General features: G+C 39.4%; 5 protein-coding genes across 22 annotated transcripts; 3 read left to right on the top strand and 2 right to left on the bottom strand.

Annotated features, from left to right (window-relative positions):
* Positions 1-18,826: 18,826 nt before the first annotated feature.
* RPS7 (ribosomal protein S7) lies at positions 18,827-26,033 on the bottom strand. The gene is made up of 7 exons (XM_082305652.1): positions 25,881-26,033; positions 25,222-25,303; positions 24,823-24,894; positions 23,093-23,236; positions 21,451-21,515; positions 19,547-19,697; positions 18,827-18,946 (listed from the first exon to the last, which is right to left on the bottom strand). The coding sequence occupies exons 2-7, from the start codon at positions 25,294-25,296 to the stop codon at positions 18,869-18,871; spliced, it is 585 nt and encodes a 194-aa protein (XP_082161778.1). The 5' UTR covers positions 25,297-25,303; positions 25,881-26,033; the 3' UTR covers positions 18,827-18,868.
* Positions 26,034-31,923: 5,890 nt separating this feature from the next.
* On the top strand, positions 31,924-41,028 carry RNASEH1 (ribonuclease H1). 3 transcript variants are annotated; one of them, XM_082307226.1, is made up of 9 exons: positions 31,924-31,954; positions 32,064-32,122; positions 32,207-32,331; positions 32,940-33,134; positions 33,726-33,825; positions 34,305-34,359; positions 35,487-35,571; positions 38,266-38,390; positions 40,558-41,028. In XM_082307226.1, the coding sequence occupies exons 2-9, from the start codon at positions 32,073-32,075 to the stop codon at positions 40,642-40,644; spliced, it is 822 nt and encodes a 273-aa protein (XP_082163352.1). In that variant the 5' UTR covers positions 31,924-31,954; positions 32,064-32,072; the 3' UTR covers positions 40,645-41,028. The 3 variants fall into 3 exon arrangements, with proteins under 3 accessions (XP_082163352.1, XP_082163351.1, XP_082163353.1); XM_082307225.1 differs by lacking the exon at positions 31,924-31,954 and having other exon boundaries at positions 31,974-32,122; XM_082307227.1 differs by lacking the exons at positions 31,924-31,954; positions 40,558-41,028 and adding an exon at positions 39,507-40,536 and having other exon boundaries at positions 31,974-32,122.
* Positions 41,029-41,160: 132 nt separating this feature from the next.
* On the top strand, positions 41,161-55,425 carry ADI1 (acireductone dioxygenase 1). 5 transcript variants are annotated; one of them, XR_014227716.1, is made up of 6 exons: positions 43,490-43,644; positions 44,070-44,189; positions 45,719-45,898; positions 47,634-49,811; positions 50,384-50,540; positions 55,127-55,425. XR_014227716.1 is itself a non-coding variant. In XM_082307230.1 (4 exons), the coding sequence occupies exons 1-4, from the start codon at positions 42,998-43,000 to the stop codon at positions 47,522-47,524; spliced, it is 501 nt and encodes a 166-aa protein (XP_082163356.1). In that variant the 5' UTR covers positions 41,161-42,997; the 3' UTR covers positions 47,525-47,619. The 5 variants fall into 5 exon arrangements, 3 of the variants coding, with proteins under 3 accessions (XP_082163356.1, XP_082163355.1, XP_082163354.1); XR_014227717.1 differs by having other exon boundaries at positions 47,634-50,540; XM_082307230.1 differs by lacking the exons at positions 43,490-43,644; positions 47,634-49,811; positions 50,384-50,540; positions 55,127-55,425 and adding exons at positions 41,161-43,042; positions 47,369-47,619.
* Positions 55,426-58,077: 2,652 nt separating this feature from the next.
* On the bottom strand, positions 58,078-111,609 carry TRAPPC12 (trafficking protein particle complex subunit 12). Of its 4 annotated transcripts, XM_082307222.1 has the most exons (12): positions 111,541-111,609; positions 109,641-110,854; positions 104,960-105,076; positions 96,300-96,413; positions 95,297-95,435; positions 84,588-84,700; positions 77,787-77,859; positions 73,874-73,947; positions 66,449-66,547; positions 60,789-60,889; positions 59,899-59,986; positions 58,078-58,512 (listed from the first exon to the last, which is right to left on the bottom strand). In XM_082307222.1, exons 2-12 carry the CDS (start codon positions 110,847-110,849, stop codon positions 58,270-58,272), a joined length of 2,370 nt encoding a protein of 789 aa, XP_082163348.1. In that variant the 5' UTR covers positions 110,850-110,854; positions 111,541-111,609; the 3' UTR covers positions 58,078-58,269. The 4 variants fall into 4 exon arrangements, 3 of the variants coding, with proteins under 3 accessions (XP_082163348.1, XP_082163349.1, XP_082163350.1); XM_082307223.1 differs by lacking the exon at positions 59,899-59,986 and having other exon boundaries at positions 58,332-58,512; XR_014227715.1 differs by lacking the exons at positions 58,078-58,512; positions 59,899-59,986 and adding an exon at positions 61,011-61,210 and having other exon boundaries at positions 60,841-60,889.
* Positions 111,610-111,671: 62 nt separating this feature from the next.
* Positions 111,672-208,119, top strand: EIPR1 (EARP complex and GARP complex interacting protein 1). Of its 9 annotated transcripts, XM_082305783.1 has the most exons (13): positions 111,699-111,784; positions 122,123-122,223; positions 122,811-122,965; positions 126,278-126,361; positions 126,938-126,996; positions 127,675-127,743; positions 131,982-132,114; positions 161,875-162,031; positions 178,981-179,080; positions 189,765-189,901; positions 193,254-193,421; positions 194,678-194,845; positions 205,939-208,119. In XM_082305783.1, exons 8-13 carry the CDS (start codon positions 161,892-161,894, stop codon positions 206,111-206,113), a joined length of 888 nt encoding a protein of 295 aa, XP_082161909.1. In that variant the 5' UTR covers positions 111,699-111,784; positions 122,123-122,223; positions 122,811-122,965; positions 126,278-126,361; positions 126,938-126,996; positions 127,675-127,743; positions 131,982-132,114; positions 161,875-161,891; the 3' UTR covers positions 206,114-208,119. The 9 variants fall into 9 exon arrangements, 8 of the variants coding, with proteins under 8 accessions (XP_082161907.1, XP_082161908.1, XP_082161909.1 ...); XM_082305784.1 differs by lacking the exon at positions 126,938-126,996; XM_082305785.1 differs by lacking the exons at positions 122,123-122,223; positions 122,811-122,965 and having other exon boundaries at positions 111,769-111,784.
* Positions 208,120-256,637: the final 48,518 nt, after the last annotated feature.

The following is a 256,637-nucleotide window of genomic DNA, read 5'->3' as shown; positions in this document are numbered from 1 at the left end:
CCCACAAAATCATGCCAGTGAAATGCCAGGCTGTCAGGCTGTGACACAGACCTCACACCATTTCAAACATTTTGAACAGATAAAAGCCAAAAAAAAAAAAAAGTAATTATGTCCCAGGGCTACAAGGGTAACACCAGTGCAGATCTAGGGATACATTTTTGGGGGAAGCGGGGAAAGGCAGAGGGACAAGCCTCCAGCGCTGTGCACGCAGGCTGCTTTTCACCCCTTGGCCTGAGGGCTGTGGATCATTCCCTGGAGAATGATGTCTTTCACACTGGAGATGAAACCTGTGTCACTGACCTCTTCTTTCTCCATTACAGCCTTGCTGATCATCCCAACCTACAGATGTTTTGTGTAGCTATGTTTTTACTTTATCTAAGTGCTCTCTCATTTGTCCTCCCAGCTCCCCCATGCATTACCTTGGGTAACAAAGACTTCACCATTTAGCTGGAATATAAAAATCAGAATCAATGATAAAGGTGCTTAAACAATGGGTGATCATTTTTGTAGCATTGCAAACCTCTGAAGTTAAATGCTACATGTTGATTTAAAGGTTAAAGCAATGTGCTTGAAAGATTTAAAAAAAAAAAAAATCCCTAAATGTTAATACCATAGAATTGCAAAAATGAGGACCATAACTGCTGCAGCTATGTCGTCTCTGTGAAATCTATGGAGCGTGGAGTAGCATAAAGCAGAGACATAACACATTTCAGGTCCTGATGATGCTGAAGAACAGCGAGGTTTCCTGCAGAGGACAAAAGAGTGAGTCTAAGCTGATGGGAAGCTAACATTACCTAAAAGCCTAACTGATAGGAAGTCATTGGTTACTCCCCAAAGTGCACTTAATTTTGGCTCAATAGAGCTATTTCCTCAGCCGATGTTTGTGAGGTGTAAGAGTATTAGTTCTGACTATACAACGTAGGTGCCCTTGTCATATGTAGGAATAGTAGCCTCACTTTTCATTGAGAAGACTGTTTTTAAAAATTGAGACAAATTTCTTCCTGATGTAGTTCTGCTGAAGTCAATGAGTTTATGTCAGAATTAACTTACTGTCATCTGTGCTGAAAATATAAAATCAGGGCTTCAGTAAGGGTGAGATGAAAATAGCGCCAGAAGGGAGCAAGTATGTTTTCAAAACCTGTAACTAGAGGGAGATGGGACCCACGTGATTCCTTGCCCCGAGTGCCAAATCTCTCACAACAGCTCTGTATGGTTTTTAGATGGTAGAGAGTAACACTCAAGTAGAATTTTATCTTTGTCTGTGTATCTGTCAGAGACAACTAGAAATGCTAAACAAAACTTCTCCCACAATGTTTTAATCAAAATCTCTTTTAGATGACAAGATCTCTGCTACAGACTCGTTTGCAGCTGTAATTTACAGAAATAGTTTGTGATTTTGTGTGCCATCCTTGATGTATGTCAGATCAAATTTTCAGCATTCCTAACCACCCCAAAAAATAAAAAAAAATACAGGGTTCAAATACAGGTGTCAGTTCTTCTACAACCTGTCTAAATTGTCTCAGTTCAGCCCTGCTCCTATAACACATCCACATAAGAACCTGATGCTATTGCAACACATCTATCTGTAGGAACCAAATCACCAAGGATTCACCAAGAATCAGTGAATGATTTTGAGAATGCTGCAGGTACATTACTTTACATGAATAAATACATATTATTTATATATTCATTTGTTGTCTTATTTCTGAAGCTTTAGGGCACCAGTTCTCAGCCCGCCACATCTACAGAGGCTTAGGACTGGCTGCAGAAGTTGGGATGTTTGTGGAATATTTAAGTGCTTAATGCCATTCAACCAACTTACGCTTTCCAACACGTTCTCACCCTCCAGGAGCTTAGTTTTCCAAGTGGGCCTGACAGTTGTCTTCTTGAGAGCACCAGACAGGCTCAAAAGGCAAACTTAATCTGGGGAGGGTGGTCCCAGTCCCCCAGCTATATCTTGGAGGTGCAGAGATGAGGCAGAGAGGTCTATCAAGGCCCCACTCAACCACCCCATATGTTAGCAGTGGCGCATGCCTTTTGCACAACAGAAATGCCACTCAATAATTGATCCGAAAGGTGAGAAGTACCAGCAATGGAAAAGCCTTAACTTAAAACAATTTGAACCCACAGCTCCAGTTCCCCAGGAGAGTAATTGCTCCCATTGGATGGATGCAGTAGGTGACATTAGACTACACTCAGGCATGCCACATTAAAGGATGGAAGGCAAGCAGGGAAGAAGCCAGCTCAAGACTAGTGGTAGGACACTAGACTAAAAAGGGGCAAAATGAGTGTTCTCCCTTCCCTAGTTTCTATGTCCCACAATTGACTCATGTATAAACGCATGGACAAGTCAGGAATGTCCAGACAGAAGACAAAAATCTAAGCAAAGCATTTCATGAGGCTAGAGGAAGAGTAAAGACAAGATAAGAGACATAGGATGTAGACTACTAGTGGGAGAAACACAAAGCAAAAGTGAAAAACCAGAGACACCTGCCCAGGGGAGAGTGATAGAGAAAGGACAGAGGGAGAGATGACACCATCCCAGAGTGCAAGTGGATGGGAGAAGGGTTTGCTTTCGGTTGCCCCAGCACCCTGCTCCTCACTGAAGAAGAGAACAAACACCACAGAGCAGACACATTTTGCCCCCATTTTCTCATACATTAGATATGCGACAGCTACATTTAAAGGAGGTTCTAAGAATAAAGGGAAGGCACTTGACCGCCGCCCAGTCCTTCCCAATGCTGCAAGTACGACACCTTAAAAAGGTGAACCACAAGACAGAGCACAGCTGACATTAGGAGATGCCTATTTATCAGGGCAACTTTGCTTACATCCAGATCTTGAGCTAGCAGAAGTTACAAGCAGACCCTTGGGTAGGATTCGACCATTCTGGCTTAGGTGCTCAATCTGAGAAAGTCACCCTGAGCTCCCTGTATAATCGAGTCAGAGAAAGGCACCTTGGCGTGGGGATTCATTTCACCCTAAAACAAGACAGATAGTTGACTCCAGAGATACCTATTCATTGCCCAGTATGACTAGCTCAGCCTTTTAGGTATGTAAAGTTAGGTGAGGGGAGTCCCAGCATCGCTAATTAGCTAAGCCAATCTATGGGAGGGCTAACAGCAGCCTGGGTCCCCCGCTGCAGTCACAAGTTACCCTCCCCTTCTCTGTACTGTCACCAACCGCCAGCTGATCTCATCATGAGCTAGCACAGGCTGCTACGCCAGCAGAAAGCTATTCTTCTTTCTGTAATGTTATTTTTCAGTTGATTTAGTTCCTTGGTTCCTGGTGAGGGTAAAATGGCCATCATTCCTGTGAAAAATGTTGCCAGCCAGGGAAAGAAATGCCCTTGGCAGCAGCTGAGATGGCCTTCAGTATGTTACAAAACTGTGCCCTTGCATGCCAGCAGCATACAGAAAACAGAAAGATGCATAAATAAAAGAATTAAAGGGACTAAATTCACCAGAAAAAAAAAAAAACAAAACAAAAAAACAACCCAGCACATTAATTAGAGTGGGAACATTTTAAAAGGAAGAAAGATATGGCAAAATATCAGGCTGCAATGGAAAATAATATCCAGCAAAAGATACAGAGCATAGGAGATACAACAACATCAGGCATTTTGCAATAGCATGCAAGCCACCAAGAGTCATGGAAATGATCCAAGAGTGTTATCCTCAAATGACAAGGACATATTTCTCGGAATGATATCCTCAATATAACAAAACACCGTGGTACATAAGCACGCATGATCAAAATCTTGCATTTGAACTGAGGCAGTGTTAATGCAATTTCAACAAAAGGTTATTTTTATTCACAGGCTGGGGATCTGCAAAAAGAGACCAAATACCACTCTACATGTGATCCTATGCTGAACCTTTCATATCAGCTCCCAGGAGCCTGGGGAAAGGAGGGAAATAAGTTATATTGGTGACACAAAGACCAACAATACCTTCAGTAAAACAGCCAAGCCTCAATGTAAGAGAAAAATTAAGAGCATCAGAGCAAAAAGCAAGCCTCACAGGAAATACAGCCATATATCTTCACTGGACAAGTGAAGGGTGGACTTGATAGCAATAGTACTATTCAATGTCCTTTCACTCTTAGAGCTCTGAAAGACCTTTCCAAGTGCAGATAAGGGAAAGAAGACAAAAGGAAGGGGAACTTACCGAAGCGGCTCCCCAGATGAAGAGAAAATATATGGTTGGTACACAGAAACAGTTGTAGAAGCAAAATGCAGTGGAAAAAAACAGGTTTCTATGGGTCTGATGTGACTTAGTGAAAGCACATGCAAAGATACACGATTCCTGCAGGTGACTAGACATTAACAAAGTTCTCAGAAGTCAAAGTATTCTTACACTACTAGCACGCTACAGCAGACTTTCACTATATCATTGGCAATAGTCATGATCCTACTTATAAGGTATGCCAAATGGAAGCCAGCTGAATGAATGTCTTTCAGTGGCAAAACATTTCCCAAAGCAGCTCTTATATACACCACAACATGTGCATTCAAAATGCTTTGCCATGTACAACGCACTGGTCTACAAATATTTAAAAAACTGAGAAAGTACAAGTGATTGCATGCAGGTTTGAGATGCCTTTGACAATCTCATCTCATTTTGAAAAAGAAATGTGAATTCAGAAAGAAACAGATAGAATGTGTAGAATACGATTTGCAAACAAGGGTGTTTATCTGAATTCATATAAACTCAAGTGTTACTTCCCTTATCCATATACCACGATGCTTCTGCTACCAAAAGATTCTTGAGGATGAAAACTCCCTTTGAGAATTTTTCATTAAAGTCCTTCCATCTAACCAACTGCCCTGAGAGATTTCTTTGTTTTAATAATGTACATTTCTAGGGAAGAATATAACAAGCTATGTTAAGTAAGTGATTACTTCTGGCATCTCTACCTGCTTTGGTACTCAGCAAATTCTCTAACAATAGCAGCAGATGCATTTTTCACACAGCTAGAACATGACCAGAGGTCAGTTGCACACAAATTAAGAAGCTGCACATCAGCTAAGCAGTGATCACTTGAACCTCAGTGTGAATCTGTTCAGCGTTTATAGGGTACTTCCAGGAACAAAAACTAATGCTACTTCTCTGATTATGCAGCTACCAGTAAAAAAGGCTTCAGAGGTGTTAAAGACTACATTGACCTTGCCCTGGCTCAAATCCCAGCATCTGCCAGCTGAGTTAGGCAAAGGAAGAATGAACAACAAAAATGAGACTTGCCACAGTTGCTCAGTGCTGCCAAAAAGGTACAGGGGAATCAACTCTTTTAAACATATCATAAACTCCATGTATCCACTGTAGTTATAACATTTAACATCATCTTCCCTAAAATCAAGGAACAATGTGAATGCAATCACATGCAAACTAAGTCTAGATGGACACAGGCATGTTTAAATAGAGAGTTGCTTAGAAGTCAGAATAAAAACTATTATGACCAGAAATATGAACAAAGCACCTGACAGACCCTGGCATCAAGTGCCAACAGATTTGTTTTATGTGAAAGGATGCGCACATGCTGTTGCAGCTGATACAAAAACTTCCCTGGGCGTATCAAGTTGGTGTTGCTTACACAAGCTTGACACGCGCCATCCAGAAACTAAACTCGGGATTTGCAAGACACGGGATGCCTAACTGGTCTCTTTTCAGATGGGAGGGTTTCAATTTGACAGTAAAACTGCCCCAGCATCTATAGAGACCACTCTTTTTCAAGTGTACTAAGTTCCCATTATACCCATAGCATTGTGGAAGCAGATGTAGCAGTGGGTACATAAAAATCAATGGTCATTTAAAGCACTTCTGGTATATAACCTATTTACCTGTCTCCACAAAACTTGTGAAGATAATACAGTTGCCTCCACATATGACCCATGATACTCAAGACATGAAGATATGTGGAAACTGGTAGAAATTCTCACATTCTACCCAAGAAGAACATCAGAAAGACTTCTTTAGACAAATTAGGTTCCTCTTCACTATTCCCTCAACAAAACAAGCAAAGATTATCTGTTAATGCTCTGTGAAGAAATATGCCTTGTCCTTTTCAAGTGCTGCCCTTAAAAATTCAAAAGAAAGGTGGTACTGAAAAAATCTATAATTCTCCCTTAGGATTTAAGATTTAGGATTATGTTCAGAATTGTTTAAATGGAGCAGACATAAGGAAATAGCTACGTATGTTGTCTAAGGATTTTAAACTAATTTGAAACTATTTAATTCTAAATTACTGTTATATGTTCGTACATTCATGAAGGTTTTGTATAACATTCATAAAAAAGAAAGGAAAGTAGAGTGTGACTATAGAGGTTTTTGGCACTCCACAATTACATAAAAGGCAATTCTGACACCAAGTTATTAAACAGCAAAGGAAGAAAACATCTAATAAAGAAGTTTTTCAGCTGCAGCTCATAACATGGCTCTCATTACATCATCTCACCTCATCTCTTCATTGGCTTTAAACTGCAAGTTCATTGCACAGCTAGAGAGAAACATTGCAAACGCATCTGTGGACGCTGCTGACAGATCCTCCCCCCCGGAGTCTCCGCAGCACACACGAGCAGTGCTTCTCTTGCTCTGCCACATGTTTTCGGTATCCATTTCCTTAACACTTCTTGTACGTAACTCCACTAACCAGTCAGCCATCAGAGACCTGTTTTCTCATTAACACCATTCTGACAAGAGAGTTCATTGAGAGACATTTTTCTTTTCCTATGTAATAAGACATTTTTTGCTGTTTCCTGTGCTAGGCCTTCATTACATTCTTGTCTGATGTTTTTATTTTGATTGGCCGTAATTACCATGCCAACTAACATTGCCAGTTCCTTCACATATTAATTTTTTTGAAGCTCCTTGTTTTAATACCCAAAATTAGATGATCTCTTATAAATTCTCTCTGATGATAATCATAAAATTCTACTTACATTAAAAAATATCCTTACAAGAACTTCCATGCTTTCTTGTCTCCCCTTAACTCCGATATAATCAACAGCCTTTGGTGTACAAGATTAATTTAAAGAAAGAAGTGCTTGTGAAGCCTTTTAAAATGGATGCAAGTTATTTTGGTGCCTTCTTTAGTGAAGGTGAACGATTTATGAACCCTTTGGTCTCTGCGCAGTGTGCTCTTTAGCCAGCCAAGCACTGCCTCATGTAAGCTTCGTTGTCCAGCCCTCGCAGCACAGAAACAAGCAGACTGCCCCCAGCATTCAGACCAGATGGAGATCAAACTCCTGCTTCGTGGTCTCTTGGAGGCCCATAGACTATTTCTAAGGAACCACTAAAGATGAATAAATGCATGCCTATTATCAGCAAGGTTCAATATCTTCTAAAATCATCAGCACCATCACAGAGGAATTTGGAGGGATCCACAACTAAGCCTGAAAATCACTCAAATTAAACTGAAAATCTTAGAGTGCTATCTGTAGAATTTCTTGTTGTTATTATTTATGCTTATTCCACAGCTAGCAAATCATATCAACAAGACCAAAAAAAAAAAAATAATCACAGAGTAAGCCATGCTTAAGACCAAAGATGGGCACCAGGAACCTGAGCACAGCTATGGACACAGCTTCATTCATCAAGGTCCCCACACTATTCTCCCACCTAACCCACCTATGCGCATCAAGAAAACACATCCAAACTCCTTCAGTCTCCTCTAAGCACACTGTAAGCAGGAAGGTTAATAGAAAACACTGCCATTCCCTTCCAAAACATGGTGGGGAGATGCCTCTCTCTTGCAGACTAGCTTCTTACGGGAGTGCTCACGCCAAAGGAATAGACTTCCCTGGACTGTTTAGGCTTTCTCTTTTTTCTTTTCTAAAATCAAAGCAGTATCAACATCAGAAACTGTCTTGGGAGCTGTGGACACAATCTTGGATGTTCAGTGGTCCCACTTCCAAATTACTGTGTTGGTTAGTGATAAGGGCACCCTTCCAGCAGATGGGAGGTAGGGGTTTGAAGCAGTGCAATGAGCTGCATGCACATCTCCTGCTTCCCAGGTAAGTGCTCCCGGCCAGTAGATTATTACATGACAGCTGGGTAGCAGCAGTCCATCTTTCAGAGAGAACTGTAGAAAACTGTTTTTTCAGAGCCAGTTTTTGAAGCCTCCGTGCCTGAAGGACAACTGGGCACACACATTCAAGGCACGGTTCCAGCTTCTGGAACTCAAGTTCCTGCAGGCACTTGGCACTAAAGGTGGTGAATTTATCCACTCCCACATCCAGCAGAGGGAATCCCAGGGCATCTCCCTCACAAGCATTTTCCAGAGGGCTGCTGTGGCCATCACACACTTTGCTGGCTGTGGTGAGTCACTTTCTTCAGCACTTAGCTCTTCTCCATTCGCTCCACATAGCGCATAAACATTGTAGATTCTTGGTCTGAAGCCAGGTATCTAACCTGCAGCACTCTGAAACTGTTTATTCGTGTCCACGTTTCATTCATGTGCTTTATTGTTGGACCAGATGATCTTTAAAGGTCCCTTCCAACCCAAACCATTCTCTGATTCAGTGTAGAAGGAAAGCAGTGTAAAACCTAAAACTCCTCACCATCTGTCTTATTGCTCTGTTCTGGCCTCCAGGACACCCTGCGGACCTCCTACCCAATCTTCTGATACAGTTTTGAGGAAGCAGCATCCAAACAGTCACAGCAGCTAAGGATCCCTGGATCCTAATAAACAAGAGACTGGTCCAATGATGAAGAACTCGAGCAGACCAACTTCCGTTCTCTTCTTGTCTACAGACATCTTATACAACTATAGGCAAATCACCCGGGACTAGATTTTTCTGAAGAGGCAATTAGATGGGTGAGATGACACCGTGTTGGATTTTCAAAACCACCTCTTTCTAAAGCTTCAGGATCCTAGTAGGTTGTTTTCCTCTCGACTTAAAGAGTTTACCTAGGTCTTAAAATCCTGCCATATTCCCTTGCAGCTTTCAGTTCCAAGTATATAAAACGGAGCACTTTTAGCGCAAAAGCTGGCAGAAGCACTAACAAAGCCTTAGAAACATTTTTAAATGTTCTCTCCCTTGTACAGGTGTTTGCATGGCTAAAAACATCGAAAGGCTTTAGCCTTTTACTGACATATCAAACCCTCTTGAAGGGTCCTACTCTCACGGCTCACAAACAGGATAGTCTGTGGCTCATGTGCAAACCAGAAGGAAGCGCTTGAATTTTAAGAAGCTGCCAGCTGGTTATCGACCAGTAATTCAAGGGACTTTTCCTACAGTTGATGCCTTACGAGCCCAGTCTGTGCCTCTTTCACTAGACTACCTCTCCCAAAACACATCCTAATGCTCCCCTCATCAAGGGAAATGAAAACAGTGAGATCCTGACCACATGGCCTTATGGGAAATGTGGTTCAGCTGTGAAATCCAGCCAGTAGTGAAATGCAATGCAAAGCACAAACTACACTTCCCAGGAGACACCATGAGAATATTTTTGGCTAAAGTCTTCTGGTTTTCAGCCAAAATACTGTGACAAAAGAACTAAACCACCCTGTAAAAACCGACACTTTTCTTTAAAAAGCTAGTTTGCCAAAAGCCTTCCTACTTCACCAGGATTCTGGTTCAAGAGTTTTTGGACAACCCTAATGATGACTAAATAAGAGCTTTAGAAACAGTGTAAAATCACTCAAAAGTAATCAGAAAAAATAGCTTTCTACATAATGGACAATTTATAAAATACACAGTAGATTTCTGCTGCTTCCAGAGTGCAATTCTCTGCTGACTCTAGGACTACGCCATGTTTAAAATGCCATTTTGACTATGAATTTAAGTTACATATTCTCTTTCAGGTATTAATTAAAACAATAATTTCATTTTAATAGATACATCTAAGAATTTTCTGAAAGACGGTCCAAACATTTTTAAAAGGAATAGTCAGCTTGGAAGTATTACTTCTTGTCTACAACATCTGCATACCTTATTTATGCTGCATCAGTAGCATAAAAACATTTTAGTGATGTCTAACGAGTTGTCACAGATTAAAAGATCCTAATATCATTGTTATAAGTAAGACCTTTAAATCAGTGTTTGTTTTATATTCTCTGATCACTATAATGCCTTAAACATTCATTATGTAAATGATCATATAGCTATGGAATACAAAAAGATCTCAGCTACAGAGAGGGAAACATAGGACAATAGTTTTTACATTTGCTACATTTTTCAAATCTTCCAATACCCAAGGATCAAAGTTGTAGTATTTCCAGCCCAGAGGCTCTTTCTCTTTCACTGTACAGCAAGTGAAGCTGAGTATTTCAGCTTTCCACAGTGATTTGATTTTGCTAGAAAACAATCCCCCTCCTAAATTTCACTGCCTGTATTGAGCACATGTATGTATGCACAGAGGTCAGAATGGAAACTCGCAAGTCCCTTTATGAATCCTATTTTTCATACCTCATGACTGAAAAGGAGGCATGTGGCCTTCTGGTTACTGAAGTATGGCTTACTTTCCAGCTCATTTAGACCAAGATTTTATATCTTTACACATCCCTAAATTTCATTAAGCATTCCTGTATACTACTACTTCCAACTTGATTTGGTTTTCACTCAGTTTGCTCTTAATTATCCAGTGGTGTAGTTCCAGCCCTAACTGGATCTTCTGTCATCTGCTTCACTTCTGCAATGTTAGTCTTCTTTCCCTGCTCTGCAGCTGTATTAAAAGCTCACTTTTTAAAGTAGAAAACAGCTAGCCTCTTAGGAATAAGAGTAGAAGGATGGAGATAAGCACTTAGCATTTCCAAAATTAAACTGATATTGATTATCTGTTACTAGGAATTACAACCCATAAATGAACTGCAATAAGTTTCAATTGTAGGAAAAGTTAAAATTCGTATACTGTTTTGTCCTTCCCTGCTCAAAGGAAAGCAAGCTCTTCCAATGGCATTTGTATATTTTAAATACAAACCTCCCACTAAACTCAGTGATCGAACCCACACGGGTGCTTCTCAACAGAAAGGTCCAACATTATCTGACAGAATCGAGCGAGCTCTTATTTCCCTTACCTTCCCCTGCTATTTGGGGATCGTCAATCACGCTCTGCCACTTACAAGGCAGTCCCCTAACAAACACCCAGGCTTTTTCCTCTACTTCTAAAGAGTGAAAGTATAAAAGTCTCTTACCTTATGGTTGCTGAGAAAATGGGAACTGCAGAACGCTCTGTGCCTGCAGGGACACTGCACAGATGAACCTCATTGCTGCTGTTTACAGAAGTCTGACAGTTTTTAATTTGAAAAGAGGTTGTCTTTTGCTTTTCGACAGTTCAACAAATCAGACAAAACAGTTGCAAGTGTTATCTGTAAACAGCTTCCTGTTTGAAATAGATCAGCTGTCCTGCAGGACAATAATTAGGAAAGAAGTGTGGGAAAGCTGAAGAGGTCCATGATGTAAGCTTTTTATTTTGGGAATGTACTTTTTTGGGAATGCACTCTTACTCTCCCCTCCTCCTCTCTAGCAGAGAACCCCTTTTTAACCATTTACATCTATTCAGCTCTAAGCCATGCATGCACACTGCCCCAGCATACCACTTTTCTTGCCTTCCTTCAGCGGATATAAAAACACACGAAATGCAGCACCAAATGTGAGCATCTTATGTGGATAATTAACACACTCTCCCCTTACTGAAATTCTCTCCATTTTTGCAATTGGTTGTAGCATTCTTGACTTGTGGAGTAAAACATGCAACTATTGCAGAACTGTCTCAACACTCCACAATAACATAAATGCGAAATTATCCACATGGCAGGCTACTTCATGAAATTTTTGTTCTGTTCTGCTTTTAACACCTTGTGATAATCACTTTCTGTGTCAATGACAAGGGGAAAAAAAGGAGACAGAAATCCTTCACTATAGCTTCCAAATAGTTGTACAATTCGGGTTTTCATCTTAAACAGCTAGACTAGTTTGAGCCCTGGGTAAACCACAGTACTCCACATGCATTCAGGCAGGAAAAAACTGGGGCCAACTGATTGTGGGAAGCTGGATTTTGAGAACACCTCCCTCTTTGTTACAGCAGTTTATACTTCAACAGATATTACTGGCTTCACTCGACTTTCAGGGCAAATAGAGAGTACTGCTTATGACTATACCAATTAACGCCTCCTAATGAATAGCTGGTATATTTGTAAGGCTGTAGCTCTGATAAGCTTCTTCAACAAAAAAGGCTCGCAAACCATCTGCCTGCACCCTGTGCTCATGCCACTGTCCCCCCCTCCGTTTTTCCAGCTAGGGTTTGAAGGGTTGTGCTGTAAGCGAGCACCCAGCGGGACAGGAGCCCGGGTAACTCCCAGTACGTGACCTCTTACAGGAAGACCAGGATGGTAGCTAGGGCTGTAGCAGGAGGTTTCCTTTCCATCTTCCACAGTCCCAAGACCAGAAAAGTATCAGAACACCAAAAAGGTTTTCAACTGAGGGACTAGAGGAAGCCGTAATAGGATTGCATGTGTGTATGTTCGCTTCTTTACCACTCTTCTGATGCACTCTCACAGGAGACATACGTCCACTCCATTGAGGATTTCATGCTGCGGTGGGGGTCACAAGACAAGCTGATGACACACAGTACTGATACGCTCTTTTCCTGCTTTGCTCACAATGTGTTGTATCCTCTTTCCCAGCAAACCTCTCCCCGGCCCGGGGGCGTGCAACCTCCATCCCCACCGCAGCTCCCGCTTCACCAGCGCACAGCACCGCGCAGGCTGAGCAGCTTTGCTGGCGAAGACAACAAAAACGGGTACTGCAGGTATCGCAGGACTGCAGAGGTAGTGGTGCCTCATGCTCAGGACTCGCTGTGGGCTACCTTCATAAAGGCAGACCTCTCCTAAACCACCCCATTTCGACGTTGGGCTGGAACCTCACTACCCTCCTCCGCTGCTATCAACGCCTGCATTTTAACACACACCAAATGGTCATGAAAAGTTAAGAACTGATGACTGCTTCCAGATTACATGTAGAACGTGAACATAAGTGTGTAAGGACCACACAACTCTTAATTTGAAAGTTCAGTTTTATGCATACAAGCCCCGATAGTTCAGCGGGAGCAGAAGGCAATTTGCAGGACTGGGCCCTTGCAGCACTGTTGGCAGCAACTTACCAAGAGAAATGTTTGATGTAAAGAATGCAGCAAAGTGACTGCAGTCCAAGCCTTTGAAGATCGTATTACGACGGCAAAGGCAACGTCCATTTACATACATATCTACTCTCCCTGTAAACACAGGCAAATAACTTTGAAGCCAGAAACAGAATTCAAGGGAGAAATAGAGCCCTTTCAGGGAAAGTTACTAGAAAAGGTAGGATTAAACACTGGGGAAACAGAAGTGAAAAATAAACATAGATGACCAGAGTTCAAAAGGAAAGGGCAAACACTATAAATGCAGTGGAAGTGTTTTCTCTAAGAAAGGGGAAAATAAGCAAGTACGTGGTTTTCGTTCACCTAAGAGAGAGAAAAGGGCGCAGTCCCCTTGCAGAAAGGCATAAGCATCCTTTGCCCACCTAGAAAGCCAACTGGAAGCTGTGCAGCCACATTGGTGCATCATCTACATCGGACTACTATGTGCAAACTGGGGTACTGATGCACGGGCTACAGGGGAGCAGCTTAAGCCATCACCAGGTCGCAATAGCTGTTGGCTATTAAGCTGAAGTTTTTCATTGTGTTAATACGCCTGAGAAACTAGCACTTCAAGAGGTGATTCATAAGTCTTTCAGCCACCCTTGTCGGATGGAGAAGGACAGAGGCTAGGGTATACAGCAAGACACACCAGCTAGACCAGCTACCTCGGCTTGACCCGCAACCCAACATCCACCCAGCCTTTAAGCTCAGGTTAAACACTGTGTTGACACAACTATACATAGAAGCCTTGGATTGAAACCAAGGAAAACCACGTAGACAAAAACAAATTGGTTGTAACAGGACAAGAACAAGTATTCTGCTGGAAAACAGGAAAAAATATGTTTATACATTTTAGGAGCCTTCAGGCAAGTGTTTCTACTCTTTCCATAGTGAGCTGGCATTATCTTTGTGTCTGTAAGAGGATTAAACATAATACTTATTTAAAGACACAATTGCTATTTAAAAATGTTGTTGTTATGAGAAGATGACAAGGCCCCAATTCTCCCCTTGGTTCAGCAAAACATCCACCAGTATCAGCAACATTCCCCATCAGATTTTCCCAGGGGATAAATTGCCAATACCTAAACTCCTTAATAAAGCAGTATCTGAGCTCAATTGCTGGAGCTCAGCTTATCATGGGGTCACAAGTGCTGTTCCAGTTCTTGAAAGTAAGGGCTGCCCTGCTAACCAGCCCTTAGTAAGCCTCCCAGGGCAGACTTCCAAAAGAGCAAGGAGATGCAACGGATCCACAGCTCCTCCATGGTACAAATCTGCACACTGGTACGCTGAGCGCATCCCCTCATCTGCTCCCGAGACAACGTAATGATGCGTCCCATTCCCTTTGGCTTCACCTAACAGTAATTGCTTAGCCAAGAAAATAGGAAACAACTTTATCAAACATCAAGATACGCCTGGTAAAAACCAGCCTGCAGAGCTGCCCCTGTGAAGATACCCATCCGAACCTCATTCCTGCAGCACAGCCTCAGAGGGCAGACAGCACCACTGTACTTCCATGGGCAAGGAGACACCAGAAGCTATCCTTACCACCTCTTCCGTGCAATGCATGAGATATATGGTGGGAAAGGTCAGGGCAGAAACAGCTACGTGGGTTTAACTTTCCTTGCAGCTGTGTAAAATCTAGCCTTTAACTTCATTAGTGGTATTGCACTAACCGTTCTTGCATAAAATTTCTGAGCAGCATTCTCTGCAGCAGTAGTGCTTTTTCTGTTAGTCCCCATCTCTAACATTGGAATAATCTCTTCAGTGCCTGCCTTTAATTCTATTTTTGCTGCTCCAGAGGCAGATCAAGACTGAGCCAGACATGTCAGCACAATATCCAATAATGAAAAACATAAGCTATTAATCATTTAGCAACACCTAGCAGCAATTGCTTGTTGCTAAGCTTAAGAATGATTCTCCTGAAAAAAAGAAAGAGTAACAGTAACTGGAAGGTAGATGAGAGGATACCTGAACTTGCAGACTGTAACAAATCCAACAAACTTTCTCCTCTTGATCACAAGACATAAATAATATCCTTTACATGTAGCTCTCTGTAGGGAACAGAGCACTAGTACAAAGAGATGCTCGTGTCGCTTCTTTCTCTTGCTCTCAGCAGAACGCAGGTTTTTCACACAAGCACTCTTAAGGCAGGCAATAAGAGGCACAGCAAAGCCACTTCGTTATAAAGAGGTCAACCGTTCGCACTGATCAATGCTGCAGTCGGGCCCATATGGAGGACAGGAACACTCACACTTCCTCAGCCTAACCATGAGACTTCTTTTTATGAGACTTTGTGACTTTCTGTAATCAATATCTTTTTTTCTGTCATTCTGATATACCTCTAGAGACCTAGAAAGCACATCCCTCAGAGGAAAAGGTCTAGCTCTTTGGCATTGCTCTGGCTTTTAGATGTAACAGAGAATCAAACTCAGGCTTTCCACTTAGAAAATTTAGGAAAAAAAAAAAGGCATAGGAAATAGATTATTTCAGGCCACAACGCAGGAGGGAAAGGATTTCCTTTCAACGCTGCTTGGTGTGAGGATCACTACATTAAAACTCACCAGATGCTCCCAATTACGCTCAAGAGGGGCTAATCAGACATGATGCTATCATGCATCAAATTATCATATTAATACAAGACAGGTCAAGCACTTACCACCCAAAACTTCAAGCAAGTTCTGCCACACTAGAATCGTGACACATCTACACACCTTTTCAAAGGGAAATCAGCAGGGAGCAGCCTTCCTCACAGACAAAAATATTTGAAGACATTTATGAAAGGATTCATATGGAATAAACAATGAAAGCTCTAATATCAGGTGCAAGTCTCAAGAGCACCTAACAGATGTAAAGCCCTTGCTTCTCATTTTGGGCTACTACAGGAAAGAATCATCCTCTTTCTACTGTTCAGTATGTGACTGTCTCTTCACATTGACACTACCCGTGTACTACTGCTGCACAGGGTCTTGGTACAGAATGCCCCATCGCTTTTTCGCACAGAGCAGCTGATAAAACTCCTGAGGAACCACGCGTTCAGAGTTCAACTGCACCAGCACATGAAAGGTATAAGGCAGTCTAGCATCATCTCACATGGAGTCTGTTTAGGTTAAGGTAACATTTGACACCAGTATTCCAGCAGCCTCATTAGCACTTGACCAGATGGCATCAACTGACTTTCCAGATTGCAGGCATTCAGTTGATATGCTTGTCAAGGGACAGAGGGAGTTGTGTCTGACTGTATTCACAGACTCCCTTGTGTGTTAGTGTCAGTGATAAAGGTAAACTAGGACTAAAGTCTTTTGCAAAGCACACAGCCTGGTATTTTTATGCCACAAAAATCCACCTTTACTTGCAGCTTAGTTGATATAAGAACCATAAATGGCTTTGACAGCGTTATCCTTTCACTCAAAGAATTTGCTTATGGGGGCATCACGGGCCTTTGCATTTCATATAGTTCAAAGGGCTTACAACAGGAGCCAAGAAAAATCTATAACCAGCTGGCAATGCCTGGGAACATTTGCAATCTTTACATTCAGTTTACTAGATTTCTCCTCCGCTGCCTACCCCCTCCCAGTGCTTCAAAACTAGAAATGCTACTGACATTTTTATTACTATGAAGAGATCAAACCCGAGTCACATTTCACCATGAAACAGGAGATGCTGTCTACTGAAGCCTGCTGTCTGAGCATCACCTCTTCTTGCAGATGTTACACAGCCCCAGCAGACTCACCAACCTCTAACTAAAGGTAGTTAACATCTGGTCAGTCTCCAAACACTCCCCAGACTGCTTCTTCCAACCCACACCGGCAAATATCTATTTGCACAGGCTACCATCTGTGACTGTTGTAGCGGGAAGCTTAGTAACACGTCTGACTTGAGACTAGAATTATTTTGGGGGAACTGAAGCGGGGGATGGTGTTACCAACCCAAGTAATACCTATTTTAACAATGAAAACTTGAATTCTAAAGTTCTGGCACTCGTCCACTAGAAGATCTTTTGCGATTCCTCTCCATGCAAGCAGGATTCGGGGTTATTATATACCTACAACTCCCCTCATCTAATTCTAAGGGAAGTTGATGGAATTCACTTCTGCTGAATCACCTAAGATGAACACTAAATAGTTGAGGAATAAATAAGGAATAAAGTTATACTCCAGAGAGAGAAGTTTGAAAACGAGAGAGAAAGGCCTTGAAGTAAGCCAATTTTTTCAAAGATACAGCCTGCTTTTTTTGCAAACACTCAAGCCTTGTCAATAAGTAGCAGGAAACTAACTACTAATTGCAACAGGGCACATGTGTTTTCCTTGTTCTCTTCGCATTGCCTGAACCAAAAGTAACAGCATAACAGCATAAAGCTACTAAACAGAAGTTACGGCATGACTTAAAGACCTTCACTTTTTCAACACAAAACAACGCAGAACTTGTTTTAACCTTTTAGTTCTTCACACCTGAAGAAGAGAGGTATCAAATGGGAAGCAATCAAAACCACAGTAAATGGGAAAAGGACATAAACGTACAAAGACCCTCAACGAGCAGCACTTCTCCTCCATCTACTCTCAGGTAGGAAGATGCAAGTTATTAAGAGCTCCTGGTACACAGGCTGTTACCTACTTAGCTCTCCACCTAATAGGCTGTCACCGTAATTAGGTGCCTTTTACTGTATTAAGCACCTACTTCTAAGTAACAGAATAGCCTGCTCAGGACAGTGAAGTACTAAATTCATATAAATTGCTCAGAACATTTACATGCCCAACTCCATGCTCCCCCTGAGCTGGAAAAAATGTTACATGCTGAAAGTGTTTCTGAACATAGATACCCAAGTCAAAAACATAGTGTTTTCAGGACACTATCGTGCAGCCTTCAGCTGCTGTGATACAGCTAGTCCTTCCCTACCTCTCCCCATATCGCCAAGCATGTACTGAACTATGTTAAAACATCGTCTAAAAAAATCCCAAACATTCCAGCACTCATTACTTCACCCTGGCCTATCTATCCCTACCTTCAGTTATTAGCCATGAGAAAGGTTACCTCCACACTGATATATAGACATACATACTGCTAATATACAGAGATACAAAAATCCATGATTTCTGAAAGCAAGATCAATAGCTAAAATACCGTACTTTTTGTCCAGCAAAGTAGTCAAGCACTGAGAAGTGAAAATGTCTCCCCATTTCATTCTGATAAAGGTGAGAAGCTGCAGGACCTGCTTTTAGGTAAGAACTGATATGCAATTTTGCCACTTAAAGAACAAGAAAGTTAGCTCAAATTCAAACTATATCTCCCCCAACATATTTCCCAAAACTTCAAACTCCTTTTCCAGATGTCATTGCTCCATGTTTCAGAGGTCACACCACCTGCTATGTAGACTTCTTCCAGTGTCAGGAACATGTGGGTCTCCAACTGGTTTTCTTGTGTGCTAGACTCGGGAGTTCCACTGCTCTACAGTAATTCTCCACATTCTCCCCAAATGGTGAGTCTCAACATACTTCAGTTTATTTTGCAATGGCAATTCTTTTTGCAGACTCTGGACTCTTTTGTCCAGAGTTGTGTTGCAACAGTGCCAAGAACAACCTAAGAGAGCTACCGTTAAAACGCTGGTGACTTAATACTTTGACACACAAATGTCACTCATCCAGACAGTAGAGAAGTCCCATGAACCAGTTAATCCCCACCTATGTTTATGGAATTCAGAATTTAAATGAAATTACTCTGTTATATGAACAGTTGTTTATTCAGCCATTTTTTGCACTTTACAGCTGGAATTCTGGAAATTCAAACACCACATCTTTGCCTGTGAGCTTCTTGTAGACACCAGAAAATGTTTCCACCTGTGAAGACAAACGATCTTGTTTATACATTCTGTGTAAGGAAGTAAAATCTATGTTAACATACTTTAGGTACTACGCTATTTCCCACTGCATCTTCACTCTAAAGTGAACTTTTGAGGCTGATTATTTTCTTCTAGATTAAGGTAGCTAAGCATTTACACAGAAGACATTTTCTGGAGAATATTTGGAACCTCTCCGATTTGCAACCATAGGAGACAGAAAGCTGAGTGGCCCTAAATATGTCCCCACAGAAAAAAAACAAGCAAAGTGATGGGGGACTTCAGGCTGTACCAAGCACATCTGTTTAAGCTCAAAACTAAGTGCTTCACTTAAACAAAAAAAACCCAACAAAACACTATCTGTTCCCATGAGGGAACCAATACAGCCACTTTACAATCCAGGGGTTTTGGCAAGTTGAACTAGAGCCTTAGTTCAAAACTCCCTTGCCTCATCTTCAGCATGTTACTCCAAATACAAACAGAAGCATCTCCACTGCCACAAGCCAAAACGCAGTCTTTTGCTGTATCACATAAGCAGCCTCTCAGCTATGGCAGAATGCCACCCCATCCTGCATGAGAAGGTACAAGTTTTTTCGCTTACCTTGTGTTCAACATTGTTCTGTTGTGCTTTGTCCAAATGGACTTTTATGAGCCTGCTGCCGTCCAGTTTTACACGGATTCTCTTGCCCACAATTTCACTTGGGAAAACCAGGTCTTCAAGAATGGCATCGTGCACTGCAGTGAGCGTACGGCTGAAATGCCACATTTGTATCATTAAAACACATCCTCTTGCCAAATTTTCCAGTTTGCCAAGGCTTAAACCATCCACAGCATGCTTTTGCTGAAAATTCAGTGGTTTTGTTGGTTTTTTGTTGTGTGGGTTTTTTTTTTTTTTTTTAAATGCTGTGGTGTGACAATACCACACTTTTTCACAGGCCATGCAAAAGTAAAAGCTAAGTTTCTGCATTCAATGTAGAATTTAATGATTGCATGAGGAGAAAAAGTCAGTACCCAAGTTTCCGACCTTTTAGATCACGTGTTGCTTTGCAGCAACAGCCCTGAAATGTTTGGTTTTTTTTTTTTTTTCCTACACATTTAAGGAAGATTTTAGTTAAACCAGAACCAAGTTCTCCCATCTACAATTTTGCCAGAGACACTCACTGGAAGAGTTTAAGTGTGCAAGTATCTTCAACTACACAGAGTATGCTCATAGGAGACCCAGTTTTGAAAACACTGGTTTCTTCACGTGTCTAAACCCAAGCAGCTTAAAACACCAATGCATTACGGGGAAAAGTCTAGCTGGTAAGATTAACCCATGCTTAGAAGACTGTTTGATGCCTGTATTTGTGTTCTTGAACTGCCCAAAGTGAGTCAATAGGAGAAAAGTTAATCCAGGTTATGTTGCGTATAAGTCTAGATGACTAGTAAGATTTCCAGCTTCCCTATCTGCAGTTTCAAGGCAATATCACTAGTAAGACCTGTGTCTACAGCAGCATTTCAAACTTGCAAAGACTGGGATAACGAAGGGAAACAAACATCAATCACATTACTATGCTTCACAATATACATTATCACCGTTTTACAACACTAGTAGTCTGATCTAGTCTCAGGCTGAGAAAGGGACAGTCCTGTGCACGCTCCTTCCCTCCCGCTGAAAGTGGCAGCATGCTAATCACATACACAGATGCCAACTTCTCTAGCCACTGTGCAATACTAGCTTTAATATAACACAAGAGTCCTCCAAAGGCAGGACTGCAGCTAGATGAGTACTATGAAACTGCACTTTTAAAATCCATGCCTGAAGATTTCAAAATACAATAATAGATATGACACAGGTATAATACTGGGGCTAGGAGAAGTTACAGAAACATGCCACGTCATAAAGAGGACAAACTTTTAAGACATGGACTACATAACGATATAGTAAGATAGAGAACAGTATAGTAGAGGCACTGACATCCCCGTAGGCATAGTAGTGTTGCATGTCTAGCAATAAAGAGACTAGATGAGAGCAGGGAGGCTGTTTAACACAAATAACTATACTACTGCTGTTAAATTCATACCCAGCGAGACTACTCATACCTACACCCTTCCTCAGCCACTCTCTCCCTCATTGCATCCCTTCAGTGTGTCAGCCCTGCCCTGTGTACAGTCTAATACGCAATGTGGCTCTTCCTACAGCTTAAAAAAAAATTCTTGTCAGAACACTGTGGTAACAGAGACAGCAGGTTGGGGTTTCTTAAGCCAGTATTGCTGGCTAAAAATTGGCTACAGCTGTAGCTGAAAATACAGACGGAGTTTTAAAAAATGCAACACTGCCCAAAGCCGAGATTTTTACTGCAGCCTTTAGCAGTCAAATGGCAGATACTATTTCAAGCAGTAAGAGAAAGGACAAGACCACCCAATCACTTGAATGACTTCTCAAAAAGTCAACTAAACATTACTTGACTGAACTACCAAGCTACAAAAGAAGGCTGTCATACTGAATCAATATTATTTATTTACCTCCTGGGACGCTTTTGCTTGTTTTTTGTGCGGCTTTTTCTTGTTGGCTTGGGCAGAATCCTTCTCTGTTAAGGAACAAAAAGAAAAAAAAAAAAGGCATTTCTTAGTATCTAGTCTTTACAATCAACTCAAAAAAAAGAAACAAACGTCAACACATGCACTTTTTTTTCCCCCCACTAGAAATGGATGATGAAGCACCAAAAAGGGAGACTTAAGTATGCCCAAAGCTACACCAGCAGTAGAACCTGATATACTTGCAGAAGCTGAAGTACTGCTATTGCTTTATTTCTCATCTACTCATCCTGTATTCAGTGCACTGAAATAGAAGATTTGAATTTTATCCCCCTCTCCCCATGAATGCAACCAGGATAGTTTACTGTCTCATATTAGCAATCTGAACGCACTTCTTTGGGAACAGAAATGTCAAAGAATTTTACAGTTTCTGTTAGACTGAGCCTCTGGTGCAAAGCAGAGCAGCAAGGTACCTCAGTCCCACAGGCAGCTAGGTGACATGTGAGATCGAAACGCTAGTTTGAATAATGAGATGTATTACACAACCCCGATCAAATCCTGGCTTAAATGTAATCTGTTCCAAAAGCAGAATCTAAAGGTATTTATACCAGCTAGGATCAGTAAAGCTTATTTTCTACTTCCCTCTCTGCAAGGGTAGATGTTTTAAAACATTTGAGTTTTAGATGCAGTTGTAGCCACCTGCAGTATTTTCTACCAACACATCACAGCTTCTCCATGACTGTATACATGACGGGGTTACTGTAATCCAAACTGGGTCGCGTCATATTCAAAAGCAACAACATTTCACCTACAGCAGAACTGCCCGCGTTCCCTTCTAAAATATGGATTAGTGAACTGACGGAATTCTCAAGCACTTTAAGTGAGCCAGAGACATTTCATTAAAGGAAGTCTTCTTGGCCACATAAAGATTCAGGGTAAGGTGCTCTGGCTCTTAAAATTAGATTACAATGAATTTTCGCTAAAAAGAGCTTCAGTCTAGTAACTAACTGTTCACTCTGCAGACAGGTCTCCAGAGTTTATTATTACCCTTTATTACTGCCCAGAGAGCCCTCTATCACCTTTTCATGGCTTAGCTCCTTCCATAAATTCAGAACTTGAGTCAGGTTTTTTCTTCTTCTCCTGTTAACTTGATTTTAAGTGCTTAGATTATGTAAGTGTAGTAAAACTTCTATTAATATTTGCTCCTTTTACTTTCAAGCTTTGCTTCTCAAACTTCTGAAGGAGTAAGGGAGGCCAGAACAAGAAAGTTATATCTTCCTCCAAAAAGCTTCATATCTCACCAAGTTTACATAGCCTTGGCTGCTAGCCGAAATCATTTCAGCTTACATCCACAGAAGGACATTCATTACATTTCCTGCTGGTACAAAAATATGCATTATATCATTGTTACCTTGAATGGACAAGACAAGAAGGGTAGTGCAGCACGGGAACAGGTTATCCAGAGAGGCTGTGGAATCTCCATCCTTGGATGTTTTCAAGACTCAGCTAGACAAAACCATGGCTGACCTGATCTAATGTTGGCAATAGTTCTGCTTCATGCATGAGGCTGGACTAGATGACCTCCAGGGATCCCTTTGAATCAACACTTTTATGATTCTAAGTGTTTTACCTGAGCAATGAACACCACGTGCTTTCCACTGAATTTCTTCTCCAGCTCACGAACTAGCCGCACCTGAATCTTCTGGAAGGATTTCAGCTGAGGAACTGGTACGAAGATAATGATGGCTTTTCTGCCACCACCCACTTCAATTTCCTGAAACAGAAGTAGAAAGTAAACATCATCTAGGGGTCGAGAAGCAATGTTTGGTTTGATCATGAATCCTCTGAATACAGATATTTGATAGTCTTGCTTGCAACTTTGGGGAAAAAAAAAAAGAGTATCAGAGAGCAGTACCTCTTTTAATGCATTTAAGAGCAAGCATTAAAGAGAAAAACCTCTGTCAGAGTACTTGTTTTGCTGTAAAGGAGTGACTGGGCAATAAATCCCACCACTCCTTTCAGAGTCACCTCCTCTGAAGAGCAAAGTTTATTCTTTCTGCCGGATGGGACTCAGATGTGATAATCGTAACTATACTGAATGCTTATCATCACATCTGCAGTAGTACTTACACGCTGATACAAAGTTTCAAAAATTATTTGCCTCTAATGCAGACTCCAAAGTTTACAGTAATAAATCTCTTTCTTTTGAGCTACTTCTTCACGGAAATCATCTTCTGTCCACCACTTGCCAAGGCCTGCATCACCACTCAAACAAAACATTTCCTTCCCCTCCAAATGCCAGCAGGTTTACATCACACCAACATGGATTACTTCTCCCCTGGTTTGTTTCTCCAACAGTTGACCAAAACCAAAGAAGTTTGTATAGGCTTAAAAGGTGCTTCTCCCATGAACCTAACTGCAGAGACATCCTCATTCTCCAACAGAACGGAAAGCTGAATTGTTTTTCACCAGCTACACTCTGTCATGAACTAACTCAGGTGCCCCACAGGAGATTTCTCACAAATAAAACCAAGTAGCTAAGTAAACAACACAGACGTTATTAAAAATAAGTCCTCGTTGAGGACAGTATGCATTGCTGTACTTCAGCAGCAAAGCGGTTCTTCTGAAGGCCCCTGAACTCATATACCAAGCCGACTTTTGCATTCCCAAGTTCTTTAACTCAACTCTAAGCAGTCATGCATCTGTGTCTGTATTGGTGGGCCTGGGCAAGAACAAAAAAGCAACCACAGCTTTTGGTTGCAACAACCAGCTTCAGAAGTTCCATCCAGTCTCCAAGGCTGACAAATTCTAGCACTAATTTTCTTCCTTTTCTTCCTTAAGGTTTCAGTTGCCTTTATAAACTAACACTAAAATTTACAAACAAGCTAACCTATGTGATCAAGTCAATTTATTACCTTGATCCACCTCCTATCTATTACTTTGATACAAAAAAAGAGAATTTACAACAAACTGATCTTACAAAGAGTGTTACAGTTTACATTCCTGACAAAGATTCTGCAATGCCTACATTGCCAGCCAGTATCGACACAGTTTCAGACCTCAAGCCCAATTTGCAGAGACACAAAGTAGAACTACCATTTTTAAACATGTTTATTTAAAACACCAAACTGCTATTTGAGTTTTTACAATGACTTTTCAGGCCAGTTCCTAAAAAAATAACTATCACAAAATCCTACATGTTAATACCAGTAGATAAACCACAACAGCATACAGTAAAACAATCACAGGCCATAAGAAACAGCTGAAGACACCATTCACCTAGTACGTTAACATTCACAAAAATGAAACACACACAGAGCAAGTCACCGAGCAATTTTTTGTGGAGAAGATCTAGCCTACCTTAGCTGCTGTGATGTTCAACTCCCGCAGCTGAGCCTTTAAGTCAGAGTTCATTTCCAACTCCAGCAGAGCCTAGGAAAGTTGCAGAATAATCCATTACATACAGTTCAATTCATAAGAACCCTTGAGACCAAAGTCTGTCCACAGTCCCAGAGAGCAGCTACGCAGTTTTTACCGCACTCAGTACCAAATATTTAACTTCCTGTAAGTCATACTGACAGATGCAACAAGTTCAATTGGTGGGAACACAGGCTGGCTGCCCCAGTTCCTACATAAAACTAGGAAAGAGTACGCATTCAGACAGCATCACCCTTTAAGTTTAAGCTCTAGACAACTGTCACAACACTGTCTTTGTAACTCCCAGTCGGTTACCAAACAGCAGAAGGAAAAGACACGTACCTGGGATATACCAGACTCGAACTCATCTGGTTTCTCGCCATTAGGCTTCACAATCTTTGCACTAGAGCTGAACATGGCCTTTCTGCAACGCAAAAGAACATCTCAGTTGCCACCAGGAACACCTCTTCTGCTACAGACGCAGCAAGACTCTGCAGGCCGGCTACCGAGCCGCATGCTTCAAAGCGAAGCCAAAGAGAGCCCCACGGGCCACGCAAGCCCCAGCACGGCGCTCCAGGGGATGCCGACCACCGCATGGCAACACCGTCCTGGGGAGCGAGGGGCCTGCGCACCGCCGCGCCCCGCCTGTGCGCTGCGCGGCCGCAGGGGCACCGGGGAGGCTGCCCGGCCGCTCACCGAGCCCCACGTGCCGCCGGGCGGGCAGCCCTTCCCGGCTCACGGGGCTCCGCGCCCGGCCCCGGCCCCCTCCTCCTCCCGCCCGCTGCCCCGCCGGAGGAGGGCGGAGGAGAACCCCGCCGGCTGCCCTCTCCCAGCATCGGGCGCCCCGGCGACCATCGGGCCCCGGGCAGGCGGTAATCGGGGGCATCCCCGCCCCGGGGCTGCCACGGGAGGCGCCCCTCGGCGCCCGGCTCCGTATTGCGGCGGCGGCGGGGGAAAAGGCGGCGCCGCCGGCCAGGCCCGCGCAGGGCCCGGGCACCCACCTCTCTCCGCGCCGGCCTAGGAAAAGGGAGAGCTCTCGCGAGCGCGGCTCAGATCGCGGCCCGGGAAGGCGCTGGCCCCGCCCACCCCGGGGCGAAGCCAGACCAGGAAGAAGGGCAGCGCGGACGCACGCCTGTGCCGCCAACCGACGGCCGCTTCCGCCAGTGAGAAGCCCGAGCGGAGGCTTAGGGTCCTGGCGCGGCGCGCGCGGATGAGGTCATCGCCAGCCGCTGGGCGCCGCACGACCGCGCCTGCGCAGTGCGCAGCGCCGGTGGCGGCGGGAGCTGCCCTCAGCTGCTGCCTGCGGGACGGGGCTCCCTTCCCGCCTCTCCCCCTCTCCCGAGGGTGCTCTCCCCGCCACAGCGAGGGAAGAAGGAGACCGAAAAGCCTGCTCCGCTCTGTCCCTCGCTGTTGCGCCAAGCCTTCGCCGCCACTTGCTTCTCCGTGGGCCCGGGCGGCGTGAGGCGGCCCCCGCCGCCCCGCTCGCCGGAGGGGCTCCCGGCCGCTCCCCTCACAGGCTGAAGTTCTCGGACTTTGGTGTCGAAATGCTTCTTCTGTAAATAGTCAGCCGGATCTCGGCCTCGGCAGTGCGACACAGCTCGGTGTGCTCCAGCAACGGCAGGGCCTACAGACGGAGCGTGTGTCTGCCTCTTTCTTGCGGCGCTCCCTCACCCATGTCAAGTGCTGTGCAAAACAGAAGCAGCCACCAGCTTTATAAACAGCGTAAGATAGTGGATGGTCTTTTTCCTCCTCTCCCTGTTTCATCTGTCCACGTTAATTTAGTGGGCCAAGAGTTCACCTGTGATGTTCAGTCCTCTCAAGGTAGAAGAGACCTGCCAGAGCGGTCTTGGCACACAGCCACCCTTGCCCTAAAGAACGGCAACGAAGCTGGTGAAGGGTCTAGAGCACAAGTCTTATGAGGAGCGGCTGAGGGAACTGGGGCTGTTTAGCCTGGAGAAGAGGAGGCTGAGGGGAGACCTTCTCTCTCTCTACATCTACCTGAAAGGAGGTTGTACTGAGGCGAGGGTCAGTCTCTTCTGCCAAGTGACAAGCGATAAGACAAGAGGAAATGGCCTCAAGTTGCGCTAGGAGAGGCTTAGATTGGATACTAGGAAAAATTTCTTCACAGAAAGGGTAGTCAGGCACTGGAAGAGGCTGCCCAGGGAAGTGGTTGAGTCCCCATCCCTGGAGGTATTTAAAAAATTGGTAGATGTGGTGCTTAGGGACAAGGTTTAGTGGTGGACTTGGCAGTGATGCGTTGACAGTTGGACTTGATGATCTTGAAGGTCTTTTCCAACCTAAACGATTCTATGGTTCTATGACCAGTGGCAAGGCATTGTGCCAGAGAGACAAGGCCAAAACCATGCCAGGGAGCGTGCTTACAACCAGAGAGGATGGGCAGTCGAGTGCCAGCTCAGATCCATGCCTGGGCTTTGCTTTGTGTACCTCTATGAACATGACCTCTCAGTTGCTTCTGCTGATACAATGTCACAGCGATCAGAGTTACTGAAGTGTCATTAGACTAGAAATAATGCATGAGTCTTCAGCTGCGTTCAGGTACTAACTCAAGATATGAGAGTCCTGGGCTTCACATATTCTCTCATCACTGGAAGCACTTTTTATTTTATATTGTGTTATCTAACAAAGAAGGCACTATTAACACTTCAGTTGCATGCTGATAAAAAGAACAAGCTGTACTCTAGTTTTGAGAGAAGTGACTTGCATGTTGATTCAGGTGAAAGCACCTGGCTGTCCATCTAAAGTGGAGCTACAACCTTGCCTTGACAAAAAATCCCCACCTTGACATCTCCCTGTTGGCTAATTTAGACAGGTTCCCTGCTCAAGGGAAAGTCCCACTCAGAGGCAGGTGTGCAGCTCTTGGCACACTCTGTCCGGAGAGGTTAGACACAGGAATGTGGTTCAGAGCACTGGGTCTGTGCTCAGATTCCCTGAATAACCCTAAGAGCAGCCAACTTCAGCCTGTAATACCGCATTCAGTATTACTATGTAATAGCGTGTGTCAAGTCTACTACTTAAAAAAAATCCAGTAGTGGAATAATAAGCTCCTGTTGTAAATAAAAAACTGACAAGGACACCACCACCCCCAACCTAAACAACCTTAGCATCTGCAGAAGGCAGCCCGTCACGTTTTCTCACATTTGTGGGCTTTTTATTAAATTTATGACAGCCAGAAAAGCAGATTGTTGTGTTCCCACTTTTCTCCCAAGTCACTCTTCTTTCCTTGCATGAATTCAACAAATGGGAAAAACTGCCCAGCTCATACTGGTGGACAGGATTAGTATTTACAGAGATTTGAAATTATCTAAACAACAGTGATGAGGATCTGATTGAAGAGTAAAAACAAGAAAGATAACAAGTAATCATCTCAGCAGTCCAGCAGTCCGCATTCAGTTTATACTGTGAAACCCTTTATGAGAGGCATAAAGAATAGGTGGTGTGCAGATGGGTCAAAATTGGACTGTTCAGAGCACTAATGAAGAAATAAAGATGCAATGGGACTATCTACAGCTTCCCATCTCCATGCAATTAGTGCTACTGAACAGACCAGGATGCTACATAAGAGCAATGAGAGAAGAAGGTGTAGAGAGATGTTTCCTTTCTGACACCCACTGTGCACTAGGGTAAGGATGCACAGTGTCAAGATCTACGTGGGCTTTGTCCAGTCGATAATGCCTGGTTTCCAAAGCACCTGACACGTTTTCAAGAATCACTGTGGACATGTGATCTTTAAAAGAAGTTATGTCATTACAAAGTAATATCATTAATAACGTTCTTACGCCCTGCCCACTCAGAATGGGCGGGGTGAAGAAGTGGAAAGAATAAATTAGGTGTGTTACAAAAGTATCTCAACAGCAACAGGACAAGGTCTCATGATGCTATGAATAACATGATTTAATAAGTGGAAGAAATAGAGGAAGGAGGCAAGACTGGTCAGGGTCATAGCTAACTCTAGAGTCGGAAGCAAAACTGAGTCTGTTACTAGTTCACTTCTCTGAAAGAGGCTTGTATAACCACACCAAAGTTTCAAAGCTCACGGGCAGGCTGTTCCTCTAAAGCTCGACTGAAGATTGCGATGATGCTAGGCGACTACTACTTTGCAGCTTCACTGACACACAGTTTTACACTGAAGTATGGGCAAGTTTTTTGTTCTGCAAGATCTCAGTTCTGAGAACGAAGATAAAACACCTCCTTTTCCTGTCTTATATGTTTAATCAAGGTAATGAGATGGTAATATAACTTACACTTTCAGGGTATGCTAGATAAAGTGACTACCTACCTAAAAGCTCAGTTCTAAATAGGAAACACTTGATTCAGGTCGTATCAAATTTTGCTGTAAAAGCTTATGTGGGGAATCACATTATGGTTAAACATGTTTCAAGCTGAAGTATTTATCAAAGAAGATTAAAATGCTTAGCTATTGTGTACATTACATGTATTAATGTGGGATAAAGTAATCAGCTAACATTTACAGTGAGTTTAAGTAAAAATGTGCTACAGACACATGCCCTTACTTAAGCGATGAGTGTATTTTTTGTATACATATATTAAGTCCTATTTTTTTCTGCAGACTCTCTGTTATGAATACAGAAATGGCTGCCAAGAAAATATGTTAATAAATTAATAAACAAGTTTTGGTTCTAGTGTGAGGGGGGAAACACAGGACCCCTTTTAAGCTGAATAAGGGGGGCAGTAAAATGGAACGCTCACTATCAGGCCATGGCTCAATGACCACTCTCATTCAACATGTTTCCACCAAAACAGGGGGACTCGTTCTCCTCTCTTGTCCCTTAGCTGCTCGTTCCCAGTACCTCAGCTGTGGTAGCACAAGCACTCGTGCAAGCTTTGGTTTGGCAAAAATTGGCTAGATTTGTATATCTGATCAGTTTATTCTACCATGGCTACACAGGGTTACCGTGTGTAACTGTGGCATTGATTACAAGTGTTAAATCATTAATGAAACCCACTTAAAGTCCTATCCACGTATATATTTACGTTATTCTGTATTCAGATGAGGAGAGCTTTTGTGACTGGACCCTTCAGCTTTGCAGGTGGGGACTAAATGGTTCACTTCTTGGTGAGTTTTTGCACTCACTTCCCAAAACTGAGTTACAGAGCCTGAAATGTCCTCTCTGTCCTGGGCTGACTGAAAAACCCCACAAATCCACTAGTGCTGCAGCAACCAGAGAGCAAGTACCATGAAGCAAGCACAGGTATCGCTTAGCCTAGCGGTGCTGAATGCCACAGTAGTAAAAATGCCAGCTGTCACGTGAGGAAAGGGATCCATCTCTCCTGCCACTGCAGCACAACAGCAAGGAAAAATCGGCAACGGAGATGCAGAGGTAAAGGTAGGGCTGGCTGATCATATGCAGCCTCAGTTTTACCAACTGGGAGAAAAAGCAATTAAAGTAATGTGTACGGTACTCAGTGGACTTCAGTTTTTTTTTTTTTTTTTTATTTGAATCTGAGCTCTGCATGTTGATCATGACAGCAGGAGAGTTACTGTTCAGTCCTTGCATGTAAATTGGATGTATGAATCTGCTCAACCAGAGAATTAATGAGTGTAACAGAAGGTCTTTTCTTTTCTTTCTCCATCACTTACTGCTTGTTGCTCCTTTAGTGTGTGTTGCCTAAAGAAGACTATGAGTAATATAAATGCGTAAACCTGTAAGGAATAAGAAATCCATCTGCTATAGAAAACCATCATTAAAACAAAAGCTAACCAAGAGCAATAAAATAAAGATATCACAGGTAGGAAGTAGCGAAAGGCCTGAGAGTCTCAGTGGAAACCTTTACAGAGATTATTAATGTAAATAATCTTGATCTGAGGAAATCAGACGTAAGCATTTTATAAGTAAGAGTAATGAATACGTTGGAAGAAGCAAGAAAAATGCAGTAATTATATTCTGATACAAGCCTGACAAAATTGTTTCCATATTCCACCAAGGCCTGTCAAACGCATAAGCTCTTTGGGTTTTGTTTGTTTTTAAAGAGAGGTGTCACCCAACTGAACCCTTTTGCTGTTTTTGCAATGGATGCAAAATTAACGTCAGTGTTTCACATTCTTGGCATTTTACCAGGCCGCCCTTGTAAATCTGAATACAATGCTCTACCGCTCTGGCGTCTTGAGGTTGGCTTTGTGGCAATACATCCATACTAGAGCTACACGGGAAACCTAGCAGCTGAAAACGCAGCGGTGTGTGTACGCCGGGCTGTTTCTGGCGGCAGTCGTGCCTGTGCCCCATCTCCCGTACTTTTGATCTCATCAGAAGCTCAGTGGAGGCACTGAATTCGGCACATACCCCGGCCTCCCGGCTTTGGTCTCCAAGTACATGATGCTCCCGATGCAAGGATACGTGACAGCAGGTTGCAGCTGGCAACAGTTTGAAATTTAACCTGCTTGGACAAGGTGCTTCTCCTCACTTCAGAGGCCATTGCGGTACGGGGCTCGGCTGGAACACGCTTACCTTGGTTTAAATAGCAGGATGCGAACCAGTTTAATGACCTTCTTCAGCTCTAGAACTTTGGATGCACTAAATATGTTGACGCTTGTGGCACCGTTCAGTGACGATCCTTCCTCAGGCGCTGGTCAAGCCGAGAAGGGCAAGTGGGGCTGCGCAGCGGGCTGAAGGGCCGGCTCGCTCCCGGCTGGCGCGCCGTTCGTTTCAGTGACTCGTTAGGGACCGAGAGGCCGCCGGAGCCGATGGCGGGACCGGGAGCGTTGTTTGGGCTGGCAGGGGAGAACTTCAGCTGAGGGCACCGGGGCGATTTCATTTGTCTTTTAATGACTGGGGCTTTCAGAATGAGGAGTTTGTGTAAACTGCTGCGGTACCGTACACCTCGTGCCCCTCCTCAGAACAAAAGCTGATGTCGGTGGCTTTTAAAATAGAATTATTACGGGGGGAACACAAAAGCAAGCCCCAGACCCTGGCCTTTTCCAGTAAGTTTGGCCCCTCTCGGGGCCGGTAGGGAAGCCCTCAGCGCGCCCTGCCTTCCCTTCCGCCACGCCTGCGCAGGAAGGCGCCGGGGCGGCGGCGGGGGCGGCTGCTGCGGCGGGGTGGGGTGGCCGGGCCGGGGCGGCGGGGCGGGGGCGCGGATGGCGGCGGGGCCGCGCCATGTTGCGGTGGCTCGTGGCGGTGCTCAGTCACTCCTGTTTTGTCCCCAAGGGCGACAGCATGTTCTACGCCGTGCGCAAGGGCCGGCGGACGGGCGTCTACCGCACCTGGTAAGGGCCGCGGCCCGGGGCAGCGCGGGGAGCCGCCGGCGGGCCGGCCCCGGGCCAGCCTCACCCCCGCCCCCTGTGTTGCAGGGCGGAGTGTCAGGAGCAGGTGAACAGGTTCCCCTCCGCCAGCTTCAAGAAGTTCGCCTCCGAGAAGGACGCCTGGGCCTTCGTGCGCGCCGGCCTTCCGGGGCAGCAGCAGCCCGAGCCGGCAGGTAGCTCGTCCTCCCCTCGCCTCCCGCCTCACCGCCGCCCGGCCGCGAGGGGAGGGCGGCCCGCCGGGGAAGCGGGGCGGGAGGGGAGGGCGGCCCGCCGGGGAAGCGGGGCGGGAGGCCGCGCTGGGCCCTGTCACAGCCCGTCTGGCTTCTGCCTGGCTTCTGCCTGGCCTCTGTGTCAACAGTCCGGCTTCTGGCTGAAGGTGGGTAGCGGCCCCTGTTTATCCGCCGGGGGAGGTCTCCTCACGGGCGGGTTGCCGTGGTGGTAAGGGCGGCGGCGGCCCTGCCCTCCCGACACAGCGGTGGACGTGTCGGTGCGGTGAAAGTATTTCTGTAGGTGCTCGGGGAACATTGCTTGTGCCATGTCCCTTGTAAGGACCGTTACCTGTGTGTCTCCGCTTCACTTTGATCTAGGATCAAGAATGACTGGTGTATACTATAATATTTTTTTGCATAATAGCTTGGGCTGATGTCAGTTAACAGACTAGCATTGCTAATAAGCGATAACAGCTGTTGTCTATAGAAGCAGTCATTTCAAATAAAATTTGATCTTGTATGTAGTTGAACTTTTTCTCTCTCTCTCTTTTTTTTTTTTTTCTTTTGGGAAGCGGCACACAGTCCTCCGGCTGTAACACAGGAAAATGGTAGCCAGAGAGAGGAACCAGAAATAAACGTCTTGTGTTGCAATACATGCAAAAGGCCATATGAACAGTCTACAAGTGAAGAACACATTGCAAAGCGTGTAAAACATGAAGAAGTATACTCAGCGCCAACAGTCAGTGAAGATAAATTTTCATATATGGGTGAGGTGCTTCATTATTCCTGTAATTCTTCTCAGTTCTTTGCACTCTTTCATAAGTAACAAGTGTTAATTATTAGAAAGCTTTTAGGGAGGTTTGTGTATGGCAGCATCAGGCTCAGCATAACATTGTTTCTTTTTAAAATGGAAATGTGAGCCACGATATATTTGTTCACGTTGTCTTTCAGTGTAATTTTAATTGGCTTTAACTGGTATCAACATATAGCTTAATCTGATCGTTATAGGTGTAATTTTACATGTGTCTGGATTACAGACTTTATTTAGATACACAGATGTAGCTGGGAAGTTTTAAAGTTGACTGAAGAAGACAGGAACTGTAGTGAGAATATGGGCCTTGGGGCAGAGGTGCTTCTTGAGGCTGCCTATTTTGACACCAGTGAGGGTGCGAAGCTGCAGTGGGACTTCTGGTGCTCTGCATTACTAATTTACATGGCTTCTGTAGTTAACTTTTTGAAGGGCTCTCGCGGGAGGGAAGTTTTGGGGATTAATCTGCTGGCAGACATTTCCTTTTGCTTGAAGAGTCTACGTCCTTGAAGGAGTGCTTGAACTTCTGCGTTTGGTAATTCTTTTGTAGGTGACTTTGCAGTTGTTTATACAGATGGTTGTTGCTCAGGTAATGGACGTAATAGGGCACGTGCTGGAATAGGTGTCTACTGGGGACCAGGCCACCCTTTGTAAGTAGCTGGATGGATTTTTTTTTTTTTTTTTAATATATTACTGTTTGTTTTGTGTGTGACTTACAATACCAGCCTCCTTTTGAATACAAAACCCTGCTGTTGAGACTCATAATGACAGTGCTATCGGACTAGTGAGTTACTGAGGGGAAAAGAGAAATCAGTTTCTCTGGAAAAGTCAACTGGAAATAATATTTTTTAGAGGGCTGAAGCTATAATTCAAGTCATGTAGAAAGTTTTAAAATAGGTGTAAGTGTGTACAGAAGACAACAAATGTAATTGCATAGATATAGATGGCATGTCCAGATACGCAGGTTGCACTATGCAGGTGGAAGTTAGAGCTAAAATATCTATTCATCCTCCTTTATAAAACAAAAAGTAGCTCTCTTGTATTTATTTTTCTAATGTGTAGTCGTTATACACCATTCTGAATATTTGGGGTAACTACATCTACTAATACTACTTATCCTTGGACACAGAAATACCAGTGAAAGGCTTCCTGGACGGCAGACTAATCAAAGAGCAGAAATACATGTAAGTAGGAAATGTCCTAAAATGTTTCTGCATGGTAGACCGTGGTAGCACACTCATGACTATTTCAACTCTGGCCTTCAGAAACCAGTTATGGAGCTGTGAGGGAAGGACATGGGGGTTATGACTTGGCACAAATCGTTCTCTTCAAGTTTTATTGATCTTTATTGGTTTTGAACAAGGTAATTCACCTTGAGAATTCCCAAATATCATCAGGCCAAACACAGGTATTTAAAATGGCCTTGCATTAGGAAAGCCTGGTTCTCAAATCTGTATAGTATCCTTTGCATTTTTAATGTGTATATGTCAGACCTTGGGGTGAGGGCTGCTGAGTAGTAATTAAGAGGAGAATTGGCTTCTTGTTGTGATAGGATCAGAGTATCACATTCCTTAGATAAATACAACAAACAATTCAAGACTCTCAGGAGTAACTTCTGTTACTTCTGAAGTAAATTTCTGTTGGCAGCAGCAGATTTAGTCTTCCCTTTTCATCTTAATTCTGGTACTGCTACTCTGCTGCACTTTGTGTTTGGAGATGAACTGAAATGGGGAAATGATCTGCTTAAAAACTACAGGAAGTTCATTTTAGTGAGGGACAAGCAGAGGTGATGGTGGTGTGCTGGGGTCAAATTTGTCACTAAAGAGCTTTTCAGCTCTACATCCAGATCCAGCCACTTCCCCCTCGTACAATATTTCATAGCACCAAAAAAACCCAATAAAAAAAAAACAAAACCTTTTAGGGGTTCCAGACTGTTGGAACTGGTATGAATTCTTCCTCCTCAAAGTTATGGAGAAAATGCTGAAACTTGGTGTGCGGTTGATAGAGGCTTTGATAGTTAGAAAATTGGGCAGAGAGCTACTCTTTCAGTAGAGTTGAACAATAGAATGTTTTGGGTTTTTTTTTTTCCAGTGAAACTTAAGTGGCTCCCTGTTTGCCTGATTCATTAAGTGGTCATCTGCGTGCATAATTTTGGGAACCTCTGCTCTAAAGCATGTTGATACTCATTGATGGAGAGATTACAGTAATATTCTTTGTAGTTCTGTGTTAGCATTAGGTACTTTGCTGGTATTTTAATTGTATGTGTTCAAAATCCTGTTCTGAACTGTGATTCTGTTGAAATGTTCTTAAGGCAGCCTGCAAAGCAATAGAGCAAGCAAAGAGTCAAAACATCAAGAAACTTATTATCTACACGGACAGCAAGTTCACTATTAATGGTAAGTTAATGATTTTAGTTTTCCTGATTCTTAAAGACACACTGCAGGCTATTTCATTACATAAGGCCCACAGAACGTACTGAGTCCTGGGGAGAGAGATGTAAGGAAGAGAATGCATAACTTATTTCAGTACTCGTGACGGCTTGGGGAAAAACTTCCAAATGCTACAGGGATCACCTGCTAACTGCATGAAACACAAGTAGAGACGAAGTGCCTGTTAGAGTAAAGGCTGACAGAAGTAACTACAGGATTTTTGTCTTAAGACATTCAGTATGACACAAAGTCTAGAAAAAATGTTGCTCGTTTATAGTCTGATAAGGATGTATTGAGGAAAGTACTGGGAAGTTGGTGTAGTAACCCTGTAGGCTTTTTGTTTTGTTTTGCTGGGGTTGGAGAGGCTGACTTAATACACACGTGAAGTACATTCAAGTTTCCTCGCTTTTTACATGTAGACTACGCTTCCAAGCTTTCAGGCTACACTGGAAGACTAGCCAGAGATGGTATGTGCTCAGAGTATCTATTTAAAGTGTCACCTTCACCCAAAGATTTGGAAAATTTAATTTTATTCCCTTTAAATACCATATGAAGCAGCCAGAAAGACTTAATTTCTGAATAAAACTTATTCCTCTTTCCCCGAGACCTTCCGATTTTATTCCCGTGATAGTTTGGAACTGCATAAGTATTTTTTCTTTGTATTTCACACTTTTACAAAGGGAGTATATGTGTTTGCTGTTTCCAGATCACTTTGGAGTTGTGTGGGTTTTTTTTTAAAATAACATTAAACAAAATCTTACTCCAACACTTGATTAAAAATTTAAATGTTGCGCTTTCACACTTTGGTGGTTTTGGGGGGAGAGGGAAGGGGGGAATGTGAGTATCTTGTTCTTAGCATAGCTTCCTATACTTGAGCACTAACACTGAATGTAATTATCTATTTCCTTGCTTGTTATTAATAAAGCAAATAAATGGCTTGTATGTTAAAAATCTGTATATCTTTTCCTCCAAATAAGTCATTCTGCTTTCCGGAAGCACCCCCTGATTTCTGAGAGTGGAGGAATACGAAAGAAGAGCATCAGTTTTTTCCTTTCTCGGGTGGCTCGTGTTTAGAAGTAAAGCAAAACTTACCTTGAAAAACTGTCACCTTCAGTAGCAATACCCTAGAAAGGACAGAAAGCTACTGAGTAGGAACAAGTGACTGCTAGTCAGGGAAGGAGTTGCTGGAGCCGTCACTTGCTGCTTGTTTCAAATTCTGTTAGCTTGTATGTGCATGAAAGAGGTTCTGTCCAGAAGTGAAAAGCATCAAGGACTTGCGCTCCGTCCTGCTGATTCTAGTTTGTAAGTTGAGGAAGGGACAGTAAATGTTAAGAAACAACTGAAAGGAATTTTCCATTGCTTCTCCCTAAGGATCATCTCATAAATCTCTCATTTGAGTAGCTTATTTTCCCCCAAAATTTAGGTATAGCATTTCCTATAGGAGCAGAATGTGTGTGGGGGGTTTTTTTGTTTGGTTGGTTGGTTTTTTTTTTTTTTTCCTTGGTGGTGGTGGGTTTTTTTAGTCTCTGCTAGAAGCATTCTGAAAAAGGGAAGAGTAAAAGTCTTTGCTCTTCAGGACTGGGTGTTGCGTGTGGATCAATAGAATCCAAGTGCATAATTTGTTGCAGGAAGCAAGTTGTTAGAAGCATTAAGGAGCAAAGAAACATCTTTGCAATTCTTTGCTTTGTGGGAGAAAAGTCTATACCATCTTTTCTGTGAAACTGGTGTTATGATGGAGGAAAAGTTGCTGTGTCAGATAAAATTCCTGTTAAACTTAGGTTGAGACTTAAGTATGAGGGAGGAAAAGAAGAATCTTTAGGTGTGATGTCTTAGTCTCTTTGGTTTTGCTTGCAGTTTGGTCTTTCATTTTGGGTCACTGAAGTGCAGGTTCCACTCTTGTTTAATCAAAGTTATTTTGTAAATGTTTCTAGGAGTTATTTTTTAAAATACCAGAGAAGGAGGCTTGCAGTTAAGTACAAATGGATGTGGTTTGGTTTGGTTTTTGGGAGGTTTTGTGTGCAAGATTGGTGATTTTCTATTTGGTTCAGGTCTGTTTGTCACAAAAGCAGTAAGGATGTCTTACATTGTCAAGACCAGCAAAGATATTTCAAAAAAGAAAAGGAAAGATCTTTATTTAAGGACTACTGTAGTAACTTTTCTGGCCAGCAAGGGATGGCCGTAATGTTACATCTTGTTCTGTAGAAATCTGCTTACGTGATCCTTCTCTGAAGGATATTGTTTAGTGTGCAGAAGCCGTAAGACAGGTGGCCATCTGTTTTTCTTCTATGCATGTGTGTCTCCTCAATTTCTCAAAACAAATAAAACCAGAGATTTGTTCCAGCTTACTGTACCATCAAGCAAATCCTTAGCTTCAGTTTATTGAAGTTCATGTCTTAATTTTGTGTGTAATGTGTATATAAGACTGTAGTCTTTAAACTAAATATATGTTCAGGAAAACATGGTTGGGTCATTTAAGTAGTAATGGAAAAATACAATCCTGAAAGACAGTAGTAGAGAACTAAACAAGAATATCTTCTATCTCCAGTGTCTTTGCCTGAGATTCTGTACAGAGTTAATGTCTTGTTAAAAGGCTGTTTTCTCCACCTTGATCCTTTCTGGCTTCTTTAATAGCATTTTTATGGTAATGCTCCTGTTGCACAGGTATTACGAGCTGGGTTGACAACTGGAAAACAAATGGCTGGAGAACAAGTTCAGGAGGAAGTGTAATAAATAAAGAAGATTTTGAAAGACTTGATGATCTATCAAAAGGCATAGAAATTCAGTGGGTAAGCACCTCATTTCTTATTCTTAATGACATCTTAAGCATACTTCTTGTAAAAACTTACAAGTACGACAATAACTAAGAATTTTATAGAGCATAATATTGTACATCCATAAGTAAAACGTAAATATGGATAAGCTTCTTGTTTTATGTAAAGCGAATAAGCAACATAGCCTAGGCTCTTGGAACCAGTATTTCATTTATTAATAAAATGCATGTTTATATTTATTTTCTCTCTCTTGTTACTACATAGAAGATGCCTGCAATCATTATTTTTAGTTTGTTAGTGCTGTCAGTAGATGAAATTTCTGCTCTTGGAAATCTGAACTTAAAAAATAACTGTCATTTTGACTCATAGCTGAATTTCTGGATTTGCTTTTCAGAACTCTTAAGATGCTGGTTCGTTGGTGTAACTCAATCACATGAGTATCTTTAAACTGGGAAAACGGAGAGCATAACCCCAAATAAACTAACTCTAGTTTTCTGTACCTTAACTGTGTTTTTCCCAAGAAAAATGGGCACAGAAAGGTCTTTAAAATATTGATTTTTAAGTTTTAAATTGTTTCGCTCTCCAGTAAAGAAGTAAAACAACTTCTACACAGGTATTCCTGTTAAAATGTATTTTTCAGTAACCTCTAACATCAGTGCTAAATATTGTAGGGGATATCTTCCTTCCCCTCCTAAATTTTACTCCAATTGTGGTATAAGACAACTGATTCTAGAAATAAATCTCTGTACCACTGACTTCGTGGCTGCTAATGGCATATTTATTGGGCTTCTGTCTCTATTCTGTAGAAAACAGGATGACATAGATCTTTAACGTGCACTTCTTCTATGGGAAATCTATTGCAGATATTCTTCCATTTGTGTTGTGTGTTCCAACGTTGGCAACTCCAATTTACAGGCTGACTAGATTTTATATAACTACTCCTATTGTCTTTTGAGGAGAAGAAAGTGTAAAAATTTAAAACTAAGATCAAAGTTAATCTGTCCTTAGAGTATTTCACATAATAATAACGAAATATTGGGTTTTTTATGCACACTTCTTACACCTGAATCTCTTAAACTTGGGAAGATTTGTATTTCAGGAGACACAATGTATGCATATACTTTATTACAGTAATCTGCCTGCTGAGGTGTGGGGTCCTCCACGGGCTGCACGTGAATCTCTGCTCCACCATGGACCTCCATGGGCTGCAGGGGGACAGCCTGCCTCACCATGGTCTTCACCAGGGGCTGCAGGGGAATCTCCGCTCCAGCGCCTGGAGCACCTCCTCCCCCTCCTTCTTCACTGACCTTGGCATCTACAGAGTTGTTCCTCTCATGTATTCTCACCCCGCTCTCTGTCTGCTATGCAGCATTATTACCCTTTCTTAAGTATGTTACCACAGAGGAGCCACCAGCTTTGCTCATGGGCTCAGCTGCGTCCTGCAGTGGGTCCATTTTAGAGCCGGCTGGAACTGGCTCTCTGATGCGGGGGCAGCCCCTGGAGTCCTCTCACAGAGGCCACCCCTGCAGCCCCCCACCCCGTACCAAAATCTTGCCATGTAAGCCTAATACCATATTGCACACACTTCATGCTTGTCCCCTCTCAGATCTTGTCAAATAGCAAGCTTGATTTTCTTCCCCTCCTTCCTCCCCCACACTCCTCCACCCTTACTTCTGGCAAGGATCGGCTTAGGGTTGAAAGTGTTTTCAGTTCCTAATTGAAGGATGGACAGTTAAGGCATCTGAAAATTGAGATTCTTTTCATACCCTGTTTCTATATCCGAAGTGAGTGCTGTAACCACCAAGGCTGTTAGTGGCATAGAGGTCTCTGGCTTTCTGGGAAAAGATTAACTTGGTTTAAGCACTGAATGCAGATAGGTTTTTCTCTCTTCTCTGAAGGTGAGAATTGTGAGTTGGAGCTGTTGTTGTCTGCATTTCTTAAAGGCTAGGTTAGGTGGTCCTTACGCAGTTCACTATTTCCCGTAAAGGTGATTTTCACAATTCGGCAAGACTTCCTAGGATAAGGGAGACTATGAACATGTAAGGACTAAATGTGAGGAGAGGGTCTCCAAGGAGGTGCTACTGTACTGTGAATGAAAGGGTGTTGTGTGATCACACTTCATGTATGTACTTTTTTCTTGATTTCTTGCCTATCTAACGCTCCTATACTTTTGTCCTAACAGATGCATATTCCCGGTCATGCTGGCTTCCAAGGAAATGAAGAAGCTGATAGACTAGCAAGAGAAGGAGCTAGTAAACAAAAGTCCTGATGTGCTGGGACTAGAGACTGTTGCAGCGGGAGGAAAAGGACTAAGATCACAGTGACAACTTGAACCGCTCTAATTGTTTCGGAGTTGAACTTTGAACTGTACTTCTTTCTGGCCTGAAGAGTTAAACATATACCAACTTCTGGGGAGAAAAAACCCCCACATTTTCTTCTATAGCATTTGTTTTATAATCAAGTCAGTATTTAGTTGATGATATAGAGCATTTGCTTTTTCTCCATCTTGCTGAAGGGCCGCAGTCAGTGTTTTTAGTTGTCTTGTAGACTTCTGAATTCACTATAAAGACAGACTTCTGAAGAAGTAATATTAAATCTTTATCCTAAGTGTTATGTATTTTCCTCTTAGTGAAATAAATTAATTTTTTTTGTACAGAGGTATATATTAAGAGCCCGAAATAGCTGGGGGTGGGGGGACTTCGGGTTGGTTGGTTTGGTAAGAGGTCAGTGAGCTAACGTGGAGATGTCCATGAATATGCTTTGGCACTCTGGTACTAGCCATAACGGCTCTATAGATGGGCTTGTAACGCTCACCTGTGCCTCACAGTATCATCAGTTACAGCATCTGTACATTTCTCTATAATGTTACTTTGCAAGGTAGCTGAACAAACTCAAAAGCTAGGTCACAAGAAAACTTGAACAATGAATTTTTAGTGTTCTCCTCTCTAGCTGCTTAATGTCCAAGCTCTTTGTTTCTGGCTTTGTGTTTCCATTAAGTAATTTTTAATGCATACTGGTTCTCATTAGCATTGTTAGTTCCTCTTCAGTGTTGTCCCAAAGGTAATAATTGGCCATTTTATCTGAAATGGAACTAGAAGATGATCAGCTTCTCCAGATCTTCCGGATGTCAAGTGTTTGACTTCATTTTTCCAGTCAATGATGAGATTAATGGAATGGCTAATGTGCACTTGAATTAGAGAGTAATTACCAGTAATCAACATAGTTTTATTTTCTATGCATCTATATGGGAAGAGCAAACAGGTTTGGTGTGTTATCTTTGTCAAGTGCTTTGTAAGGTACCTTCATACCATTGAATAGCAGGGCTTAAGCTAGAAGTCACTGAAATTTTTTTGTATTTGTAATTGCTATACAGAATGGTAGAGCTGCTGAAACTTGATTTCTTAGTAGTTCCCATGCATTATGGTATCTTTTCTGAGGCAAAGTCTGAGCGCTTATGTATTTAGAGTCGCATGAATTGTGATAGAATGAGGAAGCTGGCTAGCTAGTGGTTAATAGATGAGGGAGGTTTTTCATTTGTTTTCTCTCATCCAAAACAGCACAGTAAAGCTCATCTAGGGGTAAGGTAGTGCACTGATTAGATTTTTCCCTTCTGCTTTTTTGTATATATGCACACAATTATCCATCTGCTTGTTTATTTTAGAAGTTTGGCTTGAAGGAAAACACGCTATCATCCCTGATCAGGTCTCTAGTTGAGGCAGAACAGTGTGACAAACAACGTACTGAAGAGGTGGCATCTAATAATCTCCCTGTCGTACATCTCCTGTTAAACATTGTAGATCCTGTTTACTGTATGGGAATCTGTATTTTTTGAAGCAGCAGCTTTGGAAAAAAGTGTGGATAATGGTGGGTAAATCATAACATCAGTGTATACTGATTTTAAGCAACTTGACTGCCTGAATCTAATAGGTAGATTATAGTAGGAAATCTAATAGGAAAAAGAGTTTTATGTTAATTTGATACCAATGTTTATTATTCTTAAGCTGGAAATTCAGGACAAAAGAAATCTGAGAGGAAAGTTACAAGATTAAGGCTGATTAAAGGATGGAAATCAAATAATACTTCTGAACAGGACTTAACAGGGGCTCGAGGACCCACAGAGGATGTTGGCCATTCAAGTCCTTCTTTTCAGGGAGCTGAAATTGCAGGAGGGTATTGGCATTCAGCAGCCATGACATTCAGTGGATGGCATTGAACTTCTGGCTGGGTTTGTATGTGCTTCTAAAAATGTGGACAATACCAGCGTTAGACCAGTTTACCTGTAATGTTATGGGACTTGCAATTAAATTTTATCCAGAATCGATAACCAGTAGCACTTACACATTGAAAGGATCTGGTAACATTTCTAAGGATCCGAGAAATAGCGGTTAAGACATTTTGGTGAGTATGAAACTCTTCTTAGGAAGAAAAATGTTTAAGGAATGATTATTTCTTTTTCAGTTGTTTCTCCATTCTTATACTGTGTTAAGCCAGCTCTTGATTTATTTACAGTACAGGATCATAGAACCACGTAGAATCACAGAACCGTGGCGGCTGTAGGGGACGGCTGGAGTGCGTCGTGCCCGCCCCCGCTCCAGCAGGTCACCCCAGGCAGGTCGCGCAGGATGCGGGTATCTCCATGGTTGGAGGCAACGCAAGCTTTCTGGACAGTACGTCTTAGACAGCACGTCTCACTTTCCTTTTTTTTCCTTTCCTAATTTACTTTTTATTTCTCCGTATTGCGGGGTTGCAACGCAGGTCTGAGGCTGAGACTTACCGGTAAATTCAGTCAGCATTTCTGCCAGGGCAGACCAGCCGTAGACGCAGTTGCTGCTGCAGTTAGGCGGGAGGCGCGCTGTAAGCAGCACCCGAGAGGGCTTGTGCGGGTGGGAGGCCCCCGGCCCGCCAGGTCGCCTTCAGGGAGCGCTCTCGCCCCCTGCGCCGCTGAGCCTAAAGCTCAAATACCGGCGGCCTCCGCCGCGCAGCGCACCCTGCTCGGCGTGTTTTGAGTTGCAAATGGCGCCCGGTTCAGGCTCTCCCCATAGGCCGGCTCTGCGGGGCCGCTCCCGCTCCCTGCCCCGGCCCCTCCAGCCCCGCCGGGGCGGGCCGCTCCCGCCCAGCCCGGCCCAGCGCAGCGCCCGGCGGCGGCGGGATGGTGGAGGCCTGGTACATGGACGAGTCCCAGGAGGACCAGCGGGCGCCCCACCGCCTGCGGCCCAACCGCGCCGTCAGCCTGGAGCAGCTGCGCCGCCTCGGCGTCGCCTACCGCAAAGTCAGTGTGTGTGGGGGGAACGGGCGCTGCCGCGGGGCCCGGCACCGACAGCGGCCTCGAGGGGCCGGGAGGCGGCGGCGGGCAGGCCTGCCGCGACACCGCCGGGACGGGGAGAGGCCTGCGGGGGCAGCAGGCCCGGGGCGGCGCTCGCCCGCCGCGCCTGGCGGCGCTGGCGGGGCCGGGAAGGGGGAGGCGGCAGGAGGGGCCCCGGGCGGTGTCTGCGCGGGGTGGGCGGGCCGCGGGTCGATCTGGCGAGGCCGGCTGCCTTGTCTACCTGTGGCAGCCACCTTGGCTACCCCTGGAGCCGCCCGCCCCTCCACCGACACTCCCCACAGCTCGGGCTTTTCCACGATAGTGTCCCGAATTGCGTCTTAAGCAATTGTGTCTGAATACATTTATTTTATTTTTCCCTGACTAATTTTTAGTTGGATGCTGATAACTATGAGACTGATCCGTGTCTGAAGGAGATTCGGAGAGCAGAAAATTATTCTTGGATGGATATAATAACCATACATAAAGACAAGCTTCCAAATTATGAGGAAAAGGTATGCGAATCTTTGCTTTGAATGAGGATCTGCATGCTGAAGTCCACCGCTAGAGTGTGCAGCCAGCTTCTCAACACCTGCACACCCTGAGCAGGGGCACAAAGATGAGATTTCCATGTGTAAAATACATTATGTACTGAAGTCCTTAACGTTAAAAAAGCAGTTTTGGTATTATTTTAGAAATAGCAGAGGCCTTTTGCTTCTGTAGGTTGCCTTCAGAGGTTTTAAGGATAGTTTCCATCACTGTGTCATTTCAAAACTAAGATTCCTACCAGCAGAGCCCGGCCGATGCTGACCTGTCTTCGGAGAGCCTCCCCGGGATGAAGGCAGGCAGTTGCCAGCTGGGCATGAGCCTTGAAGGCTGGAACATCCTTGCTGCTTGCAAATTACATCTTTTCAAAGTGAATGTTAACCTTGTGGAATCAAAGGGACACATTCCCCGTACAAGACGATTTTTTTACCTTGGGAAGTTGGTATCTTGGCTGTTTCATGACAACTGAATGCAAATGGTGCCAGGCTCTCAGATGAGCCTCCTAGAAGGAGCTTTCTCCTCCCAGCCTCCGGGTGCTGGTATGCTGCTCTGACCTGAGGGCAGCAACGCAGTGGCACTTTCATGTGTTCATTAGATTTCCATTTACCAGTTTGTTTTAAGCCCATTGTGTTATACTGGTTTCAAATTGGTGAGAAGGTGAATTAGGTAGTAACTCAGGTTGCCTGGATGGGCTCTGCCTGACACAAAGACAGGCCGTTATTGACAGGGCATGTGGACTTCTGCTCATCTTGCTGTGCTGGATCAGTGCTGGCTCAGGGACACCTGCAGGAGTGTGGCTACGCAGCATCCGGGCCTGAGCAGATGATAGTGCCTGGCATTGCACTGCTCTCTGTGCACTCACCCACTCAGGTCTCTGTTAACTGAACCTTTATAGCATGTTTTGTTCTGTGCTGTGAAAAGTACAAAGAATTTACCATTCTGGAAAAAGATGAGAATGTTGCTGCTGCTGCCCGGGAGGAGAGAGCCTGGAGCTGGGGCTCGCTGTGTGGTAATAACTGCATTTTCACGTGGAGGTGTAGTAGCTTGTACGGCTAATTCAACCCTACACCAGTGTAAAAGAAGGGGGATAATCTGTAGCTCTGTTTTATTTTTGCATGTCAGGAAAAAAAAGGCACAAAATGATCAAACAGAACAACTGCGAGGACCAAGTCCTGCAGTGGGAAGCTTTACCCACCCTTCTCAAATGGGTGTAGGCATTACTGTTATTCAGAGGCTGGTTATGTGCAGCTATAGCTGCTGTTTCTTGTCAGAGAAATTCCTGTCTTCCAAAGGAAATGTAGCAGCCTGCTTCGAAGTGTCCTGAGACAGGGTCTGGCTGGCTGGATTGGCCATTTTAACCATGTTAGTCTCATTTGTTAGTTAAATCACTGCACAGTTACCCTTTGAAAGCCTTTGTCTGCTTTGCCCCATGTTTCTACCAGATTCCTTTGCAGTTTTTCTGTGTTCAGTAGTTTTAAGAGATACTTGCTGTTCCTAGATAAAAACATTTTATGAAGAACATTTACACCTAGACGATGAAATTCGCTACATCTTAGATGGATCTGGCTATTTTGATGTTCGCGACAAGGATGACAAATGGATCCGGATTTCCATGGAAAAAGGAGACATGATAACCCTCCCTGCCGGCATATATCACCGATTTACACTGGATGAGAACGTATGTTGTTACAGATTACTGTAAATTTCGATGACAAATCCATGCAAGTATATATCACATTAGTAACTACATGCCCTGAGACTTGCAGTTCATTAGCAAAACATATTAAATATGAAGTAGGACTATGAAAAATACTAAATAATTCACAGCATCTGAACCTTTCATCTCCAGGTCACAAATCCAGCTTCCTCTCGTCAGCTGTAACTGCAAGTCATTGCCACGTGATATCCTTAGCATATCTTATGTGACAGCAGCCTGAGAGCCAAGCCCTGCGGCACAGTTGCCCCTGCTGTTGGTTGAGGCGGAGATGGTGTAGATGGATCCTTCCGAGTTGCCTCACTGTGTATCTTTGTGGGAATAGACAGAGCATGTCTGTGTCCAGCAGTGGCATTTTTCATAAGTTCTAAATTCACATTCAGGGAAAGAAGGATTTAAGGGTCCAGAGCCACTACTTGCAGCTAGCGTGTGCTAGACTGGATGCTGGCTTCACAGGAGTTACCCCGCTTTTGGAGTGTATTTTTGGCAATGGGATTGTGAGATTGGCACACGTAGTCCTCTGCCCGCCTTCCCTTGTGGGCTTTTATAAATATGTTTGTAATCTCAGCATTACCCCTGGAAAATGGGGAAATGTGTGCTGTCTCCTGGGTGGCAAAAATCCCATCTCTGATGTAATCATGAGAATGGTATAATTTTGAATCAGCTGTCCAGATAGCAGTTATCGTACGTGTAAAAAAGGGATATGCTGCTTTGGTGAAAAACCTGACTTTTTGTGTCTGCATTTTGAGATCCACAGTGAATCAGCTATAATTGCTAGTTTAAGGCTTTTTCTTTACATAGACAAAACGTCAGGGGTTATGGGTTGAATCTGCAAGAAGTCTTAAATGTTTGTCCACTTCAGGAACTTCAGTCCAGAAGTGCCATCTTCAAAGTAAATTCTTTAGGCGCTTCTAGAACGTTGCATTTTGCAGCTAAGTTCTTTAGGTACCTAACTTTATTCTTGATGTTGCTGGGCACCTGGGTGCAAGATAAGCTCTTAGCAGTCTTTACAAAATAGATGATAGGGTCTAAACCTGTAGTACAGTGGGTGGGACAGGAGAGTTCCCCATAACTCTGGTTGGAGCGCTTCTGCGGGATGTAAAATCCCATTTTCTGTTGCCACAGCTGTACCTCGCACCTGGCATACTTTTGGTTAGCTGGTGGCAGGGGCTGTTCCTTTTCCTTTTGGAATCTGGAGACTTTTCATTTCCCATAGCATTATTTTTTGGCTAGTTTATGTACTCCCCATTCAGCTTTTATGGCTGTCACTTTGAAGCCTCTGGTATTCCTGAGTCATTGTGTAGCCATCTTGGGTATTCTGACTGCTGTTGTTTAACTAAGCAAGTAGGATTTAGATGCTGTATTGCTCAGTATTGTGGATCCAGTGCAAAATTATTTGCATAAGACAGGATTTTTTTGGTTTCTTTGAAACAGGGAGAAGCACTGTCTCTGCCCCGACTTGGTGGCGCTGGTTGTGACACAATATATCACTGCATAGGTGCAAAATCTCCCACTGCAGTAGCTGGGAGCAGGAACAGCAGCGTAGTGGTACAGTTTTCTGGAACACGTGAAGCTTTCAGTCCATCTTGAAATGGTTTCAAAAATTGCTGCAGAAGTGCAAACGAAACCGCTAACTTCAGAGTTAAGATCCCATGGGAAGAAGCTCTTAAATTACTTGTGACTTCTTGTTCTTTGACAGAATTACGTGAAGGCAATGAGACTATTTGTTGGAGAACCCGTCTGGACAGCATACAACAGGCCGGCTGATGATTTTCCTGCTCGGAAACAGTATATGAAGTTTTTGGCTGAAGAAGCACAGTAATGGTGTCCGAGACCTGACAGGGGGAACAGCCTGAAGCGCTGTCAGAATAAATGTGACTGGTAGCTTTTCACTGATTAGGCTTCTTCTATTTACTTATACATTTAGAATCACAGAATTGTAGAAAAATTTGGGTTAAAAGGTCATTTGGAGGTCATCTAGTCCAACCCCCTGTGAAGTACCAGCCCAACTTCAAAGCTAGACCAAGTTGCTCAAGGCCTTGAGGTTTGGAAACCTCTGGTAGTGGAGGTTCCACAGCCTGTCTGGGCATCCGTTCTAGCACTTAGCTGCTCTTGTGGGCAAGCATTTGTTCTTCATGGCCAACTCCCTGCTTGCAGCTTGCGATTGTCGTCTTTTGCCCTTTCATTGAGTGCCTGAGAAGAATCCGGCTCTGTCTTCTCCACGGTCCCTTCTGTAGTGGCAAAGTGTAGTTAGGTCTCCTCTCAGCCTTCTCTTCTCCAGGCTAGACAAAGCAGTGTCTTTAGCTGGGCTCTCTGCACCCCAGGTTGTTAAGGAAGTTGTTCAACACATTTTGCCCTAGTTTTGACTACTGAGGAATGTCACATGTAACCACCTGACAGTTGGACTTGAACCACTGACTGTTTTGAGCCCGATGGTCCATAAGTTCTTCGCCCACCTTGCAGTTCATATCCGCTGTCTGGCTACAAGGCTACTGTGGGACACGCTGTTGAAAGCCTTGCCGTGGTCAAGGTGAATGACATCCGCTGCTTCCCCTCCGCCACAGAGCCAGTGGATGCCTCCTAGATGGCAGTCAGGATGGTCAGGCAGAATGTGCCCTTGGTAAATTGGCACTGACTGGTTGTTCCCTGTCACCTGGTATTTCACGTGCCTGCAATGGCTTCCGTAACGGCTTATTCTGTAATTTTCCCGGGGACTGAAGTGAGGCTGACCAGCCTGTAGTTCCCCAGATCCTCTTTCTCCCCTTTTTGAAGGTGGCAGTATCATTTACCTTTTTCCGGTCAAAAAGGTTTTCCTGATCTCTGTAACCTTTCAAAGATGCCAGCAGCCTTGCAGTGACATTAGCTAGTTGCATTTACAGTTGCTCAGGAATCCATTTTCTAACCTTTTTTTCCTTGATATTTCTGGCAGGTAGAATTGGGAGAGGTGGGCTACATTAATATTCATTCTGCTCTGATTCCATGCTAATGAACTACATAGGATTCTATTTTTAATTAAAGAAAATAAACCCTGCTTCATTCTTGTCTAAAAATGCTCATAAGATAAATTTGCATAATCGGCATTTTAGTGTGCAGCTTCCCAAGTTCTGCCCTGGTACATAAAGCTGTGGTTTTCTCTCAGTAAAATGTAGCAATTTGCTCTTGTGAGTTATTAATAAAATTACTTTGACTTGGGTATTTTTTTTTTTCTCCTTGTGCTGACATTAAGGACACATTGAACAACAGTGTTACTGCCGTTGTTAATCAGCTTTTATTCCTTGTGCTGCTACTGACTTGTTCTGTAACGCGGGACAAGTCATTAGCTGTGTGCCTCAGTTTCTTTAGCCGTGAGATGGAGAAGAGTAGGCTTAGACACGCTGATCCAGTTTTCAGTAAATGCCTTGTGGTTACACAGGCTGTGCAGCTCCTCAGCAGTGGGCACTGGAGCGTTTTGGTATGAATTTGCTCTTTACAGTGATGAATTATGTCAGCTGGGCAGATGTACTGCTTGCTCCAACTCGTAATGGCTGAGGGGAGTATGGGCTCTGCATCGGTTGCAGCTTGTGTGCCGATTTCAGCTAGATGCAATGCACAGTCCTGTCTTGCAGTTTCCCGAATAAACATGACTGTAGAAAGAAGACAAAACTTGGGCTTATGTGAATTTTCCTAAGGTAGTAGATGGTAGATAATTGACCTTTCCCACTCTGCTTCCTTACGGGTGTGCAACACAGCCCTTCTTCAGCAGGCAGCAATGTTTTCCTCATTTAGTAGCAGCATTTTAACCATTTCTAGATGCTTTATTTCTTCAAAAGTGTTTCTGAAACAAATTTGCAATTTTGAAGTGAAACTGCACGAACTTTTATCTCAAAAGTTGGAAGAGGTGAGTAAAAAAGGCATGTATTTCCTGCCTTGGGGTCTTGGGTTGGAAGCTGGATGAGGCGCCAGTGGAGGCTGGGTTTGTGGCAGGAGGTGCGGGCACAACCCACGCTTGCAAAACACAAGCCCAGACAGCGCTCCGTCCGGCCTCTGCTGGCTCTTGTGCAGTGGTTCCCAAGCCTGGCTGAAAAATCAGTGCGACTAGCAACGGCAGAGTTTAACTATAGTCAGACACACATCGTCGGGGAGGCTTGCGTGGATGCGGTGCTGTGCCGTGTCAGGTGCCTCGCCAGCTCAGGGGTTTGTCTGCCGCTTGCCCAGAAGCAGCACTCGCCTGTCCTCTCGCGCAGCACACTGGAGCATCCTGGTCCCAGCGTAAACTTTGGGGATTTTTTTAAAGTACAGCTGCAGGAATAAATGACAGTTACTGCCTGCGGCAAGTTTTATTTCTTTGACTTATATGCCACAGAAAGTGGTGTTTCCAAATGTAAAGTAAAATGACTGGTTTCTCCTGGTGCTGCTATCAGTCCCTGGTATCCAATCTAATTCATCTTCGTGCTTTTGTTTTCTTAACAGAAGTCAGCATGAGACTCTTCATTCCTCCTATGGGCCTCTCTGTTTTGATCTGTCTGCAACAGTAGCAGCGGAGGCAGCAGCGCGGGCTCTCATTAACCCCGTTTACTGCACAGCCATCCCATAACAGACTGGGGGAGCAACTGGGAAGAGAGAGCAGGTAAGGCACTCTCCTCGGGAGAGATTTGCAGTTTGGAGGCAGTGATGAGGGATGGACAGTAAAGCGGCTGCCCACAGCGATTGCTTTCAACAGCTCACTGATGTAGGATGTGACCTGGGAAGCGGGACTGAACCACCTTGTTTTGTTGCCTCTCTGGAGGAATATATACACCCGGTACAGCTCCCATCTCCTGGCTGTCAAGAATAACACACGATCACACTGCTGATGATCGTTCATCATTTTCATAGCACAATGCATTCTGCCGCTGAGAGGTGGCGGGGGCTGTGGGGGTCTCACTGTCAATGCTTTTGAGTCCATGCCCTTTAGTGCTATAGGTGTCTTTGAAAGGGTGAAAGCTTTGCTCTCTGAAAGTGTTTTTTGTCAGCCAGGAAAAAAGCAATTTGGGGCTGGTATAAAGATTCTACACCTGTGAAGAGATTACATAGGAGATTACACTGGGAGGAAACAGCTGGGCAGAAAAAATGTTAATATTAATAGAAAACACTCCAGAGAGTGGAGAGGAGGGAGGGAGGGAGAACATACTGTTCCTTCAGATGAAAAATGCCGTTTATTTTCATGGTGATTTTTTGTGTTTGTTTTTTTTTTTCTTCCTTTTTTTTCCACATACCACGTATCTAAAAGTGCAAAGCGAAATCGATTTTTGGTCCAAAAACATGAGTCTGTTTTACTGCAGCTAGTGGAAAATCTCAGTGCATTGATGTAGTATGAAAATTTATGTAAGTGGTTCCAGCAACATCACGTTGGCAGCATTAACTTAGGCAAGGGGAATATTTCAACTCCTCCAGGATTAGAGTTTAAAAAAAAAAAAGGTAGGAGAAATGGTACTGAATTGAGGGGTTTGAAGATAGCTGTTTTGGTACCTATGTATTATTTTCCACTTTAATCCAAACTTTTCCCAAGGGGCATATAGCTCAATTTCTCATGACCAGCTTGAGAGAGCAGCGGCCTTGTTTTCTGCAAGTAAACTATAAGAAAGCTGTGAATGGTCGGTGGGCTTTTTAATAAATTAGGTGGGCAACCAGATGGCTGCAAAATCTGTGATGCTGCCCTTCCTTGTTATGCATCCTGGGGCAACTGTCTTTGGCTGGATATCGTAATGCAAAGACATTTCACAGCCAGTCAGTAGTTAACTGGTAACATCCACACCAGGCCCTAATGGCTGCTTACAAATGGGTGAAGGGAAATGCTGAGGGTGAGGGGCGTCTGCCCTGGGCTGCCGAGAGCAGGGGCTGTGCTGCTTCCCGGCAGAGCCGGTAGCTGCCTGGCCTGGTGGCTGAACTTGGCAAGTATAAAATCTTCCTGCACTCAGAGCATCAGGTCCTGCTGGCAGAACGGGCACTCTCCTGCCTGGTTTCTGACTCCGGGATTTAGCTTGAACTAGAAACTTAGGAGAAGGGATGGTTTCCTGACAAAGGCAATCATTTAATATCAGCCAGCAGACGCCACTGCACATAGACTGTGGTGCAGCTGAGCACTGCTTTGAAGAATATCCCTAGTAGCCAAATCATGGATTTAGATATTTGGCCAGGCAGAGGCTGTGGCCCTGACCTGTGCTATGCTCGAAAATTACATCATCTGTTTGGGAGTCTTCCCTGGGAAAATGATAAAAATTCTCAAGTTCCCTTCCGTCTCACAAAAACAGGGTTACTGCCAGTTGTCCTCTATTTCCCAAAGCCAAATAAACATATCAACTAATTGGGGGATGAATTAGTGTTACGATTTAAATATTCCTGGCTCAATGATCTAGATTTGATCTGATTTGCTGCACTCGTTGTGACTTTACACCTTGATTCCCAAAACATTTTGTGTGTTTGCAAAAATGTACTCTGCTATACCCACAATTTGAAAAACCTGTTTTTCATGCGACTGAGTCACTAGCTCTCATTTTTTATTAATTTTATAAATACCCAGATAAGACAAGAAGCAAAATTTCAAAAACCAAAATGCTTGGGGAAAGATTCAGCAGTGAAAGGGCTGTGGATCTCTTTCAGTGCTGGCTTCCCCCACTGCAGTTCTCTCCGGGATACTTGCACTAATTTTAAAAAGTGCCCCTCCGTTTCATTGCCTTCTATGGTGCTTCTCAGGGTACCGATTCATACCTGTCGTGCCCGTCAGTGAGCCACATCATTGACTGGTAGGAAATTGGGCTGGGTATGCTCCGTGCCTCTGTGGTGCGCTGGGATTGCCTTTGTTCGCAGACATGGCCCTGAGCAGCCGAGCTGAGCTCAAGGCTGTGGTTTCCCCTGTGATCACAGGCGTTTGAGCCTGGAGAATTTGATTTGGGTCCACCCTCAAGCTTATTTATTTTTCCAAATTATTCAGGCAACTTAAAGCTGCCCCACTGTTGGTGGGACAGAGGGAAGCTGTTCTGGGTGATGCTGTAGCAAGGGGACGCAAAGCGGTGACCGGGTTATGCACAGGCTGCTACCGCAGCCCCGGGCTGGGGCTCAATCCTGCTGCCTGCCGCTGGAGCGCGTGCCAGCTTCTGAAGTGCTTGCTCACACCCTGCGCTGCGAATAGTGGATTTTTTTTTTTTTTATAAACAGCTCTAGTAGTTCTATTCTGCAGCTTTTTACTTCAGTATTTTCAGTTTAGCGCTGACAGTTTTGACAGTTTTTCAAAGCCAGTAAGGAACCTTCTCCCTCCTTCCTTCCCTGCCTCAAGCAAGTAACATCCCATTTTTTCCCTCTTTGTGGGCAAATTACAAGCCATTGTTGCTGGCTTTCAGATGGATTAATTTTAATGAGATTCATACATAATAAGCATCTGCAAATGACTGCCCAAAGCTGGGTCAGGTGTTGATCCACAACAGCTTGGATATGGCGGCACCTGGGTCCTCCTCCCCACCCTTCTGTTCCTCCCTAACTCCAGGATTGGGACCACCTCACACACCCCTTGAAGATGAGAATCTCTAAATTTGTAATTCCCAAGCTGACTAGAAGAACTAAGCAGGACAGCAGCTTTCCACTGTCATAGCCTGAAAGTTAGTGCTGGAGCTTGTTTGCATTCAGCGCTACTGCGCTGCTGTTCCTATGCTAAAAAACTCCGTGCAGGTTCCTACAATGTGAAGTACCTCACTGGTAAAATATTTGACCCGATGTTTTATTAAGTGGGTATAAAGCACGGTGGAAAGGGTGTATGGCATCTTCCTTTGAGCTCGTATTGTAGGTATGAGCTAATGGATAAAATCCACCTTGTTCTGACACCTTTAGTTTCCTCGGCCTTTGTTCAGGACGGCAGCAATCTGAGTTGCTACCTGAGCAACCTCAGAGAAGTTGACTCTGGCTGCTGTGGTTCTACCTATTTGGAATAAATGTAAATCTATATTTGATGCTTCAGTCCTGTTTTCACACATCTCTTGATTGCAAGTTGAGGCGGAGAGGGAATGTATGCTTCTCACTACAGCTAAATACGACTGGAGATGGGGGTACCACACACCTTGCAGTCTTCTTTTGGATGGCTACAATACATGCGCTTCATTAAGCGCATCAGCTGATACACAAATAAGACAGACATAACTCAGCTATGCATGCAGACTGTACCTCGCTTACTCCCCTCTCCGATTTGATTTGCAAGACACCTGCAGCAGAGGTTTCAGAAAAGGGTCATCTGTCTACCACTTCTTAGACCACAGTAGTGCAGAAAACTTGGCAGCCTCCCCAGGCGGGGTGGTTTTTCCCAGCATATCCTTGTGTTGAAAGTCTCAGGATGAAGATGAATCTGAAGAGGGTGTTTGCTGGCTTGGTGAGTTTTTCCACTGGGTCAGTGAGCTCATCCAGCTTGCGCATGGCTGCACGAGCGCTCTTGCTGACATGAAGGCTGGGGCAGGTGGAGGAACCATCGTCCTTTCCAGTAGACTGGCTGAAGTCCATTGTGGAGTCTCAGGCACGTCTGCACATGCCTTTTGGGGAACATTTAACGGGTCCAGTCCAAAAACGGAGGTGCCAGGAAAACGTAAATGACCAGCTGGTTAGGGGATGCCATTATCACCTGAACTGCAGTTAGGTACTCGAATGGCAGATAGATGCTTAAGTCCTTTTGAGGATCAGGGTCTCTGTGCATAATGTAATTATCTGACTGTCTGAAATACAGCTTCTTTGCTCCTCTTTTAATAAAAGAGGAAATTTAAATGCAAAACTTCTGTTAAGGCACATTAAGCTTTAAGACTTGAATACAACAATCAGCTCGTTCAGGCTACACTTTCCGCAGCTTTTTCTCACTTAGCCAGATGACACATGCATGCTGTGTTTTAGAACTGAGCTCTGCCCTCATTTACACCAGGAACCCTCATTAAATTCAGCTGAATTCATTGAATTTAACAGGATTGCCTGGTGTAATTAATGTTTTGAGGACAAATTTTGTCCTTAGCTTTAATATTTTAACACCATATACAGCATTCACATGTGTAACCGGTTGAATATAGGAAATTCAAACACTTAACTTGTATATATCTTAAATCCAAACCATAAAGTGACATTGACACTCTTTCTTGCATTTTATAAACAATTTGCATACATCCAGCAGTGATAATATGCCTTTACATTTAAATTTTAATTATTCTGCAGGTCTACCAGGATGTCACTTGTTTAATGGCTGACTGCGCTTAGAGGTCATCCAGTCCAAGTCTTCTCTACTGGCGTTTTTATCCAAGTAAAAGCTTCTACTAATAAGAACACAGCAAACATACTCAAGTGAGACCTGTGTAGTAATACATATGAATTAGAATTTAGAGAAACTTGGGGAACAGGGGATTATGTTTTCAGAGTGTTTCTTTTTTAATGGTTATTTGACTCTGACTGGGATCATAAATTTTTATTCTCTGCCGATCAGAACACAGGCTGCCATTTACACGTGCAGTGAGTATAAGGCACTACTGAATCAAAAAAGGAAGCATTTTACCGCAGAGATTGTAAAGAGCCAAGTGGCTTCAGCATGCTGGATGATGGTGGATCATGGTACCTTTACTTAGGATTGGAAGAGGCCAATCGAGCTTCCTGAAAGCGCAGACTATATTATAACAATATAACGTGACACCTGACCTTCAGCTAAATGCATGGGAATCCCTGTTATAGGGTATAATTTACATATCGCTGTAACATTTTTTAACTGGAATAACAGAATCACAGATGGTTTGGGTTGGAAGGAACCTTTGAAGAGCGTCTAGTCCAACCCCCCTGCCATGGGCGGGGACGCCTTCCACTAGACCAGGTTGCTCAAAGCTCCATCCAACCTGGCCTTGAACACTTCCAGTCATGGGGCATCCACAACTTCTCTGGGCAACCTGTTCCCTCATCGTAATAATTTCTTCCTTATGCCCAGTCTAAATCTACCCTCTTTCAGTTTAAAACCATTGTCCCTTGTCCTGTCACTGCATGTCCTGGTAAATTGTTCAATGCTCTTAGAGAACAATGGTGGTTACATAGCAGGATTTCTTTCTATCTCCTAAGGAACCTCACGCCCAAGAAAAGTGACCTATGCTGGAGAAAACGTACTACTAAAATTACTTAGAATGAGTACAGTGAGTAACATATTGGGTCAGATTAATAGTTGTGACAAACTGAAAACTACACTGATTTCAACTCGGTTATGACAACATAAACTGAGAATTTGTCCAATTCCTGTTAAACCTTGTCTAAAATCATAGCAATATTTAAAACAAATGTAAAACCTCATAAAGAGTAGTGCAAAAGCAACTACTTTTATTTCACTGTATTTTAATACTCACTAAAGGTACGTAAACGGTGTTTAAAGCCAACTGAAGCAGGTGGTGCTGAATCTTTCAGTTTTTTAGTTTAGTAGTGGTACCTTAGGACAAGTCTACCCAGGTGCTGCCCAAGTTTAATTCAGATCCAGCTGTGGAACCTAGAGGCCAAGCCAGAAACAGAAATATGGATTTAATTTTTTTCAGTTGTTTGGTACATAACTAGCTATTGTTTCAGTGTACAAGTATGACCTGTAAAACATATCTTTTGAGGTGACTGGTGATTTTTAGGCATCCTCATTTTTTTTGCATGTCCAGCTTGCAGCAGTTTTCAAACAACCTGATTCCTGAGGACAACTGTTTGACCCCTGTACAGTATCTCCAGTTGGACAAGCATAAAAATGAGTTAGTAGTTACTTAAAAATACAGGTGGGGGTATTTAAAGACAGAATTAATTGATGGATGTGGTATAAAAAAGTGTAACAAATACAGTTACAGAACTGTCCCATGGCAGTGATTTATGACAAGAAGCTATTCCAACTGCTAAACACTAAATCTCAAAACAACAACAACAACAAAAAAACCAATAAAAGATGTATATATTGTATTCATGTACAAGGAATGGGAGTATTTGGATTGAATCTTTGCAATGCAGACGAAGGGGGAAATGTGGGCAGAGATGTGAACTACACTGATGCCACAGTGGTAACGTGATTCCAAAAATCTGTGTTCCACGGGATGTGAAAATCACTGTATGCTGATACTGTCGCATCAATGACAACTGCCTTGTGTCCTGCTCTGCATCACCCCATCTGCCTCCGCTCTGTGTGGCCTAGCCCCTAGATACCTCTGCCTCAGCCTCTCCATCCTTTTCCCTGGAAAATACTTTCTGCACGGTGTTCTCACTTGGTAATGGGAAAGGAGAGGAACTGAGCTGAAATGGGTTGGGTTTCCTAACTGGCAGGGCTCCCTTCTCTACGCAGCAGAATGTCAGAGGGGAGCAGCTAGGGCTGTCCGTACCAAGAGGAATCCACAGGCTCTAGAGTAGGCATATGAGGAAGACAGCTGTAGTACAGTAAGAGCTAAAATAAATACACATGCACAAGTTAAGCAGTTCCTAGAACAACCTTGTGGCATCTGCTGGTGACATCCAAGTAGAGATGTTGGCCAGAGAGCGGGAGAGAAGAAAAAAATATTGAAGCAAGCGTTAGTTTGGGAATAGGGAAATCCTCCACTCCCACCCACAGCTTTCCAGAATCCAAATGCTTTGATCTGAACGATTTAATGGTATCACAAACCCAAGAAAGTACAGGGAGGCCATTTAGTATCATTCAGATGATGTAGTCCCTCATACTGCGGGGGACTGTACGACTCCTTCACATGCTGTCTGGACGTGGTCCTGGGCAACCTGCTTTAGCTGGCCCTGCTGACTGGCGGGCTGGACCAGATGACCTCCAGCGGTCCCTCCCAACCTCAGCCGTGCTGTGATTCTGTGCAGTGGTTATCAAGCAACCTCTGGTGAGAGCAGTGGACCTAGAAAGGTGTAATACTCAGTGGTTTGATGGGCGCAAAACGAGACACACACAGTAGAAGCAAGTGAAGAGAAGCGCATTCAGAATTTCATTTCGATAGTACACATACTGATACTCTGGCAATAACTCTTAGCTGATGAAATTGGCTCATGTGATTTGCTCACTAATTACTGAAAAACTATAACAATCACCAAGACAATATAAGGTCAAATTCAGTTTTTATAAAAAGAATCTGAGTAATTGATTGTATACATATAGTACACTGTAATGAAGAATAACTAAACAGTAATAAGACTTGTAGGGATGAAGCTGGCACAAAGTCTTCACAATTATAGGATTGTTAGAGACAACAGATTCTGTAGTAATGCCACTGAATATTCATAATTTAATAGATTTTATTTCACATTTACACATTTGCAAGAGTATATACAATTTAAAAAGTCAGCCTTGCTGGAAAAGATTAGTTGGCAATGATCTATCCTAACTTGAGACACTGAGTATTAAAGCTATCGCCCTCTTTGATAGCTACAGCCTCTAAAAGTGCCTGCTTCTTCTGCATACTGCGAGATGACTCCAGTTCATACATAGTTGTCAAGTTGAAGAGAACACTCTCATGTAGATAGTGTTTAGGGTCCTGCTGAACCATTCCTTCCAATTGCCGGAGGGAATCCTTCAGTTTTCCCAGATAAAGAAGACAAACAGCAGCATTGTTATTAGCCTAGAGAAAAATATATTGTAAATAAATAAATCAGCGGGTGCACGTGTATATGTATGTATTTACAAGTGATGAGAGAGGAAAAAAAAAAAAGTCTAGCATCTGGGGTTACAGCAGATTTACTATGTGCTAAGCATTACTATTTTATGTGTGTCTGTTTGCGCAAGTAACTAAAATGTATTATCAATCATACAATCCAATCCTTTTCTTCTTGTTATTCTCAAGATTTATCCTGTGCCAGCAGGACCTGCTGACTGCTAAGAGCTGAAACTCTAAACCGAAATATAAATAGTATAGGACATTAGTCAGTTAATTTTGAAAGTCAACTGAAACAGATTTCAGAAACTACATGAGCCTCCGCATGCTGTCATTTTCATAGAGGTTTTTTTAATGACTTCGCTATATCTTCAGAAGTGTTTTCCTCTCTGGCTCACATATAGAAGATCCACATAAGCAACAGGAAGAAATGATCTTATCACAAAGGCACCTACAACTGACTTCAAGTACCTTCAGCAGATAGGGCAGTCTAAATACATCATAAATGATCAAGTCAGGTTCTATTTGCTTTTCCACACAAAATCGTTTTTATGAGTTACCAAAAGATTCCAACAGTACAAAGTCATATAACAAGTTTAGCAGCACAAACTTCTACACTTTCTGAAAGCTGCAGATAAAGGAAGAACACAGGCTTTTTTAAAAAATTCTTTTTCTCTCCCTTCAGGAAACCTTACTGATCTCGTGCGATATATAATACATACTGTTTTACAGCCTGCAAAATGATGCAATTCATGTGCTGCTTAAACTCAGTCCCCTCAGTCTTTAAATAGCTTTGGATCAGGCTGGGGGGGCAAGCTGCCTCAGCTCTTAGGAACACTCTTACGTGACCATGCCCTGAAAGCTGCCAAATGTACAAAACCCTAAAGTAAATAAACAGCTCTTCTTTGGTCTCCTCTTGCGATGGGAATCCAAGGCTCTGCAACGTGTTAGAAGTGTCATGTTTAAAATTACAATATCCCTTCAATGTTGTGTGAAATCAAGTTAATCTTATACACGTTGGCAGCTGCCATTTCTTTTTCTGACATGCATGTCTACACTAAAAACAGCGAGTGCAAAAAACAAGTGCTTTTGCGAAGATCCCATAAAACTGAATGTCTTGGAATGTCTACATGCATGCCTAAGTATTTATGCCCTTCCTATAGACTGGCTCTTCGTTTCCCATCCCATTTTGTATCTTATCCTTATGTATACTAAAAACCCTTTGGCACACATGCCACATCCAATTTTTCTATAAAGCTCTGAGCATACTCTGGGTACTAATTAAATCCACGCATGAGGCATTACGAGAATAATTTAGGTGTTCATTATAAATGTAGCAATTTGGAGATTTACCACAGCATTTGATGAGTCGATCCTTAAAATTTCTGTGAAAAATCGATGAGCTTCTGCAAAATTATTCTGACCAAGGTGGAGAAATGCTCTAGAAGGTAAGTGACATACGAATGAGTTCCCCTTAAAAACCCAAGGTGATAATATATTTTAAAAGGAATGGACACCATTTTTTATTCTTCCTATTATAGATGTGAGAGTTTCTGACATTTGCTCTTCACGGTGTAATTACAACCAGCAAGGAGACACTGATTTACAGACAAATGGAATGACAACTTGGATCATTTGGCTACTATATATTCTGCCTACCAAAGCGACAGTCTTCACTGTGTTTTTATTAATTTAAATGCAGATACTCTCTTCCTGGAATTACTTCCCTTCATGAAATTAGCCATGCTATATAATTTTCAGAGCACTTTTGAATAGTATTTTCTAAATATATTAAGCCCATGTGCTAACCGTTACAAACTGAGCCCCCCATCACGCAGCTCGATTTACTACAATGTATTCCAGCGTTCTTTGAAACTACCAGGCGGTAACTTTACTAGCAGATCTGATTGTAGGATAAGGGCCCAAAATAGCTTCTCCGCTCCTAAGAGTTATTTATGCAAATGTATATTGAAAAAGCAGAGTGAAAATATGCAATGCCTGGAAGAATGAGAAAAAGCTTTGTAAAATCAACTGAAGGATCACAATTTCAATCCAGGATAACATGACTGTACCGAGTAATACAGATCTCCTGGGTCTATATGCCATTCAGTCTCACTTATGACAGATGTATTTACATAAAAGAGAGAAAGAGAATGGGATTGTCTCAAGGGTAGTTTAATGCTCACAATGCATACTTTGCAAAACTCTATTTTAAAGTTTCATTTAGCTATTAAATTACTTACCTGTTCATTAAAACCATAATTTGGCTCTGTAGTCCATCCAATTTGTGAGTCACTTTCTCAACGTCTTGAAAATATTTTTCTGCAGTTTTTATGTCTCCTATCTAGACAGTAAAATCACAAGAAAGTTACCACAATAAGAAAAGAGATCCAGCCTGATTGTATCTTTTACAAAGGATAAGAACATGAAAACATATCAAAGTCCATTATCTAATTGTTTGGTACCAAGCTGACTGGGTAACGTCTGTTATCAAACAAGGTATTTGAAGAGCCATGTTAAGACCACGAAAAGAAATGCGCAGTTTTATCTAAGGCAGTGTTTCTCAGCTGTGGGTTGTGGAGCATTCATGGACTGTACGGCAGGGGTGGTCCACCTCCTCATTTGGCTCTTTTGTTGTAACTGACTCCGGAGTTTGTAAAATTAGCTGAAAATGAGAAAAGGTCAGAATTACTTCCAGTGAGACTGGGTGTGACTCTGCGGAAAGTGAAGACAGACGCTGCCCACGGGCAGAAGCTGTCAGTAGGATTGACCAGGACAAGAGGAAACAGCCTCAAGCTGCGCCAGGGGAGGTTTAGGTTGGATATTACGAAAAACTTCTTCACCAAAAGGGCAGTCAGGCATTGGCACAGGCTGCCCAGGGAAGTGGTTGAGTCTCCATCCCTGGAGGTATTTAAAAGATAAGCAGACGTGGTGCTTAGGGACATGGTTTAGTGGTGGGCTTGGCACTGCTAGGTTAACAGTTGGACTCGATGATCTTAAAGGTCTTTTCCAACCTAAGCGATTCTATGATTCTATGATTCTGTCTCAGATTAGATATAAGGAAAAACTTTTTACCCCGCCTATGCAGGAGAACTGGAATACAATAGCCTGGTAGCTAGCCTAGGACCTGCATGTTGTTAACCCAGGGTCCAGGGACCACAGGACAACTTCAGTGCATCAAACCAAAACATGTCAGAAAACAGCCCCAATGCAATGGGTCACTGAGGGTATCGGGGAGACAGTCCATTTGCAGACTGAAAAATAGTGGTAAGTGGATTGTGCAGGCTGAAGGAATGAGGGATTTCAAAGCTGACAGGAAGAGGAACAGATTTTATGGGATGGGGAAGGGGATTCCTAGAAAGGAAGGGGTATTTCACTTAAGGGTATGTCACATATATTGCTATCTGAGATGAAAAAAAAAATCTTTGAAAAAGGTTCATTTGGTAAATAAATTAGCAATGCATGTTTCATAGAAGCACAGACTCTTACTTTTGGTAAGGTTTCACAATATAGTGTCTAATTTTGGGCTGGACAGATGGAAGGAGAAGAAAACTTACTATTGGGTAAAATAAATCTAGCAAAGGGAGGGAAACCAAACTAGTGCAGGAGCATAAAGCCATGGCAACCAGGCAGCCCTCAGGTGGGGAGCTTCAGGGGGCCCTCAAGAGATCACCTTTTTCTTCAAGAAGAGGACCAATGTTACCAAAAATGTTTGTGACAAACGTGTTGAAGTCTCCTTAAAGCTCTCAGATGGTGAATATGACACAGCCTCCCTAGGAAACTTATTCCAGAATTCTTACATTCCCTTGGTATTACAAAATACACTCTAAGTCTATCTTGCTGCACTTTTTACCCCAACTCTTTGTCCTATCCATAGTGGTCAGGGAGAACAGTACAACTCCTCTTTTTTAACAGCCTTTTTACATACTTGAAAAATTTTATTGCACTTTCTCCTATGTTTCTTCTTCTAGAATGAGAATCGATTTTCAAGTAAATCAGTGTTCACCCCTTTCTCATAGATAATGCTTTCTGGATTCTCTGATCATTCTTGTTGCTCTCCTCTGAACTCTCTTCTGTTACTTCAAATCCTCCCTGAGTGCTCGCTGATCTCCAACCGATCCCTCACCAGCAGTGAGAATGGCAGAATTACTTTATGTTCCACATGTGAATATGAAGTTTACTTTTATGCCACAGTATTTGGAAGCCTGATTTGTTTACCCATGTGTAGTTTGCTTACCCTTAGCCTAATTCCTTTCTGCAGAACAGTATCTTGTGAGTTGTTTCCCATTTTGTATTTGTGTATTGCTGCCAGTCTTTGATAGTATTTTCCCTTTGCTGTTTGAATCACAGCCAATTTAACATTTCAGTTTCTCAACTTGTCAAGATTATTTTGCATTCTGATCCTGCCCTTCATAGTGTCTGTACCACTCCCAGCTTGGTACATTTTACAAGCACGTTTCTAATTTCATCATACAAGCACCTAACTGAAAAATAAAAGAAGTGCAAACCCCAAAGGGATCCTTGTGGAAAAGATCTTCCAGTGAATGACCTTCCCAGTACACTTTTCAGACACAGCAAACATCCATTTTAAGGCTTCATCTAGATTTCTTCCCAATTTGCTTATGGGAGTATCATAGTGCCAGTATCCAAAGCCCTACTAACATCAGTCATATGACTGGTACTGCTTTATCTCTAACCACAAGATCTCACCCTTGACAACATAAATAAATTATTCTTTACATTTAGGGGATGACCCAGTTGCACTCAAAGATGCAACTGCCCATCTACCAAAGCATTTATGGAATACCCATTAATACTCTAGCTAATTAAACAGATGCATTTCTCCCAGATGTTATGTAACTGGACTCAAACAAAAAAACATTATTCATTCTAAAAACTTATACATTCAGTTATAATGACAAAAGATGCTATTTCTTTCCATAAAGATGTAAACCACAAGAAAATAGTTACTTTTAACTAAGGATAATGCTGGCCCAAGTGCAAATGAATACATCCTTGAATATTTTTAGCCTGGAAATTAGAAGGAAGCCCCTAACCACAAGAATAATCCATTTCTAAAGCAAACTACCTGTCTGCTCCACTGGGAGCTTGATGAGTCCAAATCTAATATGCTTTGAGATTAATCACATCTTATTTGTGATCATGAAGAGTTCTCATTTCTTAGCAGCCTCTTGTATCTACTCAGCAAACATGCCAAACTTTTCGTTCTCATTTTTCCCACTGAGGGGAAACAGTTTACTTTTTTTTTTTTTGGCAGAACATTTAAAAGAAATAATTAGTTTTAATTAGTCATTAAAATGTTTAAATATTTAAAGTGGTCTTCATCACTTAATTTTATTTAGCTTAGTTCAGAAAAACATGACTTCAGTATCTAATAATTATTAGCACTTCAAATAAAAATGAAAATTCCTCTGTTAACCTTCAAATAATCATATCCTCTAACAAGGAGCCTCCAATATACTACGTGCTTAAGTTTGTTGTTTGTCTGGAAACCAAGATTATTTTTCTTAAGTACTCCTAGGATTTATTTATTGCTTTTAACTCTGTTTTGCATCAATCTATTGCAGAGGGTAAGGTCAGGCAGCTTTCCACTTTCTAAATTCTTTAATGTAGTTATTTAAATGGCAATTTTGGATAGGTCAGACGGCAAGCAGAGTCTATTAACAACACACAATAATATCCTAGAGACTAAAATTTATTCACTGTTTCCCCATTTCATGTGAATTTCTGTTGTACAGGTCAGGTGATTGCTGACAGAATTACAGTGCTTCCGAAAATTTCTCTGCAATAGCTTCTGTCTTTTCCTGCATTCTCCATTTCTCTCATCCTCATTTCCCACTTATGTTAAGGCAACAGCTAAAGGCCGTACATCAGATCTAGGCCTCTTTATGCCCCACTACATGTGGAGATAAAGAAGACATGGTGTCATAAACTAGTAAGCTCAATTTAATTAAGAAAAAAAATCACACACCAAGTAAGGTTTTATATGTTGAAAAAGGTTACTTTCTTTTTCTATTTAACTCCTGAACTTACACTTCATTCTACATTATTGCTTTGTTTCATATGTGTGATTCTCAGTCTGGAATCACTACCTGGTTTTGAGAAGCTGTGACATTTGAATACAAGAAAACTGCTTTCCCATTTTACCTGCAAGAGGTTTATTTTTTTCACAGAGTGCCTCGTCAACAGTGCACACATACCGCACAGGGGTCTTACCAAAATGATAGTGCCCAGCCCTGCAACACATTTCTCTGTCTGTGATTTTAACTTGGTTTTGTTCACCTGCACACTGATTATTTCTCGTAATACATCAAAATCTTGCATCTATCTCAACAGTACCCTCCGGACAGAGCTGAAGATTTTGTCACAAAAAAAAAAAGACGTGCCAAACAATAAAAATTTATCTCCTTAAGGTGCTAGAAGAAAGGAAAACATCTGAATTTAGACGTGATGCTTTTTATTAACCACTATATAGCATCGCATAAAAATATGAAGGGCTCCTCATACTCCCTTTTGCTATGTCCAGTTCTGACAGTAAAACCAGTAAATACTAAAGGCCTGTTTCACAGCCAACATCGTGGAGGTCCATGACTTCAAATGACTGTGTACAGAGCCTGGAAACTTTTGAAATCGGGTGGATGTAATTCTTTCCAAAGTTAGGAGATGCCTTCCTCCTGAGAGCGAAAATCTTTCTATAGCAAACCCAGCTACTAACAGACTGGAGAGTGTGACACTAAGGCAGACGCTCTTGTCAGCAAGGCGGTACCAGTAACGTACCCGTCGTCCCAGAAAGACCAGAACTATGAATAACTTGTATTTCCAATAGTATTATGTATATTTACAGTACCATTCTTTAATATGCATAATTACCAGGTTGCCTATTTAGGTAATAATTAATGCACACAGCCAATATCATAAAATTGCTCTATAGTGATGGAGAGCCACTTTAGAGACTTTTAAAGACAAACATGTCTACCACACTGTGAAAGCATGTTCCTGCTGAGAACTGAGAATCCACAACTGAGTTTGAATGACATTCTATGATTTCAAGCAAACAATATTAATATTTTAATTATCTATCAAGAGTAAATAATTCCATTTCAATATAATTCCATAACATGAATGCCACAAATAAGATTGTTTGTAAATACTCGACAACTCAAAATTAGATTTATAATAAATAATAAAAGGAAGTCGATAAAAAAGGAAACGTTTGAAATACCAGTACCAGAAATATGAACAAACTGCAAAGAACCTGTGAGATACTAAAATTTAAAACAATCAGATACTAATTATTTAGATGCATCATTTTCTGATGAACAAAAAAGTACTACCATACTTACATCTTTTTTTACATATTATGGTAAGTACATAGCTACATGGAAATTTATTATACTTGTGCAGACCTGTTTTTTCTTTTCATGTGCCCTCCCCTCTCTTCTCAGGCATATAACCTGGACAAAAGAAGAAACTCTCAAATTTTTTCTAGATGAAGATGGCAGTTATACAGTGTGACTGGGAGCTGCATGCAGTTTGAGGCAGTGAGAAATGAGTTTTTTAGTGAAATTCTGGCTCACTGAAGTCAATAGGAGCTTTACAATTAGTTTTAGGGAAAGCAAAATGTTGCTCTTTGATTAAATTATTAGCATAATTTTCTATAGCATGTTCTTTGTTCGCTAATATACATGCATGTACTTTTAGTATTACAGGTGCTTTGTATTTCCTAACTTTATCTAATATCACGTGCTAGAAGTTTTTTTTGTTTTGACCACTGCCTCTACACATGCCCTATAAAAATAGCTATAGTTTTAAATGCAACAATTATTCATATATAGCTGTCAACAGCAATATTACCTAACAGATTTTAGAATAAAATGCATACCTGAAGGAAAATCCTTCCAATTCCACTCAACAGCTGAGGCTCTTGCTGTGGGTAATATTTGATGACAGTGTGATACGCATCTACAGCAAGCACATAGTCCTAAGGGGTGAAAAGCACACAACCAGATATTTAAGCTCAGCATTCTTCAGCCTTTATGTCACCTTCTTTTTAAAGACATATTCAAACAGAATTAAAGTAATTGCAACTTGTCAGAATTTCTACTTATCACTGTAGGCACTAGTAGTTGACTATACTGGTCTTTTTTCAGTTATACTGGAACTGCATACATAGGGGATCTTCCCCCCCCCCTTTTTTTTTCTCAACTGGATCATATTCTGTTTGTAGCTAAATGCCAAGAACAAAAAATCTGAACATTCACTCTTCAGCTTAGATTACGATTTAGGATGAAAGTCAAAAGCCTTCTGTGTGACTGCAGTATACATACTTGAGAAGTGTCTCATGTTTCAAATATATGTATAATTTACATGGTTTAAAAAACCATGTTCCGAAAGTTTGGGAACTGCTTCTGCACATGCTCTTAACTTGTGAAAAATATAATGTGTCAGAAGCTGGAATTCATGCACATTTTCAGATGACAAACTATCACTACTGCCAAGGGAAACAAGAACTTTTCTATCCCGCCACCCAAACCCTTGTTCCCTTCTACCATACCGTGTAAAAGAAAATGAGCAGGTAATCTAAATAGAAAACTGATCTGGGCTAAAACTAAGTGAGGGGTGGGCTGGTTCTGAACTCCAGGAAGCTTTGCAAGTGTCGTGTGTCCCCCCCCGCCTGCACAAAGACCGTGCTGGCAAGTGGCAGCTCCGAGACTCGCCTGCTCAAGATGCTCAAGATGCAGTGCAACCGTACCCTCCAGACCATGACCAGTGACAGAGAATTAAACAAAGGCACGGTCCCATTTCCTACAGGAAAGAAATGTCCATGTGACTGGTTACTGCAGTCCAGCAGTTTCATGGTTAAACCACAGTAATTCAATGATCTAGGCAGTAAATGACTTTGAGCACGGCTACATGGTCTCTGGCAGGCACACATGAGAAAATCTGCATGTGCTCTACGCTGACTGGAAGCGCGTTCACGGGGCAGAGGGCTGCGCTAGCCTCAGCTATAGCTCCTTGGAGCAATCCACAGCAGAGGCAGAGAAAGCCTGCATTTGCTTATAAAAGCCAGGCATACGCAAAGACAGAAGACTCTCTGTGCTGTACTAATTTGGTGATTCCTGACAGTCCTGCCTTCAGCTTAACAGAAGAATTTCTGGTGGGTGTTAGGAAGCAAAAGACATCAAAGAATAATCTTTCAAAACTGCACAGACACCTTGGGATACTATCTACCCTACCATTTTTCTTGGTCAAATTATAGTACTCATTTAACTTGTCCCTAACACGATCGCAGCTACTGGTAAAGGTACTTTTTCTTCATCTCCTGCTTAGTCTGAGGAGGCAACGTGCCCCAGGTGCAATGAGTTTCTTTTCCTGAGGTTACAGTTAAAACAATTGAACCCTACTGGACCCATGCACCAGGTCACCATTTGGAACCTACTCATCGTTTCATACACACAAAAAAATCAAGAGAAGTCTTTGGAGACCGATCTGTATATGAGAGAAATTACATGTCCTATAATAGTAGAGGCTGACTTCAACAGCCCAGAAGGCACTCTGCAGGACTTTTCTTTTGCAAACAGCTTGTATATTGTGGGTATAATGATTAATTCTGAACAGTTAATTATTAACATTTAGAGTTTAATCCAATTCTAGTGTACCATGCCATGTTCATGCTTATTATTGGTAATGGAAAGAGTTCAGAGCAAAGACGCAAAAATATATTTATTTAAATTCTGATTTATTTAGCACTCAGAACTCAAATGTGATGAAATTTATGCTACCAAACTTTTTCATAAATTTATGACTTAGGAAAAACTCAATTTTCACTGTAACAGCTCTCACTAAAGGACTTCATTGATCATGGAGTCCCACTGTGTTAGGTAGGCACAAAACACTTGGCATAGGGACCCTGTGAACGGACTCCTTAGAGGAACCCCAGCCACGCTTGTATTAGCTATTAATGCCTGCAAGAGCGCCATTTATAAAATCTGAAGGATTGCCTATGACTGTGAATTTCATCTCTTTAAGCATAAAATGTGCTCACTGGAGAAATAATTTCATTACATCAAATTCTCGCTTTTGTGCTCAGTGTCTCCCATTCTGTGGTCAGTGCTCAGTCTCACGCTCGCTCTAAGGCTTAGGCGACACAACATGTGTAGCACAACCATGAGGGATGGGGGCTTTACAGTCACATGCCCAAACTGATGTAGAAACAACTCGCAGGAGATCATGCAGTTAAGCTGATAGAAAAGTGCTTCTGTCAGCTTAGTTTACAGCTTAGCATGATTTGACTGCAGAAAACTCTCAGCCAGAAGCAGCCGCACGAGGGGGCACTGTTTGCGCAGTTATAACACCGCAGGCTCCCTAGTGTAGGTAGTAGCCAGCCTTGGTAGGAACAAGCAGCCAAGTAATGTCTTGGAGGTCCATGCTGCGGGGGCTCCATGGACTTGGCCTCGTCAGGCAAACACACCCTCCTCCCCTTTTGCCTTCCCTATCAAGTGACTTAACATCACCATATGCGTTATGCGTGCGGAAACATTCACACCTCCTAAAATGTGAGCGTGGAGGTGAAGCATTCAGCCTATGCACTGTATATGTCGATATGGCGCCCTGTTTCCATACGACAGCGCGCCACATAGCATCTGTGCTTATCTACCCCGTGCCTTGCAGCACCTATCACAGGAATGGACCCATTTCTTCCAGGAGATGACAAGAGATTAAGCTATATATGCCCAAAGCCACCCTGAAGCATAGGCGAGGATGGCCCCAGGATGAAACTGTAAAACATTATCACAATATCCAGGCTCATTTCGAAATACCTCATTTTGTAGTTACTCCAGGGTCCCACAGCGCGTTTCATACGTTTCATACCCACCCCCCCCCATCATGGAAGCAGTAGTAGATTTTCTAGAGTATCCTACATGTGATACAGAATGATACTATTCCATGGTAAGTTATAAAAACATCTTATCTGACAGTTCCTTCTGAAGGAGCATATTGTAAAGTAGATGAGATTCGGTCTCATTTACTAAAGACACTGTTTTCATTCCCAGCTTTGCTAATGTTGACATGGTACAAGAAAAATTGAGGGAATGATAAATAGACACCCTCCCAGAGGAGCGAAGTCTTGGTTGATACAAGTTGTGAGAAGTAAGACACACTAGGTACTGTCAGTAAAAACCCCAAGGACTACAGCTTGTGATCTTAAGACTTAAAGGTGGGGCTGACGTATTGTCTTTTTTTCTAAAGACTGTGAGCCTTCAGATTTTCCACACCTTCATAAAAAAGTCCCAAAAGAAGCACTGAAGTTACACAGTTCCGGATATGAATGACAGTTGGCCTATTGTTTTAGAATTAAAAATATCTTTTATTATGAAAATTTGGAGCTAAGATTAAATATACTCATCCAAAATAGTTCTAGTAAGCCATTGGATCTACTTGCACAAAAATGGCAAGTGGGGTTTGTTTTTCCATTGATGCACTGCAGTATAACTGTATTTCCCTTCATGGTCACTGCATTATACATTTTCATGTTTCCCTCACCACCATCTTAAGTACGTAAAATATTTATTATTAAATATTTAGAAATAAGCATAAATGTCCATGATGTGTGGAATGCTGAGAGTAGATTCAATAAACCATAGACTAAAAAATCAGCTTTAGTTATACAAAGTGTATAGTTCATAAACACTATATTTTGGGAAGAGAGGACAGGGATAACTTATCCTTCCTCTTATGGAAGGGTTATGAAAGCAGAGATTCACAGTGTTATGAATTCAAAGAGCAGTACTGCAGCGCAGTTCAGCAAAAGACACGCTGATTCATGCAATCTTTCTCCTTTAAATCACAGAGGAACCAAAGTCCTTAGGCATCAGTCCCTTGCATCATTAGTACAAGCTGTTACCTCCTTCTCTGTACAGTTTTAATTGTATTAGACCCAAATTAAAATAAATTCTAATGCTTTTGCTTTTACGAAGGGGAAGTTCTACAAAAGCTAAGACAACACTGAAAAAAATGTATGAAGTGCAAAATGTGCCTTTAATTAGAGTGCATTTGTAACATATACGGAAAGTGCTTAAGTGTTGATTCCTCAGAGAGGTAAAAGTCTGGTAAGGTAATGTCAAAAGTGATTTTAGCTCAGACGAAAAGAACTTAAAAAGTTTGCAAGACACTTCCATCGTGATTTAGTAAAATGACAGACATTTTGCAATTAGATTGTTGAAGCAAAGCAATGAACATCAGTTGCATTTTAAATGAATATTCCCTCACGCTGCCATATTCAGGGTACGCTTTCATAGTGACTTAAGCCCACAGTTCTTGTAAATGGAAGTCTACAGTGATGTGTTACGTGGTCTCCCCTTCCCTTCCTGCTGTATTTCCACCTCCTCCCTTAAGTTGTCCCTTGTTCACATGAAACGGGAAAAGCCAATTCAGTTGATATGACCAAGATCCACCATTTCTTTGTTTCTGTCACTCAGTTAAGTCCAATAGGGGTGCACAGAAGGAAGCCAGGATACATTTAAGAAAGGTTGTACAAAAAAAAGTGGATGAACAGGAAAAGACCATATAGTAAGACTGCCTTAAACTGCTACCGAACTGTTTTTATCGGTCACACAGATAAAGGGACACAGCAGGCAGAATTCAGTACCTAGGAGAGATGGTCCCAGGGTAAAGGAGACGTGTGATTAATCTCCTGTTCCACTATAGGCTTCCTGGGCAAGTCTGAGTGAATCACTTCTTGCACCTCAGTCACTACCTCCAAAACAATATACCCCTCCATCTCAATAATTTAATGAGATGTTGAGCTATGAAACTAATGAGACCATATTTAAAAAGACAAAAATCACTGTGCTACATAAACAGAATTCCTTGAGTCAGAGAAGTAATGCAGAAGAGATATGACATGAAATAAACCTAATTAGAGTTGAGGATAACTGAAGTAGATTTAAATAGTTATAGGCCCAACATCTAATGAAAGTCTTTTTTTTTATTTTCAAGAGTCAATCCTGACAAGATTGTTCCCTATTAAACACCACTGAAGTTTTTTGGCCAAAGAAAGAGGTTAGTAAAAATAAGATAATCAGTTTTTCTTTTTCTATACCGATGTCACATAGTTTTACTTTAATAAATAATTATTATTAATCTGCTAATAGCACAAGCTATTCCATTCACCTAAGAGTACTTGGGGATCAAATATGACCATATTGCAATATTGTAAATGTTCACTAGATGGCAATAGATGGCACTGACTTGAAGAATGAAATCAGTTTTGTTTTTTTTTTTAATTACATACACTTGAAATACTTGAATAAAAACAAATGCAGTTTTTAAAGTGTATTACACAACAGCAAAAAGAATTATAAATATGTGGAACTGTTCAATTAATATAATTGTTCATGGGAGAATTAAGGAAGGGTGTTTAAAAATGATTTGAAGAAATAGTTTCATACTGAATACTCTAGAAGGTAGAGAAGATAATTACAGCATTGCTGCATGTCAGAATAATCTTGAAAATTACTAAATTTATAAATAACCAATATAATTCTCTCACAGAGGATCTGTCACATAAGTAGAAAAATTAACTTCATGTACTACTCTGGTTTTAACTGCAACATGACTATGTTTGAAAAATCTTCCTCAAAAACTCTCTACTCCTCCATATAGGGGTATTTCTGAAAACTCAGAGACTCACAACTACTCCACAGCCAATGCACTGAAATGCAACTTTCAGATGGAAGTAATTATGCATTAACAGGCAGTTGTGGGTAATCTGGAAGTTACTGTGGAACCATAAATTTGTAACTTAACAGCTGTGAGATAACCCCTAAATACAATTGGTCTTAAGAAGTATCTGAGCTGCAGTATTTCTGAAATACCATTTCCAAAAAAAGTGATAATCTGTATTCACAAATATATTTCTATTACTAGAAGAAAATAGCACTAACAGGACCAAATCAGAAGAAAGGTGAGAAGTGTGCATACATGTGGATTTGTGTGTACACAGGAAGAAAAACAATGAAAGTGTTAAAAAACAATTCACAGTCAAAAGTAAAGTGAACTTGAAAAAAATGTATTACCAACATTTTCTTATTTAAATATTCTACTTTGTTTGGGATGGCAACTCGTGCTTTTCTCCACTTGCTTTTTGAAAAAAAGTTCCTTAAAAACTGAACCTATGTCAAGTACCTACTTCAACACACAAATGCTTACTAATTCTTAAAAATACCTCATGGCTTAACGGACAATTATTCCTATTCAAGACAGAAATGTTCTGATTGCGATATCATTATGAATACAAATTTCTGTTTTCTCTAATTCTTATAAAAAGCATATTCCATTTAATGTATAGTAGTATTTGGATAACTGGATTTTAACTAAAAAATGCGCGCGTTTTGAGGTACTGTAATACTAAGACTGGAGCCCCAATTGGGAAGTAGCTTAATAAACATCAGAGGGTCAGGTTTGGCACGACCTTGGGCAATCAAAGAGCAGGGAGCAAGGAGTGCAAATCTTGGCCTCTGAAGATTATACTGCTGACAGCTCTGCTCTGAGGCTGTTGCTGCTAATTGATTTGTGAAGTACAGTTAAGCTCAGGATAAGAGCAGTTTGTTGCAAGCTCAGAATGGCGATATCCGTATTTCCCCGACCATGAGGTGAACATCAGAAGAAGTTTCTTCTACTTCCTGACCACTAGGAGAAGCTAAGAGTGTTGCACCAAATGGAGTAGGATTGCTTAAAAAAGTGAGGGGGAAACAAGGGAAAAGAAAACCCAACAGTGGAAGCCAGTTACATTTGCTTTTATTCCTTTCTCTTCCCCCCTTACCCACTAGTGAGGATTTAACTTGAAAGAAGATATCTTACAATTGAGATAAGTTGACAAGGGAGGATGTATTTAGATGTTCTGGATCTTCATCATATACAAAGGCTACAGTATTATTAATGCTCACAAATAGAGCAACATTCCTAGTGTGCAGTTTAAGAAAGAGCACATAATTGCTTTTAATTACAGCATTTAGTTAAGTGTTTGAAAAATTCAATTTAAAAATGCAAATTCTGTATTGTTATTGCAAATTCTCCAGGATAATTTGGGGAGAAATAAGTACAGATACGTTCCCAAAGAACATTACTGCAAATGGTTATCTATTAAATAAGACATTATTAAGTCTAATTAATTCTTCACTAAGCAAAACCTTCATGTACAGTCAGGTAGTCTTCCCTTATCTATGCACCAGCAATTCTCTTGCACTTTCTCTGACATTCTATTCTGGAATATACGGTACCTCTGCAGTTGCTGCCACCCACGTACCTTCATCATTAGCAGACAGTTTGCCATGGAGTACATCACCCGGCCCAGACGTGACCTCCACAGCTGAACAGAGGCTGCAAAATAAGAGCAGCTTGTGAATTTGCACAAATAAATTAGAGGTTCTTTCTTGCCATCAATTATTGGTCCTATGAATTACGATTTTGAAAGATCCCCCTCGTTAACACCACTGGGTTTTAGCCTAGAATTTTTAATTCTCAGCCATGCTGCACCATCAGACAGAAAATTCTGCATCTCTCAGAGGGAATTGCTCGAGCGGCTCCAGGGACCATACACGATCAACAACGCAGAGCAATAGACAGCCGCTCAGCTCTGAGCTCAGGCCAAATATTAAACGCTAAAAGAAGCCACGCATTTTCCAATATCAGAACAAAAGGTGCATAAAAAGATTCAAGTGATAATGAGCATCAGTTTAAAAACATGTAATCTACAGCATTAAATGTGATAAACTCAAAAATCAAACATAGCTAAAATGTCATTTCAGAGCCAAAACATGCAGGGTGAGAACTGTCTGAGTCTGGGACTGTTTGTGCTTGCCTCTGGCTTAGAGATATGCTGGAAAAATCTGCCAAGCCTGTCTGCTTCCCTCATGCTCCTGGAGCTTGCAGGCACTAAAAGCTGCAGCAGCAGATTTCTCTCTCTTGCTTTGCAGACAGACTCCTGATGTAAGTGAATGGTTCACATAGATCCTTATTTTCTCTTGTGTTACAATACCATAGATCAATGCTAGAAATATTCCTCTAATCCTCAAAAATAAACATTAGGAGTATTAATTTAGTACAATCGGAAAATAAATGTATCTCAGTCAATCAGCTGTCAAGGTCACTAATGATTTGAGAAGCAGGGAGGAAAGGGAGAAGAGCCTATTTCAGTGAGATGGTGATAACTGAGACCACTTATATGTATCAATAATGTAGTCTCTGATGAAAGCATGGCAGGTCACATAGCTAATTCTTTCAGCACACATAAATGCCATTACAAATAAGAGAGCCTGGTGAAATGTCTGCTCCCCTTCCCAAAAAGAAAAACTCCTTCAATCCTCTCCAAACAAAACAGGAAAACCAACCCATGAATATTCCCAAATTATCTCAAAAGAGGGGCATAATGTGGGGCGCAAGACTGAACCCAGTATTTCATCCACTGTCCCTTACAATCATTCATTACTCCGAGCTTTTGTTTTAGAAATTCCCCCTTGACCACACATCTCTACTGCTATTAATGGAGAGGATGATGTAAAACATGAGCAAATATTTTATGATATATTTCTGGTTTTCTTTCCTTGTGGGCGCCTGTAAAACCTGGACATAATTAAATAACTCTCCTTTATTATCTCACTTATGTTAATCCCTCCTTTTTGCGTGTCCTCATAGTTTGGTAACCATGTTCAGCTTTTCAGGACTTAGGTGACAACAAATTAATGTTGATTCCTGCAGCGGAGACATCTAGGTTTCTTGTTCACAATCCAATAGCACCAGCTACGGTTCTCAAAAAGGACTGCAAAGCAGACAGACCAGATGTCTTCAGTCTGCGCTATAAACTGAGCAGGAACCTGATGTGGAAATTGCGTAGCCCTGTGGGATGAAGCTGCTTAGCACTGGCAGAAAAGGGTTAAAGAAAACCTGCAAAGCAGTAAACAAAACTGAAAACCCAACAGCTGATGATTGTATCTTATTGAAATGCCTGAAACCCACTCTGCAGGTCCATGCAGCCATGCTTCCACTCTCTAAGCATGTTTTTCCTTGTTATTTATCAAGGAGTCCGTACTCCACACTGCCATTCATTTCAATAGGAGCTCTGTGCACGGAGAAGTTGCAAAATTGGCATCTTACCAAATGCATTACCAGGCAAGTGGTGCAATGCTAAACCTCTCTGCCTGTTGAAAAACTGGCAAATGAGGTGCTCTGTTCCAGAGTAGAGGAGATGTGCATGATAAGTTGATCAGTGTGGCACCTTCTTACACCAGCAATAAGAAAATTACATGCTAAGCATAATCCCCATAATGAATTAAGGCTGTCTTCACATAAAGTTAATAAGGCTTGCTTCAGCTAGTCTCACATGAAAAAAACCAAACCCATTATCAGCCTCCTGGAGCTTCAAATGCAGCAAAGAAGCAGACAGGGAGCAGACCTGGCTGACCTCCACAGACAATAGCAGTCAACAGTCTCTGCAAAGGTCCCATGAGCTTTTTGGCAGTCTTAAACCTACAGGCAGCTGCACAGTAGACATACAAAGATCTCTCCAAATTTTCAGCAGCCTTGTCCCTTGGTAACTGCTAGCTGCTGCTTTTCTAACTATGCCTCCTCCTGAGCTCATCTCAGCTCTAAAGCAGCAGCAGAGAGGAAAAGCAAGGAGCCAGAAACTCGCAAGTGAGGCAGACTGCAGGACACAGGATTATGACACACCTAGGAAAAAGTCCTTGTACCTTAAAGGGGAATCAGTGTCTTGGTTTTAAAGGGGTAAAAAGGAAAAGAACCTGGGGATAATAAGGACGAAAATGAAGGGAGAAAGGGGATAACAGGGAAAATAGGTAGGAGAACAGAGGCAAGAAGAACAGTAGATACAAGGAGAGAAGGACAGAAACTCCTGGAGCGCTCTGGATAAATCTTCAATATCAGATTATTTCTCTTTTTCCTAACCCTTTTGAGACGAGTAGTAAATGCACTCATTTGACTATATTTGCAAATGCCTTTATGATATACGATATATGATACATGCTGCTCACATGTGCGTTCACTTTTTTAGGGCATATCTAGATGGTGTATTAAGTGAAGTACAACAACACATTAAAGCTGCTTTACATCCAGTCAATTTGAAGACCAGGCAGAAGAGTTCAGACAGGTCTGCATCCTTCCATACAGACATTATTTTAGGGAATTATTTATAATAATTTTTTAACTCTGCTAATAGCTCTACTCGGCCTCTTCCCATCTCAGAGGCAGACTTTTACTTCCCACAGGCTGTACGTGAACGTTATCCTAGACAGAAGCGGCTAAGATTTCCTTAGACTGTTAGCTGAAGCTGAAGGGTTTTTGTTTTCTTGGTATGATGTTTTTAACTTGCTAGGCACTATGAGTTGTTCATATAATCCATAACAACACCTAAAATGTCACCTCTTGTCCAATTCTTAAGTGTGCTCAAATGACCTCATTAGTACAAATTCCGTTTTTAAAAAAAAAGATGCTTGGACAACTAATTTGTCCTGATGACACTTCTTTATGCAGTAATGTATCCTATACTATTGAAGTTAAACGAACAGGAAAAAAACATAACTGCACATAACATAATGAAAATGATGATGTAGATTACTATCTTATTCTAAACAGATTCTTAAATTCTAAAATTCTTGAATTTAAAATTCTTAAATTTCTAAAAAGATTCTTATTCTTAAATCTTATTCTAAAAAGTGACTTAGGTATTTCAGGAATCTAAGTACCATGCAGCTACAGTGAGAATCAGCCAGCTATGCAGCAGGCCCATGTATCGTACAAGGCCCGTGTAGCCCTTGTACGATGGCAGTTCGATCTAAAGAAATTTAATGGATTTCAGACATGAGGACCAAGAGGAGCCAGTCAGCCAAGGCTTAAGATGAAACATCCATCTAGCTATAACAGCAATACAGTTGTATATTCATCACTAAAAGATAGGAGCCATGTTCTTTGTTTCTTCTAAGTAGGAAAAAAAAGTGATTTAGTGCATCAGTGTGATCAAGGGCAAAACTGTGAATTAATTCCAGCAAATAGAAGTACAAGGTATATCATTTCAGAGGCTGAGTGGGCTATAAGATTACAAAAATACTGTTTTAACAACTCTGGGGCAGTCTTGTGAAAACTTCTGGCATACTTAGGCAAGTGATAAAAACATACTGCCTGTGAAAAAATGTTTAAAGAATACCTACCTTGTCTGTTCTCCTGTGTAATGTTAGTCATACTTCCATCTTCGGCTAAGCCTTGTTCCAAATTTTCTAATATCTGTAGTAAATTTTTTAAAGTAACCAACATGAGTTTAAACAGCACTATACATTAAATGCAAATTATCTACAATTGACAGTCTATATGAAAACCAATTCGGGCAGGAATGCTTCACCTAAGTACAGTTCAAAATTACTGATTATTACCATAGCTATATCAATTGCACAAAGTAAGAAAGCCATTGTGTGGTAGAAGGATGTTAGAGTTCAGGTTTATGATACTTACAGAACATTAAATGTCAGTACACTCTAGGGACATACACATTGTGTTAAGCAAAACATGAAATATGCTTCATCGGAGAATGAATGTTAAGGACCACAAAGAAAGTCAAACTGATTTTTCATAGAAAGCCACTGCCTCTTGACTCCCCCACCCGAAGTATGGGCTCTGGTTTCATCCTTTTGTCCTTAGTGAAGTACTCCTCTTAGTTCTTACTGCAATTTCCTTCTCAAAGTTTGGGGTTTTATCGCTTCTTTTTATTTATTATAGATTTTAAATCATGTAAATTGTTGAGTGAATGAAACATTTGTTGTATTATTGGAAGAAGAAAATGTATACTTAATGAAGCTTGTGTCTTAAGCACTTTTAAAATATGTACATAAGGTTCCATCTGAAATGCAAGTCAACTTCTCTTTTTCTAATCCAATTACAGTTTCTCCAAATCTGTTTGCTAATTCCCACAGATCACCCTATTTTTCCTGTTACAGATTTATAACTTTGCTCATAGAACACTGCTTGAGATTTCCTTCCAAAAACCATTAAGGCCACTTGCTCTTTAATCAGCCGCCGTGGTTAGCCAATTAGGGAAACACACTGCGCTTCCTCTTCCGGGGACTGAGTGCACTTCTGAACGCAGAGCTCTCAGCTTCTGTCAGTATAAAAATTATTTTTTTTCCTACACCAGCAAAGCATTCCAATTGTGCTCAGTGCTTTGTAAGCAAACACTTAAAAACAACACAGGAAATCCTCCAAAGCAAAGACAGGTAGAATTAATCCTGTCTCAGACAGCGTGTTGGTGCCTTCTATAGCCAATGAAGAGCAATCGGTACCTCCAGGAAGCGAGTTCATGCCACCTATTTTAGACATCCTAAGGTGAAAGGAATTGCCCTAAGAGATACCAGTCTCTTTTCACAGGCTAGAGTGAAAGCTTGAAGTTATGTGCCATAAATTTTGCTACAAGGAACTTAAGAGCAAGGAGAGACATATGATGAAATGACTGCAGTTACCACACACCAGCTGAGCCAGGGTAATTTTCCCGATAAGAATTGTTAGCTCCTGACAAATACAAGGTAATATGATTTAGTGTAAACCTTGTTCACAGAGGGCTAGGCTAGGTTGCCTTACCTCAAATTCTGAGAGGTTATGAGCATATACCAGTAGATACTGCAGCTTAGTTGATAGGTGGCAATTTATGAGATTGCAGTGGCATGCCTGCGATACTGAATCTCAGTCCCACTTTCAAAAGCAGCATAGCCACTTAGCAATCCCTTAGAAACCAAAGCATCACATTTAAGTGTTAAATGCCCAATGTGTAATGAGGCACCTTGTCAAAACAAACTCTTCTCTCCCAGAAACACCTTACCGTCTATTTTCTGTCCGGCCTAAAAAACATGATCTTTCTTTTCCCCTGGAAAACACCTAGTGATGACTTCTCATTCTCAAAAAGGCTGAGTTCTTACTCTTGAAATGGTCTAAACAAAAGGTGCCTTCATCAATGAGACATGCTGTCTTGTTTAAAAAGACAATGCATTTGTTTGCCAAAGCCCTTCTCTGAATACGTGTTCACTAACATCATCAAAAAAGAAAGAATTAGATATTAGCACACAATTACAGTATTACGTTAACCATTCTGTGACATTACTTGGGGATATCTAGCCATCACCTCAAGCTCAACGTAATTAAAACAGAATTTGGTGCTGATTTGAGGCTAATTGTTTTATTCCCTAGGTTTATCTCCTTTTGCCCTTCTTAAGTATAGGAACATCATCTGCAGTTTTTGAGCATTTGGGCACTTCCCTAGTTTTCCAAGAACTGTTTAGTAATAACATTAATGATTCAGGTAGTTATGACATGAAACGTTTAATTTTAGCAAATCCCCTCATCCCACTTTTCTACATATGGGAAACTGTTTATTCTAGCAATATCACATGGGATAGCTCTAAACATCCTTGTTTCTATTATAAAGAGAAATATGATTGAACACTTCTACCATTTACTTAAACATCAGTTTTACATGTGACCTATGCTTTTTCTTGTTTTGAATATTTATAAATGCACGCTCATTAGTTTCACTGGCTAGTATTACTTCACTGAGTCTTCTGGTTCACTCCCTATCAATTGCCTGTATACTGTAATTGCTAACTTATGCACACCACCATTTGCATTCCTGGTTTCCTATCCTCACATATCTCTTTTTACTACTTTATTTCTTCTTCCACAACTTTTCACCAGCATTAGCTTCTTACTCAAAATAACCTTTTTTGGTGCTTCTGGAATTGAGGCTTTTTGGGTACTCAGACTGGTGCAGGATCATAATTTCTACAAACTCATCAAATGAGGCATCAAGACAAATACCCCCTAGACTGAAGTAACATATGAGAAACAGAACACTTACGTGACCTTAGTAACTGAGCCAGAGAGAAACGGAAGTTGAATGAAAATAAAACCCAAAGCCAATCAGTAGCTAAGAGACTGAAAAGTTCATCAATTTGGAAGTAAAACAGAAGACCAGGAGATATAGAATGTGTATGGAAGGGCCAGGGAGGAACATAACTACTCATGAAGGAGAGTGGTGGAACTACAGAGGGGGTGGCTGGTGGACAAATGGCAGAGTATTTTTGAAAAGTTTTGCAGAGGTAACACTTACAGAGGCTTTTTTAGGAAGCAAGGCTGTTAACCCACCTGCCAGTGCTCCACCCACCTGGTAGAAGAGCCCAGTGCAGCTCTGCCACTTGAAGGATTAGGGTTAAAAAGCGAAATATGCTGTACTATGAGATGTGTGCATTACTGGGAGCTCTCCCTCAGTCATCTAGGAAGCTTAGGTACAAAGGGAGGAGTTTAGTTCAAGCCTGAATGTTCTTTTCACATTTTGGTCTCTAGGTCAGCATTTATTAGCATTATTAGCACTAAAGTGATCATGCCTATGTTTTTAAGTGAATACTTGAAAAAAACAAACCCTTTTGTGATTAAATTACTATTGTTACTCTTACAGCTTGGCTGTTTGGAGACCATTTATTTCAAGGCGGACTTATAAGGGCAAAAAACTCACGGAGGCAATTCATGTTGGGAAGACCAGCAACAACACAGAGACAGTAACAATTTCACTGGATTCCTCCCCCAAGCTATAACAGGCATTTGGCACTACAGATCATTTCTTCCCCAAATGTTGTCCCTGTAGACAGAGATGTAAAATATCCAACCACATCTTGATTACAAATTCGCAGGAATAGTGAAAAAGGTAAAAACATTATTGCCTATACAGGGAAAATGAAAATTATGTTTTTGCATTCAACCTCCAATTCCGCTTCAGGTACCAGAAATATGTAAGTAGATGGGGGCTGAAGAGACCGAGTTACCAAAATATTGACAAAGTAAATATGGTTAGATCTTTAAGTAGAATGGCTAATCCAAAGTTGACAAGTGTCTGTAGAATGCATACAGCAAAAAGCAAGAGGGAGCTTAGCAGGTTAAAAGAAGGTATCAGATAGGAAAAAAACACAATTACATTAAGGAAGAGAAACAAAATAGGAAGACAAATTTTCTTATGATAAGAATGCATTAGCATTAGCCTGGAATAGCCTCCCAGAGGATGTGGCCTCAGCTCCATAGGCTGGCTCATTAAAAACTAGAAAACAACCTTGCATTGCAGAGAGACAGACTAGGTGAGCTAATAGGTCTTTTCTCTCTTCTAGCTTTTATGACTCCAAGATCATCTCATTTACATAATGACTATTCGTACGCCCTTCTGTAAATACGGATGACCAAAGATTATTTTTCCACTTTTTAAAATAGGGAAGTAAAACACTAGAGGCTTTTGGTTGAAAGCTCCCCAATTAAATCTGTTATAACCCAAATGGTTCCCAAGTGTCATATACAAATATTAAGACTAACGAGTGTACATCCTTTATGTTATTTTCTTGGTTATGCCATGGGTTTTCATAAGTATTATGCACTTTATTCTTGAACATTCCAGGTGAGATCAAGATTATTAGATTAATAACATTCTATGAAAAAAAATCAGAACGTATATCTAAACAATGTTTTTTGTCAGCCAACCCTGACTTCAAATGGTTAAATTATCACCATTGACAACTGTCTTTTAAAAACATATTTATCTTTCCAAGCTGTCCTTTTTCACACTCTTGTTTCTACAGTTGTCTTTGAATTGCTCCAAAAGACAAGGTATTTAATTGAATGCAAACAAATGAAGTAATCTGCAATGAGGCGTCTAGAATAACTAATCAGAAATATTCCCTTGAGAAGGATGGTATGTTTTATTCGTTCGTTTGTAGTTTTATGTGTACTGTGCTTTAAAAAGGAACATCCATCAGCACAGACGATGGCTTGTCCTGGCTACTGTATCCTGGCTCTGGTGGAAGCGGTCAGAAGCAAAGGGAGATCACTCTCTTTCTGGCCACAACTGAACATACTAACCCAGGAGACACTTTGCCAATTCAGACACAGAAAGGCAGAGTGAAAGAGATGGCAGTCTGCAAACTAACAGCAAGTGCAGAGAATGGAGAACTCCTCGGAAGAGCTAGGAGAAGATGCACAGCCAGCCTCAAAGAACCTTTCCCCAAGGGCACACAGGATCACACAGGATTTGTAGTGACCTAAGCCACTAGAGGCTGATGGAATGAGAACATAAGTAAACAGACCTGCTCTTCAAGAACTTAACGGGCAGGGAAATATGTGTATTTTAATTTGTAAACCTCCTTTATTTCTATTTCATCTTCTCCAGCAGAAGTTTCCCTTACTTAAACAAATAATCAGCCTTGTTCATGTTCAAACGAAATCTTGCATTATAGTTTAAAAGCTTCCTTGGTACCCTGGGTATACTTTAAGGATATGCACTTCAAGGAAAAGAATGCAGGCAGAGCTACCTCAAGGTTGTAGATGACTTAAAGGTCTTGTAAAGGGGGGGGAGTTAATTTCCTTTTCTTTCATTCCTCTATTGACCAATAATCTTTAATCTGTGGAGAATCATGGCTGATCACACTGTACCTGAGATATGGCCATTTCAATAAAGTTAGCCAGATGGCTGATGAATGCCCTGCTCAGCAGTCGCTTCCTCCTTCACATTCATACAATTTTCTCTCTCTGTTACAAGATAAAGGAACTTAGAAACCAGTTAAGTTTTTGGAATCTAGTGGCACCTTCATGACTGAAGGGAGACAATGCAGCACTTAATACCAGATCGCATAAAAACGAGATATGAAACAGCTGATCTGCTGCAGACAGGGGTAAGCAAATACCAATAGAAGCACTGTGAAATCCTGCAACAGAGAAGTATGACATTTCCTAGAAGAAAAAATTACTTTGAGGAGGATTTTTTATGAAGGAAAAGGCTGGAGAGAACAGACTACCAGTAACACTGTTAGATGAGATGGTCATGAACAGGTAACAGCATTCATGAAGTGCTGAACAGTAGCTCTTCTTGGCCAAATTAGGTATATCTCTCAGCTGTTTCCAAATGAGTTCTTTCCAACTCTGTTACAAATGCCACGTTCATCTCTTATTACCTAAACCTGAATCTTTTTCCCCTCATAATACAAAGCACTTGGTTTTTTTTACTGTAAACATTTGGTTATCCTAGTCACTACTCTGCTAGAAGCAAGTTGATTTTATATACTTAAGGTTATTATAGCTATACAATTGGCAATTATCAAATCCTTTAATTTCTGTTATCCAAGTTATTTTCAGGAGTAAATACAGGAAACTTTCAAGGAATACTGAAAATAAAAATTAATCACATGTATTTATCTTATATATAGTTTTGAACTTTCAAGTGTCAGATAAAACAATAATGCCGCATTTCTTCTGGAGTTTACCACATTGTAACATTCATAGTCACTGTTGCATTAGACTACTTGGGAAAGATTTCTGTAAAAAACATTTAAGGATGAATGCTTAACAGTCAGGGTGTTGGATTTAGTGGGTAAGGTTAGTGCTCACAACACCATCAGTCCAATTTCAGCACTGACAAATCCCATACTATAATTTAGGCCATAATTTTGTATGATAGCGCTTGACAAAATAAAACAAAAACCCCAAAACAAACTCAGCAGGCTGGATTTATATTTCCAAATGACCATTGTTTCCAAAACCAGCTATTCAGACTACTTCTGAAGGATCAAGACTATTTTTGAAGGACTAAGATCATTAAAAACTGTGTTTTGAGCTAGCTGGATGCAGCGGAGTGAGGGAAGAAAGCTCTCCTACTTGCCCTTAAACACATCTGCTTACTGTCCTCCGTGTCTTGTCTGGCAAAAGCACAAAAGCAAGAGAACTATGTTGTCCATGGTTCTACTCATTTTAGTCAGAGCTACCACAGAGGAGAGAGGGATGTACCCTAAAATGGAAGAGGCACTTAATTATTTCTTTTAGTGAGTTCCTTATATGTATCAAGATGGAGTAAAATGTCATAGTTGAAAGTTAATGTTTTTCATAAGGACAGTAAAATATATTTCTTAAACATTAAGAACGTTAGTGCATAGAGAAGCTGTTACCTTGGCGCAGATTATCTTCATACTGTGCAGTCTGTCAAGTGATTCCTGAGGATTACCTAGGTACTGCGGAAGTTCGGCATGTAAAATCCGCATGGAAAAAGGAACCATGGAACCTAGAAACATAATTAATTTTATTAAACGTGTTTGCTATAACAATCAGTTTGTGATTTGCCTACATTACAGAAGGTGTTTCTCACTAGTGTATATAACACAAAGTCCATTTTACCTTCCTATCTTTTTCTTCTCCTGATGAAAGATGTAAAAGGTGAGAAAATAGCAAACTTTTTCTCAGCTATAACATGTAATGTATTGTAAAATGTTTTAAATAGGTAAACACATATGTAACCACAATCAAGAAGGCAAGAAAATGGTGCACCTAATTAAAATTTTCAAAAACAAGTTGTGCATGGAAGTACAATGTTTCATTAAAGATTTTTATAAACTAATTAAAATGAAGGATTAAAAAAAATGGAAGTTTACTCAACTTGCAGCTACAACATTACGCCTAACATTTAATAAGTATGCATATTTTACAATCAATGCAGAAGAAATAATATGAAATTATTAGCCTTAAAAGCATGCTTGCGAAAAAGTTATATAACCAGGGCACGCAAAACCATTTCTATGTAATCTTTTCCAAATAAACAGAAAGTTGATATGAAGGGCCCCTATATTACAGAAAAAAAATAATAACAGAAAACAAACATGAGCTAAAAGAAATAAAAAATAAAAACAGTATAATGAAGAACAAAAATAATAATACTGTAACAGACATATTAAAAATCTATCAAGTCCTCTGGCAAATTAATACACACTACAAAATATTTTGTTTCTTTTTTCTATTAACATCCATAGGTTTGTGTAAAGGTCTGAGTCCATTATGCTAAGCAGAGACCATTCCATTGCTCTAAACATAACTTTTAGTCCAAGTTTTACTTCATTAATGTTAGCTCTTGCACAAAGAGTTACTAAATGACTCTACTGTGAGACTGACTCTTCATAAAGATGGTATATTTTGTGTATTTTCTGGTTTATTGACAACATCAAAGAATAGGGAAAGAATTTTAAGCAATATTTGGGGAGAAAACAAAATTTCTTCCTTTTCATATTAGTTTACTTTTATTTTTATTATTATAATATTTACCAAAGACCCAATCCTCTAAGTTTATCAGCATCCTGGCTGACTTCAAGGGCAGTTTCAGAAGCTTTAGGGAATCCTAGTCTGTGCAATATCTTGCCTTCAGATAACTACATATCCTGATACACAGGCAATACTACTTACCATAAACTAAATGCTATTATTAAAAACAAATCAGAGCTAGCATAATGGGGAAATAGGCCTTGCAAAGTACCGTGCTACAGTTCTAATATAATACAGTATAATATAATACATTTGCTTACTTTAGACATATTCTAAGGGGATTTCCCTCTCAAGTCATCTTTCACCTCATCTTTTCTCAAAAATAGGACTCAGGAGCTTTTTAGAAAGATTTTTGCACCTGTTCTTAACAGGTTTGTGTGTCAAAGAGGTAAATGTTATATACAATGAGTCACTGCCTCTAGACATTTTTTTTAAAGGTTGACAAAATTTTAATCACAAAACTCACTAATTACAACCTTCAGAGTAAGCCACTTACATCTACATAAATCCTCTTTTGCCAATGCTAACTATTCCCCATGGCTTCTGTGACTGCTGTGTTCCTGTAATGGATGTACACACGAGTTTCATGCATCATCGTATGTGGAACAGAGATTAAGAAAACAAAACTGCCTTTGAAATTCTACTAAGAGAAGTGTAAAAGGTTATTTGACTAGTAACAAAAGATATAAAATATTTTATGTATGTATCCTGACTAGTACCTAACATGACACAAGTGAAGATACGCAGTCAGAGTGTGGGGGGTGGACAACAGTGAAAAGGAAGGCAAAAATAATTTAAGAGTAAATTCCGTGCCAGAACACCACAGAAAAATTGCTTTGTAGACAAGTCGTGAACTTAAGAATCTGCACTGCAAACCTATGCAAGCAAACGGTGACCTGTGGCTGGTTCCACCTCTATCACCCCTCTGGTGACCAAGTTCTAACTCCACCATCCAATGGTAATCCTGCCAAAAAAAGCAGTGCCTAAAACCACCTAGTTTGGTAGTGTTCTTTTGAAGAAAGTAGTCTTGATTTACTGCTAATACATGAACCATGCACCTACTGCTGCACTCAACAGGATTTCTGAGGCAAAGGTGAAAAAAGGAAAAGTTTTGTTCATCAGTAAAGCTTTGGAAAATCTGAGATATAAAACAAAAGGAATCTAAAGTTATAGCTACATTTTGGTTAATGACTGTGTTCTAACATTTTCAACTCTGAACAAGTTTGTATCATTACATTCTCTTGTAATATGCGGCAAAAGGTCAACTCAATAAATACTCATACAGAAAATCTGAATTGGTAACAGAACAGCTCAACATACAGATAGATGGGTATTTAATGGAGTGCAGATAAAATGTCTCACGTTATCCATTTTTATAAAATTTATATAATGTTTTGTAAAACACTTTTTGGGATTGCATATTTTGTAAAATATTGATCTTATATATTGCTGAATGAAGCCACACTACTATGATCCATGTGAGGGGAAGGAATAACCCATTACCAATCTACATCACCAGAAGTGGTGTCAGAGAATGTCAGAATGATGAATGCAACTTCAGGCCAACTTAGACTCCATAAGAATCTGATTTCTTTCCTATCACAACTAAGACCTCAGTTGTAATAGGCATTCAGAACTATATTGCTTCCAAATGTACTTTATTAATGTATTATTTCTCAACTACTTAGTATTTCCTTCATAGCATGTGACCAAAAAGCATTCCAATGCGATCCTCAGTAGGTATGTCCAGTGTGATGACAGATCTCTCAAACAAAACCAGAAGGAACCTGGCCCACAGTGTAAGGGTAGTCAGTGTAATGACTTTTCAAACCAGAATTTATATTACTATTTGATGCAGGAGGATCCAAAACTCTAGCATCTATTTCTTCTCTTTCTTTTTGAAACTCATGACATAACTAGTATCCTGCAGGAAATTTTACTGTAAGCATCCAGCAAATCCATCCAGTGAATTTCTGGTTACTTACTGCTTATTAAACAGGCTGCTAACTTTATGTAAAATATCGGAAACACCAACCATTTCTGCCCTCTTCCTCAGTTTCCTTGTAATCCTTCTGAATAGCAGAAGATTTTTTTTTTTTTTTTTTTTTTGGAAGAAAGCACAAAACTCTATGTGTGCTGTCACACAAGTGTGGTAACTGGGGAAAACAGAAGAGAAAAGAAACGAGCTTTTACCACTGATGAGGCTGTCTTAACACTCCACATAAACAGTATTTTGTAACTTCAAGTCAAATCAGATGAGCAAATTGCTCATAAAAAACCTGCAGCACTTATCCAAGCCTTAATCCAAACATATTCCTGTTTATAAAAAAAAGAAACTCAGAGATTTTTGGTTAAGTACATTTTCCCAGGTATGCTCCTGTCTCCAAGTAACCTTTTTAGTTAAATGATATGAGGTATGGATAGTATCTCTAATTCAGTTCTTACATTAATAAACTGATTTTCTGGTTAAAAAAAAAAATGACCATAAATTTACTTTAGATTTGGTAAAGCTTTCAATGAGTGCTACTTAAAAGTGCTAATATAGTTTACATACACTTCTCAGGAAGAAATACATGGCAGTAACAGAAAATGCATGTGAAGAGATCTGTTCACCAAAATAATTCTGTAAGTCCTGGTTAACAGTTGTGTAAAAACTGACAATCCCCCCGCAGAGTTCTGTGTTACTGTATTGTCGCCAGCATCCAAAATCTGAATCTATAATTTTCTCAATCTAAGAAAATGGAACAATCATCTTTGAACTTGTCTAAAACAAAAATGTCAAGAAAGAGCTTGAGAGAAGCAACAGCAAGTTACTAAAAATCTTTTTACAGGGTGGATGGTTATGAACCTTTGTTCTCACAGGACTTGGCAAGGTGACCTGTGTGCATGCCACGGTGGAAGAGACCACTGTGAGCATAATGGGTTTGAAATGCAGCCCAGCAGAGCTTCATGGGGTGAACGGGAGATGAAAAAGGCCAAGGCAAACCGTAGTATGACTCTTGTGAATCTTCACCAAAGCCACATCCGTTCACCAATAAAAAAGTAAAAAGCAAAAAATAAGAGACTCACAGAAAGTGCTGACTCGGAACAATTAACTCTGAGCTCACTAAGAATTTTGGTCTAAACAACAGGATGTGGATTTGTTGTTCTACGATGTCACCATACCATGTTGCATCAAAGGCTCGTCATTCAGCCTTTTTCTGCTGAAAGAACAGTAGTGAGGAGGAGCCCATTCCTGTTGTTAAAAAATATATGACACGAAAAGAAACTGCACACAAATCCTCAAAAAGACAGCTTCTGCTCTGTCTTGCAAGACACAGAAGTTGAGCCTTCTGATAAGTATTCCCTAACATTTTAATATGAAGATGGTGACAAATGAAAAAGAGTTGAGACCTAAAAATGGCATGTCTGAGATTTTGGAAAACACTGTAATTTTCATTTCACCTTGTCTAGGTTAACAAGAAAACAACTGGGAAGATGTAAATGACATTTGTTGATGACTCTAGTAGATCAATAATAATAGTGTTACGAAGGTCTGAAAGGCAGGTTGTAGAATTCAGAGTACAAAATTTAATTAAAAAGCAGATTAACAGCAGGGGAAAAAAACCTGTATTTGCCTCAATAAACACAGTTACATTGGGGGAAAGAAACAAAACAAGAAAGAAAGATTGACTACATTAACACTAAGCTGTAACCCAAATACCTGTGCTTGTTAGATTAAGAATGACATTATATTGTCCGAAAGGTTTCACCTACTTACTTACTGTTAGGCCACATATTTAAGGCACACAGCGTAACACGTATTTCTTTGTAATAGGTTCCTATACAAGTGGCCATATATATTCCTGTGATATCCCACTACAGGATAAGAGAATTTTATATAAAATAAAATGGATTGTGGCATGTGCTGCCTTTTGCAGAACTATTTGGAATCAAACCCATGTCCTCTATTATATTTCACTCAGTACTGAATTTAACAAGGCCGCATGTCAAAGAAATATTTAAAACAAGCAGCATATCCTGTAATTAAACTGTTTACTTAAGAGAACAGGAGAATGGATTTTGCTCTCTACTTTGTGCTTCAGATTTCTAAAGAAGTAATACCCTCTTACACAACACAACCATGTCAACTAAGCCTAGATGATTTCAACAAAAGGCAATACCCTACAATTACTGCTATGTATTGAAATTTTATTTTTAAGTTAAATAAGTCTTCTTCTAGCTTGATGTTTTACAGTTGACCTCTGTTGCTCCTCTTTAGGGGTTTCATAATAATTTTATCTATAAAAAAATTCATAATGGAAAAATGGTTTAATTTTAAGACAATTCTTTTCTTAGCTATCACTTTTAAGTAGAGAATTTTTTTCCAAAGAATGCGATTTTTGATTGTCACTTTGGCATGAATTAATCTCATTCATATATATGTTATCAGCATACAAAAGGCAAAACTAAAAAGTGAAAAAAGGTCTGCTGAAAGGAAAATGGATACTCCAAAAGCATGGGAACAGATGGAATAAATAGTAAGATCAGGTAGAATTTTCTAAGACCACAGATTTCAATTTCTATTTCTTTATGAACAGCTGCACATTTTCATAACCGTCAGAACATAAACATGACTTCATGCCAATAAAATTCAAACTGCAGCTCTCATCTGCACCCCTTTTAGAGCAGAAAATCAAGGATTCCAATGGATAACCATTTTATCGTCATATTTTCTTGTTGCAAAATCAGTAACCAGAAATACCTTCTGATCTGCCTCCTACAGTTTATTCAACAAATCTGGAATACCAAAAAGCAGCAGTAGGGCAAATTATCATTAACTGAAAGTATAAAGTGGGATCTTATGACAGTAAAAAAACAAAACAAAAGAAACAAACTCTTCCTTCAATGGAATTTCAATGGTTCCCACTAACCAAAAGTTGATGAGGATGAATAAAAAAAAGGCATTTCATTTATAGCATCATCCAAAACCATGCTGAGAAAAAACGAAAGATTTATTAGCAAGGCTGCCTCCTACTAGCATAGACAAGTAGGAGAGAAGAGGAAAGGAAGACAGTAAACTCAAAATGGCCAAATGTCACTGTAGCTGCATCACTACGTTTACTGTGGAAGCACATAGGAGATAATTTCCCCAGTCCATGCCTATCCTTCCTTATGGTGTAGTCTGACACTCAGAAGCAGGACCCAGCTTCAGAGAGCAGGCAGACCGTGGAGCTGTACACAGTCCTCTGCACTACACGCAGTCCAGATGTCTGTAAAATGCCTTCTGCAGGTATTAAAGAAAAATTCTGGGTGAGACTTTTCACAGTAAGCATGGTGTCTCTGTGTCAACAGACATATGACAAGTTTCCTATTACATCTTTTGCTATTGTATAACTTATTAAATGTAATAATAATAATAATAATAATTTATTACATTTCACCTTAGACATCAGCACTGAACACTTGTTTACAACCTGAGTTTGAATGACAGCTCTAGACCACATATGATAGGATTCCTTTAGGGAGATCTGAATTTCAAAACTGAATAAAATAAAGAAATTAAGAGCACTGCTTGAGTAAATAAGGGCACGTAAAAAATGAAATCTCATGCAGCCAACTATTTTTTCATGTATTTCTGCTAAAACTTCTAACTACAGTGGATATTAGTAAAGTCAGAAAAGTAGTATAGACCTAGTGAAATACGCTAAAACAATAGTTGAGTGATGTCTAGACTCACACTACTTTGAGAGAAATATATATATATTTTATATATACATAATATATTTTTTTAAAACTGTCAGTATCCATCTGAAAGTATCAGCCTATTGCAGCACACAATAGTGTATCCCTATGGTCGCAACACAGCCACACCTTAAAAAAAACTTGTGCTAGAATTAATAACAGTGTTCAGGGAAGATGTACAGTATGAAATCAGTTTCCAGAGCATATACAACTACATTTTTAAGAATATGTTCCTTATTTAGCCACTTTCCACCAGACAACAGAAGATTGATTTCATGTTAGAGGAATACAGATGATGCTGTATCATCACGAGGAGAACAAAAAGGGGAAAAGGGAAAAAACCACCCCATACATATAAACCTCTGGTCAGGGGAATAAAAGTCCTATTTTTACTTGTGCACAGTTTTTGGTTTTTTTTTTTCCCCTTCGTAATTCAAAATAAATTATTCTCAATTATTGTAGCTTTAGAACACCGATTTTGGTAGCATTAATTTTTCTGTAACTTATTGGTCTATTTAGCAGAAACAAGACCAAATTATCTCATAAAAGAGTGAAATAGCATTTTAATGTTCCATTTTAATTGTCGGCTCTCACTCTTTCAGAAACACACAGGCATTATCAATGGAAAGGATATCTCAGGTTAGCCAATCTATCATACGAGAGACTTTTTGGAGGAACACAGAAACAAATGATATGAATAGAAGCGGGTCAGACTGTGTAAGTATAAAGACAAAACCCTAAAAAAATTATCCTGAAATCCATAAGTCATGAGAACGATGACAAAAATTCAGCCTTATATACCCCACAGAGTACAATGGAGATGTGCAGGAAGCAATCTGGAACACAGTTCCTGACCTAAGTACCTACCTACTAAAAATCAAAAAAATTATATATAAAATTGGACATTTTGGCTTTTCTCTGCAGATGAATTTAGAAGAAATAAATCCGTAACTGTATAATTTTAAGATTTTACTAGAAAATGAGAATGGTTTACTTTCTGCCCCATATCAAACAGAAATGATCAAAGAGTGACTTAACTAATTTCACTGGCTGATACAAGGATCCCAGCAGATTCCACCCCCCCCAGAGGGTGCATGCCTACAGGCAATGGAGATGACTGAAGAAAGAGACTGTAGAAACCAGGAAAGGAAGATTTCAGAAAGATTAGATCTTACAGCCATGATGAAGACAACAGTAATGGGATCCATGCACACCATGGCTGCAAATGCCATACAAAATCTCAGGATGAAAGAGAGATTACTAGCGTTGCCGAAAGGGAAAGAGCCTTGGGAGAGCTTCAGAGGAAAATTAAGAGGACCGTATTGGCCATGTTAAGTTAAATTAATGGAAAAAACATCTTCCACTCCTCATACATTTACTTGGAATTTCAATTCTTCGAGGTAATTTCTCGGAGATTAATGGATGAGGGACTATCCTCACTGCTGTAAGAAGCTCAGCGATATAAACTCTTCTTACTTCAAGGATAGAAAATACAGAAAACTTTCTAATTTATCACATTTCTTATTATGAATATTTTGAATACAAAGAAATGATGCAAAATATTATATGTATTACAATTAATGTGTACATTATTTATATCTATACTCTCATTTCTTAAATTGATTTTTAAGTGCGTACTCCATTTATATACCATGAATCAAAATTAAAATGTTGAAACAAAACTCTTCCTTTTATGCTTGTTACACCACAAAATGATATGTAAAATTACCAAACAGCAGTAGATTGTGGATTCATACTAATACATTTCAACCAAAATATATGGATGATTTATATCTATTTTATTATTTAAATTAGCTGGTTAACGATGCATATATACTAAATTTCTTTATCCATAATTCAGCACTGCACAGTTTAATGCTAGCCAGAAGACAATTGCTTTCTCTCTCCTACATCCCTGCAAATAGAGAGAGCTCTCTCTCCTCAAAACTACATAAGGAAGGTTTGATAGCTGTTCCCACATCTTAATCACATTGTATTTATATGAGATATCTACAACCAGCAGGTCAGCTCCATCCAACCTTGATCATATTTTCCTTACAGATAATCAGGTTATGGTCCCTGTTGGTATGTCCAACTGTTAAAAGTGAACTGAGGCATATAATAATGAAACAGAATATTTTCCTTATGCTCACCTTTTTACTATAGATACCTTCATAATTTGTATGAAATAGCTGCAGTGGTTGAGTCATTGCTGCAAAGACAGTTTGGATCCAAAGTTCAGTCACAGGACGGGTGCCTGCGACAGTTGGCCAGACTGTCCAGAACTGTTGCTACCTGTATGCTCTGCGGCACCAGGACTGAAATGCCTCAAATATTGACATGACCTGCAAGGGTTCTTTTCTTAGGCAAAATAACTTACTTTTAACACTGAAAAAAGATGTGGAAACATATATATACCCTGGGGAAGACTACTTCTCCTGTGCAGCACTGCATCATGTGCAAAGCTACCAAAACATAACCAGGTCCAAAGTGCTATCGAACCTGATGACCCCAACCTCTCTCTTAAAAATAACACAGTTCCTTCTCAGTGCATTCAATATACTCAAGGCAAAACATGAAATTTTTGCCTGTGATTGCCTGCAAGATGCTGAGTAAGGTCAGAGGGATTTGTTCTAGACAGTCCACATTGGCCTTGCTGGGCTACAACTCATCCTTTGCATCACTAAACAGATGAAACAATAATCTTCTGCAAAAGATCCTGAGCTTTCTTGACGCCAACTTCCCTTCCTCAGCAACCTCAAAAATCTCTGTACCTTTCTAGCTTTCCTCATTGAGACTACCAGCATCTTATGTCAAATGGACTATATTTTTTCAGAGAGTGGCGCTGCCTATTACAACTGTTACTTACAAGTGTTTTATTATACATTGTGGTTCAAATATGAAAGCCAAAGAACAGTAAGAACATCCAACAGCGTGCTTACATCAGAGAGTTATTTATTTCTAAATAACAGATTTAGAAAAAATAAAATTTCAAAATAGCCTGAACAGGAGTGAAATTGCTCTTAAAAATAGCAATTTTTCAAATCCAGGCTCCTGGAAGACTAGAATATCCTGGGTAGTGGAACTATTTGGTTAACCTATGGGCTATTAGGAGCAGTGAGAAGTAGTGCATTTATAGCTTGAGATAAACCGCTTATGAAGAATTGAGGCTGGTGGTGCTGTTTTCCTCTTCAACAATGGGATACATGGCATATTACTAATTTTTATTTAGTTTCATTTACTAAGCAAATAATAGTGCATTTAACCAGTATTTTTTTAAGTAAAATTATGAAATTAGCTCTATTTTTTTTTAAATCCTAGAAACCAGCAAACCTAAGAAAATAATACTTGCATTAGCACGTGTGCACGGATACACGAGTGTTAAAAATAGCATATTGATAGTACCTGGATGAACTTAAGAGGAAAAGTTTATAGATTTTGTTTCCACAAACTCTCTCATGACCTTTCACAGCCTGTTTCTGGCTAAAATGAACTATTAAAGTCTGGGGTTTTTTGATTTCGATATCCTAAAACTAAACTACATTATATTTACTTGCTAAAAACTTTCCTCTTTCAAATCAATGCTGTATCAGCATCATGAAACACATTGCCTACCTATATTGTGATGGAAGAGTTTTAACCCTTATTTTTACTCCTTATCACTACCTCCATAACACAAACAATACTTTAACATAGTAGTTAATCATGTTCTTCTGGGGGAAAAAAATAAATAATCCAAAGTTCACCAATGCCTTAGAATTAAAAAAACCCCTGAATCCATTATTTTATAATGACTGGTAAAAATGGCAAAAATAAAAAGCATTTTATATATCAAGTATCTTACCTTTTCGTCCAGGGTATACATGAGGGTAATATTCATAATAAAGATCAGGCTGGTCTAAATTTCCAAATGGTTCAAATTCCATTTCTGCATTTTGGAATAGATTCAGTTTTACCAGCAGTGCTAGTCTCACAAACCACAGCTAAAAATTAATACATGCAAAAAAAAAAAGAAAAAGACAAGGTCTGTTATTAGCTTCAATCAAAAGCCACAACCTAATACAATTTCAACATTCTAAGTTTTTCTGATAAAGTTGAGCAAAGAGTTTCTATGTTACTTACTGATATGAATCAGGATTTATATTTACATGCTCTTTTACAGAATACTTTTCATAAGATCATTAAAATAAAACACAGAGGACTGATGTTTTAATTGTTTGTAAAGGTATTGAGATTTTGAGGATGAAGTTTAAAAACCAGCCTGCTTCAAAATTAGAATATCTCTCTTTAAATTGAGTTAGCATGTAAGAATTATCAATCTGATTTTTGTTTGTTTTTCCAATTTTATGCAATTGTTAAAATCTGTTCTGATTTTGGTGAATTTCCATTAGCTTTACAGTTACTACAGAACTATGACTTGTCATCTGGTCACAGTCTGTTCAGTAAAACCCTCGTAATGTTTCATGAACCTTTATTAATTTGGGTTCTTATTTTCTTATCATCATGAAACATATGTCTAATATTTGAAATCTTACTATGAAGTTCACACTCAAATAGTGTTCATGAACTTTAGCACAGTGAGTCTTCCAAGACAGCAAAACATATTCCTTTTTAATAGTGCGATTACCTTTAAAAACATACAATCAAGATAGAATTTTACTTTTAATAAAATTTTGTTTTAAATGAAGACCTACTTTACATAAACAAACAGAAAAAGTGACTTGCTGCAATGCTTTAATAAGCTCAGTTTCTAGATAACAATTAGGAAAAGAAGTTTGCTCATGTTAAAAAAATGCCACTGTGAATATCATTGGAAAAAAGTGACAAGGGTGTATCTTTAAACATACCTGTAAAGAATCTGTTGTATGGTTAGTAGGTAGTCCACTTTTTTTATAGCCTTGACCATGTGCAGTTAAAAGCCGCCCACACAAATCAACTGCTGCCCTCCAGTTTTTACTGCTCTGGGAAGAAGAAAAGAGTAAGTAGCAAAATCATAAAGTCCCTAAAAAATGCACAACTGCTTATTTTGCCTGAAGCAGCTACATGTACCCATCAGTAATAATGACAAGGCCAGGAGAGCTGGCCGGTAAGAAGCAGAGTGTCATTTGTCAAAGCTGCACGTCTAATTAGGCAAAAAGTGAAATCAAGCATGAGAGAGTTAATATTATCAGATCACTAAAACAAAAGAATATACAACACCATATGGGATCCTAAACTTAAAAGCTATTATCATGTTTGCTAATATACCTGAATATACTATAATATTCACAATTTTGTTTTCTCTTCAAAAGGAGAAAAAAAATTGCCAACCATATTTTAGTAATCACATCCAAGTTACTGTACTGTTATGAAGTATTTAATGCCTATTCTTACCCCACTGACTTCAGTATTTCAGATTATAACCCCTAGTGCAGTTCATTTAACAAAAACAAACTTTCCTAACATTGCCCAGAACACAGAATTCCTATCAATTAAGAACAAAGGACAAGAAACAGTACAATGCAATGCATTAAATGATAGATTCAGAACAATAACAATTGTTTCACCTATAAAATGTAAACGTTTGAATTTCCATTGCATGGCTAACTTAAAAATAGTCTTATATCTATATTTTTATTCATAAAACAAAATCATTCCTAGTTAGACAAGTCAAACCGTCTTGTCACACTGTCATCCTGTGAATGCTTCTGCCTTGTATATACTAATACAACCATGTAAATAGCTAACACTACCAAAAACTTAAAACACAGACTAATGCTTCACAGGTTTTAAGATATCATACTTTTCTATCATACAGAAGAGTTTTTCAAGAGACACGTATCCAGCAGGTCGTTATGAAACAAATACATCTTGTTCCTGAAAGTTATCTTTTTTCAAACAGTTTCTCGAATACATAAAAAAAAATGATAAATGTAACAGAAAACTGGCATGTTGTCTGGTGAAATGTAAAGGAATAGAATATATTTATGTCAGTGCTTGCAAAGTTCAGGTACTCACCTTGAATTAGTATTTTACTAAATTACCTCCAATGTTTAGAGTTTAGAAAACATGTCAATACAGCAAAGTTACACAGAAAAAACTAGTAGTAACAGCTGAAGAGTTTTCATACTCTCTGGCCCCCATTTTGCAGCCATATAGTTCAAGAGGCCACTACAGAGATCACTGTGCACTGAGCACCTCATCCCTCTCCCCTGCATTGTCAAATCCCAGATAAAAATTTGAGTTTCACTGGAAATGCAGAAGTCGGCTGACAGCAAGACCACAAAGCAGCATAGCAGCTTCTCAGACATCTGTACTCTTAAGGAAGAGCAGGAATTGATAATGCATTTGTAACATCCTTAACATATATCTGTATCAGCTTCAAAAAGCAGAAAGACACTAACATGGATTACCTGGAATTTATTCCTCTTCTGCAGAGACAAATTAATTTCTTATTATCCTTAGAACAGAAGCAGACACAGATGCTAAAACTGTTCAATTTTTCTTCCCAAGTAAGAGTTAGGATCCAAAAATAATAATGGAACATGTATGACAAACTTAGGTGCTACAATTTTTAAAATTCCATTTCAGGCACAGACAAAAAATACTTTATAGAACAAGACAGCCAGGAGAAGCAAGTCTTGACCACCATCATAAAAACAGTCTTTGCTGCAAAATGAAACAAAATATTCATCACGATTTCAAAATTAGAGCTGCCTGCTGGTCATGGAGCATAATTCTCTGTGGAAGCTTAATAAAAGGCTGCTGGCAGTGTAACTTAATTTGAAATTAGTAGGACACATGATTGTCTCTGGCAAATTGTACCAGACTTACAGTTGCCAGAGTTGCCATCCCACCAGAAATCTTTATCCAGTTATTTCAAAAAACCCCTCAAAACCTTGCACGTCAGTCACTTTCACACTTCCTATGGCCTACAGTGACACAGTCCTTACAAACCAGGTCCCTTGTTCCAGAAATAGGGATGAATTTTGTTTGTAAGTCCTAAGTAGAGGCTCAAAGCAAATATGGATACTACAGCTTCAGATACAGCAGCAAAAATACTGAAGAATAGTCTCAAAGAATAAAATAATTATTCCATGATGATCAGGACATGGTCCTCCAGCAGCAATTGTGTGAAAACATTATTTTCTCCTAGAGAAAATGCCGTCAACCAAATATTATTGCCAAATAATTCACTAACATAGTATCAGCCTGGCAGAAGAGAATTTCTCTCCACACATGACATTAGCAAATCTTTTTTTCACAAAAAATATGGAGCAGTTGTTCTTTTCATGAAAGCTACCAGCCTGTATAATTTCTGTGCTTTTTTTACATACTACTAGTCCAGATGTTTAACTTGTGAAGGGATTTTTGGGTCCATATAAGATAACCAAAAATTAAAAAAAGAAAAACAAACCAAAACATTTCAGTACTGACTGCTGTACACACTCCAAAGCTAGCACAAGCAGATTAGCCACCCAATAGACAATGCGATTGCATTATTCCTTGCAGAACTTCTCTCTCCTTCACAAAACCAGAACAGGTCCTGGGGGAGGTTTAGATACAGATGGGAAAACTGCATAGTAGAACAGGTTTCAAATAAAAAGGATTTATTTTTTTCTTTAAGAAAGACAGAACCAGCCCAATAATTTTTTATCTTTTCATTGCACTTCTTAAGTTGTCTGAGATTTGAATACAATGACTCTAGGTTTAAATAGAAAAAGTAGACAGCAGTGCCAGGACTTTGCCAAGGTATTACCCTGTAGAGGAACTAAAAGTTTAATGTAGCTTGAGGTGACTCACTTGTGTGTTATAGAGCTGCTCCCCCCCCCCCCCGCCCTTTGTTTTTCTCTCTTCAATGAGAGGCTACCTTGCACACAAATCTGACGTGACTTTTTTGGGACAAATACAGTATGTTTATTATCTTACTGCTTCTTTCGATCGCACCTCCAACCTAACCAAATACTGTATCTGAAGCTTTAAGAGATAAAAATGACAGTGTAAGGTTATCAGCTCTCAGCTCCTCATTTTACTGACTTACACTCCACCATTTTCAAAATAAGAACCTGACTAAAGCTATCGTGATCCCCTTTTATTAAAAGCAATAAAAGGAAACAGCCTAAAAACCATCTGAAATGGAGTCAAAAATACGAGTTATAAATTCTTATAAATCCACATCTAAAGACCCCATAATGCTTCTAGTCCATTTGGTCAAAGTTAAAAGTAACCGAGATATTCAGTACATCCCAATGCCTTCAATAAGCCTATTTTCGACGAAGAGGGATGAAGGAATAGGATGTAGGGGAGAAAACTGACTAAAACTAGAATGTTATTCGTTCAAATACAAGAATAGCACTGAAGACGTTATATTTTTTCGATTCAGAAATGAAGACAACTTCCCATTGAGTAAAATGACCCGATACAAGCCAAAAATGTAGTCTGTCTGGAAAAATATTTTTTACATTTCTTCCTTTTCTAATAAAGTGTCATAAGAACTATAATTATCAGAGTTTTCACTGTATCTGAAAGACTGTGTTTTCATTCTATTATGAAGATATTCACTGATTTGGACTGAAAAAATACTACTGAATTGCTGAGTACCACAGTCTGACATGCATAACTGTTCCTTGGAAGTCTCCTTGTGTGCAGGTCGATTTTGCTTGATCTTTTAATTACGGTCAAACAAATATCTTAGACATGATTGCAGAAGTGTTCATATTTCTCCTTTGTATACAATACTGTACATTGCTTGACAGAAGAATTCTACCTGGATGTTATCCATATTTGTTTCATTACATGAGCTTCACTGCTTTCATTCAGGAAAACAAAGAGAGCCATGCAGACTGGACATCTAGAGAAAACGTGTTCAATGAAAAGGGAACTCACCTGATACACGAAGAGAATTTATAACATTATTCAGTCCCAACAAAACCAATTTTGACTCAGAGGTAAGCCACTGAAATTTTATCCAATAAATTGATGGTTTTTAGTGTAGAAATGCAACCTCCCCCACAAGCCCCCAGTTACTGTTTGTGCTACTTGTGTCTCCCATCTTCTCTCAAATCAGCTACAAAAACGTTGGCAATTGCTCACCGATTTAGAAAGGACACCCCCCCCCATATTTTAAGGATAATTTCTAACTTATTAAAGTGAATATGTATGCCATACCACTGTATCCAAGTTTGTTATATTTGAAAATATATGTAAGAGCACAACATTAATCACGTGCCAAAGTAACAGTATATGATTTTTTTTTTGAAGTAGACTCAAAGGGAGTCATTAACTCTACATGTAACACCATTAAAGTGATTAAAATGTCCTCCTCCACTAGCTATGACATTTTTTCCCCCTGTAAATTACATTGGTAGAGTACTTTCACATCAGCTAAGAAAATGTAGTTAGTAACCCTTTCCTGGTCTAGTAGCTTGAAGAAATGATTGCATGCTTAGAGCAAACTTTGCGTATTTATAGTGGCAAGATATAGTAGCTGTTTTTCAGGTATGACAACTATCAAAGACATAATTTTCCTATGGCTGCAAACACCTTACTACTCAAAATATCAGAAGGGTCTTTAGTAAGAAATACTGTGCTATTCATTCAAATGAGGGTAGACAATTAACCTAAAATATGGAATAACAGGAACGAACATAATTGCACCTTGCACCTTCTATGTATAATTTTTATTTGCTGCTGTAAAACAAAGCAACGCTGTGAAGACAAGCTCTTGCTTACATTTACGTGCTCTAGGGGCAAATGCATGTTCCTATACCAGACTAATAAAACTTTTCAGAAACTGAAAACTCAGATTTTCTGTTTTCACTTGAAAAATATAAACATTTAGCCTCTACAGATGTGTAACTCTATTTATAAGTTGTCACCTGAATGATAAGCACATAGATTTATAGAACTACTTTGCTGGACTGCTCCAGCACTCCTATATCTCTTAAAAGCCTCACAGTTGTAAAACTAGTTCAACTGCACAACTTCTCCACCATCACCCTACCAGTAAAGCATTTCCAATTCACTGTTACCCATTCCATAGCAGAAATTTAAAATGTGAAAGTACAGTTGTTCAATAAACCAACTATCCACCTTTGGGTTACTGACACAAATCTCACTCAAATCAACTAGAGACCAAATTCATGCTAAACAAACAATTTTGTTAGGTGAGTTTAACAATCTGAGTTCAGTTCCTGGTGAATACCTATTTGTCTTAGAAATGATGCTCCTGTTGGTGGTCTTATCAGAAAAGGTGCACCTTTGGAACTTCATCTTACCACCTTTTTTGTTTTCTGACAACTAACTGTAGTGAGGAAACTTTTGCAGACTGTTTGCATTACAATACCCCAAAAAGGACTTTCTCCAACAGTCTCCAACATTCTTTGCTGTGAGTACTAACTTCAACTTACCCAAAGAATTGTCTTTTAACTTGTACAAGTAAATGTTTTTTAGTGGAACTTTTATAAGGTGAGAAGTTACTACTCAAGGATGTACACTGGAATCAATCCAGTTTAAGTTATTCTTTTGTGACCCCAGTGAACAGAGCCGGTATCTGCATTTGCAGATGTAATCTAGGAACTATTGTCAATACATGTAAGGACCACATCACTAAACAGGGATCAGATGATTTACAGTATCAGAATAATAGAAAAGGTAAAACGCAATTATTAACATGGAAAGTTATATAACTCACAATACAATGCATTGAGTTCTAGACAGTGATAATACAAAGATGTTAGCTTCAATTGGAAGAGATTCTGAGAAGAGCTCCTAGGATGATTATGAAGACATCCATGATGACATGACTAGAAGAGTTATTTTTGCCTTTAAAAAGAAAATCAAACACTTAAAATTGTTGTAAACAACTCTATCTTTGATTAGAAAAAAAATTTTGAGAGAGGATTGATTATAATTCCTTTGATTAACCACCAAAGGAATGAAGTCCTGGAACATCCTTTGAAAGCAGTAGCAATGTATCTGTACTTGTTAAAACAGCCAAATAAGCTAACAGAAGCAATTGTATGGTAGAATAGAGGATCTCCAGAGTTGCAGCTGAAGACCTATGGTATGAAGATTTGGGATACAGACGAGCCATTTAGCGTGCTTTTCCCATTCACACAGCGTTAAAACAGTAACCACATACAAATGAAGCATTTTCCTCTAGAGCAGATAGTCTTGAGATACTGCCTTGATTTTTTTTTTTTTTCTTTTCTTTCCTTCCCATAAGATGGAGCTCAACCAAGATCACCTGAGAATTTTAACCTAACAAACTTCTTCCTAACAGGACTTAACATTCACTTTTTGTTTCAGCTGCCACTGGTGCCTTCCCACACCATGTGATAGTTCTTGAGACTTTTAGATGGGATCCCAGATTTACACATCTAAATTTAGATGTGATCAGTAACTGTACTGATTTGATCTCTTTTGACTTAAGAGTTCAGACATTGGCTTACATGTAAACACCTAAATAACAGGTATCAGTCTGAAGCTGAAGTCTATCCTAATTCTATGCATTTCTCTTCTGTATTATGGACCCCTTTGAACTAGACTTTTAGGTGGCTGTCCATTGCTGCAAGGGATTGAACTGGGTGACTGAAACAATCTCATTAATTCTCATGTTCATGTGTAGTTCACATGGATATCAAACAAACAGCTAAGGAAAAAATCTTAACTTTATGGAAACTGCATAGCAATATTCCCACCTTTTATCAGTTTTTATCCAGATGTTAATGTAAATATTCCCTGTAAGTGGCTCTTTGCGTGAAAAGATATAGTCCCTGAACATGTTTGGTCAGGAGTTCACTCATAAAGAAAGTAAAATTGGAGGTTGGTAACGGAGCACTTATTCTATGTCATTGTGGCCTACTGTGGATGTAAAAATCACACATCTTTTTAAAATCCCATGCTAGATTATATTAGTTAATGTTTCTAAATCTGAAATACCTTTTACCTTTAAGACTGTTGCCACTCAGAAATAAATTTTCCATATTAAGAATTACAGAAAAAAATCAGCAATGTTTGCAAGGAAAAAAAAAAATTAATTCTTATCATAAAAAGAAACAGTGTTCTGCAAACAAAACTGAGAAATAGTTACATTGCATACTTATGAACAACCAACAGCTAACGACTGGAAGCCTTCAAAACTGAAGAACATCCTGATTTTGGCTGAATGGCTGCAATTTTATCAAAAAAACCCTTCTAATAAGACAAGTTTTTTTAAAAAATCTGCTACAGGTAGCAAAAAATCTGACAGCTGCAGATTGCCTCCTTATTTTCTCTGCTTTGATTCTAAAAGCCTTAACGCTGCTCTTCAGGAGCTTAAGAGCACACTCAAAGCTAAAACAGTATCAGTGGCAGCACTGTATTTAAGGTACAAGATGGTCAGCAGCACAGAATAACATTTTTCATGGACACAGCTACAAGGCCAAATAGAAAAATATTTCCCATACATCAAAACTCCTCTTTTGGAAGAGGGAAAGGAAGTGTGGAAAAAGGCTTTTCCTACTTAGACACTGACAGGGACAAGATTTCTTAATAAGATTTTTTTCTTCCCCTCCAAACTCTCAAGTTAAGCAAAACATTGAGATGAACAGAAAAATATCTATTTCCAGGATGGAGATCACAATCTGTTTTTTCAGGTTTAGTTTCAAAAATTACCTCTGAATTCCTTTAACAATACTTGAGGAGACCAACTAGAGTTTTCCTAACATGACAAAAAGTCTCGTCTGGAGATTTACATGTAATGAAACACAATTAAATTAAAAGACGTTAAATACTAAATACAGACTGTCCTAACCCTTATAATTCCTCATTGCTTTTCCTTAGCAATTTTTCATCCATTTCTTCAAAAATAAAATAAGCCTAAAATATTTTGACATTTCAACAGATTAAGTAAGGCTCAGTCATGTAATAGTAATGAGTTTCATACAGGAACACAACAGTTGAAAGAACAAGACACAATTCAAAAGGCTGCTAGACGCAACTACTTGCAGGTCCGAAATATTTACGTTAAGGAAAGGATTTTAACTTGGAGAAAATCAAGTTTTCATTTGGAAGTAATTTAGTTTAGTTTTCCTGCACCAAAATAAAAAATTAAAGCAGTTGAAATTATCACATCAGCTTTGCTTACCATTTACAACAACTGGTATGTCTTATCTTTTGTGAAACACTGAGGTGAAAACATAAATAATACATATGCAGATAAACAAAAAAGTCATTAAAATCTGTTTTGCAACCATTTACATTACATAAAAATTAGCAGCTGATAAAATCCACAGTAACTTAAAATTACATTTTTTCTAACTTTTGCATATAAAAAAATGTTTACTACATCATTTAAAACCGAATATTTAAAACCCAGTGTCATTCCCACTAAAAACTACTGGACTTTGGCTAGTACTTTTGCAGGATCATGAACAGACTCATATGCAGGGGTTTTTTTAGTTTATCCTCACAGTCAGTAGCTCCCAATTATCTTGAGGGAAGCATGGTATTTAATATATGTTGAATTATGAAGATCATTACTTACAATTAGCTGTTTCAAGCCTACAAATGACTGTTCTACAGAGTTGGCATTTAAAACTTGTCTCTTCACTCCAGCTTGCTCCCCCAAGAAGCGAAGCATTAAGTCTTTTACTGCATCTCCCTTGGTGTTCATGGAACAGAAAAAGAAGAAACATAACAAGACACCGTTAAACATTATTTTTGCAAAATAAAATGTTGAATTAAAGGTGAGCAACATAGTTTTTTCCCTTTCAGAAATGCTTGTTTTTCCAGTACTTTTTGTGTGAAATAAATATAAATGCATGTATGTTTACAGCATTTTAATGAAAGCTTCTAGATTTACTCCAAATTATTTGCTATATTCTTTTTTCAATGTTTAGGTTTCAGTTAGCATAGAAACATTCAGGCTTATTTGCTTCTCATATTATTATCCTTCAAAGACTTTACAAAATACTCTTCAAAGATCTTACAAAACACAATAAGTTTACAGGTTTTTATAATGGATATTAATGTTGAAAAGTGCAATCTACTGACTGAAGATAAACATGCACATGATTGACTAGCCTTAAGTATCCACAGAAAATAAACTTTGAGATCATAAAACCAAGTCAACAGCAACCCTTCAACAAGTATTCTTAATTTCAAAAGAATTAACTCCAGGAATCAGTCAGAGAAATTGGGTTATCTGAGCTCAGTAATTTGAAGACATGAGACTAGTTGAGACAGACTTTTGAAACAGATTTCTAAAGCTAGACAAGATCAATGCTACATTTTATGTCATGGAGCAGCTAAGAGGAAGAGTGCCCAAATCCAGGTTCTATTTCCAGCTTTGCAAGCAATAAACTGAATAACTCTGTATATAGCACCCTCTGTGCCTCAATTTCCCCTTCTAATCTTTGTTCAACTATCGATTTCTGTACCTTCCCGTCTGTTGGCGGACATCCTTGTGGTGCTGTGTACTAGAGATTTTCAAAAGGTAATCAAGAAATTCAAGCTTAACGTCAAGCAGCTATTGAAAAACTGTGGACCACACACTGACAGATGTTGAAAACTGTGCTACTACTGTCTGCACACTCTTCAGGTACCATGTCTGTCAACACAGAGTGTAGGCCAGGGTGCGGGGGGGTCCTAGTCGTTGGGACTGTACACATTACTGTATACAAGAGAATCCCCTACAGTGTCAGAAGTCACCATGTGCCAAAAGCAGGTACAGAAATTATCTCTGTAAGATTTTTGCCAATCTTATGTTTTTATGCATTTATAATCTAGAAAAGCAAACATCTGAAAAGAAGGAAAATTATCAGCAATATATTAACAATATACTTATATTTTTGTTTTTAAACAGAAAGCAATTTATAACCCACATTCAGCCAGAGTAGAGATCTGTCTGGTTCACCATCCTGGCAGTAAATAGCAGACGTTCACAGAAACAGTGTAAGAAACAGAATAACTTCATAGTGGTCTTTCCCAGCTTAAAGCAGCCAGAACTTTATGGTCCATCTGTGCCAGGGGATGTATTTGCCTACTATTTTTAAACACCCACTGATAGACATGCCTCCCATGACATTTGTCTGGCTCATTTTTTGGTCTGTTTTTCTCAACAAAAGTAAATCTGAGGGCAATGAATTCTACAAATTAAAACCAGTTACATGGGCTGCAGAACAGTAACTCCTTTTGTTATGCTTATTACTCAACAGTTCTTTTGCCATAAAAAACAGCGAATCATAATCCTCTATTTACCTTAATGCTTGTATGAATTTTAGATCATGACTGCTCTTGTAAGTCAAAAGGTCCTCTTCCTTTTAGCTACCACTCACAAGAGAGAACCTCTGCACTCCTTACCACACGTCTTCTCTCTCCAATTTGTTTGTATTTCATTATGTCTTTTCAGATCTGTGTTAACTAGAACAGTATGCAGTATTTAAGATGTTAAAGCAGAAAGCGACTATGCAAAAATATAAGCATACAAAGGAATATTTGCAAAAATCGCTCTCAAGAAATACAAAAACATTCACTTGAAGAACTGAGGCAGGAAGCTGTTAGCACAGAGCACAGAAAGCAAGCCACAAAGCCTTTTGCCTAAAAAAAAAAAGTGAGCTGCATAAAACACAGTAAAGTTTAGCTATGATAAAGATAACTGATATTAACTGTTTGCACTTTCCTCATGGTCAGTGATCGGAAATATGTTTGTTTTTTGTCTAGTTTCTTGAGGAATCAGACTGCAACTACTGTTTCACTACATGGAAAATTTTTACCTCTAATGCTGTCACCTATCCTATGAATAAACCAGATTTCCATCTTTCGGACAGAAGAGTCTGAAGGATTAAGAAAAGACATTGTGTGCAAAACGACATAAATCCAAAAGAATTTGTAACACCCCCCACAACAGTACTTTGGAGGAGGAAACGTTACAAATGAATGTAATGAAACAAAAGACATCATGACAGCAGACAGTAACTAATGAAGAAAGGGATAATGGAAAAAGCATAAAAAGCAGTGCTCCAGCTTGTTCCCATGCTTAAGAGAGCACAGCTTCAGATAATCTGTACCATACGCAATCCAAGACAGGCTAAAAAACAATGTTTCTTGAATGATCAGCAAAAAGTAGCATGCAGTTGAAATTGAGAACATTGAGTATTTTTCTTGGTGTGATTTATCCACTTAACTTTTAAGACAACACACTTGTAATAAGAATCAACACTTTCTGCGTGAACAGGGGAAAAAAAAAAAGTACTGAGCTCTTCAATACACGTCATATAAAATTTCAGTCCTTCCCCATTCACTGTAAATGCACTTTTCAACTAACTTCTTTGTCAACTGCACGCAGCCTGGTTTAACATCTTGCATTAACGTTTAGCATTAGCAAAGTATTCATACCAAAGCTTTAATGAACATTGCTGGAAGCTGATTTAACATTGAAAACATGCTTCCCAATGTTTCAGTTGACATTTCAAGTACTTCACAATTATAGTTTCAGTTAAATACACAATTTGCAATACTAGCAATGTATGGAACAATGATACCAAACCAGGGGATACCAGGTAAGTCAAGGTGTGCACTTAGGCCACTGAAAAGCAGTAACTGGAAGTGAGGAGAGTTGTATAAACATAAAGCACTTCAAAACTTGTCCCTGCTGACATGGCTATGTGACTGCTTATAAATTATAACCAATGAAGAAAGCAGCAGGAATCCCCTTTAATTCCATTGATGATTTTACATCAGGTCTTACTGTAGAAATACATCACATGCACATTGCCTTAACGTCTTCTTTCAATTATGTACTAAATCGTAGATCTGCATATATTCATGTGCCCAGATTCAGGGAATCATCAGCACAAAATAGCCTTGAATCCTTGACTGGACTGAGGAAGGCAAGAGAGAACTATTGTAAAAAAGGAGGCCTAGCAGTAAGGAGGACCTCATCCTTGCAGCCTGCAGAAGGGATCATCCCTGCTGTCCACCCCATTAGCTGTCAGGAAAGAAATAATACACACTCTTGAATTATTCATCAAGGTCTAAGGGATTCTTTGGGGAAGGTGGGAAAGACCCTTCCATTTTTTTTTTTTGAAGGAGCGGAGAAGGAGTAGCTTCTTATTACAGTGTTTTCTTCCACACTAATTACTGGGCTCTGTGACAACAAACAATTGTTTTAAGATAAAGCTAACCCAAGAAGCAGCAAAAGCATGGCATTTGTCTCAAACTGGTATCATTTGCTGCTTGTGACAGAAACCTAAGATTTGTGAGATAATTCAGCTATAAATCTGGACCTGATTCATTCCAGAAACTTTTCTGATAGTTCCTGCAGATTGGGAAGTTGCTGCAGAGGATGAAAGTATCCAAAACCTCAACACCATCTCTCTAGACAACAATTCTATTACCCAGAGACATAGAAATGAAAGAGTAGGATTAGCCTATTTCAAGAAAAAAAATTACATTACGATAGTTAGCCTTAGCTGAGCATCCAGGATAAAATTGCTTCATGAGAAATACTGAATAGATCCAAGTGAAATTTCTCAAATTCTGAAAAAACACTATGCCTTCTCACTAGTTGGGAACTCTGACAGAAGAGAAGGAAATGGGTTTCCACTACTATGTTTTTCCCTTCATGATCTCATCTGGAGTTTTCCCTTTAATTTTGGGGTTATCCCTTCCCAGTAGCTTGTTCCAGCACTCAATCATTCCCACAGGTTATACTTTTCCACTGCTTAGGGAAGATACAGATGATGCAATTTCAGTCAGTGTTAACATTATTAAGAGCACTGTGAACATCAGTGAAAAATGTAATTTCCCACTTGGTTGCAACAGTGAATTCCACAGGGAAAGCAAGCTGTCTGCTTTCAGACTTTGTAGTACAGCATACTGATTTTGTATATATTCCAAATGTGAGCATTATCTTACTAACTAGGAGGACCAGAAACTAACTGAAACTAATTAAAAATATAACCAGCTTTGGATTCTATGGAAACTGTCAACACTGGTTTTCAACGTACCCAACAAATTCTACTATGAATAAATCAGATCTGGTCTTAGCCCCTTCACGTATGGGTAGGCAGTGACATTAAATTTTCTAATAAGGATTGAAGTAACACACACAAGGTGACCATCAGCAACAATATGAAGCACTATGATATACATATTATTGGACAGCTCTAATACAATATTTCTAAAATATAATCATACACTAAGATAAAACAATAGACTCTTACCTGGATATTATCAAATTTTAATCCGGGCATGGTGAGATTCTCTTTATCTATGAACACGGTGCTGTATTGTTGTGTGGCAACTGAAATTAGAACATTCCTGGTTTCCTCACTAGGAAGCCAAGCATCATTTCTTCTATCTAGTTCACTCATATTTAAGGCTGTGGCAAATGGATCATCACTCCCAGCAAAAACAGCTTGGATTTGTGAGAACGGCTTGGGGGATTGAGCTATTTCTAGAGATGATGGAGGACCACCTGCTTCAGGTCTCCCATTTTCTGCAGAGAAAGTAGGGTTAGGTGAAGCACAAGAACTGTCTCCACCATTAGAAAGAGAGGACATTTGTTCTGGAACTGAAGAGCTTGCATTGGGGTTACTAACAGAAATAAAATTGGATGTGGTAAATGAATCAAAAAAATCAGAAGCTAAAGTATTAGTGTTAACAGTGTCACCAAAGAACTTGCTTAGACTAGGACTTGGTTGAACCACCTGTGGATTAGACTTCACTGGAGTCTCAATTATACTGCTAAAACTGGGAGATTTTACCATCTGAGGCTCAAAACCGTCAGGTAGGAACAACTGTGGCTGGGTATTAGCATTGTTTGCTTGGCTGAAGATGGTACACACAGGAATAGGCTCAGCCTCAGGAGATGGTTTGCTAGCACTGGGTGACGATATCTGGTCCTCAGGTTTGCTTTCATCAATATTATTTGGTTTTGTTTCAACAGGAACATTGTTTCCCAACTTTGGCTCCTCCTTCACTGCTTCCTGAACGGATTCTTCCTTTAAAGACGCCTGATCATCTGTTCCAATCTCAGAAATGTCTTTGGGTGTTTCTTCATGTTCAGTTTCACTCTCATTACTTAAAAACTCTTTATCCACTTCTGCTTGTGTTTTTTGATTATCTTTAGCTTCCATTTGTTCTACAATCTCTTGCAAACAACCAAGTTCACCTGTGTCATCTTCACTGTTGTTTGGAGAATCTGAAATAATGACACTCTCCATCATTTGTTCGTTAAGTTTATCTACAAAATTATTTGAGTCTTCTGACACAGTTTCATTCCCTTCAGACTCAAATTCATCTCCACCAAGATCAATGGTTTCCTCATGAAAGAGAATTTCTTCCTGAGTTTTCTGTTGAACTATGTCTCTGCTGTCATCTTCATATGAGGTGCTCTTCACATCCTTAGCGTTACTTTCATTATTCTCCATAGTAGCTGAAGAGGAAAAATCCCCACCAAAACAAGTATTAGTTTTATTACTCAGGTGGCTCAGGTGCCACCCTGAAACTCCTAAGTATCATACAAACACTGAAATTCTTGCTTCAAAAATATAGTCATTTCACTACTTGATAGCTTCCATCTAACATCTACCCACAGAATAAATTAATCCTGAAAAAGGCTTTCTCTTTATCCTTTTTGCAAGTCGCAAAAATACTGGGATTAAAGAGCAAATGCCTCCCACTGAACACAGACAAAACGATATTTGCTTTTCTGCTCCCAAAGACGAGCTCGGTCCCGGTTCACGAGAAGGAAAGGGTGGGCGCAATCGCAGCGGACTCACGCCGTCACACTGCAGGCTGCCCGGCCGGGGGCCGGCGCTGCTTCCGTCCCCCCCGCCGCCCCCGCCGCCGCCCGCCCCGCAGCCGCGGCCCCGGGCTCCCGGGGATCGGCCCTGCCTCCAGCGCCACCGCCGGGTCCCCCCGGCCCTGACGGCCCCGCGGCGGGGGTGGGCGCGGCCTCCCCCCACAGTCCCCGCCTGGCGCGGCCCGGGGGGACCCCGCCGCCCTCCCTCCGGGCCGGGGCCCTAAGGTGGCCTCAGCGCCCGGCCACCTGGGCGCCCCTCGGCCGGCGCAAGAGCCGCGCAGGCCGCCCTCGCCTCCTCTCCCCTCCTCTCTCCTCACCTCCGCGCCGCGACGGCGACAGCCCCGCCAGGCCACCCCCGCTCCGCCACCGCGCCGAGCGCCGCTCCCCACCGCGCCTGCGCCGCGCGGCGGGCGGGATTGCGCATGGGCAAACGCACCCCCCGGAAGCGGCCAGCAACGGGCAGCGCCGAGGGCCAGAAAGGCCGGCGGGCAGCGGCGTGTGCCGTGCTGCGGGGCCGCGATGGAGGACGATGCGCCGGTGATTTACGGGCTGGAGTTCCAGGTGGGCGCTGGGGGAGGCTGACGGAGAGCTGGCAGGTGTCGGTCCTGCCTCCGGGAAGGCGGTGGCTGCGGGGCCGGGTGTGTGTGGTGGGGCAGGGGAGAGCCGGGGCGGGCTGTGCGGCCCGCTCGCGGGGAGACCGGCGTCCCCTCGCCCCCCTGAGCCGGTACCGGTGGCTGTTGGTGGTCCTTGGCACTTGGCCGTCGCGTTGGGGTTTTGAAAGGTTGCTGAGCACGGGGCAGGAGCTGGGTCCCTTCTCCAGCACTTGCCGTTCCCGGGGCAGGTGCGCCGGTGTGGGCGCAGGGGCCGAGGGCAGGGGTTGTTTCCCTCGTGGTCGAGCGCAGCCTGGCTGGGGGGGCTCCTGCTCTGTCACCAGCCCCTGGTCCACCCCTGGAGAAGGCTTTGTCTTGCTCTGGGGTGGTAGGAAAATGCCGGCAGTCTCAAAGAGATTCTTATAGTTGCTTCTTTCTTTTCAGAAATTTAAAAAAAAAACAAACTGTTTTTGTAAGGAGAGGGCATAAAACTGTTTCTGATAAGTTGCAAATGTCTGTTGGTTATACCCACCTGTAAAGCTACTTGATTTTTGTGGGATCCCTTGCTGTGGGTTCCATGTCTGTGCATTTGTCCCATAGGACAAACCTGTCCGTCATATTTATGGCGATAAGGAAATGGGACTGTTGTTGGACTGTCTGACTTAGGAACTTATTGATCATCTTCATAGAGGAACATGAGTCTTTTGTCTAACAAAGTTTCTAAAAGTTCTGGGAAAATAAAGAGGTAGGCAGCTGGATGGGTGAGAGGGACCCTAATTTATGATTCTTTTCCACAAGGGTTACACTCAGCTGTTACATGTTCTCTTTGGCAACAGCTGGCTCATCATCGTTGCCATTATAGCAGTAATAGGAGGCGCTGTGTTTCTTCTGCAGCTCACAGAGCAATGTTTTCATTCTACAGTGGGTGTAGTAATATAAATATGTACACATGCATTTTTTTTTTTTAGGCATCTTTACCAAAGTGCTCATGGAAAGTAACATATGCAGGTTCTCTGTAATGGGTTTGGGTGTCCTGGTTACTGAGTTGTGTGCTCTCTAATCCTGACTATACCAATAGATCTCCTTAGCAAATTGTATGTTTGTTTGGCTTTCCTCTTGTATAGGAGCTAGCGTGTAATAGTCGCCTGCACTAAATGTTAAATCTACTGAAGTCTGATAATATGCTATCATTTTGTGATTGGCAAGAGATGGCTGTAACTCGTACTTCAAAATTAATAAAACTTATACTTAAGTATCTTTTGCAGAATAGAACATATATACTGTACTTAATAAAATTCATAGCTTCTTTCTAGTAGGTCATATATAATAAGTCTTCCAGAAATTTTGGAAAGCTAGCCTGTGTGTTATCTGGGACCCCCATGGACCTGACCCCCCCGGCTCCCCAAATCACACATCTCCTACGGATCTCTTCTCTTCTTCTGCGAAGTGTGGAACAGGGCTGTCTGGTGGGAGAATAAAGTAAAAGGGCTAAGGGAGTGGCTGTAATCGAAGAGAATTACAGTTAATACAGATCACTTAGAGAGAAGGTGGGGAAAGAAAAGATGGTTTATGGCTAAGTCAGAAAAGGAGCATAGAGATCAAGGTTCTATTTCTGATCTCCATTAACTGCCAGTGTGGCTTTAAAACAAAATGCATCTCTCTGAAAAAGGCTCTGATGGAGAGACTGAAACCTAAAACTGGTGTGGTTCTTCCAACTTGCGTCTCCAGGTCTGATAAGACAGACTGTTATTCTTTTTAAGCCTGGTAGATAATAATGGCTAGCTGCATCATCACAACTACAGCTTCTTTCCAGTGTGTGTCAGAAGCACTGTGACTGAAAGCATCTCTTCAGATGATTTTTTTCATCCCGGTTTAAAGAATTTTCCTGTTGTTTCTTGTGTTTGGGTTTGTTGTTGTTGTCATTTCCAATCTTTACTTCAGCTCTGTGACAAGCTTGTTCCAAGTTGAGATTTGAAATGATAAAGTATTAAAAAGAGGGAGGGACCTTCTTACTCTATTTGTGAATAAAAATTATATGTCACAAAACCATGACATCTAGAAGCTACACGAGGAACTGCAGACTAAGAAGCTATATGTGGCTCCAGCAATCAATAAGAATCTGTCTTTGGCCATTGCCAGAGAAAATGTAGTTGTGCAGATATGCCTTTCATCTGATCTGATGTGGCCAGGTTTATAAGAAAATAAAGCTGATTCCTCCTAGGGTGCCATCCATCAACTAACTTAAAATTATTTCTGCACAATTTATGTTCTTTTTTGTGTGCAAAATGTGTTTTGATGTATTGGCTTAAGTAAGGTAACTTAGAATAATGAACAAATACATATATCTCTTCTGAATCCAGTTTTCATCACAAAAAGGCTTAGTGGAACAGAGAAGTCTTACCTAGAAGAACCACATCACTCACAATTCTGACACATGAGAATGGAAATTAAAGATACAAATCCTGAGCCCTTATACAACTGTGTATAATTACTTAGCATGTGTAACTACTGCACAAAAAGTTTTACCAAGTAACTGAGAAATAGTTTTGTTGTGTTTTCTGGGGTGGAGGAGGGAAGCTAAATATTTAACAGCAAAACAGGATTAAAACTAGTGATGAATTCAGTTTTCTGAATGATTAGTTAAATTTTTGACCTGATTAGTTTCCCCTGATTTACTAGATGGCTGCAACTCTTTCTTTTTGTGCTGTTTATAACGTTCATATAACCCCAAAAATGTTGTTTCCCAGAGTGGTCTTTTTGTCTCTTTAGCGTGTCTGTGAGATATATGACCATTGTACAGACATACGAAATATTTGAGTTTTAGGGTGTGTGATTCTTTTCATTACTTTTTTTTTTTAAAGACAATACCCCACCATAGTTGCTCTGATCATTCAACTGTAGTGAAAATGAGAAAATCACAGAGGAATGGCTGGTGAGTGAAAATGTGAGATGCTGCTTGAATTGAGGACTGAGTGATGTAACTGTGGATCATGATGATGAATATGGGGCAACAGCAGTAGCTGCAGAACGTTTCAATACAGAAAGGTTGCTCTTCTAAAAGGAAGCTTAGTAGACTTCACCAATACCCTGAATTATGAGAATGTGGTAAATGGGGTTTCAAGGGTATTGCTAAATGCTATTTTTTTGTCAGTGAAATTATATTCTTCCTTGTCCAGTGTAGAGTTGACCTATGTTTGCTATCTAACCTGGAGTATGCGGTATGTTTACCGTGTTGAATAGGCTTCATTTTCAGGGATTCACAATTTTCCCCATCCTATTCTTTGAGTGTTTAAACAGTGATGTTTTGAGTAGGCGTGTAAGCACCACTAAATATCTCAAAATACTGTATTGGCCTTAATTTATGGTTGACTGGATGATGCTTATACCTCTGAAAATGAGCTGTGTGCAGGGGTGCTTTCCAGGATAGGTATTTGGCTCAATTGCAATGCCAACTGTCATTCTTGGGGGGACAGCTTACACCTCACTTGTTTACACGTGTGCAGAAGCTAGCCAGCATCATGGGGGAGGGAGGAGGAACATTGCTTGTGCCAGAGAGTGATAATTATGGAACATGTGTTTGGCACATTTAATGGATTTTTGGGATATCACAATACTGAGCTGAATTTCAGCATGCCAGATACTCCTACTGCATGTTACATGTTACATTTAAGAATACCATCCAGAGATCTACCCCGGCGACAGGCACTGTGGTTACTCCAGCCCCAGCAACAGGCACTATGCCTGAACCAGAGAAACAACCCATGGTAGTATCAGTTGCCTCTATACACAAGAAGAAATACAAAAGAAAATCAGCTCATTTAGTGAGGGATAAAGATGAACCAGGGCCATCAGGAGAACAGGAGGAGGAAAAGGCAGGAACCCATAAATGAGATGGTAACCACTCGATCTCTATCCCTGAGTGAGCTGCAAGATATGAGAAGAGATTTCAGCCGTAGTCCAGGCGAGCACATTGTCACCTGGCTGCTCCAATGCTGGGATAACAGGGCCAGTAGCCTGGAATTAGAGGGTGAGGAAGCCAAGCAGCTGGGATCCCTTTCTAGGGAAGGGGACATTGACAAAGCGATTGGAAAAGGGGCAAAAGCCCTCAGCCTCTGGAGGCAACTCCTGTCAGGCATGAAGGAAAGGTATCCCTTCAAGGAACATGTTATATGTCACCCAGGCAAGTGGACCACCATGGAGAGAGGTATCCAGTACCTGAGGGAATTAGCCATGCCGGAGGTGATTTATAATGACCGGGACAATGAGCAGTTATGCAGAGATCCAGATGAAGTCAAGTGCATGTGATCCATGTGGTGGAAGTTTGTATGGAGCATAACATCGCTGTATGCCAACTCATTGTCAGTAATAACCTAGAAAGATGGAGAGGGACAAACGGTGGATGAATTGGCTGGCCAACTCCGGCAATATGAAGAAAGTCTCTCTTCCTCCCTACGGGCCTGCATCTTAGCTGTGGAAAAACTGTCCAAAAAACTGTCCCGGGAGTTGCAGCAACTCAAAGAGGATAGATCCTGCTCCCCACCTGTATGGACCAGTATCTCAGCCATTAGGAGTAAGCGCCCTCTGCTCAAGAGAGACGATATAATGGGTATGCACCACGGACCGCCCTGTGGTTTTCCCTGCATGACCATGGACAGGACATGAGGAGGTGGGATGGAAAAGCCACCTTGACCCTAGAGGCATGGGTACATGAGTTGCAACGAAAAAAACAATCACAAAAGGGGGTTCTTCCAGGAAAATTCCTGCTCCAGTCTCCAGTGGGCCGTTCCCCAGACCGAGCAGAAGGCCTGATCTTACTCCTGATCTTAATGAAGGAACTCCTGACCCATATTTACAAGAAGTGAGTAGCAAATACTATGACCAAGGCTAGAGGAGTCCTGCCTCCAGCCAGGTGGAGGTAAGGGACAACCGGGTTTACTGGCCTGTGTGGATTTGATGGCCTGGCACATCAGACCCACAGGAGTAGAAGGCTCTAGGGGGCACCGGTGCACAGTGTGCCCTAGTGCCATCAAGCTATAGAGGGGCAAAACGCACCTGTATTTCTGGAGGGATGGGGGGGATCCCAACAGCTGACTGTATTGGAGGCCAAAGTGAGCCTAACTGGGAATGAGTGGCAACAGCACCCCATTGCGACTGGCCCAGAGGCTCTGTGCATCCTTGGCACAGACTGCCTCAAGAGAGGGTATTTCAAGCCCCAGGGGTGGAAACACAGGGGGCTTGACTGCCCCAGGGGTGGAAACACAGCCCCACCATTTGCCATGGACTGATCCAGACTGCACTGGAACAGGGTGAAGCTCTGGAACACCTGCAATACACTGATGACATCGTCATATGGGGCAATGCAGCAGAAGTTTTTGAGAAAGGGAAGAAAATAGTCCAAATCCTTCTGAAGGCCGGCTTTGCCATAAAACAAAGTAAGGTCAAGGGACCTGCACAGGAGTTCCAGTTTTTAGGAATACAACGGCAAGATGGATGTCGTCAGATCCCAATGGATGTGATCAACAAGATCGCAGCTATGTCTCCACCAACCAGCAAAAAGGAAACACAAGCTTTCTTAGGCATTGTGGGTTTTTGGAGAATGCGTATTCCAAGTTACAGTCTGATCATGAGCCTTCTCTTTCAAGTGACCTGGAAGAAGACCAATTTCAAATGAGGCCCTGAGCAACAACAAGCCTTTGAACAAGTTAAACAAGAGATAGTCCATGCAGTAGCCCTTGGGCCAGTCTGGGCAGGACAAGGTGTAAGAAATGTGCTCTACACTGCAGCCGGGGAGGATGGGCCTACCTGGAGCCTCTGGCAGAAAGCACCAGGGGAGACTCGAGGTCAACCCTTAGGGTTTTGGAGTTGGGGATACAGAGGATCCAAGGCTATACTCCAAGTGAAAAAGAGATATTGGCAGCATATGAAGGGGTTCGAGCCGCTTCAGAAGTGGTTGGTACTGAAGCACAGCTCCTCCTGGCACCCCGACTGCTGGTGCTGGGCTGGATGTTCAAAGTGAGGGTCCCCTCTACACATCATGCAACTGATGCTGCATTGAGTAAGTGGGTCGCACTGGTCACACAATGGGTTTGAATAGGAAACCCCAGTTGCCCAGGAATCTTGGAAGTGATCATGGACTGGCCAGAAAGCAAAGATTTTGGAATATCGCCAGAGGTGACGCATGCTGAAGAGGCCCCACTGTATAATAAACTACCAGAAAATGAGAAGTAATATGCCCTGTTAGCTGATGGGTCCTGTCATCTTGTGGGGAAGCATCGGAGGTGGAAAACTGCTGTCTGGAGTCCTGTATGACAAGTTGCAGAAACTGCTGAAGGAGAAGGTGAATCGAGTCAGTTTGCAGAGCTGAAAGCCATCCAGCTGGCTTTAGATACTGCTGAATGAGAAAAATGGCCAGTACTTTATACTGACTCATGGATGGTGGCAAATGCCCATTAGCAGGAGGGTGGAAAGGGGACTTTTTAGGAAGTTGAGTGTCACTTGTGCAGTACCCAGGGAAACCTGTGTTGCCTCTCAGGCTTTGCTGAGATCCCAGTATGGGAGTGGAGCAGATGCAGAGCCTATAGCTGCTGTTGGCAGTGGAGTTCTCTTCCCCGAGAGAGCTTTTGCGGTCTCTTGTGGGATGAGAGAGAATGGCCTAAACACAATGTAGATAATAATTTTGATACAGCTTTAGAGGATTTATTTTGCAGGATTTATTTTGAAAATTGAATCAGTTCTAGAAACTGCATGATAATGTCTTGGTGAAATTCCTAGTTTTTGTCTCAGCCCTCTTTCATGAGACAAGTAATCTTAGAAAAGAGTGCCAGCCCTGTATATTTTAACCCAGGCTGAGTGCGTATTCTCTCACTTGTTTTTCCTCTCTGCCTCTCTCTTCAGGACCCTTTTTGAGGGCAGCATTTCAGTTGGGAAGACTTCTCGTGGAACTTCAATCTGACATAGTGTTAGGTTTAAAGTTTTACTAGGGCAAAAAAGTAGATAAGTGGCAAAACTCTCTTAACTAATCCCCCAAAGATCTTCAATATGCATGAATTGGATCATTGGAAACTATTTCTTTTAGTGCCCTCAAGCAATTAGCGGTTCTTGATAATATAAGGTATGGTACAAACTAATGACAATATGAAGATACAGTTAGGTGAACTTGAAGGAGCTATTAAAAGATGATTGTTACCATTATGGTTCGTGATAAATGAACAGTGACAGTGTGAAAGCGAGGTTTCTAAGGATGATTGTGCTATGCAAGGCTTTGTGTGAGGGTTGCTCTTGTTGCTGTGAGGGTTTACAGAATCTGTCAGTCCTTGGAATAGGGTCAGTGCACTAAATATGTCAGTGGTGGGAGTTCTTGTGCTGTGAAAGGCTTGGAGAAAGCAGCTGTCTGAGAGCACTAAAGGTTGCCTGGGCATGTGTGCTGCCAGCCTCTTCACTGATAGAGTCACTGCAGCTTATCACAGTTGATGATAGAGGGTCTCCTACTGTGGTGGGGAAACAAGGCTGTCCTACCTAAGTAAAGATCAAAGTGTACGTACTTGAAAATTGAAATTATGCAGAAGGCAGAAATAATATTCATGACATTATCAGCCTAGGGCTTCTTTAGAGGTGGGGGGAAAAAACCTTGTATTTTGCCTCCAGAATGAGGCATCAGCAAAGCCAGCCCTTTCCCCCTTCCCTTCTCTGCTCCCGCCCTCCTAAGTAGCAGTATATTATTTCTGGTTTTGAGCATAAGCAGATGGTCAAAGAACTTTAAATTCAGATTTGGGGACTGCAAGCCAAATACTGTGTCCTTTACATTTGGTATTGCAAGTTCACTGCTTGTTAGTACACATTGATTGTATGAATTTCAAATGATACATGGGTTGCAGAAATTCTTTTGATTGTCTTACATTTCATGCAAATATTCAGATGTTGGGGTCAGTGTATGTTTTCTTGTTTGCTGGTACCAAACCAGTGCAATGCATTGGGAAGACAAAATATGTATTGAAGTAGTACTGATCCTTTTTTCTTTGCCCATTAATGCCCTAAATAGTAACAGTCTAATTAAAAAAGTAATTTTGCGTATTTGGCTGGTATTTCAAAGGATGTGGAGAAGGGAAAGTTTCAGGAGAACTTAGGAGCAAAGTGTAGAGATTCTGTGCATTATGGTTCCATAAAGCACTTACCTTAAACCAACCTTCTTTATCTTTCTGAGGTTTGTCATTGTGTTCCTCTGGATCATCTCTTGCTGTTGTCAAGGACCCTTCCCTCTGCAGGCTCTATTCTATTTCTTTCTCTCAGAAGTTTTTATTATTCTGCAGGTGGTCTAAGTTGTCACAGTGAGGTAGGAGGTGGTCTTTGCCCAGCATCACACCGAGCTTGGTGTAGGCATGATGCCCAGCATCCAGTTAGTCTTTCCTGCACTCTGGCACAAGGATTGCTGTTTCTTCTGCTTTATCTTTATACTGCTGTTTCTCATGCTTGTATTCTAGGTTTTTGCATGCCCTTTGCATTGCATAAATAAATACCTATTTTTGCAGTGGATTTGCAGTTAAGTCTTTTGTTTTCCTTTTCCTTTACATGTAATGCATTTCAGGACCTAAGACAAGGGAGCAACTAGCTTATGTGGTGTCAAAGCTGTGTCTTAATTCAGTGTGAGCCTGTTATTCTTTTGACCATAATTACTATGTATGCAGTAGAATCTGTTAAGCATGTATGCCCGACAGGAATAGCATTTCAGGGACTGGGTTTCTCCTGATGAGTACATCTGTGGTGTGGTGTGTGTGTGTTTTGGTTTTTGTTTTTGTTTTTGTTTGAGTAGGAGCTTGCTCAAGTCTTTGCTCAAGGCTGCCTTTATTTCCTTACAATTTGTGGCAGTTTTTCTTCTCGGGTTAACTTTTCCCTGCCATCACTGCATAAAAAAATTTGGTCACGTTCCTTGTTATTTTTCTTTCTTGTCTCATGGAAGTCGGACTACATGGTTGGTTACCTAACCTGTGCACTTCTGGAAACATCCTACTAGCTTCCTACGAGTCAGGTTTTGTTGGTGTTTTTTGTTTGTTTTCTTCTGAGAAAACCCTTTGAGGATCATATGTGATATTAATTAATATGTCTCAGCTTTTTGATTTCCCTCTCAAACATGTTTTGCTATATCTTCATCAGGCAATTTGGGGGCCTCCTGCATATTAACAGGATCTCTGTCCTTTGCCCACAACACACTCAAAATCTGATTCACAAAGGTGCATGGCTGGTTCCAAACTCAGTTCTTTCTTCCATAAATCATTTTCACAGGTGTTCTTACAAACTGGTAGCCAGTTTGTGATAGGTGATACACTATTCTTTTCATTTTTATTTGCCCACAAATAGGCAATTTTAATCTGGCCTTATTTCAGATGGATGTAGCAAGGCTTTCTTCATATTGGTGTAAATTTCGTTTTTTAAAAATATATTGGAATAAGTCTCTAGAGCCTTCATGTGAACTCTTTCAAACTCTTCAATAATTCTTTATTGATATCAATATTCAACTCTTTTTAATTTTTTAAAACTCATTTTATATTACTTTTTGTCTTCCCAGATGAGTATCCTTTCTATGTCTTGTCAGGAAGATGTATCTATACCTTTGTCTTTGAGAAGGGTAATGCAGTCTAGCATGAGTCTGTTAATTGCCAGTTTTATTTGTAGGCTTACTAGATATCAATCTCTAGCAGTTCTGGGATCCGATACCCTCTTTTTTTGTTGTGGATTAGCAAATTACTCAATTCTGTGGCACAGATTCAACTAAGAGCATAAAGGGATGCTAAGCTTTCAATAGTGGCGTCGCCTCTCTGAAGCAAACATCAGGGATACGTCAGCACTGTTTCTACTCAAACGGCTGTATTCCAACAAGCGGCACTGTAGAAGGTGTACCACATCCAGCGGGTGCATAACTGACTGTGGTGGAGGTATGGACGGAAATCTGTTGTGTCAGCTCCCATCAAAAGGAGCTGTCACAACAGTCTGTACAGCTCTGCTGATGATGATAATTGTGCAAATTGCGTGACCAGCTCGCATTACTTCTCAGGAGCTTCATAGGATCTAATGTAGGTTTGAAGGGACCTTTGGAGATCATCTGTTCCAACCCCCTTCTCAAAGTAGGGTTTCCATGATAGGAGTAGCAGCAGCATAAAAAGTTTTCTAATCATTCATTACTTATATATTTTCATGTGGGGAGGTGGTGTGAAATCTTAAATCTGGGATGTTCCATCTCCAGTGAGAAATGCTAACACAGGATTTCGATCATGTATAAAACTAGACAAATAATTTATGTTTTTGTTTTCTTTTCTAGTAAAACCTCCTACACTCAGCTTTAAGTGACTCATTGTCACCCCCACCCCTCTCTCTTTTTGATCTCTGTTCCTCCAAGGTGGTGGTGGTCTTCACTATGGGGTTAGTTTTACTTTCTTTCTGCTGTGGTAGAAGTATAGCATGTTCAAAGTTGATATAGAATTTGTGGTTCCACTACTAAAAGTGTGGCAGCTGTATTATCTTGGGAACAGATGATGCGTTATGAATGCTTTTTTAGTTTTTATTTTTCCATGCATGCATATGGTTATTCCTCTCCAGGTATGTAACTTATGGGTCTCTAAAGTACTTCAGGATGCAGTAAATGAAAATGCCAGTTTGTTATGTTTGCTTGACTAGATTCTGTCTTCCTGACCCATACTGAACTTCATTGTGACCATTGCTATAGGCTATTCAGTTTTGTATTTCTGTTTCAGCATGAATTCACATCTTGTTGTAGAAGGTTTAAAAAAAAAAAAAAAAAAGAGTATTTGAGTTTTAACTGTACTATAGCAGGCCACAATGGTCTCTTAAAAAAAAGGTTCTTTTTTGAATATAGTATGTGGAACCTAGTATTTCTCATGAATACATTAAATAATGTATTTAAGTACTTGAGTACCTGCAGTATTCTTTACAATGGAGTCCTAAGATTTTTTTTTTTTTTTTCCCCCCCCCTCTCCTTTCTACCTCAGCCTTAATTTTTCTCCAACTTGATTTTGTCACCTTGAAAGATTCTGTGTGGGTAAGAGTGTCCAGTCCTATGATGTACAGAGTACTAGTCAGGAATGCCTTTGGAGCATGGTGATGCTGTTTCCTGCATCTCTGCAACAGTTGCTCAACCATAGAGGTTTGGGTTTGGTTTTGTTTTGTTTTATTCCCTGCCCACCCCCCCACCCCCCCTAATGCGGGGATGAATTGATAATTGTTACATTCCTTTGGTTTTCTGTTTTATGATTGTGTGCAACCCTTAATTTAGTGGGATAAATGGGAATTAGGGAAGCTACAGACTGCTATGCAGAATAAATACATAGACTAAGGAGGGATGGTTCATTCAGATTCCTTGGCAGAAGGAATTGAGAAGTTTTTGGCGTTTGCTTTCCAAAGGCAGGATCTCCTTTGCGTTAGCTGAGTGGAGTTTTGCCTGCATATTTATAAACTTCCTCCTAGACTGTTAAAATACTTGGTTAGAGTGTCAATCACAATCAAGTTGCCTCAGTATCGCCCCTGCTTTATAAATCATTACCTGCTTTAAACCATGCACATTTCCTCATAGAGCTGTTGGTGAATATGAAATTTGGACACGTAACCAAAAGGTTCTTTGTGGTTCATGATGTTTTAATATTTGCTTGCTAATAATTTTTTCCTACTCTTAGGCCTTCTTTAAAAATGAAATGATCTAATTACGTATGTTGTTGCATTGTCTAGAAGCGTCAGTTAGGTGGGGCTTTGCTGTGACTGTGTGTAAGGATGACTTGTTTTCTCACTGTTCATGTCTTTTGGATGTGTGTTCTGGGTATTTTCTATGCATCATGGCAATTTTCTTAGTAAATAATACTTTAATATCTTAGGTAGTAAACTCTTTTAGGGGCTATATGCAGTTTGGTGTTCTGTGGGTGCTGATTTTTTATAAAAATAATGAGCTGTATCAGTTTAGATTAATTGATATTCATTATACTATGCTTTTTTGTTTATTTTCTATCTAGTAGCTGCAGTCATGAGGCAGGATGCTTTTGTGAAGGATGTTATTTGCAACCTGCTCTGACAGGTTACAGTACAAGATGACAAACTTAAGCCACTCTTGATCTTGACAGCACTCCAAATTCAGTTATGTTGTTCTTCACAAGGGTTACTCAGTGTCTTCATCATCGGTTGAAATAACTTCTCTTTTTCTAAAAGTAACTCAAAGTAGACAAAATTAGACATATCTTTGTGCAGGAGACAACTGAAAGTCCACTGTACTGTTATTTCTATTATGAATCAGATCTTCCTGATTTATGAACGCTTGATGAGCTTGAACCTTGTATTCTATGGATGTTGTAGTCTCTTATGACAGAGAATAAACAGTAATTCATCTGTTGTTGTGAAATGTGTTTAAATATTTTTATCAGGTCTTTGATTTTTTTTTTTTTTCCCCCTGCAAAATAGGAAATAATTTAAAAATATTTTAAAGAAGGGATAGAGAAGCTGATGACATAAATGTTGCCATGTATTGACATAATTTTATTTTGGGCACTTTGTGTCTAACCTAATACATTTTTGAAAGCAGCGTGATAAGACCTACTCAAAAGGCTGTAAAATGGGTGAAAAACCCCTTTATTTCTCTATTTCATTGAAGATCCTGGAGGTCTCTTCTTCTGTTTGACTTAAAGAAACAACAGAAGCTTGCTTGATTGAAAAAGATACATAGCTGTTGGCTTATTTCTAGTGTTTTCTTCAAAATAATTGAAAGCAGATCTGAAATGAAAAGGAGCTCTTGCCAAAGATCTGCAAATGTAAATTCTGTTCAAGACAAAAGAAAAGCTTTTCTGCAGTCTTCTTGGTGAACTTTAGTTGTTTCTGTCAATCAGAAACACTGTCTGGGCTTGTTGTAGGTAAGTGCTGCATAAATAGGAGAGTACAAACAAATCGGTACAGATTCACACTGATCGCTGATCTGCATATGAGTATGTTTTGAACGAACTATTCACTGAATCATATTCTCTAGTGCTTTATTCTATATAAATGTTATACTACTAGCCTATACTTACTAAGCTCATTGCATTTTTAAACTTTTTATGCTCAATCTTAAGCAAAATATTACATTGTCTAAATCACACATTTCATATGCAAGATCAGAAGTATCTGCTCTGTAGGAGCTCAGAGCTTATTCTGAAAAATGAGTTGGTTCTTATTGTTACTGCCAGACAAGGGCTTGGGTTGCTTTGCCTTATTTAAGAAAAATCAAATCTCTTGAAGTTGCAATTCTAGAATTAAATTGTTCTAAATTTATGTATTGTGATATAACGTATTTCAAATATTCACTTCCAAGCTTCTAGGCATCTTTCTGATATTAACTTAAAAATAAGTTTTAAACAGGACTATATTGAAGCTAAATATTCCTGAATCCAGAATGTAATCATTAGCTAACTACACAAGGGGTTGGCAGTAGGAAGGGCCATTCAACAGTTACTGAATCCTTATGAAGTATTTGCTTGCAATACAGGCTGTAGTGTCTGAAGAGATCTGAACTATTTTATGCCAAATAGGATGTGAATTGTAAAGGTTTGTTTTTCTGTTTCGACAAAAAATTTATATTGAACAATATTATTAGGGTGTCTTTTGCATGGGAAGTAGTAGATATTCCTCACAGTTTACTTATGGTTGCTGAAAGTGCCTTTGAGTGCTAGTTTACCTCCTATTTACTCAAAATTAGCTAAAAGAGTCTCTACTAATGACTAGTGTGAGCTAGCAATTGTAGTTTCAGTTCAAGTTCTACTTTATTTCTCAATGTCTTCCATGGCCCTTAACTGTTTTGTTTTGCTTCTTCCAAGACTGTGGTTGGTGCAAGTTGAAGAAGCAAGGCAGAGTCTAGCATTCTCATTAACAATAATACAACAAAATAATAAGATTATGACAAAATTTCAATAGGTAAATAACAAATTATTTTTCCCTATAGTTCAGACAATTCTTATCTCTAGTGGCCTGGAGCAGAAAAGAAGGGGTTTGTTTTTTAACTTCCTCCTAAACTTGGTGGTTAATGGTGAGAAAAAGAATTCATTTTTATGCAGGCATCTTCAGTCTGAATAGTTTGAAAACTTCTGCGAGAACAACCTCTTTCTTGGATATTGTAGCTAACATATTTAAGAATTGTCCACTGCTCTATGGAGTTTTTTCAATTGATAAAGGAGAACTAGTTTGGAAGAACAGCTATAATATTGAACGTTATTACTGTTATAATGAAGGCCAGATAATATATTTAGCACCTGTATGTTCCACACACCTCAGAAATGTGAGAAACTGCACAAAAAATGTATAAACCAAAATAGACATGAAGGGCAGGAAAGTCTGCAGATCGTAAGAATATAATGCTTAAAATAATTGATACGTAAGCTTCAAGATTTTTGCTGAAAATAATGTATTGTATTAATTGGACTTTTCTAATGGCTTTCTTCTTCCCTAGGCCCGAGCTTTAACACCTCAGACAGCAGAAACAGATGCAATAAGATTCTTGGTTGGAACGCAGTCTCTTAGATATGATAATCAGGTAATTTTTCTGTCAAATGTCGGTTGTAATTTTTTTCCTCTTTTTTTTTTTAACATTGTTCCAATATCATTCCTCCTCCTTTCTCCCCCCTGTTGAATTTGAACATTAAGCGATAGTCAAGTTGAAGACTTCTGTGAGTAGAATGTAAAGATATTGGTAAGAAATGTAGGTGAATGAAAGATGTGTGTATTTTTGGAAAATTAATTTACTCTTTTAAATTGTATGACTAAATCAGATTGGTTTAGTAAAGGAACTGCCATATTTTTGTTAATTAAAATCTATAGATTCTCTGGAGCTATCTTTAAACCACAGAAGAGATGCAAAGTAAAACAAAAGTCTTTAAGCCTTGATTGCCTCTAATGGGACTCCTGGTACGTGCACAGTTCTGTGTATGTGAAGCCTCATAAACTGGATTTTTCATTATTAATTATTGGCAATCAGCTATGTCCTTTCTGATCATAAGTTTAACAACAATTTAAACTAAAATTTGAGTTACTTTCATGGCTCAATTTCTATTGGGTTGTTTTTTGTGCGGTTAAGAGTACAACGCTTCTAATTTTTGTGGCTAAATTTCAGTAAATGAGTCTGGAGTGAAGTTAAGCCTGGGAGAGGAGGGAGAGAAGTGCTGGTTTAAGGTTTGTCTTTTTTTTTTTTTTTTTTTTTCTCCACTACCCAAATTAGTAGTTACATTTTAATTTTAATCGGCAATAAATTAATTAATTTACCCAAGTCAAGTCTGTTTTGCCCACATCAGTAATTGGTAAGCGATCTCCCTGTCTTTAGCTTGGCCCGTGAGCTTTCTCATTCCTATTCTTCCTGTTTCCTCCCCCTGTCCTGCCTGGGGGGAGCAAGTGGCTGGGTGGGAGTTTGGTTGTTAACCAAGGCTGACAGCCACCATAGAAGCTCCTAGAATGGAGACAGTCACCAACTCTTCTGAAACTGGTCTGTAATGAACTGTACAAAACGAACTCGGAACCATACCTCTGGGAGATGTGAGCCGTCAATTCCCAGTGAGGTTTTGAGTTTGTTACTCAATGCTAGTACTGCATGAGGCTCAAGGAAAAAAATATTCAAAGGCATAAGGGGGATGGAGTATTCAGTTTCTTTACATTTCAGGTAATACTTGTGAGACCAATAACAAAAGAAGTGGCAGGACAAACTTAGTTAAAAATAAATACACAAAATCATATTTTTGATTGTGCTGTCTCAGATGGTCTTCAGACATTTGGTTATAATGTGGTTTTCTATTGTGGTTTCTACATGTTTTTTTTACTTCTCGGTTCAACTAATTAAATCCTGATACAAAATTGTAGTTGGAGAATGATTCTCACTTATCAGTTGATATCCAGCAGATCTTCAATAATTGAAATATTCTGACTTAGGTAAGTTGATTGGGCATATGGTACATATTTTAGAAATATCTCTATATACACATATTTCAACTTTATTGGGTATACTTTTCTTTTTCCAATGAATAACATTAATAATGGAAATGCAGAATGCTTCCTAGGGTAGTAACAAATGTTTGGGGGTTATTGGCCTTTAGCAGTGCCTCAGGCCATCAGCTCCTCTCAGCTAGTTGCTAATCCCCAAGAAGTGCCCTAGGCTTCAAGTCATTATTGCTTAATTCAGCACTAGGTTCTCTAGATTTGCTTAAAAACTTTTTTAGTTACCTAACCTAAGTTACAAGCTGGCTTGCAACCTCTAGTTCTTGACCAAGTGCTGTACAGTGAGAGGTTTCTTATGCAGCACCATCATGTGCAGAATATTTCTTCCCTTCTGGTCATGGACAGGTGTAGTGCAAATAAAAGAGCAGTAGTTGTACAGCTGGCATAGTAACTTCTGCCTCATTGAGGTTTATTGCTGTATAAATCAATTTAGGCATTCATAGGAGATCTGGTGAAAATATTTTGCTAATAACACTGGTATTTCAAAGCAAAAGAAAATGTTTATAAGATTTTATATTCTGTCAATATTTGAGATATTAACAGTGTGTGGTACTTGGCATTTGGTCCTCGTAACTTGTTGGAAATTGTTTAAGTAGTTTCTTCTTGATGCAAGATCTGTGTTCTACACAGTGTAGTTTTAGAACTTTTGTCCTCAGTAGGTTCATTGTTGCTAAATTGTGGCTTTTTTATACTGTTCTTAAATTGATGCTTTGGAAGCATATAAAGGAAGTATACATCACTTATTCTTTTCTGACCTCTCTCATTCTCAGAACTCTCCAAGTTATTTTCAGTTTTGTGTTTTAGAACCCAAAATAGTTACTTTCATGGGTTACCTTAACGCGTGGCGTTATAGAGTCACAAAGCAGGGCACTGACTGAACTAAAACAGTTCCCTAGTCTCTGGTCTTTGCTTCCGATGAGTGCCTGATGAAAAAAAAAATCAATTACGACGATTGCATAATTGAAGAAAAAGATATTTTGTGTTGCAACTGGTTAGTTTTAGTCTCCCTGCCTTAGTGATTTCCTTAGCAATTAATAATTCCTCCAGATCTTGAAGAGAACTAAATAGTTATTTGTTCTCATTCAAATCTCACTTTTTTCCCCTCAATACTTAGACTTGTGTTCAATGGGAATTTTTCCCAGTGTAATTAGTGCAGATTAGTAACTCATTTGTGTAGTTACTCGTAATAAAACCAGTCACTTCTAAAAGATATTTTCCACAAGGATTGTGTTCCACAAGAGCTATGATCACGTGTGTCATTAGCCATTACAGTACAGTCATGTTGAGAAAGTTCTCTGTGTGGACTCAGCTTGTTTACACTTACCATTTTCTATATCCTCATCTATGTCCATATGCTGCACTAACTAATCCATGGTAAAGCTCATTTCTACACTCCATCAAGAAAAGTTAGAAAGATCCTGATTTGGGAACAGAAGGATAACACCCCACAGAACTGAGGCTTGTCCTGTTCTGTCAGACAGTTCTTATAGGTAAATATTTCTTTCTGCAAATATTTGTATTTGAGGCATCACACTGGTACAGTATTTGGTACTAGTACGTTTTCTATGAAAATTCTTTTGTCTTTAGTATTTAGCAAAATCACTATTCCATATGATAAATACAGTTTATTATGTATTCAAATCAACATGATTAAGAAGATCATTAGCAGAAAAACATTGGGGGAACTTTTGCAGTTCTTTCTGTTAAGCTGATCAGCTTTTTCTGATAGACTGTGGTGTTTGGCATAGCTGTGAAAGATGTCATTTTTCAACTCAAAGGGTATAAACAATATCCTTGCATAAGAATTAAATTTCATATTTCCTAGAAGTCTCCGTCCAGACCTTGAATCAGTTAACTGTGTGTTCCAGCAGTTTGCAGCTATCCATGATGTCAGCTGAAGCAGAAACATAGCAGCAGAGGAGAAATTGGTTATTTGTGCCTTCAAAGGGCTTGAGATGGGGTAAAGAGCACTCCTTTAGCTTATGTGCTGAGTGACCCTCTTAACCTGGTTAGTGTGGGTAGAGAACGTGTGTGACTAGTAAATGGGATTTAGATTTGTGGTTTACCTTCAGGGACTTGGGTTGAGCTGACTAAGGAGACTCCAGTGACTCCAATGGAAGGTTGACTTCCCCCACTTTTTCCTTTTTTTTTTTTTAAGTAGCTGAAAACAAGCATGTTTAGCAGGTCTGTGTGTGCCTTACATGGGAAACTAAAATAACTTTTAATTTTTAAACTACAACAGATCTTCACATATTTCATACTGTTTCTCTGTTAAATACCCGATTCAGTAAATTTCAGAGATCTCCTTCTCTCTGTTGTACTAAAGCCAATTATCAGTCTTTGCTGTGTAAAAATAACAGGAGTTACTCTTCTTGCCGTGAGTCTGTTGAAAATGTTTTACCTTGGAGTTGTGAATATGTTGCTATTCTGTACCTTCCAGTTCTGTGCTTGTAAAGTAGCTGTTTGACAGTTTGAGTCGTAAGTTTATTCAGAACATCAAAATGTATCTGATTAGAGCAGTGTAGAAGGCTGAATAGTTGATGCCTTTCAATTTTTATTAAAAAAAAAAAAAAACAAACCACACAACAAAAAACAAGGGATGAGGTTAAACTGATCTTTAATGATGGAATGAGCAAGAGCTTTCTGTATAGACAGAAGCTCTTGAATCGAGATACAGGGAATAGATCAGAGCGGGGAAGTACAGAAAGCCAAAATTAAGTGAAATGATGGATAAGTCTTAAGTGATGTTACTCTGGAGAGTTTTGAAAGGCAGGAGGGTCATTCTAAGCTCTACAGGAAGATAGTAATGCAGTTGGGGTAGATGGATAGTGTCCTGGTTCCTGGGTGGATTTCTAGGTTCAGGGCAACAAATGAAGTCTGAAAAGACAACTTGCTAATCAACTGCAGAGGGGCTTATATGTCTTAGATGATAGAGTGGAGGAACAATACAGGTGATGAGGGTTCAGCATTATATTTGAAGGGGGAGTTGCTGATGACAGTGTTTGGAAGAGAAAGAAAAAGATAATGTGTAAACTCAGCCCTTTTTAAAAAAAAAAAAAGTGTGTAATATTACCAATTTAGACTAAGTTGAGACCTATTTAGCAGCTTCTGTATTTTAAGAAAATTTTCTGTAATGCTGTGTACCCAAGATTTTTGCAGTGATTCGGTAGTTAATTCAGTAGAGTGAATTCAGTCATTATGATAGGATGTCTCGGGTTTTTTTTTTCTTCATTGTTCACCCAATGTTGCTAATGAATTTTTAATGAGGATACAGTTCTCTAAAGATTGTGGGCCTTCTACAATTTGTTTGTTCACAGCTGAGCTTAGTGGAATGAGTCCCATGAGTAAAGTTACTTGTGTATGTTGTGCCAGGCTAGAATCTTTCACAATTTCTTCTATTTCTGAGGTAAGTGTAGAAAAACAACTAACTAAAAATAGGGAGGAAAAATGAGGGTAATGAAGACCTATTTAAAACAAACAAAGAAACAAAACCCACAAAAAACCAAAAGCCCTGCAACAAGCAAAAATAAAAATCACAAAAAGCAAACCTAGCTGTATGTCTTTTAAAAACTTTATCTATATATTTAAACACTACTGTTTTTCTTCATCTTTCAGTTCAGTGTTTTATTTTTCCATATAGTATAAAAAGTATTACAGATTTATATATTGGTATAGGTATGTGATTGCTGAAGTGAACTCTCAAAAAGTTTCTTACTAAGTTTACAGTATTTGTTGAGTCCTTTCCCTCTCTCCCTTTCTTTCTTCGTAGGATGCTTGGATTCAATTATTTGGATACAGAATTGGTGCAGACGTTTAGACTAAGGATTGTAATGTTGTTATTTCTGTTTATTACTATAAGAAGTGTTGAATTACAATACGAGTGGCTTATTTACTATTAGCCACAAAATGAAAAATCACCCTTAAGCTTTAAGTTGCAAAAATGAGAAGAATAAACATGGTATTTCCTTAAAACAGGGAAATTGCTTGTATTTTTCTGGAAAACTATATCCTGCATGAAATCAATGATATACTAAATTGTTAGTATAACAATTAATTAAAGTAGATATCGGTTATAAAATTCTCATTAAATTGTTCTGTGCAGTCATTGTGTATAATTAAGACCCACAGGAAAACATTTGAAACCCTAATGTTCTCTTTTATTGTATTTGCAGATTCACATCATAGATTTTGATGATGAAAATAACATTATAAACAAAAACGTTCTCCTTCATCAAGTGGGTGAAATTTGGCACATTAGTACCAGTCCTGCAGATAAAGGTGTACTAGCAACCTGCTACAATAAAAGTAAGTCCTTTGTAACCATGTTAAACTTGTTCAGGTGTTTCGATATTTTTGAATGTGCAAATGTATTGGGTTTGCATGGCAAGGCTTCCATAGCGGGGGGGGCTGCAGGGGTGGCTTCTGTGAGAAGCTGCTAGAAGCTTCCCCCATGTCCAATAGAGCCAGTGCCAGCCGGCTCCAAGATGAACCTGCCGCTGGCCAAGGCCGAGCCCATCAGCGATGGTGGTAGCACCTCTGGGATAACATATTTAAGAAGCTGGGGCAGGGGGGGAGGCGGCGGCGGGGAGGGTAACCTGCGCAACTGCAGCTGGAGAGAGGGGTGAGAATACATGAGAACAACTCTGCAGACACCAAGGTCAGTGGAGAAGGAGGGGGAGGAGGTGCTCCAGGTGCTGGAGCAGAGATTCCCCTGCAGCCCCTGGTGAAGACCGTGGTGAGGCAGGCTGCCCTCCTGCAGCCTGTGGAGGACTCCATGCCGGAGCAGGTGGATGCCCGAAGGAGGCTGTGACCCCATGGAGAGCCCGTGCTGGAGCAGGCTCCTGGCAGGACCTGTGGAGCCGTGGAGAGAGGAGCCCACGCTGGAGCAGGTTTGCTGGCAGGACTTGTGACCCCATGGGGGATCCACGCTGGAGCAGTCTGTTCCTGTTCCCCTGCCCCGTGGAAGGGCCCCACGCTGGAGCAGTTCATGAAGAACTGTAGCCCGTGGGAAGGGCTCACATTGGAGGACCCATATTGAAGTTCATGGAGGACTGTCTCCCAGGGGAGGGACCCCACGCTGGAGCAGGGGAAGAGTGTGAGGAGTCCCCACCCTGGGAAGGAAGGAGCGGCAGAGACAACGTGTGATGAACTGACCATAACCCCCATTCCCTGTCCCCCTGCGCCACTGCTGGGGAGGAGGTAGAGAAATGGGGAGTGAAGTTGAGCCTGGGAAGAAGGGAGAGGTGGGGGGAGGTGTTTTAAGATTTGGTTTTTGTTTTCTCATTACCTTACTCTAGTAATAAATTAAACTAATTTCCCCAAGTCGAGTCTGTTTTGCCTGTGACGGTAATTGGTGAATGATCTCTCCCTGCCCTTATCTTGGCCCACGAGCCTTTCATTATATTTTTTCCTCCCCCCTGTCCAGTTAAGGAGGGGAGTGATAGACTGGCTTTGGTGGGCACCTGGCATCCATCCAGAGTCAACCCACCACAGCAAAGATTGAGCATCTAGCTATGTGTAAACACTTTAAATTGGTGTTATCAACTCAGGCATTTTTAAAAAAATCTGCTGTACCTTTATCTATACCTCATTTGTCTCATACCCTTAGGTCATCTTGGTTAGAAGTCTACTTTTGCATTCATGTCAAGGAAAGCAACAAAATAAAAGTATTGCCTGCTTGATTAATGCAAAGCATGGCAAATAAAATATATTCCTGTTATTTTAGGCTTCATTCTTTTTATTGTTTTATATGTTTGCTTTTAAAAGTGGAAATAAATGTTTTTCAAAACAGCATCATGCCAGCATCAAGCTCTCTTTAAAATTGTAGGTGAAGTTTGTATATAATGTCATTTGTCTTATGTTTAATACAGAGAACTATGAATTCTTATCTAAATATCTCATCAGAAACAGTAGGAGTGCTCCTTGTGTAACCTAACACTAAGTGCACAGCTGTTGAGATTAAGGATCTCTGTGCATTTCCTAGGTGAGGCAGGTGTGAAGATTTTCTGTCACAAGGCTTGAAAAATCCACTTGCATCACTTGGGGAAGGTAGTACTTCTCTCTGACAGCACAGATTTCTTGCTTGTCAATTGGAATAAATATTATTTCTTCTAGCAAATATTAGTCCATTCTTTCATGGAAATACAGTCCAAGAATATAAGAATAAGGTAGTGAGTTTCAGACTTCATGCATCTGTGGACAGCTGTAGAGATGTGAATTCCTTCTGCTAAACCTTGTGGCTATGGTAGAGAGAAGGTTCCAGGATTGCTCGGTTCTCCTAGTTCTTTTGGATTGAAATAAAAGTGCTAACGTGCGTATTTCTTTCACAAATCTTATGTGAGTCTTTTAAAGGCAACTATAGAAGAAAAGTGGAGTAATAAAGAGCTTTTTCTGTTTTCTAAACTGAAAATGATTGTGAGTATTTTGACTAAGAGAGAACACTGAAATGGTATTTGCCTGTTTTTTGATTACTTTTTACTCTCTGGTTGACTTACTGGACATAACTTTCCCACCTTGCCAGTGATCCATGGAGAAAATGAGAAAGCAGTAATCAGGTCTGAAATTCTAAGGTTGTCTTAGTAATTTTCTGGCTAGTTTCAGAGGAGGATCCGAGAAAGTTGCTTGAAGTCTCCTTTAAAGAAAACCAAAATGAGTTTCTAAGTTTCTTTCTTTAGCCTTTCTGAGTTGACTGCATTTTTTTTTTTCGTAAAAAATACTGTGCTGCATGGAATAGTGTGCAACGTTTGAAAGAATTTACCTCTTTTTCCCTACATAACTGAACAGCAAGGTGATATGAGATAGCTTATCCAGTCCAGTATTTCATGTATGTACTATACCATTTAATGTTAAACAGTTTTAAGGTATTCAATTTGTATCTGATTTTGAGCTCAAGTATTGTTCTAGAAAGTATGGTGAAAACAAATAATTTTATAGTCTTTTCTCAAAAAGGCCTGTATTCAAATTTTATGTTCCTTACAGCATGTTATAGCAATTCCTTATAGCAATATGCATATTAGTTGAAAATCCTCTTTGGGAGAGAGCTTACTGAGATTGCTAGGATTGAACTTCTGTCTGAACACTCTAAATTTCTGTGAGATTTCTGATTTCCATTATTGGACCTATTAATCCATATGCATGTTTTCTATTCTAGCTTCTTTGTGTTCTAGATTTAGTTTACTTTACCTAGTTTCTGAACATTAATCTTTATTGTTAGTACTTCATGCATCTTCATTTAGAATCATCAGCCATAAACTTTCTGCAGAAAACAAGATCTGATTCTTAAATGGTTATTGACGACTCTAAATAGCAACATATAGAACAGAAAGCACACAGCATGGGGTTGTAATAATAAGGAATACTGAGTTTAGTAGACAACTTATTTCAAGTAGTAATGCAACCAAATTAAGCAATCGAAACCTTTAAAACACTTTCATGTATTGCATTTGTTTTGTTATTTTAAAAAGACTCTTAACTATTTTCCTCATTGAAGTACCAGTCAAATGAGATGATGCTGTCAGAACAGGCGTAGGTATTGTGACCACCTCTTGTGCCTGAGCCCAGTATTTCTGGCAAATCTTGACTGCTGTTGAAACTAGGAGATTGAAGAAATGTGATGTGTGTCCATTATTAGTAGCTTTTTTATGTTGCTTATTTAAGTGATGAAATGTGGCATTGAAGAAAAGTGGAATTGTGTACGTTTTTCATTTCATAGCTCATTGAAGTAAGCTAATGGAATAGAGTGAGGCACTCGTGAAAAAACTTCAAAATTTCTTCTTTTATATTGGGAGAGATACTGAGTTTTCTTTTACTTTGTCAAACTTATAGATAGTTAACATAACCGAGGTATGCATAAAGTCTTATGTTACTTCATGGAAAAAAAGATGTAGTAGGTGCAAACAGAAGAGCACTTTTTTCACGGCTTTCCTGTTCTTCGTTTTTTGTCTCAGAGAAGTATGCCTTCCCTATAGGAAGTTTGGGGAATATAATAAAGGTTGAACTGGAAGAGTAGTACTGTGTACCTACTTTGAAGAGAGATTTTGAGTCTTGATTAACTTTTTAAAAGCATTTTGCCACTATTGATACAGAAAAATATTGAAAATATTGATTCCTGAATAATTTGTTTGTTTGTTTTAGTGTTTCAGTCATCTGGACTTGCCGTTCTTCAGACCGAAGATTAATTCTTTTTCTAGAGCTGACTTATGCAAGATACAAGATTTCTTTTTAAACATACTTTCCCCAGATTTTAGCTACTCTTCCTTTTTTTTAATCATGCCAGATTTGTCACTGCATTTTAAAAATATTTCTGCAGTATCCAGATGTTATCATCCCCTGTAATATTATTGAGACATTCAGACTCTTTCTTTACCTAATTAACTTCTTTGACAGTTAATACTACTGCCTCAAAAAGTCAAAGATGACACTAGTAGTCTTGCTGTATGTTTTGAAATACAAGGGATCTGATGTTATTTTCTTCTCTTTTCTCTTGTAGGGATAAAACTTAGCAAAATAATGTAATACGCAAAGGGTTTTGTTTGTTTCTGCTGAGTGCTAAGAATTGCACAAGGGAAACCGATACTCGTATTCAGCTGGTAATGGTAGGTTATTTGTGGGGTCAAGAATCAAATGGAAAGTTGTAAGCCCTCTGTGTATGTTTGACAAGGATGCTGATACAATAATGATGTTCAGAAGTTCTTACTGTTCTGATTGAGAGACGCCTTGAATTGATGTAATGGGGCTCTTAATCAAAAGTTGAAAGATCCTCTTGGATGGGGAAGTTCCCATGTTTGTGCTGGGTTTTTTGTTGTTGTTGTTGTTTTTGTTTGTTTTTATTCAAAGGAGGCATTTTAGCTGTTTCTAAGCATGGTGGTGTAGGATTTTACAGATCTGAAGCTTTTCTCGTGTGTGGATATGTAGTATGTTGGTTTTTTGTTTTGTTTTGTTTTTTCCCCTGATGCATATACAGCATCTGCTTCCAAAGTCATAGTTATGAGGCTTTTTTTCCTTGAATCATACAGGTAGGAAACCTCCTTCAAAAGGAGTGACACTAATGTAGAAACAATCTGCCCCTGTCACTCTCTGGGGGATTTACAGTTGTGTTTCTTTTTTTTTCCCCCCTGCTTGATGGATATGTGAAATCTTTTTACTTGTCCTTGACACATGTAAGTGAAAGAGGCATAAGAAGGTAGAACTTCAAATGTGCGTTGTTATTGTTATTATTGGTACACCTACTGAAGAGCAAAGTCACGTGAAAAACCTTAACATAACAGCTAGGCTTCCATGTCAGTGAAAATTAATTTCCTTGTCCGCTAGCTTATTTTTTTTCAAGAGCTGACTTCTGATAAACTCAGGGTTTTTTTCCCATAAATGGCTAAACTTGCAAATGACCACAGTTGAGTCATCATTTTGAGATGAGCTTTTATTTTTGATAAACTCTAGGCAAGATCTGTCACAAGTGCCAAATACAGCATATTTCAACAATTGGAGGCAGACTCTCCGCTCTTATTTTTGGCAGACAGGTCAAATAAGAGTTACTGCCCTTTTACATCAAGCCCATCTGAATATTTCCTATTTACTGGCATATTGATTCTACAATCTCTTTAAATTCTTATGCTTTCAAGAAAAGTAACTTCCCTAAAAAGTAACATAAGGTGGCTTAGATAACTTTCTTGTTCTGAAGAAGTCGCAGAGAAATTTAAATCCTTGCTGAATATGCAGCTTGTGAACTGTGTTCTCTAAACAATGAATAAAGTTAATTTAAATGCTGCTCTGTATTCTTTTGTTCAAGATAGTTTACTAGGGTATAGTTGTATAAGTAGGTTTTAAAAAGGAAAAAAAAATTCCTTTCTCTTAAGTCAAAACCCAGGAAAACTCCTTTTCTTGTTAGCATCAGTATTTACTACTTTGATTTCTAATTTTGACATTACATCATTAATAAAGCCTTGTGTCTCTTCATTCTGGATGGTGCTATTAACTAGAATAATACTGGTTCCAATAGCATTGGAACAAATTCATCTTTGGATATTAACCAGAAATTCCATTTTTCTAGGCCATTTTGTCTTAATAAAAGACAAAACTGTGCAACTATCTTTCCACCCCTCCTCATGCACACACATTAAAAATACTGATTTAGACAAATCACATAATTGCAAAGGGAAAACTTATTCTATTCAGTTCCTGTCTCGATTATAGTGGTCCCCCCTCCCACCAATGATGGATATATCACTTAGGGAATTTTATGATATTACCACTGATGATTTTATTATCAAGTGATAGGCTTACTAGTTATGTGTAATCTTGCCTAACTTTCAGCAAATATCAGAAACTTATTATAGTGGAGGCGTAGTACTTGCCTATACTACATGTTTCTAACGTACTTAGCGATATTGTATGATAGAAATGTATCAAGACCATACTTGTGCAACTTGCATTGCTAATAAACAAGATGTGTAGTTGGTAGATCTAGTAACTGATCAAAAGTGATGCTGTTTTTCTGCTTTTTGTCATTTGCCACCTTTGCCATTAAAAATTGCTTGTCTCATATTCAAATGGTATTCCAGATACAGACAAAGCATGATAAAACATTAAAACCTATTTAGTAACAGGTAATGTTTTTAAGTTTTATTTTGTATCTCTGTTTTAATAAATAAATATGATTTCCTAGGGTTTTTAAACAAACTTTACGGTGGTGGAGGGGGAGATACCAGCATAGCAAGCTGTGAACCTAGTGGCTTTCCTATGTTGTAGAAATGTAGTTGGATCCTTCAGATCCGTGGTTTAAAACAAATAAATAGCAGTCCCTGACACGAGTTACCTATTTTAGGCAGTCATTACACTGAGAGGTAACTTTTTTTTTTGCAAATGTGTTTGGCAGCTATTTGGTATTGTGAGCATTGTAAGAATTAGGAATACTGTATTTTATCCCAGATTCCTTAACCGAAGGGAGAAAAGTGCATAAATATGTGAAAGAGGCTAGGTGTAAGAGGGGAGAAAAAAAAAAAGGATTACAATATTAATATCTTGGGGATGGGGGAAGAAGGCTTTGTTAAATTAATACTTGAAATACCTAAATGAATTTATGCATTGTTAGTCAGTTTTGTGACATATTGATGCATCATTTTTCCCCTCTATTGCGGCAAGTCAACTGAATTAAAATAGGGGGTGGGTTTTTTTTCTTGAACGGGATAAGATTGCTACTGACAGCTTTAAGGTAGGTAAGAATTAAGGGGAAAAATGAGTTTGGTAGTCTTTTAGCTTTAGAAGTTAAATTAGATTGTTAAAGTTCAGTATGATACAGATTAGGTTTGGAAAAAAAAAAACACCTAAAAGGATGGGTTGTTGAGAGAAGGGTACAATGTACAGAGGGTTTTGGGTGATGATAATAAGGATGGCAATAAGCTAGAGTGCTACAGTTGCATTTTAATTGCTTAATGCTTAATCTCTGAAAAGTTACATGGGCTTATCTGCCTCTGATATTTATTAATATCTTAAAGTTATGTTCAACAAAGCAGAAATCAAATAATTTGCTTCACAGTGGCCCAGAAAGAAAAGGGAGAATGCTGTATTTAGTGGAAAATCCCTGTCAGAACAATTCTAGGAACTTTACACCTTCCTCCTTTTTTGCTATTCTAACTAGCTGTAGTCAATTGACTATTCAATTTTTACTTTCTTTAAAATGTGACAGGAGTGACACTTCTAAAAATGTGAATAAGAAAGGTGACAAAGTAATTAAGGAGATTATAGCATCTTATTAGAAATGCACTTTTAAATACCAGAAAAGAATAATGATGGGGTGGGGTGAGGGTCAAGAATGTACCCTCCAAATAATGATATAAACCAATGAGAATAATGGTACACTAATATAATAATAACTTTAAAAATGAAGATAAATTAGTCTTCAAATGTGCAAGAAATTGGTAGCCATCCGAGAGCTCTATTCACCTGCTAAGGGGAAAGTCATTTCATATGTGTATCACTACTTAAAAGTTTGAAAGAAGCCTTGCTTCACTATTCAAAAGAGCATCCTAGCCTGCACTAGGATAAATGTTTCATTGTGATGAGGCGAAATGCCAAAAACCTGTAGATCATACTAGAGCAGAGTCGCTTGAGAACCAGAACAATGAAAACCTGAAAAGCCCTAGACCCCGCTGGAATACGTTCCGTATGCGGCCTCGGTATTGCTGAAGTTTCAGACTACAGGAAGGGAAATAGAAAAGCCATTTGAACGGACTTCTGAGGCAGGGAGAAGTACCAACAGACTGGAGTGTGTCTAGTATAATTTTTGCATGTAAAGTAGGTGATGGAAGCCTCAGATCAAGGGTTGGCTGAAAAAAGTGGAATTCCTGGATGAAGTTAACTTCATCTTAACCCACGGAATACTTGGAAATGTGTTGATTCCTGAATGATGCCCCCTTTCTCAGTCCAGTTTATAATACGCTGTCATTGGGGGTTTGAAAAATTTACCAATTAGGTGGATGTGCAGGGGTGGGTACAGGTTGTATGTGGTTTTTATGAGTATGTGTGTCTTGCATATGCTTTGTTTCATATAGAACTTCATTTTAATCTGCTCTCCTCTTTATACATCCTCTACTTGTCTCACCTGCCATTTTAGGATACTGTTAAAATGGAGGTGGACTATTTCTGAAGGACTTAGAAAATGCTGTAGAACGTAAATTTCAGCTACATCATTAAAGGAAAAGGGAATGCAGAGGGATTTTTCTGTAGGTCATTTGAAGAGTTTTGCAGCCATGCCAGTTTTGCCAGCAATGGGTGGCTCCTTCCTGAATGGCTTGGGTGTCGTCTCTGCACAGCAGAGTGTTTCGTAAAGGGGGTGAATGCTCGTGATGATGTGTTTGGGGAAAACTATAATTCGAAAATAATAATTTTGATAAATAAAAAGGGAACTCTCAGTCCAATAGTTTCTACTTACACTCAGGTTTTGCAAAGAATAAACTTTAGTTATATCCTATAAGCTAGAATAAAAACTCGGATTTTTGCATTGCTCTGCATAAATCTATTGCTCTGCTCTCATCTATTTAGAATGTCAGTGAGAAACTAGTGCTTTCTTTAAATATTGATATGATGTGATGGCTAGTTACTTGGGTAGTTACTGTGTTCTGATACATGTTCTACAGATGCTTAGAAGAGATGGTAAAACTGTTTGAGAAGTCAAGGGGGTAAGGCAAACTGGTGGGTTTACATGAAGTGATGGGAAGATACAGGGGAGGAAATAGAGAAGTGATCCAGGCTAAGAATTCTGCATTGGTGGAAAATACAGTTTGCCAGCGGAACCTCTAATTGAATCTAGGTGGCTATCTCCATTACTGTAAAGGTGAGTCTTAGGGAGGTGATTACTTTGGTGTTTCTCCTGCATGCAGGTGAAGGATATATTTTGGGGGACAAAAGTAGATGACTGTATCTCAGGAGCATAACTGTAGGCAATGGCAATGTACTGTTAACTGTCACACATCTGATAGAAAAGTGCTTGCTGAAAGACAAGGCGAAGGAGTGAAGGAAATAATAAAATTGGAGAAATAGGAAATCCTGAAGGAAGGAGATCTCAAAAGTAAATAAGGGATATGTCACTTAAAGGACAAGTGTATGGCTGCAGCCACTTGTGAGGAAGCAAGAAGGTACACAGTGGTATGCAGCCTTTGGGCAATCAGTTCTGTGGAAGGCTGTGGAAATGTTAATGAAGTAAGATATGGCCCTTAGGTGTTAGCATTTTGTAGGTGTTTCTCTACCATTTAGTGTCTGTCAGTGGAAAAATCTATTATTGTGACTGAATGTCTGCCTGTTCTGTTTTTTTGATTAGTGGTTTCTCTTTTGCATTTTCTTTCCTCTTTACCTGTCACAAATCTCCCTACTTTCCTGAGACTTCATGTTCTTCTTCCTTTCCGTGCTATCTACTGAAATGATCAGTGAAATAATTTGTTGATTCTGAAATTGTTGAGTCTAAATTTTAGCTTTGATGCTGCTATAAGATGAACTGAAGAGACTGAAACAGTAAAAGGAGAAGTTGAAAACTGTGCTAGCAAACTAAACAAGATGTTTATGCAATTGTGAATTGTGTTGCCAGAGTATTTTCTCAGCCACAAGAGTATCTTTATGTAATTCAAAACTTGAAAATTAGAATGTGACATAATGGGCCACAAAAAAAAAACCCCAGCATTAAAGTCTGATGTTTGGAATCATTTACTTCAATGATGCCAAGCAGGGCGGGAGCAAGTGTGGAAAAGTGTGTGTGTGCGTGAGCTATATCAACACTGAAAATGATTTAAGAACAAAACGACCCTTACCTGCTAGCTTGTAAGGGATAAAACCTGCTGACTGTAACAATCTTAACATTGAATAATCAGTTTTTCATATCAGAGGGCTGGCTGCTCTTGGTTTTACTGATTGCATCAGTATTGCTGTAATGATAATTCTTGCTGGAAACTGTAACCTGTAGAGTAAAATAAATAGTCTTAGGATATTAGACTGAGATTTTTAAGGTTATGTATGTATTCCAGTAACTTGAACAGAGCCATGGCATTGACCTGGGGACTGACTTGCAATAGTGCATACTGTTGAACTGTTAGGATGCTCCCTGTGTGGTTTTGGTAGGGGCCACCTAGCACTTCCAGGCAATGATGCCCAGACTTAGTTCAGGAACATCATGAGTGGTTTGAGTGTAGCTGCCTTCTTTCAGCTTACCTTGTAAAAAAAATTGGGCTTAACTGTGCTAGCTGGCCTCAGGGCTGAAGAACTGTACCTGACTTTGAGTTGCCAAAAAATAAAATATCTGTCATGGTTCTCCATTGCAGATCGTTATAAAATACATAAATTGTTTGTTTCGGAGAATGTGTTGCAGGGAAACATGCAAGTACTTCAGAAATCAGACAAAAGTCATGATAAAGATATATATGAAATAAAATAAGGTATGAAGATATGGTCAAGAATTTCTGTTCAGCTGATCTCATGGTATGGTGGTTCTGTTGGGCAGCTTATTCAACAAAATTGAGAGAAACAATTTTAAAGATAACTTGGTCCTTTTAGAGAAGAGGATATTTTGGAACAGTTATCCTTTTTGTATAGCATTTATACAGTGTCTGGCGCTATGAGGTGGTCGTGTTGTGATTAGGATTGCTAGGCATTGTGCAGGTATGTCTTAATGCTGATGAATTAAAAAGAAAGCTTCGCACTTCTTAATTTGAAGTGAATGTTTAATTACTGGGTATTAGGTGCACACATTTATTGAGGCAAGATATTTGTCTAATGATGGTAATTGTCTACTTGTATCTTGGAGCTCTTGCTTCTTTTGAAAAGGGTACTTTTTTCTAGCTGCTTTTTGATGCCAAATTTTGAATTAGATGGTGGACCAGAGCTCTTTGCCAGCATGGTCATTTCTGAGTTTATAGAAAGGTTCCGAGTAATCTGAGGTTTAAGAAATGTTCATGCTTTGACTAATTAAGAGGGAATAATTTGAGCTCTTCAATATAAATGTCAATAAATTATATAGAATATACTGAAGAATTGTTTTGGGAGTTGCTTGTGATTCTCTTTTACCCACACTTTTCATAATTGATTGATCATCATCAGAACTTCAGAAGAAATTGTTCTGGTTTTGGGGGAGGTTTTTTTGGTTGTTTGTTTTTTTGTTTTGTTTTGTTTTTTTGGTTTTTTTAACAGCTGATATATCTCATTCTTGATGACAATGAGACCATAGGCAGTCCTGAGGAAAGATGCTGGTGTCACGTGCTGTCTGGTACTTCTGTCATCCTTAAAATGTGTGAACTCGGTCTCATCAATGACAATTAAAAAATGACAGCTGTTTTGAAGGAAAGCGGTTTTTCACAGAATTCTTTATCCTGTGCTGCTTGGAGGATTACGTTCATTGGTTACTTCTCTTAGGGTTTTCTTAAAAAATCCTGTGGGAACAGAGGATGAACAACATGTTATATACAAGTACACATGGAAAGGCAGGGATGAAAAGAAACATGTGGATGTGATTTCTTGATAGATTTGGGGTTTTTTTAAGCTGACAGTCACAGATCTTTACAACATTAGGAAGAATACTTGCCACCTTGTTCTTTGCGTGTCATGAAAGAAATACTTAAATCGTGTATAAAAAAAGTATTAGCAGGAAAATCGCCCCTAAAATGTTGAAATGGCCATTAATATCTGATTACTTTTAATTGCTGCTGGAAATGCACTATCAGGTGAAGGCAAAATGAACATTTAAATAGTTTAACTTGTATGTTCTACCTGAAACTACACTTATTGCTGTACTAACATGACTAAAATAGCTGTCTGGTGGCTGTGTACAGACAAATTTAAAATTATTTTATCCTATTGATGTATCAACATATCTTACCAAGCATTTGACTGAGGACTTATATGCCTAACTTTCCCTGTCTTGCATTTGTAATATTTGTTCTACCTGTAGAATAAAAAGTAATACCTTTTGAAACATTTTTATTTCTGAATTTGCATAAGATCAATTTATTCCTATGGAGCTCTAAAAATGTATTAAAATATTTATTAAACTCTTATTACCAATTTTAGCAGTTTAAACAAACAAAAAGCATTAGTGATTTTAAATTCCATTTTCTGACTTGTGAAATAAAATTGCTTACAACCAAGAAAATATTTCTGCAAGAAGGCATAAGCCCTGATGCTCTAGGGCCTAGGCTTTGGATAAGTTTAACACTGCGAATAAGAGTTCCTTCCAACTTGGTGCATCTTGGTTATATCCCAGTTTCACAGATGTGAAGCAAATTACTTATGCTATTTTGAAATTTTTAGAAAATATGAAGTAGGCAAGCCATATGATCATTTTTAATTCATTTGTACTTTGAGTGGTATACATACATGCTTATGTAAATGAAAATTTATTACATACTATTGCAGATTCTTAGGCAGACTTGTTACATTAATAAGCATCTATTGTACTGCTGGCATCAGTATATGCCGTTGTATCAGTTCCGACTTGTATTTCTTGCTAATCAAACAAGAGATTTCTTTCAAAGGAGGGAAGTGTGATTGCAGTCAATTGCAGAACTGTTTAACATCTAAACTAGCTGTCAGTGAAGGTCTCTCTTGTATATTTATAAGCAAAAATTTTGAAAATCAGTTTGTGAAAGGAAAAAGAGGGCCATCATTGGTTTGTTTTTTTTTTTTTTTTTTTCTTCCATTCCCTTCATATGAGCCAAAAATAGAATTTGGTTTGCTTGCTTTTATCCTTTCAACATTTCCCTGCTTAAATCAGATCTTCTTGTCTTGATGACTAGATAACCAGTGAAACTGGCATCCCAGGATGTGTGCTGATGAAGGAAGGGCTATTGATCAGTCTGTTTTCAGACATCCATTTTTACTGAGCAGCTGTTTAGCTTCAATAACTTAAGAAAAACTTGGAGGAATTTTAAATAAAGTACACTTTTCCATAAAAATTTGCAATTTACAGTGCATGGGCAATGTTCTCCATGTCATGCTCCTCTGCATTAATGGGAGTATTTGCAGTTCACCTGAATGTAGTAATAAGATTACTTGAAGTATTGGGAAAAGTAAGTATGTCTTTGGTGTTGTAAATTAATCCATGTGTGTGTTTCATTCCCTGTCTCTGCCTTCCTTTTGTTTTGAAATATGGCTCATTTAAGAATTCGTCATCACAAAACCTAGTACTAATTCCCATCCTTTTCTGCTTTGGGGGTTGAGAGGAGCAGATGAAGAGCTGCTGAGATACCATTCCTCATTATCTCCAAAGCGGATCAGGAGGAAAGGGAACCTAGTTATCCTGATGTGATTTTTCAGGATAACCTTTGGCTGTGTAGAATTAAAAATTTTCTTGGACATAACTATCAGTTCTGGTGGAAAACCTGCAGAGGTGGGGGAAAAAAAAAAGGATGACACATCTCTTGTTTGTTAGTGTGAACTATTTTTGGTATGGAGCGGATCGGTGAGATGCAGCAAGGCATTTTACCCTTCATGCTGCTCTTTCTGTGCAAGTTAACCTTAAGTATACAAGAACTACCTTTACCTTTTCCTTCCAAATGGAATAGTGCCAACCTGTTGATCACACCAATGTTCAGCTCTACCAGTATCATGCCTCTTACAGAAGCAACAGGAGATCCTATGTAGAACAGCATAGACAGGTCTCTAATCCCTTTTTGAACTGGTTGAGACTGCCTTCTGGCCAAACTTTGTAACATCGATTTTTCAGTCTGCTACTCACTGGCCAAACTCCCCACCCTTTCTTTCTAAACTTATCTTGTACTATTTCAGTGAGTGCCACTTAGTTCTGAGATGGCAGGATTTGGTCTTTAATAGCAATTCTTTCACCTTGACACTGCTTTTCTGTTTCTGTAAACTTAGGTCATGTTCTTCCCAAAATGTTTTCCTTCCAAATGAAATAGTCCCAAGCTGTTGCACATCTCCTAAGACAGTTGTTCCATCGTCTTCATTTATGTTGCCCTGTTCCAGCTCTGCTATGCTGCTCTTTAGATGCAAACGCTGGGATTGCACTCTCCATTTGAGATAAGGGCATATCAAGTTTTTATGGCCTGTGAAACAATCCTTTCTATTTTATTCTCAGTGCCCTTTGTAAGGATGCCCAATGTTTTGCTGGCTTCCGTAGCTGCTGCTCCGCATTAGGTCAAGAGGACTGTCAGTCCTAACACAAAGAGCTTTTTTCCGAGTTATAGCTACCGGTTCTGAGTGCAGCATCATGTCAGGATGGCTTAAATTATTTTTCTCTAATTGTATTAACTAACTTTTGTATACAGAGAAGCTCATCTGTCGCTTTTTTGACCACCAAGTTTTCTGGGGTCCTTCAGTTGTTCTCACATTCGGCATGGCATGGAATTACCTGTAAGTGTCAACTCCTGGAAGACTAGGAGTTGACACTGTGACACTAATAACACTATTTGGGGAGCTCATGGTGGAATGCCTCTTCTGTTTTTAACTTTAGCCTTTCAGATAAATCCTTGGTTTAAATCCAGGGGATAAAGCTAGATGAATTCCTCTCACTAGGAAGAGGAAAAACGAAATTTGAAAGCAAAATCTCTATCAAATGTAACAATATTGAGATTTTTTGTCTTTTTAAGTCAGGTTGTTATCACTGCAACAAAAATAGATTCTATGTGTAAAGTGGGTGACTAACGAAAGCAGCCCTCTTAAAGTTAGTTAAAAACCTTTCCCAGACCATTTTGAAATTAAATACTTGAGAAATAATTTTCTATGTTGCTCTCTTCTTCTGTTTGTGCTTGCCCCTGCTTAAGAATTCGATTTCTTATTCAAATCCATTGAAATATATGTGGAAACCCATTTATTTTCCCAGTGCAAATGTGTTTTTCAACGCCTACAGAAGGAGGTTCTGCCCTTCCGTTACGTGCAGGGACAGGCAGAGCCGGCAGAGGGCAAAGGAAGGTGCGGATGGAGAAGGCTGTGATCTGCGACTTCGCACACGCAGGCGGGCACGCGTGCAAACGCACCTCTTGTTTTTCCGTTTTCTTTCTCCAAACAAGATAAGCGCCACTGTGCAGCGGTTATGAAGACTCAATATAAATAACTTGGGTTTGTAGATCCAGAACATACAGACACGCAAACACAAAACTGCTGTTTAATTTTGATGAAAAGAAAAATAAAGCTTGCATTTAAAAGCCATTAATTTAAAACATTAAATCTGCTATGATTTATGGCTGTCTGGTGCACTGCATTTATCACACAGTAAACTTGTGTGATAAAGAAAACTTCCAGCAGAGAAAATTCATCAGTAAGGGTATTGGAAATAACGCTGCTGGTGATGCTCTCAACTGCTTAGTATTGAAGACAGCAGGTGACGCTGACTTTGCTGGTTTCGCTTTCCTTTGCTGTAGTGAAAACACTCCGTGTAGGGAAATCATTGGCACAGCCGTGTGATATGCTGCAGTCAGTAAAATGGCGAGGGAAGTTGAATGCATCTTTCTAAATATTCCCCAGCGCTCTCCTCAGCAGTACTGGCAGGACGTACAGAAGAAAGTTTATTCTCATAATTTGAGGGAAGAAGTAAATGTGCTTGGCGTTCTAGTGTTCTTTGTAGCTTGTACCAGTTGTTTTTCTAGGAATTCTAGCTGTTATATATAACTTGTGTTCCTTTCTAAGTACTCTTCAATAAGGTTTTAAGTGAAATTATTGGCAATCCGATCCATATGATGCAAAACCACTACAGAAATGGTGAAGGGCTTGAGAAATTGTTCCATGTTAATATTGCTGTTCAAGTTTGAAGGCCTCTGTGTAGATGTATATTGAGTTCAGTCTAAATGACAAGTAACATAGCTGTATTATCTTTGTGCTACAATCTTATTCATATGTAAGACTGCTGTAGGAGTCAAGCTCAGTAGTGTCTCAGCCAGAGTGTAACAGCAAATACATAGGGAAAAGTGTAAGAACTGGGGGAGCGTATATAATATAATTAATGTGAAGCACAGATGCTTGTTATCCCTTGATTTAGGATTTCATCTTTATTTGACAACCGTTATTAGGATAATTGTAACGTTCGTGCTATGAAGCAAAATAGAACTAATCTCGGAAAGAAGAGGGAGGAGAGAAAATGACTGAAATTGAAGTATTACAGAATGGTCATGATATTGAAAAGAGTGCTTCTAAAATACAGAAAGTGGATAAAATGCTTCTGAATTAGAACTGTCACTGGGAGAGAAGCTGTTGAATTATCAGGCTGCTCTATTCTTCAGCATTAGAAGGTTTCATTCTCCCCCCCCCCTTTTTTTTTTTTTTGCAATTAAAACAAGAAAAATGGTTTTTCTTCTCCAATTTCAAATAGCTTTTTAACTCAAAATTTTCAAATATTGAACTGAATTAGTATAATACACTGAAAGAAAATGTGTTCTTTCTCCATCTCCAGTCAGTGCTATTGTTGCAGTAAATAATATTTCACAGATACACATAAGGTCTTATAGTAGGTGTTTAGGCATTCTCGTCCAATTAGCTTGTTAAATAAGTGAAATTTAGAAGCTTGTTTTTCTCTGGTTTGTATTAGACTTCAGAGTTATTCAGGAATTGTGCAAGTGTAACCAAGTATACTGGGCAAGTTCCTTCCAGTAAACATTAAAACATTTTGTGACTTCACCTTTTTCACATTCCATTTTCTGTGGCCCTCTTTCTACCATGGAAAGATAGCCTGCTTTAGCTTCCCTGTATCCCATCTTTCTTAGAAAGCTGGAGAGGCAGAAGGAGAGTCATTTGCTTGATAGACTCTTAAGAGAACACTAAAGATTTTTTTTTTTTTTTTTTACTTTTTTCTTCTCTTGCTGACTTATATCAACACCACAATTCAAGTCCTAACCATGTCTTAAGTATTTAGCCAATTAATAATTTTCTTATAAAGTGGCAAATCTAGAGTTCAATCTAGTCATCTGATAACAGTAAATCTGTAGTGTATTCTGTTGTCTACAGTGCTTATGTGAAAACATGTTAAAATGTTTTGAAGACTATTATCATTTGAGGTTTTTTTTTTTCCCTAATTTTTAGGTGGCAGTTTAAAACCTTAATTCTCTTGTGTGACTATTTTTTTTAAAAGAGAACTGTTCTCCAGCTGTTCAGCCCCCAGTGTGTACCGGAGCATGAGGTTATTCCTCCCAAGGTGCAAGGCCTTGCGTTTCACTTTGTTGAACTTCATGAGGTTCCTGTTGGTCCATTTCTCCAGCCTGTTGCGGTCCATCTGAGGTTCCCTGAGGTCATTAATGAAGATGCCAAAGAGTATTGGCCCCACTGTCAGTCCCTGGGTTATGCCTCATGCAACTGATCGCCACCCTTTGAGAGTGGCAGTTCAGCCACTTTTCAGCCCACCACATTGTCCACTTCTATGTAGCTTGTACCTCATCAGCTTGTCTGTGAGGATGTTATGGGAGACTGTACCAAAGGCTTGTTAAAGTGAAGATAAACAACATCAACTACTCTGCCCATGTTTACTGAGCCTGTATTTTCAATTTAATTTTCATTGCAGAATGCAATCATATTGGTTGGGCATGATGTCCCCTTGATAAATCTGTGCTGAGTACTTCCAGTCACCTTATGTTTGGAAATGTTTTCCAGGTTCATTTAATCTATCATCTTCCTAGGGACTGAGGGCAGGCTGTAGATCCTCCTTCTTGTCAACCTTAAAGATAGGAATGACATTTACTTTCTTAGAGTCCTCAGGAACCTCTCCCCATCACTATGACCTTTCAAAGATAATTGAAAGTGGCCTCATAATTACATTGGTCAGCTTCCTCAGCTCTTGTGCATGCATGTACTCAGGTCCCATTTGTTTAAATACTCCCTAACTTGATGCTTCTCTGTTGAGGGTGAGTCTTTATTGCTCCAGACTTTCCTACTGGTCTTGGGGACCTGTGATCCCTGAATCCCAAGGGTAATAAAAACCAGGGGGAAGAAAACATTCAGTACTTTGGACTTTTCTGTGTTCTCTCTCATTCTCTGCCCCATTCAGCAATGGGCCCACATTTTCTCTGGTCTTCCCTTTGCTGCTGATATATCTGTAGAAGCTCTTCTTGTTGACCAGAATTCTCTTGCCAGATTCAACAGCAGATGAACTTTGGCTTCCTCACCACATTCTTGTGTGGTGAGATATTGTTTCTATATTCCTCCCAAGTCACCTGTCCCTTCTTTAACCTATTGTACGCTTTCTTTTTACGTTTGAATTTAGTGAGGAACTCCTTGTTCATTCATGCAAGCCTCCTGCCGCTTCTGTTTCACTTCCTACTCATCTGGATGGGCCGTTCTTGAGCTTGGAGGAGGTAAACCTTGAAAATCAACCCGCTCGTCTGGATCCCTTTTCTCTCCAGGGTTGTCTTCCGTGGGATTCTTTGAAGCTGATCCCTGATGAGGCCAAAGTCTGCTCTCCTTAAGCCCAGGGTGATGTGTGATTCTGCTATTTGCCTTGTTCATTCATGTCAGGGAATAAGAAACTCCTCCATCTCGTGATCTTTGTAGCCCAGGCTTTCCCCAGCCTCTACGTCTCTGATCGGTTCTTTGATATCTAAACTGTGAGGTCCAGTGGAACGCCTCCCCATCGTCTCATTGATCGCCAGTATTAGTTATTATCAATACATTGCAGAAACCTAACGTATCCTTTTGCATTTCCTTTCAGTAGACATCGAGGTGGTTAAAGTCCCGCACGAGGACCAGGACCTATGAATATGAAGCTCCTTCTTGTTGTCTGAAGGTCATCTTGTCTTTTACTTCATCCTTCCTGTACAGACACCCACTGCAATGTTGTCACATTGGCCTACCTTCTAATCCTAAACCATAAACTCTCAGTTGGCTCTTATCTATCCCTCCACAGAGCTCCATACATTTTAGTTGCTGTCGTTCATGAAGACAATTCTACCCTTTCACCTTCCTGATCTGTCCTTCCTAAAGAGCCTGTGTTCATCCATGCCTCCCTGATCCCAATGAGATTGTACATCCCAATAAGATTGTGCATTTGGAATAAACGTAAGGCATATTTGGTCGGTACTAGCAAAGAGATTGTATCCTGTCTCTGAGCAGAAGATTTCACTGTGGGCTGGCTTAGGGCTTAAAAAAACCCGCCAAGGCTTTTATGGGTTTGTTTCCATTTGGTTATATTTTCATGTTTTTTCTTTTTAGATTGTACAGTTTTAGGGAAGTGCTATATGTTTTTCTTCACTCTAGTTCAATAAAAAAACCTATGATGGGGTTTCTGTCCTATCAGCTTCTGAACCGTAAACAAATGAGAACTGAATTAGTCATTAGCAGCTGACTGCCAACAACATGTATTGTTTGAATGCCCCAAGTTGAGAAAACTGGTGACTAGCATAGGGCAATATTTATTCTTTTTCATTCTCTGGACTTTTTGGATGTGCTAGCTGTTGATATCTTGAGGTGTCAAGTAATCGGAATTCAACTTAACAAAACCTCACACAAGTAACTTATGTTTCTTGTATTAGGAAAACCAGCTTTCTTATAGCATTTGTAACTGACTTCATGGACAGAACATCAAATGATACTGTATCTAGCTACTAATTGTTTATAATTATTATTTTCTTCCGTTAACTATTTGTGCTTGATGTGTGAGCACATCTGAAAGTGAGCTACCCAAATTGGCCAAATAATGTAAAGATTTAAGCAGCTTATGACTCAGATCTAAGCTCTGAATCACAAGCTGTTGCTGGAAGAAAGTTTGCGTGTGTCAATAGAGTGGCTGCACATATGTGCGTCTGTTGAAGCAAAGCATGAAGTGGAGACCGCAAAAGGCTGGTATAAGGGGTAGTGGACCCACCTTTTCAAATCAAGCTACTGGTTAGAACTTGAACCAGCAAACTTGGGGTAGCCACAAAAACTGCTCACATTGGATATAGTGACATTTGTCCTCTTTGAAGTAAATTCCCGTGAACTGTCAAGTCATTATGTTTGTCTTTGGAAGTCCTGTGGTGTAGAATGGAATGCTAAAGGTTATTTAAATAGAACATTGAATGTGCAACTGTCTAGTGAGGTGCCTGATTTGATTGCGGGATAAATGGTTTGCAGCTCCCATTAACTTGCTAAGGAGTACAGTGTTTTAATACCTCATGAAACATCAAGTGGGAACCTTAGTGCATTGCTGTCATCTAGCCCTACTTAACTGACAGCTGCTATGGCTTTGCTGGTGATGGAAGTGAGTGCCTCCATGAGACTCCTGCTTTGTCTTTACCCTTTTTTTTTTTGTGTGAAAAAGTATCAGTGTTGATAATGGTGTTCAGCTTCACCAGCCTTAGTGATGATGGAAGCCAAAATGTAAATATGGTTCATTGGCTTTTATTGGTGTATTGTGCCGCTCTCCTCAGCACAGGGTTAAATCTCACAATGTTTTTTTATGTGGCCAGCTGATACCTTGCTTCTGGTATGGCTCCCACTGTTGCAGTTACTGTGTGCTCGTGGTAACAACAGCAGGAAGATTATCGCAAACAAACAAAAGCATGTAGTTAGTGCTAGTTTCTCCATTCTTTTCTACTCTGTTAAAATACCTAGAGAGATATATCTGAGGTGTCAAACAAGCCATAAGTCATTGTTGTGACTTATGAGATATGGTCACGTGAAGTGTCAGAAAGAAAGCATGCCTATTTGTGCTGCTGAACAGCTTTTACAGTGTTGCAGCCAAATTCTGCCTGAAGAGCAAAGTTCAGCTCATCAATATAGCAGTGGCTGCAGTTCTTCACTTGGGCTGTCCCCATATGGCAGAGTTCCAGACATGCAGTCAGTAAATTTTGAGCTCCCTCAAATAGATATATATCTGCAGAGCATATCCCCCCCAAAAAGGTATGTGCTGGAACATTGTCTCAAATCATCTCTGGGTAGCATAACAAACATCAGACTATAAAAAAAAGTACAATTTATGCCTACTCCAATTTTTCAGCCTGCTGACTGCCTGCTTTCTGCGGGTTCTGTCTCCCGTTTCCATACAACATGATAGGTTTACTCGTCTCTCGGTGTCATACCCCACACCTGCGCACACTCTTGGATCATTCTCTCTGCATTTCTGTTCAGCATGTGAGGTTTTTAAAATCTCCTTAGACATTTGTATATACAATGCAAACATAGGAGCCTGGTGTCTAGAGACCTAAGTCGTATCTGTGTTGTATTGGTGTGCAGTAAACGTGAATTTATGGTCACCTATGATCTGCATGCTAACAAGAAGGCTGCTGTTTATGCGGTGCTTTGCAAGTGTTGGAGGAGACAACAGCTACGTGTGGAAGATGTCCTGTGTACGAATATGTCTGGACTGTTGCATGTTACTGTTTTTCTACTAATTATTTCTACTTTCAGCTCCACTTGAAAACATACTTCTAGTAGGATACAGAGTGAGTGGCTGTGTTATGTTTCTGCCCTGTTTCCGTGTTTATATTTTTCAAAAATCAAAGGCTGTCTTTTGGTAGCTAAAAAGTGCATAGAAGTGATCGAAAGAAAAATTAAACTGCCTACAACTCTTTATTCCTACATATATCTCACCCCACGTATTTCAGAAAAATGTAAAATGAAAGACTACACAGGCTTTTAGCACAAAAGGTTAAATTCTTAACCCAGAAAAAGCATGGTGTGTTGTTTTTCCCTCTCTTCTTTTGCCTGTGAAGGACATGTTGTCGAATAGATGGAATACAGTTTATCTTTTTATGAATTGACTAAAAGGCTATAAGGTTATCTCTTAAAAAAGATGCGTACCTGAATCATTTTGGGGTTTATTTCTTCTTTTTATTAAACTAGGAGAAGGATGTTTACATTCATTAGTAAGGAAGAGTGATAACTCTGTTTGTCAATGGTAAGAAGGAGGCTTCTGAATACTACCTGCTTGTTCCTGTCATACCGAGAGCATTAATGGGCACCAGCTGGGCTGTAGCTATAGCAGCTTCGCCACTTCAGCCTCGCGCAGCAAGGGCTGCTGTGGCAATGCTGCAGAAGGGCCTCCTGTGCAGATTTGGGAAGTATACACTTCAGTTGTTGTTCCCTGGGCAACAGAATAACCGCAGCCAGCTGGCTTTGCACCACCTGAGCTGATCAAAGAGCAAACCCTGTCAGGCACTGATACTTCAGCTCCTCCAGCTTCAGTGTGAATGTCTGCAGGCAGTGATGTAGGAAGCACTGTTATTTGGGTTTCAAGGTTAAACACGGGGGAATGAAGTAGAATGACGGCAGAAAGTAAAACGAAAACATCGTTCCTGTAGATACTACCGTCTGATGTGTATAGCTATTGATTATAGAAAATTAATTTTAAAATACTGAATTACTAAGAAACATATGTGTTTTGAAATGATTCAAAAAGAACAGGAGACTAGCAATAACTGGCTTGAATACATTCTTTTGGGAGAAGGAAAAATAATGAAGGGTGGTTTATCGTATGTGTTTAGTTAAGAAAGACTGTAAAGAATGATTGAACACAAAGATTAAAATGCTTTGTAAAATTATATAATTAGGGAGGACTGAGCAGAGCTGGATCTGGTCTGCTTTGGGTGACTGCTGTAAGCTTCTGTCAGGTCAAGACTGCAATTGTTATATATCTCAGAGCACACTTCAGTGGCATGGTAAGTTTTATTCAGCAAGCGGCGCCAGAAGAATGAAAGGTAGCTGATTGAACAGCAGTGAACTGTAATGTTGGCTGATGTGGACCTGTATAATTGGGATCAAAATCCACTTGAATCTGTTGGATGTGGGCGGGGGGTGGGTGGGAGGGGCAGGTGGTAATACTTCTTGTATGTCCCTTTAACTCTATTCTTACACTTTTCCCTTGGTATTATGGCAACACCTACTTAACACTTTGCTTAAGAGGAGGGTTAATTTCTTAAAATCCTGGTTTAAACTTTGTTATCAAGTAATAAAGATTGATGTTGATTTTAATCACTCCTTAAAATAAGTTTCTCCTTTTATTTTTTTCTAATGTCTCTATTTACTGCCTGTATAAAGTAAAAGATACTAACCTCACTTTTGGAGAAATGACTCTGGTGGGTGAGCTGGTGGCAGGCAGAACATAGATAAGCAATAGTACTTATTGACTTTTATGAAGTTCTGGGTGTGCCTCAATCCATACCTGAAAGAGGAAGGCAAACGGAGCCGGTGCGTTTCTGCATGTACTCAGACCTCTTCTTTGCTGAAACTGCAGAGTATTGATTAGCATCCACACTTCTGATGAGGAATTGTTTCTTATATTCCATATATTCATTTTGTTTTTCTATTTCTCATTTATTTTGGTATGTTTGACTGATGGAAGTGTCTCCAAAGTAGTTTCAGGTGGGTTTATTTTTGGTTTTGTTTTGTTAAAACTCAAACCGTCGAGCTTTTAAGTAGCATAGTTTCTTTTTCTAGCTTCCTTCCAAAAAAACATATTTGGGGAGGGTGAATTTCAGTAAAGGGATTCAGTGTGAGAAAACAATTAAATTAGTGGGTTATTTTCAATTGGAAGATCACTTATAGCTCCAACATAGCAAGTATGGCTTTTTGTTCTCAATAATATAAAAGCAACTAGAGGTTTCAGTGAGAACACTTACTCTCTACAGTGACAAACTAGACTGTATGTTTCTTGTGCATTTATTCTGATTTATTGCATCAATCATCCAGATATCAATTGGTTTCTTAGTATGTTTACTGGGGTTGCATGTTATGTCCTTTTTAAAGTTGTTATTTATTGAAGAGAATAAACTGTATCTTTCAAGAAGTCTGTCTAAACAGATTTTTATGACTCCTGATGTTCAGCTGAATTCTTTGCAGTTTTGTACTCTGTGGCATTTTCTGAAGGAATCTTTATAATAATTCTGAATGACTTAGAATTTTAGGTTCTTCTCTCTAAATCTGGAGATGTGACAGGGCTCGTTTCTTTCATGATGTAAGTCTTTAACTGTAAGAATTGCTGAAGCAAAATCAAGGGTTGTATGAAGTGCATAGACAAACCCTTCTGGCTTAATCTGCAAATTCATTAAAAATTTTAATTTTCCACAGGGGCAGGAATGACTTTCAGTGTCCTGAGCAAATGTATTGCATCTGGAATCAGCAGTCTGTGTTCTTATATCCACATTTTTCTTTTTGCATCTAGTTCCGAAATGATTGTATGGTTGTTAAGGAATGTCTGCTGGCTACTGTGTTCCAGCAGCAACGGTACAATGAATTGATCTGTTGCGTGTGACCTAACTCTATAAAGGGGTAATGAGTACTTGTATTTAACGTTGCATATGTGTTTCTTTTCAAACTCTCATTAATAACTTGCTGTTAAGTTTACGTTTCAGGCAGGTTGTTTTTTTTTTTTTTTTTTCCAGGCTTATTTCTTTCTCAGAGGCTATTACTATAAGTTGGAGCAACTCTCCAAGGGCAACAGTGTTTGGAGGAAGATAAACGGCATGCCTCACCAGTCTACAACTTTTACTTTTTTTTCTGTGTTGAAACAGCTGGTAGTGGAAAGCTGAAAATTGTCATGGAAATAGCCTTCATTGAGAAGTCCTTTAGAGTGCTGCAGTGAAAATTGGTATTGATTTGACCAAGTTGTGACCCTTTGCAAATTGCACGCTCTGCATGCAGAGAGTTTTCTCACTTGCTCGACTTGTAAAGTAGGCATCTAAAGACAGCCTTGTGCTCTGTAGCCGTGGTTCTCTCTCTTAGGGTTTGGCTGAACTTGCCAAAGTTTGTTTCCTGTGGTTGGTTACTGCACCCTCATTGCTGCCAGCACCATGTGTAGTTGCTTCTTAACTCAGTGCTGTCAAAATGTGAGATTATTTGCTTATTCCTTGAATTCTGGTTTGCTTGTTTCTAAGCCTGGATCATTTCAACAGAACCAGATAGATGAAACTGTGTACAGTCACTCTAGCAGGTGGTATCCTCTGCCCAGGAGATAGTATTGATGAACTTGGGGAAACAGTGCTTAACAGGGGGTTGTTGCAGTTGGAACAGTACATCTAGCTCCATCCTTAGCTATAACTAGCAAGTGGTGTACTGAAGATGCACAATGAATTAAACAAGGGATTTCTCTTGAATGAGGAAGAACAAATGTGACAAAGATTAAACAGTTCATTATCTTATTCCTGGATCATTTTATGTGAACAATGCTTTAGGAATACAGTGGGACTCCCTTCTGCAAACCTTTCACTTGTTCTCTATGAAAGTGTAACTTCCAGATTCAGAAGACTGGTTCAATAGTGCTTAGTTAAACCCACTAACATTTTTGTTAATATACTTAGTGATAAGACTGTAACAGAAACTAGCTTAACCTTAGCTATCCTCTTCTGCATTGGTGCTGTGACATAAATAAAAATTGTGGTTTCAATATAAGGTAGGGATGGAAAAGTGGTTTCCAACTGTGTAAATATCTTTAAGGAAGGTGTAGAAGCATGACTTAAATAGACACTGTGTGTTTTGCTTGTTTTTCTTTCTCTTACAGAATAACTGGCATTGTCATTTAAATATTACATTCATATTGGTTTTAATGTTTTTAAGAAATAATACAAGAGGTGGTAGGTAAAAACGCTGTCATTTTGTATGTATATGTGCAGTAGGGTGATGTGACGATAGTAAAAGAAGGGAAAATCTGGAGTTTCTCTTTGCCTGTAGGTATTCTAGATAAGCAATGGCACTACAGAGGTGGTAGTGAAATTACTTTAGTAATACTGGGTTTTTAAATTTTAATATGATCACTTGGGAAATAAGGCTATATGGGTAATTCCACAAATACTGTGTACTGCTAGCGAGCTTGTCATACAGCCACGAGAAGCTTGTTATGGGACTTTGATTTCTATGCAGTGAGAGTTATCTTGTGTCTATGGGTTTGTGTAACTTTGTTGCTAGTGGTTATTTGATTAAGAGGAATTGTGACCCACAAAAAAGCTCCACTTCATCTGTCATAACAGAGTGACACTTTCACTCAGCACTAGTGTTTGCCCTCTCTTTTACCAGGGAGAAAATGATATCTTTTAAAAAGTTCCTTATATAAAGGGAAATTAAGCCTTGCTTAAGGCCAGCCATATCTAAAATTACTTCTATGGGAGGCCGTGGCAATTCCATTTTGGTTTCATACATCTGGGAATTAATAAAGTGTCAGAACTGTAGATAAGCACATAAAAAGTACAAGGAGAAATTAATAGTGTTCTGAATCAAGTCTCTGCTCTACAAATTTCAGCCATGTGTCTAATCCCAGAATTCGTCCAGAGTTTAAAATTAGAATCCGAAGATTTGCGATGCACATACAGTTGTTCATGATGGATGGTCATTCAACAGCTAGAAAGCAATCTGTCATTTTCTGTGAGCGTCTTCAAACCTAGCTGAAAGCAGAGGGTAATGTCTGTGCTGAGTGTTCAGGGGTTTTGTGTGTGTTGGCTTTTAGCGTTGTCCCTTTCTGACGCACAGTGAGTTTTATCCTTCGCCACTGGTCTCGATGAAGTGAAACAGGCATGGAATGGCACAGAATTCTGCATGTGAAATTCTGGGCCAACCTGCACTTCAGACACTTTTACTGTTACCAGTTGTTTACAGGAATATCTAAGTTATAAGAGGAAGCGGAGGTAATAAGCTTTTTAGACTTGTACGCCAGTAATGTGAGAAGAAACTTTTAGTAAATACCAAAATGTAATTAATATAGTCATGAGAAGGAAGTAAAATTTTTTATTTATAGTGAAAAGAAGTGACAGGTACCTTACTGAGCCTTATTTAATGTTAATTAAAAATAGATAGGTTTTTTTATTATTTCTATTTCTTTAAACATGGACAGAAGAAAATAACAACTAATTCCACTATTTGAGAAATAATGAATGAGTACTGTGCTGTTGAGATCCCTGGTAAGTTTGACAGGTATCCTTAATTTTAGAATTGTATTTTGAAGATATGTCCTAATATGCAAGACTTAGAGCAATTTTTTTTAATGATAAAAATCTAATACTAAAAAAATAATTGCCTAACATACTATATAATAACAGCCATTAATACAAAAATCTACCATGGTCGAATTACATTTCACAAAGATAAGCTTCTCTTGCATTCTGGAAGAACAAGTGGCATCTGATACACATCATATCATCAGAGCAGCTGAACAGCTTTCCAGAGAGGACACTATATGCTGGGCTCCAAGGAATGGCATAGATAGGTCTGTAAAATGTGGAAATCTGATAAACTTGTTTTCACTACTCTAGCAAATCTCTTCTGCCTGGAGTATCAAGGTACATTTCAGTCTTGCCCCTTAGCAGCATCTGTAGCAATAATTTGAAAACAAATATAAAATCTATGTAGAATTGCTGCGCACATTAAAAATTCAAGCAGATTCATTTCATTGGTGGCTTTTGACAATTTTCAAAACACCAAAGTGTTATAGAAGCCTAGGTCACGTCAAGTTTCAGGGTAATTTATATATATGTGTGTGTATATATATGTGTATGTGTGTATCTGTATCTATATGTATATTTTCTTCAGCCTCCTTCAGTCTTCAAACCAGTGCTTGTTTAGGTGTTTTAAGGTTTCCAATCTGGAAATCTGATTGTGCAAGAAACTAAAACTTTTTTAAAAAGTTACTTATAGGAATACACCATCAGAATTTCAAAATGTTCCAGTTTTAAGAAGTTAAAATGGCATTTCAAGGCTATTTTAAGACTTGTGGTGCTGTGCTGAGAGGAAAGATGGTTTGAGAAATGTGTAGTTTATTGTCCATGGTTTGCTTTTGTGGTTCTCTGCATAGATCTTGATGATAGTGGAAAAGGTAATGCTTTATATGCATGCTACAGACCTTTCAGTAATTATAATCCACCAGAAACTTCTCTGTGGTGTTCTTTAATGTTCTGTCACATATTGAGTATCAAGGCAAAACATTCGATACATCTCACCTTCTTGAACTATATTGCACTTTCAGTTTAGGTTATTTATTATTTGTATGGTGTACAATGCATGCCGTGCGTTGATTTGCCCTTTGCTAAAGAAAGGTAGCCATCTGCTGCTGCTTCCTCCTCTTCGTTCAGTGGCACGTGGATTTAGAGTAAAGGATTTGCCTCAAATGATTTGGAAATAGCTGTTTAGTTAGCATGCACTGCAATTAGTAAAAGTTCAATTAAGTGTTAATAAATAAGACATTATCCATCATCTTTATGTATGTATGGTCTTCTGATACTGTATTCAACTTGTATATGCCAAATTACTGTAGAACAGCTATGTGCGTCATACATTTATTTTATATTTAGTGCAATCTCTCAAATATCCAGTACCTGTGTGTTCTCAATTCTGTGCGTGAATTTAAAGTCCTCCTCCTACCCCTGTGTCCTTCTCACAGAAATGGCCTTTTTCTTTTATTGGTTTGACCTAACTACCTATGGTTTTTATTTCATATGGCTACTTTTTACACACATCTGCATTCTTGCATTTTGGGCTTATTTACTGTGTATTATTATGTATCAATTGCTTTTTGTCCTATTCTCTGTTGTCTGGGTGCCTTTTTTGCATATAGAATATCCAGACTGGCAACCTTTATAATAGGCTTCCCCCGCTCCGTTAATGTTATTTTAGCGTAAGAAGGCCTTTTTCAGAATTACCATCCTTCCTCTTGAAAACACTCTCATTACAATTGTTCCTGTTTTCCTTTTCACTGAGGTGAGTTGGTCACGTCTGCTCAGGGCTCTGTAATCAGGCATTCCGCACTAAAATCAGCTAAAACGTACTTGGAGACAGAACTGTGAGAAAGAGGCATGCAAAATGACCTCAGAACAGAAAACATGTCGTTCATTGCTGCTTGTCCTCTGGACTTCTCATTTAACACATCCTCCAGCAGGTAGTCGCTCCCCCTGCTTTCGCCTACCATTGCCGTGGCTGGTTTCTTTGTTCCTGCTGTAGTGGATCACGCTGACTTGCTTGTCTTCTGTGAACCCTGGACCAGCGGTTGGAACAACACGAACATATGCAAAGCTGCTCTGGTCTCCTCCCATTTTGCACTGCTTAAAATTGCTATATTGCGTGACGGGTGATGGGCAATGCCATATGTACATAGACCATATGGTATTTTCTCCTCAATCTACAGTTGGCTTGTTCATCATGCATTGTCATATTTTTGCTATATGTGTCTAAGTTCAGTTTATCTTTTGGAAGCTGTTTTTATTTGCTAGAATTAAAGGAGTGTACTCACATGGAAAACTTAATTTTGCAATAAACAGTTATTGGTAGTAAAGGATACGACATAATGCTATAGATTCAACTGAAGATAGTCCTTAAAAGGAAAATATTAAAACAATGTCTGAATCCTATTGTTAAGCAATGTAACTCACGGGTCATTTTCATTAACATCAGTATGGGGAATGAAGCTTGGAAAACTTTGCCTCCCAAAGAGTCAGGTTTTCATGAGCATGGAATTTTGCTTTTAAACAGGGAGAAGCGCATTAAATGCGTGCTAATTATGAATTTTGCAGCAACTTGACTGCTAACTTGAGGTCTGTGTCTGTATCCACATTCTGCATTCTTTGAGTTCATCTTGGTATAATATTTTTAAATATTTTAAACAGCAGATGTGCATTGCTTATAGATTTGTGTAAATGTTGATGCACTGTATACAAAATATGTCTCCCATACAATGATCTGTTGACATTATTCTCTGTTGCTTAGCTTCAGACAGTAAAGTCATGACATGTGCTGCTGTTTGGAGGATGCCGAAGGAATTGGAATCAGGCAGTCATGAATCCCCTGATGATTCATCAAGCAACACTCAAACCCTGGAGCTACTCTGTCACCTTGACAACACAGCCCATGGCAATATGGCCTGGTAGGATTCTGCATATTTTATACTCCTAGAAAAAGCCTAAAGGATAGACCTGTGCTGTTAGTTTTGTGCAGATTTATATTGTAGAAGCTACGCTATACACTTTAAAACTATTCCATCTTTAAAAAAAAAAAAAAAGATACAAATTGGATTTTTAGTCCCAGATGTTTCTTAGATTAAAAACATTTATTATAGTCCTGCAAACACATATGGAGTAACAGCCTGTGTACTCTTTTAATGTGTTTCTCCCCACCTGCCCCCCATCCAAAACCTTTGTTGCACGAAGGTATAAAACTTAGCATTTCAATCTTTTTATGGAATATAAATTTGATGTTGCACTTCAGTCTTTGTTTCTCAGCCTTCACTCAACTGATTTGGCATAAGTGCAAGTAATTTATTGTTTGTTAAGGATAAGAATTCGTTATATTGTATGATACCTGTTTAACAACTTTTCTGTTCCCTAAGAAAAGACAAGGAGACCTGCAATACTGCATAGGGTATTACAGAGGTTTGTTTCCCTTTCCTTTCTGTTATTTAAAAGAAAGTTAAATTTGTCCATTGTGTATTTGCAAGTTCTTTGCTTTATGGGTGTGTATATGACATGTTCCCACTGCTTCCTGAACAGATAGAGGGCAAAGAGATGTTAATACACTCAGTCCATATTTTACCAACTACGTGTTGTTTGAAATAATTTTGGAGCCACCTGACCATCTTCCACTGGCAGGAAAAGTTGAAACCGTAAGAATATGGTCTGCTGTAGTCCCAGGAATGTCTATCTGTCAGAAAGAATATGGAGTAGGAGGTGATCATGCAAGTCGTACAGTCCCTTTCACATTTATCAGAGAATTTTAAGAAAAAAATGTGGAATAACACAGCAAATTTTTGTAAATGAAAGGTGACAACTCTGAACTGAAACTGAACAAGAATAATGCAACATCAGTGTCAGAAATTGCTGTAAGTGTCTTACATGAGAGTGGAAATGGCCTCTTTGGTTTCTGTATTCAGACACCTGCTGTGTAAGGTATCCATCATAATCTCATTATACTTAAATATATTCTAGTAGGAGTAATTTTAAATTATATCAAAAGGGAACTGTACTTAAAATCAGTCTCAGTTCCTTTTCATGATCTGTCTGCATAAAAATTTCTATTCATTAGCTAGCTAGTAAAAAAAAGTAGACTTTAGAAGTGATAGTTAATTCAGTTGATTTTTAATTATGTCATACACTGTACTGTAAGTTTTAAGCATCTATTTCTAGCCACTGATTCCTAGTTTGAGCCTTGTAGATTAAATTTCAACTAAAAAATAAAAAGTAAATAGAAGGTAATATTTATTAGGTGGTTCTTGTACAAGATTGGACATATCAGGGTATTGAAAACTGTGTTGTCTAGGCTACTTTTTTCTAAAATCTTGGCTTCCTGAATATTAAGTTTTCTCATGGTAGTATCTTTTAATTCTTTGCTACTCATTTTCATATAAATACTTCTCTTTATAGCTCTTTGGTTTTATTAAATAATTCCCTTTTTATTGTTGAAACCTTTTGATAATTACTTTCCAATGCGGTTGGGAAAATTATTTTTGGTTTGTTTTAATCTTCACCTTTTACCCCTTAAGATTTGTATTTTTTGTCTTTGAATTTTCCATAATCAGTTTCTATCTGATGCTGGGATGTCAGAACTCTGTGTGGTAGCCTGATCACCAGAGGAGGAATAGGGGGCATATCACTGCTTTATATCAGGATGTAAATTTATGTGAATGCCAAAAATCATTTTTTTTCTTCTAATATAGCTTGTTGCAAGTTCATGTGCAATTTTCTGTCTCTTGTTGTCTGACTTTTTTCAGTACTAGTGCTCACAAATATCTGCTACCATTTGATACCCATTATCTATATACGTGTGTATATCTACGCATGAAGATTTGAAAATGTCCTGTGTTACAGAGAGATAAAAGGTATAAACAGAATACTTGGCATTAGTACTCCTCACATCATCTCAGGCAAGCACAGCTCAGTTAGAGGACCTTGTTCTAAAGCAGGCTTTTCTGTTCCTGCCTCAATCATAGTGGGAACAGCTCACATAAATGAGTAAAATAAACGTTTTATGCCAAATGTGTGTCACTTAACAGGCCATGTGCCAGTGAGTGGTGTGTTGACTATGAATAGCAACTTAAATATTCTTTTCTATTACACATTTCAGATGTTTAGAAAAATGTGAAACTACCTGAGACACTTACGGTACAATTGTTTGTTAGAACTAGCCATAAATCAGAAAAGCAATTTTCCTCAATGCAAAGCATAAATACTTTTCAAACTTCAATGTAAGACCAACATTCTGATGTATACAATCGCTTTGTATGAGATCAGCAGTTGTCTGGCAGCACACACTCGCAGTAAGAAGGGCAACGCTTATTCTGGCTCTGTCATTTGCCTTGCCATTACAGCATACTCTTGTACATTTTACTCACAAAACACAGGCTGAACGCTGAACCCAGGGGTTCACTGTGATCGTTGTTTAATCCACAGAGCACAGTAGAGCAATGTACCACAAGTGCTACCCTTGTTAAGGCCTGGAAAAGTTTTTAAGTCATGATAGCTTTTGAAATTATACATTTTAGATTTGATAAAGACTTAATTTTTTAGAGTTAATTTTGAAAATGATTAGTCAGAATGCATGCTTAAAATAAAATAAAAAAAAAAGTAAAAAAAAAAAAAGAGTAAAAACTTTAAGCTGGGCTTTCATCACATCTTCATATGCTGGGCTGAGAAAGTGCTGTAGTTGACAGTAGAGTTTACAGACACAGGGTGTAATGTCAGTCTCTGCCTTTGTGGCACTTAGTGTGCACTTCTGTGATTCCAGATAGTAGCTCACAGGAAGGTATTTTTTGTGTGTCTCGGCATCCATTGCACAGGTACCTCACAATATTCATTCATCTGGATTGCAGATCATAAGTAATTGAGATTTGCCTGTAATTGAAATGGGAAAAAAAAGCAAAACTGTCTTGAAAATGCAACTGGATATGCACGCTGGCATCACTGCCTGCCTCAGGGCTTTACTTGCTTATACTTTTGTTTGTATTTTCCCTGCTCTGCTTTATTTCTTAACTTCTTTTCATTAAGGTTTATTTTGCATTGTTTTTCTTTTACATTAAGAAAGCCTTATAGTTGAAAAATTACCTCACAGATTTTTCTGTTTCTAGCATCATGTACTAGGGAATGCAAGGGGGGATTTTTTTTCCAGGTCTGGTTTGTCAGGTATTGGTTTTGCTTAATTGTTTACTGGCATTAAAGAGAACTAATCCTGTCTTTCCTTACGTTTATCTCATCTCCTTTATGGAATTCTGTGCTCAAGTGTCTCTGAAATTTCTTATTAAAAACTAACAGGGACATACTTAATACCAGTTCTCTTCTGTGAATCAAGACCAAAAGAGCATTTCCAATCAATTGTGACTAAAATCCTAAACTTTCTTCACATGTGTCTGAACACTGTGCCCCTCCTGCTCAAGATCTTCTGAAATAATTTTCTAGTCTTGACAAAACTTTTGACAAAAATCTAATCTTCAAGACATTACAGGCAAGTGAAAAAGAAATGTGCTTTTCTACAGTTCTATTTTATCTGGATTGCATGAGTTACTGTGTTTAAAAATTAAGCCTAACTATTCACTTTCAGTTACTGAGATGGTTTACTGCCGCTAAGCTGTGAATCTGGGACCCATCAGAATTTTTACTCGAACTCTTGTATGGGATGAAGTTCAGAAAATTAAGCAGATGCTTAAATTAGGCAAGCAAATAGGCCTATTAATTGCTTTGTTTGGTTTAAGCCTAAGACTTTTTTTTCATCCTCTGCCTACTGTTCCTCATGTAAGCCAAAATGCAAAGGTTTCAAGTGCAAAATTCCCGAGTGATTTAATTCCAGAGTGAAAAACTCGAGATACATGGCGATTTGTGTGTTTAAAAAAAAAAGAAAAAAGCCTTTTCCTTAAATTCATTTTGTAGATAAATGTATGTATTCACAGTATATACATACATAACCACAGATAAGTTGCTCTATGCAATGTTTTAAGATTCAGTAATTAAAGGACCTCGCCATTGGATATCTTGCAAGAAGGTAGTCCAAGGTACAGCCTGGATAGGAGAGGCCAAGGAAACAGGACAGCAGTTAATGAGATTTTGATTACTCCTCTGAGTGCAGCTCAGAGGAATCCCTAAAAATGTGTCTGTTAAAATCCCGAAGATTTATGCTGTAGGAGTAACCTACTGTTCTACTTCTTTCTGAGTTTTTCTACAGACTTTTTTGATAGTAGACTTGACAGGATAGTCCTCCGAGAAGGAGGATACTACAGGCCATGAGAGAAGTGTAATCTGTGAGATCTTGAATTTGGAACTCGGCAGGGACTTTTTTCTTTTGTCAGAAGCAAAGGTGCAAAGCTGGAGTTTTTCCCCTGACATCTGCTGGAATCAGGCTTGCCTATAACTGCTTAACATCCTGCTTTTTGCTTTACAAATTTGGCAGGTATAAAATAGGGTAGATGCTGCTCAGTAGCAAGGTATGTACTTCAAAAGAGAGGAGGAACAAGTGAAGTAAGTTGGATGGTGGAGTAAATTTGGAATAAGATAAAAGCAAAATAACTAAGGGGAAAGTGTTAGATGGACAATGTAGGTACAACCATAAAGGGAAAACAAATGAAGATTACAGAGACAAGAAAAGTGGGATCTCAGTTGTGGGAGGCCTGAAAGGTGAGGAATGAATAATTCACATTTTATATAGAAAACAATAGTCAGCTGCTAAAAGAAGTTGGAAAGGGATGAATATGTTAGGAATAATGATAGATTACTTCATTAAGCTTCTCTACTTGCTAAAGTTGAGGTTTTTTTAGTGTATCCCACTCAATCAATTCTAAATATGGACTTGCAAATATTACCACACCTAAGAGAAATTAGAGAGGAAGACAAAGTGTAATTTTTGAAAAATTCACAGATGTTTCAAGAACTTGGGGATGTTTATCACTAAAATATTAAACTAGAATTTTGAGTTCACAAAGGAGAAGGTTACTATAAATGAGCTATTCCCACAGACTTTTTTTTTAAACTACTTACATTTTATTTGGTATTTCATCCAAGGTCTCCAAATGGAGTGCTGAAAAGTACCATCTCTTCTTTGGCTGTGTGATTACACAGTATGGAGCAACCTCGTCAGGGTCTGCTTTCTACAAAAGTACAAATTTGCTATAACAGTCCTTTCAACTTGAATGGAAGTTTACTTTATTTAAGATACCTAAGATACTATACGTAACATATTATTGCTTCAATTTCATCATGTCATTGCATTAATGAACACAGTTACATGATGAAAGTTAAGCACATTTGTAGTTGACGCCCTGAAGACAGGTGAGTAAGTGCATTCTAGAAGTGAGGTCCAGAAGTGTTTTACTTATTCTTTTTGGCCTTTAAAATAGTATTTAAAACAAACAAACAAACAAACGCCCAAAACCCCCCACCAAACACCCCAAAACATTGTCTTAAGGAAAAAACCCAAGAAGTAAGAGAATCTGAAATGCAAAAGAAAAGTGAAAATGGTGTTTTCAATAGCTCTGACACTTTCCATTGCATTAAGGTAACACTTTCGTTTCCTGTCATGATGTTGGTAACGTTAATTCTTCTATAGTATCCCTCTGTTAGGCATCAGGATATACATGTTAAAATTCTGCTGTAGTGTTTCCTTAAAAAAAAAAGTCCAAATCAATTTAATGGTATATATATAATGAATTTAAACCTGAAAGCAACACTTCTTTTAGGAGGATCATATAGTCTTGAATATATGGTATATTTATTAACTGTTATATATGCTTTACAGCAAGGGCATGTACTAAAGGCAATCATAACTTTTTTGGTATGGTATTAAAACCTTATTTTAACACTTCATATGTCCCAGTACCAGAAATACAATTGTGTGGAAGGAGATCCCTCTGATATTTGTATAGAGGTTCCCTTGAGAGCATCAGGAGTCCCGATTCCATGGGCTGGGGTATAAACTGAACTCCAGGGGTTTTTAGGTTTTTTGTAACAGCTGCCCAGCTGACACTAATTGTTTGTGTCGTAGGCCTTTCAATTTCTTCACATAATGCACAAAATTTCAGAGCTATCAGGAGACACATATCAGTGAAGCTGATTAATTACAGACAGATTCAGAAAATTATCAGCATTTAAGAATACTCTTTCCACACCTCGTTTGTTCCACGCATTTACATTCTCCGTCAGCCACCTCTGATATTATAAAGATGAAGTATAGAGAAAGTTCTTTGGAAAAACTTCCTATATGACAAGTGTTTTCACTGGGAATGTAACTTAGAGCTACTTTTCAGTACCATCACTCTGCCCTTTGTATTCTGATCCTTTCTAAAATGGTAAAAATTTGAACTTTATTTTATGTTCTACTTCTCTCTCCTCTTCCTTCTTCCTTAATTCTGTGTGGTATCCTGAATTCTTTACGGGATTTTGCTCTTTTGAATCTTTGATTATCCTTTATTGTAAATAAATCCATGTATTATATATAATCCAAATGTTCAACCATTTGTTGTCTCTTTCTCACATTTTCTCTCTCATTTTCCCCTTTTATCATACTCTAAAATGTGTCTGGAACCAGTAGAGTAATTTATAACACTCATGTCTGTCTTTCACTTGAATGTTCTTTGGTAATTTTGGGTGGTTAGTATTGTGCAAGTTTAAAGCTTTAAGCTACTCAGTGTAATTACAGATACTAGGGAATAATTGCGATTCATTAATTGGATAGTGAAATAATAAAACATGTTGTGTGCCCAGTTTATTATGTTAATTTTTGATCAGAATTTATTTGACTCTAGTCTTGTAAAGCTGAGGGAAACTTAATGAAAGTAAAATCTGACATTGAAGCAAATACTAAGGGAAAAATAGGCTGTGTGTCATGTATGTGAACTTGCTCTATGTATTCAGTTAACTTATGACCACTTCTGATAATTTCAATAGATTTCATATGCTTAAAATGAAAATCAGTTTTGTTGAAGTCTTTGCAGTTGTTTGTGTTTACCTTGGATTTGTGAATCATGATACAGAGAGTAGTACAGAAATTGTGTTACTCTACAAGTAAAAAATGATGGATTTTTAGAGTACTGTTTCACTTCTTCCCAACTTGAAAGTAGTTTTTTTTTTCTTCAGTTCTCGCCATGTTGTCATGTTCCCAGGTGTTACTGTAAAATTAGTTGAGATTTTTCCCCACTGAAAGAAAACTGAGCTATTTTTAAAAGGTTTTTTTTTTTTTTTTTTTTTTTTTTTTCCTATTTATAATGCCACTTTAGCTATTCTTAGCACTAAAAAATTAGGGTTGCGGTCTGCCCCAACTGATTTTGCAGGTTAAATGGTTCACAGCTGGTTTTATTTTCAGTTTTTATTGAATTGCTTAAAAAGATGGTGGGAAATGTTAAAAAAGTGATGTTGCAGAACTGTGCAAAATATTAGTTATGCAGGAGAATTTTAAGTGTTCATGAGGATCTAGCTTTGAACAGGTGTCCCTGTTTTCTTGGTCTCAGACTCCAGTTTGCTCTCCAAAAGCCCATGAAGCATTTACTATTTAGAATATTTGTTCCTCAGAGTAGATTTCTTTCCTAGCACAATATTTTGGGATGCTTATAGATGAAGTGCTGAGACCTGCTTACATGGTAGTTAAAAATTCAGGGCTTTGAAATGTCTTTGATGTCTATTGGATGAAAAAAATGGTCCTTGTACGTTTGTAATTAAGTGCATCTATTGGGTAAAATGTATGTGAGAACTTAAGGGGTGCCCTGTAGCCTCAGTCCGTCCAGCCTGGTGTTCAGTCTCAGGCAGTGGTGATGGAGAGGTTTTTCACTGAGACCACACTAGCTGGAGTCCCACTGCTTCTTGCAGTCTATTCACCTCAAATTCCCCCAGTGTCCACAGTCACTGGCTTAGGGGTGTTAGAGGGTACGTCTGTGCCAGGTCTGTGTAAACCTTTATCATTCTTGGGTTTGCTGTTCTTTTGAACAGGAGGAGTAGTGATTTTCTTCAACTGCCACTGCAGATCCTAGGCAATCATAATTTTCTTCTTAAGCACATGTTTCAAATCATTGGAGAAATGTACTCGGATGAATATTCTGTTTTGTTGGGTTTTCTCCCCCCTGTCGAACCATGCAGATGGCCTGTTTGTTACAAACAGCAATAAATTAGCAAGGATATGCTATATCCATGTTGCCATTTTTTGAAAAATCCCATATGAAAATACTCAAATTCTGTCCAGCCCCAAAAGTAGATATGTGTTTCCTCTAAAATGAATCTGCAGAGATTGCTTTTGCCCACTCCAGCTGTTTCACAAATAAGCTTGTTTCAGCCTTTAATCTTTACATTAGTACATGGAAAAAACTATTGGCATTGTGTGGCCTCCAGAGGCTGGGCAGAACTTTTACCTGACAGCTCCCTATGTGTTTTCCTGCCAGGCATTCATACTACTAACAAGTTTTTCTAGCTTCACCACCTTACTGATCTTTGACAGACAAGCTGGTTATATGTTGCTTTCATGACATGTCACATATCCATAATATTAATTTTGCAGATTTTTTTAAGCCCTGTTCAAGCAACAGAATGGAAATGGTGCCCATGGCAGCAGCTGCTCTATGAGCAGTATATTGTAGCATGATAGAGGTTATGTGACTTCTGTCCATCTGCTTTGGAAATGAATCCTAGCTTTACACACGGATTCCCCACGCCCCACCCGCTTCCATCAGGAAACTCATATACATGCTGGGGGGTTCTGTTCTTCATGTGCTGTTCATTGTATATAGCAGTTAACCCTGGGTGACAGTAATCTATCATCAGTGTCTGCTTATGTGAAATGTGTTACTCCTCCTTACTTTGAAGCTTTTTCCTATTGGTGTTAAGAAAGAAAGTGAAAACAACTTTTAATACTCATGTAGATCTTTGAACTGTACATACTTTTTCAAACAGTTCTTATTTGAGTCTTTGGCCATGTTTCTTGTCAGAAACATGTTGTCAATCGATTCTTTTTCATATTAATAAATAGGTTTCAGCTCCTCAGTGAGTTGTTCCTAAAACCGTTAAAAAGATTTGTCTGTGTAATAGTATCTGCAAATCCTCCAAGCACATACTTTGTAAAGTGCTTTTTCTGGCATGGGGTATAGAGTTCAACAGGCACCATAAACTATGTTGCCAAAACACTGCATTCCTACGGTAATTTAACTGCATATGCTCTCGACCTTTTGTTATTGTAGATGTGTCACCAAAAAAAACCCTACAGCTATAATGCGTTCTGCTGTCTCAGCACATGTATCTCACGTGGACTTGTTCTAAAACACTTGCAAAAAGAAAAAAAGACTTTCCAAAATGTTTTGAAATAGCCATTGAGTCCTCAGATATTTCAGCCATCAGTAACACTAGGATAATTAAAATACTACTGCCAAATATTCGTCATGATAATGTGACAGAAACTTAAAACTTTTGCAAGAGCTGTCCTAAATGTAGACAGCTTGGGTGTAGACACTTGAGCAATATGGGAAGGCATGGACAAAACATAATGAAGTTAAAAGGGTTTTGCATATTTGCCTTAGAGTATTATTTGTGAGTGTTTCTGCCATAATATTTAAGTATTGTTATTGTAAAAAATCCACTATTAATTACTTTGAGGAAATACTAACTTTCTTAATCTGTTGTATTCTTTAGACTGTATTTGATGTTTCATAGAAGGTCAGAAACAATGCATAACCTTTTTAATTAAACCCGCCCCTAGAAAAGCTCTTCTCTCTCCTCCAAAAGAAAATAAAGGAGAATAAAACAGCCTTCCAGATTTCATTTAAAAACAAACAAACACAAACCACCCAGAAACAAACAAAAAAGTACTGGGACATCTGTTAGTAAGCTGTCATTTATGTAGTAGAGCTGTTACGAAAATAGCCCGTGACAGTGCATTTTTGATCTTAATGAACTGAAGACACGTTAGTCTTTAACAGTACTACTATGGTCAAACCAAACTAGTGCTATAACTTCCAGCCTAATGGAAATCACCAGAACAGGGGAAGCCAGGGGTCTTGTACCCTGATATTGCCATAACTGTATTTAACAGCACTTCAAAGACTAGGAAATGTGTTGTCCGTATATGATAAGTAATTTGTCAGTTACTCAGGTTGGATAGACAAAATGGCTGAGGACAAAACTGGGAAGAGTACTGAGGCTGTTCAGGAAGGACAGGCTGGGATGGTGAAGAGGAGACTTGTCCTCTCCGTGAGAGTGCTGCTGGAGTTCACGGAGCTCTGTCTGGGGATGGATGATGAGCCAAATAAGAGGTTGTGAGTAAGGATTAAAGAGCAGACCACTATGGGTGACACAGTAATGGTTGCTGTAGGCTACTTCATCAGGAAGAACAATTAGATCATAAATCATAGAATTTATAGAATACCCGGTTGGAAGGGACCTCAAGGATCATCTGGTCCAACCTTTCTTGGCAAAAGCATGGTCTAGACAAGATGGCCCAGCACCCTGTCCAGCCGAATCTTAAAAGTGTCCAATGTTAGGGAATCCACCACTTCCCTGGGGAGATTATTCCAACGGCTGATTGTTCTCATTGTGAAAAATTTTCCTCTTGTGTCCAATCGGAATCTTCCCAGATTTGACTTGTACCCATTACCCCTCGTCCTTTCCGTATGACTCCTTGTCACATGAGGCCTTCTACAGACAGCTAGAAGTAGCCTTTTATTTGCAGGGCCTGGTCCTCCTTGGGGACTTTAATCACACCAGTATCTGTTGGAGGGACAACACAGCAGGGCATAAGCAATCCAGGGAGTTCCTGGAGAGCATCGATAACAACTTTGTGACCTGAGTGACAGAGGAGCCACTGAGGAGAGATGCCCTGCTCCACCTCATACTTATAAAGAAGGAACAGCTGATTGTGGATGGGAAAGTCAAAGGCAGCCTTGGCTGCAATGACCATCAGATGGTGGAGTTCAGGATCCTGAGAGGAGGGAACAAGGCAAAAAACAAGCTTACAACCTTTGACTTCAGGAGAGCAGACCTTGGCCTCTTCAGGGATCTGCTTGAATAAGTCCCATGTGATAGGGCCCTAGAGGGAAGAGGGGGTCCAAGAAAGCTGTTTAATATTCAAGGATCACTTCCTCCAGGCTCAAGAACAGTCTATCCCAACAAGCATGAAGTTGAGCAAAAATCCAGGATATCTAGTGATATGCTAGTAAGAGGCAGACCTTAGAGGAGAAGGCAGTGTCCTAAAAAATCTGCTATACCTTTTTTACCTTTAAAGAAGAACTTATGGAAAGATGGATTAGTATTCCTCATCTGTGTGGAATAAATACATGTGACAACAAACAGGCAAAAATAGCCTCATAGTATTGTTGATTAATCAACTGTTTAAGGATGTGTCTGCAATACCAAGTGAACTTGAAGAACCCCCATGACCTTGATAATACCACGCTACAAAACTACTTTGTAGCATGGATTCCAAGTAGTGCTACCCATGGGTTTTTTGCTCTGTGAGATTTTCATGTGGACTGGCTCTCTGAATACAGAAGAAAGAATCAGCTTCATCCACAAGTCAATGGGAAGGAATTTAGGATTTCTTAGGTTATGGAAATGTGAAGAACTGTAGGTTATACTTGTAAAAACTCTCACCACATGTTCTACAAGAACTGTCCGTGTATGGAACTTCTGTGTTTTATTGCTTAAAAAATAAACACAGTAGAGCATGGCTGACTGATGTCTTAAGTCTGAAAATGGTTAGTCACAGCTTCCTTTTTATAAAGTGGGTTTCACCCATTTGGTTGCATAGCTTGTTTGTGCTTTGCATCCACCATCTTACTGTGCTGCAAGTATATACAGAATGTAGGTAAGTTGGTTGAACTACAGACTAGAGATGTTGATTCCCATATATAATGATTCACAACTTGAAATGTTACTAGTGACAGTTTTTGTCAATTTAGTTCATATGTAGAGTCTGTATAATCAATTTGCACGATTTTGCTTTGCTGTTTTAAACATTATTAATATGTAACGCCATGGCCAACCAGACAGAAGTCTGAGATTTGTTAATGAACTATGGAGGTGTTCACCTGTTGGTCATCACTTTAAATCATGAATAGCTCAACAGGAATTTAATAGTTGTTTCTACAAAATGGATATTTAGGAGCTCCTATTCAAAATCAATGAGTCCTATGTCTTGCTTTCATGTAACAAATTCACTAGCATGCTTCTTTCTGTTAGATTGTGAACTCCTTGGATTCAGACTGTCTTTGTTGTGTTTATAGGTACATAAATACCTTTTCAATGATGAAATTGATTGGGCCTGTAAAGCAAGAATTACAATTCTTTTTCTCGCTGTAAACTTGTTTAATTGAAGCTGCAGTAGACAAGGAGATGCAGTGAAGTAAATACAAATATTAAAGATGACCCTTTATTATTTTGCATTCTGCTTAATGATTTTTTTCAAAAAGACTTCGAGGTTGTCAACACCGTAGTATGATAATTTAAGGAAAAAATTAAAAACATTTTAGAGGCAAGTGCTTTTTCTGTGTCACCTCTTTGTTGGTATACTCTTGTATTCATTTGTACAACAGTTATTTTTCTGGATGTAAAAATAAGTTAAGAGCCAGAATAAAGCCCAGGTGTCTCTAGGGTTCTTGTCCAAAATAATCTTTAACTACATTTCTCATTCTTCTCAGCAGCCTCTTAGCCAAAAAGGCACCAAAAATAAATTCAAGGCACCTAAAATAAATTCACCTTATCTTAACCTTCAGTTAATTTAGGAAGCTATGGTTCTTGTTTTACTGTGTCTTGAGGAGTTGGACACCGAAATATATCTCAGTGGCTGAGAATTTTGAGATACAGCATAACTTACATGTGCTTCCAGCAGCATGGACTTCAATACACTACAAAATAGCCAGAACTGTTTTCATTCAGAAATGTGGCCACTCTGTAGAGCACTTGGGTAAGGAGTAAGAATTGTGAACTCCAGACTGTCCTCAATCTGATCTCCTTATTCTTAGAATAATGTCCTAATCACCAGATTAGCAGAGTCACCTTTACATCTGAATCATTCTGCTGCAAAGAAGCAGGATATTTGGGTTCATAACATATGAATTTTTCTGATGGGCTACATTGAGGCTGCAACGATGGTCTGCTGAGCTACCAAATATTTGGGTATATTTTCTATTTTGCAGTGCATGAGAATTTTCAGTCTAGCAAAATTTTTCCACTTATAGAAACAAATGGTTGTTGCTTCTGTAGTTATGGTGAAGCAGTAGTTAATGCTTGCTTTGTCCAACACATTGTTGCTGACTGCAGTTCACATCTATGAAAGCATTTGCATGTTGCTTTATTCTTATTTAGTCTATAATGGAGAACTTTGAATTGTTCATTTGCAAATGCTCAGTACATCAATAAATGATGGTTTTAACTATCTTTTCAGTATAAAACACAGATAATAGAGTCCTTTCATGTGTGCATTTGAGTGAATATTTTAAAATCTCTTTTTTCTTTACCAGGAAAATGTTCTCTGTAGGATTTAATTTTTTTACAAAAAACTACTAGCTAGAAGCTAATTTGAAGCATCAGGAGTCAGATGACAACAAAATAGGGTAAAAGGCAACAAATATAATTGCTTATCTGCTGTTTATAGATTGTCTAAAGAGCAGCCGTGAAGTTGACACTCAGTTTCTGAGTGGCAGCTGTGAATTTGATGATTACCTTGTCCGTTACCGAAAACTGTAAGCATCAGCAACTGTTGGCACATTCAGGAAAATGGTATTGCCTGGTTCATCTGTCTTCCTTTTTAAAGATTATCACCACCTCTGCTGTGTCTGAGGTTGTTCTAAATGAAAACTTCAGTTTTTCTAAAATTTGTATCTTTGAAAGCCATTTTTTTTTCACTCACCAGTATTTTTGTCCCCCTTCTCCATGATATTTTCATGTTTAACATTCAGTCATGACTACAGAATACAGCTGAATGTTACAAAGAGTGATTTGAGTAACCTTCGCTTAGATTATAAAATCTGAATGATCACTACAACCCCACCCATAAAACAATGAACTTTCATAAAAGACAAATTAAATAGAAGGAAAACGGGCATCTCACAAGGACAGAGTGAATGTGGAGAGACCTTTTCATTCCAAGGTATGTCAGGTGGGTTATAATTGTCTCTAATTAGCACAATGTATTCAGCTATAAAAATTCTTTACCTTGAAGCTCAGTGACACTCAAAGATGTCAAATTTCTTTCTACCTTTGAAAACATCAAAGAAAGTGCTTCCAATCTAGCTTTTACAACTGAAAGTTCAGTGATCAGTGCAGAAAAGGGGCAAATACATCAACAGACATAAAGAATATTGATCTCTGGCTGGAAGAACTCTTAAAGCGTTAATTGGTCAAACCAGATTTCATTGTCTAGAGTTAAAAATATATCTATGTATATCAGCACTAAATGCCAGTTATACTTTCAGCAATATGTAAGAAAAATGATGGACTTAAAATAAATAAATGTGATCAGAATCAACTTGAAGATTTCTTAGTTACCCATTCAGTTGTGTGATGATCCTGATGTCTTTCAATTTCACTTTGGAAAACTGGATTGTGGAAGGTTAGCTGTGATCACATGCAGGTTATAGTGCATTAATTTTTTTATCCTGTTATATGTGTTCATAAAATGTTTTAATCTCTTGAAAGGATCTAATTGATAGATCTGTGCAGCAGAACTATATGAAATTCTGAAATACCCATGCCAGTGCCAGTTGGCTACTTCTCATTACTATGGGCAAAATGATGATTGAATGTGTAATTGAAACTGCATCATAATTTTTATTATCAACACTCATTTTCAGTTGCTTATAATTTTTCTAAGTTGTACCATGCAACTTTAACAAGAAACACTTTTGAAAATAAGATTGGCAATACTAGAGACAAAACAGCCTAATTTAAAGCAAATCATGGAATAATTCTAGTTCCATGGCCTTGTTAAAACATATTTAAAAACATGATGGTAGCTTAATGTGCTATACAAAGTGATTTTGTCCTAATACAAGAGAGCTCATTACAAATGAACTTTTATAAGTAGTTAATTTCCATGGATTGACGACATAATAAGGATGCAGGTCATGGTCCAGCAGAAGATAGATGCAGAAGCTAGTCCTTTCTTTGGTCTACTCTGTTGCCTTAGGGAAAATTTCAGTGGTTGAGGAGTCAGCCAACACACCTTTTTAGTTATAGTTCCAGCTTTTTCATCTACTTGGTGTTAATTTTTTTTCTGGCATAGTTCTATTTTCTGTGCATAGTCTGGTGTCTCTATAACAGCAAACAGGTGCAGTCATCTGCCTGTATATCTAATGCTTGTTTTACTAAAAGTGCAGAGTAAAAAGCAATTAAACTGTTCACAGAAGAAGCAAGAGGGTTTTGAGAGGAAGGTATCAGCTGAGAATAACTGAGGCTTTGTTTCAGTTACGGTGGGGAAAAAATGACACTTTGTCACTTGCTTCTGTTACCTGCAACTTCCTATTTTCTTTTCCATGTGCTTTATACCACAAGATTAGATGGAGTTCCGTGGCTTAGATCTGGGGCCAGCCCACTGTCTTAGGAAGCTAAGAATAATGCAAAATTAGGGATAAAATAGGAGCGTGCATAGTGTGCAGCACCGAGTTAGGAAGGTAGCTAGTAGCTGCCTAATGTTGGGCTCACTTGCCCAAGGCTGCATCTACTCATGCAACCATGCAATCCAGATACTGAATTGATTAACACAAAAAACTAAACAGACTAGAAAACTTATGTCTAGTGATGGACTCTTGACAAACCTCAAGAGGTACTTCTTTATATATGCACTGAGGATGAGAACAGTGTATCAAATGCGTTTGAATATATTAAGTTTTTGTCTAGAGAAGGGAAGACGGTTCTTCATGTAGCTATTGATACTAAAGTTGTGATCTCTGCCTTCAGCTATATTGTGTCACTATAAGATGATTGGGAGGTTGCACAACTTTCTTTTAAAAGGGTTGGGTATGGAAATCTATTCTCATCAAATGAAAAGTATTATTCTTTTAACCTTACTGTTATCTCCAGCAAATTTGTTAAGGTTGTAGTGCATATACTTAGCTGTGCTGCCCATGCTGACTGCCTTGAATATGCTGCTTCTCATAGGTAGAACTAGAGATGAGGACTGATTTCTTACATTCCTTCACGTATAGCATGAAACTGGTGAATCACAGGTAAAAAGTATATGTTGATTGAGTCACAATGACAGCTGCTGAACTGGAGGAGGTTTGCATCAAAGCTCTGAGGCTTATGATTTTTAGTACTTCTTCAAAAAGGATGTACAACGTTACATATGAAGAACTTTGAGGTTTCAAGCTAAAGCACTCAAAAGTGAGTGTACGTCAAAGTCTCTGGCTTCTTCTGTGTATGTATGCAGAATGCTACAATGACATAATCACTGTTTTGCATGATTGCTGTATGATTCAATATGCAGAATGGACGACAAATGGAGTAAGGATTTAAAGAAGCTCTCTTTTACAGTTAGGCTAGCATCTAGGGAAGCTGGATGGCATTCCTTTTTCTGACAGACTTGGACGGGATGTCAAAGGGCACTCAAAAGAAAAAGAAAAGGATGTGTACGTTAGCACTGACTAAAAGATTCCATAAGCAAGCCTAAGTTTGGTATCGCATAGCTTTTAAGTAACGGGCACTGCAATAATGTTAACCTAGTATGTGTAAAAATTGCTAGATTGCTAGTTAATGGCAGATTTTGCACTTAAACTATGGGACAGATTTCAGCTGAAGGAAGCCATAAGGAATGTGGTATAATATGTTTTGGAATAGATTAGATCCACAGAGTTAAAATGGCTTTCTAGTGCAAATTCTGACTGATTTTAATGTTAGGTTGTTTTTTTTGTTTTCTGTTTCTGTTTTACAGTGTAATGTGGGAACCAATGGGAGACGGTAAAAAGATTATTTCACTGGCTGATAATAACGTATTATTGTGGGATTTGCAGGAAAGTTCAGCCAAAGCTGTGGTAAGAATTTTTTTTTAACAAATTGTGGTATACTTGAATATAGTAGAAACAACAACATTCCCTAGCCTAGAATTTGCTAATCTTTTAACTACTCAGAAATATCTTGTTGCCTTTAATGTGGGTGGGAGAAATGAATACTCTATCAGTTGTCTTGAATACAAGTGTTTAAGAGTAGGCAACTCAGAATTTTTGTATCTGTTGCTAGTTGTTAAATGTTTTCCTTTTTCTAGAGTTGCCCTTCCTTTCCTACTGGTTTTACAGTGAACAATCTAAAATAAAGTCATACTAACTTGATAAATGTGTACGAGAGAAAAATTGGTGATTGGTAAAGCCAAAGGTTATTGAATTCAGATAATAGTATATTAACTCATGTTGGTTAATACCTCTATTTAATTTACAATGCTTATTGCATATATAAGCATAATATAAATTTCTCTATTTACTGTGCACTGCTTTGAGTTCTCAGTATGAATTTAATCTAGTACCATACTGTCTCTTCAGATTATTTCACTCGTTGCTAAAACCATCTTATTCAGGAACATATATGAAAAGGTGTCATTGGCATAGATTTCTCTCTGATTATGCCACGTCTTACAGATATACAAAAAAGTCTGCTTATTTATGTATAATGACATAGATTGCATATAGAAAACTTGGAATGTTTCTGTATAGAGTCATTTAGGTCAGTGTCTGTCCTTAAAAATGGAAACTGATTATGTCAAGGACATTATTATTCAGTTGATCTGTTGTCACTTCTTGAGTTAACTCCTCGCTTTGACTTGTTCAGGGTTAGTTTCTTTTCTTGGATGCTACAGAATCAGATTTTTCAACTGGAAGTTGCTTAAAGAGTCAAGACATGTCCATAAACTCTTCCCTGTTGTACCATCTGACTGTGTGCAAACAGATGAAGTCTTGAGTTGCTATTATTTTGCGTAGTATCAACGTAATGTAATACAGTTTAATCCTTTATGTTCATAATTAAGCCCTTTGGGTTCCTTCACTAGATGAGGAAACTTTGGCACTTTTTTCACCTGGAACTTCAGTCTTCAATCAGTGTTATATTACCTTCCAGGGCTTCTTCAAAGTAGTGTTTGTTTTTATCAAATTGATGTTGAGAGTTTCTGAAGGCTAGCCTCCAGGACCTCGTCTGTAGCATTGTATCCACTGGATTTGCATTACTCCTACATTAGTCAGTATTTCTTTTCTAATGCCTGTGAAACACACAGAATTTTTTTGAATGCCTTCTTTAAGTCTGTTGAAAAACAGGGGATGGTGCTGCTTCTATGCCATAGCTCTTCATGTCTCTTTGAAGTGTTGAGACTACTAGACTACTTAGCATTTTCCCTTTCTCCTTTCTGTCTTTGGGCAGCTCTGTCCTCTCTTGCTAAAGTTCTTTTGAATGTTAGTTTTTTCACTCACTATCCCAACCACTTTCTCATAACTATCTCAAATTTCTTCCCAATCCTAATCTCTCTGAAATATGATTTCCTCTGGGATGCTGTCTAATGTGTTACCAGTCTCTCTGTGTGTAGGAATTTTGCAATGAATGACAAGTTCTTTTTTTTTTTTCCTTGATTTTTATTTTGCTTGGGATTTATTTACTAAAACTTTGCATGTTGTGTCTTTTTACTATTCCATTCCTTTGAACTAAGCTCCTTGCTCTGTCGCACAAGTATTTGTGAATGTAACCATGATTTCCATTTTCTTTTCCTTCTATTGCTATAATTGGGATCTGCATAATTTTGGAGAGGACTAGACTCTTTACCAAACTATGTCATTGCAGCACGATTTTGGAAATCGGTATTTCTGTCCTCAAAGCAATATTCAGCTTGCTGATCCCTTCAGTATTTCAATTAGTGTTCCTTACCTAGAATATCTTTTATTCTGTTACTTTTAAAATATGCCTGTACTGCATCAAATATTGATGGCAAAATAAGGACTCTAGAAGGCAAAGTAAGTGATAAAGGAACTAAGGGGATTTAACCTGTGACATTTGTTATATGCTTATAATTGATAAAAGGAAACAAGAAAAAACAAAAGTGAAATTCTGCATCAAAAAACCTGCTTCATCTAATGAAGCTAAGACTATGAAAGTAGATGTATCAACCCTTGACTGACATCTTCAGACAGGACCATTTTGAAATGTCTGTTCAAAACCTTAGTTTGCAGAAGTTAGGAGTGTCGTTTAGATTTTACAGTCAGGCTCTCAGGAGACCTGATGTAGAATTTGACTGATCCTCTATATTTCTGTCTAAAATAATCTAGTATCCCATGTGAGTCCACTGTAAATTAGAATTGCTTGTGATTAAAAATTTTACCTGGAAATAATTGTTTACCGTTATCAGTCTTCTGCCCCAGCAATTTTAAGTTACTCTTAGATGATATTTGGCTCATCACTGAGTAAGTGACCACTTTTAAAATGAAGTTTAATAGTGAAAGTCCATGGAAACTTGACTCTCAGAAAACATATCTCCAGGCATCTAAAGCCAGGTGAATCTCTTCTAAGATGGCTGGTATTGTTGCATTCCTGTTGAATTTTTGTCTGCAACAAATTTGTCTCAAACACGTCTGCGAGTTCCTGAGTTAACCAGAGTCCAGCTGAACAAGACTGTGAGGAAAGCATGAGCATCTCTTTAAAATGCCTGCTGTAGACTTTCTAGTAATTAAAATGATGACAACCTGAAGTCCAGTATCTGTTGTGGTTTAACCTCAGCCAGCAATCAAGCACCACACAGCTGCTTGCTCACCCTCCCCTGCCTTGCTGGGATGGGTGAGAGAATTGGAAGAGCAAAAGTAAGAAAACTTGTGGTTTGAGATAAGAACAGTTTAATAACTTAAATATTATAATAATAATAATTTTAAAAAATTGTAATGAAAAGGAAAACAGAGAGAGAGAGAGAAACAAAACCCAGGAAAAACAAGTAATGCAACTGCTCACAACCCGCTGACCGATGCCCAGCCCGTCCCCGAGCAGCAATCGCTGCCCCCCGGCCAACTCCCCGCAGCTTATATACTGAGCATGACGTCATATGGTATGGCATAGCCCCTTGGCCAGTCTGGGTCAGCTGTCCTGGCTGTGCCCCCTCCCAGCTTCTTGTGCACCGGGCAGAGCATGGGAAGCTGAAAAGTCCTTGAGTAGTGTAAGCACTACTTGGCAACAACTAAAACATGAGCGTGTTATCAACATTATTCTCATCCTAAATCCAAAACACAGCACTATACCAGCTACTGGGAAGAAAATTAACTCTGTCCCAGCCAAAACCAGGACAGTATCATAGGCTTTTTCAGGCCTAGAATCAACTGCTGTGTATTTCTGAAATCTTTGAAGATTACCTTCTTCCTAAGAGATTAACTCCCTGTTAGAATCCATAGAAGGCTGAAAAACAGTAACTGTTATTCTGTAGCAATTTTATATTAGCAAAAACAAGCAAAAAATAACACTCCACCCCATGCTTTGCTGCTGCAGTATTTAGAATGTGAGAGAGAAATCTGTGAGAACAAGTAGGTTAGAAGACAGATAGCATTGGTAGGGGTAAGCAATAAATACATTTTCCATTTGGTTATCACCATGTACAAGCAGTGTTTGTAGGCCCATAAGCTGTTGGTGAAATAGTGATTTCTTTCTGTGTATATCCTGTTTATAAGGGATTGTTGAATGCAAAATATGTCGTAACCCTAAAAAGCACATGATTTGTATTTTAATGCTTTTTGGTCAGTGTAAAAACACACTTTTCTGGGATATTAATAAAAAGAGCTTTTTTGGCCTTGAAAACAGGTACAGAACAGCCTACAGCAAAAAATCACCTCTCACCAGCATTAAAAAGGGGGCATGTATTTAAAAAAAAAAAAAAAATAAAAAATCCTGAAGAGAGACCATGGACACCACTCACAGTTCCTTTGGAGGTTATAGCTGATTATACAAGGCATCAGTTGGTGCTGTGTAGAAAATTCTTGCCAGGAAGTTCACATTTGCTTTATACGCAGATACATAGGGAGATTATTTAAATGATAAGAAACATTGCGTTTATTGTTCCTTAGGATAAAAGGTTGTCCATTTTTCACATATCTTAGCCACCTGATGTCTTATCACCTAACACGCTGTTTGGTTCTAGCAGATGGTGACAGGGCAGTAAGTAGCTAGTAAACTTATATATTCTCTAGGGACTGTTGAGGAGAAAAAGTCTTTACAAAATATTCCTATTTCTATAGACTTATAAGTGAAATAACCATGTACGTGTGTGTGTACATTATTTTAACTGAATAAATCAATAGCCTAGGATTAAGATAATAAAAACGTCAGTGTGTTTGAATTTTTTCCCTTTTGGTCAAAACACGATAGTGTTCAAGTTGAATGACGTCATCATCATTAACTAAAAGTAGGATCTGGTCCACTGTATCTGTATCAGGTAATAGAAGTAAGGAGGTATTCATTGCACTGGTGCAGCACTGGTCTACCGGTTTTAAGAACACATTTCAATTGCTTCCTTTTTGGTTAGGCATGCATTATAGGCAGTATTAATTTTAATGGCAAGAGGTAAACCCAAGGCTACTCTTTATGAACTTTTCATGTTTGTGAAAAAGTTCATCTAAAACTCAGCTGTAGTATTTGTGAAAAACTGAAAATATATGTGTTTTTAAAATTTTGCATAGGCCAAAATTTCTGCTTGCCTACGCTGATCAAAACTGTATTTTATTGGGTGCACCTCCTCTGTCTGCCTGGGAGTTACAAGTCACATTGTTTAATTAGAATTAGCCTGACGAATTTTAGGTTTCCTGATATTTTCAGAGCTTCTTTGTAGTAAAATTACTAGTGTGTTCATTCTCTGAATTATCTGGTGAACCTGTCACAGGAAACGTTTACTAACCATAACTTACCATACAGTTCTGTGGGTTTGGGTTTTTTTTCCCCCCCTTTCAACATTTTTTTTGCTAACTTGTTTCTTTGTTACAGTATTTAATACAGGAATATTTGCCTGTATTTGCATTAAGACAAGCTTCTCCTGTCCTTTCGATCGCTCCCTTTATTATTGTTTTGAGGACATTACCTTCTGGGGTGAAACTAATCTTATGCTCACCGCATCATTACCTTTTGCAATTAAATTAGCTATTCTTTGCCATTTATAATCATTAGCTGAACCCAAGAGAAGCCCAACCAATCCACAAGGTCTGGGTAGGTTCTGCTGAAAAGATGACAGTTAATATTTCTGTATATAGACTTTAGTTCAGATGTCACCAAATTACTAGAATTCTTCCTTGGGTAAATGCAGTATGTTTGGAATGGCAGATGAGCGCAACAGAATGAAACAGAGATGTTAAAATATAAACATTTTTCTGTTTGCCTTATGTTTTCACAAAGGGGAGGAGTAGAGTTGTGGTTTTGATTTTTATCCAAATAATTAATTAGATTCCTTTTAGATTTCTTGTCCCTTCTTGATTTTTCAGTAGCATTTAACATATAGGTGATCTTCATTCAGAACAACAGAAAATATCTGGCAGTGGCATTCCAGGCAAGAAGGAAGATCTTGTGGGGAAGATTTCACAGTCTATCTGGATAAAAGAAATGTATCCAAATATAGGATGATGTTAGGTATAAGCATGAGATGCTTTCTTGGCAAGATGGCTACTGTTCCTCAAGGCAGGAAATACATTGTGGACTTCAGTGGGGAACTTTGTAGAGTGCCCCGTAATCACTGCAACTAGAATAAGCATAGATTAATTAAAGGAGGGCAAAAAACTGTCTGAAGAAAAATGACAGAGAAATTACTGGATCAGAAAGAGGATGGAAGACCAGTTCTTAAAGAGTTGGTGTTGGGATCAATTTTGTTTAATGGTCTCCTTAACAATAGCATAGAAGTAGGAGTGAAATGATGGAAACTTCTGATGACAGAAACTTGGAACACATCATCAAGTATATAGGAGTAACTATATTTCAGAGGATGAACTGGCTGCTCTTGATGTTTAGTTTAATTTTTGTATTATAAAGCAGAAAACTTGTATTTAAGGAATAAAAATATTTTCTTTCTGTGAGGTAGAAACTCAGCACTTAAAAATATGTAGATTCTGTTACTTAGCTATTCTGAGAATGACTCTGAGCTGCCGGTATGATGAGGCTGTTTGAAAAGGTAAATGATTGTAAGATGGTTCAGGAGAAAAGAACAGTTATGAAAGGACTATGTGGTGTGGTCGCCTGCAACAGGAGGAATTGAACTCAAGGAATTTAAAGTCCTCATCAATATTTCTGTTTCTGTCAATAACAAGCCAGAACAACACTCATCCCTTCTTAATGTGGATCTCAAAATAGTCTTTCAATGGCTTTGTTACTGTGGTTTATTACAAGAACATCATCTTGAGGCTGTCTTGAGATCTCGACACAACCTCCAACATGCACAGAATTGTGGCCCATTTCCAGTTGATAAGGGTATGGTTAAAAAGCAAAAAAAAAACCCATTGTGTGTGATTTATCTCAATGAGTTTAGTAATCACTACCATGAGTTAACTTCTTTCAGTTGATACTCTTTACAAATTCTAAATATTTATGGACTTAATTGTTTAAGATGTCTTCGCTACCCCATCTTCACTGAGGAGGCAGTCAAGATCAAATAAGCATGTGCAGAGTAAGCCTATGAATATTTCATAAATGGAATAATGGCTTCTTTAGTGGTCTTGTCTAGAATGCACTTGACCATCCATCAGATTTTTAGCCTTACTAACTTCTGAATAAGATGTGAGAGTTCCTTAGTGTTCATTTTTTGTGGGTTTTTTTTGTGATTTATTCTGTTTGAAACACAGCTGCTGCTGTAGGGGTAAGAAAACTAAAGTTATTAAATAAACATTTATTTTTAAAAAAAGGCATTCAGAAGTCAAAAGGCATGTTTTCTCATTTATCAAGTAAAAGATTTCTGTTTTTTTATCTTTCAAATAATTTCTAAGTGTTTAAAAACCAAAAACTTAATATATTTTACGTACTTCAAATTGTAATGGCCGTTTTTGTCAAGAAGGGAAAACAAAATAATTTCCTGAAAGAAAATGCAGAATATAAATGTATTGATAACTATTTAGTAGATTGCTGCAGTTCCTAAGCCTTTGCATAGAAATTTGCATCTTTGTTCTCCCAATATAATGACTGATAATCCTGTTTTTTCAAATGAGAAAATTCTGAAACTAAGATACTAATCTGTGTGCTAATATTACACACTCTACCAAGTGGATTGATTTTAATTAACAGAGAAGAAAACTTTGTATTTTTAACATTTTTATGCTAGCCTTTATTTTCTTACAAGAACGTTGCTTGAGTGTCACTGGTAACCATTTACACATGCTAAGCAATGTAGCATTTGCTTTAATTTGGTGCTTTTTTTGGTATCCAGAAAGATGTTATATGAATTTCTAAATTAATCAAATTAGAGCATTAGAACAGTCTCTATTTCCTAGATATTTTGTTCTTGGGAGATGTTTTCTAATGGTTTGTGTCAAAGTCTGTTTGAGGGAAACAACTGACCTTTCAAATGTGTGACGTAATTATTAATTTTTACTCATTCTACCTAACAAAACAAAACAAAACAAAAACAACAACAACAACAAAAACAAAACAAAACAAAAAAACAAGTTGTGCATATAAAAACTTATTTATTAGATGAAGATAGTGTAGTAAGAGAACAGAACTACATGTTTTCAGTTACCATTTCATCCAGAAGTTTATAGAACTTTAGAACTGGTCCTCCCGCATTGTTTTTCATACGTTGTGAGAGAAGAAAATTACAGCCCCCTCAGCTCTTCTCGGAAGAGAAGTTGATAAATTCTGCCATTCGTCTGCTTCATGCTGCTCAGTTCTAAGAATGGTTATGCTGATCCATTCCCGAGTCCATGCAGCCCCAGTATTCTGCTTGAAACAGTGGCCGCAGCAGACTCCAAGGAAAACTTCAGTGGAGCAAATGTATTGGATAGTTTGCCCATAACGCTCAGACAGTCTTCTACTCTTTTCAATCCAAGGATTTTTCTGAGCCTGCTTGGGTTTATCTGCTTAGTGTAACCCTCCATAGATATTTCTTCCAAGTACTTTCCTATTCTGTTCTTGAACATAAGTAAGCTTTATGCATTCAAGTGTCCTTTGTCAAGGAGTCCATTGGGTGGAGAACCACTTCCTTTTGTTTACTGTTGAATCTGATTTCCACAGAAATTTTTTTTTTTTTTTTTTTTTTTTTTTTTTGGAAAAGGGCATGAACAATCGGTTCACTGTCTCCACGCTGCTTGTGATTTTTCTAGATAATTTCTGTACCCTCTAGAGGTTAATACATGCTGGAGTTTGGGGGTTTTTTAAGGATACTGCCTATCCTATCCTCTTTCCAAATGTGATTCTGAACTACCAGCTTTGTTTCCCTTAAGCTGGTTTCTTTGATTTCCAGGAAGGAGACTTGCAGACTTCCTTCTGTTACATAAGAATTCCTTCTTATGTATGAACATTTCCCTCCCTTACCTTTTAGCTGTCCTTTAAATGAATGCAGTTTCTTTCAGGCTCATAGAAGACATGCAAAAGAACATAGAACAAAAACTTATTCAATAACTTCTGGGATTTCATTTTATTAATAGAAGTCTACTGTGAGTTGATTGGGAACTTGGCTGTATACATAGTTGGACATCCATACAAGGAAAGATGTAATTTACTTCCTGCAAGTACTTAAGAGTTGCTTGGGAAGGCAAGGATGACTTGGCCAGTCTAACACATACGTGATTTTTTTTCATATGTGTTGTTAAGAAATAGCGCAGGATGCGTGTGCTGGCCTCACCCCTAAACTTTTGACTGAAAAAGAAAAAAAATCTTTTTATAATAGTTTACATGATAAAAGTTGAAATAAAGACTTAAAAATGGCTGGAATGCTGGAGAAAGTAGTATCTACTGCTGACAAAGACGTTCTGCCCTGAGTCTTAGTTTGGATATATGATGCCGTCTGTCTCAAGAACAGATTTGGGAAATACCTGATGAGAGATACTCTTTTTGTTGGTACTTCCTTACTGTCAGTGTTAACATTTGCTTCTCTCCCCCCAGTCTGAGCTTTGTTTGGCCAAGACTGCTTACTAAAGAAACAGTTTAATTTTTGAAACGACGCACTCAAACTCTGCATATTCTCTTGTGCCTGGAATCTACTATGTGTCAAAAAACAAACAGTGCAGTTTATTATCCTGTGTCCAGTGTCCTATGCAGTATTTTTCTTTATATTAATAACATGCAAGTTGTAGAAAGGCTTTCAGACAGTATTTGTACTTGAGGAAGAATGGTGCTAGAGGAGTAGGTTTGGCCACAGTGTTATATCACTCAACACATGAGCAATATATAACCTTGCATGCTGGGATTTCTGCATTTTCTTAAAAAAAAAAAAAAAAAAAAATCTGAAAAATTTTTGGAAGATAACACATCTTAGGTAGCATAGACTTCGGTGATGGAAGAGTCGTAATTTCTAGATTGCTAATCTGAACACTAAATAAATGGGATATTCTTGGTGGAACTGTAATAGTAAAAAGTTACCAAAATACAGAAATAGTCATTGGTATCATATAAAAACAGATTTAAGCAGTCTTGTATTGAGAACATATTCTTCTGTTGATGTCAGTTGAAGTTTTTGTAAGCAGTATGTATGTTTTAGTCTTTTTCAACCATCAAAGTGTAATATTTCTACTGAGAAATCTTCTATTTAATAGAATATTTTGTGACGTGTTAGGATTTAGGTAAAGGAGAAAAGTGATCCAATGAGATCCAATGCAGTAATCTGTTTTTGTGAAATCCATCTTAATGAAATATTTTGAAATATGAACATAGTGTGCAAGATGACCAAATTAGTTTGCTGTCTGGCTAGCCACTTGAAATTTGTATAAGTTTTATATCTGATTAAAATGCAAGTATTTTGGTATGCCCCCCTTTAGATATTAAACAATCAGTTTCAGTCAGTGATTAGAAGTAAAAGTAATTTGCAGTGTCTGCAGCCTCATTTTTCCCCACGTTCACATGGAATTGGAGGGTAACTTGCTGTACAAATTCAACGAGAAAGTTGATTACTTTGTGCCTTCTTTCCATTAACTATGGAGATGCAGGGCTGTCTGCTCAATGACATGCAAGCCTGGTTTTGGAACTGAAACCTTTAATTCTCACGGACTGTAGGTTAGTGATCTCGTACCTGCTATTATTTTAATAGGCATGTATGTGATGACAAGGGCACCTGGGCCTTGATTTTTTTAGTTTACATTTATCAAAGAGTCTTTGACACTATAATTCTGTTCCTGTAGATAAAATTTGGCGTTTTGACATGGAAAAAGAGTCTTGTAAGACTGTTCATGAAACTAAATGGGTGTGTTTATTTGCCTGTTTGAGGCAGCTACAAATTTGTGCAATGTGCCCTTATTGTCTATCTACTGTTTCAACAAATGATCTGAAGCTGTTTAATTTAGTTCATAAAGTAGTACAGTACTTCTGCTATTTCTGAATACATTACACTGCATAAGCCTTTGTAAAAATTACTTTGTGAGATACAAAATCATCTCTAGCTCATAATTTTTTTTTGTTTTTTATTGTAGCATTTTCGTAGTCTGTTACAGTTGGAACAATAGGCTATTGTGCAGTTTTTGTCTTCAGTGGAACTAATTTCATTTTAGCTTTACGTTTAGAAACATTGACAGCTTCGTTTCATTATTTTAGCTCTCTAGTTCTGCAGCCTTGGAAGGAAAAGGACAATTAAAATTTACTTCTGGAAGATGGAGTCCGCACCACAATTGTACACAGATTGCAACAGCCAATGATACCACTGTTCGAGGATGGGATACACGAAGCATGAGGTAATGACAAATTGCAGTCTTGTTCTCTAAAAAAGAGTCTCCTTGGAGATGGATTTTTCATTGCTCCTAACATATTTTTTAAATTTTTTTTCTAAAGATTAGAAATGTGCCAAAGCTATCACTTATAGAAGGAATGGCTGGGCTTGCGTAGCTGATACATTCACGATTTAGTAAAGGGGTCTCTTTGTTTTTTCCCCTCAGCTTCAATTCTAACTTGTATATTGAGTTTTACTGAACTGTGTACTAGTCTCAGGATGATTTGCTCAATACATAGGCATTACTTGAATGAAGCTGTTCTGTAATTCAACCTGAAAATGATTTAACATCAGTCCTGACTATACTATGAACTGTCTTCATAGCATACTATTTAAAGGTAACTTTAATCTCTGAAGGTAATTCACAGGGTAAATTCACTCTTCACTTTTCTGATTTTAACAAATAGTATACTATATTATATTAAAGACTGTAGTATGCTAGTTATATGAAAGTACTGAATCTATCAAAATCATAACCAGATCAATTAAGGCTTTGAATATACCTAATAAGGTGTTTTTCCCTCCTGCCCAGTTGTGATTTCAATAAGCAAAGGAGTGATGTTGTGCATATCTGTTGCCATGACTACTAAAGCCTGTGCAAGCTTTTTTAAGATACGCTTTATCCCCTTAGCACATAGTAATTTATCACTAAACCGAGAAGACTGATGTCTTGTAATAACTTTTGTTGCCTTAAAGGGGGATGACTTTAAATTTAGTTCTATGGTTCCTGCCAGCTCAGGGGTGTAGCAATAAATCCCCATGTTTGCCAGTCTTATGTGTTTTTGCCAAAAAGGTTTATTTAATTTAATAAACAAAAGCTGAAAATACAAATATAATCATTAAGTCACTTCCTGTACACTTGTCATCAGGTTTGAGAGTCCTATTCTTTGTCCTGTAAAAGGATATATAAAAATCTAACTTCATATATATGTTTATACTTTCATTTATGAAGACTCTTTTAAACAAAGCATACAAGAGAGGAAAGAAAGGTCAAAGGAGAAAGGTGGTGGTGGGGTTTTTAAGTGGCTTTTTTGTGATGTTTTTGTAATCATCCTATTCATAACGTATAGCATGCAGACCTTAAGATTAAAGCCCGTGTTTCTAAGTAGGAAATGTTAAATACTGTGAAGTCTGCTTCATGCTCTGTCTCATTAGAAAAAGCATCTCTATCTTGCATTAAGTGAATACTCTGAGTAACTTTTATGAAAGAGAGGTAGTCCAGATATTAACAAGATCCTCAATGAAATGGTAGCTTGGTTAACAAAAGCAAACCCCACAATTCTAATTACTTTAAGTGAAGCTCAGATTAGATAGTCCTTGAACCAATTTACAAGTACTGGGCTATGCCAAAGAGCTGTTTGCAATCTACTTGAAAAATATGTGCAAGAATAAGTTTCATCTGCAATTACACTGTAATGTGTCTGGAATGACGTGAATATTTGATAATGGCTAGTTAAGCTAGAGGTAGGAGTTTAAAGTCAGGGCAGTATAAACTGTGGCAGTATAAGAAGCAAAAAATGGGGGGGCAGGCGGAAATCAAGGACAGAATATTGCTATACCAGCAAAGAATAAGAGAAGAGAGATACTAAAGAAGTAGCTAGAATAGCTGCTTCTGTAGAGTGCAATTATGATAGCTGTAAGATAGAGGGAGTGAATTATTTTGGACATAGCAAACGGGGCGGGGGGGGAGGGGCAAAAAGAGGTTGGTGGGAAGATCCCAGACTAGACTAGGAAGCAATCTTAATCAGAGAAGAGCTTGTGAAGCAGAGGAGACAGACGGCAGGCCAAGTGGATTTAGAGAGAGAATTGTATCTGGAAAATCTAGAGTCCAAGAATAAATTCTAAAAAATATGGAAGAAAAAGAATATGCGAACGTGGAGCCAGTAGCTGGAGAAAATGTTCATGTGGTCTGGCCTTAATCTTATGATATAAGTGGGAAATTCAATGTAGGTATTATTGCTGTAGGTAGGATGATAGAGGGAAAGAAAAGCATATTCATATTTGAGAAGGAAAGGGATCGAGTGGTCAGAATAATAGTTAAATTGGGCTAAAGGCTTTCATGGTAAGCACTACTGAATGTACGGTGGACAGTGGTATTTCTTTTTAAGGCCTTGCACACATCTCCGTGAGCAATGCAAGAAGTGCAAGAAAGAAGTGAAAGGTGCAATAAAGAAGGAAAGAAGTGTTTTATTGCTGCAAGCGTGCTTGAGATTTTAAAATTTTCCCACAAAGATGTTTCAAGAAATTAAGAGATAATGTTGAATTCAGATCCCAGAATACCTGGTAGAAAGACATACTTGAGTGATATCCTTAACCTCTCAAACTCGGAGCAGAGTGTTGAAGTTGAATATCTAGGTGATATCCTCTATCCCAAGTGACTGCCATAGCTGTCAGGATAGGGCTTAGTATAGGCCTGGTATACTTTGAATCTCTCCTTATGGAGCTACTTTGCTTTGTATTAGTAGTTAGGTACTTACTATGTTTTCTGAAGAGAAACATTTTTCATTTAAAAAAAAGAAAAAAAGCTCACAAAGTGTTGACAAGTTCTAGTGAAGATTATAGGAGGCTGTCAAATCTAAGCATAACTTTGGTAGATGGTGGCTTTGAGAATGGACATGGGAACAGGTACAGCCTTTTCATAAAACTGATAATGCAATAGTGGAAACAAACAAAAATCCAACCTTAAGTTCAAGAGGCGAGGTATGGAGACAAACTGATGGAACGTGATGTTTTGAATAAGAATGCTAGGTTGTTAGCAGTACTACAAATGTTTTCTGAAGTGGTCCACATGCATGAGTATGAGTAGTTTAAGGGCCACAGGTAAGTTGATGATAAATGCCAGAGCTCAAGAAGGTAAGTTCAAAATAGAGCAATAATAAAAAGCTGTTGTTCATATCTGTTGCCTCCCTTGCACCTCAGCTTTTCATATAGGGAGAACTAGATGTCATAAATACGGAATCAGTATAACTACTCAGGGGTGGAGAAGCTCTTGTCTGAAAATATTGTGGTTTAGTAGCAGACATTTCATAACAGTTGTCAGAGAGCTGTGCTAGAATCATCTGGAACTACTGTTTCCTTTTAGCTCCAGATGATCCTAATGCAAACAAGGAAAGAGCAAAGCTTCAATGCAAGCTGAGAAATCTATACAAGTCACTGTTGCTAACAGCTGGGATTTCCCTAAACTATGCACTAGCAATGGGAGCTCTAGGTCTGCGGGTGCTAAGGGGATTATGCAAGTTTCCAGGGAAACAGATTCCTGTCAGTGGAGTGCAGTTAGCTTTTTATAGACCATTTAATTTTTTTAATGTGTTTTACAGGCAGATATATTGCATAGAAAATGCACATGGACAGCTGGTACGAGACCTAGACTTTAATCCCAATAAACAGTACTACCTGGCTAGCTGCGGAGATGACTGCAAGGTGAAATTCTGGGACACAAGAAATGTCACTGAACCAGTGAAGACACTAGAGGAGCATTCCCACTGGTAGAACAAATTATCTGCATGCTGTTTTGTGGGTGGATGGCTTATGTAATTTATTCAGCTAATTATTTTACTGTTTAGGAGCAATGCAAACTATGTTTGTGCTGTTGTGAATAATCGTTTTTCTACATGGAGGAAAGCTTTCAACATGTGAATGTTCCTTGTGTGATTGTAAATTAAGAGTTTAGACAATGTTAGTCTAATTGGCAAGAAACTGTTGTTAGCATTGTTGGGAGATAGGATACACCTTTGAGAAGCACAGCACAGAACCTGGCTTGAAGGGGCCAGCTGGGACACAGGTGAGCCTTCCCAAATTGAGCCTGATCTGCTGCACCTGATATGCAGAAAAGCCCTTGAGCTGTTTTGGTTGGAGCAGCTGCCATCTATCCTTCTGTTGTCGAATGGTGGAAATGCTCAATAATTCAGCCCTGCTTTTTTCATGCTCTTTGCAGCCCTTAAGCCAGAATATGCAAGTGAGTCATTTTATTCTCTGAGATAATATTTAGAGCCCGTATCTACCACTCTGGCCTGTGGCTGGAACAAGGAGAGAATCTTGTCAGATGTTTGCAGTATTCAGTGGTTAAGAAAAGGAGAGCGGTTCATATTTTATAAAATTTGGGTTGGAGTAATTCTTGCAAAATAAATCTGGACCCTGAAGCTACTTTGAGGGGAATGAAGATGTGAATTAACAGAAGCAGCATTTATACTTTTTTCCAGAAGATTAAAGGAAAAGAATAAAACAAGAACCATAAGACACTTGGCATTAACTTGATATGTAAAATGTAAAAATTGAAGTGAAATATAATCCTACTTTTGTTTAGGGTCTATTTTAAACTTTACTCTAAGAATGTTGTGAGGTTTTTGTTTAACAGGTTATTTCTAATTAGTATTTTGCTTTGGGGAGGTTTTTATATTTAGACCTTAAATATTTATCTGACTTACTAAACAATGAATTGGCATGTACCCTCAAGGAATGATACCACTGAATGGTGTGGTTTGTTCTTTGGATTTTTTTTTTTCCCCCCAAAACTTATTTGTTGAATTTTAAAGACACCTCATAGAAAACAGATGACATGGAAGCTCAAAAGCCAAATGAAGATGGCAAAAAGCAGTCTTTGCAATGAAGCATGGCACTTCTATGCGTACTTGCAACATTTAAGTCAAAGATCAATTTTTTAGTGCTGTTTTTAAAAAAAATTTAACATTGATACGCTGCCTGCCGAGAATAACCTCTTGTTCTTTCTGATTTCATTTTTTAGGGTCTGGAATGTCAGATACAATCATTCTCATGATCAGCTGATCCTCACAGGAAGCAGTGATAGCAGAGTTATCCTGTCTAATATGGTATCAATTTCTTCTGAACCATTTGGGCATATGGTAGATGATGATGAACTAAGTGACCAAGAGGACCAGCATCAAGAAGAGAAGTATGAAGTTTCCTGAGTTTTATGCAGATGCTTATAGTTTGTCTTTTCATTGTAATGGTTAACATGCTATTTTTTTGCTGACTAGGATTTTTGTATACAGGCCTTTCAGGTAAGTAGTTCTAAGTCCTACTTCATTGTTCCTTACTCAGAGTCTTGGGTGGAATCCACTCTTTCAATCTGATTGGCACAGTCACTGTATATTCACTGGTAGGAACAGGATGGTGATGCTGAGGACCAGTCCTAAAGTCCACTGGATCAGTGAAAAGATTCACCTTAAGGGAGCTCTGGATCCAGTCAAGCACATACAATAATCTGCGTTAAGTGAGAGCTGAAAATCTGCTTTTTGCATTTTCTGTGTATGTGTTCTAACCTTTAGGACGCGTTAGCGGTCTAATGGTGACCTTCTGTACAGGTGGAAGAAAGGAAGTATAAATACATTAATTTTTGTAAATTTAGCTCTTAAAATTGCTGACTGCTCTAGAAACCAATAACTCATTAGACCTACTTCAAGCAAAACAGAAGTTTGTTTTTGACTGTCTTGGTAGAGAATAATGCATGTTGCTGCAAGCATTTGTAAACACCATTCCACTTGGGTGTGTGAGGAATCACGTATTTTGCATGTGAATTTTGGAGGGATGGGTTTAAGAGTTACCGAAATGCCAAAATAATAATTTTTCATCCTCCATTTTTGTCTGCCTTCAACTTTTTCATTGTGCAATATATGATGCTTGTTTTCCTCTCTGTACTTCTTTAGGAATATATATATATGTATATAAGGAGTTCTGTAGATCTAGTGTGGGCTGGGGCTTTCTGATTTTGCAACGAGCTTACATGGTGATCTTCAGCAAACTCTTCCTTTACAAAATGAAGATAATGATACTAAAACTCATGTAAAATATTTTGAGACCAACAGGCTTTAGTCTGTATTTTTCTATTCTTTGCAACTGTGAATATCCATGTTCTAGGTGTCTGCACTGAGCAGTTGTTTTGTTATGTTTGGTAATTTATTTTAATATGCAAAGCTGTCTGCAATGAAATAGGCAGATTACGTCCTGAACTATCTTTTTAAATGAAGAGTAGTCAGATGGGATGAGGAACAATGAAATTACTAAGGAGGTCCCCCAGTTACTCAGCTGTGCTTGCTAGATGTTTCAGTTAAAATTCTAAATAAAGTTTAGGTTACTTCTCTAGTTGCATTTTGAAGGTTGCTCTTGCACCTTTATTTTATTAATAAAGATATAGTTTTGCTCCAAATAGTTTCGACATTTTAGTTTGACATAAAGGACTTGGAAACCATTTTCTTTACATTAACTAAGGAAGCTATCCCATATATAGAAATGGTTAATTTTAAATGTACAAAATTTCTCTAGAAGCAATAGGTCATGTAAGTGCCTGGAAAATCAAGGCATCAAATTAAGTACCTAGAAAGTTTCTCACATCAACAGCACATACTTACTTTCTAGAACATAACTAAACTACAGCATTTTAAATATGATGTACCTTTTGGTTCCTTACCTTTGGCTTCCTTACCTTGGGGACTGCAATTTATTCTGTTATGGATGGAAGATAAATAGCATTAATGGAAGTGCGAAAGAGACTACGCTTTCCTGTGTGTATATGGTGGGAATGTATTAATATAAATAACATCACAAGTAAATACTGTTCTGACAGACGCTGTATAGTAGGTCATCTGGAGTTCTGAATTTCTGTTGATGCTAGACAGTGTAGGTTGCCTCACTAAAACATAAGTGATTGTTTCTAGAATAGGACTTTTTGAAACCAAGAATATGCAAAGCAATATAACAAATGTAACACATCTTTTCCTTTGGTTATTGATGTAAACCACATCATGAATTACTTGTATAGTAATGATGTGAAGCCCTTGCCTGTTCCCAGAGGCTACAAGAGTATCAATACTTCCTTTGCTTTTTAACTATGTGCTTTTCAACTCCTAACCTGTTCTCTATAAAACCTGGGAAAGCACATTGGTTTTTGTAACGTTTGCTTGGTACTGTGAGAGTCTTGTTTTGGTGTGTCCATCCCCCTCCCTGCCCTTGTTATGAGTTGAGCTGGAAGGATGTTTGCAAGGGGCTCACCAGCCTTGAACTGTTGCCAGATGAGTGTCTGTTTAGCTCTGAGCACATTAATGAGGCAGGGCATAACAGCTGTTGGGAATACTACTTGTTAGTTAACCACTAGTGCTAAGTATTTAGGCTTTACTACCCGTTTCCCTCCTGGAGACCTCTTTGAAGAGTCTGTTGCACCATTCCATGCGTTTTATTGTATGGTTTGGTTAGGTGTGGGGGCTGTGTGTGTGATTTTTTTGCTTGGGTATGTTCTAGACTTTCAAGGAAGTGTTATATTCTCATGGGGTTCATTTTTATCCTGTTTTGGAGGATATCTGGTTTGCTATTAAATAGCACACAAATCTTGAAAAACAAAAATGTCTTTTTCGGGTGTACCTTGAAATACACGAGGAAGAGCAGGTGTCTATACAACTCGTGTCTTCAGTCACCTTCAGACTGAGTGACCCAATTGCTCTCAAAAGAAGGTTGAAATATCAAGTGGAAAGAAGGAAACAGTTCTTTCTTCATGGGCTACCTATTTTTCATGTTCTGAATAAAATAACTTGTAAAAACACTCCTTGGATTAAATATAAAAATGAAGAGTATGTACTAGTTGTATCTTTCAATTTTTTTTTTTTTCTACGTAGCAAAAATCCTCATATTTTAAAAACATTGACTTGTAATACTATTCTACACAGCTAAGACTTCTGGGATCTTTAAGACTCATGTTAATTTTTAATATATTTTTGAGTAAACTTTCTAATTTTTATTGTATTTCTTAGCTGGAGACAAAACCAAGTAATCTGTCAGTTCAACCCCTCATTGTTCAACTGTGTAAAACTATGCATGAGTCTACCCACTCCTTTATTCTTGGCAAATTTTCTGTAGTAAATGTCTAGTTTTTAAGGTTCACAACTGAAAAATAATTATTTGGATTTAACTTTTTTTTTTTTTTTTTTTAAGAAAAGAATGCAGGTTCAGTGAGTAATGAATAGACAACCAACCAAAAGCTGCTGTATTCTGTTCTGACTAAGGAATTATTCTTTGAGGTTTCTCTTTTGGGTGTTTGTCCATGTGTGTGTTGACATCTTGAGAGTATACATGCTCCCGTCTTGGGAGTATATATGCTCCCATCTTGGAGACCAGAACACGCTATATAACTAGGACTATTGCATGAGGATCTGTCTTTTGCTGCAATCGAGTGACCTTCAGTTCCTCTTAACTGCTGATTCAGATCAGAGCAACTAGTTGGCTGTCTATTCCCTACTTTTTAACTGCTATTGTTGTTGTTTCTCTCATCAGTCATAAAAATGTAAGAACAGCCTCCCTGTATCATATCAAAGGTCTCCCTAGCCTGTATCATGCCTCTGACAGCGGCCAAGAGGAAAGATTATAAAATCAGGAAAAGGAGATGGTATTTCCCCTGGGTATGCTTCTAGCCCTGGACTGTTTGCAGCTCAGGGACCTTTACTGCCTTCTGAATCATCTTTGGAGACTTCCGAGTCTTCCCTTTAGGATTTTCTTTTGCCATCAGCTGTATTCTTGAGTTTGTCTCTTCTCACTGTGTTTTTGTTTGTTCCAAAACATGCGAGCTGTGCATGCACTGCCTTTGTGAAATGTGTCTAGGAGAAATATGCCCACTGTGTTTGTTTTCTTGCACTGAATAAGGAAAGGCTTCAGCGTTTTGTTTGGGAAGCCCAAAGCCTCTGTTGAAAGTCGGTAGTCTAAAAAGAGGATCGAGCTGTCCACAGAGAGGAAGTATAGGCACGTGGCCAGAGGAAAGCTATGGTGTATTCTGGTCAAGTCCCTAGTCTGGATAATTTAATGCGCAGTTCAAATATGGCAAAAAATTAGCTGAGAAATGGGGCATGAAATGCTGTACTCCTAGCTTAATTTCTAGCACCTTGATCCAGAGGTACGAAAAAAGTGTACAAAAATTAAAACAGAACAGATGAGGTGAGTATTTGGGGTGCATTTAGCTTTCATCTGCAAAACAAAGCTGGTGTGCCTGCATAAGAAAATAGGGAGTGTTTTGAATGCCTCAGTTTGAACAAAACGTTTAAAACACAGGGTCATTCCACATCCATGGCTGCAACAGATTAAGGCAGGCTTCTCCCTGGCCTCTCTTTCTTTAGTGGTTCGGCACTGTGGTATTGCAAGGACTTCCTCCCTGTAACACTGAACTTGCCTTAATCCCAAAGCCCCTGAAGGTGTCCGTCCCTTTTAGACATCTGCAGATCACCGAGAACTGTCTTCCTCCAAAGGGAGGTGGGGACTGTCTTATATCCTTTCTTCATTCTTTGGTCATCCAAAATCCTTATGTTAGTGAGTGAGTCTATATTTGGTTGTATTAAACCAGTCTGACAGGCATTTTAATTCTACATTGCTATTTCTAACAATAAACAAAAACTACCAGATTCTTGCAGCTTAGTGTGACCATTTTTACTCACCAATCAGGCTTCCTTTTCTTTAGTTATTGCAACATATTTATTTGCCTTATTGGTTTGAATTTTAAACTCTGTAGGCCTTTGTTTGGTATGCTGATGATACACAGCTTGAGAAGACCATCTGCTACCTTAGGAGCACCAACAGCAAGGTACATGCTGCATTGTCCTGGTTTTGGCTGGGATAGAGTTAATTTTCGTCTTAGTAGCTGGTATAGTGCTGTGTTTTGGATTTAGGATGAGAATAATGTTGATAACACGCTCATGTTTTAGTTGTTGCCAAGTAGTGCTCACACTTGTCAAGGACTTTTCAGCTTCCCATGCTCTGCCAGGTGCACAAGAAGCTGGGAGGGGGCACAGCCAGGACAGCTGACCCAGACTGGCCAAAGGGCTATGCCATACCATATGACGTCATGCCCAGTATATAAGCTGGGGGAAGAAGAAGGAAGCGGGGGGGGGGGGGGGGGGGGGGGGCGTTTGTCTTCCCAAGTAACCGTTACGCGTGATGGAGCCCTGCTTGCCTGGAGATGGCTGAACACCTGCCTGCCGATGGGAAGTAGTGAATGAATTCCTTGTTTTGCTTTGCTTGCGTGTGCAGCTTTTGCTTTACCTATTAAACTGTCTTTATCTCAACCCACGAGTTTTCTCACTTTTACTCTTCTGATTCTCTCCCCCATCCCACCGGGGCGGGGGGAGTGAGCAAGTGGCTCTGTGGGGCTTAGTTGCCAGCTGGGGTTAAACCACGACATGCATCTACAGCACTGTTAACATTCTTCATGACTTCTGTGGCCAGAACTTCATGACAAGGCTCAATTGATAACGGAAGACTTGCTTTTTAAGAGAAAAAGCCTTTTCTGTATCCATACCAATGAAAAGATTTATATGGTCAATAGCATTTTGAGCTTACACATCAGTCCTGAAAAGGAAGCCATCCTTAAACTTTAATTTTGCAGAATGAGCTACCTGATCTCTTTGAGGTTTACAGGCTTAAGATGTCTGCTGTGTTTTCACTGGCAGAAATGATTACTAAGATCAGTATGCTGCCTTCTCCCTTATGCTACATTTTTTGATTATATGGTCTAAGCTTATCCTTATTTTTGTTATCTATTGAAGATTGTACCAGAAATTCACATTAGGAAATACATTTTTTAGTGTTTTCCCTGAAGTCTTATGTTTCCATCTTTTTCACCATAGATGTTAGCCACACCATTCTTTGGTACAAACAGAACAAGGTCTAACGCAAGCAGTTCTCACCATTTTGCCTTTAAAGCCGAGAGATGTAAAGGACTGATCCTTCCAGTACAGAGTATCTCCTTGAGATAGTGAAATTTTTAATGAGACTTTAAGTGTAGGAATATCTTCAGTAATTGGAATGGACCAGAGACAAAATGGTTGCTGGCCTCTCTGTAGAAAGATATTTCCTTCAAAATTCCACCTAAAGGAGGTTGTGGTTTCTACTTTTTGTGATAGAAATGTGGTTTGGAGCCTTTTGAACAGTAAATCATATGGCTTCACAATAATACATACAAACTGTGTGATCTAACATAATACATTTGTATACACATCCGTGACTCCAGGAGAGTGAATTGTCAGCATTGATATTTTGAAAAGTATTTGCCAAACATTCATGATAAGGCAATTTTCAGGGTGTTTTCACACAGCTGCTGATAGTGTTAATTTTGATGATATTTTACTTGTGGTATTTATGTCTTGGAAAAATCTAGAAATCATAGGATTATGCTATGGAATCAACCAAGAGACTCAGTTAAAACAGCTTAAATAGTTTCTGTTTTGGGGAGTGTTAGTATTTGGGACTTTACTTGGTTGGGTGTGTAAGAAGCTGGGCCAAACCTAGTGCAGCAGCACTTTCCAATTCCTAGATTATTTTGCTTTAAAAACGTGTTGTTTCCATACTCTTTCTTTCTTTAACCTTCATCAGCAGATACACCCTCCTTAATTTATTTTGCATATTAGGACAGCTATGAAACCTGTTGTATTAAAAGATGCATTTCCTCTTTTTAAAGATGCCATTTTCCTGTAGAAGCAGTTTTGAAGGCTGGTTTTTTTGAGTAAAAAAAGTGATAATGCTTGCAATAGTATGAATGGCCAATTACTATATATAAAAATTCTGTTCCAGTATAAATATCCTTGAATTCTGTCTTCCTTAACAGAGTGAAAAAGGAAGTAGTGTGTTGTCTAAGCTTACCAGAAGCAAAACCTTACAGTTGCTAAGTTTTCTCCTACAGTTAAAGGGAAAGGGCATCCATGGGCCTTGTTCTAGAATCCAATGGCATGCTTTTCAGGATTCATTTTGGATGCTGCAGTACATGTTGTTGCTTTATTGGATCACATCTATTTCATAGTAATTTTAAAGAGGATTTAATTTTGACTGTGATATGGAATTACTGATTTTTGGTGACTCTGAAAAACATATTTTATTGAACATTGTGGTGACAAAACAGAATCGCAAGCACTGCAAACTTAAGTGGTTGTTAGCATGAGAAGTAATTGGAAATAACAGCTCTCTACATGAAAACAATTATCCAAGGCTTAACAGGCTTCTCTCTCAAGTCTGTAACACAATTAACCTCAAAGTTATCTAATAAAATGAAAGCTCGTCTCCTTTCATAGGAGAAGCTAGTAGGGGTCGTGCTATGTGAATAAGACTACAAAGAGAAAGCAGTTCAGTTTCAGCTCTGTGTGGCACAGGTCTTAAATTTATGCAGGATGTGGGTAGAGATTACACATTTCTTACTATGAGTTCTTAATGACATAAGAGTTCGATGCCTTGTCAGTTGATGCAGTGCAAGAACATATGTAAGGAGAGAAAAAGGTAGTTTAGTCTGGCCAGAAAAAGTCTTTAAAATAGTACAGGAAAATGAGAAACGAAAGGAACTTTTTAAGGGGCAGGGAGGTTTAAGACACGGAAGAAAATAGCTTACGAAGCTTGCCAGGCATAACAAGTGATTACCAAGTAAGTTTATCAAATATAGTCTACTCATGCTGCTCTATCAAGGGATCAATAGGCCAAGCACCTACATCTGGGGTACACTAAACTAGCTATAGCATAGCAACTGCATTTTTACACCCATAACCGGCAGCTTTTATGTAAAACCAGAAATGCCTGTGTTTTGGCAACAACCTGAATTATACCTATTAAAGTAGCATAGAAGAAAGTTTATTTCATATCCACCTCTGTACAGGTACTCTTCCTGTTTCTGAACTTCTCTAACCGGGAAGAAATTTAAGGTCCTGAACTCTCCTCTCTGTTCTGAAACCTGACAAAGATCTGCTGACTTTATCCCAGTATCCAGTCCACTTCGAATGCCCTCCTCTTCTGTGCCTGGTGTTATGCATCTAACCTAAGAAGGCAGATAACCTGGGTATTGTCATCAGGAGCTGGTAACTATGAAATAGAAAGTTGCTGAGCTAGGAATAATGCACATCAAAGATACAGCAGTATTCATTTAATCATTGCTACATAATGAACTGAGTATTAGAAAAAATACACTCATCGGTGCTATGATATGTTAGGCTCTGAAATTACCTACTGTATGTTAAGGAGAAATAAAATTGTAGCAACTGATAAAAACAGAAGGATAATTAAAATATCTAAATAGACAAAACCATCTTAAGATAAATACAAGTTGCTTTGCATGTGTTCCACTAGTATGTGCTGTGACCAAAATATTTTTTTTCATAGACTCTGTTTATATGTGCATATATTTTTTTTTTTAAAAGGTATTCGTTACCTTGCTTAAATAAATGTCAGTGTCATAGCTGTTAAGTCTGTACCTTCTTGCATTAACCATATCATATTTAATATCTGAGGAGTTAGGAGAGTCTGAGCTGATTCTTTAATAAATAAAAATGTGTAAAAGCTGTGTAAAAATTCATTGAGAGTAAATAGATTGTTGTGGGACTCAGAAATTGAACAATTGTAAGTATCGTAGATTCTCATAGATTCAAAAATAGTATCCTCAGCCTATTCTTGGATTACCAAAAAAAGCGTGCACATAGCCCAAATGCAGACAAATCTGAGGTATTTTCTTGGAAGTCTCTTAGCATAGGGTAAGGTGATCTGTCTCCAAGAGATTCCTGTTGTGAGGAAAAAAACCTACCACAAATAACCGTGCTCTTCTGGGAGTTTTGTTTGCTTTTTTTTTTTTTATTATTTTGAACAGTTTTTCACATACATGAAATAAATTCTGCTCTTTATTCCACTAGCAGAATCCTTCTGGGCTCATTACCCATTACATAATTTAAAGGCTAATCTGTTTTCATTCATACTGTTTGTAAAGGATGCTCATGGACAGTTTCTTCTGGATCTTCTGTATTGTTCCCGAGACACATGTCATTGAGATGTTTTTTTTTCCATCCTGATTATCTTGTATAGTATCTAGATCTTTTACACCAAGTGTGATCACTTCCATAAGGATTTTCTTAGGTTCTCAATAACTGTCTCAAGGCTATGCCATTCTTATACACAAGAAGTCTATACGTAATGTTATCATAGATCTATGATATTTAAAAACAAACTAACAAACAAACAAACAAAAAACCACTGAAAATGGAACTCGTGGCCTGAAGAACCATGTGGAATAGCATGTTTTCTTTTTCTGGGATGGCACAAGATTACTTTCATACCCAAGAAGAAATTCAGTGTATAGACAATAATAAAAAACAGTTAAAAACTGTAGTTATAAATGGAAATGCCAAACAGAAGTTCATCTACAGGCTTCTTTCCTGAACACTCATTCCCCTATGACTTCTGTAAATTAAATTAGATGAACTGTGTTATTTAAATGAAACACTGAAACAACTCTGAGCATACAGAAAATAGTATAATCTAGAAGCTTATTTGTCCTTGTTTATCCAACCTTTGGTTAACTGAGACTGCTGGTTAACTGAAAGTCGGTCGTGTCCCCTGACAGCCATGTGCACCGTGCATTACTCCCCTGCTTACCCGGAGAGACATTTGAAACCTTCAGAATAATGGAGTTGTGGGTAAGTGGGTGAGCACCGCGTGAAGCACATTGCTGTCTGGGGACATGACCAACTTTCACTTAACCAGGCATGTCAGTTACCAGGAACTTAGAAAAACACATTGCAGGAGATGAAGTGTCTGTGTGTGTCTCTGTTTATTAGCTCTCTGCTGTTAGATGGTTTGTATCAAAGTACATATTCAGGAGAACTGCAAAACAAGCCTGCTCTTTGCAATTAACCAGGGGCTGCGTGTTGTTTGTGCTATGACCTTTTTTTGTTAGTTGACCTTAAACGTAGCAAAAGTAAATGATAAAAGTCCTTGAAACTAAATATCTGAAGCTATTCTGCAGTATCAGACTGCTTTTGGTTTATTCATTAAATTCAATTGAATTTTAATTGCGATGTTAGATTCGCAGCTGGTTAGGCTGGCTAGGTGGAGCAGCGATATCCTGCAAGCGATCCAAGTGTGATACCGTATACGCTTTGTGATCGTAGAGACGTGTGCTTTCAGAGAGCAGCGGCAAAGGGCAAAGACAGCCAATAACAACACTTCATTTCTGTAGTAGCAGCATCTGTTTAAATGATTGAGTGGCATTCACGAGGCTCTTTGGCTTTGCTTTCTGTTAGGAGGATTGCAGCTGTAACACAAGGCTGTTTCTGGGAGGCAGGGGGATGCTTCTGAAAGGCTGACTGATTCCTGTCAGGCAGAGGTGATCCTCTGTGGGTGAAGGAGCTCTAAGGTCATCCTCTGAAAACTCACCTACCCTGTAGCTACAGAATAATGTGCTGTGGTTTTGCGGTGAGAGGAGGGATTGGCTCTGTGAGTGGAGAGAAGGGCTGTTCTCAGCTAGCAGAGCACAATCAATGACTCTTGGGTGGTTTGGACTTCAGAGAATTCCCTGAATCTGTTAAATATTTGCAATGCAAAAGAGAATCTGTCTGCGTCTTATGATGTAGGTGACCAGGAGCTTGGGTGTTGCAGTGAGAGGTGAGGTATACAATAATAGATGAATGTGGTGTTGCAATAACTCTAGGAATGGGAGATAAAAATTAGTGTTCAGAGTGGTTCTTCCATCTCCTTTATATTACTCTGCAGAGAATGGGTCCTGGATAGCAGCACAGGAGAGACTGTGATGTAAAAACTGCAACCTCTTACCTACCTACTCGTCCCTAATAAGAATATATATTAAGAATTCAGTTAACAACAAAGGGGGAAAGGAAGGGATGGTGAAAGAAAAGGCATTGATAAAAATGTGCGTTTAAGTGCGTTTAGATCATACCCCGTAGCTTAACTTGTTTTATAGAGAGATGCTTAGTGTAGGTTCTGAGAGACTTGGAAATGCACTGAAGTTGAGAATAACAGGTACTTTGTCCCTGTAAATGGGGTCTTTAACTAATCGACTTGACTCTGCTGTGTTATCTACAACATAGGTACATGCAGATATCTGGTATAAAATATTTCCTTAGAGCCTACTGCTGCGTTCTTGTACTTTAAATGGGAGGTTGCGTATCTAGATGTTAGTGACACTTAATATTGCCTTTTAAATCAAGTGTGTTCACAGCTCCTTACTTTTTTTTTTTTTTTCTTCAATTTTAGGATTAAAGAGCCCCTTCAGGACAGTGTAATAGCTACCTATGAAGAACATGAAGATAGTGTATATGCAGTTGAATGGTCCTCAGCAGACCCATGGCTATTTGCCTCTTTAAGTTATGATGGGAGACTTGTTATTAACAGGGTTCCCAGAGCTCTTAAATATCACATACTGTTATAATTTGTTTGGATTATGGTGGAGTTGTTATCTTGATGTACACAATTGGTAGGTATTGCTTAGGTTTTTTTCAGGATCTATTTTTATTAAGTATAAATGTTAAAATTTTGTTAAGAATATCTGTACTAATATAGGCACTTTTAATTTGTCCTTTGTATTTGCCTTGGAAAACTGTGATGCATTTTCTGAAGGCTGTGCTAGTTTGTTGGTTTGGGGTTTTTTTTGAGGGGCTAATCACTTTGTGAATTATAAAGTTTCAGGAGGTATTAGGTACTTCCCATCCTATTGCTTTATTACTTCAGCTTTATGCAAATATAGTGGATTACAGAAGTGTTATGCTGATATAAAACTGGGAAAATATAGGGTGCATGTAGCAGAAGTGATCTACTTGTTTACAAGAATAATATTTTATCTTTCTGATATAAGCAGCCTTCTGCTCTTAGCTAGGGGCACGTTCTGCTAACTGTTCTGGTCATTCTTCAGTGTTTATAGATACAGTTGGGAATGGTCTTAAAAGGCTTTCTTAATTCAGTCTAGTATTATAAACAGTTTTTCTCCCATTTTGCATATCCTAAGAAGAACTGTTAATCGTGAAGGTGAAACCTTCAAAATAAATTTTTCATTTAAGCCTTATGGTAGTATCAACAAAGTACCGGCCTTTAATTTACAAACTGAATGCAATTTTGATCTATGTGTTGTTAGTGGAAACAATATTAGTCTTTACCAAAATCTGTTCTATTCTCATGTAATGTATTATCCCATGTTTATAGAACTTAGTTGTGCTGTAGTATATTTCGAGGGACTCTGGAGCTGTGCCATTGTTAACCTGAAAAATCTCTTTAATATTTTTAAGTAGTCTCTCTTTCTTATCCTTTTGACTTTGTGCTGTTCTGCAGTACGCTGACATGATGTAGCAGGCTTTCAACTAAGCACAAAACATCCTTTGCTATGTCCTGCTCTTCACAATACCTGACCTAGGCGTTGGTGACTCTCTCGTTACAAATGCTGAGAACAGGCAGGTGCTGCCCTGCTGGAGAATGCACAGAAAACTTGAGATGCAGGTAGTAGGCATGGTGAAACGTGCCTATATGTATTGATAACCCCTCTCCCCTTGCATAGCTTGTCATTATGAAAATTCTGCCGCTGTTCTTTGTGTGCTCAGACTAACCCCAGCAGTAATTACTCTCTGTTGCCTTTTCGTCGCTATTATTTCCCGTTAACTTCAGAACCTGGGTATGTGCAATGGTGTTGGCGGTGGTAGTATTGTGTAAGACCACTCTGAAGAAATGGCAAGAACATGGGATGGAAAGATCAATACCAGCCTCTTCCCGTGATTCCTCCCGTTGCTATGGCAACTGTTGGTGTTAGTGTTGAGGGACAGCCTGCTGCTCACCTCTGCTTGTCCTTACCCACTCTTGGATCGAAACATGTCCAAATGTGATTTGTTGTGTATACACAGCTGCTTCTGTGAGAACACGCTTTGAGAGTGTGACTGGCTGCTATAGGCCAAAACATTCAGAAAAGATGAAAGTTGAATTCTATTTCTGGCTTTCTTAAAGAGCTTCTTTGGAAGAATTCATAGGAATGAAGTAATCTAATTAAATCATCTGTACTATTGTTGTATTTGTGTTACAATGCTGCCTGTCTGCTCCAGAGTGAATGTTTCATTGGAAATTCTGATGGTCTGATTTTCTGCATTAAGATTTTAAACTTGTGCTATTTCAAATTGTCTCAATCTGTAATTAGGCATGAGCTATTCACCTGTATACTGTAAGAAAAAATTACATTTCCAAATCAGTAGTGCTTCAGTTGTCTGCATATCAAAATCTTTGGTTGGGCTGCAGCTTTATCTGTGGAGCTTTCAATCTGCAGACACAAAACCTGTTGGGTTCCCCCCACCCACCCCAAACCCCTGCAGTGTATCTTTAGTATGCAGCAGAACACTTTAAAACTTTCTTCACATTAGCAATAAAGGTCTAATGAAACTTTATTGTCTGTTAATGTATATGGCTTGCAGTGTGAAGGTGACGGGAAATTACATAACAGTATGTGGGATTTGATTTGATTTTTAACATGTAATAAATGCAGGACAGATTTCAGACTAATTTTGATGTGGCTGTATTTTCTTTAATATTGTAAGCTTATACAAGCTGGAAAGCTCTGTAAACAAATAATAGCAAGAAATGTTTTCTTTTGTTTTAGATTTGTTAAATGCGTATAATACCACTCAATAGGGAAGAAGAGAGGGGATGAACACTGGGAAGAAAAGGGAGTAGCAGGTCGAATTTGAATGAAATGCATTACAGTAGAATCAAGACAGTAGGAAGGGTCAAGTTTTAATCATTTTCAGCTGTCTGTAAAGCGGGATCTGAGCTACGTGTACAGCACTGACAGCAATATGGAAATGACCTTCAGAAAGGGAAAGCTTTTGACAAGGTTTCATCCGAGGCTGTTAGAGAAAGGAAGCTGCTGTGGGATAAGAGGAAGGGTTCAAAGATGGTTAAATAACTGATTAGAAGATACGAAATAGGAAGCAGGAATAAATCATCACATTTCATGGCAAAAAGAAATTACCAATGAAGTCTTACAAGGATCTGTGCCTAGGCCTGGGCTTTACAGTATACTCATGACCTTTTTGGAAAAAGGGCTGCATAGAAATATGGCAAAGTTTGCAGATGCTGTTCCGAGTAGTAAAGATGACTGACTGAAGAATTATGGAAGGGCCTTAACCTCACGGAGTGGCTGGATGATAAAATGGTAGATGAAATTCAGTGCAGGAAATGTGAAATAATGGATATGGGAGAAAACAGTCATTTTACATAACTACTGGGGACCACCTGTGTATGGCTATTTCTGCTTGGAAGCAAGATCCTAGGGTTTTCATAGATCTTTAAAAATGTCAGCTTAATAGAGATTAAAATTTTAATTAGAATGTTGGGAATTACTAGAAAACAAATAGAGAGGAAAATAAAGCATTGTTAATCCATTAAATAATAGATATTTATAAATCTGTGGTGTATGTGCATCTTGAATACTGTGTGTAGTTCTGATTTCTTCCATCTCAAACCCAACGCAGTAAAACTAGGAAAGATTTTAGAGGAGGGTGACAGGAATGATGAATAGCATGCAACACCTGTATGAGGATAACTAAATAGACTGAAAGGCAGATGGTTGAGAGGGAATGATAAAAGTCCGTAAAATTGCAAGTGGCAGAGGGAGAGGATGAATAGGGAGTGATTGTTCACTGTCTCTCCTGATACCAGAACTAGAGGTTATTAAATGGAATCTGCAGGTGGTGGCTCAAAGCGTACAAAATGAGGTGGTCTCCACAGGCGTGCAGGTGAGCTATGGCACTCCTCTTTAATGACCCCTTCCCCCTAAAAAAAAAAAAAAAAAAAAAAAAAAAAAACACCCAAAGAAACAACAACAAAAAAATCTCATTAATGTTAAAGTTTACATGACTTGAAAGTAACTGAACCAGCACTTGAAAGATGAATCCATTAAAGGCTGCTAAATATAAAGGCAGCATCTCTGGCTTAGAAAATCCGTTTGAACCATGAATTGCTGGACACTACAAAGAGTACTGGCAGAGAATCCCTGTGTGCTTGTCCGGTCTTTACCTCCCTGGACATGTGCTGTTTGCCAGTAAAGGCAGAAAACAGAGGTTAAAAATAATAACTTAGTCTCTAAAGCTTTGTCTCTAGTGCTGAGACAGCACGTTGCTCCTGCATGTTTCTCTTTCAAGTGTTTACTGTGGTCTTAAGTTGTGGTTTTGGGGATTTCAGAAAACACTCATGTCTCAGGTGATTTTCTTACAGAATCTCAGTATTATTTCGGGAAACTACCTTGTTGCAAAACACTCCTTGGCAGTAAGACTCTGGAGGCGAGCTGATTTCTGTACAGCAAGGAGTCCATCACTGCTTTGGAAATTAAAATCATGGTTTATAAAGTCACATATCAGCATTGGTAAGCACATAATTGTTGTGTTTTCAAACACCTCTTAAATGATTTTTCTTTCTTTGTAGACTGTGCCCAGGTAAGAAGCTTTAATAGGTTTTGGTTTTGAAAAAGTGAATTATGGTATTCCTTAAAAATGCCAGATTGTCGATCTTAAAAACTTGTTTTATTCCAGATTTGGTGCTGAAAATCTTTTCTTTGTCTCCAATCTAATATATGTGTCTGGTATAGAATTACAAAAATGCTTGAGATGTGGTATTTTTATTCCACAGAAAGTGAATTATTGAAGGAGAAAGGAATTGATAATATTTTTAAAAAAGGTTTTGAGCATGATCTAAATGAAACTGATCAAAGTCAATACAAGTCTGGGCCATTTAATGAGAAGCTTAAAATAACAAGCAGTTTCACTTGAACAAAAACTGGCGCTAACTTCAAATTAATATAAACACCACCAAACACTGAAAAGCAAAACCCCTCAGTACTGACCTGGACTTTGCCTGTGGTGTCAGCACTAAGATTAGCCTGACCTGTACTGAAGCCCAGGAAGTTAATGAACTGCTTATCAACATTAGAACTAATGAAGAACACGTATTGGATGGCATGGGTAGACTTGACGTTTGCTCTAGACCAATTCTCCTTACCTCATACCTTTTCATTTCACAAAGGTGAGTGGACATAAGAAGCCATATGATCTGGATTATGCTCAACACACTAAATTTAGTTGAAAACGGTGCTTTGTAAAGAATTAAGCTGCCTGACCATTGTATTTTCCAACTGACAACAGAAAGCATTAGTTCTGTATTTGCCTCTTCATTCATAATTTCCAAGTCTTACAGCCTGGTACCTCTTGCAGTGTTTGAGCTTGAAATTCTGCAGCTTGTTTAAGATGGCCTTCAACAGTATCGTCTGACTATAGTCTGACATGGTAAGACACCATGAGGTAGATACGCCTTTGACATAACTGAAGCAATGAAAGGTAGGTAATGGTAACTGTTAAGATCAGTATTTGGATACAAGTTCATAATGCTATAGAGCTGCTATTTGGCTTCACAGAGGATGTTGAGGTTTGTGGGGGTTTTTTAGTTGGTTTGGTTTTTTTTTTTCATTTTCTAGGGAATATGAAGAAAGAGCTTAAAACTTTGTTATGGAGCCTGTGGTATGAATGCCATTCTGAGGCTGCAGAAAGCCTATGATTTCTGGAATAGCAAGTGAAGTGACTGAGAGAAAAGTGCAAATCAGTTTTTAGAGCAGCCTGGCCTTCCCGTAAAGGGAGCTGCTGGGTGTGAAGCCATGGATACTCTCCAGAACAATTTGCACATTGCTCCTGCTCATTCCACCTGCCACTTTGGTCAGTAAGGAACTAGCGAAGTGAGAAGAAAATGACACACAGAGAATTGGAGAAAAAGACAAAGGAGAAGGAAAAAGTAAAAGGAAGACTGACAAATACAGAGTGAAAAGTGAATTGAAAAAGACAAGAACAGGGAAAAATCGGTTTGGAAAACAGAAATAGGAAAGATGGAAGAAATTGGCAGTAAATGAAATAAAGAGAAGGATACAGGGATAAGGAGTAAAAAAATGGAGAAGGATTTTTGTTTGCTTGTTTTAGCTATGGTACCAAAGGTCCTTAAAATCTTCCATGTTACTCTCCCTGTGTTAAATGATTTAAGTGCTAGAGAATTGCTGCTTTACATTGCAGGATTTTAGTTCTGATATGGGAGATTGTTCATCCAGGATAGTTGCTGTCAAGTTTGGCATAAAGAACCATGTTCTTGTTGATCCATAAGTTATTAGTCCTAACTCATAGGTTTTAAGGGGTTAGGATTTTCAGCTGGTCATTATTCTTTTCAGAGATCAGGTTGCAACTGCACATATGAGCAGTTGTAGTCCATTCCAGTGCAAAGTTATCAAACTGGGTAATCAACCTGAGGGAGCGGTACCCTGAGAGGCAGGAAGAAAGTTTCAAGTGGACTGTTTCTTGAGTCACACTAGTTAGGTATGCAAAAGCATCTGTTTATGACAGACACTGTTTATCCCCCTGTTTATGACTTCAGGGGAGTGTCCTAGTGAGAACAACTCAAGATATTAGATGTGATTAATAAAGTATCTGAGGTACATCCTCCCTTCCACACTGACTTACCTTACAGCAAAGAATTTTGAGCTGTTCTTGAGAAACCCCCCCCTGTTTTGATGCTACAGCTTTTGGTGCTACAGCAGCCCCAACTTCATAAAGTGGTTTTAGTGCTCTAGCACAGAAGATAGCTTTGGGGAGAAAGAGATGAATGAGTCTTACTAAATCCAGGAGCCAAGCTCCCTGTGTGGAGATGCATGGCAAATATGTGGGTTGCTGTTGCCCTGGAGCTATAGTAACAGCTGCCAAGCAGCTGGGCTGAGCAGGGAGGACTTCTAATGTACCTTCTCAGCAAATTGTCCATTTATTCTAACGCTGCCCCGAGTTCAGGATTTTGGCAGGAGAAACTATGGAAAAGCTTTTAAACAGAATGAATTTAGAAGAGTATGGGAAACCTTGGAAAACCCAAAGATACCACATACTAATCGGCAAGTCTAGATGAGCTGAATCCTGGGGTGGTAATAGACTTGGCAGACAAATTCTCTGAACCACTGCCAGTTTCTAAAGCTTTGCAGAGGACTGAGAAGACAAGAAAGACTGGAAAATAGCAGAAATGATATTGATATTTGGAGCTATGCAGAACAGCAGTGCACGGAGTTGGATATAACGCAGCATGTTTCAGAGTGAGGAAATTTAGCCAAATTATGAATGTTTTATTTTTGTTTTTTTTTTACTTAGATTTTTTTTTTTTAACTAACACCAGTCAAAATACTAGCAAATATCAGAAATTATGTGATCGCATCCATGCAACAAAGTGTGGATTATCCATTGTGTTACACAGAATAGCCAGAATTATAATCCAAATGTTTGTATGATTTCCCTTACACCTCTCTTTTCCAAAGAGGATGGGTGGAACATAGTATATAATGGTAAATTTAACACATGAAAAAAAAAAAACAAACCTAAAACCCAAACATGTTCTCTTAGTTTCTTATAGCGGGAAAGAATTTCTGCTAAAGTAAGTAATGAACCATCCTTTGTCTCTGTGCCTGGAAATTGGGGTGGGGTGGCAGGGAGAGAGAATACCTGGAACTTGACTTTGCAGAGATTGTGAACAAGAATGATCTGTTTTCCAGTGAGCAGCTGGTGGGGTAAAACACTCACTTGAGTACTTTCAGCCATGTCTCAGTATACCCATATCAGTATTTTAATCAGAGTTTACCTCTCTAAAACTGCTTCCAAAAAAGGATTATGCTACTCAGGATAGTGACATACCAGCACAAACAGGAAAGCATCTTCTTAAAATTAAGAATGTTTCCTTATCCTGAGGAGAGTGGCTGCATAGCACATCTATTTGCAACTACAAAAGAGTTAGGTTTGTGTGTGTATGTGTCTGCTGATAGCAGCTGGTAGGTAGATACTTTGATACTGTTGCTTTTTTTCTATAAGTCAATCTGGGTTAAATGGGAAAAATCTGGTAGATATATTATTATTGGAAAGTCTGTTAGGAAAAGCAGAAATGAAAGCTTCGTCACAATGGGAGCTGTTTAATCCTTCACAAAGCAAATACCAGAGAGCTTCAACAACTGTTCTGACCATCCTGTCAGATGTGAGTGACAGTTACTTGGATTCAGTTTCCTAGATAGATGCATATTTCTGATCTGTGTTTTAATCATTTATTTTCAGTGTTAATGCTGTTTGAATATCTTCAGTCTATTGTTTGAATGACTTGGATAAATGCTGTTCATAGGCAGTTCTTGTAAGACGGAGGGACAAGCTGCTTTTAAGTTTCTTCATGCTGCTGTATCGGGAGGTATTCTGGTTTCTGTTCCTGTGTCCTATATCTTAAGGCTCAAATCACAATTTAAATTCTACAGGTTTTGGACTGGTCATTGCCGAGGGCTGAGAAGAGCTGTGGATGAAGGCTGAGCATGACTGACGTATTCATATTCATCAGAAAACAGAGTCAGCTGGAGAGAACGAGGGAGTAGTTGTTGCAGTGCTCCCTCCCTCACTGCTTGCACAGAAAGACATAGGCTGCGGGGAGGAAGCTACCTGAGGTTATTAAGATTAATACTGCTAGAAATTCCAATCAACTCACACAAGGCTGCTCCTCAAGGCTGTCAGATGCCTACTGCTTTCTCTGATTCAGGCGGGAACACATCAATTTCAAATTTCCCAACAGATTGCTATGATTTATGAGTTTAGGAGGCTGATAAATGTGGTTAGTTGAAGTGTTCATGAAATAATTGAATCAGAATAATTTCAGTCAGCTGTGCTCAATTTATTTTCTCCGATAACCACAGGAGGGTGCAATTTTGGATTGGGAGCTTCATCTCAAGAATTGCTATCACAGGAAAGACATTGTGGAACCTGGAATAAGAGCAACTTAATTTTGCTGCCAGGCCTGTATGACAGCCTTATGAGCTGACTTAAGACCGTCAGAACTGGAGAGTAAGTACCTCAAGTCTTCTGGTATTACCCATGACAGAGGCTGAGTCAGTTCTGGTTTATGCGTCGTGGGATAATGTCTGCTGGGAATGATAATGAGAGTTTTACTATTTAGTGTTTGAAAACCACTTTAGTGTTCAGTTGGGGGGGTGGTGTTCTTTACATTTTTTTGTAGCAAATTATTTTCAGATGACAAGTTTTATGAATATTTCACTTCTGGGTTTTGTGAATTTTTCTGGAGTGGCGATCAGCATCAATTCTGTCCTTACAGCAAAGGGAGCTCCTGTGCATCCCTGAAGAGTGGTATGTGAAACTTTTAAAACTAAATTTGTCCCTACGAGTTTATCATTCGTCTGCTGTAACTTTCCTGCGTAGCCAGAAAAGAATGACATTGTGGGTGGATAGTCCTAGAAAGAGTACTGAATGTAAAGGGTGCTGTAAAACAAGAAGGTGAGCAGGTTACAGTGTTGTGATGACTGGCTGAGGTCGGTAGGGAAAGCCTAGCCAGCAGAGCCAGGGAGCAATTGTGTTGCAGACAAATATCTTCCTGTTGTCATGAACAAGATATTTGTAATAATCTGAGAGCTGCAAGCAGGGGAGGGTATGTGGGAAAAGGCAGTGCCTTCTGTCTGTCTCTGTGTTAGTTCAGGTATCTTCTGAAATGTGCAAAGAGACTCTGCAAGCAGGATACAGGTGAAAATATAACAAGCCGCTGGGTCTAGCACTAGTGTATTCCCCATGTCTGGTAAGACACCTGAAGTGAAATTTACTGGCCAGGAAGGTGTCAGTAGACTGGGGAAGGGTTGTCCTCTGTGCTGCTTGGAACAGATCCTCTGTTGTAGAGTTGCCATCTTCCACCTCCGTTTATCCCTTTAGCATTTTATACCTTTGCATTTTGGTGTCTTTGCCCTATCGAATCCTTGAGCTGCTAATATCTCCCACCGCAACAGTATACCTCTGTCTGCAATTTTATGTTTGTCGTGTGTGGCTTTTCCCCATAGACTTTCATACAGCCCTTTCTCACAACTGACAGCTTTCTCAGAAGTCATAACCAAAGCTGGACAGCATGCCACGGATGACAAAGGGTTGCCAAGAGAGCAGCTTCCCCCAGAGTCCTAATACGTGTAAGATGAGGCTATGGTGACCCAGGAATTTAGGCTGCCACTAGAGATATGCATTACCCCAGATGGTTTGTATCAGCATGGATATACTGATGATCATGTGACATAACCTGGCCTGCATATGAGCTATGCTCTGGTCACCCATGGCTGAAGAGCAATGGGGTAGGTCCTTTCCCCATGTGGTGAAGAACAGCCCTATGCTTGTACAGGAAGAAAAAAATACCTCTCTGAGCTGTTATTCCCAAAGTTCCCTTGCCTTAGAGCTCAAGCATTTTAGGATTTTTCATAAACTTAAAGTTTATTTTCATTTTTTTTATTCTGTCCATGATCTCCAGGTTGGGGGGGTGGGGTCAGAGAACATGGGGGAACCGGTAGGATTTGGGTGTGAGCTATTCTGACTGCATAGAAAGGTTTGTGACCCTAATGTAACGTGGTACATGCTTTAGAGCCCATTATGGCAATCTGTATCGTGGAGTTGATCAGATTTAGGTGTTTCAAACACATCGAGCAGCTGTATTGAAGATGAAGCTGGTGCACTCAGTTCGTATTGGAAACTAAGTGATATTCTGAATAATGAAGTCCCGCTAAAATTCAGCTACCCAAGTTTGGTGACTTTTCTGTGAGAACATATTAATTCCTGGAATGAATTCATGATGGTTCTTTTGTCTCTAATGGTGGTTCCTTTTGTCTCCAGATAATTTAGTATCGTCCCTACCTGCTGTAACTTATTTCTGTCGATTGTATAAATGCCCGTTTTGTATAGTTTAAAGAATGTCCTATGGGGTGCAGGATCTCTTAGTGACATGCACTCAGTATCGTGGAAGCACTATCCTATCCAGAAGTACAGTGGAAGTAAGTTAACTTAAGAGAAAAATGTTTGCTCAGGTTTTACCTACTTCCATTTTTCACTGCTCAGCAGTTAGGAAGATGCTTCCATGAATAACTCTTACTGAATCTCCTTGCTGAGATCTCCTTGCCATGAAGCTCACACTGTGTCAGAGGATGGTGGGGAGGACATTGCGAAAAATCTGCTGCTTAGTCAGGATGTGGATATAAACCACAAAACATTTTCCAAATCAAATTTGGATTGGGGCTTAGCATAAAATTAGTGCACAAAATAACTACACTCTGTGCAGAAAATGTTAATAGAAAAAGTCAGGATTACAGTAATGCGTTCTGTGTGGTCTTTGGTGAGTAGAGAACAGCAGAAGGGCATGTGGCAGGACTGTCTCACTTGTGTTTTTGCTTCTACTGCTGTGAAAAGCATTTTCGATACTTGCATAATTTAGAGCATGACATTATGATTTTCAAAGCTTCAAATCAGAGTGAAGCATTTACATAATCTAATTAAATCATGTAAATGTTTTATGATAATATTCAAGTAAGTGCAAAACTTGTTCCACAGATGCGTCCCATTCTTAGGCCATTGGGGAAACCCAATTTACACATGCAGATGTATGTTTCTAACCCTGCATGCTCTGGGAGGTCAACAGGGTACTTACTGAATGCTCTGTTCTTAGTATAACCTCCAAAGCCTGCTTCACAGAGCATCATCTTTCCAAGAAGCTTGAAGGTAAGCTGGTACTGGAGGGAACGGCAAAGCAGATTTAAAAGGCTACTTGCAACCTCTTATAATTTGAATGAAAGCGATGCTACTGCAGTATGTAATAAATTGCTTCCATTTCAGTGAACATTAAAATAATCCCATGGTGACCCTCTTAGCAGCAGCCCTGCCACATGTAGTATCAGATCTCACAAAGCATGCATCGTACTTGGATGGGAAGCTACCAGGGGAAGCCCCACAAATCCTCTTGGTGACTGTTGGGTTTGTTTTTGCCTCTGGCTGCACTAACTCACAAAATATTCAAAGCACTTGGCCAGCATCCATGATGAGAGATGCTGTCTTGTAGTGAGATTATTTAAATAATATTTTTTATCATCAGCACATTTTCACTAAACTGACTTCAACAGTAGTTCTTAGTGAATCCTGCCTTTGCTAGGCCATACTGCTGCAATAAGCAAGTGAATTGAATCCTGATTTTCCATATGTAGCCAAGCTAATGATAACCTAGTACTAACAACATTCTTTTAGAAAGTACAGCACTGCTTTGCTAAAATGAATTCATGTAATTGGCAGAGGTAGGTTCTTCAAGACCAGATCCCTATCTGTTTTAAATGAGCTCATTGCCATTGACTTTTATCAGTGCCATAGTGATTTATTCTAACTGATGACAGAAATGTGTGTATACACTGCCAGGTGTTCGGTGCTTTCACAGTAATTATAATGGTTAGGAAGCACTTCGACATTGTCTGTGCCAGGCTGTTGATGCAGCCTGTGTGCATAGGACTCTGACTGCACACACAGTGTTGACCTGGTTTGTGCATACACCGTGACTGTGGTAAGCCCAGCAGCTCTGATTTTTATCTGAAAATGTGGATGTTTTAAGGGAAGCCTGAATCTAACATACCTCTAAATCTGGGGATTCTATTATTTACTGTCACAGTAGATAATAATGTCCAAAGTTTGTAAATTAGTTTGGAGCTCAGTGGTATGGAAAGCTCTGAATATATGAAAGTCATTGCTAAAGTAGCTCACAGAAAGGTGAAATATACCAGTAGTGAATTAAGTCTTTGCTAATTAGACATAGAAATCTAATTACTTTGCAAACTTTTCATCTAATTTTTAAGGGAGTGAAGCTAGTGTAAATTTAAAATGGAAGCCGAGATGTTCAGCGCACAGTGTTAACTGCCAAGGAGAACAACACGGTGACCTTACTTGCAGCTGCACATGCATCATGTGTAGGAATGCCTGTCGTAGCCATAATGATTTAACATCAGGGCAGGCCAATATTTCTTGGTTCTTCCTCCGCAGTGTAGGCAGTTTCCTTTATAGGTGGAATGGGAAGCTGTAGGTGTTTCTGGTGAAAAATGGTAATGCTAGAGAGGTGCCCTTTACTACAAATCCAGCACTGTTCGCTTTAGTTCACCTCCTGAAAAAGAAATTGCAAAGTCACAGCCTGGGGAATGAAGTCACAGCTGGGTGAAGTTTTAAGTTTTGGCATGGTTGGATTCTGCTCTTTTGGATTACTCAGCTGTTGATTATACAATGTTTAAGCATCATAGGTGACATTAGGGAAGTTTAAAGCTGCTGATTTTTTTTTTTAAGGTGCCAAGACTATTTCATTGCAGAAAAGAATGCTTTTAGTTTAAAACCTGCAATATTTTGGTCATAGTAGATACTTTACATTTAGACATGAAAGCTCATAGAGCTCAGTTTAACTCCAAACACTAAGACATTTACCTTAGTAGAGCTATTCATACTTAAGACATTTTATAAGAGTACAAGTATTAACTGCCACTAAATATCCTGTGTGAATTGCTGTTAATAGTTCCATAATAAAACCCTTTTCAATTACCTTTCAATACTATATTGACTTTGAACCTGTTATATCACCTATTTAAACTCTTCTAAAGGATCTCAGGTGGCAGTCTTTAAACATGTGTGGGCATTTACCCATCAGGCCTTGTAAGCACCTGGTCCACAAGCATCCATGGTCACTGAATCACTTCTGAAGTCCACAGCTGCTCTGTTAAACTCTTCATGGTTTATATTCCTATCACTACTCACCTGAGGCAACCACACTTCAACAGGAGGCAGAGCATTTCAGTCAGCTTTTTTAATTGCTAAAAATTGTGATTTAGGTTGCAGATTGGTGGTGTTTGTAAATTCTTGTTTCCAAATTATTGTAATTTTTGAGAAGAATTTGATCTGAAAAGTTTGGGAGAAGGTAGAATAAATGGAAGAACAGGTAAAACAAACTTTAATCCTCTCTACACACATACAGAAAACTTTTTCAACCTTAGCAATATCCCCAGATGTATATTAACTATCACTGCAACTATGAGATGCAGCTCATAAAATAGAATTATTCTAAGAGAAATAAATGCTGAGGAGTAAAATGAACAGCGAGGAGTCTTTCTCTGTTTCTCACAATGTGTCCAGTGAAAATACAAGGTAGCAAGTTTAAAACAAAAAATACTTTTTCTCATAGCAGATAATTTTCATGGTGGAACTCACCACTGGTGGACTGAGAACCAAAGGAAGAAAGGAATTAAACAAGGCTTAGGCATGTTCATGGACAATAGTTTCAAGAGTGGCTATCATAGCAACTAGTCCCCACACAACTTTTGCCTCCAAAGTCTTTATTCTGGATTGCTGGGGACTGAACAGTGATGCTGCTGAACTGGCCATGTTCTTCCGTACTCTTGAAGCATTTCACTGGCCTGTTGTGGAGGCAGGGTACAGGTTAGATGTCTTTGATATCATGTAGTGCAGCAATTCTCTGTCTTCCCTAGGATTGCAATCTGACCTCCATAAATAATTATTTCCTTTGAGCTATGCTCTTCTTCACATTTCAAATAATAATTTTTGAAAAACTTATTAAATGTCTGTGCATGTGTGTATTTGGATCGTGAAACTATATAACCCTGTCTGTCTGGCAGATGTATGAAAACTACCATCACCATGTAAGTACAACCAGGGGAAGGTAAGCCTAGTACAAAGCTCATTGATGATGAAACCTTTGCTGTGGCTGCAGTAGTTGTTAGATTAGTTACAGTATTTGTAAAAGAGTTATGTCTCTTCTACCAACGTGTACAAGCTGAGGTTTGCACTTGTAGAGCGATAAATCCATGAAACTAGGTAGGCTTGTGTTTAAGTCTTTGGAGAAACATTGTCTGTTTAAATAGAAAAGAATACCTAACCAAATATTAATAGCAAAGGAGAGAGTACTTAACCTTTTCCTGTACTTCTGCATGTTTCATAACAAGAGTCTTAATGTTGCGTCTCACCGAAGTTTAGAAAATGATTCTTAAATATCCTGTACGCCAAAAGGCGATCTTTCTCAGTATTCAATTTCTCTGTTGACTTCAGTTTAAAAAAAAAAAATCTGAACTTGGTTTAAGATTTTATTTTTTTTTTTAATTACGTGTTAATTTTTTTAGTGTAAAGCAAAAACTTCTACAACATGGGGGATAGAAATTCTCCTTTTGGTGCAGAGCCATGAGATTCTATTACTCCGAATTCAAAACCAGCTCAACCAAGGTTGTTCCCACTTGGGGTGGGAGCAGGGGAAGAGGGAAGAAGCTTTTTTTACTAAGCAGCAACAGCATTATTAGTGTTATTCTTTTCTAGTCTGAAGTTGGAGAGACTTTTATTACCACATCATATTATTGATCCTGTTCTTTTCTAGATTGTGTGGGCTATCATTGAAGCTTCTGAGCATTGAACACTTTCTGTCTTAAAACAGGAAGGACTCTGACAATCAAGTATAAAATATGAAAGGTCTGACAGTTTTCAGACCAACTTTAAAAGGATAATAAATTGATTTTAAGAAATTACGTGCTAACCCAGACTCATGGCCACATCTGATGTAAATCTATATAGATTCAATGACTTTGAACGAGTTGCCCTGTTTCTTTTAGTTCTTACTCTTGCTTTCCCCTCCATCTGCTCTAGTCCACTACTGCAGATAACATGTTTATTTCTCATAAGAATATGACCCCTGTTGCAAGGGAACAAATTTGGGGTTTAATGTAAGTTCCTAGTCTTTGTCTTTATTTTTTTTATGCCTAATCTTGCAAATGAGACCAACACTTCCATGGGGCAAGAAGAATTCAGTTGAGTCTTACCTAAAAAATGATAGTGAACCCAACTGTAGTGTCTCTGGCTGTGTACCTGCAACTGCTTAAGAGAGTGAAGAAGCCACATGGAAATATTGGAAGAAAGTTGAATATCATAGCAGTACTTGACAACTCTCAAAAATTTCGGGAGGAGAGCATAAATTGATTTGTATTAAAAAATGTCTGTGATTCTTTAGCCATGCTTTCTTGCCACCAGTCATTGTTAACGATGACAATTCCAAAATGTAAAAATAACTAACTCGATCACGTTATTGCTATAGTCTGTATTTGCCTTTATACATTGTTCCCAGCATAAGAGAGCCTGGTTACAAACAGAAAAGTAGTTCTGTCTCACTAGAGACTGGCATAGGTTCATTCAGTATTTTTTCTGAAGTTTTTGATATGTTTGTTAATGCAACCTTAGTATGTTCACTACAGCTTTTTAGCGTGCTCGCTGCTTTTCCTTTTGTTGCTATCTTTTAAGATGGTTTTACAAATGCCATAGTTAGTGTCACTGACAGTATACCTAACACGAATAAAACAAGAGGGCATGGCCTAATCTTCAACAAACCCAGAGTCTAACATGACTCTTCTCTTGTCCTTGATCAAACTGATTGGCGTGTTATTCTAGTTGGCTGTAACTTAAAATAACTGTATATCTTTCTCATATCTTGGGAATGCTCTGGATCCTGTTAATCTTGGTATTCTGAATATAGAATCTGTTTTGTCCTCTACAACTACAGTGTCTGTACACATAACAGGTTTAATTTTATTTGCATAATATCCAACTGTAACAGAGAAAAAGGATCCCCGTTGTAATAACAGGAAACAAAGGCACAAGGTGGTTTAAGTGATTTACTCAGGCAAATCGAACAGAAGATGTCTGTGGATGTGCCTGAAAATGTACCCCAGGATCTTGAGATTCTGTCCAGAAATTCAGTTGTTAGGTCATCCTTTTTAGTGTTATAGAAACATTACATTCCGTTGATATTTATTAATAGCATCATAATTCAGGGAAAGACCTGTTGGTACAGTTTTATGTTAGATAAATGTATAATTGGTTAGTTAGATGGTTAGTGTCCAGATGTTACTTTTAAATGTCTGACTGAGTCAGTTCAGCAGCCAAGATCATGTCCACAAGGACATCCTTACCAAGACACAGTGTCTATTTAGAGATGGGAACAAGCTGTCTCGTGTGCTCCGTAGCTGGTTGTAGGTCATGGAGCTGTTTGCCATGCTCTGTGATCACAGTCCCATCAGTTTTTCTTTCACCTTTGGAGAACACAGAGATCATCTGCAATGAACAGAAGAACAGCGATGCATTCTAAGAATAAAACCTCTGCACTGTAACTTGGAATTAAATAGTCTTTCATGATCTACTCTTGCAAAGTATGGTCAGTTACTGCTCTGCTGTGATGGCATGTGATCTTAAGTGTTGGGAAGGGAGTTTAATTAAAAAAAAAAAAAAAATACTCCAGTGCATCTGGCAATGGAAAAAAATTAATTTTGTTTAATTTTTAATCAGGCAGCCTGAGACAACCACGGAGCACTACTTGACAATTAGAATACTAATGAACTGCACACTGGGTTAGCCTGTTTTTAAAGGACAGCAAACAATGCCCTCAGAGTTGAGGGATTCTATTTTGTTCCAGTAAAGCCTTCACATATTTACCTTCTCATTTTGTAAAAATTCAGGAAATATTTGCCTTGTTGTCTTCTTCAAAAATCCCACCCCATGGTTAATTATTTGTCAAATGCAAAAAGCACAGAAAGTGGTAAGTGGCTTTCTTGAAAGCATTCTTCAAAAGATATATAAACAATGTAAAACATTAATCTTCACTGTTTGGGGCATCTTCAGTGCCTTAAGCATTTTCTTTTTGTTTGTTTGTTTTCATTCTTCCTCTAGCATATTTGCAGCTCTCTACCATTCTGCAACAGTTTGAAGTCTGTGGTTTTCATGCTTTCTATAAATTAGATATTGTAGTTATTGCTCTATAGCACACAATTTCACAAAAGGTAGGTTGAAGGAAGAAATAAATTTGCCATGCCTAAAGTGTTTATTTCTTATAACCTTTATAAGCAGCTATCTATAGCAAGGCTGAATATAGTAGGAAATGCTTAATGCATTCAGATGAGTTCTGAAACATAAATTAAGTAGCCTAACCATCCATAGTAGCCATGTCATAACAGCCTCACTGTGAAATGGATATTTTATTGCCCCCTCTATGTCACATTGTCAAGCAGAATGATATAATTATACCATAGCTGGGATGAAGGATTCACACGAGCTCCCATTAGACACTCTCTTCCAGTTCCAGCTTTAAAAGTTCATGGAGGCTGTAGCTGGCTACTGGCATGTAATCCTTTTGGATGTAGTCCTTTTGTTTGCTCTTCCAGCATGCCGCTGCTGAAATCTGAACTCTGGCACTTCCCTGAGGCCCTGACCCAAGGCTTGGCTCTAGGCACATTACGTGTTGAGGCCATGCCTGGGGCAGATGTTTGCTGGGGGTGGCAAAACAGCTTAGGGGAGCTGACAGCTTTGTGTAGTCCAGGGCCCCAGAAAGCCAGGCTTGCTGCATCTCCTCTCAGTAGCAGAAGCTGTGTTGAGACAAGGCTGTTATCACTAAGAGGAGGGAGGCCGATGCTACCCCAAGTAGAGTCATTGGCCTGCACCCCTCATCCTTCCAGCAGGAAGCGGAGCAACAAGTCTGACTCTTTAGGGCTTTCGGTCCTCTTTTCAATTAGCTCTTCGTTCTCCCCTCCTTCTTACCATCAGTAACCAGCACCTCAGGCTTGGGAGGCAAAACTCTCTTCTTTCTACACTGCTGATTCCTGGTTTACCCTGATCCCTGTGCTCACTGCCCTGCATTTGCAGTATTGGTCCCACTGTACCCAAGTCTACTCCTGCTGTGAAGGGGTTGCTGTGGGATGCAGAGCCAAATCTACAGCAGGGAGTACTATTTTCCTAACTGGTTCAAAAGGACACCAACTAGGGATGGAAATACAAAGCAAGTTGACGTGTCCCGCCTTAGATGTGAGTTATACTATAGCTGTTGAGAAAGAGGCATGCCTGAACTTTTAAAGATGTGACTAGACTGTGGTTCCAATATCCAGCAAACAAGCTGAAGCCCAGATCATCCAGGTCAAACTGGGATGTGCCAAGCCAGCTGCTGTTGGTCTTAAAGGAGAGTTTTACTCACCAGTTGTGAATTTGCTTATGAGACAATGCATAGGAAAGTTTTCTATTAAAAAAGGGTTGCTCAAATTTGATTTCTTTTTAAGATTGTTTCACTCTTGCCTCTACTTTGCAAAAAGACGGTGTGGGAAAATTCTGATCCATATCATCATTCTGATATTTTTTCCATAATACTGTGCTGAACTAAAAAATTTTAGTAAATGAAAGCAAGAATTTTGATTTTTCAGATTTTCTGTAAAACCTAAAATTTAGAACTTTCAAAATTGAATGAAAGAGTTGAAATCAAACCTCAAAATTAGATTTATTAAAAGAACAGAGGTCAATTTCTATCATGCCGGTATGTAAAAAAAATCTGGCTTATATTTTTCTGCATATTGGACCTCCATTAAAAAATACAACCTTCATTTAAGAGTTTACATTGTCTTATATATGCATTCCTCATGTCAAGGAGTTGAATTTCTGTTAGGATTTCTCCTTGCACAATTCCCAGTTCTGGGGCTATCACTGGTTTTCCTGTTACTTTAGAATGCACAAAAAAGTCTGTCTTTGTGGACTGGGAGAATTAGTAGGGAGTACTTTTGCTGTAGATAGTAGTTTTATATTTCAAGAGAAGATGCGTTTTTAACAGTTGGTTTGATGTGGAATCCAGGCTGAGTGGTAAAATATGGGTGTATCAGTAGAAGCCGTTTTTCTTTGGATGCCCATAAAAACTTTCTTACTTTGATTAGATAAATAATGTTACCATTGTATTTTCATATTCTTTAATTTTTTGCCCCAGCTGGCATTACTTCAGGAATAGAAAGTTATGTGAGCAGTCAGTAACAGTGTTATGTGCAGCTAGGTAAATTCTCATGCAATGAGGAATAGCTGTCGTTTTCTTTTAATTGTATATACTAAACAGTTAAAAGAAAAAAAAAAACCTAAAAAATAACACAGGAGAGACAGAATGTTACCTAAATATGATGAGTGCTCTTTTGAATATAGAAGCACTTGGCCATATGTTGGAAATAAAACTGCCCCACTTAAACGGCCAGCACCAGTAAATGAAGATCACTGTGTTCGAAGAAGTATTTAATATGTACCTAAAACGTAATATGAAACTAAGATATTTAAGTGAAGAATCTTTCTAAGGTTTTGCCTGGGATGTGAACTATCCAGCAGTGAAAGTGGGAGGTAATGAGTATGGAAGAAGAAATTCTGAGAAGAATCTGGAGGATACCTAGGTGTGGCAGTCCATGGATGACTGTAGAGGTTTTCATTTTGAACTGGGGTTAGATGAGCAGGAAGCCATGCATTTTAAATAATAAAAGCTTATAAACAGAAACTCACTGGAATGAGAACAAGAACTTCATGTTCTGTTCAGTATCTTGGTTTTGCTCCTGCAATATTCAATATGTATGATCTAGTACATGCTAAAGATGGAACCAGTGCTGAAGAGGTGGAAAAGGACGAGGTGTAGCGTCACGTTGAGATACTTTCTTATGCAAAGCCAATGTTCCAGCTTGCTCCTATATGAGGGAGCTGCTCCTCGGACCAGGGACGTGAGGTGGGAGCTGCTGTTTTTTCGGAAATCTGCTGAGCAGCAAGGTCTTGCCTCAGTGTGAGGCAGGGGCTTCTGCTAGTGTTGAAGTGCAACTATTTGCTAGAGACAGTGAGAGAATAACATTGGTAGTAAAGAGTGGATTGTATGGCATATTGGCACGTGCTGCATCGCTGAAAGGCACAGAGCTCCCTGCCTGTTTAGACAGCACTCAGGCTTCAAAGCTCTGGTTGCTTGTTTGTCGATACGTAATTCTCAGTAGTAAATGAGTAGGCACTGAATTCACATTAGAAAGTGTGGGAATTCAGAACAATCTCCCCTGATGCTAGTAGTCTAAGCAGGCACTCTGGCTTCATTTGTTTTTTTAGCGAAGATGCAATAACATATTGAGGTACCACACTGGGCAAAGCAAGACAAAGAAGTAACATTTCCTTGTTTAGCAAGCTGAGGCTGTCTTCAGCTAGATAATAGAGACTTTTCCCCTTTTCCTTCCCCAGCCTCTGCTCTCTTGGCCATCAAAGTTACAGTGAAAGCAATTGCACGTTTATTACTGCTCTGACCAGTGTGCTGCTCTACGGTGATTTGTACTACTCTGTCATTGTAATCTATTTTTCAACCTTGCTGCAGTAAATGTATGTGAAAGCTACCTGGCATGTCTGACAGTGCAGGAGAAGCCAAAGGTCTTGTGGTTTACAGGTGGTGTTTTTTATGGCTTCTGTATAGTGAGATTAGTCCCTGTCCTTAATCATCTGAGGCATGTTAAACCAGGAATATTGGTGAGGCATTCTTTTTTATTATTATTTTAAATGTCTTGAAATTAATTTAAAAGAACTTTTAATTTCTGTTTTAAATCACCATAGATCAATCTTGATGCTAAGATGAGTTGTTTAATATAGAAGCATCAGTTTTAGATGGGAAAACAAGGCACTGGTCACTACTCACAATTCTTTGTTAATGCATCCAGATCTCTTAGCAGCCTGTACATTTTGCTAAAGACTACAGCTTTTCATAGGAAGGTACATATCTGAAGTGCTCATCAGAAGACACTAAAAAAGAGAACTTTTTATTTCTTAAAATGTACTAATCAGAGAAAGTGGAACAAAATAGTACAGCTCAGTGTTTTGTACTAACAGTGAGTAGTATTAATCAAAAGTCAAATTCAGCTGCCTGACTCTAGTTACAAGACAATCCTCTGAATGTGATTCCCTTTCTTGGGAAAAAGGGATTTTAGTTACTTTTACACAAGTAGTTCTAGGCTGATGTCTTACAGAAATCTGCAGTATTCACAACTAATAACATAAAAACAGTATACTTGAACTACTGTCCTTCTGCTTTGAAGATGGTCAACAGTTTTAAATGTTTCAAATTATTCTTTTTTTTCTGCATAAATTAACTGTGAGGATAAAAAATTACCAGGAGAGACGGTGTGTGGTGTTGGATTGTTGCATGCTGAAGCCAGTTATGGTTCCATTATTGCTGCACTTGTCCGGTTCTATCATCGCTGCAATTTGCTCCGTTTCATCAAAGTTCATTCTTCAGTAATCTAGGTGATTCTTACTGTAATACAATTGATATGGCATATAGCCACCATAGAAGTGATGATATACTGTAATGTATAGCAGTTCACTTCCTTTAATTTAATTCATTGGCTATTTTCACCCAAAATCAAATCCCCTTGAGGTACACATTGGACTTCCTCATCCTACCGCATCACCCACCAAGTGCACCCAGGTCCTTGAGCAAAAGCAATCCCATGGATGGGTTTGCCTTTGCCTGAGGCAGGAATAACCCAGACTGTCTTCCCTAGCATATTTTTTATGTGCCTTACAGGGATTTTATCCCCCTCTACCATACGTAAAAGTTTTGACTGGGCAGGGACAGCTTGACTGGCAGATCCCCTAGTGTTGACTAACCAGGTGGCCTTTGCTAAATGTGTATCCCCATGTTGGAACATCCCAGCACCCATTGCTCTCAGCGTAGTCTTTAACAGTCCATTGTGTCATCTGATTTTCCCGGAGGCTGGTGCATGATAGGGGATGTGATATACCCACTCAATGCCATGCTCTTTGGCCCAGGTGTCTATGAAGTTGTTTTGGAAATGAGTTCCGTTATCTGACTCAGTTCTTTCTGGGCTGTCATGTCGCCATAAGACTTGGTTTTCAAGGCCCGAGATAATGTTCCGGGCGGTGACATGGGGCATGGGATATGTTTCCAGCCATCCGGTGGCTGCTTCCACCATGGTGAGCACGTGGCGCTTGCCTTGGTGGGTTTGTGGGAGTGTGATATCATCAATCTGCCAGGCCTCCCCATATTTATATTTCAGCCATCGTCCTCCATACCAGAGAGGCTTTAACTGCTTGGCCTGTTTGACTGCAATGCATGTTTCACATTCATGGATAACCATCAGTGAACAGGGCATATTGCTTCTCATTTTCTGGTAGTTTATTATACAGTGGGGCCTCTTCAGCACGTGTCTCCTCCTCCTCTGGTGATATTCCAAAATCTTTGCCTTCTGGCCAGTCCGTGATTGCTTCCAAGATTCCTGGGCAACTGGGGTTTCCTATTTGAGCCTGTTGTGTGACCAGTGCGACCCACTTACTCCACATAGCATCAGTTGCATGATGTGTAGAGGGGACCCTCCCTTTGAACATCCAGCCCAGCACCAGCAGTCGGGGTGCCAGGAGGAGCTGTGCTTCAGTACCAACCACTTCTGAAGCGGCTCAAACCCCTTCATATGCTGCCAATATCTCTTTTTCACTTGGAGTATAGCCTTGGATCCTCTGTATCCCCAACTCCAAAACCCTAAGGGTTGACCTCGAGTCTCCCCTGGTGCTTTCTGCCAGAGGCTCCAGGTAGGCCCATTCTCCCCAGCTGTGGTGTAGAGCACATTTCTTACACCTTGTCCTGCCCAGACTGGCCCCAGGGCTACTGCATGGATTATCTTCTTTAATTTGTTCAAAGGCTTGTTGTTGCTTAGGGCCTCATTTGAAATTGTTCTTCTTCCAGGTCCCTTGAAAGAGAAGGCTTACGATCAGACTATAACTTGGAATACGCATTCTCCAAAAACCCACAATGCCTAAGAAAGCTTGTGTTTCCTTTTTGCTAGTTGGTGGAGACATCACTTTCTCAAAAACTTCTGCTGCATTGCCCCATATGACGATGTCATCAGTGTATTGCAGGTGTTCCAGAGCTTCACCATGTTCCAGTGCAGTCTGGATCAGTCCATGGCAAATGGTGGGGCTGTGTTTCCACCCCTGGGGCAGTCAATTCCAGGTGTACTGGACGCCCCTCCAAGTGAAATTAAACCATGGCCTGCACTCTGCTGCCAAAGGGATTGAGAAAAACGCATTAGCAACATCAGTTGTGGCATACCACTTGGCTGCCTTTGACTCCAGTTCGTATTGAAGTTCTAGCATGTCTGGCATGGCGGCGTGACTTCATTCAGGCCGTGATAGTCTACTGTTAGTCTCCACTCTCTGTTAGACTTTCGCACAGGCCACGTGGGACCGTTAAAAGGTGAGCGAGTCTTGCTGATCACTCCTTGGCTCTCCAGTCGATGAATCAGCTTAGGGATGGGAATCGGAGAGTCTCGGTTGGGGCGATATTGCCACCGGTGCACGTTGTGGTAGCAATTAGCACCTGTTGTTCTTCAGCCCTCAGGAACCCCACAACAGAAGGGTCCTCCAAGAGACCGGGCAGGGTAGACAGCTGTTTCATTTCCCCTGTCTCCAAGGCAGCTATACCAAAAGCCCCCCAGTACCCTTTTGGGTCCTTGAAATACCCTCTCTTGAGGCAGTCTGTGCCAAGGATGCACAGAGCCTCTGGGCCAGTCGCAATGGGGTGCTGTTGCCACTCATTCCCAGTTAGGCTCACTTTGGCCTCCAATACAGTCAGCTGTTGGGATCCCCCCCATCCCTCCAGAAATACAGGTGCGTTTTGCCCCTCTATAGCTTGATGGCACTAGGGGCACACTGTGCACCGGTGTCCCCTAGAGCCTTCTATTCCTGTGGGTCTGATGTGCCAGGCCATCAAATCCACACAGGCCAGTAAACCCGGTTGTCCCTTACCTCCACCTGGCTGGAGGCAGGACTCCTCTAGCCTTGGTCATAGTATTTGCTACTCACTTCTTGTAAATATGGGTCAGGAGTTCCTTCATTAAGATCAGGAGTAAGATCAGGCCTTCTGCTCGGTCTGGGGAACGGCCCACTGGAGACTGGAGCAGGAATTTTCCTGGAAGAACCCCCTTTTGTGATTGTTTTTTTCGTTGCAACTCATGTACCCATGCCTCTAGGGTCAAGGTGGCTTTTCCATCCCACCTCCTCATGTCCTGTCCATGGTCATGCAGGGAAAACCACAGGGCGGTCCGTGGTGCGTACCCATTATATCGTCTCTCTTGAGCAGAGGGCGCTTACTCCTAATGGCTGAGATACTGGTCCATACAGGTGGGGAGTAGGACTTACCCTCTTTGAGTTGCTAGACCAGTTTCTCCACAGCTGAGACAGGGGAGGAAGAGAAACTTGCACTTGACTTCATCTGGATCTCTGCATAACTGCTCATTGTCGCGGTCATTATAAATCACCTCCGGCATGGCTAATTCCCTCAGGTACTGGATACCTCTCTCCATGGTGGTCCACTTGCCTGGGTGACATATAACATGTTCCTTGAAGGGATACCTTTCCTTCATGCCTGACAGGAGTTGCCTCCAGAGGCTGAGGGCTTTTGCCCCTTTTCCAATCGCTTTGTCAATGTCCCCTTCCCTAGAAAGGGATCCCAGCTGCTTGGCTTCCTCACCCTCTAATTCCAGGCTACTGGCCCTGTTATCCCAGCATTGGAGCCGCCAGGTGACAATGTGCTTGCCTGGACTACGGCTGAAATCTTTTCTCATATCTTGCAGCTCACTCAGGGATAGAGATCAGGTGGTTACTGTCTCTTTTATGGGTTCTTCCTTTCCCTCTGAGGAAGAGGAGGAACCCTCCCACTGAGCTATTCCTCGAAGGGAAACAGGAGATTCTTCCTCTTCCTCCTCCTGTTCTCATGATGGCCCTGCTTTAGAGTAGTCTGCCTCCTCGCTGGCGGGGCAGTATCCTTCTTTCCCCTGCTCCCCCTTAGGAGGAGCTTCTTCATCCCTTTCTAAATGAGCTCACTTCTGTTTCCAATATTTCTGCTTGTGTATGGGGGTGACTGATACTGGCACGGGTTGGTTCTCTGGTTCAGCCGCCATGCCTGTCACCAGGGCTGGTGTAGCCGCAGTGCCTGTTGTTTTGCCATCGGATCCAGAGAACTTCTCTTCCCCTTGAGGGTTCTGAATAGTGTTGAACAGGGCTTGGTAGGCATGGGCCAGGCCCCAGCATGTTGCAGTGAGTTGTCTCTCTCTGGAATTGCCAGGGTGACAGCATGCTTTTTCAAAATGTTTTATTAGTTTTTCATGATTCTGCACTTGTTCAGGCGTGAAGTTCCAAAACACTGGAGGTGCCCACTGTCCTAGGCACTTGCCCATACTATCCCACACACTCCTGCCACCCATCACTATCCAGCCTTGGGGCAGATCTCTGGGTGGTAATCTTAAATAGTTTAACCTTAAACAAGGCTTGAAACACATTTAGGAGACATAGCAATAGGAACGTGCTGGTTTGAACATCCCAAGGATATTCAAAGTTCTCAAGAGCTATTGTAACTAGCCTGGAGGAAAAGGGGAAGGTGAAGGATGGTGTCTCCCCTGTAGGCTGGCTCTCTGAGCAGAAGAGGTAAAAAGTGTAATTATTAATATTTTCAAGAAATGGGTCCCAAAGTACGGGGATGACGTCAGTGCTGAGTACAATCTCACAACCAATAATTTTATCATACCATAAGCCGGTGTTACCGAGTACAGCAAAGCAATAACTTTAATCCAGCTCCCAGCGGTGATAAACAGCACCCCAGGGAGTGCGTAGGGCAAGTGCGGTGCTACATAACACAGCTCTGAGAGCAAGCCCAACAACTCTGAGAGCAAATAAACCAACATAGCGACCACCGACTATTAAACTAATATAATGAATGCTTATCACAAATTTGTTTTAACACACTCTGGTCAGATGTGTTGTTATCTCAACCCTTCGAGCCCTATGTTGGGTGCCAAAAAGGACTGTCATGGTTTAACCCCAGCTGGCAACTAAGCCCCACACGGCCACTCGCTCCCTCCCCACTGCCAGGGACATGGGGGAGAGAATCGGAAGAATAAAATGAGAACACTTATGGGTTGAGATAAGAACAGTTTAACAATTGAAATAAAACCCAAGAAAGACAAGTGATGCAAATGAAAAACAACTGCTCACCACCAACTGACTGATGTCCAGCCTATCCCTGAGCAGCAGCCCCCCTGGCCAGCTTTCCCCTAGTTTATATACTGAGCATGACATCATATGGTATGGAATAGCCCTTTGGCCAGTCTTGGTCAGCCCCCCTGCCTGTGCCCCCTCCCAGCTTCTTTTGTGCATCTCCAGCCTTTTCAGTCGGTAGAGCATGAGAAGCTGAAAAGTCCTTGACTTAGTGTAAGCACTGCTCAGCAACAACTAAAACATCAGTGTGTTATCAACATTATTCTCATTCTAAATCCAAAACACAGCACTATACCAGCTACTAAGACAAAAATTAACTCTATCCCAGCCGAAAGCCAGACATTGTGTTACATTAACCATTGGAAATGCTTTTGGAAATCTGTCAGAAAAGAATTTGGTAGATTACTCTTTTTACAGTAGAGGAAAGGTTTTGATAAATGTACTTATGTACAAAATCAAGTGTATATTTAAGTTACTAGTTATCTCCATGTAAGTGATATTTTTCCTCATAGGGTTCTTAAAATAATTTCATCCCCTCCTGAAGGGTTATCTGTTATTGGTGGTCTCCTGTTCGTGCAAATATATTAAAATTTGCCTATGAGGCAGTGTTCTTTGTCAGTTGAAATACAGTTCTTTCAAGGAGATAATATAGTATGAGAATTTAACTGTAGAAAAAATAAACCCATTAACTGTAGAAAAAATAAACCCATAATCGTTAAGGTTGGAAAAGTCCCTTAAGATCATCAAGTCCAACTGTTAACCTATCACTGTCAAGTCCATCACTATACTATGTCCTCAAGCACCAGGTCTATCTGTCCTTTAAATACCTCCAGGGATGGAGACTGAACCACTTCCCTGGGCAGCCTGTTCCAATGCCTGACTACCCTTTCGGTGAAGAAGTTTGTCCTAATATCCAACCTAAACCTCCCCTGGCGCAGCTTGAGTCCATTTCCTCTCGTCCTATCCCTTGTTACTTGGTAGAAGAGACCGACCCCCACCTCGCTACAACCTCCTTTCAGGTAGTTGTAGAGAGCAATAAGGTCTTCCCTCAGCCTCCTCTTCTCCAAACTAAACAACCCCAGGTTATACCACCATATAAATATGATAAATGTGATATAAATAATATAAACAGAAGCATAATATCACATCTCCTAATCACATCTCTAAATGTGATGTTGAGTGAGATTATAGACAGTAGCTTGACAACTGAACCAATATTCATTTATATTGTGTTGGTTTAAGTTACTTTGCTTATTCCACAGATACGTTTTAACATGCAGATTAGGAATGACTGTTTTAGGAGAGTGATGAATGTGTAAATAACTAACATCTGGAAAATGCACTTAGATGCCACTGTCATGAGCACATAAAAATATCTGGCTAGACATAAAAGACTTGATTAGCAAACTCAAAACATCTACCAGCTTCTTTTGAGAAAATCTCCATGATGCTATTGGAAAATGAGAGAGGGTGATTCTTCATTGTTTGGAAAAATGAGCCAGGTCTGTTCACTGAGGAGAGCAAAACTGCAAGTTTCAGGCAAGTCGAGCACATTTTCAATGCAATCAGGTCTTGCATCCATAGATACATTCATAGAAATGTAGCCGCTATCTTTCCATTGACTGAGGCAGCAATGTTAATAGGTTCCAAGCACAGACAAGCACTATCTGTTTCCAGAAAAAAAGCACAGTAATTGGAAACAATTAGGAAAGCGTACACTGAATACAATATAAGTTGAATAGTTAGACTGCTTGTGCTGTTTGATCGGTTTAATATTGCTGTGAGACCTGGAGAGAGCATATTCAGCCCAGCAAAATTCTCCTTGGATGCTTGGGAGTTAGAGCTACATCACTTGACATTTTTAGTTTGCTTCCTTCTTCTGACCCTAAATGCAGCTGGGGATATTAGAAGGAGTAAACATGGGGAGATTTGCAAGCTGGGTCCTTTCCTGTTATCCCAGTGTGAATATATAACATCTTTCCCTCTTGGCCATGTTTTTCACCAGACATAGGATGGTTGAGGAACTGAGGTTACCTTTGTCCTATGATTAGAATCCAGTAAATCAACTAAATTTCAAGACATCTATTCCTTGGTCTCAGAGGGAAGCTCAGAGAAGACCTCCATTGATTTCAGTGTTAGGAATTTCAATTAACACCATTTAAGTCCAAAAATAGATTTAAATAGGACACAGGGATTTAAAAGAAAGTCTCTAGTTCTGTAAACAGGCATGCTTAATAAAGAAAAATTATTATGCAAAAGCTGTATAGCTACATTTTGGAATTATTCAACATTTTAGAGTACACCTCTTGCTCAAAAAGGCCTCATGCAGCACCATTTCTAGACTTGTTCCTTTTGTTTGTTGTGTGTTTAGGCTTATGCTTGTTTAGCTCAATAGTTGTTTTTTTTTTTTTTTTTTTTTTTGCTATTTTCAGTTGTGCCAGATTTATATAGCTATGGGAAAGAGCTGGACTCTTTCTAGTGTATGTTTTTGTTTCGTTACAATTCTGATAGCAGTTAAATGGCAATTTTACTCTGGAAAATGACTAGGAGAAATAGTTTCTTGGTCATTTATTAACTGTTTATAAACCGCTCTATGATTACATCATCTTTGTTATTCCTAGCACATCTGTATCAAAGGCTGATTTCCAGATTACTTTGTGGGGCTAGGGATAATTGAGAAAGAAACCTTGCAGTATGAAAACGTAGCCTGTTGGATGAGGTTTTGGGGGGTTATTTTGTAGTTATTTGCTGGAGCGAAATTGTATCTTACGAGTTTTCAGGATTGTCAATAATACATAACATTGACTGAAGTTGACAGTTATTGTGAATGAAAAGTTTTTTGGGACCAAAGGTGTGTTACAGCCACTTCTCTATTTAAATAAGTTGAATGAGAGATTTTTTAATTATGACTTTGACTATGTACGAAAGCCCAGTTGCCCTCTGTTTTAAACCAAAATGGAGAATAACCAGGGAGAATTCAGTTGTCATCAGCAAAGCCTAAAGCAAAAAACTTGGTGCCTTATGATATGGTTTTCAGAAGGCAGCTTGCTACTCAGACCAGTGGTGGGAGGAAATCTAGTATGAGAATATCTGTGTGTTTGTGACAGAACATCTTCTAGTCTGGTACATAAGGAAAATGTCGAGTAGCAATTCTTTTACCTTAGGACTCTCATGCTATTCAGCAGGCATTTTTGGTGATGGGTGAATAATTGAATGTAATTATTTTGGGAACCTCTGTCTGGAGGTTAGATTCCACCTGTCCTGTCTTCTCTGTAACTCAGTTTTTCCTTTCCTTTCTATTCTTATCTCACGTTATTTTGAGCTGCCATGGTATTGCTTGCTTGTGATGTACTCAGTATGGGTGCGATGATAAAGAACGGTATGCCAGACCTCAACCAAATTAATTTAATTGGACATCTACCATGATTTTTTGGGGAGAGAAGTCCTGAGGCTTAACAAGGAATGGTGTTGTATCTCCCTGATACTTGGAAATTATTTCAGAATAAATTTAATGAAATAAGAAAGCTTTGCTGGAGCATCTTATCTTTGTCTACAAATTCCTTTGGCTTTGACACATTCTAAGGATTGAAGTTAACAGTTTCTCTGTTGAGTTTGTTCAGTTCTTAGTTTGTGTTTTACTTGTAAAGTGAATAAGCATCTATATATTTATAAGCTACGATACCATGGCCTTCAGCAAACATTGCAGTTGATTAAAACATTGGGCAGAGCAGGTTTCTCTGACTCCAATTCATCAGCATCCAGAGGTTATGAACCTCAGCTTACTAGGGCTGTATTAATGATGTGATTAATGGTATAGTATTTATTCCTTCCAGTTTTGCTCTGGAGGTTGACTTCCATAGCAACAGGTCATCATCAGGGAAAATTCTGGGGTAAAGTCTATTAATGATTCCCATCTTAAGGCAGAAAATCTGAATCATATTGGACATTCACACTTAGCAGTTAGAACCAAACCCTAACTAGAAAACACACTATTAGAAAGGGAAAAATGGATGGGGCATAAGTTTCACTCTGCTAAAAGAGCAAAACTGAAATGTGTCTGTCTTCTCTGTATTTGGATTTTGGGTGGTTTCCTTCCATCCCCCCACTTTTGCTTTCGAGGATGCAAATGGTGTTTGCATTTGGGACTACCACATCCATAAACCCACTCTTTTAGAACAAAAAATGTTGAATCAGTGTGCAACAGGTTGTGTCTATACAGAGGAAATGTATATGTGTGACAGGATGCCCTTAGGAGAGGAGACAGTAGTTTACTGTTTTGGAAAACTGCCTTGGAAGAGACTTGGAGAAGCCATCCTTGTGCCCCAAGTAGGATCAGATTGTCACTTCTATTTTGTAGATCATCAGTGATGGAAACCCCATAGCTTGCCTTGACAGTCTTTTCCAGTGCTTCATTATTATTCTCAATAGAGTGGTTTTCCTAAAGTCTATCCTGGATCTTTCTGTTTGGCATTTGAGCCCATTACTACTTGTTCTGTCCATCACCGGTACGGAGAACAGATTATTTTCTTCCTTTTTTTCCTGTTTTGTGACTCAGGTTTTCCAGCTCTGATAGTTCTTGTTCCTCTTTTTTTTGAATGTCCCCTGTTTATTCACAACTTCCTTGAATATCCAAAACCGTTGTGCAGTGTTATGCTTGTGATTCATAGGTTGGAAATAGCCCCCAGGTGACAACCCCCCCTCCTTTTTTCTTATTTTTTAAATTTTTTTAACAGAACTGTTACTAACTAGCTTTTCCTTATGTTGTCTTTGTGATTGAGTAATCACTCTTTCTCCAGCTTGTTAAAACCTATTTGAACCCTTTTCCAGTCCTCCAACATACTTGCAATCCCTCTTACCATCAGGAATATTTTCTCCTACCTACCATCTAGATTATTAAGAGAAACGCTGAAAAGGACTGGACCCTGGAAAGACCCTTTGAAGCAGCATTCAATACATCTTTGTATTTGACAGTGAAACATTAGTCCTCCATTGGTACAGTTATCTAACTTCTGTTTTCAAATTTCATCATGACTTACCGAAGTCAAGATGTATGACAGTTACTTCTCTTCTACTAAAAAGGCCTATTAGCCGCACACAGGAAGAAATTGGATTGTTCTGTCAGTCTGTTCTTAACAAATCTATATTGGTTGCTACATATGTCTGTGTTATCATATAGCTGCACACAATGGTTTGCTGTATCCAGAAATGTTCTCGAATCTGAAGTTCAGCTTGAGTTGTCTGTGGTTTCTCAGCTCCTCTTTCCTCCTCTTCTAAGCACAGGCAATACACTTGCCCTTTCACCCATCTTCCATGAGACATCACAGAGCTGCTATCAGTTCTCATGTTGGTTCAACTATTTTTTTATATATCTTAGCTGATATTTGTCAGGCCAACTAAATTTGAAATATGTAATTAATAATCTCTGTTCTCAGTTGAGCTCTGACTGTTGTTGCTATTAATTCTGCTTGACACCAGTAGATCTTCTTCATGAAGACTAATGCAAAAAGTCATTAAACCCTCTGGCTTTCTCTGCATCATCTCTACATTCTCTCTGAATAGTTGGCTGATGTAGTCTTTCTGATTGTAGAGGCTGATATCTGCTCTATTTATTTGTTTACAGCTTACTGCATAGATATTTTATGTTGTGTTTAATAGCTTGCATGGTTCCCTTCTTGTGGCTGCCTGAATTTGGAACTGTATGGAAATCTCTGGAGAGAGAGATTGCTTCTTTCCTGAGAGCATGCTCAGGAGGGACACATTTCTGGACTGTATACTGTGGCAGCTAGGTTTTGAAACAGAACAAATGAGGAGAGCAAGATACTTATGAGACAGGCAGATAACAGGAACACGGGCCAGGAGGACGCTGGAGTATTCATACACCTAAAAGGGGCATAGTGGCTGCTGGATTAGAACAAGACTGAAGAGGAAAAACTTAGTCTGTAAGGACGTGGTAGGGAGAAAGGAGCTTCATTTTCAAAGCTTTTTATATCTTTCTTATTTGACCAGTCTGAGACTTTCCTATTTAAAAAAAAAATTACATTGTTCTACTTCATGTTTAGACATTGCAAGCACTTTGGTGTTTTGGAGCACTCACTTTAAGGGCAGGTTATGGGCAGATCCACTTCAGAAGTGTGCCTGACCTGGTCGCTGCTCAGCTGTGATCATAGGGTTTCTTTGTTTCTTATGGTCATGTTTTGTGTCTTGACCTTTTTGCTTGTGCTCCAGCTGCTTGTGCCATTCTTTTGTGCTCTTCTTTAGTGATCTGACCTAGTTGGTAAGCTTCTTTCCTGCGTTTGAGGTCAATGAGGAAGTCATGATTTAGCAAGGCTAGTCTCTTAAAACATGTATGTCCTTTTATATGGAGATGGGTAGAATTTGTGTCCTCAGTCTTAGTTCTCTCCCGTGCTGCCAACTCTATTTTACTATTTTTTTGTGCGTTGAGAATGACAGTAATGCCTGATTTCAAGGATGAAAGCTGAGATAAGTCCATAGGGTTCAGTCCAAACTTTCTCCAGGATAGAGTACTTCCTCTTAATCTCATGGCTTCTGGTTATAACATTGCGTGGCCTTAGATAAGAGTGGCAACCAGTTTCTTCCCTGTGCAATTGCCAGGTTATTCTTCAGTACTGGCTCCTGTTCTGTAGAGCTGTACAGGTGGTTTGTTATAGTGGCCTTTGTATCTTTTGGCATCCTCCTGATCACAGATGTATCTCTGACCATATCCTTTAGCTCTTCTTCTTGCTTCCTAGAAGTTTATACTGGCAGGCATCATTGAATCAGACATCTCCTTCCCAGCCTTCGGTGGAACACAAATGTAACTGCCTTTTCTGTGAGGTACAGTTCAGGACTGTGGCCGAGGTATTCAGATTCCTAACTGGACATGGGTCACAGCTGCAGGTAGACACAGAACAGATGGCTATGGTGGTACTGTTTGTCCTCATTGGTCTTCTGTGTATTATAACCTTTATCGACTCTTCTTTATATCCCCTCAGGAATTTCTTCTGTTTATTGCAGAAAGACATCAGGCTATGGAAAGTAGTAGTAAGTTAGTGTTAGTTGCAAACTAGTGAACTTCCCATCTTCTCTACCTCTAAACACATACCCCTTTTATACTGAACCCTACCTGTTTGTATTTTCAAGAAGAAAGAAACTGGAATAGAAGACAAGAAGAGAAGACTCCTATTTAAAATGATAAATAATTAGACTATTATGTGTTGGATGGTCAGGTATAATCTTGGAAGAGAACTGCCAGGCATAGGAGAACATATTTAGACCTAGAACTGGATGATGTGATAAGGAACTTTACCTCAATTATCTATTACAAGGCACTCAAGCGCCATTTAAAAGGCTTTTACTGTGCAAACTCTTTTCTTGTTGAAAACAGTTTGGCTTCACTGTTGTGAAGAAGTGAAAGATTATTTGGTAAATTACCAAGGATTTAAAGACGACTCAAGATAATCTGAGGCAAATTTGGAAAAATAAGATGAAATCCTCTACTGCTGTGATGTTTTTTAAAAAAATATATTTGTGTTAGTAGTGTAATTCATTGCAGGAAGATACCGAAGCAGGGGTCAAAGGCATATTACATTGATGTAATGGGAACATCTGCATTGGATAAATTCCTTCTCTTGTGTCAGGACACAAACAACTAAAACATATATTTACAATGTATAGGTTTGTTGTCTCCTTCTCTGAATGTCTGATGCTAGCTCATGTCCAAGACAGAATATTTAGGTAGATGAACCTTAGTTGTCATCTGGAATGACAGTCTGTATATTTTGGTTGATGTTTCCACAAATGTGTAGAGGAATTGGAAATTACAGAAGTTTTTTCCCAATCTAAAATTTTACACAAAGTTGGTTTTCTGGCTGTTTTTTCCCTTTCATAAAAGATAGCTGTTCATATGAAATCCAAAGAAAGAAATTAGCAGGAGTGAACAGAAGTCGGCAAAGCTGAACATTTTCATGGTAAATTTTTATGTGGCTATGAAAATGATGGATTTCATGGATTATTTTCTTTAGTATAGGAACAGTACTAATTGTAGTTTGCCATCAGTGTTAAACTAGGATTTTGAATTTAGCCCGTGGCAGTATAACAAGAATTTATGCCAACTTGCAGCACTGTGCAGCTGCTGAAAACCCCCGCTCTAGTAAGAGCCTTGAAGATGTATGAATGCAGAGCTTCAGCTCTGTTGATCTTCTCTGAAAAACATTGGAACAGATTCTACTCCAATGTGTGCCAGTATAAACCTAGAATTACTTCCGTGATGACTGTTGGAAGAGTTTTCATCAATGCAAGTGGAATAGTGGGTTTGTTCATTGAAAGAGGCATGGATTTATGGGGAAGGGAAGGACTAAGAAGGTTAAGCCATCCAATTAGCGTCAGACTGCCTGGCATATTCCCTTTAAATTGGGGTTATATCTGTCCCTGAGTGGCAGTAACCAGTGTAGCAAGACTGTAGTAAAGCAGAAGGTATAAGAACGCCAAAATAAGAAGGTCTTCACTTACGTTGGTAGATGCAGACGTTTGTGCAACACCCGCACTGCCTTTGCCATTTTTTCAAAAGCACCAAAGTAAATTAAGAAACAAGCCTAACTAAAATGTTTTTTTGTGGAGCTTCACCCTATAAATTGCTTAGGAACATTTTCAAAGTCCATTCTAAGTCACTATCATTCAGTATTCCATTAAATTGTTAACATAAAATATCTCAGTGGTAATATAGTTGGTAAGCATAATGCACCAAACATATACCTGCTGTAATTCCGCTGAGGAAAACTGAGATTAAGTAATAACAAGGACTAATAGTCTAAGGAGATTTTAAGGGTGCACTTGGGGTTGCCTCTACTTGTATCATTGCTGAATTTAATCCTGAAAATTATTTTCAGGGTAGACAAGGAAGATGTGCATATTGTAGTTATGAATAATTTGGTGTTATAATGTATGCATTGTTAACACTTCAGGAATTAAAGCCACTACAGCCATGTTTCTTCCTTCTACCTCTGAATAACAAAGAGGCTACATATGGCTCTTAGATGAGGTTTATGCCACCTTCAGGTCTGTGTAAATGGGAGGGATGGAGAACCTTATTCCAGTGAGAAGTTACTGGTTCCTCCCTGGCCAGTAACTATAATAGGATTTCTGTCATCAAATTTAGTCTGTCTAAAAGCCAGGCTTCTAGACTGAAGCAGTAATTTCTATCTTCTGTAGTCACCAGAGAGTAAGGGACAACTGGAAAAAGCAAGTTATCCCACTCAACATTGATGAATTGTCCTGTGAAAGTACTTGTTCCTCTCCAGTGATATTAGAGGAACTTAGGCAATGATCTCAGCCTATTAAAATGGGTGAAAGGAATCTTATTGTAATGGGAAGAATGGGAAGCTGTTAGTAATCAAGCAATTAGTCCCACCTGCCTATATGCAGGAGTACACTGATCCTAGTATTGCTTTGCGTGTTTCGCTTAAATGATTCAAAAGGATATGTGACTCTAGATCTAAAAGCAGCGCTTTGATAAGGCTTAGGTGTTATTGTAACTAGAATGACTTACCTGCTTGGAGAGCTCCATCTTTGGTACCTGTTGTGATACGCTCCCCAGAAGGGAGCTCTAGAGGTCATCTAGCCTAACCTCCTGCCCAGAGCAGGACTGACTTCAAAGTTAGATGAGATGCTCAGGTCCAGTGGAGTGTTGAACACCTCCAGAACGACCCAGAAAAGTTGTTGTGTGGGGGATGTAGAAGTCAGCAATCCCAGTTTTAATTTTTTTCTTATCTTTTTTTTCTTTCCATGCTATGGCAGTAAATCAGCTTCTGTTGAGTTCCCAGTTTGGAATTACCCTCTGAGCTGATTGCAAACTCCCAAAGGGTACAATTGCAGTTGTTTCGACGGTGCATCTTTGGGGTGTCGTGTAGCAGTGTTTGATGGGTGCCCTCCAAAGGCACTGAGAGCCAAGCATGTTTTGCTTTCTTGGGAAAGAATGCTTTTCATTTTGTTTTTCATTTAATTTTGCATTTAAACACCTCTGTAAAATGTATAAAGGCACAGAGCAGAGCTGTAGGTTTTCTCTGTTTAGTTTCTGTCTCCAAGCAAGGTGGATATCTTGGAGACCAATGACAGGCATTTGGAAAAAGTCAAAAGCAATACTTCAAGTGTGTCCATTGGATAAGACAGATGGCAATAACAGAGAACTTAGATTTTCAACATATTCCTTCAACCTATTTTATTTTAGTCTTTAAAAGTCAACACTGTAGTTTCAGATACTCAACTAAATCAGGGGAGACAAATATTTTACTTTCTGCAAAGCTGAGAAAATACGTATTCTGGAATCAGTTCTTTGTCATCTCCAAGTGAAAGAGAAAAGTTGTTTCTTGATATGCAGTCTTATGATTTGCAGGTACTACTTGTGAGTATCTTGGTGGCATTCTGTGATTTAGCTTGCTATTTCAGCAAGTTTGATTCAAGGAGACTTTGTCATTTGAGCTCTAGTCAGTTCCAAACGCAGACTGTAGAGTTTTTTGATAGAAGAATTCCTGACTTTCAGTCTTTTTTTGAGAACTGCTGACTCTCAGGCATTCTTACAGACTCTTCTGAGAGTCCCAAGTACTCTGTGTTTCTCAGGATTAAATTTCGCAAAGGTGTCTACTGTGATTTTTTTTTTTTCCTTGATATTAAGACTACCCTATTCTGTCTCTGCTGCAGCACATTATAAATTGCTTTCATATAAACCCGTGTTTCCCACTGAGATGCAGATACTTTGGATTCTAGAACAGCCCTGTGGAGATGAAGCTTTCCTAAGAATTTTTATTTCTATTAAAGCTTACAATGTTAATATTTTTAGTAACGCTTTTCAACTTATGTTACAGAAAGTATGCTTTCCTGAGTAGATGAGGCATGTTATCTCTCTGCGGGAATCCTTCTCGTGTCATAGCCAAAAATGGCAGTTTAAAATCTTCTATTTGGACTTCATTACATTAGGCAGGACCTTGCAGTGTGAAAACCCAGATGTTTTAATGCATTAAAAAAATACTCTGTTGCATACACCTAGCCAAATTAATTATTCGGTAAAATGTTTGTGGTGAAGCAGCAGTTAATAGAAGAGTGGCAGATGTCATACACAGAAGCGTCCATTTCGCTATGGTGCTTTATGGTCTGTTGTGACAGCTAAATGAAGCAGCTCAACAGCTGTCAGCATGTTAATGTTTTGGATTAAATAAACACACTTGGAAGAACTTTCCTCTGATTTTTAAGATGTAATGACTTTGAAGGCAGCTGTGCTTCTTTGCAGATGAAGTTTGAAGTGTTTTGTAAGTGATGCCCAGATGAAACAGGGAATAACATTGGATGGTAAGGTAGGCCAGCATGATTTAGTTTCCTTGGAGCTGTGTAACTCTGAAACTCAAGGGGATTAGAAATTCCTACTCAGTCTAAACACCAGAAACAGAGGACATTTAAAGAAGGGTTGCAGTGAGGTAAATGCTCGTCTTCCTTTACTTTATAGTCTTCAATAAGCATAGAGAAATAAGCATAAAAAAAGAGAAGCTTTTAACTTGTGAAAAGTGAGGAAACAAATCAATCAAAAAAGCTGGACACATACGAACGTAAAACCAATATAGCTTCTGTCCATTTCTGTTAAAGTCAATCTAGAAGACTCAGGGCTGAATGCACAATCATTCAAAAATATTTCTGTTTTGGTTTTTTGTTCATCAGTGATTGCTTTGTGATGTAGTGAGCTGATTCTCCAAGAAATCTTCTGTTTTACCTGAGGGTTTTCTTCATTGCCTTCCTGACCTCAACCATTTTGGAGTCATAGTGCCTGATGTGGGTGTAATATATGGACAGATTCTGCTGTGTGATGCTGGCCAGTCCTTGATCGTTTTCAAGTAGCTTATCCATTTCATAGGATCTGAGAGGGCATCCTTTGTTGTTATGAAAAATACAGCTAGCGGGATTCTCTTTGGCATGATACTTTCCATGCTTGGCTGTCAAATTGAGTAGGGGCATTGGAGAACAATGAGATAAATTATCATCATAGTTTTCTCCTCTCCACCTTGAATTCTTACTGCTTTTTTCTCTGAGCACCTGCTTCTGACTGTGGCTGGCTGGCTTGTATCACGAAACGAGAAACACACAGGACACCTAAGGTCTAGACCATTCACCCAGGCTTGCAGGAATGAGTGAAGATATACCATCATCAGAGCATCTGAAAAGTTGGAAAGAAGCATTTCTGATGGCATCTGAGGAACTGCAAGGGAGCTGCGTCTTTAACTGTATCTGTGGATGGAGCAACGACCACTTATTTCCTGACACTCCCTGCTGTTCCCAGTATCTAATTTTTAAATAGTGCAAGCATGGGCAATTAGTGACTGTCTCATCCTCCTGCTCTGTCCCCATTTGTTCAGCAAAGAGAGTGGAAGCTTAGTGAGCTCCTTTGACAAATACACCAGGACCATGGAAGACTGGAGAAGGGTTTTGCCTGGGAACTCTACCAAAGCAGTAATTTTTGTAACTTTTTCTACATTAACCCTGGGATCTTTATGACGTAGCTTTCTTTAGGAAAGGTAAAACCAGCAACAGATAAATAAACTCACTCTTTTAATCTTTCTTTTTTTAAAAAAACGCAAATGCATGGGTGACAAACAATGATATAAATATTACAAACATCTGTATGAAGTAAGTAGAAGTAAAGTGTAATGCTTTTAGAAAATGAGGGTTGCTGCAACTTAAGCATAGAAGCTTGCAGACTTTTGTTGCTTGGGTTTTTCATTTGGTTGCTATTTCAGGAATCTTGGGGTTGAAATTTTGTGGCAGCCACCCCACATTCAATCCAGAGGGATCAGAGAGCAGCTCTTAGTAGCCATTGCTTCAGAGCCCCATGGGAACAAGTCTGGGAGACTTGTTTTCTGAAGTCTGCTGAGGCCATTGGATGGTGGTAGTATGCCGATGAAGGGAAAATGTCTTTGCATTTTTCTATATTCACTTCTTTTCTCTCCTGAATTATTGCAGTACTCTCATCAATTAGCTGGCAGGCCATGATGCCTGACTCGGTGAGCTTCCAGCATGCCTCTCTCTTCTCTCCTGTTTCTCAGACCAGAGGTGCCCCTTCTAGTTCTCACACATCTGTCCTTCCTTCTTTGGTCTGACCAGGTGTGGCTGTTCTTAAATCATAAAAAGCACTTTTGAATAGTATGAAGAGGATGAAAAGAAGCTGATCAAAACCCAAGGTGGACACCCTGATTGCAGGTAAATCAAATATGTAGCTTTCAAAACAGTGCAGCTTCAATAGGGCTAGAAAACTGTCCGTACAGGTTCACTGTAGGATATTTTTGGTTCTCTGGTGGGCTGCTCATTTCAGAAGAGCGTAAGGCAGCCTGGTCAGCCCTAGTTGTCTGAAAACGGTTGAAGTATTAACTGGAGTTACATGGTAAAGGTACATTAGCATGAAGTTTAGTAATCTAGCACTCAGCGGCATCATTATGCTTCCTAAAAGGAATTCCGAGTATGTGTTATCTTCCTCTGTTGTATTAAGAATAGAGTGAGATCAACATAGGACACTTCAACTAAATAGCTAGATAACAGGGTGGTTTGTTTGTGGGTTGTTTTTTATTTGGGGGGGGGAGAATGTTTTTTGGTGGTGTTTGGTTTGTGGGTTTTATTACATTTTCTTAGCAAGTTTGGACATTCACAGCCATAAGTGAAGTTGGTAAAATATGTGGAGGACTAGAACATCTAAAAATCAGATCCTTAATCTGTTGTCATGACTGTCAAGACTTCTGAAATGGTTTTGATGCCACAATAGAATAACAAGTACATGGCCATTAGTTACTTTTGGGCTTGGAAGCAGCTCTGATCACAATAATTTTTCACTAGCTTCTCTTTCATGCTCACACTTAAATTCTCATTTAAGTAAGAGCCTGGCATATAGATATTTTAATTTATATTTTTGAAACCTCCAAAAATCTGTTGCTTACAGCTGCTTTTTTCAACTCAATAAGCAGATTTCACCTGGAAAATACTTTGTTGCCCTTACTTTTCACCCATATGACAAATAAATGAGCTTTAATTACTGTTTTTGTAGGAATTGAGTCTTTTTCAGGTTTTGATTTCTGATGTGAAATTGGGTAAATAAAATAAATGCATTCTCTATGTCAATAGAAAGCAAAGGAAGATTAAAAAGTAAGGCGCTACTTCTGTAGCTTTACAACAATAGAATAAAAAGTAGAATAATGAACTGTAAATGTATCTAATTACATAAATAATGCATTTGTGTAATTGTCTAGTAGGGGTGTGCTAATGAATCAATTATTTTTAATTGTAGGATGCTTGATTGTTTCAGAAATATAATTGATTGTAATCAAGAATCAATTAAATGTTGGTAGTAATTGTATTTATAAAATTTAATATATTATTATAGTTCAGAAACATTTTCAGAAAAGGAAGTATTTAAGGACTATACTAGTGTTACGTGTTCATACCATTGGGCTGATGGGGTGGCGCTTACTGCAAGAGTGCACCATAAAAAAGAAACATTTATTTTCCTCTCATCTTTGTTTCCGATGTCATCTGATCTGTGAGGATAAACAAGGGTTTAGACTTGCTCAGTATTCATAACTCTTAGCTTCCTGTATGAAGCAGGCTTTGATAGAAACCAAGTGCCCCTGTGTGAGACTCTTTCAAAGGTGTGAAACTTGCAGTCCTGACCACATCGTAAAAATAGTGCTCTGCACAGCAGGGTGGTGTTGTGCGAGGAATTCATACCAGCCTGCCTTCCCCAAAGCCCTGGCAAGCAGTCAGCCCTAGATACGCTTTCTCTTCTGAACTATTTTTGGGTTGTAGTGTGTCATGTGGAACTGTTAGCTTTCACCCCGAACTAGTTATTGTTCTTCTTGCAAATAAAACTTTAAATAATAATTTTAATTCGAAGGAACTTCATGTACCTGATGTGCACAGAAGAGGTGTTCAGTCTGCCTTCCCATGACTCTGCTGGCTGTACAAATACAAAGGACAAACAACTAAATGAAGTCGATACAACGCTAAATGGGTAGTGAGCTGACCAGGTAAATGAAGAGGGCTCTGTTTTAACGTAGACCTCTTTCTGGTATCATATGCAGATGTTTTGTTAACGCTGAACCTTTTTTGGCCTTTGTAGGAAGGGCCAATTTTGAGGCTTATTACATTGTGGATGGGAAAGTGGATTATCTGTTAAGTGCATAAAGTACACACCATACATACAGTTAATGTTTCCATGGGTTTACAGGCCCTGATCAACATAGTTGACTAGCTTGTGTGCCCATGGAAAACTGAGATCTGCACTGAAGAGTAGGTAGAGCACAGAGACCCCCACTAAGGGAAGCTGTTTAAGGACCTGTGATCTACTACTACAGTTCCATGAGAAGAAGCATTTTTTTGGCAAGTGTGCAAAATATATAGATAGTAAATATAGAGAGTGCCATCTACTGACATGTAAGTAGAGAATATATATGTGGCATTGTCCAGAAATGTGCCGACGCAATAAAGTTGTTATGCTCCAAATGGCTTCCTGACAGTAGATGCAAGTGTGAGTCTAGTCTGGGCTTGTCTTTATCCTGTAGCGCCGTAAAGGGATCAGTCAAGCTGCCTGATGTAATCTTGGTCTTTCTAAAAACTTGTCCTTGTAACCAAAAGCCCAAGGTTGATAGGCAAAATTTCAATAGGAAGGAGGGGGGGTGTTAATTATTATTTTTAAATCAGGTTGGGAAGAATCTAAACTGGTTATTTTCTGAAGCTTTTTGGCCTGGTGTCACTGGAAACCTGGTGTAACCTGTGTCTTGTTCTTAGGTCTTTTGCTGAATGAGCTGTGGAGGAGCTGCAGAAGTGGGAAGCTGGGTCACCTCCCCCTTTTTTTTTTCCTCAGGAAATTGAGTGTTGAATTCTCATTTTACTACAGAAAAGTGCTCTATCAGAAAATATCTGACTATCACTAGAAATTTCTCCTTACCTTGACAAAGAGAAATTATCAGAATTATTTGCTTCCCTGCCTGTGGGGGCTAATTATTTGAGTAGTGAGTTTCTGTACTTGAGGATGATGAAGAGAATAATTGACCTTCTTTTTTTCTTTTTCTTCTTCCTAGCCTGTTTTCTAAACATAAAGGGTGTGTGTGGAAAAGAAAGCACAGCAAAGAAAAAGGAAGTTTTAGGCTTCCCCCCCACCTCTGAAAACACCAGCTTACTGCTCAGAAAAGGTTAAAAGACAAATCAAAAGTTAGGAAATATTAAGCTAGGAGTGAAGAGCAAAACAAAGAACCTTATTATTCCACTGTATAAATCTGTGGTGCATCGTATCTGGAATGCTGCAGCTTTGGTCTCCCTGCTTCAGAAGAAATGTTATACAAACTAGAGATAGGTAACAAAGATGATCAGGAGTTAAGGAGCTGCTACTGCACTTGAGAGGGTCCTACAAAAAACACAGAAGGGAGGAAATGGTTATTCACTGCTCATACTAGAAGAATTGAGAGGCAACCAAATTTAAAAAAAAAAAGGTTACTGTGAACAGATGAAGTTGTGGAACTTGGTGCCATAGTATGATCTGAGAGCCAAAATAATGGGATTCATGAAGAATTCATGAAGAGTACTTGGGCTGTTAAAAGTTGCCACAGTTGCAACCTTTGACTTGGAAAACCCTTTCCCTTCTAACCTGGGGCAATCAACACTGCATGTCCAGGAAGGATCACTTTATTCTCATCCCATTTCTTATATTTTCCTCTAATTACGGCCTACTGGACCTAGCTGGAAATAGATTATTAATCCAGGTGGGTTTTTAGTCTAACCCAAAGCAGCAGGAGCCAGCAGATAGGACCTCACCTCTTACCCTGTGTCTGCAGAGTCATGCCCTATTTTCTGCCTGCTCTGTTTGTGGCCCAAAGAGCTGAATAATTTTTGCACGGGTGCCGCTGGGTGTCATTTGGGATGACTGGTAAGCTCTGCTCGGGGTATCCTTCAGTAAGGGACAGGGGTGTGCCCAGAACAGGATTTCTGACTCCACTTTGTAACACAGGTGTCTAAAATAACTAGGGAATGTGGTGCCAATCTTTCAGATTCCCAAGGCATTTATTTGCTCTATCCCTTAATTACGAACCAAAGACAATATTCTTCAGTTCATCTGTAAATATCTCTTGAGGCTACTTGTCAAGAGAATTTTTTCTGGCTTTTCAAACTCAAGTGAACTATTTTGATTATGAGATAGTAAAACATAAGCATGTTACTAATCATGTGAACATGTTTGTATGTAAGTATGCTACATCATTTCCATTAGATGTTTGAAGTGGAAAATAATGTACAAAAATTGCAAACTTCTACAGTTGGGACTCCTCTAGGTGTCCTCAGTTTCCTCCCAGGTACCTGCCTACCTTTCAGACATGGTACACCAGCTCCCACATTTCCATAAAAGCTTTGGTCATCACAGAAATTTTCCTTTTTTATCATTTTAACCATATAATTTGCCTCACATTGAATGTCACCATTGGCCCACATCAACAAATAACCTTCAAAGGATTAAGTAACTCTTTCCTTCTGTCTCCTTTGTTGCTTGCTTTCCTTCAGTAATTCTTTACCATTGAGGTGATGGCAAAGGGCCCTGATTGAGGAACAATATATATGTGCCATCTTCAAGTACACAAAGGGGAAAAAAAAAAAAAAAAGACAAAACCGGAGAAAGGTCTTCATTCCAGTTGGTTAGCAAACCTAGCAATCATGCTAGCTTCCTAAATCGGTTGCCAGTTACCTTCTGTAACGTCTTTGTTTCCTATAATATAAAAATGCTTGTCGCTAACCTTGTTAGTAAGGTTCCTCCTGTGGTCTTAACACGCACATTTAATTTCTGGGATCATTCTTTTGAATTTTTATCCTGTTTGCATGCAAGCTAGTGTCAGAACGTCTGTTGAGGATGTTTTCACTGAAGGATGCTGTCTGGAAAGGTATTAATGTCCTGATGCAGCTGAGTCTCGTGAGCTTGCACCTGGAGATGGGAATGTCGCACCACTATCCTTTTGGGTTTTTTGTTTGTTAAGTGACAGTGCATGTCTACTGTGAAGAAATGTTCTTAAGCAAAGTTAATTCTGTGTGATTGAAATAATTTGCTGGTGAATGGCAGTTGGATTAGAAATCTCAGTCCTTGCAGTGCTATGGTGCTACACTGCTAGTCCAGGAGGTCACACTTTGGCAAACACAGAGCTCATGCATTTCTTTCAGTGATAATACTGTCAACTCCAATTTACAGCACTCTGGTTTAATGCAGAGCTTACCAATAATTTGTAGTGATCAGAAGATCAATGAGATTTAGTGTTCGTGTTCTAAATGAACAAGTAAGGGTTAGATGGCCTCCTGGGGGCTCCTTTCTCGTCTTTGCCCACAACAGCTCAGAGTCCTCAAAGTTGAAGCTCTAATTCACTGATGTAATTTTAATTTTAGGATGTAAAAACCCAAACACTTGATGTTTTTAAAATTAGCAACTCATGAAAGTTAAATCAGAGTGCTGTGTCAGAGATGGAATTTTATACCCTTGTTTTTTAGCCATATGAGTGTAAGCAAACCCTGGCTAATGGCCTCTGTTGTTAACAGCAGTGTGATCCAACATAGCGGTGCAGTTCTATAGCAATCTTTCTTAAGGGCTTTCCTTTCCCCCATAGGGTGACCTCTTTCCTGGCTCATTGAGATAAATTCTCCAAGATTCTTGACCTGATCTGTTGGAAGTGGAAACTGAACGGCAGTTTTAAAATCAGTAGTCTCCACATAAGCACTGTATCTAGCACATATTGTGCTTTGAAAAATGAAATAAATGAATGCCCTCCTTGCACCCAAAATCCAGCCATAGCTTTAGCATCTTCTGACATAGAGGCATTTCATGCAACCTGTTGAATTAAAGGGATTTTTTTTCCCTCCCCATATCTAATTTTTATGTATACAACACTGAACTTGTCCAAAAAAGACTTATTCAAAGCAGCAAGGCATTAAGAATAAATTGCTGAGAGCTCCAGTGAGAAACATGTCATGTGAAATCATGGAGGAAAAAGAGCCAGCAGCTATTACTGTGTTACTAGGAGAAAAACCCTTTCACAATGAAACACAAGAATAAGATAGAGGAAAACATATTTTAGCTCTCCTAAGCTCTAGAGTTCCTTTTTTTTTTTTTTTTTAATAAACCTGAAATCTGTTCTCTTATGTTGTCATCTACTGCAGCCCTCTCAGAAGGAAATCATTGAGATCTAAGATTGCACACTTGATATAAAACCAGTTTTGATTTAAAGGGGGAAGAAGAAGGGTATTAGAAAAGAAGAGTTTGTCTGACAAGAAATGCAAATTACCTGTAATACTTGTTGCTAGTTGTAGTCTTGTAGATTGGTCAGTGTATATAAAATTCCTCCACCAAATTACAAGATCAATCTGGATTTTCGCAGGTTTGCAAATAATCATCATGTTTATCTTTCATGCACATCAAATACCTGTACGTTAATGTATGTGTTTTTAAAGGAAATCATGCATCAACTGCATTTTGTGGTGTAAGAGTGTTACAAAGACGTTCTTATCCTTTAGCTTTTGTACTCAAGGGTAGTTAAGAAAGCCAAAACAGCTTCACAGTTAAAATTAGCAAATTTCTACGATTTAGGTGTTTGTCAAGAATTGACAAGTAATTTTTGCCACACACAAATGACACTAGGAATGGAATAGTTATAGTAAATTTGGTCGGTTATTGCTCAGAATCCAGTATCTCCTAAACTCTTAGTGAGTACAGGCTCTGGATATGTGGGTTTTATTAATATTCCTGAACTGAGTCATATAAGCATGAGTTATTTGAGGTGGCATTGCAATTTTTCCCTAGCTACTTAATACCTGCTCAGGAAAAACTATTCAGATTCTGCTCTCGCTGGAGGAAGCTGGCACGTTAATCCACTTTGCTTACTGTGCAGTTATTTAAATTTATTATTTTGGGGATGATTTTTTTCAGAACCTTGGCCTTGAATTACTAAAAGCGCAGCTCCGGAGGAGCTTTTATCATTGTTTCATCTGTATAGGAATTGATAGTATAAAGGGTTCTTTTGCTTCTGCATTGCATTTTAAGATTCAGATAGCAAATGGCCTGAGCAGAGCAGGATTGTCTCCGACAATGTGGCCAGGATACAGAGCTTGCCTATTGAGGGCTCTCTGCGTTCAGCATTTCTGAGTCTTTTCCTGTCCCTGCCATTTGTTGTGCTGACTGTTTTCAAGTGCATAACTGCTCCCAGTAGCCTGTAATTGCAAGGTCAGTCTAAGGTGAAGCTGTGCCTTGTTTAGGGAAAGACATGAACAGTCTGTTTAGGCCATATGTTGTTGCCTTGTCCTTTTCTTGAAACCTTTGGGTAGCTCAGCATGTTACGTACAATGATTAGGAGCACGAAAATCTTTCAGAGTACACGATTGGGGCCAGCTTAGCTTCAGTGTAATTGGCAGCTTTGTGGAGTCTGTGCTTGAGTATTACATGGGCATAGCAAGAAAGCTATTCTGATCTGATATTTGATTTTAGGGGTGAACTACTCCATAGTCCATGATTTTTCTTGCTATCTTGTGCACTTTTATTGCAGAGAATGGAACCCACCAGGTATTTCTTTTTCTTATTTGTTTACAGAAGCATCGCTTTTCCCATATCTATGGACATGACTGCTCTGTATCAGCCAGCAGCTAGTGTCTGGAGGAAACTTTTAATTTTTTTTTTTTTTTTAAGAATTCAAACTTTCTTTGCCATGAATGCAAAAACAAGGAAAGATTCAAACTATGTAAGGATGCTGCTTTGACAAGCAGCTTGCTTATGGCCTTCCATTGATGTTCAGCCTAGATGTTTGCTCTAGCTATTAATTTGGCTAGAAACACTTAAGGACAGGGGATCTATTATTGCCTCACTGAAAAAAAGCACAGGCTAAAGCTTTGTTTTAAAACCGATTATGGTTGCTAAGTTAACAGTCTTCCCTAAATTGAGTGTCTTCCTCAAAAACTGAGCCCAAAGTCTCAAGAAGTGAGAAATTAAAGATGTGATAAATCTTACTCTGTCCATATACTTAACAGACATTTTGATTTAAATCTTGCTCCCACTGTTGGTGGTGGAGAAAGCTTCCACTGGCTCATGAGTATTTCTCTGCTGATTCTCATCTGGAGTAGAGAAATTTGTAGTATAACATACCTATTTGGCAAATTCTGTTCTTTTAAATGAACTGATTACTAGAATTTTCCACATTTCCTTCACTTTATCACATCTGCAGTGGTTTTTTGTTTTGGTTTGGTTTTGAGGCAGATGAAGAAATACTTAAATATAGAAATGAAATTGGGTATTGTCATTAGATCAAAAGGACAATATTTCAGGCTCAGCTAACGATGGCTGTTCCCATCAGCGCATATGTTCTGTTCACCAGTGGGTTATGTTAGTTACATGGGTGTAACATAGCTATGCTTTTTCTTGCAATGCTCACAAAAGGACAGGAAAGCAGATTTAGGTTTTAGGTTGAGGACTAGAAGCACATCCTTCTGCTTCACGGCCGGTGCTTAATACTGTAAGTCATGGCACCTCTTGGTCAAGTCAATAAATCTCTTGCAGTGCAGAGACGCCCAGGGTAACAATGTCTGAGTTAGTACTAGAAATGGAAGTGGAATAGGCATGTCTGTGTGGCTCTGCACCTGAGCTACTGAGCTCTGCCGGAGGAGGTTTATTAGCTCCGGTGAAGTGCTGCACTCATGCTTTTGGACCAGGGTTAGTTCACCTGTGCGATGCTGAGCTGAACAGAGTAAGTAAATGGACGAGAGAAAACGGCCTCAAACTGTGCTAGGGGAAGTTTAGGTTGGATATTAGGAAAAAGTTCTTCACCAAAAGGGTAGTCAGGCATTGGAACAGGCTGCCCAGGGAGGTGGTTGAGTCCCCATCCCTGGAGGTATTTAAAAGAAGGGTAGACGTGGTGCTTGAGGACATGGTTTAGTGGTGGACTTGGCAGTGATAGGTTAACAGTTGGACTCGATGATCTTAAGGGTCTTTTCCAACCTTAACGATTCTATGGATTCTATGATTCTAAATGAGCGTGGTCAGGCACTTGCCTGGTTGTTTAATCACTATCCACCCACATTGTAGACATGCCTTCCAGTAATTTTACTGGTGAATTACTTGGTTATGCCATATGGTTTCTATCTATTTCTTTCTCATTTGAAGGTCTCAGAGCTGTTGACAGCTTATAGAAGTTGGTAAATATTATTGCAGTTGAAACTACTTTTATGTTTTTCTGGAAAAGTTTGGGGAAATGATTAGAGCTTGCAAACTGACTTAGGATGTGAATTTCTCACTAAAATATGTAGGAAGCCTGTTTCTCAAGTCTCTCAACATGGTTAAATTTCTTCCCTGGTTTTCAAATGCAATTGTAAGAACAGTACTGATGCCGGCATACATAAGATTATTATTTTGTGTCTTTGCAATTAACTAGACAATACAACGAAGTTAATATTTTAAGCATACCGTTTCCCAAACACTTGGTACTTCAGGCATCTGGGCCTAGTGCACTGAGGGTTTTTTTGCATTTGACATTGAGCTTTTGTGTTTGGCCTCCATACGTTGTCCATCCTGTCCTCGCTGCGCTGTGCTTTTAGAGGTGCTCAGCTCTTTTGCCCTCATGCTTGAACCACTATGAACTCCCATCTCAGGCTGGAGACTGGCCAGTTAGAGCACGTGTTGTTGAATGGGAAGTCCGTGCAGAGCTGTGTTCCCAGCTGAAGACCTCCTGGTTCTTCTGCAGTCGTGAAAAATATGGGAATAGGTAACCTGTGTTTTAGTGGAAGGCTCCAAGTGGGGGAATCTCCCTCCACCCCCCTCCCCAAAAAAGGCACAGTACCCAGAACGTCACCAGGCTCAGGAAAATGGGAAGCTCATGCAAGTGCATTGTAAAACAGGGACTATTAAGTTAATCTTTCGCTCCCTTCAGATTTAAGTCAGTGAAGGTTGTTTTGTCCTTGTCTGTCTAAATGTGAACTCCTTACAGGCAGCTTGGTTTTTAAAATGAGGGAAAAAACCTGTAAAACCAGATCCTCTCTTGTCTTCCGCTCAGTAAAAGTAGCGAACTGAGAAAATCCTGGCTGGTGGGTGTAACCTGTGTTGTTTCTTCACAGAGGTTTATTTTTTTGTCTTAGGATCTATTTAAAGCATTTTCGTGCATTGTGACCGTTTAGCCAAGTGATTCAGATTGTTTGTAGCAGTAACCAGCTCCCGCATTACTCACTGCTCCATGAATCTTTGTCAACTAAAACACTTAACTGCCAAAGATTTTCTATTCTCATTTATCAAAAATATCCTTAGATCATCAATTAAATATATTGATGATAATTAGACCAAAAATGATCTTTGAGGAACCTCACTGTTCAGTTGCCCAATACATTAATATTTTCCCAGTCACTTTATTTTCAGATGTGTTGGTAAAGTAGTTTTTAATACCTTTAGTGGGTGTTACTACTTCCGTATACTGCCATTTTTAAAACGGTAAGATTTTAAAATCAAGATGTCACATAGTACTAAGTTTTTCTTTTAATTCAAGTACTTTATCAACAGAAATGTTTTTAATATCCAAACTCGTATCCTGTCAGAAAAGGTTAGTGATTCATTTGACAAGACCTAGTTACCACGGAACTTGTTGACTGAAATTGTTTTATTTTTTTTAGCATCTGTTTCTTTGTTGATAGTCTCTATTTTTGAATGATCTATTTAGGCATCTTAGAAGCCATATCAGGTTACTTAGACTCTAAATCCTTATCAACACCGGCATCCTCTCTTTTTTATTTTTTAAAAAACTCCTAACTATGGAACCAAATTTACATTTCTGTAATCATGTAGAAATAATCTGTTTTTTCAAAAGATTTATCAATAATTAACAAAATTTGGGAAAGTTCTGAATCTTTAAAAAAAATAAATTGTGCTGTCATTATTTTTCTTTTCTCTCATTATTTGTATATACGTGGCTTTTATGTACCATCACTCCTTTTGGGGCATCTAGTAATGCATGTGTAATTTATTCCCAGTTTTTACTATTACTTCTCTAATACTTCTGTACTCCCAAAGTACAGTTATGGTGATAGCTCCTTAAAGTTTTGGGAAACTCGTCCTTTTAAAAGTTCTTACTGTATTCTTTAGTGTTTGGTGTACCACATGCTGCTTGAAGGAAGTAAATGCAACATAAT

The sequence above is a fragment of the Platalea leucorodia genome (genome assembly GCF_965183815.1).
Source record: "Platalea leucorodia genome assembly, chromosome: 3".
NCBI lineage: Eukaryota > Metazoa > Chordata > Aves > Pelecaniformes > Threskiornithidae > Platalea > Platalea leucorodia.
Note: the sequence above shows the minus strand (reverse complement) of the source record. Positions and strands in the feature narration are given on the sequence as shown.

Coding starts and splice junctions, on each gene's coding strand:
- RPS7 (XM_082305652.1), bottom strand. CDS start 25,296: ATGTTCAGCTCTAGTGCAAAGATTGTGAAGCCTAATGGCGAGAAACCA. Junction 23,237..24,822: donor TGAACATCACAGCAGCTAAG/GTAGGCTAGATC, acceptor CTTCTGTTTCAG/GAAATTGAAGTGGGTGGTGG. Junction 18,947..19,546: donor AGAACAATGTTGAACACAAG/GTAAGCGAAAAA, acceptor TTGTCTTCACAG/GTGGAAACATTTTCTGGTGT.
- RNASEH1 (XM_082307225.1), top strand. CDS start 32,013: ATGTTGCGGTGGCTCGTGGCGGTGCTCAGTCACTCCTGTTTTGTCCCC. Junction 32,123..32,206: donor ACGGGCGTCTACCGCACCTG/GTAAGGGCCGCG, acceptor CCTGTGTTGCAG/GGCGGAGTGTCAGGAGCAGG. Junction 33,826..34,304: donor TGGGGACCAGGCCACCCTTT/GTAAGTAGCTGG, acceptor CCTTGGACACAG/AAATACCAGTGAAAGGCTTC.
- ADI1 (XM_082307228.1), top strand. CDS start 43,525: ATGGTGGAGGCCTGGTACATGGACGAGTCCCAGGAGGACCAGCGGGCG. Junction 44,190..45,718: donor TTCCAAATTATGAGGAAAAG/GTATGCGAATCT, acceptor TGCTGTTCCTAG/ATAAAAACATTTTATGAAGA. Junction 45,899..47,368: donor GATTTACACTGGATGAGAAC/GTATGTTGTTAC, acceptor TCTTTGAAACAG/GGAGAAGCACTGTCTCTGCC.
- TRAPPC12 (XM_082307222.1), bottom strand. CDS start 110,849: ATGGAGAATAATGAAAGTAACGCTAAGGATGTGAAGAGCACCTCATAT. Junction 77,860..84,587: donor TGAAGATAATCTGCGCCAAG/GTAACAGCTTCT, acceptor AATTTACTACAG/ATATTAGAAAATTTGGAACA. Junction 73,948..77,786: donor TACACAGGAGAACAGACAAG/GTAGGTATTCTT, acceptor CTTATTTTGCAG/CCTCTGTTCAGCTGTGGAGG.
- EIPR1 (XM_082305781.1), top strand. CDS start 111,743: ATGGAGGACGATGCGCCGGTGATTTACGGGCTGGAGTTCCAG. Junction 179,081..189,764: donor AAAGTTCAGCCAAAGCTGTG/GTAAGAATTTTT, acceptor TCATTATTTTAG/CTCTCTAGTTCTGCAGCCTT. Junction 194,846..205,938: donor GACCAGCATCAAGAAGAGAA/GTATGAAGTTTC, acceptor CTTCAATTTTAG/GATTAAAGAGCCCCTTCAGG.